At 42.8% G+C, this 288358-nt stretch overlaps 2 protein-coding genes and 4 long non-coding RNA genes across 13 annotated transcripts; 4 read left to right on the top strand and 2 right to left on the bottom strand.

The window, feature by feature from the left end:
• Positions 1–19680: 19680 nt before the first annotated feature.
• LOC138930147 (uncharacterized) lies at positions 19681–49954 on the bottom strand. Its single transcript, XR_011446102.1, has 4 exons — positions 49870–49954; positions 25402–25589; positions 25108–25296; positions 19681–20167 (listed from the first exon to the last, which is right to left on the bottom strand). It is a non-coding gene; the product is annotated as an uncharacterized lncRNA (long non-coding RNA).
• A 4-nt stretch (positions 49955–49958) lies between these two features.
• GEMIN8 (gem nuclear organelle associated protein 8) lies at positions 49959–67118 on the top strand. Its single transcript, XM_070289776.1, has 4 exons — positions 49959–50143; positions 56948–56993; positions 57741–58173; positions 66595–67118. Exons 2-4 carry the CDS (start codon positions 56982–56984, stop codon positions 66852–66854), a joined length of 705 nt encoding a protein of 234 aa, XP_070145877.1. The 5' UTR covers positions 49959–50143; positions 56948–56981; the 3' UTR covers positions 66855–67118.
• Positions 67119–70051: 2933 nt separating this feature from the next.
• LOC138930145 (uncharacterized) lies at positions 70052–73198 on the top strand. Its single transcript, XR_011446101.1, has 3 exons — positions 70052–70133; positions 72134–72226; positions 73101–73198. It is a non-coding gene; the product is annotated as an uncharacterized lncRNA (long non-coding RNA).
• A 48028-nt stretch (positions 73199–121226) lies between these two features.
• GPM6B (glycoprotein M6B) lies at positions 121227–279413 on the top strand. Of its 6 annotated transcripts, none has more exons than XM_070289793.1 (8): positions 233886–234161; positions 242772–242891; positions 268101–268287; positions 269910–270066; positions 271126–271297; positions 273880–273953; positions 274812–274877; positions 275874–279413. In XM_070289793.1, exons 1-8 carry the CDS (start codon positions 234101–234103, stop codon positions 275952–275954), a joined length of 918 nt encoding a protein of 305 aa, XP_070145894.1. In that variant the 5' UTR covers positions 233886–234100; the 3' UTR covers positions 275955–279413. The 6 variants fall into 6 exon arrangements, with proteins under 6 accessions (XP_070145897.1, XP_070145898.1, XP_070145896.1 ...); XM_070289792.1 differs by having other exon boundaries at positions 234101–234161; positions 277445–279413; XM_070289796.1 differs by lacking the exons at positions 233886–234161; positions 242772–242891 and adding an exon at positions 121227–121469.
• LOC138930157 (uncharacterized) lies at positions 158038–160431 on the top strand. Of its 2 annotated transcripts, none has more exons than XR_011446107.1 (3): positions 158038–158119; positions 159969–160017; positions 160293–160431. It is a non-coding gene; the product is annotated as an uncharacterized lncRNA (long non-coding RNA). The 2 variants fall into 2 exon arrangements; XR_011446106.1 differs by lacking the exon at positions 158038–158119 and adding an exon at positions 158351–158512.
• On the bottom strand, positions 268999–276488 carry LOC138930156 (uncharacterized). 2 transcript variants are annotated; one of them, XR_011446104.1, is made up of 4 exons: positions 276298–276488; positions 276120–276208; positions 273856–274021; positions 268999–272681 (listed from the first exon to the last, which is right to left on the bottom strand). It is a non-coding gene; the product is annotated as an uncharacterized lncRNA (long non-coding RNA). The 2 variants fall into 2 exon arrangements; XR_011446105.1 differs by lacking the exon at positions 276120–276208 and having other exon boundaries at positions 276298–276409.
• Positions 279414–288358: the final 8945 nt, after the last annotated feature.

Genomic DNA, 288358 nt, shown 5'->3' with positions numbered 1-288358 from the left:
TCATCTCTCTCAAAAACCATGAACAATTTTATCAAGTGCTTTCTGGGCCAATATATATAATGTAGATCAGCCTTCCAGGCCACTGAACAGTATTTTGACTATTTGGCCACCAAGCAGTGCTCCCTGATTTTAAAATCACGCTGCTTAGCCAAATGTTTCCACGTCTGTAGAAAAATTAATATCTCCCCTTCAGGAGAGGAGTTATAATTCACAGTTCAGCCCTGACAACAGCATGAGCTAATTAACCAACCTTGGAAACAAAATAGAGCTGTTTTTATTTTATTTTAAACCTGTTTAATAAAATGATATGCATAGCTACTCAGGCAGTAGCCACTGCCAGGAAATTATGAACATAAATTAGCAGCATAGTTTGTCTAACTCAGAGGTAAGCAAGTTCTCTGATTGATTTGTTTTTTTAAAACAGAAACCAAAGTCATCAAGGCAAAAATTACATGCGAAAACTCTGAGACATTCATACAGAGGCAGAAAAGTAAAGTTTGGGGAAATTAAGGGAACAGACCGTGAGGTTGGGTTCAAGTCATAGGTCCCAAATTTGACGTAAATGAAGAGTAAATTCCACATCAGAAAACACTCAAATCTCCTCAGAGGCACCAATTCTATCTACCTGTGTGTGTGAGCAAGGCAAGCACTCCCAGCAGGAATGCCTTCATCACTTTGGGGCCCAGTACAAAGTGAAAATACAGAGCCTCTGATTCATAACCTAAGACTTTCAAAAAGGTTGCAACAGAGTACGAAACCAAACACAAGGCCCTTCTAAACACAAGACCCTGTGTGACCACATGGGTTTTACTGTCTCTAGGTTTCAATTTTTTTCATCAGTGAAATGGGAAAAAACAAAATGCCATTTGTCTTGCCTCCTTCATGGGCTATTTGGGATGATGGATTGAGATATCTGTTAAAAAAAAAATGCTTTGCAAATTTGAAAGAGGCCACAGAGAGTCTGGAAACACAAGCAGAGGGTTTCCTGGATACCTCCTGCCCTCTTCCAGGGATTTAATAAAGGATAGCCAAATACCTCACCTATATGGAGCGCTTTATAAATCACATAATTGAGATGGAGCCCATTCTTTAAAAATTTCCACTGAATTCAAAGAAACCGGTTGACTAAATGCAGTGTGGTTTCTTGGATTGAATCCTGGAACAGAAAAGGAAGACTAGTGGGGGAATTGGTGGAAACCCATAAAAGCTCTAGGGTTTAGTTACTAGTAACATGCTGCTGTTAATTTCTCAGTTTTGACAAATCTAGGATGCTAACATTGGGGGAAGCCAGGTGAGGGCTGTGCAGGAACCCTCTGTGCTAGCTTTGCAACTCTTTTGTAAATCTAAAATTATTCCAAACTAAGAAGTCTATGTAAAAAATGAAACTAGTCTAGTTTGACTGACTGGGAGGAAGTGATTCTTACTTGAAGGCAAAAATAACAAATTAGCTTCTGTATTAAAATGTGGAAGCCTATCCTAAGTTCCCTAGACAATCATTTTAAGTTATATATACCTAAATAGATACATACATATGTACATACATGGAAAAGGGACAGGGGAGGAAAAAGACTGGAGAAATAAGAGTAACTTGAACGTTTTGTGGCATGTACACAGTAGTCTACATATTTCTAGTTTATTCAGAGGTTCTACTTTCATACCAGAATCTTCTTCCTTGAGTAGGCATTACTCCATGTTCTTTTCGTACTAACATTTTTTCTTTCTGGTTACAAGATTAATTCATGCTTGTTCTAGAAAACACATAAAAATGCAACCCTCCCCTCCTAAAAAAAGTATCTATAATCCTATCACTGAGAAGTAAACATGATCAGCACTTTGCCTCATTTTTACCACTCTCTTGGTGTGTATGTGAACATAAGCTATATTTAGAATGATGGAAGCCATTGTATTTAAGCCAGCATTTCCAAGATTTTGTTCCATGGAACATTGGGATCTATGAACAAAACATTAGGGAACACAGCAGACCACCTTCTCCCTCTAAGAGACCCACTCTGCAAAGTAGCATAGAGAAAGCTGTGAGGAGTCCTGCATAACTTTGTAAACTCAGATTTCTCAATGTATGTATTCTATTATTAGCCCACAGAATTCTCCTTGGGAAGCTCTGGTATAAATAGTTTGGTTTCAGGTATTTTTCACTTAACAAGATGTTAGGAGTATTTTCTCATGTTACTAAAAATTAATTGCAAATATTTAAGTTTTTAAATTTATTTTTATTGAAGTATAGTTGATGGACAACATTGTGTTAATTTCTGCTATACAGCAAAGTGATTCAGTTATGCACGTACATGTACATTCTTTTTTATATTCTTTCCCACTATGGTTTATTCCAGGATATTGAATATAGTTCCCTGTTATAGTATTAACAGTATTCCCTGTTATAGCTATTATATAGTAGGACCTTACTGTTTAGCCTTTCTATTAATAAATGTAATAGCTTGCTTCTACCAATCCCAAACCCCAAGTCCATCCCTCCCCAACCTCTTCCCCCTTGGCAACCACAAGTCTTTTCTCTATGTCTGTGAGTCTTTTTCTGTTTCATGCATGCCAAGTCACTTCAGTCATGTCCAACTCTGTGCAACGCCATGGACTGTAGCCCACCACGCTCCTCTGTCCATGGGATTCCAGGCAAGAATACTGGAGTGGGTTGCCATGCCCTCTTCCAGGGGATCTTCCCAACCCAGGGATCAAACCCAGGTCTCTTATGTCCCCTGCATTGGCAGGTGGGTTCTTTACCACTAGCGCCACCTGGGAAGCCGTAAGTTCATTTGTGTCATATTTTAGATTTCATATATAAGTGATATCATATGGTATTTGTCTTTTCTTTCTGGCTTACTTCACTTAGTACAATAATCTCTAGTTGCATCCAGTAATTATCATTTTAATGGCTACAAATATTACATCATATGAGCATATTATTATTTATTATACCAGCAGTCATCAAAAAATTACCAAAAAAAAGAGCCAAATAGAAAATAGTTGAGACTTTGCAGGCCTTGCTGGCATCTGTCCACTGATTCAAGTCTGCCACTAAAGCATGAAACCATCATAGACCCCACACAAACAGGTGGGCTGTGTTCCAACAAAACTTTCATATAATTTTCATGTTGTGAATATTACTCTTCTTTGAATTTTTGTCAACCATTTAAAAATGGCAGACTTGTGGTTGCCAAAGGGAAGGGGGTGAAAAAGGGATGGATTAGGAGTTTGGGATTAGCAGATACAAGATACTATATATAAAATAGATGACAAGGTTCTACTGTATTGCACAGAGAATTATATTCAATATCCTGTAATAAACCATAATGGAAAATATGAAAAAGAATATATATGTGCATAACTGAATCACTTTGCTGTACACTGGAAACTAACACAACGTTGTTAATCAACTATACTTCAATTAAAAAGAATACATTAAAAAGTCAAAAAATATTCTTAGCTCACAGACTGCACAAAAACAGGTGATAGGCCATATTTCGCCCATAGCCCATAGTATGCCCACCCATGATTTTTCCCTAAAAAAAAAATACTATACTAGGTATTTGGAGAAATAAATTGTTGTCTGAACTTTTGATCAATTCCTTTGGATAGAATCCTAATAAATTCATAAACCTAAACAACTAAGCTGGGGAATATGAATATAAGGTTCCAAAAGCATTTTGCTAAGTTGTTCCATAGAAAAGAAGTACAGTGCTCAACAGCAGTGTTTTTGTCTCATCATAACCATGCTAGTTTTTACTATTATCATGTTTTACCTTCTGGCAATTTGATAAATAAAAATTAGTATCATGTCTTCTGATACATTTCTCTGATCACTAGTGAGGCTACACAATTTTTCGTGTTCACTGACCCTGTGTGTTTCCTCACTTGTGATATATCTGCTGTGCACCCTTATCTCATTTGTTACTTTGTATTCTTTGTCTGTTGAGGTTGTTTGTTAAAGTCATAGGAATTCTTTATATTAACTTCATATTCCTGGAAAATATTTTCCTAATTTGTTGAGTTTTTTATTTGATTTTGATTTTTTGTTGTAGAGATAATTTTACATTTTATAGATGAATTATAAATTGACTATAGATTGATATAGATTTATAACTGCTCATTTATCCACTTTGGTTTCTTTCTTTGCTTTTATGAATCAAAGTCATTTTCTACTTAGAGATCACTTGGAAATGAAATTTTCTTCTGAATTTTATTATGCTTTCATGTCTTATCATATCTTCATATCATATCATTCATAACTCTTCATGTAACCTGATACTTATTTTTAGTGTGTAGTATAAGGTGAGGTCCTAGACTGTTTTCTTTCCAAATTTTTTTTTCTGATTTGACTTTTCTACTATCATACCCACCCCTCTGTCACTTATTTGTGAATATTCTTTTATCTTATATAAATACTGTGACCTAAATAAGTTTAAAAATAAGATGTAATATGAGGTTAAATATGGGAGGTGGGAGTGCGTTTCTAAGCCATCCCTTTTATCTGGCTATTCTTTCTTACACCAGCTCAACACTACCATGATTTTAGCAGACATTTGAGCATCTGTTACTATTAAAACGTATGATAAAAATACCACTCCAAATTCTTTATTCTCAGAAGAAATTAAAGGGCATCTTGGGAGTATTTATATGAGGCAATATAATTATATGACTGAATAATCTCAGCAGAAACCACACTCAGATACTTAACATCAAGTTTCAAAAAGATCCAAATGCAAACCAAAAAAAAAAAAATTATATGAAAGTAAGAGTGACAGAAGCACGCTGTCCTGGAACAAATTGTCTTTCCATTTCCTTTGGGCCTGTAGATAAGCTCAGCCAATTCTTAATTCTTCTGGTTAAATCTGCTACCAAAATGCAGCTAGAACTCATGGATCATCAATCTCTTATTAGCCATAATTTTAGCCTTGTGTCCAACCCAATGCATTAGCAGAATCTTAACAGAAAGTGTACTTTGTGTAAACAGCATCTCTCACTTCTGTCTCTAGCCATCTTCCTTGGGTAAATTGTTGCCGGGGGCCAGCGTGAGGAATTCCGCCCATGGCAAAGGTCATGAGGAAGGAGGCTTGGCATACGCAAAGGCGTGATCAAGCCTCAGGAAACCCCCTGTTCCTGAGCATCTAACCCCAAAACCAGAGTCTGTTTTATGCTCTCACCTACACCTCTGACTTTACAGGGGGCTCTCCCCCATAACCGTTTCTCTCGGAGAAGGAGTAAACGTGCAGCTCCAAGGCAATAAAAATTCTTGGGCGTGACAAGAGTGTTTCAGCTTACGGACTCCTCTGAAGGTTATCTAGCCCACCTGTATAGGTTTGTCCGGCCACATGTGATTGCTTGCAGCCTCCCAACCTGAGAGGCACGAGATGTTTTAGACTTACTAAAGGCAAATTATTTTGGGGAGTTAAAATTATTTGTATAGTTGGTTAGGAATTATATTGGTGAAGGGTCTCTTCATTTGTTGTGTCAATAATTGCTACTAATTCCCTGCTCTGGGTGGGACAAAGATGTCTCAGGTCAAACCTCTCTGCTGACAGACTAGCTTGTGTGACAGGATTATCCTTACTGCCACATGATTGTTTACTACCTCTCAACCATAAACAGCACAGAGAGTTTTGGAGTGTTTTGAGAGTCTTAATTAGCGTAGGACCTTTTCTTCTTGTTGAGTCAATGATTGCCGCCAGGCCTCTATATCCTTAGGTACCTGGGAATATATTAATCAATGTATTTGGAATATAGCAAAGGAAATATGGTAGTTTTTGATGTTAGCAATACTAGACTTTTTGAGTTAATGGATTTTCTCTTTTGTAATAGATCACTGTACTTTATTATATATCACTGTGTCCTTGCTGTGTAAGAATGTAACTTTATCATATCTTAAGACTAAATAGATCTTAAGGGGAGCATTGGTGAAAGGATTTTCATTTGTTGGGCTGATGTTTGCTGCTAAATCTCCATGTTCCCTACACTTATAATGAATATAACTAACATATAGGAGAAATAAGTATTAACCTTTAAGCATATAGGAGAAATAAGTATTGACCTTTGAGACTAATCATGTTAACCTTGGGTTAAATAAATTCCTTTCTTGATTGTAACTCACTACACCCTCACCCTATAGGAATGTAACTTTATTTGGAGGGTGGTGCCTGGTTTAAGAAAAAAACACCCTTGGAAGAAATAAGTTTTTTTGGTTATCAGAAAGAAAGGATCATAAAATGTAAGCAGGTCTCACTCATGGCCAGAAGATGATGTAATATCCCTAAGACCTTTTTTTTATATACATTTATGTGAACACCTGATTTTGACAAAGGTCAGGACTGCTGACCCCCACGTGACTCTGTATTCATCCCTATGTGTAACAAAAGGTATATAAGCAAACCCAAAAATAAAGAAATCGGATCAGTTTCCAGAAAGACTGATTCCCCCATGTCGCTTCTTTCTTGCTCCCGTTTTTCTGGCTGAATTCCCATCTGGAGCATGGATGCTATTCCACGTAATCCAAGTTATTCAGCCTCTTTTTCTCCACTAATCTTCCTACTGCACTATCCATTTCCAATCTCTCTATATCTGTGATTAAATATGTATTTTTCCAAAGATGCCGACTCCATCCCCACCTTCGAATCACCCTGGATCCACCGGGGCTGGACCCCGGCAAATTGTAAACACTGAGATCCTCAGTGTGTCACGGGGGGAAGAAACACAGCAGCTACAGCTCAGATAACTTACCTAGAGTTAGACATCCTGATGTGCAAAGTCAAGTGTGCCTTAGGAAGCATCACTACAAACAAAGCTAGTAGAGGTGATGGGATTCCAGTTGAGCTCTTTCAAATCCTAAGAGATAATGCTGTGAAAGTGCTGCACTCAATATGCCAGCAAATTTGGAAAACTCAGCAGTGGCCACAGGACTGGAAAAGGTCAGTTTTCATTCCAATCCCAAAGAAAGGCAATGTCAAAGAATGTTCAAACTACTGAACAGTTGCACTCATCTCACACGCTAGAAAACTAATGCTCAAATTTCTCCAAGCTAGGCTTCAGTAACAGTACATGAACCGAGAAATTCCAGATGTTTAAGCTGGATTTAGAAAAGGCAAAGGAACCAGAGATCAAATTGCCAACATCTGTTGGATCATCTAAAAAGCAAGGGAATTCCAGAAAAACATCTGCTTCATTGATTATGCCAAAGCCTTTGACTGTGTGGATAACAACAAACTGTGGAAAATTCTGAAAAAGATGGGAATACCAGAACTCCTTACCTGCTTCCTGAGAAATCTGTATGCAGGTCAAGAAGCAACAGTTAGAACCAGACATGGAGCAACAGACTGGTTCCAAATTGGGATAGGAGTACATCAGGGCTGTATATTGTCACCCTGCTTATTTAACTTATATGCAGAGTACATCATGTGAAATGCCAGGCTGGAAGCACAAGCTGGAATCAAGATTGCCGGGAGAAATATCATAACCTCAGATGTGCAGATGACACCACCCTTATGGCAGAAAGTGAAGAAGAACTAAAGAACCTCTTGATGAAGGAGAAAGAGGAGAGTGAACAAGCTGGCTTAAAACTCAACATTCAAAAAATGAAGATCATGGCATCCGGTCCCATCATTTCACGGCAAATAGATGGGGAAACAATGGAAACAGTGACAGACTTTATTTTCTTGGACTCCAAAATCACTGCAGATGGTGACTGCAGCCAGGAAATTAAAAGACATTTGCTCCTTGGAAGAAAAGCTATGACCAACCTAGACAGCATATTAAAAAGCAGAAACATTACTTTGCCGACAACGGTCCATCTAGTCAAAGCTATGGTTTTCCCAGTAGTCATGTATGGATGTGAAAGTTGGACCATAAAGAAGGCTGAGGCCGAAAAATTGATGCTTTTGAACTGTGGTGTTGGAAAAGACTCTTCAGAGTCCCTTGCACTGCAAGGAGATCAAATCAGTCAATCCTGAGGGAAATAATCCTGATTATTTATTGGAAGGACTGATGCTGAAGCTGAAGCTCCAATACTTTGGCCACCTGATGCAAAGAGCCAACTCATTGGGAAAGACCCTGATGCTGGGAAAGATTGAAGGTGGGAGGAGAAGGGGTCAACAGAGGATGAGATGGTTGGATGGCATCACTGACTCGATGGACGTGAGTTTGAGTGAACTCTGGCAGATGGTGAGGGACAGGGAAGCCTGGAGTGCTGCAGTCCATGGGGTCACAAAGACTCAGACACGACTGAGCAACTGAACCGAACTGACTGAAAGTTCAGCTTAGATGTATACAACCAAGGCCCACAGGCCAAATCTAGCCCACAGCTTCTTTGTGCACATACAAAGTTTTAAGAACCAAGCCCTGCTAGTTCCTTCTCTTACTGTCTATGCAATGGCAGAGTTGAACAGTGGCAACAAAGACTGTGTGGGCTACAAAGCTGAAAATATTCACTCTCTGTCCCTTAAGAGAAAAAGTCTGCTGATGGTGCTGTGGAACATCTACTTCAGTAGACAATTGCCTTACTGATTGTTGAGATAGACTCTTATTTCTCTTTTACTTTCACCCCAGTAATTCCCATCTGCTTTTAATTAGAATCAAATCCAGACCTCATCCATTCACATAGAAGACCAGAGGCTAATGCAGTTGCAACTTTTCATTTCCCTCCACTAGGCTGCAGTCAGCAGTAAAATTTAGTCTGATTGTCAAGGTCTGAGACGTGTTCAACCTAGGAGTAAGAAAAAAAAGTCAAGGTATGGAAATGGAGAAAAGGGCAAGGTGCCTCTTTCATTGTGCTATTTCTGATGTATAAGAGAAGCCTAGTCGAAGGTGAAAATAGCAGTGTGAAAATATCCAAGTTTCAGGATGTCTAAAATAGATGCATTATTTTTAAGTGCATTGCTTCTGTCAGTCTGAAACCTCTTCAGGTAAGAGCCGAGACATTTACAGGCCTTTGCCATCTGCAAGGTAATTGCTGGCTCTATCTAGCCCAAGAGGTTCATCCTGAGCCATAAATTGAGTGACACTTTGTACCAATAATTTTGTGTTTCCATAGCAGTGAATGAGAAGAGCAATCCGAGTGGACGGTAATAATGTTCTGGGCTTACACCCTGTCTCAGACTTCCAAGTCCGAAGCGTGTATCTTGTTATTCAAATCATTTCCTACAAGCTCAGCCACAACCTTTGGTGAACAAAATTATAGGAACACTTCATTTATTCTATTTTACCAGAAAATGAGGTGTTCCATATAGATAAAGTTTCCAAAGAAATAAATGTGGAGTTCAGAATTCTTTTAGTTATAATCACTTTGAAAATATTTTTTTTTCCAAAATGTACTACTTTACTTTGTACTAAATACAAAGCACTAGATTTTTTGTGTGACCAAGGGCCATCACTGGGAGTATTTATGGCTCTGTCAAGAACCATCCTTGCCCTTGGAGGAATTTATAGTTCAGGTGTCAGTCAATATTTTAGGCTTTGTGGGCCACATACAGTCTTTGCTGCATGTTCCCTTACTTGGAGAAATATAGTTCTAGCTGGGGACATTATACTTTTTGGAGGATCTGAGTTGACTCCTCAAAGGATGAGTGATACACTTTTTTTTCAAAGGTAATTATGTATCCAGAATATATAAAGAACTCTTACAACACAACAACAGAAAGACTAACAACCCTAACTGAAAAGAGGACAAAGGTCTTAAACAGATGTTTCTCTAAATAAGATATACAAGCAGCCAACAAGCACCTGAAAAGATGCTCAACATCATTAGTCATCAGGAAAATATAAATTGTTTTGTTAGTGAGGTGACTTTTATACTACACCTAGGGATGAGGGCTGGTTGCCAGGAGAAACAGCCATGTGACTAGAGGGCTAAAACTTTCAAGTTCACCCCCTGACTTCCAGGGATGGGAGAGGGGCCGAGGATTGAGTTGAATCACCAATAGCCAGTGATTTAATCAACCCTAGCAGCAGCATCTAGATAATAAAGCCCCCAAGAAAACTCAAAAGGTCAGGGTGCAGAGAGCTTGTGGGTTGTTGGTGAGCAGGTGGAGGTGCTGGGTGAGTGGGATGCTCAGAGAGATTGTGGAAGCTTTACGCCCTTTCCCCTCCCCTTGCCCTCTGCCTCTCATCCATCCGGCTGTTCTTGAGTTACAACCTTTTGTAATCAACCAGTAACCTAGTGAGTGCAATGTTTCTCTGAGTTCTCAGAGCAGTTCTAGTACATTAATGGAACCCAAGAAGGGGTCACTGGAACCTCTGACATGTAGCCAGTCAGTCAGAAGCTGAGGTGACAGCTGGGTCTCAGGACTGGTATCTGAGAAAGAAGTGAGGGGGCATTCCTGTGGGACTGAGCCTTAACTTGTGAGATCCAATGCTGTCTTTAGGACTGAGAATATCAGAATTAAGTTGAATTGTAGGACACCCAACAGGTGTCTGAGAATTGCTTAGTGGTATTGGAAACCATCCCCCCCACCCCCAACACACACACACACATTAGAACTGGGTGTCAATTCATTTCCCTGTTTTTTCTAGAAAGATTTTGCTTTTCTTGTTTCCTAGTCCACCTGGAATTGATGTTTGTTTATGGGGAAAATTAGGGCTCTAACTTTAGAAATGAGGAGGACAGCAGATAAGATTATCTCAGAATTTTGCGTCTTGTTTGGTTAGTTGGTTAGTTTGGGTTTTGAAACTCAGTTTTCTTTTCAGGGGACTGAATTTTTCCTTTTTTAAAAAAATTATTTTTTATTTTTTTAATTGAAAGATGATTGCTTTACAATATTGGATTGATTTCTGCCATACTTTCACATGAATTACCCATAGATGTACATATGTCCCCCCTCTTGAGAGTTTTTTGTTTTTATTCTATTTTTTCAATTATCTTTGCACATATGTTGCTGTGGAGAATAGTTTTAACTGCAGATTCGCAACAGAACTGATTCGAGAGTAATGGTCAGAGCCTAACATTATGGCCCCTTTCCTTTCCATGGACATCTCTATGTTACCAGACTTGGTCCAGTGGGGACTTGAACAAGAGTGTACAGCTATAGACGTGAATAAAACGAAGCTCAAGTCAGAGAATAGGAAGGAAAAATGCCTGAGTGGTGACACCATGATGACATGGGCATTTATCAACATATCAACACTTACCAAAAATCCAGATCTATGCCCACCTGACTGAGTCTCATAGAACTGGGATCTGGGACCAAGTTGTCATGGCCACCATAAAAATTGTTTTTGCATTATGGTGCATGGGGTCACACAGAGTCAGACAGGACTGAAGCGACTTAGCAGCAGCAGCAGCAGAATGTAGTGCAGATAAAATGTTGGATAACAAGTTCATCCTTGTCCATTGTGAGTCTTAATTCACAAGTTTCAACAAGGAGCAACGGAATGAGGGTGATGGCTGCTCAGAGACCTCAGGAAGCACCCAAGTTCTTAGAGCTTTCAACTCCCTTGGACTACTGGCTGGAATCCCCATGTAGACTAGGAAGGTAAGGAAGGAGACAGTGAAACTGCCTGCGGTCCTTGCACACATCTGGCCCGGCAGGCTGACAGAGCCTTTGTGTCTCTCCTTTATCTCTTCAGCTTGTGCCTCTTCCTGTGAGATTTAGCTCCAGCCCACTTCATGCCCATCTTTTTTTTATTTTTTAATTTAATTTATTGAAATGTAGTTGATTTACAATGTTGTGTTGATTTCAGCAAGGTGATAGTTATATATATGTGGGATTCCCTGATAGCTCATTTGGTAAAGAATCTGCCCGCAATGCAGGAGACCCCGGTTTGATTCCTGGGTCGGGAAGATCCACTGGAGAAGGGATAGGCTACCCACTCCAGTATTCTTGGGCTTCCCTTGTGGCTCGGCTGGTAAAGAATCCTCCTGCAATGTGGGAGACCCTGGTTCAATCTCTGGCTTAGGAAGATCCCCTGGAGAAGGGAAAGGCTACCCACTCCAGTATTCTGGCCTGGAGAATTCCACGGACTGTATAGTCCATAGGGTCGCAAAGAGTCGGACACAACTGTGTGACTTTCACTTTCAATTTCATAATCACTCAGTGTGTCCAACTCTTTGCAACCCCATGGACTATAGGCCGCCAGGCTCCTCTGTCCATGGGATTCTCCAGGCAAGAATACCGGAATGGGTTGCCATTTCCTTTTCTATGGGATCTTCCCAACCTAGGTATCCAACCCCGGTCTCCCGCATCGCAGGCAGATTCTTTACCATCTGAGCCACCAGGGAAGCCCATATATACACATTCTTTTTTACATATTATTTTCCATTATGGCTTATCACAGGATATTAAATATAGTTCCCTGTGCTCTGTAGTAGGAGCTTGTTGTTTTATCTATTTCCTATCTAATAGTTTGCATCTGCTAACCCCAAACTCCCAATTCTTCCCTTCTCCACCTCCCTCAAATCGGTTCTCTATGTCTGTGAGTCCATTTCTGTCTCATAGATATGTTCATTCGTGTCATATTTTAGATTCCACATACAAGTGACATCACATGGTATTTGTTTTTCTCTTTCTGATTTATTTCACTTAGGATGATAAACTCTAGGCCCATCCATGTTGCTGCCAATAGCATAATATTGTTCTTTTTTATGGCTGAGCAGTATTCCATTGTGTGTGTGTATGTGTTTACCACATCTTTTTTATCTGTTGATGGACATTTAGGTTGTTTCCATGTCTTGACTATTGTGAACAATGCTGCTATGAACATACGGGTGCATGTATCTTTTTGAATTACAGTTATGTCGAGGTATAGGCTTCCCTGATAGCTCAGTTGGTAAAGAATCCACCTGCAATGCAGGAGACCCTGGTTGGGTCTGGAAAAGACCCTAGACTTTCACTTTCACTTATGTCCAGGTATATGCTCAGGAGTAGCATTGCTGGATCATATGGTAATTCTGTTTTGACTTTTCTGAGAAAACTCCATACTGTTTTCCATAGTGGCTGTACCAACCTACCTATTCACCAACAGTGTAGGAGGGTTCCCTTTTCACCATACCCTCTCTAGCATTTGTTATTTGTAGAATTTTTAATGATGGCCATTCTGACCTATGTGAGGTGGTATACTTCATTGTAGTTTTGATTTGCATTTCTCTAATAATTAGTGACATTGACCATCTTTTTATGTGCCTGTCGACCATCTGTTTGTCTTCTTTGGAGAAATGTCATTTAGGCCTTCCACCAATTTTTCAGTTGGGTTGCTTATTATACCCATCTTTATCCCACTGTCTTACTTTCTCTTCATTGAAGCACTTTTTGAAAATGTTGCATTTTTTAAAAAACAGATTTCCATGTTGTTATGGGTTGGATTGTGTCCCCTCAAAAGAAACATAGAAGTCTTAACCCCAGGTACCTGTAGATAGTACTGGAATGCAGTAGGCCCTAAATCCAACATGACTGGTATCCTTGTAGGAAGAGGGAAATTTGGACACAGACACAGAGAAACAACAGAGCTATGTGAAGACAGAGGCAGAGACTGGGGTTAAGCCGCCCAAAACCAGGAATATCTGAGGCTAAGAAGCTTGAAAGAGTGAAGAAGGATTCTTCCCTAGAGCCTTCCTGAGGGCCGTGGCCCTGCCTACGTGGTGATTTAGGACTTTCAGCCTCTGGAACTGTGAGGGATTGAATCGCTGCCCTATTAAGCCACCAGGTTTGTGCTATTTTGTTCCAGCAGCCACAGGAATCGCGTCCACATGTTTAGTCTATCTTCTACCCAGACCCTGGCCACATCCCCCACAAGCATGAAAACAAGGGCGAAGACAGGTCCTGTATGTCCGGCACTTAGAATAGCACCTAATGCATAGTTGGCTCTCATTAAATATTTCTTGGAAACAGTGACTATAACATGCTTTGCCAGCGCCCTCTTCCTCTACCTCTCTTCCCATCCCTTGACTCTTGGCAAGTCTGACTCAAGACCCTACCGAGAAGCTTTCCCCAGTGACCTCTAACTGCTTCCATGTAGCTTCAAGCTGTGCTGTCCAGTTCGGTGGTGCACTGGGTTTACTGAGCACTTGAAATACGCCTTAAGCTCTGGAGGAACTGAATTTTTTATTTTTTATCACTCTAATTAATTTAAATTTAAATATGAAAAGAAATGCTTGATTTAGTTACTGGAAAATGTTTAAGTATGCTTGGAACATCTGGGGTATGTGAATCCACTTTTTTCAACTGTCATTTTCATGAAAACCAAATGCTAAGTGGGGATGTCAGATAAAAATTTAGCATCCAAATTGAGATGTGCTTTGAGTGTAAAAGACACTGGATTTTGAAGATTTCAGATGAAAAAAGAATATGCGTTCTCATTGATAGTTTTATATTGATTGCATTTGGAAATGATAATACCTTGAATATATTGGGTTAAATGAAATAGATTAGTAGAATTAGCTCACCTGTTTATGTTTTAATGTGACTACTAGGATATTTAACATTGTAGAAGTGGCTCACACTGTAATTCTGTTGGAGAGAGCTGGCTTAAGTTAACAGTTCTGCAATCAGACGGAGCCTGGTTTGAGCCTCCACTTACTAGGTCTGTGAACTGGAGCAACTGACACACTTTTCTGAGAGTGGCTTTTGTCATCTATGGCTTGCATGGTCTTGTTACACTTAAAAGAGGTGAATAAGGTAATTTGTACAATGAATGGCATAGAAGGACTCGATGAATGGCAATTCATTTTGAATTGTATTATAGTTATCGCTTTTCCTGATGTGAGCATTACAATGTTTCCACCTGTTATGACCTGCAACAGGAACCTCCCTGTTAAAAATGATCTTAACTTGACCCTGGCTGGCTAGCTAATTTGCAGGACTCAGTACCAAATGAAAATGTGGGGGAAAAAAGAATAATGTGCTCTTAAAGTCATTAACATATAGGAAGTTTTCTTTCCTTCACCAGTTCTTTCTCAGCCTGTGGCCATGGTATTTGCTATTCCAAGCCTGGTTCCCCCTGGGGCATTCTGCCAGCATCTGTAGGGTACTCGTGATTGAATACAGACCCTCCCAGACAAGGGGGACCCTGGCCTTGTAAATTGGTGTGATCACACACATTTGTGCACCACCCCTTGGTTGCCACGTTCCTGCTCCAGCCTTCCACTGGCCAATGTGACAGGCTAGGCCAGGAGGCAGGCAGTCAGTCCATCTCCCCTTCCCAGGGGACTGTTACCACAACCACAGTGGCCACGCATGCCCCCAAAGGTGAAAGGCTCCAAGCAGGACACACTCAGAACCCGGATCGTGGCATGTTGTGGGGAGTGCCCTTCCTCCCGCACTCCCCTCCTTCCCTGGGTGATGACAGCCACCCACTCCAACCCAAGATGGAGATGTTGTTTGCCGCGACTGGCTCCAAGGCTTCCTCCATCCTCCAGAGCTCGCAGGGATCAAGCCAATGCCGGGACTTTCTCATCCTGCACCCTCCCTTCCAACCTCTCCTGGGAGCACTTCCGTAGGAAATCACTTGCTCTCAGATTCTCATGTCAGGGTCTGCTTCTGGGGAACATGAGTTCCGACAGACCTTCCTTTTACTGATTTTAGATAATAATATCATTTTTGAGGCCTGCCATGTACCAAGCATGGTGCTGGACATTTTATCCTGTATCTGTCTTGGCGTGGAACAGAGCAAGCAATGATGATTTGCTTGGAAAGAAAAGCACAAATGTGAAAGAGCAGTCATCATTTTGCAGAACAGAGCACTTAGATTAAGGGAGTAATGTGATACATCTTCAATTAGCAAGGCTTCCGAGACAGAATTGCCCCGTCATCAGTGTGCTGTTTTCAGTGTTATTCAGGCAGGCAGATGGAGCTCCTTAGGATTTAAAGAAGCTGAAGACTTTATTTGCTACCTTTAAGCCAAAGTATTCTTAAGATAAACATACAGACTCACTTAGACATGACCATACGTGACACCAAGGAGCAGAATCGTTTATTTTACTCTAATGGCGTAAATGAGAGAAACTCCACTGGAAAAAAAAAAAAAACACTATGTGTGAAGGCAGAGTGCAGTCTTTCTTTCTCTTAAAAGCCACATTTTATTCAGATGAATAGTACCAGTTATCCTAGAGAGAACAGAGAGAAAAAAAATCCTCTCTTTTAAGTAGGCAATTGGATCATCAAAGAATTTCTTTGATCCCCAAGAGTCTACTTAAATTAGAGAATTATGTCTAATGCTCTTCACTCCTGTCATCATCCAGAAAGTAATTTTTCTGCTTTAAAATGAAAGCACAATTTTTCCCTTTTCAATTCGAAAAGTGAGCAACTGTACCCACAGGAAGGTGAAAATGCTGAACAAAACGTTTTTTTTTTAAATTGGGCATAGGTATAGTTTATGCAAATCCTGACAACTTACAAAAGTTCCATCCATCCATGGGAATTTCCAGGCAAGAGTACTGGACTGAGATGCCATTGCCTTCTCCTATGTTCATTTAATAAGTCTATATTTTAGGAAACTTGGAACATATAATCCTAAGCAAACAGTAGGATACAAGGTCAAGACAATTGAAAAGCCTATTTAATCCATAGCTACGTAGAATATAATGTCATCATAATTTTTAACCAGTTTCCATGTATTTCTATGGATGATTCATCCCGAATGTTTGTTTTTTTTTTTTAGAGTTAAAACTCTTATCTTCTTTTTTAATTTTGATGAAGTTTTTTATTTTTTATTTTTTATTTTAGTTTTTTATTTTTTTAATTTTAAAATCTTTAATTCTTACATGCGTTCCCAAACATGAACCCCCCTCCCACCTCCCTCCCCATAACATCTCTCTGGGTCATCCCCATGCACCAGCCCCAAGCATGCTGTATCCTGCGTCAGACATAGTGAATGTTTGTTTGATACGCCCAAAATCTGACTTCTTTGCAATAGCATCCTGAAAAAGAAGGGCTATAAGGGGTGCAGAAGATAGTCCAGGCAAAAAAATGTTCACTGTTTATATTGGCATAGGTATTACGTAGATATTTTTAACTTCATTTTTTGGATACATACTAAATTTTCAAGGTACAAAGTTCAAAGTCACAAAGGAATACACAGCAAAAAGTCACCATGTCCTCACCTACCCATTTCTTCCCCCATGTTATTAGTTTCTTGTGTATCATCCAAAGGTTTTCTCTGCACACACAAGCAAATGGGAATCCATTCTTTCCTTCTCTTTTTAAATCCATATCATACAGTGGAATGTCCCTTGCTTTTTTGCACTTAATAATAATAATGATCTTTTTAAGCAAAGGCTATTAATAAAGCCTTCAAGGGTTTCCCTGGTGGCTCAGTGGTAAAGAGTCCACTGGCCAATGCGGGAGACACAGGTTCGATCCCTGATCTGGGAAGATAGTGCATGTCACAGAGCAACTAAGCGCCTGCACCACAACTACCGAGCCTGTGCTCTGGAGCCCAAGAGCCACAACTACTGAGCCCCCGTGCTGCAGCTGTTGAGCCCTCATGCCCTAGAACCCGTGCTCCACCAGAGAAACCACCACAATGAGAAGCCTGCACACCGCAGCTAGAGAGTAGCCCCCACCTGCCACAATTAGAGAAAAATCCTGCACAGCCACGAAGATCCAGCACAAGCGAAATAAATAAATAAGTCTTTGAACCTCCAATTTAATTCAGTACCATAACAGGAGATTCCCAAAGTGACAAGCCCTGGACAACCAATATCTGAATCACCAAAAGCAGATGTCTCAGCCCAGCTTAGACATAGAGACTCAGAAATGTGTGTGTGTGACCTGAAGTTATGAGCAAAAGAGCACTGGAGTCAAACAGATCTGGGTTAGGAGTCAAATAGATCTGGGTTAGATTCAAATCCAGTCTCTCTGAGTGTGCCTGCCTCAGGCAGGAGGGATAATGGTGTCTACCTCTGTGTCCCTGGAAGGGGTAGAGAGAAGATGCGTGTTCACAGTAGGACACTATCAGGATCTGATGTATCAGCCCATAGCATCCGGGGCTTCCCAAGTAGCACTAGTGGTAAGGAACCTGCCTGCCAATGAGAGAGACATAAGAGATGTAGATTTGATCCCTGAATCCGGAAGATCCCCTGGAGGAGGAAATGACAATCCACTCCAGTGTTCTTGCCTGCAGAACCCCATGAACAGAGGAGCCTGAAGGCTGCAGTCCATAAGGTTGCAAAGAGTTGGGCATGACTGAAGCGAGTTAGCACATGTAGGCACCCACACCAGCATCTTATAGCCGTCTCCCTGGAAGTTCTAGCAACTGCTCCCACCAGTCTCACTTCTGGCCAAGCAGGGAGCTTCTTTGCTGTCCCTCCCTTTCTTGCCAACTTGTCACATTCCCTTGCTGCTGCTCAGTCACCCACCCAGTCGTTTTCGACTCTGCAACCCTATGGACTGTAGCCCGCCAGAGAATCCCTCTGTCCGTGGGATTCTCCACGCAAGAATACTGAGTGAGTTGCCATTTCTTACACACTCCCTTACCTTACCATTAACCGAAGAGATAGTTCGTGAGTAAGAGGTTCATGGGTAGAATTCTTCCAGCACATTCATTCAGGGGGGTAACAGGCACAAACAAACAAATAAAGTATATATTACCATACAAACTGAAAAGTAAACAGAGAAGATTTAAAGAAAGAGAACATTTGCAGGTGGTAGCTCAGAAAATCTCTGAGGAGTTGACATTTCAAGGTCACCAAAAAATTACCAGTTGATATCGGACTAATGTTCGCGCTGAAAACAATTTTCAGTGTTGAACGTGGAACGGAAAACAACCATTTGAAGGCACCGCAGGGTATCTAAGACAAGCAGGGCTGGAAGCTTTGCGAAAAGAGGAGCCCTGGAAGTGAGTTCCACATTCACCTCAGCTTTTCCCTGAGAGCACTTCACACTCATGGCCCCAGTGGACAGCAGCTATGTTACTGAGCTGAGGAGATGGAGGTCACAGTCTGAAGCTGCTAGAGTGACTGGAACTTGACAGGGGGAAAGTTTCAGAGAGACTTTGAGCCCCAAACTCTGCACAAAATTTCCCCTCAAGAGATTGGCTATCTCTAAGCTGTCTATGCACAAGGTGAAACTCTAGGAAACCCATCAGGAACTGAGGGAATTCCCTAGAGGCCCAGTGGTTAGGACTGAGTGTTTTCACTCCTGGGGCCCAGATTCAGTCCCCAGTTGGGGACTAAGATCCCACAAGCCACGAGGTATAGCCAAAAAAAATAAAAAGGAAAATAGCAATTGACAGGCTAACGAGGCAGGCAGAGGTGGCGGCAGCCACACAGGACTAGAAAGACAGAAGTAAGTGACAGCTGCAACTCCACCAAGGTAGAGGGGCCTTTAGAAATACCTCACCCTGGTAAACACTCCTAGGCTATGAGTGAGCACATGCAAATATGCTCTAGGATTAAGGGAAAAACTGAAATAGACCATCCCTCACAAAACCTAAAAACTGAGACTTCATAAGACCTGAGTGAGCCACTAGCATTTTATTTGCCTACCAACAGAAAAGTTCACCCTCTTTGGAAAAGGAGAATAACATTCAGAGCCTCTGTAGTTTGTTGCCCACAATATCCAGCATCCACCAAAATAATTACAGACCATGCTAAAAGTAAAAAAGCAGGAGGTATGACCAAAGTCCAAGAGAAATAAAATAAGCAATTTAAACAGAATGGCAGGTGATTTATCATATTAAAATCTTAAAATAATTAAGATTAATAGAATCTTAAAATAACTCATATGAAAAAGATGATTCAGCTGATGGGTTTAATATTAGTTTAGATACAATTGGACAGAGGATGACAAATGAGTTGTAGTTGTTTAGTGACTCAGTCGTGTCCGACTCTTTGCCACCCCATGGACTGCAGCACACCAGGCTTTCCTGTCCATCACCAACTCCCAGAGCTTGCTTAAACTCATGTCCATTGAGTCGGTGATGCCATCCAACCATTTCATCCTCTCTTGTCCCCTTCTCCTCCTGCCTTCTATTTTTCCCAGCATCAGTGTCTTTTCCAATGAGTTGGCTCTTTGCATCGGGTGGCCAAAGTATTAGAGTTTCAGCTTCAGCCTCAGTCCTTCCAATGAATATTCAGGGTTGATTTCCTCTAGGATGGACTGGTTTAATCTCCTTGCTGTCCAAGGGACTCTCAAAAGTCTTCTCCAACACCACAGTTCAAAAGCATCAATTCTTCAGTGCTCAGCCTTCTTTATGATCCAAGCCTCACATCCTTAGATGACTACTGGAAAAACCATAGGTTTGAATATACAGACAAATGAGCATATAAATTGATGTACAGAATATTAAAAAATAGAAAATACAGAAAGGAGCTTAATAGCCATGTAGAACATAGAAAATAGGCCTACTGCAGGTGTAACTATATTCCTAGAAAGAAAAGAAATAAAGAGAATGGAATACAACCAATGTTCTAAGCAAAGTGGTAACAGCTAAGAATTTTTCCAGTACTGATTAAACCAATGAAAGATGCCAACCCACAGAGTCAAGAAGCTCAGTGAACTCCAAACTGAATAAATACCAAAAACACACATAGGCGTATTTTAGTTTAACTGTTGAAATGGAGGCTTCATGGTGTATTTTCAATCTCTGGTTGGGACAAACATCTCCCTCAAGGGAAAAGAGGAGAGCTCATACAATGTTTGCGTATCCGATGAGAATATTTCCTTAGAACAAGAAGGTTACTTTTATATGTGAGAGAGAAGTAGGGCAGGGGGAGGATGACTGAAGAAGTGAAGTACTCCAAAAAGGTAGAAGAGGATGGGATCCAGAGCTCAAGTGGAAGGGGTGGAGGGAAGAAAACCATTGCAACCCAGCGGTAGGGCCTATGCATTTGTGTGTGTGTGTGTGTGTGTGTGTGTGTGTGTGTGTGTGTGTGTGGAATGGGCTTGCAAAAAATGGAGTCATTCTGTACATCTTGTTTTGTATCCTACTTTTTTAACTTTATGCAGGACTTTTTAACTTTATCAAGGACTGTGTGAAGTGTTAGTTGCTCAGTCATGTCTGACTTTTTGTGACCCTGTGGACTACAGCCCGCCAGGCTCCTCTGTCCACGGGATTCTCTAGGCAAAAATACTGGAGTGGGTTGCCACTCCCTTCTCCAGAGGATCTTCTTGACCCAGGAATCAAACCTAGATCTCCTGCATTGTAGGTGGACTTTTTACCATCTGACCCATCAGAGAAGCCCACATAAATGTTATCAGGGCCTCTAGTCCTTAAGCACTTCAATGCCTATAACCCAGCTTCCCGCATCATCTCCTGTATCTCCTTTCCCAGAAGGCTTTCTGTGTCATTGTAGTTGCTCTGACCACCCACTGGCAGACTAGAAGTGCCAGGGAATTAATCCCTCCTGGGAGCAGCTCTCAACAAATGACTGAAGGGAGGTGGTAAGTAAAAATACCTCAGGTCCCTTGCCCCTGAGCTGAGGTAACTCTGAGATCTGGTTTTACATTGGCTCCCCAAATCTCATCACTTTCCCATTCTTTACTACAGTTTCCTTCAACTCCCCACCCCCCGCCGCCCCGCCAAATAAACTACTTGCATCTGAATTCTTGTCTCAAGAGTCTTCTAAGGGAATCCAATCTAAGACATCTTTAGTGAATACCCATAAATTGGAAAACTGCCAGATTGTAATTGGCACTATATGTGTTTGCTATCATTATTACTATAATTATTGTTACTACTATCTCCATTTTTAATGGTTGGTAACCTCACCATTAATAGTTGTCCTAAAATGCCTCCTACCTTGTTTTCCTAAGGAATCGTTTCATTCACCAAGAAACTGAACTTGCCCCATCATTTCCATTTCCTAGGCTACAGCAGGCCTTTACCCTAGCAAAATGCTTAGAAATTGAATCGCCTGTATCTGAATTACATTTTTTTGTTGTTGTAATCATTCTCCAAAGCCTTCACACTCTTCTCTCTCATTCACATATAAGGCATGCATTATTAATTAAATGACAACGTTATTATAGCCAGTAATTGAATTACCCCATAGCTCCTGCCTGCAGTAATTAACATCTATCAAAATAAAAGAGGAGGAGTTGTGTTGCCCTTATTACAAATGGTTTGGCTTCATGGGGCTTTGACCAAATCAGATAGAATCAAACTAACAGGTGATTGAATTAAGTGAAAGCCATCATCCTTGCATTGCCCTTATTTGTTTCCAGACATGAACGAATATCAAGAGTCAGCTTTAGAGTCCACTAATTTTTCCCTAAGAAACTTCTTCTTTGTAAGTGCAAACCCAGGAACAGGACTATGCTTTTAAACTGACAAATGGTGTTCTCATCAGACTATATTTAGGAGCTGTTCTACACCCAAGAAACTACTTAGAGATAAGTTAAGAATAACCAATTAAATCGAAAAATGATTCTGCAGCCACAGTACCGATTATGGGCATAACCAAGGAGCAGTTTGTATGCAAGAATACTTGTAATATCAGAATGGTGTCAGAGCCGGTCAATAGCTATCAATTTTGATTAGCGTAAAGCAAAACAGTAACACGAGGAAGTGCTGAGCAGGCCAAAATCTGAATCAAACGGAAGTTCTCTCATGAATAGGCAAACAGATGGTCTTCCAAACAAAGATGCGATTGTATATAGAAAAATCAGTTTAAAAAAAAATACAGACCACCCCCAAAATAAAAGAACTTTTCACCAAACCACATCCCTATCAGTATTCAGAGCCCCATGAACCACAAAAATGTAATGAACTCTGTATTTGTAACAATATGCATGACAGCTGTAGACTTCAGCAGAAACAGACTACTTTCCTTCTCTACCTGAATTCACAATGATGAAACCTGCCTTAACTGGAACCTTCCTCTCTTTAGACACTGTTTCCTCACTCCAGTGCACAATCACGCATGCCGCTGTAGCCATCGCTCACCGGTGAGCTAATGGCAGCTTAGCCGAACTTGTTCTAGCCTAGACTGCCTGGGATAGTTTAGGCTGTTGTGCTAGAAGAATGAGGACTAGTCCTATTTCCTCTCAAAAGTGTCCTGATTTGGAAGATAAATTAGGGGTCCTGTGGTGTCCACATCAAAGGATTCCAACATATATTTTCATTCTCTTCTGATATGACATAATAAAGAGTTCCAAACCTCAGTTAGCATTCCTGAACATTTCCGAATTTCCCTTCGGATGCTCACTATCTCAGATGCTAGAGCATGGTAGGCTTATGGAATAGATTCAGGGGAGAAGAAATGAATCAGGGAATGAAAGAATATCTCCTGGTCCTCATACAAATTTGAGATAATTTTACAAGTTTCTTGATGAGGTATTCCTTCCCTTAATATGTAAATGATGGTCTACTAGATTGAAGGCAGGGATAAGTAGTATGCCTTTATTCTGAACTCTCAGGTGGCTCAGTGGTAAAGAAACCGCCTGCTGATGCAGGAGAAGTAAGAGATGCAGTTTCGATCCCTGGATCAGGAATATCCCCTGGAGGAGGGCATGGCAACCCACTCCAGTATTCTTGCCTGGAGAATCTCATGGACAGATGAGCCTGACGGGCTCCAGTCCATGTAGTCACAAAGAGTCAGACACGACTGAAGCGACTTAGTATGCAAAAGCATTATTATGAAGCCAAGGAGCTTCCATGCTTAAAATTTCTTCAATAATAAAAGGGAGTTGTCGTTAAAGAAAAGTGAGTTTCACATGTACAAACAGCTCTTTAATTTCATCATAAATAATTTGAAAATCAAACTTAGTGACAACCTAGAGGGGTGGATAGGGTGGGCCGTGGGAGGGAGATTCAAGAGGGGGATGACATATGTGTCCTTATGGCTGATTCACGTTGTTATATGGCAGAAACCAACACAAACTTGTAAAGAAATTATCCTCCAATTAAAATAAAAATAAAGCTGCATAAATATCAAATAAGATCAGGTGGATGTAAGAACATTCTAGAAGTCAATAACCTCACTTTTTCCTCAGTGTAACAGTATTCTATCTGGCATTTATCTGTCTCAACAGGATCTTCTAAGCAATCATCCATCAAGATGATAAAGTATGGAAAGAGGCTGGCTACAAGAAGTAGTGGGCTCTTTGTACCTTGAGGCATACCAGAAGAAAATAAATAACCACCTCTCCTGAGTGCTATGGACATTCATCTTCTGAACCAGCTGATTTTTCAAGTTACTTTCCAGCCATACAAACTCTATGATTTGTTGGAACTTTGAAATCTTCTGTAGGCAATAGGCTAATACAAATGATATAGCATTAAGTACATTCAAGGAAAATGCGACCTTGCATAGACAAAAATTGGCAAATGTCCAAATTAGAAAAATTAAGCTCATGAGCTTAAACAATAAAATAATTTATCTCTAAAAAATAAATTATAGTTACTCACTGGAGAAAACTTGGAAGACACAGATACAACAAATAAGAAAAATCACTCACTTCCAACATGGTTAACATTTTGGTTTATGTCTTATGTACAACTGGATGACTAATGTATACACCCATGTGACTTCCACCAGAATCCAGAACTAGAATATTTGCACTTCCCCCCAGAAGCCTCCTTGTGGCTCCTTCTAATCAGTCCCACCCTCCATAGGCAAACACTGACCTGACTGCAATAACTGTAGAATAGTTTTGCCTGCAAACTGCATAGAAATGGAATCCCACAACAAAATGCTCTTGAGATCCATTCACACTGCTGCACAGATAAGCAGTTAACTTTTTAAAAATTGCTCAGCCATTTCCCACCATATATATACATAGTGGCATTCCGTTGTATACCCCATTTTGTTTTGTCTATTTCATATTGATAGCCAAGGGTAGGTAGAGTGTAGACTTGGTTGCAGAGGAGAGAACTGGAAAGTTCTCAAACCAGCCACAGAGATGAAAGCTATAGTCCTCACTCACTTTCCTCATAAAGGTTTTGGCAGGAAAAGAGATCAACCAGACTTGCAAAGAAGCCATTCCCAGAACTGATTATAAAATTCAAGCACATCCGAGTGGCACAAAGGATGATGCTCTGAGGCACCAGCAAGATTCCCTGTAAGGACTGAAGCACTCATTTCACCAACGGCCAGAAGTCCTAGTGGCTGATGACCCTCTTCTGAAGAATGCTGACCTACCAAGGTTCTAGTCCCTCCCTGGAAGAAGCCAGCAGCCAGTGAGTGGTCAGAATGAGGTACAAAAGCCAGGCCTCCTTTACCTCAAGGCAGGGTAGTTCTAAAGGGCTCTCTCTCCATTGCAAGATTCCCTGACTGGTCGATTGAAGCAAACTTTTCCCTCTGCTTATTCACTCTTCTTTCAGCACTCACGGGTCTTGCTCCTTTGAGCTCTCTCCCATCAAGCTTCTGCAAGCACATGTCACAGTCTCAGAACCGCTTCCTTGTGGAATCTGAATCACAACGAGCAAGTTTTCAAGTGAGGTAAAGTCTTCCAATTTTGTTCTTCTTTTTCAAGATTGTTTTTATAATTCTAGGTCTGTTGCATTAACATGTACCTTTTAGAATGGGGTTATCTATTTCTACCAAAAAGCCTTCTGGCATTTGGATTGGGATGGTGTGGAGTCTGTGGATCAGTTTGGGGCTGAGGCTAATCTTTTTCCCATATGGATATCCAGCTGTTCCAGGAATTTTTTGAAAAGATTATCCTTGCCTTCATTGAATTACCTTGACATGATCATGTCATCTGCAAATAAAAACAATACAGTGTTAGATGTAAACTATTATATAGAGAATGGATAAACAACAAGGACCTACTGTATAGCACAGCAAACTATATCCAATACCCTGTGATAAACTATAGTGGAAAAAATATGAAAAAGAATGTATGTGTGTATACATGTGTGTGTGTGTGTGTGTGTGTGTCTGTGTCTGTGTATAAGAGAGTCACTTTGCTGTATGGCAGAAGTTAACACATATTATAGATCAACTATACTTCAGTAAAATAATTTTTTAAAAAATACAATGTGGAATAGAAGTTGTGAGAACAGATATACTTGCCTTCTTTCCAGTTTTTGGAAGAAGCATTTGCTCTTTCATCAGTGAATATGTTAGCTGTAGGTTCCCCTACCATGACCACCAAGTTGAAATACCATTTTTATTGAATACCTAATTCCCCTATATTCATGGGCCTGTTTCCAATGATCTGTCTTTTCCCACAATAGCATCACCATGTTTTCATCACTATAGTTTTATTGATCATTTTTATATCAGGTAGATCAAGTTTTTCTTTTTTTATTATTTTCTTGGTTATTCTCCACCCGTTTATTCTTCTAGATAACTTTTGAAGTGAAGTGAAGTGAAGTGAAGTCACTCAGTCGTGCCTGACTCTTTGTGATCCCATAGACTGTAGCCTACCAGGCTCCTCAGTCCATGGGATTTTCCAGGCAAGAATACTGGAATGGGTTGCCATTTCCTTCTCCAGGGGATCTTTCCGACCCAGGGATCGAACCCGGGTCTCCCGCGTTGTAGGCAGACGCTTTACCGTCTGAGCTTAGAATACTATTTATTTGTGCAATTTTTGTTGTTCCTGTTTTTTATTTCTTGCTGTGTTAGTCAAATGTTTTATTATTCCATTTTAATTCCTCTTTGACTTTTTATCTATAATTTTATTATTTTTATAGTTATTCTAAGCATTATTATATGCATCCTGAACTTATTAAAAACTATGTAGATTTAACATTATACCACTACACATAAAATAAAAGACTTTGTAACACTTGAATTCTATTAACCCCCCATTATTGTTTTCATATATATTATTAATGCCACAGAAAAATATCACTTTTGCTTTAAAAAGTAAGTTGTATTTTAAAGAAATTAAAATTAAAAACAAAAAGAGCCTTTGCATTTATGCAAATATTGATCGTTTCCAGTTTTCTTTATTATTTTGTATTTGAGGTAGCCTTTAATGACAGTGACACTCAAAACTCAGCCTCTGTGCACTGGCCCCAAATCAAATCTTGAAGACAGAGTTTTGGGAGAAGTAGGGAAGAATAGCTTTATTGCTTTACCAGGAAAAGGGGGACACAGTGGACTCCTGCCCTGGAAAACTGTATGTCCCAACCCAGGAGGATTTGATGAAGAGCTTTTATAGTAATTGTTCAGGAATGCGATTGGTAAGATTAGGGTATGTGCAGGGCCTTCCTTAATCTGGTCTTCCATAATCTGGTGGGCTCTCGATAAGATTCTTTGGTTCCTTTTATCTGGCCTCACGTGGTCTCTGAAATGAAGAATGCTACATCTTGCATTTGCTGGGAGTTTTCAGTCTGCGAGGGTTTCTCAGGTGGCCCTAGTGGTAAGGAACCTGCCTGCCAAGGCAGAATGCAGAAAATGTAAGAGACGCAGTTTCGATCCTTGTGTCGGGAAGATCCCCTGGAGAAGGACATGGCAACCCACTCCAGTATTGTTGCCTGGAGAATCCCATGGACAGAGGAGCCTGGTGGGCTACAGTCCATGGGGTCGCAGAGTCGGACACGACTGAGTGACTGAGCACATAGCACTTTAGCTTTACAGAAGAGCTCAAAGATACCCTCCTGTGTATACCAGGACTCTGCCCCAAGGCTTCTTGGCTGCTCCTCCCTTGTCTCTGCATCCCTTCCCTTCCCTGATTGACAACTGTTTGAATCTGCCCTTTGAAACTTGGAGAAGGTCTTGGAGGCTGGAGTCTGTTCCTTACTAATAACGAACGGGGCACCCACACCAGTGTTCTTGCCTGGAGAATCCCAGGGACAGTGGAGCCTGGTGGGCTGCCGACTATGGGGTCGCACAGAGTCGGACACGACTGAAGCGACTTAGCAGCAGCAGCAGCAGCAGCAGCTCACAGAAAGGCTTCCGTGCCCAGGAGCCTCACAGGTCTTGTTCAGTTTCACATTACCCTTGGGCCTAAAGAAATTCCTTTTTAATTTCCTGCACTGCCTGCCTGGAGCATATTCCTTCATCATTTGTTCTTCTCAAAATATATTTTTAATTTTTCCCTTTTATTTTTAAAAAACACTTTCTCTGGATATAGATTTGTGTTGTTTTTTTTTTAACTGAATATAGAATTCTAGTTGAATTTTTTTTTCTTTAGGCTCTTTAAAAATGTCATCCCATGATCTCTAGGTAGCTCTTGTATCTGATGAGAAATCAGACATAATTCATATCATTGCTTTCTGATGTGTCTCCCTCCCCCAGGCTGCTTTTAGGATTTTCTCTTTACCTTTGGTTCTCCTCGTTTTGACTGTAATGTGCCTAGATGTAGTTTTCTGTGTAGTTTCCCTTCTTAATGTCCACTGAGCCTCTTAGATCTATAAAGCAATGGTTTTCACCATTGGGAACTTTTCAGCCATTATTTCTTCAGACATTTTTTTTCCTGCTCCTTTCTCTCCAAACCTTCTCAGACACCAATTACACATATGTAAGATCACTTGATATTGGCCCACCCGTCATTGAAGGTGGCTCATTTTTTTTCAATCTTCTTTTCACCTTATTCTTCAATTTGGATACTTTCTATTGATTTCTCTTTAAAATACATTTATCCTTTATTCTGCCAATTCCAAGCTGCTGTTAAGCCCATCAGTGAATTTTTCACTTCTATTACTGTATTCTACAGTTTTAGAATTTCATTTGGTTCTTTAGGTTTTATTTCTCTGCTTTAGTTTCCCAGCTGCTCAATCATTATAATAATTTTTTATTGAAGTTCTTGGATGTGATTATAATAGCTCCTTCAAAGTTCCTGTCTGCAAATTTTCATCTGTTTCATCCACTGCTGCTTTTTCTGACCATAGGTCACACGTTTCTGCTTTTTTTCATATCTTATAATGTTTGTCATGTATTGGACATTGTAGATGACATGTGTTAGAGAATCTAGATTCTGTTATATCTGATGAAATAGTGTTGATTTTTGTCTTACCAGGTAGTTAAATTACTGACTGATAACCTAGAACTTCTGGAGGCTTGGTTTTACACTTTCATAGGAGTAGATCTGTTTTGATTAGTCCTTAGTCTTAGGATTAATTTCTTAGTCCTGTGACAGTTTTAACACCCTGGGAGCCACCTTTCTGGAGTTTCAGCAGAAATCCAATGTACTTGCCAAACCTATATACCTTGGCAGGACTCACACTCTAGACTGTCTCCCTGGTTATGAGCCGGAACTTAAATCTCTGACCACATTTTTGAGCTTTCCAGTTTTTGCCTTCCACCAGTATCCTTGGGTGCTCCCTCCTGATTCAGGAATCAGCCTAGGATGTCAGAGGAGATTGTACACACATTTGTATGAATATGAGAGATGCGGTTATAGGATTTAAGGAGAAATTACATGCAACCACCTCTGTGACTCCCTCCTTTCTAGAATTTTGCCACTCAAATTCCAGCCAGTCTTACATCTCCTAATTTGGTCTCCTGACAGCTCTAGCCAATATGAGGTCAGCTTTCTGTTTGAGTTTTAGCATAGACTAGAGATTGCCTTTCGAGGAAAATCTGTATAAACTTGGATCTTACCCAGTGCAGTTCCCTTGTTTCAAGAGTCAAACCCAATTTCTGTAGCCTTTTTGTCACTTTCTAGTATCCTCAAATAATTGCTTTGTTAATATTTTGTCAAATGTTTGCAGTTTATACATGTAGGAGGGTTAATCCAACCCAAGCTACTCTGTCATCAGTAAAACTGGAATGCCTCTAAATATACTGTTCGATAACTTGCTTTATTCACTTAACGATTTAGCTTGAACATTTTCATTTACAGTTAGAATTTTCTTCTACAATGTAGCTTTTCAGATTTAAGCATTTTTTTTTTCCAAACGAACCTCACTGCATTTGTGTCTGAACCATGGGAGATGCTAAAATATATAACTTTAGTTTCCTCATAAGATTATGATGCCAGTCTGGTTTGAGGCGTCATGGAGATGGTAAGAAAATATTAGTAATCTTTTGTGGAAATCCAGAATTTCACAAGCTATTCTGCTGAGAGTTCAAATAACTTGTTGGTGATTTCTCTCTTCTGACTGATGAACCAATCTTAGGGATATTAAAAAACTGTGACTTGGGCTCTAAATGGAAACCTCCTCCAAAAAAAGTAAATGTTCCTTGCACCTCTCAGATATTTTCCATTTCTCATCATGTGCTCTCTTTCCCCACCAGTATTTTCCTCATGGGAGCTCTAGGAAAAGGCGTAAGGAAGAAAAAAATTGACACTAATGGCAACCCTTTACCACACATCAGAGCCCACTGTTACTTTATATTTCAGACATGCTCCATGATTTACAAACACAGTAAAACAGAAGAGCTTGACAGGATGCACTGTCTGTGGGGAACTCTTCATACCTAATACTGACTTATGAAATCCTATCATTCAGAGACAAAGTGGGGTGCTTCTCTTAATACAGTTTTAGCAGCTCTCAGCACTTAGAGCAGATAAAAGTTTCAAGCATTAGTTATCAGCTCTGACAAGATTTATTTTCAGGTTCTATTTTTTAAATTCCAAAGTTTTTTAGGCAATTCCATCTCCTGAAAAAGAAAATATCTCTGTATAGTTTACGCCTGTGTTTATTATTCACCACAGAGAGTAAACTGCTGAAATGAACACTGCTTTTCCTGGATTATTATTCTGCTTTTGGGCTTTTAGAAGTGGAGCTGTAGTGGTCTTTACTCAGGCCACCAGAGCCCTTGCCTTCAAAATCTAAGCATACCGGAAAATACAAGATTCCCCAGGCCTCAAATCATTAAATACTGAGCATCAGAATCTATAAGCATCCTGCCGTGGTACTCTGTCTCTTGGATAGAAATACTGGTTAAAAATTCAGGTAATAAATGTGATGAATTATGCCATCCTACTCACACTAAGCTGTTCCTAAAAGAAGTATATATTTTGAGGGACAAAAGGCATGTTTGTCTTTATTTTGATCAACACACTTTCAGTTAGCCACATATGAGCACATGAACGCTAAGTTGTGTCCGACTCTTTGCGACTCCCTGGACTATAGCCTGCCAGGTTCCTTTGTCCGTGGGATTCTCCAGGCAAGAATACTGGAGTGGGTTGCCATGCCCTCCTCCAGGGAATCTTCCCGACCCAGGGATCGAACTCACATCTCTTATATCTCCTGCATTGGCCAGTGGGTTCTTTACCAGTAGCGCCACCTGGGGAGCTGAGGAATGGCTTGGACCAAACACATGACCACTTAGAGGTAAGACAGCTGAATTGAAGGTAAGGAGGTCATTTGGTTTGGTTTTGTTTATGGATGAATAAAACACTTTAATTTGAATCTTCAACTTTAAGTTACCCCTTTGTCCATGAGGAAAATCAGACATCTCTCTGCTGACCACTAAAGTGGCCTATACTCTGAATTTTCCACCTGCATTTCTTTTCCAGACCCTCCTCTGAGGCCTATGTTTTCATAGCCAAATCTTCCATCAGGGTATTTTCCCAAGTAAGGAGAGTTCTATCCCCAGGAGGAGTTCTGGCATCAGCTGACAAGAAATAGAGACAAGGGAACCAAGGCTTGAAGAAGTTTAGAAATTTGCCCCAAGTTAAGCAGGTAGTAAGTGACAGAATCAAGATTCATTCTCTAGGGGCTTCCTTGGTGGCTCAGTGGTAAAGGATCTGCCTGCCAATGCAGGAGACACAGGTTCGGTCTCTGGTCTTGGAAGATCCCGCATGCCACAGAGCCACTGAGCCCGTTGGCCACAACTACAACCGAGCCTGAGCTCTAGAGCCTGGGAGCCACAGCTGCTGAAGCCCGGGCGTCCTAGAGCCTGTGCTCTGCAACCAGAGCAGCCCACTCACTGCTGCTAGAGAATAGCCCCCAATCACCCCAACTGGAGACAAGCCTGTGCAGCAACCAAGACCCAGCACAGCCAAAAATAAAGGAGCAAATAAACTAAAATTTTAAAAAATGATTCATTCTCTAGAGTTGCACTGTTCCGTACAGAAGCCACTAGTCTCATGTTGCTACTTCAATTTAAATGGCACTTAATTAAAATTAAATAGAATTAAAATGTCAGTTCCTCACTCTCACTAGTCACATTTCAAGTACTCAAGAGCTCATGTGGCTGGTGGCTTTTGTACTGGACAGTCCAGATACAGAACAGTTCCATCGTCCCAGGAAGTTCTCTGGGACAGTGCTTCCTCAGATGCTATATATACTTCCCAGACTGCCATCTCTTGCACAGATGCCACCATTGGAGGTGGTCTCGGATCCATCTTTTGATGTTGGACTGCCATCTGCTGTGCCATTTAGAAATGAGAAGCAGCACAGTGCAGAGTTACAAGTATGGAGTCTTTGGGAAAAAAAAAATCAGCCTCGTTTCTCTGTCAAGTGTGTGCAAGGCGCCTCTCACTCTGCACAGGTGCCCACCTTTAGGTAAGGAAATTGCCAGACCACACTCTCCAGTGTTTCTGCTGGCCCTGGAAGACTGTTGAGACTGCCTGTCCTCCTTAAACAAGTTTTTCTTCATAATTAAGGCACTGGCCACTTTATGAACCTTACAGGTCTTTTGGACTTCCCAGGTGGCGCTAGTGGTAAAGAACCCGCCTGCCAATGCAGGAGACGTAAGGGACGTCAGTTCAGTCCCTGGGTCAGGAAGACCCTGCAGGAAGCCATATCAACTTACTCCGGTATTCTTGCCTGGAGAATCCCATGCACAGGGGAGCCTGGTGGGCTCCAGTCCAGGGAATTGCAAAGAGTCAGGTACGACTGAAGCAACTTAGCATGCACGCAGGTCCTTTAAGAGCAGATGCGTTTCCTGCTCCTACTACCCCCTTAAAAGATCAGGCACAGCAGTCTGAGAGGAGGAGCTATTAATGGTGTCACATTGATTAAAACATGCCTACTCCCTCCCTCTGTGACAGTCCACACTGGATTCTTTCTGCTTTCTCTCAACTCTTTTGAATTCTCTGATTGTTACCCAAACTGCCACCATTTCTCTCTTTGTGTGTGTGTCTTAATCAAGAGGGTGACATAATCAGATATGCCTTTTTAATTTTTTTTCACTTTTTAAAATGGAAATACACTCAATTTACAGTATCATGTTAGTTACAGGTGTCCAGCATAGTGATTCCATATTTTTATAGATATACCCCATCATACATGATGACAAAACAATGGCTAGGATTCCCTGTGCTATACAATATATCCATGTTACTTATCTATTTTGTATGTAGTAGTTGATATCTCTTAACCTTCAACCCCTAACTTGTCCCTCCCTATCTTTTCATTTGAAGCTTTGAGAGCAGGAGGGATGATTCATTGGAATTGAGTACCTTTAAACCAGTGGTTTTCAACTCCCCAGGGCCATCACCTGGGAGCTTGGAAAAACCCCAATGCGCAGGCCTTCTAAAAAGGGAAATTGGAATACAGCTGGCATCTAGAGAATCCTCAGAGAATCCCTATGCCAGTGAACACTATTCCATTCAGAATACAACTTTTCTGCCTCAAGGTCAGTCTTTCTCTCTAGCACCCAACCTGTTTTGTGATTAAGTCCATTGTCCCAGCATCTTGCCTTACACACAGGAGGTACTCAGTGAATGTTTGAATGTGAGTGACTAATATATAGAAGGATTCCTGTATTCATAATCTGACATGCAAAGATATTTTTAAAGGTCTACTTTTGACAGTCAAAAAAAGTCCCTTTTCTAACAATCAAATTAGTTCAATGTCATATCTTTGCATTAAAAAAGTGGTAAAGCAGAACTTAGGGAAATTATTTAAGTTAGCAGAAGATGGACCCTGCAAGCTGCCTAATTAATGCTTTGGGAATTAATGTCATTTCAATTTTAAATAAATTATCTGAAGTAAGTGCAAGAGCCCACTGAAACCACCTTCCACATATTTGGATGGATTTTGCTCTCAAATGCATATAAATTAACCAGAAGAGGAATGAAAATAAAAACAAATGTTACTTTTTTTTCAAGGGGATTTCCTTGAAGAACCCCTAGCAGTTTCAGAGTTCGGGCGGGAGGGGGGGGGGGGGCGGTCCCTGGTATTTATCAGAACTGCCTGTCCATGATTTTTCTCAGGCTTAACCATGGAAGTTTCAGGAGCTCAGAACTGCTAATGATTCAAAGATGCTCATCCAGGGACCTTGTAGAAAGAGGCCATGGTTATTGCCAAGGAGAGGGATCTTTCCTTCCTTCCTTTTGCTTATATTTCCTGTTTCTCATACAATAAAAATCTATTATTAGTTAATAATAAATTTACATCTACCAGCTTAATAGTGAATGTTGAGGGTTCTGTTTTTATTCAAGTGTAAATTAGGACTTTTCATTTCTATTGGAAGATGGCTTAGGTGGTCAAACCAATGCTCACTACTTGGTTGGAATCCATCTCTTTATCGGGAGCTTTCTGCAAGTTTAAACCTTTGATGATAAATATTAATCTATGATAGAACATTTTGTCCATCACACAAAATTTTCCAGTGGTGTATTCCTTTATTCATTCTTTGTAGATAAAGAAAGACTTCAAAATGGATCTTGAAAGTAGCTTAAGAAAATAATCCAAACATTGAAATTTGGTATGCCAGAAAATCTGTCTGTAATGGTAAAAAATTGGAAACAAATGTTCCCAGATAGAAGATGGTCTAGCAAATTATACTGTAGCAATTAAAAGAATATTTTGAAGCCATTTTAAATATTGATTATGAAAAATAACAATCTGGAAAATGCAAATCAAATAACATTTTTAACAAACAGTATATCATCAACACCACACTGATATGCCACTTCATACCCACTGCTGCTGCTGCTAAGTCACTTCAGTCGTGTCCGACTCTGTGCGACCCCATAGACGCCAGCCGACCAGGCTTCCCCGTCTCTGGGACTCTCCAGGCAAGAACACTGGAGTGAGTTGCCATTTCCTTCTCCAATGCATGAAAGTGAAAAGGGAAAGTGAAGTCGCTCAGTCATGTCCGACTCTAGCAACCCCATGGACTGCAGCCTACCAGGCTCCTCCGTCCATGGGATTTTCCAGGCAAAAGTACTGGAGTGGGGTGCCATTGCCTTCTCCTCATACCCACTAGAATGACTAAAATCAAAAAGACATGTAATAACAAGTATTAAAGAGATGAGAATACCAGACCATCTGACCTGTCTCCTGAGAAATCTGTATGCCGGTCAAGAAGCAACAGTTAGAACTGGACATGGAACAACAGACAGCTTCCAAATTGGGAAAGGAGTACGTCAAGGCTGTATATTGTCACCCTGCTTATTTAACTTATATGCAGAGTACATTATGCAAAATGCTGGACTGGATGAAGAACAAGCTGGAATCAAGATTGCCGGGAGAAATATCAATAACCTCAGATATGCTGATGACAGCACACTTACGGCAGAAAGCGAAGAAGAACTAAAGAGCCTCTTGATGAAAGTGAAAGAGGAGAGTGAAAAGTTGGCTTAAAACTCAAGATTCAGAAACTAAGATCATGGCATCTGGTCCCATCACTTCATGGCAACAATGGGGAAACAATTGAAACAGTGAGAGTCTTTATTTTGGGGGGCTCCAAAATCACTGCAGATGGTGACTGCAGCCATGAAATTAAAAGATGCTTGCTTTTTGGTAGAAAAGTTATGACCAACCTAGACAGCATATTAAAAAGCAGAGACATTACTTTGCCAACAAAGGTCCATCTAGTCAAAATTATGGTTATTCCAGTAGTCATGTATGGATGTGAGAGTTGGACTATAAAGAAAGCTGATTGCCGAAGAATTGATGCTTTTGAACTGTGGTGTTGGAGGAGACTCTTGAGAGTCCCTTGGACAGCAAGGAGATCCAACCAGTCTATCCTAAAGGAAATCAGTCCTGAATATTCATTGGAAGGACTGATGCTGAAGCTGAAGCTCCAATACTTTGGCCACCTGATGCAAAGAACTGACTCATTGGAAAAGACTTTGATGCTGGGAAAGATTGAAGGAGGGAGAAGAAGGTGATGACAGAGGATGAGATGGTTGGATGGCATCACCGACTCAATGGACATGAGTTTGAGTAAGCTCTGGGAGTTGGACGGGGAAGCCTGGTGTACTGCAGTCCATGGAGTCTCAAAGAGTCAGATATGACTGAGCGACTGAACTGAACTGAACTGAACAAGTGTTGATGAGAATATGGAGAAATTTGAACACTCCTATATTGCTGATTACACAGCCACTTTGGAAAGCATTCTGGCACTTCCTCAAAAAGTGCCAGTCTAGGTTCAATACAGGATACAGGATGCTTGGGGCTGGTGCACTGGGATGACCCAGAGAGATGATATGGAGAGGGAGGTGGGAGGTAGGGTTCAGGATTGGGAACTCATGCACACCCGTGGTGGATTCATGTCAATGTATGGCAAAACCAATACAGTATCGTAAAGTAAAAATTTTAAAAAATAATAAATTTTTTAAAAAAAAGAAAAAAGAAAAAAAGTGCCATGTGACCCAGAATTGAAAACAAGTGTTCAAATACTTGTACACAAACATTCAGAACAGCCCCATTCACAAGAGCCAAAAGGTGGGGAAAAAACAAATCTCCATCATCTGATGAATGAATAAACAAAATGTGGTCTTTCCATACAATGTTAGCTCTAATAGATATAGTGCTAAATGTTATACAGCCATAAAAAGGATTGAAGTCCTAATACATGCTACAACCTTGAAAACTTTATGCTAAGTGAAAGAAGCCAGACACAAAAGCCCACATATTGAATTAATCCATTTATATGAAATGCCCAGAATAGGCAGATCTAGAGAGACAAAATCTCTAGAGCAGGGAGGATTGAAGGGAAATAGGGAGTGACAGCTAATGGGTATAGGATGTCTTTTGGCGGTGATGAAAATGTTCTCAAATTGATTGTGGCAACAGTTACACAACTCTGTAAATATACTAAAAAACATTGAACTGTATACTTTGAATGGGTGAACTGGATGCTATGTGAGTTATATCTCAATAAGAAAGCTGTTATTAAAAACACACCTAGCTATATTGCACACTATGACTAAAGAAAAGTACATGCGTAGAGAAAAAAAATTCAAATTTTAAAATGCTTTGTAATGTGATTATATAATTATAATGACAGAAGTTTTTAATGAACCCAATTAATGGAGAGCAATTAGCACAGGAATTTCCAAGTTAATTTTGTGAGCATTCCATATGGTCTTCAGTAAAGATTCATTTTATCATTTTCAAGCCAGACTTAGAACATCTGGAGATGAGGACTGGAGAAGTAGGATACAACATTCCCTAAAAGTCAAATGTAGAAGACAGATTAGGAAGGTGATTGGCAAGCACACGGTAGGTCTGCATTCATACTAGCCAAGCAGAGATTTCTCGTGTTACATCTGAGCCCCTTTTCTCTTCTCCCTGGCAGTTTCATTCTCTCTTGTAACTTTGACTTCTTCTGAAGTCATAATCCCAAGGCTGTTTCCAGCATGAAGCTCTTTCCTGACTTTCAGACTCCTGTAGCTATCTGCCTCTTGTAAATAATAAAGCTTATTAATAAACCACGTTCATTGCTATTAACCCTCTTCTTTTAGAATCAGCACTACTAAGAATATCTTTGACATTTTTTTGACCAAAGGCAAACTTGTTTTTATTTGAACACTCCCCCTCAACACAAGGGCCATGCTAGTGGTAAGATGTGAGGGGAGTGTGAAAGGTGGGGGAAGGAATTTAAAGCAGTCTTCCATTTGGAATCCAAAACAGATACATTTCGAAGACAACTCTGCCCGCTTCTCGCTCCTGCCACCAAGTCACGAAATAGTAACATTGAGGTTGTCCAAAAACAAATGCTGGAGAGGGTGTGGAGAGAAGAGAACCCTCCTATACTGTTGGTGGGAATGTAAACTGGTACAGCCACGATGGAAATAGTATGGAGGTTCCTTAGAAAATGAAAAATAGAGTTACCATATGACCGTGCAATCCTACTCCTGCGCATATATCCGGAGAACAGCATGGTCTGAAAGGATGCATGCACCCCATTGTTCATTGCGGCACTGTTTACAATGGCCAAGACATGGAAATAAGCAATGTAAATGTTCATGGACAGATGAATGGATAAAAATGTGGTACACATATACAATGCAATATTACTCAGTCTTTAAAAAGAATGAAATAATCCCATTTGTCTCAACATGGATGGACCTAGAGAGTGTCATACTGAGTGAAGTAAGTCAGACAGAGAAGGAGAAATATCGTATGACATCCGTTATAGGCAAAATTTAGAAGACATGATTCAAATGAACTTATTTACCAAAAAAAAAAAAATCAACTCACAGACTTAGAGAACAAACTTATGGTTACCAGGGGGTTAGGATGGGGGAAGAGATAGTTAGGGAGTTGGGGATGGACATGTACACACTGCTGTATTTTAAATGGATAACCAACAAGGACCTGCTATATAGCACAGGGAACTCCGCTCAATGTTATGTGGCTGTCTGGATGGGAGGGGGATTTGGGGAAGAATGGATACATGTATATGTATGATTGAGTCCCTTTGCTGTCTGCCTGAAACTCACAACACTGTTAATCGGCTGTACTCCAATGTAAAGTAAAAAATTTGAAAAAAAAAATTGAGATTGTCAAGGATAGGATCAAATAAATCATCTCACAGATACTGACAAGAAGCCACAAATGCCTCAAAATGGAAGGAGACATATTTTGGAGATAATTTGCTCCCTGCTCTGTGTTCCTGTTCCACATGCATTAGCCCATTTAAACCTCCCATCAACTGCAAAGCAGGTGCTAATAACATTCATATATTCAGATGGATCCAGGCTGGCATAGTAAATTGCTCAAGATTACACAGCTGGGAAGTGAGAGAATGAGAATTCAGGTACAAACTCCACTGCCTCACTCTGTAGATCAGAGTCCCTTCTCCTCAGCACTAGTGACATTTGGTGCCAGATAATACTGTGCCGCGAAGGATGTCCTATGTGTTGTAGGGTGTTTAGTTAACAACATTGCTGGCCTCTACCCACTAGATGTCAAAACTCCAATGTTGTCAAATGTCTCCTGGGGGTAAAATTACCTCCAGTTGAGAACCACTGCTATAGCTGGGGAGAAAACAAAGAAACCTAGCTTAAAGATTAAATAAAGTGCCAATCTGTGATAACTAGTAAACAGCCCAACCTGTATTCAAATTTAGGATGACCTAATGGCATATGCTGTTATGCTACATTGATCAGTATGGCAGAAAAACCAAGAGCAGAGAAAAAGACAGGAAGAACAAAAGGAAATAAGAGCATTCTTTGGGAACGATTTGCTTTTATTTAAAGCAAAACAAACAGAGTGGTCCCTAAAGACTACTAAAGAAACAGACTGTTAAGAATTGTTCAAGAAGGAGCCCCTAACCTACTTAAGCTTAACTAAGAGTAAGCAGTGTTTCCTAAACTCTGCTTTGTATTAAAATCACCTTGAGAGCTTTAAAAATACTGATACCTGAGTCCCAGCCCCTAGAGATTGTTATTTAAACATTCTGGAGTGTGGCCAGATGCCAGGAGCCAGTACGGGAGATCCCACCTATGGTAAAGGTCATGAGGAAGAGGCCTGATGGGCAAAGGCGGATCAGGACTCAAGGGACTCCCTGACCCCACCCATGGCAAGGTCATGCAGAAGAGGCCTGACGGGCAAGGCAGATCAGGACTCAAGGGGTCCCCTGGATCTACTTGAGCATCTACCCCCCAAACCAAAATCTGTCTGTTATACTACACTCTTCTGACATTAACAGGGGCTATCCCTGACCACTTTTCTCTGGAAAATTAACTTAGAGCCCCAGTTAATAGTCTCCTGCATATGAAAGGAGTGTCTCAGCTCAAACCTCTCTGCTGGCAGTCTAGCTTGTGTGACAGGTTTATCCACACTCCTGCTACTGCACACATGATTGTTTACAACCTCTCAACCATAAACAGCACAGAGAGTTTGGAGTATTTTGAAAGTCTTAGTTAGCATAGGGTTTTTCTAAAGATAAAAATCATGTTGGTGAAGGGTTTCATTGCTGAGTTAATGATTGCCGCCAGGCCTCCATACCCTTAGGCACCTGGGAGTATGTTAATCAATGTAATTGGAATGTAGAAAAAGAAATATTGTAGTTTTGATGTTAGCAATACTAGACTTTTGAGTTAATGAATTTTTCTTTGTTATAAATCACTGTATTCCTCTTTCTTTGTTATAAATCGTTGTATCCTTGCTATGTAAGAATAACCTTATCACTATCTTAAGACTAAGCAGATCTTAAGGGAAAACAAGTTTTCTGACTGACTAACCTTTATCAATAGAAAGAAAGACGGGGCCATAAAATGTTAATCAGTCTTCAGATCAGAAGATATTGTAAACAAACGTAAGACCCTTGTAAGAACAAAGGTATGCAAAGAACACTCTGTCTTTAGATAAGGGTCAGAGCAGCAGACCCTGCATGACTCTGCTTCTTACATTTATCTCTATGTACAACTTAAAGTATAAAAGCTTCCCTGAAAAATAAAGAGACGGACCAGGACCATTTCCACGAAAGCCTGGTTCCTCCATGTCGTTCTTTCTTTCAGTTCTTTCTCTCTCTCTCTCTCTCTCTCTCTTACTCTCCTTTTCAAGCTGATCCGTTAGAACACAGAGGCTCTCTGCATTCACTTTTTTGCCTGGGCTTCTAAGACCCGACCAGGAAGGCGCTCTGCATCTTCACTCCTCCGGGAGACCAAGAGGGCACCTGCAGCCTACGTGAACAGAGAAAGTCCCTTGTCTGAGGCTTTATTGGTTTTCTGTGTAAACCAAGGAATATCAGCCTCTTTCTCTCCTCTATTCTCTTAACTGCAAATTCTTTCCTTATCTCTCTCTATATCTATATATCTCTCTCGCCTTGCCATCCACACTTTGGATACCCTGGATCCAACTGGGGCTGGACCTCGGTAGCCAGGGTTGGTGGTTTTTAAAAGCTCTCCACACTGCTAGTGTGAATCCAAAGCTAAGAACCACTGCTATAATAAATGATTCAGCTAGTACTTTATTCCTATGGGTCTTACCAATTATGCATGTTAAATTGATTGCATTTGTTTAGCTTAAAAGAAAACCAAATGGTTACCTAATAAATTGAGTACATACATTATTCTCAACAATTATCAAGCTACTGATTGATCATCAAATTTGTAAATGTTCATAGCATCCTATAACCAGAAAGGAAAGTATTCTCTAGTTCCTAACCTTTTCTTGTCTCCTGTCACATTTCCAGTAGAAAATGAGCCAAAAAGATGGAAAGGATATCAATTATTTCATAATTTTTCACAACATTATAAACATGTGATGGAAGAATTTTTTAATTATTGGGTAAAATGTAGTTTGGAATTATTTAAGGGCCCTAAATAGTTTCTTTTGGATTATTCCAATATGTTTGGTGAAAATATTTTTTAAAAATTTAACCTTGTCCCTACCATCACGAACAATCCAGAATTCAATAGATGTTTCAGTTTCCAAAATGTGATTTATTCCGATAACAAAAGGACATTGTCATTTTCATTAATATGAAATGAATTAAAGCTATTAATATTCATAATAGCTTTCAAACTATGGAAAAAAGAACCATGTACTCAACTAACTTTCTATCAGACAGTATTTTCTAATCTAGACACAACACTGCTATTCACTGCAAATATATGGCCTTTCATTCCCTGGACAGTCTAGACCTGCCCAGAGTAAGCAATAAAGCAGGATAGACCTTCCCATCATTTCTCCAGTACTAAGGATCATTTCTAACCGTGGTGAACAAAAATTTATCTTTCAACCACTATTCTGAAGAATAGGGGGTGGGTTTGCTGTGTGTGTGTGTGTGTGTGTGTGTGTGTGTGTGTGTGTGTGTGGCTATTGACAATTTTTGTGTGTTTGTTTTTTAAATAAAGAGAAAGTTTGGAAGTGTAATCAGTTTTCCCAGATCCTGAAAGTCCATAAATACCTTCAAGAGTCGGGTGGAATTCAGTAAATGATAGAAACTCTCTTCAGAAGGGTGTCTATATGCCCAATATGGCCACCATTGAGTTGAAGTCTTACTTTAGACACCAGAACTAAAAAAAAAAAAAAAAAAATAGCACTGGCCCTGGGTAGCAGAAATAACCAAATTTATGTAACACATATATTCGCTGAGAATTAAGTGTTATTTAATTTAGTTGATTACATTTAATTCCATTTTAATTGAACAAATGGTCCACTCTACTCCTACAGTTCTTTATTTTACAAAAAAAAAAATCAGAGGGAGGAAGTATAAATGCGTAGTTCTTTTGAGTCTCCATAGCATCTAGCAAACTGCTTTGTATATTAAAATATGCCTTATATGTTCAAAATCTATGCTATGTAGTAGTTGGCTGAGGGGAAAGATCCTTGAACCACATCATTTACTATTCTCTGATTTGTTTCATGCAGCGTCTGCTTTGGATGCGTTCTTCGTGCAGTGTCCTGTTGTTCCTTTGTAAACTGGAGGTAAACTTGTACCAGGATGAAGCCTATGAATGGCAAGGATGATGTGGCACAGGGAAAGAATGGAGCAGATGCAAGCATGGGCTTTTCATGACTATTGATTGAATGACTCTGCTTTCAGTTTCCATTGATCTGCTGGCACTGACTAGATTTACTACTACTGTGTTTGTTTCTTTTTTAAAAAAAAAATTTTAGTGAAGTATAGTCAATATACAATGTTGTGTTAGTTTCTGCTCTACAACAGGGTGACTTGCTTATACACATATCTACCATGTTCTTTTTTCCATAGTTTGAAAGCCATATTAATGAAAATGACAATAAATCACATTTTGGAAATGGAAACATTTTTTAATATTCTTTCCCATTATGGTTTATCCCAGGAGATTGGATATAGTTCCCTGTGCTCTGCAGCAGGACTGTGCTTTGTTTCTGAGAGTCTATATTTTATTTGCCCTGGAGCAGTATCTCCCTTGTGCGTAGGTCATTTCCCTGAGATCTCCGTGTATCCAGGAAACAGCCGAGAGCTGAGAAGCAAGTCAAAATACTTTTGAGCAACTAAAATAGACGTGACTGTGTCTCCACTGTCCAAACATACAAAGCCAAAAGCTCTTTGGAGCTCTCTGTACATAATTCTAGCAAACCTGATTGTATGATTTTCTAACAGGGCATACTAGAAGCAGCAAATTTGGTGGGAGATTAGGACAGAAAGGCTGCCAAAGACTGAGATGCTGGCAACCACAAAAATGACACCTGACAGGCAGCAAGAGAGAAAAAGACTGCAGAGCAAAAAAGAAAACCCGTCAAAATACATCAAGTAAATCAAAACTCAGCAGAGAGTTGATCATTCCATGTAGAGGCAAATAACCTGATACTTCAACTACACACGAAAACATCATTGTATTCTAGCATGGGAAAGAAACTGACATTTATTACAGTAAGCATGAGATAGAAAGAAACAAATATCTTCAGGAAATTGTAGGAGACAGCAGGAGAGTATACAATATCTTTTAGAAAGATTTCTAGCCAAAACGCTTTTGTTATTGTTTTTGTGTTAAGAGAAATAAGAATCAGTAAACAGAAAAAAAATCGGATCCATAAGTCATTTACATATGCCACCTCTTCCCTAGCATACTGGATTCATTAGGCATTATTGTATTTCGAACAAAGCATGAAAATCTCTTTTAAAGTGTCAGGTTCTGCAAATATCACTATGACAGCAATAATGTGATTTAGGAAGGAAAGAAACACACGCATAGACAGATACAGAAAGAAAGAGACTGCTAACTCTCTGCCATGGCAGAGGTTAGTACCATGCCTTTCCACAGCCACTATGCTGTCTATTTCAACTATGACACATAACTCATTCTGCTTTTAAATAAAGTCATCATTATCATCCATCAGATCATGCACTTATGTACTATTCATAATGTTCATTCTGATGCCTGCCTAATATTCCATGTTCCTAAATTGCTTCCATTTCACCAATTATCCATAAACAATACTGTAGTAAACATCTACACAAATATAGCTATTATGTCCTTTTATAGTTCTGAATTACTATCAAAAGAGAAAATTCCTCAAACTGGCATTAGAAATAGCTCTAAAATGAGAAACTTTCCTGGTGGTCCATTGACTGAGACTCTGAGGGGGCCCTGGTTGGATCCCTGGTCAGGGAGCTAGACCCCCACATGTCACAACTAAAGATTCTGCATGCCCGTTGAAGATCAAAGATCTCGAGGGCCACAGCTAAGACCTGGGGCAGCCAAATAGAGAAATCAAAAGAAAGGAAAAAAGAAACATTATCTGAAGAGTGACCTACTTTACAAGGTGGCGGTAAAAAAGAAAAGTCGTAGCACTATCAAAGCCCTCTTCCCAGATTAGCAGCGATCTGAACCTCTCACCTGGAGCCTGCTTCCTCCCACCGCCCTAAATTGCCCCAGAACCGAGACTCATTCAGTCAACCGCTTCACAGATAGAAAACTGCAGGTTCTGGCTGCCATCTGGTGGACATTTCATGACAGTGCTGCTAAATTCAGATCCACACTAAGGAGCTATGGCTGTTACACATTAAGCACAGCCATGAAGAGGACCCGGTGGGCATCACTGTTCCTCTATTAACAGATGAAGACAGGCTCAAAGAAGTAGTGACTAGATCAAGGTCACACAAGTAAGGGACAAAGTCAGATCTTCCATCCCCTAGAATAAGTCTTTGTCCATTTCATGAGCTGTTGTGTGTGAATACAATTATCCATGCCAAGCAAAATCTGAAAGCAGTGGGGGAAACATTATGAACCTGATTTTCTCTTAATCCATAAGAGGGATACTGCACAGTATCTGTAGGTAGGTGTGCTTTACTTCTGTGTCATGACCTGTAAGATATCTCGTGAGAACAGAAAACATGCCATGTGTGAAATGAAGCTCTCAGAAACCCTGCCACATTGTTGGGTACCAGTGATTTTAGCCGGGTGAAGTTAACAATATTATTTAGAGATTGCTGTTGTTCAGTCGCTAAGTCTTATTAGGCTATTTGCAACCCCATGGACAGCAGCATGCAAGGCTTCCTGTCCATTCCCAGAGTTTGTTCTGTTAAGTCAGTAATGTCATTCAACCATCTCTTCCTCTGTTGCCCCCCTCTCCTTCTTCCCCAGCATCAGGGTCTTTTGCAGTCCGTTGACTCTTCACATCAGGTGGCCAAAGTATTGGAGCCTCAGCATCAGTCCTTCCATTGAATGTTCAGGGCTGATTTCCTTTAGGATTGACTGGTTTGATCTCCTTGCAGTCCAAGGGACTCTCAAGAGTCTCCAGCACCACAGTTTGAAAGCATCATTTAGAGATGAACTTTTACCCAATCCTGAGGTTGTTGAAGATAAAATAACTTTAAAAAACAATGTGAAGGAAGAGAATTGGAAACTCACTTGGCAAAAAATATATTATGGAACTTTTGGTGTACAGTCCACACTCAGTTAAATGTGATGACATATGTCACTGTAGTGTTAGGGCCGTAAGAATAAGGCATTTCCCTTTACTTTACATTTCTCCATCAATAACTATGTACCATGTGCCATCTGGTGGATGAAGATGGGTACTGTTTTGTGGATTTAATCCATAGACATAACAGTGCTTTATAATTATAGCTATTTAAACAAAATTTTTTATTACTTGGAAACCTGGATAACCTTTCATAAATTAGTTGGTTCTATCCCACACCAATCCCTTAATCATCTTTTTAAATTACTGATAAAGAATTTCATCTACTAAAGATTCAAAACCATTAAAGATAAGCTCAAAAAAAACCTAAAGGAAGTCCCCCCCCCCAAAAAAAATAAGCTCAGAAAGTTTATATGGTCAGTTGACCAGGACCCTCGTTATTTCTCAAAAAAGTACTGATCGCTTAATATAATAATATAAACAGGGATTAATCTTTTGCCTGTTTTCCACATCTCAAGAAATTTCATAAGAATCCCTTCATTATCCTATTTAAGTTTGCAGATATGCAAATAATCACAATTATTGTCCCATTTCATTTCTTTTTTAAAATTTTACTGAAGTATAGTTGATTTACACTGTTGTGTTAAATGTCTGCTGTACAGCAAAGTGAATCAGTTTTACATATATATATATTCTTTTCCATTATCTTTTATCACAAGATATTGGGTATAGTTCCTTGTCGTATACAGTAAGACTTATTGTTTATCCATTCTATATATTAATATAATAGTTTGCACCTCTTAATCCCAAATGCCCAATCCATCCCTCCCCAAACCTGTCCCATTTCATTTACCCTTGTACGTGACCAGTATTCATTCCCGTTTAGTATGATGGGCTGTAATGACACAGAACCAAATGAGGCCAGGCCCCAGCTCTCAGGCGTTGTACCATTGAATGAAAGATGCTGAGAAGTAAATGTACAACTGTAGAATCCCATGTGTCACAAATACCGCACGGCCCAGATCTTCCTTTGATAAAGGACTTGTCCCAGTAGCCGAGAGCCACCTCATCCAGTGCCATGGACCTTGCCAGGGGCTCAAGTCTACTGACTGCTCCGTGTGGGCAAACATAGGCCCGGCCATCTTGACCCTACTTCCGACCATTCAGAAGGGCCCTTCTTGATCCTGAGATGTCTGCAGGGTCCATGAAAACTGTTACTAGGCCACATGCAAGCCCAGCTCTTTTCTCTACCCCAGTGGTTCTTAACTGGAGGTGGTTTTGCACCCCCTCCCTGGGATATTCGGCAGTGTCTGCAGCTATTTTTGGTCATCACAGCTAAGGGGAAGAGGGGTGGGGCTTTGAGGTACGGACTCGAGAAGGTTTCCAGGCAAGGGAGCTGGCTCCCAACCAGCTTCTGCACAACACTCACGCAACAGAGGGTGCCTGAGGGATCCAAAGAGGCCCACAAGATTAGCTTCGACTTCCCATACCTGGCGGGATGCTCTATACTTGCGCATCCCTGAGGGGGACTCTGGAGCTGGGTGTCACAGTTCAGGATTATTCTGAACTACTTCCACCCCTCCCAGGATTCACTGACAGGAGACTGCTGTGACATATGGCTTTAAGGACCGTGGAAGTCAGTGGCGCTCTTTCAAGGGATGGTTCTCAACTAGGGGCAAATTTGACCCTCCCCGGCAAGGGCGTGGGAAATTTGGCAACCTCTGGTTGTGACAAATGGTGCTACTGGCATGCAGTGAATAGAGGCCAAGAATGCTGCTAAAAATCCTGCAATGCCCAGGAACCTCGGAGGTCAATCACGCCAAGGGTCAGAAACCCTGCTTTGATGAGGCCCTCCTCTTGAAGGACCCGTTAAAGCTTTGCTAAAATCCAGTTAAGGCTTATTTATAATTTGAGTTTTAGGCCTGAGGCTAATGAAAGAAAATATCAGGCAAGAGGGTGAGGAATGGTCGGATTTTTTCCCACCAGATGGCGCCAAAAGACAGGTTAAAAATATCAGGCACAAGGGTGAGGAATGATAGGATTTTTTTCCACTAGATGGCACCAAAAGACAAGTAAAAACATCAGGCGCGCGCGTGAGGCATGTTAGGATTTCTTTCCACCAGATGGTGCCAAAAGACAAGTTTTTAAAAATCCAACCTTCAGAAGCCAGTTTCTCTGCAAGGTTAGATGTCTGGAGTAACAATGACCATCTTTCCAAAAGGGATTGTTACTTTTTAAGTGCTTAGTTGTCCTCACCATGGATATTTTCATGCATGTGAATGACAATGAATAATAATGAAAACTCTGCCTGGAAGATGATAAATACAGGGCCACCTCCTCAGTCAGTTATGGAATTTCCACTCCCTGTAGCAACCAGTGTGTGGGAGAATCAAGCTATCTTCTCACCTTGATCTCACTTTTAGCTGGCTACCTGACCAGCAGACAGTACCAAAACTGCTTTACCCCTAGGATGGCTGAGTGATGGCCTTCTGGCCATTAGTGGAATTGGAGCAGAAGTGTAGGAAAAAGAGTTGTAGTTAAAGCAGTGATTCTTGGTGGGGTGGAAGGAGGTATGTACTGACATCTAATAGGCAGAAACCAGTAATGCTGTGAAACAAAGTACAACACACAAGCGAACTCTCGGAATACAGAATTATCCAGCCTCCAATGTGAATTATGTTGAGGTGGGAAACCGTACCTTACCAGTGGTCCCCAACATTTTTAGTACCAGGGACTGGTTTTGTGGAAGACATTTTTGCCATGCACCTGGGCAGAGTGGGGATGGTTTGGGGATGATTCAAGCACGTAACATTTATGGTGCACTTTATTTCTATTATTATTGCATCAGCTCCACCTCAGATCATCAGTCATTAGATCAAGGAGGTTGGGACCCCTGCCTCAGATGGAAGTGGCTTCACCTTTCTCCCTTCCCACTGGCTAGAAGAAAGGTGCAATGGTGTAGCATCTTGGACCATGTGTGCCAAGGTAGTAAGCCAGGGAGTCTGAATCTACAAGGCAGGTGGAATTTGAGTCCCTAGCCTGGTGCGTCTCCCTTACAATTCTGCACACCTTACATCCAGACAGAGAGAATATATATGAGTGTGTATATACACATACTGACAGTACTATTGTATATAAGTCATAGAACTCCAGTAACTACAGGACCTGAAACATACCCACTCCAGGTCTGCTTTGTTGTGCTTTTCCGATGTGGGCCCCCTGAGCTCTTTCTCCCTGGTACCTTCCCTTCTCTCTTTCCTTCCTCCCCTGATGTGGTTTCTTCCCTCCAGTAGAGATTCCACCAGGACCCAATTGATTTATCAGACTCAATCCATACCTGGCTTTTCCCAGAAGACACCACATCCCTATTCTCTCCCCACCCTTCTATCCTTAGATATCTTAATTCCTCCCACATCCAACTTCTGGAGAACAAATCTTGTCTAAAATAACCACCCTCAATATAAACACACTTTCTGGCCCTTACCCAGCTATGTTTTCTGCACAGAACTTACCACTGTGTACAATGATGTTATTTATTGTCTGTGCTCTACTCAACAGAGTGTTCAAAATTTGAGGTAAAAAAATGTCTTGTTTACCATCATATATCCAGTAAATGGATTAACACTGTCCCATAGACATATGTAATATGCAATATGCATGCAATATGTCTTGCACGCCCCATATAGAATGCTGAATGTTCTAGTAGCCACATTAATAAAGTAAAAAGATAAAGGGGAAATTAAATTGTCTTATTTAACCTAAACGGTCCTTCCCTAACATGTTGTCACTATTTCAAAGTGAGATATCTTCCATTCTTTTTCTCAAACGAATTCTGCAATAGCTACTGTGTAATTTACCCTTAAAGCCCACCTCAATACAGACTACATCTCAAGCTGTCAACAGCCATACAGGGCAAATGGCTGTGGTGGACTGCAGATATGGAATAATACCCGATCATAGTGGGCATCCATACAGATTTACTTTTCTTCCACAGTATTTGATTCTTCTAGAGTATAATAACAACATGGTAATAACGTTCACACCATTGATAAAGCCTAATTGAACTAGCTCTCTACTCTTATTAGGTATTTGTTTCCAATCTCTGGTTTTTGAAATAATTCTGCAATGAGCATCCGGTTTATGTGTGTTTTTCTTTAGGATAAATTCTCAGAAGTGAACATTCTAGTATAAATATATGACCCCTCTCTGCTCTTGCTGCATTTTGCCAAACTACCCTGGGAAGGTATGTCACCTAAATTTCCAGTGATTTATGCTTATTATTGATCCTTTGAGACCCTAACAGCAGAGATATTGCTAATTATTGTGATGATAAAAAATGCTAATTAATAGGCACTAATGTTTGTCTGCTATCATATACCAGGCACTGTGCACTGGTATTAGTCACTTTTTCGGGGCTTAGGGAGGCTAGAATCGGACTCAAACGCATCTCTGTATGACTATTTCAAAGTCGGGGTGTTTCCTCTGGGCTGCAACCACGCTCCGTTTAAAAAAAAAAAGGAAAAGGCTAACTAAATACAAGGGAACGAAGGTGAGAACGTTGAGAGAAAAGCAGAGTTAAATGCCAAGAAACTGTTGTGGATACCGCACCCGCGCAGAAACGAGCACACCCCGCCCACTGCCGGATCCTACCCGAGTGCCGGGATCCGGTCACTATAGCGGCCGTCCCCCCGCTGGCGGAGCCCCACTCCGCACCACTCCCCTTGCGTGGTGCGGAACGTGGCGCTCATGTGACGTCACCGCGGGGAGGGCGGGAGTTCCGGCGCGTCGCAGCCACGTGATCCGCGCCGGAAACCTTCTTCTAGTCACCCCCGCAAGCGCCTCCCGCTAGTTTCAGCCAGTTTCCAATCGGAAATAGGTCCCAGCTCGCCCACCGCCCAGGATTCGCAAGCTACGAGCCTTCGAGGTGACGCGTCCCCTCGGGACGGTTGGGTTTCATTTGGGGAGTGAAGGAAGAGCCTGGAGTTCCCTGAGCCTGACTTCCTCAGAGGCCAGGAGAGCTTAGAGCTTGTCAGTCACATTGTCGTATTTATCACCGTCCCGCGGGAATAGGTGGGCCAGAGGCCCATGAGACCCCCTAAATCATTGGTGGTGAATTGTGAGAGGGGAAGGGTTCCAGAGCCTCTCAGCTCTGCCGTGCATCAGAATCACTGGCTTGCTTTAAAATGCCCTAGCCTCCATCCCAGACCAGATAAGTTCAAATCTCTCGAAGTGGGGCCCAGGTATCGATTATTTTTATGAAAGCGCCGCCGTGCGATTCCGGTGTTCCAGGTAACACTTTAAGCTAGGTCTGAACGGTGAACTCGCTTTGCCCACTCAGCGCAGTATCGGAACAGAAAATAGCCCAGGTCAGCCTCATTCTTAGAAGGATGTCTATGATATTGGCCCGTCTACCCCAAAATTGGGATTTTCTCTTTTCCCTCGCATGTTGACCTCTATGGGAGATCTGAGGTTTTGATGGAAGTTATCTGGAGAATATTTGTCACCTACAATCTTCCCTGCTCCTTACCTGTGGAGGTGGAAAAGGTCTTTTCCCTCTTTTCTTCCTCAGTAATTAAGTGAAGTCAGACCAGTGGCCAACGAAGTACCTTTTAGCTCTGAAATCTTGAGAGTTCCTTAGTATAGACCAGATGATTCTGAACAATTTTTTTTTCAGGAATGATTTTTAAAGTTGTTTCACAAGCTAGGTTCTGTATTCAGCTGTTTTTCACGTTAAGTCAGAACATTACTTGAAAGTCTAGACTGAAGATTAATAGTAACACAAATCACATTTCTGGCATTACTTTGAGAGTTCCCATGAATTGTGGAGTGGGTGTAACCTTTACAAGTACAGTTTATATTAATATAGTTTATAGGAGTAACAGTCCCTTTGGGGTGGCATTGTGAACAAAAATCATATATTTTCAAAGACCGTTAGCTAGTAACTCTGGGTTGGCAGAACTGAAGGCAAGTTCACAGGCGTACAGATCTCTGATTATTAGTTGCTGTGCTAGGCAAGTATATAAACTAAAGCTCCAGAGAGAGTTTTCATTCTAAAAGTGTTTTATAGATGGCAAAGGAGTATTTTGTTTTTTAGGGTGCAACATTTAAGGATAGGGTGAGATAAGAAGGATAGGAAGAAAAATTGAACAAACAAGCATAGAGTAGAGGTTGGAGAATTCACAAAATAGATGCTGAACTCTTGGAACTTCATTCCAAGTAACTATTTCCAAGTGACTGGTTCCAAATAACTAGTCATGGTTAGAGCCTTTTTGGTTAATTTCCCATTACCTGTTGTGTTCATGAGTCAGGAGTTAATTTTGCTTGGGGGTGTCCTCCTATTTCACACAGGGAATTTGGTGAGTTAGTGACATGGGGATTGGTGAATTTGGGAATAAATACATTCACAAATCCCTCACCCTTGCTGACAAATGAAACAGTGCCATTCAGTGGGTGCAATAGGATTTGTATGAAACAGAAGAATTGTTAACTATCCTTTCAGCCTTCCTGCTTCCTCACCTGTGCCTTCTTTGTGATATTGCTGCTTTTTGCAACAACCAGAAGAGTAAACTGGGGTTTGGAATGGAGGGAATGAAAAGGAAATCAAACTCAGGTTTGGGGCTCCTTTACCCATCAGTTTGAACTGTTAGAGGCAAAGAGGGGCAGGCCTTCTGAACCCCAGCTCGAGGGCTTGTAGGAGGCCTCTTCCTGGCAGAAATGGAGCTTGGCCTGCTGAGGGTGGGAAAAGGCCTTTCAGACTTGAGCCATCTCTGATGTCCAAATCACTGAGCAGGGACCATGCCAAGCTGCAGGAGGGAGCCTCTGAGGGCAGCAAGCCAGATGAATTTGCCAGCCTCAGATTGTAGCTAGGGGTGACAACGAGAAGCTCTGCTCCCAAAAAACCTCCTTTTTTCATTTATATTAGTTGAGGAAGTTGCTACCAGCAAGTGTGTTATTGGGAGACATCTCTGATAGGGTTATTACCCATATCCAGAGATTCCGTAGAACTGCATGTGACTCTGTCTGTAATTCAGATTTCTCTACCATGCAGTCATTCATTTTGAGCAGTCTCAGCAGACCTGGTGTTTTCAACCTTGAAACAATGTATACTGAAGGCCTAATTAGATCCCCCAAATTCTATGGTTGCCTCAAGAACCAAATTAGTGAGAGCCTTATAGGAAACTTGCATAACTAATTTAATGCCCAAAACTGAATGTGTTTCTTTGCAAAACTCACAAAGTAGAGGAGTCTTCATGTATTCAATTTTCAGAATTCTAGTGGGAAAGCAGGATAGAGAGGGAAATCCAGTTACAGAATATCCATTATCGTTTCAAAGGGAATTTGTGTTTCATCTATCTGGTTGCTATGATGTGTCCTGGACCCTGTATTTATAAGAATCTAAATAGGCAGTTAAAAGATTGTATACAGTGTGACTACCTCTCAACAAAGCTGCATTGCTTATAGTTGGAAATTTGCAACCACTTGGTGGAAATTTTCAAGGACTCAATGGAAATAGTCACGTTTTATTCATTGAAAATCACAAAGCTCTTGTCTGTTGTTGTTCGTGTATAGTTAGGCATTTTTAAATGTATCTCTCAGAATAAGCCGAGTCATTGAAGAATGAGTGCATTTTTTAAGAAGGGCTATATGGGAAAATGTATCATTCAAGACTCAGAGGCACTGTCTTTCGCCTGTGGGCCTCTGCAGTGTTTCGTGAATGACCTCAGTGCTGTTTTTTTCCTTCCTCCTCTGTTGGCTGAGGACAGACAATGAATTGGGTCTCTGTGCTCGCCTGGGCTCAGCTGGGCAGTGACTATTGTGCCATTGTCCTCCCTGGGGAGGGCTGCCCAGTTGGTAGGGCTGTGGGTCCCAGCCTCCCCTGACATCAACCCTCTCCTATCAGCTCCACTTCCCACTAGGAGAAGAGTTACCGCGCAGTCCACGAAGCCAGGCGCCATAAAAGAGTACAAGACGCTCCTGGGAAGGTGGGGAAGGAAAGATCGAATTAAAGACCACTGAAAGGGCATCTCCCATCTGCTGTTCCCATAAGCTTTCTTTTCTTTGCGATGGTAGTAATGTGTGAAAGTACTGCGGTAGTGTCAAGAATTCTTTTAATGTTGGCTTTTCAGAAGCCCCCGCAGTTTTATTAGGTCCTTAAGCTATCTGTGTGGAAAGAATACCAGTTTTAAAAAGTTAACAGGGCCCATTCCTCAAGGAGGTTCTCACCTTCCTTTGGGTGCTGACAAATGCAGTCAGCTGGGAAGAATATGGGTTCCTTCTTCCAGGGAATAGACACTCAAAACTCTCTCCTGTTTCCTGTCCCTTGTTGGGTTCCTGCTAGGCCCAGGCAGCTTGTAGGATCTCCAGCAGAAATCAGCATATGCTTTCTGAGCCCTGTTGACTGATCCTTTTTTCCAGGAGTTAGAATTTTGTTTTGTTTTGTGCTTAATTAAGTCTTTAAGGTCTATGTAGCTCTTTAAGAAATAGTCCGATTTGCTTATTTAGTCACAGACAGGATTCTTTTGTCCCCAGTATTAGGAACTGGTCACCGTGATTGCTATTGGTCATAATCAGTTTTCTTGTTTGCACTGGTCTTATTCTGAGCCTGATAACTTCTGAGCTGTGTGAGAATCTCAGTTCTTCCACTGATTTCTAAGTGCAAAGCAAGAAACAGGTAGGATGCTCAGCATACTGAGGGCAGGGTCTCTACAGCATCATAATGGATTAACATTAGGGAGAAGTGGGCAAGTGATGGCCCATGACTAAGAATGCTGTTTACATTTTTACTGGGTGGTCTTTTCAATTTAAAAAAAAAGAGGAAGGCTATGTAGCAGGATATGTGGCCCACAGGCCCAGAGTATTTGGCCCTTTAGAGAAAAAAATTTGCTGGTATAAAATACCAAGAGTAATACTGGAAATAGCCAGCTAACAATAATTATAAAGGTCTCTGCAAGCTACTCTTTCTTTAGAAATGTTTTTCTATACTTTATCATATTTGAGTTGAGAGAGATAATTGATTAATTTGTCATTCATTCTCAGGAACTATATTTTCAACCTAAAGAAAACTTTTTTATTTATTATTTTTATTGAAGTATAGTTGATTTACAGTGTTGTGTTGCTTTCAGCTATTCAGCAAAGTGATTCAGTCATACATTCTTTTTCAGATTCATTTCCTTTATAGGTTATTACAAAATATTGAGTAGAGTTCCCTGTGCTATACAGTAAGTCCATGTTGGTTATCTGTTTTATATATAGTAATGTGTATATGTTAATCCCAAACTTGTAATTTATCCCTCCCCTCATTTCCCCTTTGATAACCATAAGCTTGTGTGGGTCTCTTTCTGTTTTGTATATAAGTTAATTTGTATATTTTTTTTTAGATTCCACATATAATTGATACTCTTTTTAATTGAGTATCTATAGGATTTTAAGAACCTTAAAGATACTTAAAATGTAAAAGCATATGACACATAGGTTTTGGGATATGAGGAGGGAAAAAAGTAGAGCCAAGGACAGAATGAGCAGCATATTGAACATAGAGCCTGAGTACTCTAAACATGCTGGAAGATGGCAGCAGATTTGACTGTAAGTGTCCCAGTGGCCAGACAATGAGGAAAGCATAATTAGTAAAATCGACAAAGTTGCCTGTATTCCATGATGGATGTAAATTCATCTTTCCTTCATGGCCTGGGTCTTAAAAGAGGCCAACCTCTCAGCAGATGAATTAATAATGCTTTATAGATAGTCGGCACCCAGGGCTGAATCTGAGTGACTTTCTTGCCAAAGTGCTCAGAGTGCCTTTCATGATTTCTGAGGCAGTGGAACATGGCAGTCCTTCTGTCAAATTATTTGTTGAATCAAATGCATACGAAAGTAACCACTCCTCAAAGTAGCACTCCCATCCCTTTTTACTCACAGCCATTGACATTTGAACTGCCTGGCAAACGTGATGAATTACACTCGAACCTCGTAAACAGTTGTCTACTGTGTCACGAATTTGCCTGACTTCTCGCTCTGCAGAGGGGAGCCTCTCATAAGCCATTTTGTGTATTTGCAGAATATTTGTACTACTGTTTCTAAAGCCAGACTGGACTTTCCCAATTATAAATCAAAACAGGGTTGCCGGGATCTGCAGTAGTGTTCAATCACAGTAATGTTTATTACGTATTGGAAGCTGTCAGATCTCCCAGTTTGAGATCGTTAATATTTACATTGATCTGGTTCTAAGTACAGAGAAAGTGATGGCACCCCACTCCGGTACTCTTGCCTGGCAAATCCCATGGATGGAGGAGCCTGGTAGGCTGCAGTATGTATTTTCTAAGGTGTAGAAGTCAGGATTCAAAACTCTTTATTAATTTCCCCAAGATGCATAGATGTCTCCTAGGCTTTTCTAATTTAATTCCTATGCTAATTGTTATTCTCTGAAACAAATTTGATTAAGAATCACATGAAGTTCACTTTAATGTCATTATGTGCTTCAGGCACTCAGAAAACTGTTCAGATTTCAGTGGTGGAGATAGAAAACCTGACAGGAGGGAATCAGCCACTTCAAGGCTGCACCGTACCCTTTAGCACTCAAGTATTAATATACACTGATTCCTACTATAATTGCTCTTGTGTTCGTTTTACCTCTGTAGGTGGTTAGCTCCTTAATTGTATTGACTGTTTTTATATATATTTCTTCAGTAGCCTATAAAGCACATAGCAGTTAGCCACACTTTCAGATACTTGCTTATGTTTCAAGCCATTTAGTTTCAAACTAATGTGAACATTAGTTTACACTTGTATTTTCACTGCATTTGTTCACTTTCCCCCAGTTTACATTTACTATGTGTGTGTGAATTTAGAACAGGTAACAAGAAGTGTGGGCTGTGTTTAAGATAAATTTACAGAAGACCATGTCAGTCCTCTTGGAAATACTCTATTTGAAAGCTTATTATATTTAAAAAGAATGTGAATCATTCTCTTTAGGCTAAATCTTTTTTTTGTTTTTTTTTGGATCTGACTTGAGGTTATTTTTATTTATTTATTTATTTTTATTATTTATCTATGTTTTTTTAATTAAATTTTTATTTTTACTTTATTTTACTTTACAATACTGTATTGGTTTTGCCATAAATTGACATGAATCCACCACGGGTGTACATGCGTTCCCAAACATGAATCCCCCCCCCCACCTCCCTCCCCATAACATCTCTCTGGCTAAATCTTAAAAGATGTGGTCGATTTAACTTATCAGTTTTCCACATTAACCATAGTAAAACATCTGATGGAGGTTACAGAATAAGTCGATATTTCTTAAGGCTTGGAGATTTTCAAATTCTACCCTATACTTAAGTGAAGTAGGAGAAATAGGACTCCTTCAGTATCTGATTTCCAGAGTTTCAAAACCCAAGTACCTGTTTGCTCAGCGTCATGTTGTGTTAGGGGTTTCGTCTCATAGATGCTTAAATTCTCGTGCATTTTAGGCTATTGCTTTTGTTTTAATTTTTTTCTTAGGTACATTCTGGTATATGCTGGCACTTTGAGCATCTCTGAACCCTTGAACAGGAGGGGTAAAATTTAAGTCTGTTTTAAATAAGTTGTAAAAGGTACAGCTGCAAATTAAACTTTACCTTGAGGTGTTTCCTGCCATATCAGCAAATCGCAAGAGATAGGTATTGGGGAAATGGCCACAAACCTCACACCACTGGACTGACCCGATGTCTGCCCTGGACTTGTTCTTTTCTAGTTTCGGGGCTCAGTTTGGACTTTCACAGTCAGAGATGGAGGCAAAGGTAAGATTTTTCTTTTTAACTCATGAGAGGAAAAAAAAAAGGTACATTTTCACTTTAAAAGTCTTAGTGTCCCATTGCATGATGAGTAGAGCAAAGGGATACATCAGAAAGCTATAAGTAAAGCACCATGGGGTGTGCAGCTAGGCAGCTTCTGTCCCAGGCACCGAGGGCCCGCAGGTGTTTAGGGGCCAGAGAGGGAGGGACCAGAAAACATCATCTTCAGTAATCCCCGCGCTTCTCGGCAGGCATTTCTAACTTGGAATCGGTCACTTCATTGCAGCAGGTTGAAAGGTCCAGGATGATAGGCAGTGGCTCCTCATTGCTCCCTGCGTGTCATCTAAAAATGATTATTATTAGCCTCTGTCCCTAGTTTTATCAGGGAGAAGGAAATGGCAACCCACTCCAGTGCTCTTGCCTGGAGAATCCCAGGGACAGAGGAGCCGGGTGGGCTGCCATCTGTGGGGTCGCACAGAGTCAGACACGACTGAAGTGACTTAGCAGCAGCAGCTAGTTTATCATGGGCTGCCATCTCATTGTTCAGTGCCTACCTCATGTGCGAGTACTTCAAAACAAGTGTGCACTCATGGGCGTGGACCTGTCTTATATCCTCTTTGGCCCCCAGGCATCCTAATGAGGAGGAGGTATTTAGTAGATGCACAGTAAAAAGGTTAGTCGATTGACTGTTTGAAGGTTTCTTTTGAGGCTGAACCCGTGTGGTGTCTAGCCTGCAGTCTCTGTGTTTTGTAGCCGGAATCCGCACAAGCTCCCGAGTCTTGGTCCTCTCATCCAGTTTATGCAAGGTACTGGCAGCATTACCATCAAGCCATGGCATGGATGCGCAGCCACCAGAGTGCCTATCGGAAGGCGGTGGAATCAGTCCTCACTTCCCCGTGGTACTACCCAGCCACTGACCTCACCCAGAGCGCTGCCGCCAAGAGTGGCACAAGTCCTCAGTTCTGCTCCAAGTCTCCCTCGGCCTCCGGGGATGCCTGCCGCAGGCGTTCACGCCCTGGCAAGCCGGGACCACGACGACGCAGCACAGAAAAGCCAGCCAAGTTCGCAGAGGACAACGAGAGCGAGTCCGACGACTGTGGCATAGTGTGCGACCTGAGCAACATGGTGATCACGGATGAGCTGCGCCAGTACTTCGCGGAGACCGAGCGGCACCGGGAGGAGCTCCGTAAGTACAGCCCACCCCATCTCGGGCCTGTCTTCCTGCCCTCATGTACAAACTTCTAACCCCTTGCTTGGGTCCAGGTAATAATCAAACCCGGTCCTAAGCCTGGAACAAGCTCTTGTGATGTGGTACCTCACTTACATTAGTTTTCCACAGTTGTTTCAGTACAGGACTTTTTTTTTTTTTTTTTTAGTTCTTATGTAGTGGTGGTGGTTGTTTAGTGGCTGGCTCAGTCGTGTCCGACTCTACAACCCTATGGACTGTAGCCCGCCAGGCTCCTCTGTCCATGGGATTCTGCAGGCAAGAACACTGGAGTGGGTTGCCATGCCCTTCTCCAGGGGATCTTCCCCACCCAGGGATCAAACCTGCATCTTGGGTATCTTCTGGGTCAGCAGGGAGATTCTTTACCACTGAGCCAATGGAGAAGCCCTTTTTAAATTCCAGAACAAAACTTATCCTAACAGTACCTCTATCGCTGAATTTTAGGCAGTACACTGGATGGAGCATTTGCATGCGTGTGTGTATGTGTGCGTTCCCTAACCTACACAACGGTCCTTCAGGGCTTTAAGCCCATTTCACACATGAGGAAACTGGACTTTTCTCACATGTGAAACCTCAGGAGGTTTCTGGACTTGTTCTATGAGACCAACTAGTAACTTGCTATTAGGATTCAAACCAAGGTCTGTCCAGTCTCTGTGCTTATTCATCTGGCACAAGCTTAGGAAGTAGATTTTGTCCCTGAGACCATTCGGTTCCTAAAGTACTGTTGCCAGTTCACTGGTACACAACTGAGAGACTGCCCTGGTGCAGTCTCTTTAAGCCATCAAGTCTTAAATCTCAAGCTCCCTTCAAAATGGAGACCAGTGAGAACCTAAACAGGGCAGCAAAATGCCTGGTACTTACCCTCTCTTGTTTGATCCTTCACTGTGGCTGTCTGTCCCTAGGGTTAGAGAATTGTGATAATGGTCTTATATCTTCAGTCAGAAAGTAGGAACTTTCTTAATTCCTTAGTAACTTGCCACAAAAAACTAAAGTTGTTCTTTGTACTTTCCTTACTATTAAGAGTCACCAGCCCATTTACATTGTAAGTGTCTCTAACAGACATGCAAATACTTTTCTCCCTATTACAACCAGTGTGTGTGCTTTGTCACTCACATGTGTCAGACTCTCTGCGACCCCATGGACTGTAGCCTCCCAGGCACCTCTGTCCGTGGGGATTCTCCAGGCAAGAATACTGGAGTGGGTTGCCATGCCTAGGGATCGAACCCAGGTCTCCTGCATTGTATGCTGATAACTTTACCGTCTGAACCACCAGGGAAGCTCATTACAACCAGTAGGCAGTCTCAATATTGTTTTTATTGCATTCTAATCATATATATTTTACTTAGAATTTTCTAGTAAACAGAGGCATAGAAACCTGGGGATGTGTGATTTTCGTTTACATCTTGATTGATCTGTATGTTCCTAATGATGGGTGAGCATTTCTTGATGCCCCCTGAGTGCAAGGAACTGAGCAGTGTGTGTAAAGCCTCGTGGCCTTTAGTATCTGCCTGTGGTTCTCACTAAACTACCCATTCAGTTGTTTTACTTCCCTTCTTTTGATTAAACTGTTGGCTTCTTTTTTGCATATCAGAAAGTACATCCAAACAAATCTTTTTAAAACTACTTTCTATTACACACAGAATACATGTCTTTCCATGATCTTCAGAAATAAATTTTACCTTTTTTCAAAATACATTGGAAATAACCATGGGTCTAATTTAAAAGCATATAAACGGATGAGGGAGGGTCGTCACTGGAGCATGTCTTCTTGTGTTTGGAATGCTGTTACAGGCTTTTGGAAAAGAAAATATGAGGAAGCCAGTGCTCATTTCTCTTGTCCTTACCCAAGGCAGAAGATGTTTTTCCTGCCAGAAAGAGCGCTACTTTTGTGACAGAAGTTGTAATTAAGGATGGGAGCAAACCCCAGCCATCTAAAAGGCCATTTTGAGTGACCTGCTAATTTTAAATAAACCTGAAATATCATCTATACCCAAGTGAGGAGTTAGAAGTTTCTGAGTGAGCGTAGGAGACAAGGGCATCTGCCCTGGAAGCATTGTCAGGTCCCCGGGAGACATGAGAGTTGTCTGGCGAGGGTGAGAATAGGCTTTGGTGTCAGAATCGAATCTTCTCACGAAAGACATGATCTTCTGAGAAGCAGCTGCCAGGGCCTGATGCTGCCCTTCCAGAAATAACAGGCATGGCTTCACCAGCGCCAGGTATTTCCACCAGCTCTTTCAGTGGTGTACAGGATCAATATGTGTTCCTCGGAGCAGTCATGAATGATAGCACTCAGATGTAAGTAATTGGAATGCCCACAGTGCTTTCCAATCCATTACCTCTGCTAGAAATGCTCACGGAGGTTCAGTTACACACACAGCTGGGAGATGCTTGAATAAAGAAACGAGGGATCTGCGTCATGTGAATACTTGGTTGAAGTTGTTTTGCTCTTCGAGCTACTAGACGCTATTTATTCAATCAGGGCAAACCCAGCCCTGCACATGAATCATTTAGAGAACATAGATTGTATCAAATATCACTAGCAAGGGAAAACGTAGATAAACTTGAAAGATTTAGCTTTTTCCGGATTACTCACCTCTACAAGAACTTGTACATTTTACAGTTTAGTGTCATCTGAGTCTTATTTAATGTTTTCTTGGGATAAAATCCTTTACCATGGACAGCGTGTTCTTGTTTGTGATTACTGTTCTTCTAGAGAATCTCTAATTTCACATATTTCCATGATAAAATTTCTTTTAAAATTAACTAGGATAAATAAAGAACTCCTCTTGTGCAGGGGTAACAGGCATGCTTTTGATGGTTCTATATCACGTTTCCTTAATGGGTATTTCTGTTATTTAAAACTTCACTGGTAATATTAAGGGAAATTAGATGGTTGTGAAGTTTTAAAAGGTGGACTGTGTTGTCAGGTATTTCTTAGGAAAAATAACTGTTAGGTTAATAAAGGCATCATTTTTAGTCATAAATAACAATGAACTGAGACTGTGAGGTCCTCATCCTAATACTTAGAGAAGGAGGCCCCCCAAAACAAACACCACTATTGTCTCACCGAGAACCAGTCCGATATTTTGGGGGTAGATGTCAGGCACAAACAGGGACATTGTCTCAAAGAGCATAAACTGGTGTGGGAAGAGAAGACAAAAATCAAGCTTAAAAGGGTACTAGAAGAGCTGTTTGGGGTGCGGGTCATGGGTAGCTTTGCAAGTGAGGGGAAGAGCCAGTGGGCTCAGCTGTCAGAAGAGTTCCACCAGGTGATTGTGGAGAAATGGAGTGTGCGCTTGGCTTTGAGGTACTGGATCCATGTGCAATGAGAGAAAGGGGTCAGTGCACACCTGTGCGGCACTCAAAGCGCTGTTCTTACCGAAGGGCCCAGATGTGGTTCGTGTACGTGTGATGGGCACGTCTGCTCCACTCTTTGGTACCCACACCCACTCCCCACCGCCTTCCCCGAGCAGGAAGGTGTAGACTCTAGGCTTCCTAGTGAGCCTTCAGTCAGTCTGCTGGAACCCCAGCCCACCCTCTCTGGAAAACCTGGAGGATATAGCGAAGTGTACAGCCTGGTGTCTAGTGAGCCATCCTGGTTTCGTCAAGTGTAGGAGCATGCTGGTGGAGCACAGTTCCACCGTGTGTGTGTCTCGTCTAGTCTAGATGTTGAGATGGGCATCAGCCAGTCTGTGAGAGGACACGTGTGAATGGCCGTAGAAAAATGGAAGGGAGGGCTGGAAATGCACTTTCATTCTAAAAGGAAGCTGCCCGGCTAGCTCAGTTGGTAGAGCATGAGGCTCTTACTCTACAAGTAAACATGGCGATTGCCCATGGACCTGGGGGCGACATTTGTCATGGAGTCAGGGGTGCGGGCTAAGGAGGGGAGAAGACCCATCACAAACGGCTCCAGCTCTTGGCAAGCACCTGTGTTCTGGGTGTGTTGCTGACGAGCCAGAAACAGGGCGTTAGTGATATAAATCAAGTCTGTGCTTTCGCTCAGTTGTGCTGAGGTCATTAATCCTGGCAACACAGCAGAGAATATAACCAGACATGCTAATCCTAGAAAAATGGGGGGAAATCACATTCTTTAACACTCATTTGTCTTAATGCTTTGTCCTCCAAAATGTTCTGCCTTTGGGCTAATTATCTGTGGAATACTGAATGTTTTCCTGCTATGTCAGGGTCTCTGAAGTCCAAGTCACTTCCCATGATAGTTTTTTTTTTTCCTTTATAGACTTGCAGTCTACATTGGTAGCATCATGTGAATGTGTAGATTGGGGTGAAAATATCAAGGTTGTATAGCCTGAACCCAGATGGAGTCCAGTAGAGTTTCTCCCTGATAGTCTAATGCTGTGTTTCCTGCTTTAGCTCTATGTGCATGTTAACCCTGGAGTTAGTTTCCTAGTGCTGTTGTAACAAATTACACAAACTGTGTGATTTAAAACTGCAGAAGTTTCTTCTCTCACAGTTCTGGAGGCCAGAAGGACAAAGTCAAGGTGTCGCCAGCGCCACACCTCCAGAGGTGCTACGGCCTGCCTCCTCCAGCTCCTGGCAGCTCCTGGCTTTCAGTGGCTTGTGGCAACAAGGGTGCCGTCTCTGCTGCCATTTTCCCATGGTTTCCCCCGTGTCTGTATGTGCCCTGTTATGTCTCACAGAAGGATACTGTCACTGGATTTGGGATCCACCCTAATCCAGAATCATCTCAATCTGTAGTTACATCCCCAAAGTCCCTGAGCTTCTGAGGTTTTGGGTAGCTGGAAATTTGTGGGCGGTTTACCCTGCTACAACCCTGTGTTAAAGGTGGAATCAACAAAGATGCTCCAATTTGTTTTAAAGCAAGTTGCCTTGGGCAAATATCCTGCACGAAAAAGGTGCTTAGTAACACTGAGTCCCACAGCTGTTTTCGGGAGAAATGACTGGCGTCTGTGTGACAAGGGCAGCTATGTCTGAAGTTCAGCTCCTCTGCTTGCCAGCCCTCTGGTTGGCTGAGCCCTCACCTTGTTTTGACAGAAAGAAAAATGGCCAGTGATTGACAATCCTTTCCTGCACTGGGACAGAGAAAGCAATAAATAGAACCCAAATAAGTCGATGCCCTCAAATGAGTGTTGAATCCTGAGGTTGGCTTGGATCCCTGGGTCAGTGTGCGCTAAAGTACTTTCATGAGCCACCTGTAGCCTCCAGTCCAGCCAATCTGAACGTGCTTGGTTTTAAGCTGACCAGGTTTCACGTCTGTATTAATAGTCTAATGTTACAACTTGGGTGTGTGTATATAAGTAAAAGTAAAGCAACTCAAATGTAAGGGAACAAAATCAGACTACAACTCAGTAATGCCTCTCCCCAGGGAAATTCAGAGGCCCTCCGAGAGAGGCGCTGCCCAGTGCCTTTTGAGAGGTGAGCATCTGTTTCTCTATCACTGGGTTGTCATCTTTCTCCAACAGCATCTGGAAGGGACAGTTGTTTACAAAGAATAATGTATGGCCTTTGCCCGAGCTTCCTGTTGACAACCACTTCTGACCACCTGCTTTGGGTCAGGCATTGCAGCCTCCCCCAGGGCTGGGGAGGTGGGGTGAGTAAAGGCCATAGTGCCCTCGCCAGGGTGGACTCCCACAGGTAGGCTGCTGGTGCCGGGGGCCCTGCTTCCTGTCTCTCTGATCTATGTTGGAGGGCAACTACCTGCTGTGCAGGCTTCCTAGGTGACACTGGTGGTAAAGAATCCGCCTCCCAGTGCTGGAGACATAAGAGACGTGGGTTTGATCCCTGGGTCGGGAAGATCGCCCAGAGAAGGAAATGGCAACCCACTCCAGTATTCTTGCCTGGAGAATCCCATGGACAGAGGAGCCTGGTGGGTTACAGTCCCTAGGATCACAAAGAATCAGACACGAGTGCAGCAGCTTAGCATGCACAATGTCCATGAGATTGTTTTTGTCAGAAGGGCAGCAGAAAGAAGCATCATGATAATAGGCATGGTAAGTTACAAGGAAAACAAATAAAGATGCAAAAGTAAAAAGGTTAAATTCACATATTCTGATGGCAGAGAGCAACACTAAAGACAGCGAAGGTCCCAGTTTTCTTTTAAATTTGTAAACTCAGAGACTGATTTCAACAGGAAGTTCAACAACATCTATTGTGTCACTAAACCTGTTGGTGAGAATGATGGTAGTCTTAGGACAGGCTTGAGAGTGAAAGGCCCATGGTCTGGGAACTGCTGCCATCCATGTGCACAAGCTCTGAGGGACCGTGTGAAACTGTTTTCTCAGGGCCTGAGGACTATTAACATGTCCTAGGCTGTCACAGGCAGCAAGCGGGCTCTGCTATCCCTGGCTTGGGTGGAGATGCCAAGCCTTCAGAAGAGAAGTCCCTGGCCGCGGTGGGGGGTGGAGGGGGTTAGAATTGAAACACCCGTATACCCGTATGAGAATTGAACATCTTAAGTCCTGAAGTTTCAGATTTGCCAGAAAGATGAGAAATGAGAAACAAATGCTTGTCGACCTCCCGTTCATTTGCACATCAGGCCAATATTTTGGTTTAGTTCTGCCTTTTACACTAGGTCATTTCTATCTTTTGTGTGGATAAGGTAACAGTTATATTGTATTTCTTTTGCTTGACAGTCATTTGGATTATCCACATACTACCTCCTTATATAAAAAGAAGCTGCAGGTATGCTAAGACAGAAATGGCCACATGCATTTTTAATGTTTCCAAGCTTATAAAACTCTCCAGCTCCATGATGTGATTTATAAATGAATGAGATTTGTGAGTGTCTGTACCTAGCCACATCAATAGCATAGGCACATAAATACCTCGCCATTCACTTGATGTGCTCACTCTTGTGTTCCCTTCCATACTGAGCTTTCATTCTACTTTCATTTTTTTTAACAAAGGAAAAAATGATTTATATCATTGTTTTATTCCCTACAACCATCTTCAGTCCTTCAGTTCAGTTCAGTCGCTCAGTCGTGTCTGACTCTTTGCGACCCCATGAATTGCAGCACGCCAGGCCTCCCTGTCCATCACCAACTCCCGGAGTTCACTCAGACTCACATCCATCGAGTCCGTGATGCCATCCAGCCATCTCATCCTCTATTGTCCCCTTCTCCTCCTGCCCCCAATCCCTCCCAGCATCAGTCTTTTCCAATGAGTCAACTCTTTGCATGTGGTGGCCACAGTACTGGAGTTTCAGCTTTAGCATCAGTCCTTCCAAAGAACACCCAGGACTGATCTCCTTCAGAATGGACTGGTTGGATCTCCTTGCAGTCCAAGGGACTCTCAAGAGTCTTCTCCAACACCACAGTTCAAAAGCATCAATTCTTGGGCGCTCAGCCTTCTTCACAGTCCAACTCTCACATCCATACATGACCACTGGAAAAACCATAGCCTTGACTAGACTAAGTAGCATTTCTCTTGGTAGCAGCAGTGGCGACAAAGGTGTGCATTCTCTGTTGTTGACAGTCACTTAAAACAAAAATCTGTAAGTTGACTAAAATTTGACCTTAGGTTTTGTTGACATTTTTATATTGTTTCTAGTTTACATAAGAATAAAAGTTATACTACTAGGACTTGTTACGGTAAAAACAGAGAGGGGAGGATAACCTGAGTAAATATGTGTTGCTTTACAAGAATCCATTTAGATGAGATGAGAGCATATAACCCACCATCATGCAGTTGAGCCTAAGCTGGCCTGAGTGAAGGGAAAGCCCCATCCATCCAGAAGGATGGCAGCCGGTGGGCTGCTGCAGGCAGCACAGAGGCCTTCCTGCCATCTGCAGAAGCATGCTTTCTCAGCCCTTTCCTACCTTTGGCCAGCCTTGAAACCCGTTCACCTTTCCTCACGTGGTGTGATTTGTGTTGAGGAGGTGTGTGGGGATCGTTTCTCATCCTCGAGTTCTCTAGCTGCTAGCACTCACCCTTTTCCAGATGACCTCAAACCCATACCTCTTCCACAGAGGTGATTGTTTTCCCCCCACCAGCTCATTTGTGGTGGGAATTACTACTACTTGCAGCCCTGGACTTGGCAGGAAGTGTTTCCTTTCCCAGCTGGCCAGGTCCAGTGTTTGAACCCATGGGAGTACCACTGGCTACGCCTCACGGGGCAGCTTGTGGGCAGCCGTGTGGACCCAGAGAGACCCGAGGGGCTGCATTTTTCTCCTCTTGTTTTTCAGGCCCATTGCTAAACGTGGATAGTTTGGGGTGCTGAGTGAGTGAGAGATGCACTTCCTAAAGGAGATAGTGATCACTGCACATGGGTTACGCCTTAGAGTCTGAGAAGCTCCCAGCCAGCGGGTTAGGGCCAGGTGCCCTGACAGTTAGAAGGGGAAGGCAGAGGGAAGCGAGGGCCAGCTGAGACGACCCAGCTCATGGAGCATGTTGCTTGCTTCCCAGGGCGGCAGCATCAGCTGGACGCAGCGCGCCTGAAAGACTATGTGAATGCTGACCACGGCCTGTACTGCGACAAGCGTGGCCGTTCCGCGCTGCCCCCAACCGAGCGGCCTGGAGAGCGGCGCCAGGCTGAGATGCAGCGCCTGTACGGGGCCAGCGCCGCCAAGATCCAGGCTATGGAGACGGCCATGCAGCTCAGCTTTGACAAGCATTGCGACCGCAAACAGCCCAAGTACTGGCCCGTCATCCCGCTCAAGTTCTGAGCCCTGCCTGCCTCTGCCTCTGGTTGCCTTTCATGGTTGCCCTCTCCCATGGCTTTTGTCAGGGAAAGGGGGCTCAATGCCGACAACTGAGCACATTCACCCAAGTCCCCTGGGGGCAGTGATAAGGCCAGCCACCTGGAAGTGGGCAGAACATGTCCTGTTGCGAGAGAGGTTTTCTTTTGACATAAAATGATAATTTCATATCCATCCTGTTGGTTTTGAATATTAATAAGAGTGACCAGTTCATTAAAGTTCTTACTTGCAGATCCTGCCTAGTCGTTACGTTTCTCTTTTCTTCTTTCTTTAACCCAGCTGAGCTAGGCGAAGGCTTTCAGGGGCTCAGATGTCTCTCCCACCCCAAGTCCTTTAGCTGCGCTGCAAAGGACGCAAACCTACTGGCCCAGCAGTACAGAGCTCAGCAGAGTGCATGTGCTGTCAAGGACCGGAGTTCCTAGTTCAAGCTTTCAGGCCGCATGGTCTGTGTCCCAACTCAGTTCTGCCCTTGCAGGAGGAAGAAAGCCAGAGATGGTGAGTAAAGGCCTGGGCATGGCCACATGCCAGTAAAACTTTATTAATGAAAACAGGCCAGGTTTGGCTTGTGGGTGGTAGCTTGCCAGCTCCTCCTCTAAAGGAATGAAAATCCGTGTCTGATGTCCTTCTGGTTACCTGCTTGTCTCGACAGAGCTTGAAAGTCATCCAGAATTGAGAGCCGGGGACAGTGATTCCCAAACTTGCTCACCTCTGCAGTCTCCTCGGTGGTAGCAAAGATGTCATTGAACTCTTACTACATATAGTGAATACTGTTTTGATAAGAGAATATATTTCAGGGAACAAAAACCTAAAAATGATGTCTCAGTCCACTTATAAAAGCCAGCTGCCTTTTAAATAAGTTATTTTGGTGCATTGCCAGGGTGAACTGCGCTGACCTGCGAAGATTAGCACATCCATCAAAGGCTGGTGAAAAGATAGAGTATTGACATGTTTCTCCCTTGAAACACTTAGCTGCGCATTTCAGCCCCTGCCCTGAGACAAATACATTACTTTTCCTCAGCCCCAGGTGCTTATTTTTCCAAGCTCACGTTTTATTATTGGAGTTACAGTTTGTGCTTGGGTATTGTAGACAAAAATCAGAATTAACTTCCCCTGTGGTGACACATGACCAAAATTTCAAATCTTTAGCAGTTCTTTTTTCTTTGAAACCTATATGCCTAAATAGAAAATAAATGTGACTGAGGCAGGAATACAAACTGAAGCCTCTAATGACAGCAGTTTTCTTGGCAATTTGAGAGTGAAGTGTTTATCCTCCCAAAAGACGCTCCTGCCTTCCCCTAGAGAAACCCCCAGGGCTTGGCGTTCCTCGCTCCTGATGTAGGACTTCGTGATACCCCTGGCATGGGGTCCTTGAGGACCACCTGGGGTCAGTGCCTGGAAAATACACAGCGCTGGCCACGTGGTATATACACAATCAATGCTGATGCTCATCTATTCCCTATCTTTAAAAATTGCCAAAGAATGCCAAGTCCTGGCTGTGGAGCTTGTTCCAGATAAGGGGACCTATCTCCCTGTCGGCAGTTGGAACAGATGGACTGGCTCCTGACACCTCAGCCTCACCTGTCCTTCTACCCCGATGTCCTTTGTGCGATCACCCGTTCATTCATTCACACAGCAGATTTATCCCAATCAGCTGGACCATGGTCTCTTCCCTTGGGGACATGGTGGTGGGCAGCGAGGGCAGGGGGCAGTGCTGCAAGAGCTCAGGGGAGGGAGGTAAGGGCCGGGCTTCTTAATTAACCTAAGCACTGTCAACACTTGGAACTGGATCATTCTTTCTTCTAAAAGAATCCATACCATGGACACCTATTTATGAACTAAAACTGATAAACTCTTGGGAAATATTCACACACACACCAGCTTCAGAATAAGAGTTTGGTTCTGGGCAGCGAGAGGATTGGAGTCCCCAACCAGGGGGGTTTCTCTGTCTCTCTGATGTTTCATTTCTTTATAACAGAAAAGTTATGGTAGAACCCAGCTTTTCCCATCCAGAGGGGTTTCTCTGTCTCTCTGATGTTTCATTTCTTTTTAACAAAAGTTATGGTAGAACCCAGCTTTGATGGAAGCCCCCAAAATTCTGCAAACTTCTGACAAAGTCATTTCTCTTTCAGTTCATTTCTAGGATTAACTATTACATGAAGTTTTTATAAAACTCATATAGGGCTTTAAGTAATTGGTGGCTCAGATGGTTAAGCATCTGTCTACAATGTGGGAGACCCAGGTTCGATCCCTGGGTTGGGAAGATCCCCTGGAGAAGTAAATGGCAATCCACTCCAGTACTATTGCCTGGAAAATCCCATGGACAGAGGAACCTGGTAGGCTACAGTCCATGGGGTCGCAAAGAGTCGGACACGACTGAGCAACGTTACTTTATATAGGGCTTACCAGGGGCCACGTACTCTTCTAATTGCTCTACAAATAACGAATTTCTTGAGCAAGCAACCTATGACAAACCTGTGAAGTAGCTATTATAGGCACACAACCTGTTTTCTAAAACTCTTCAATCAGATGTGTTTCAGAATTCAGACATTGTGGTACTTTTGAAAAGTCAAACAGCATATTATGGAACTGGTCTCATTGGGCTGGGGCAGCAGCCTGTCATCAAAGTCAGTTGTTGCAGTAAAATGGAAGAATATTCTAAGCGGAATAACACCATAAATATTCCCAGTTCCATTCACGTCAGGTTTTGTCCTCATATCCTTATAGTCAAGTCAGGTTTGGCTGCCAAACAAATTATTTATTTGAAAACGACAAAACATGACTTCCAGTTTCCAGAGCTTTGGAGATTTCAGTAAAGTGGTGAAATGTTATTTCCATTTTGCACATGAGGAAACCGAAGCACAGAAAAATTAACCAGCTTAAGTTCATTCTCAGTTGGGGAAGAGAGGGTCAAACCTAAGTATTCTTGACTCCTGAGCTCCCTACTTTTAGGTGTTTTCACCCTGCTGAACTCAGCCTCGACGGCCGTATTCACAACCTGTGCAAAGCACAGTGTATCCAGAGCATGGTGAAGAATCAGGAGCTGATTACAATGTTCAGCAAGATTTCAGTATGTTCCATGCTGGAGCACGGGGTTAGACTCTAGTCCTGCTGGAGAATGTGTGACTCTGGATAACGCACTTGTTCTTTATCTGAATTTTAGAATTGAGCGTGTAGCCTCGAGAAGAGGAGACACAGTTGAGCTATTAAGGAAACAGATGTTCTGCGGCTTGGCGATTTGGGGCCAAGGTGAGGAAAATTCTAGGATGGTTCAGGTTTCTGCCTTGGATGGTGGTTCTCATCACTGAGCTAAAGAAAACACTGAGAAACAGGTTTAGGAAGAAAGATGATTAACTCCACTTGGGGCCACAGTGAGTTTGAAGAGCTCACAGGACATCCAGGGACATGGTGGCGGTCACCAGATATTGAGCTTCAAACTCAGTGGAGAGAGTCGGCATCAAAAATATGAACTTCTGGGACTTCCCTGGTGGGTCCAGTGGTTAAGCATCTGCCTTGCAATGCAGGGGACATGGGTTCAATCCCCGGTCCAGGAAGTAAGATCCCACATGCCACAGAGCAACTAAGCCCGTGTACCATAACTACTGAGCCCACACACCTAGTACCCATGCTCCGCAACAAGAGATGCCATGGCAATGAGAGGTCCTCACACCACAATGAAGAGTAGCCCCCACTCTCCACAACTAAAGAGAGCCCGTGTGCAGCAACAGAAGAAGCTGTGCACTGCAACAAGTGTAACCCCCAAATATAAATATGAAAATTAATTTGAACAAAACATTAATATTCAAAAAAATACAGACTTCTGAGTCCTCAGCCTTAGGAATATGGAAAGGGAGACCACATATAGACTCAGGAATGGACCACTGACAGTGGGGCCCTGAAGACAATGACTAACCCACAGATACAGAAGAGTCTGAAGGGAACTGAGAGAAATGGCAAAGACAAAAAGGGAGAAAATCAGGTGCTAGAGGTGTCTCTAAAGAGGAAATTACAACTGGAAGAGCTGGACAATACGGCTTCTATTGTGATGCTTTAGGAAGTTGACTTCCCCACCAATGAAGTATTTTTTAAAATATATGTGTATATGTATAATTAAGATAAATATAGATAGATAAATTGAGTTATGTATCAAACATATTGGAAATATTTTGCAAATATGGAAACAATCTCATAAAGACTCTACATCTAATTTCCAATTTATAGGAAGTTCAAAGACTAGACTAACGTAAGACTCTGGGAAGACAATGAACCAAATCCAGAACTGGGAAATTTAATAAGACAGAAAACCCAGTTATTTCAGCAAATGGACTTTTATAAAGTGTGTGTTGGAGAAGGGGTCATGGTGCACAAGGACCTGTCAATAAAATATTTTTAAGGTTCTGATCTGTTGAAGACACAACTCCACAGCTGAACTCATAAGATGCGTGTGGTTTCCTTTAAAGAATGTGTGCCAGTGGCAGAGCATGTGAGAGAGAACACAGTGGGCAAAATGCTGACCATTGTTGAAGTAGGGTGATGGACACATGGAAATTCATAATGCTCTTTTCTGTAGCTTTCTGTTTGAAAATTCCATAATAAATTTTTAGAAAATGAAATCGAATTTGAAGGAAAGAGATTAACAGTATTGTCACAGAAAGTTCTGGTAAATTAAGAATAGACCCAGAGGGATGGTATGGGGAGGGAGGAGGGAGGGGGTTTCAGGATGGGGAACACGTGTATACCTGTGGCAGATTCATGTTGATGTATGGCAAAACCAATACAACACTGTAAAGTAATTAACCTCCAGTTAAAATAAATAAATTTATATTAAAAAAAAAGAATAGACAAGTAGAGTTTGGCTTAATAATCTAGAAACCACTGTAACCTAAAGGGCCTTAAAGCAATTTCAATGGAAAGGTGGGGATGAATACCAGTTTATATCAAGAGCTAAGATCTTGGGGTTGGGGGAAGACTGCAGCATGTCTAAGGGACATGGGAGCCAGTCTGAAAGATCTCCCAGTGGCCAAATGGAACAACTTAAGCAGCAAAATCTATAACAGAGAATTGGATTATAACCCAAAGTATAAAAGAGATATACATGACTTCATACTGATAAGTGATTGCATAATAAAGAAGGAGAAGAGACAAATCTTCCAGAAGAATTCTAAATAATGGCTGTAGATTCTGCCCCTTCTAGAGGTCTGACCTTACTCTTCCTTCCCTCCCCTTCCTGACTTTCTCCCTCCCCAAAGAACAGGGAAGAGAAAAGGGGAAATAACAACTTTCAGTGGAAAAGCTTCACCGACACCACATTATGCACATGCGCAAGGTCAGCATCGCCAGTGGTAAGTTCTTCGGGTACCATGTTACCATGTGCTACTACCTGATGTCTCAGAACCAGCAACCCCAGTCTCACCATGAGAAAACATCAGAGAAACTGAAATTGGGGGACATTCTAGAAAATACCCAACTAGTCCTCTTCAAAACCCTCAAGGTCATGAAAAGCAAAGAAAGATGAAAACTGTCAGAAGAGACCAAACAATTGCATCATGGGATTCTGGTTGGCTCTTGGAGCAGAAAAAGGGCATTATGTGGGGAAGATGGTGAAATCCACATCAAGTATGCACCAGTGTTCATTTGACAAATGGCCCGTGGTTAACCCTAACTATGGAAGAAACTGGGTGAAAGTTTACAGGAACCATATGATCTTTACAACTTTTCTATAAATCTAAAATAATTCTGAAATAAAAAGGGGTTTAAAATAAAAATAGGAATTAAGTACAGGTTTTTCTATAGAAAGAATTTACAAAGCCTCCTTCCTTCCTTCAGAGTGCTGTAGAATCTGGCACTAGGACACCAGAATGACAAGGCCGAGGGCAGAGTTGAAGGACCCGACCTTTTTTTTATTAGGTGCCTGATGTGTGTAGTGCTGGGCAGTTTATACACATTACCTGCCTGTTTCTCCTAACAACCTGAAAAAGCAGCATCCCCAATTATCTAAAGAGCAAATTGATTCAAACTAAGAAGAAGAAACATGCCTAATGGCTGGGAGGTTGAATGGAAATGGTGAGGGGTGACTGCAAGTGGGAGCAGGGTTTCCTTTTGAGCTGAGGGAACTGTTTTGGAACTTGGAAGAGATGGTGATGAAGCAACACTGCAAATGTACTAAATGCCACTGCATTGTTCACTTGAAAATGGTTACTTTTATGTGAATTTCAGCTCTGTGAAAAAAGGTGCAATACTTAACTAAAAAGGTTGAGAAGCTGTGGTCTGGAGATGGCGAAAACACCTGGAGAGCGATGTGCAGAAATCATGTGGTATGTAGTAGCTCTCAATTTTCATTTATTGCCAAAGAACAGTCCCACAGATAAGAATTAGTATATGACTGAATACTACTAGTCCATAGAACAAACACGGTGTGAGAAACACCTTTTCATTGAATGAGGCCTCATTTGAACAAGGAGAACAATGTTGGGGTCTTATTTGGCTACGAGTGCCATAGAAGCCACCCATGTGGCTTCAGGAAATAGAAGAGGACCCAAGACCTGTTTGAAGAGAAGCTGTTTGGGGGCTCAGTCTATTCCTGGAATGGGTATATCAGACAGTATGTAAATGGCATGGCACACACTTCAGGTAGAGTAACCTACAGTGGCAAGAAGCAGAAATTTTGGCTGTGTATGGGACACAGAATGGAGATCAATCCATCAGAGTCCTAAGGTTCTCAGACCTGGTGGTATACAGGGATCGCTTGGATCCATTCCAGCCAGTTGAATGAGCATCACCAGCAGTGAGGCCCAGGCACTGCTGTTGGATTGAAAGCTCTCTCGGTGGTCCTGATGTGCAGCCAGGGTTGAGCCCTCTAGCCTAGATCAGCTGTTCCCAAATATGATGTCAGAACCTACTGATATTCACTTTGCGGCGCGGTCTTATCCACTCTGTATCCAAGCTTAGCATGTGTAGGAATCACCTGGTGAGTTTGTTACAACCGATCTCTGGGTCCTGCCATCCGATTGTGATTTAGCAGTCTAGGGTGGGGCCCATGAACTTGCATTGGTACTAAGTTCCCAAGTGACGCTGGTGCTGAGTGGCAGTGATGTAAGCACGTTGATACACAATAAAGGCAAAGTCTGCAAACAGTTTGCTTTCTTCAAGGATATATAACAAAAGTAGATTCAAGTGGAAGGGGGACAGTGTGGTGGCTTAAGGGCAGCCACACCAGGGATCACAAGTATCCCACAGCTTTTCATCCTTCATAGCGTGTCCATCATGATGGTGAGGTCATGAAACCCTGGGCGAGAGTCAGGGGTTCATGAAAGTGAGTAATGAATGACCCAGGGAAGAAGGGTCTTCCATGCTAGACTACGGACTCTGTAAACAACTGCAAGTTCTTTACAAAGGCCTGAACTGAACAAAGCCATTTCTCAAGAAGATGTTTGCAGTATCTGTTTGAAGGCAATTACAGTAATGGGAATGAATGGGGCTTGCCTAGAGAAGTGGCAGTGGTACTGGAGACAGAAGATGGATGCGAGAGACGGGCATAAATGGCAACTCCATCCTTCCAAGTGCTCAGGTGACTTTCTCTTTGGCTTCTCCAACCAATCCAGTAGCAATTCTGTTGGCACTGCCTACTTGTCACATTGTCCCTGGGTTCTGGGTCCCGCCACCACCATCTCTCACCTGGGTTCACTCGGTGGCTTCCTAATCACCCTTCCCCTCCTACAATCTGTGCTTAACACACTTCCTACAGAGATGCCTCTAAAACGTAAGCTGGATCACAGCACTTCCCTGCTCCCATCTCATTTACAATAACAAAGCAAGTCTTCCCAGTGTACTCAAAGGCATGGCAAGATCTGGTCCCCGCTCATCTTTCTGAGGGCTTCCCTGGTAGCTCAGTTGGTAAAGAATCCACCTGCAATGTAGGAGACCCCAGTTTGATTCCAGGGTCAGGAAGATCTGCTGGAGAACAGATAAGCTACCCACTCCAATATTCTTGAGCTTCCCTTGTGGCTCAGCTGGTAAAGAAGCCGCCTGCAATGCATGAGACCTGGGTTCGATCCCTGGGTTGGGAAGATCCCCGGAGAAGGGAAAGGCTACCCACTGCAGTATTCTGGCCTCGAGAATTCCATGGACTGTATAGACCATGGGGTTGCAAAGAGTCAGACACAACTGAGTGACTTTCACTTCACTTCATCTTTCTGACTTGGGTTTGGTTTCCTTGCCCACCTTCTCACCTCCTAACCCTTTCTAGGACCTTGCAACTCAAACTGAGGTCTCTGGACCAGCAGCGTCAGCATCATGTGGGAACTTATTAGAAATGCAGAGTCTCAGGTCCTGTCCAGACCTACTGAATCAAAATCTGCATTATAACAAGAGCCCAGGGGTGTTCTACACATCACCATGGGAGGCAGGATCCAATACAGCCTGACACACTGCTGTCCACAGGATTCTGCTTTTGTCAGTCCTCTACCCAGATGGCTTACCCTGTAAGGATCAGTAAGTATCACAAGAGTCCTTCCCTCCCATTCATATGACACCCTCTCAATGTCCTATTTAAAGTTGCAACCAACTCCACCAGGAGGCACTTCGTAAGCCCTCCATGCTTTTTTTCCCTGCCCCCAAGCACTTACCACCACCTGAAAATTGTGGCCTCCAGGGAGTGGAATCAGGTGTGGCATGACAGGGGCTAGATCTCTGACTTTCCTGAGTCTGTCTTACAGAGTTCTTTGACTTTAAAACTCTGTGCATATATACCTTTTGTTTGTGTGTTGAGGTTAAAAATTGCCAGAGTCTGATTCCACATGTAAGGAGGCTGGGAGTCAGGGCTCCATCTCAGGAACAAGTAAAACCTGAGCAGACTGAAAAATCAACAACTTTTCTTGGGTCTTTAAGAGGGGAGGACACAGAGCAACTTCTGCCCGCAGGAATGGAGACAAGAGTGAATACATGACTCACAGCTACCATGGCAGAGGCTCGGAATAGAAACCTCATAGGAACAAGTGTTGGGTAGGAAAACACGAACTGTAACTGACAAATTGCCGGAAGCTCAGTGTGGAAAAGACTGAGGGTTAAGAACTCCAGTGGGTCCAATGATTAGAGGGCCCCCACACTACACGGTGGTATTTCTCTCCAGGAATTTGACCAGACTCCCGTGGTAAATACCGGAGAAAGATCCCCTTGGGTTTCCAGCAGGGGGGTAAAAAAAAGGAATCTTTTGGGGGGGAAGATAATTGCCTTACAGTGTTGTGTTAGTTTCTGCTGTACAACGAAGTGAATCAGCTGTATGTATACATACATCCCTTCCGTCTTGAACCTCCCACCCGCTCCATCCCATCCCTCTAGGTCACCACAGCCCACTGAGCTGAGCTCCCTGTGCTATTCAGCAGCTAGAAGGAACCATTTTGAAATAAGCCAGGGTCCTTTTTTTTCTTTACGAGGCCTGCCCTGGGGAAAATTAGTTAACCAGAACCTAACATATGGGGATATTTTTATCGGGGCCTAACTGATCTGGGAATGGGAAATATCCAACTCCAGCCATCCTGTCCACCTAAGGGAGGGAAAAAAACTGAGAAGCATTTGTGAAGTTCACCATCCATTGACCTAGGGTCATGAAAAGGTCGAGACATAATTACCAGAGAATTCTTCCCCTCCCCCGACTCCTAACCACAGGACTGAAGGTCCACTTACGGCATTTCCTTTACCAGGTACATCATGTCCAACGATCAGGGAAAAATTACAAGGCACATCAAAAGGCAAAAAGCACAGTTTGAAGAGACAAAGCAACCATCACAACCAGACATAACAGGAACATTGGAATTACCAGCCCAGGAATTTAAAACAACTCTGATTCATATGCTAAGAGCTCTAATGGATAAAATAGAAAACATTTAAGAACAGCTGAGCAATGGAAGCAGACAGATGGTAATGCTAAAAAGAAATGCTAGAGATCAAAAAACACTGGAACAGAAATGAAGAATGCTTTGACGGGCTTATTAGTAGACTGGACACAGCTGAGGAAAAACAACTCTGAGCAGGAGGAGAGATCAATAGAGTCCTCAAACACCAAAAAGCAAAGAGAAGACTGAAAAGAAAGAAGAACATAATATGCAAGGTCTGTGGGACAACCGAAAAAGGTGTACATGCATGCTCAATCATGTCTGACTCTTCGTGATCCATGGACTGTAGCCCACCAGGCTTCTCTATCCATAGGTGTAACATACATGAAATTGGGAGAACTAAAACTTGGCATATCATCTTCAAATCACAGAAAATCAAAGATAAAATCCTGAAAGAAGCTAGAAGATGAAAACAGCTTTTCTATAGAGAAACAAAGAATTACATCCAAATTCTCCAAATTCTCTGCAGACACCATGCAAACAAGAAGAGAGTGAAGTGAAATATTTAAAGGTTTGAGAGAAACAAACTTACAGTTCCGTACCCAGAGAAATACATTCTCAGGCAAACAAAAATTGAGTGAAAAACCCTCATTGCCGAGAGACCTGCCTTGCAAGAAATGTTAGAAGTTTTTTGGAGAGGAGGAAATACAGGTCAGAAACTCAGATCTACATGAAGAAGGGAAGAACATCAAAGAAGGAAAGAATGATGGTAAGACAAAAACTTTTTTTATTTTTCCATTTGATAGTTGGGTTATTCTGATGCAATTTCATTGGTTAAGGAACTATGGTTATACTAATTGGTTCATTTTCATCCTGAAGAAAACTAAGAGCCTCTATGTAACAGCCTCTGTCTTGTGTGATTTTGTCAAATTCAAACATGACTGTTTGGCTGGTTAAAAAAAAAATAATATATATATATCTTGATAAGATTTTTTTTCTGGAGCATTTTTTCAGCCTTCAAGTCGTTTGGAAACATTTGCCTATTTGCATATTCTTCTGGGGACAGCCTTTCAGAACATTTATCCCACCTGTACTGAAAATCGCTTTTCTCCTTCAGAGTTGGACATGACTGAGCGACTGAGCTGAACTATGTGTGTGCATTTGTATATGCTTACATATGCTCATTTATCAGTGAAATGAGTAAGAACAATGATACAAGGGATGAAAGAGAAGAATTAGGATTATTTTGTTATTATAAGGTCCTTACACTACCTGTAAAGTGGTATAGTGTTATTTTAAAGTGGATTTGGAGTAGTTGTAAAATATTGTAAACTCTAGAGAAACCACTAAAAAAAGTAAAACACGAAAAGCAGTATAGCTGATATGACATAGCAAACAAATTAGAATTGTAGAAAATGCTTCATTAAAATCACAAAAGTAAGAAAAAGAGAGTAGAAGGTAAAAATAGGAACAAAAACTTCAAGCAAAAGAGAGAAGCACAAATTACTCGTTTCAGTAATGGAAGAAGGCGCAACACTCTGCCCACAAATATGATAATCTAGATAAAATGGACCAATTCCTTGAAAGACACAATCTTCCAAAACTCTTATAAGAAAAAAATAGGTGATCTGCATTGGCCTATGTCTCTTTGAAAATTGAATCAATAGTTAATAACCTTCCAAAACAGAAAGCACTACGCCCAGATGGGTTCACTGGTAAACTCTATCAAATATTTAAGGGAGAAATTACACCAAGTCTTTCAATCTCTTTCAGAGGATAGAAGCACAGGGAATACTGGCTTCCCTCATAGCTGAGTTGGTAAAGAATCCACCTGCAATGCAGGAGACCCTGATTCAGTTCCTGGGTTGGGAAGATCCGCTGGAGAAGGGATAGGCTATCCACTCCAGTGTTCTTGGGCTTCCCTTGTGGCTCTGCTGGTAAAGAATCCACCCGCAATGCAGGAGACCTGCAGGAGACCTAGGTTCGATCGCTGGGTTGGGAAGATCCCCTGGAGAAGGGCAAAGCTACCCACTGCAGTATTCTGGCCTGGAGAATTCCATGGACTGTACAGACTAAAGAGCCGGACACGACTGAGTGACTTTCACTTTCATCCTGTGATTAGGTCAGCATTATCCTAAGGCCCAAACCAAACAAAGACCCTACAAGAAAAGACAGATACAGACCAATGTCTCTCATGAACATAGATGCCAAAATCCTCAACAGAGAAGATATACAGATGGTGAATAAGCATATGAAAAGATGCTCCACGTCATATGTCATCAGAGAAATATGCACATCAGAGAAATGCAAATTAGAACAGTAATGAGATACCACTCCACATCTGTTAGAGAATGGCCACTGACAAGACCACCTGCTAATGAGGATGCAGAGCAGCAGGCACCCTCATTCATTGCTACTGGGGATGCAAAATCATCCAGCCACTCTGAAAACCAGTTTGGTAGTTTCTAACAAAATTCAATATACTCTTACCATACAGTTCAGCAATACACTGATATTTACCCAAAGGAGTTGAAAACTTATGTCCACACACAAAAAAACTGCATGTAGTTGTTTGTAGCAGCTTTACTAATAATTGCCCCAAATTGGAAGCAACCAAGATGTCCTTCAGTAGGTGAATGGGTAAATAAACTTGGTACACCCAGGAAGTGGAATATCATTCAGCGCTAAAAAGGAAATCAACTGTCAAGCCATGAAAAGACGAGGAGGAAATTCAAATGCATATTACTAAGTGAAAGAAGGCAATCTGAAAAGGCACGTGCTGTGTAATTCCAACGATATGACATTTTGGAAAAGGCAAAACTATGGAGACAGTAGAAAGATCAGTGTTTGCTGCTGGAAGTGGTGGGGACGAGGGCTTGATAGAGCACAGAGGGGTTTTAGTGCAGTGAAAATACTCTGTGATATTTCAGTGACGGGTAGCTGTTATTATACATTTGTCCAAACTCACAGAATGCACAACACCAAGAGTGAACCCTGAAGTAAACTGTGGACTTCAGATGATGGTATATGTCAATACAGATTTATCCTTTGTAACAAGGTGCCATACTACTGTGCACTGTTGATAATAGGGGAGGCTGTGCATGTGTGCTGGCCGGGGCTATGTGGGAAATCTCTGTACCTTCCTCTCACTTTTATTGCAGACCTAAAATTGCTCTAAAAAAGCTAAGTGCAAGGAAAGTGAAAGTCGCTGAGTCATGTCCAACTCTTTGCGACCCCATGGACTATACAGTTCATGGAATTCTCCAGGCCAGAATATGGGAGTGAGTAGCCTTTCCCTTCTCCAGAGGATCTTCCCAACCCAGGGATCAAACCCTGGTCTCTCACATTGCAGGTGGATTCTTTACCAGCTCAGCCACAAAGGAAGCCCCTAAAAAAGCTAAGTCTTTTGTAAAACTGCCAGAGAATGCACACCAAACTAAGGAGCCTTGGTTCCAGCAGAACCTGCAAAAGGGACAATTCCACCACTGTGATACTGCTCCAGCTATCATGAGCTCAGGCAGTGAGTGCCCTGGCAACAAGGAAGGAGAAACAGCCTGGAAGCTCAGTGAATATCAGTCTTCACGCTTACCAAGCTGAGATAAAGAGCTTTGCCGGCTGTGAGATGTCCATACCCATCGAACTGCACACGTGGAAGAAAGGAGTGGCCACAGTCGTTTGAACGTCTGAAGGAACGTGTGCCTCCTCAGAGCTGTGTCCAGATATTTCCAACCTTCCTTCCAGCCAGCAGCAAGATGGCAAGGTCCCCAAGCCACGTGACTTGCTTTGGCCAATGAAATGCCAGCAGAAGCTTTTCAGCACCTGTGCACAGTGGTTCCTTTTTCCTGGGCGCCAGCGATGCCAATGCGTGGATGATGTGAGGCCTTGGACGGTGAGCCCCATCAGTCTGCGGGAGTGGGGATGTGGTGGTCAGCTTCCTGCTGTCCACTTGGTAGTGCAGTCCCACAAGGGACATGCAGTGTGAGCAATAAATAAACCTTTACTCTTTAAAGCCATGCCACCTTTGAGTCATTTGCACAGCCCAAGCCCAACCTAACTTCTCCTGACTGGTGTGGGAAGGGACCACTGAAGAGGAGGAGATGAAGCTTTCAAAAAGTTCAACAGAATAAGGCCCAGTAAACAGAGCAGCGCCATCTCCTCTACCCAGAAATCGTAAGTCAAATTTACAGGATGCACACTCTTGGTGAAGAGCTGCAAGTAGCCCACCAATATGCCTTGTTTGGCCATGATAGCATTAGTTTAAGGGTTTCAACCTGGAAGATGGGGTGTGAGTATGATTTATTTCCTTCTTAACCATAGTCTCCTGCTCCCTACTTACTCATGAACAGCAAACTCGATTGACCTGGGTACATGCCTACCTAGCCCCTGAAGCCCCTGGTGGTCTAGGCATCAAACCCGTTGAGAGAGGGTAGAGTAGGCATGACCAGGTTCACCTTGTTGTTGTTCAGTTGTTAAGTAGTGTCCGACTCTTTGCGACCCCATGAACTGCAGCACACCAGGCTTCCCTGTCCTTCACTGTTGCCCAGATGTTGCTCAAACGCATGTCCATTGTGTTGATGATGCTATCCAACCATCTCATCTGTCACTGCCTCCTCCTCCTGCCTTCAATCTTTCCCCGCATCAGGGTCTTTTCCAATGAGTCAGCTCTTCACATCAGGTGGCCAAAGTATTGGAGCTTCAGCATCAATCCTTCCAGTGAATATTCAGGATTGATTTCCCCGAGGATTGACTGGTTTGATCTTGCTATCCAAGGGACTCTAAAGAAAGGGTGTTCTCCAGCACCACGGTTCAAAAGCAACAATTCTTTGGTACTCAGCCAGCTCTCATATCCATACATGACTACTGGAAAAACCGTAGCTTTGACTACATGGACGTTTGTCAGAAAAGAGATGTCTCTGCTTTTTAATATGCTGTCTAGGTTTGTCATAGCTTTTCTTCCAAGGAGCAAGCATCTTTTAATTTTGTGGCTGCGGTCACCATCTGCAGTGATTTTGGAGCCCCCCAAAATAAAGTCTGTTACTTTCCACTTTTCCCCATCTATTTGCCATGCAGTGGCAAGTTCACCTAATAGATATGAAAACAGAGACTCTGAGAGGTCCGGAGGCTTCAGCGATGACACCACAGAGCTTGAGCCTGGAGCCTGGCGCCTCTGTGCAGGGCAGGCTGTGGATGCCTGAGCTGGAGACAGCTGGCTGCTGCTGTCTGCAGTCATCCCAGGAGGTTAATCCATTGATTGCATCCTCTATTGTCTCATCAGCCCACACACTGCCTGAGTTTATCACCAGGCAAATTCCCACTTGTTTTTAACAGGAAAATCATGCCATCCTGAAATGCCTTGAACCAAACTCTGCAGTCTCAACAAACAGCTTGCCTTCTAAATCCATAAGCTAAACACAAATCTCTTTGCATGGTTTCAGCCAAGCCATTACAGCTCTTTTTCTCTGTAAGGCTGAACTTGTGCATGATGAAGAGAGCCAAGCGGAGGAAACTAAGGAAATGACTACAGTGAAATATCTCCAAGACGTATTGTGCTATTAAGTGCAAAAAGCAAAGTGCAGAAGAGTATGTGTAGAATGGTCCCATTTGTATAAATAAGACAAAATATTTACATACATTCTATGTATTTCTATTTATAGATGCAAAAAAAGTCCTTAATGATATGTATGAAATATTAGAGTTGTATCAGGAAAGCAGATAGGGGTCAGGAGTGGGAGGGGCAGGCAGTGTTCGTGCCCCAAAGTACTCAGGCCTCGCCAACTCCAACCACTGGTCTCTGTGATTTGGCCGGAAGGCTCCCTCTGGCTACAGAGCCCTCTGAGTCCACACTCTGGACAGCTGGAAGTGCTCAGGGATGAACACCCCTCAGTCAGTGACTGGTGGGAACTGGTGGAGAAATACATCAACTGCTTTACGTCTTGGGGCTTTGCAGGTGCCACAGTGGTAAAGAACCCAGCTGCCAACGCAGGAGCTGCAGGTTTGATCCCCTGCAGAAGGGAATGGCTACCCACTCCAGTATTCTTGCCTGGAACTTTCCTTGCACAGATGAGCCTGGTGGACTATAGTCCATGGAGTCACAAAGAGTTGGACACGACTGAGTGACTAAACACCCACGCACTTTACCTCTTGAGCGGGGTGATTGTGAGAAAATTGGTGTGTGTTCCACACTGGCTTTCCTGGTGTCTCAGATGGTAAAGAATCCACCTGCAATGCAGGAGACCTGGGTTCAGTTTTTGAGTCAGGAAGATCCCCTGGAGAAGGGCATGGCAACCCACTCCAGTATTCTTGCCTGGAGAATCCCCTGGACAGAGCAGCCTGGTGGGCTACACATGGGGTTGCAAAGAGTCAGAGACCACTGGGCAACTAACACTTTCACACTTTCACTGCGCTGACTCCCAGAGCAGGGACATGCTCTTTGCTGGCTGCCTTCTTTTCCTCTGTAACTTCCTACTTCCCTACTCTTCCAAATCAATGCCGAACCCTGTTTCAGTGCTGGTTTCTGAAGGAATGATGCTATCTAATAGAACTCTCTTGAATGGTGCATGTCCATTCAAGTGTTGGCCGTGCCCAGTAAGCCATGTATGGCATCTAATTTTAAATTACTTAAACTTGAAAATGCAGCTCCTCGGTGACATGAGCCCTAGCTCAGGTGCTCCACGGCCACACGGACAGCACAGAATGGAACCCTTCCAGCATCACACGAGGTTCTCTTGAACAGTATTGGTTGGCAGTTGTTGTTGGAGGAAATGAGTGTAGATTTGTAACATGCATGGAAAAGCAAACAGATGTTTTCAAAGGGGGGGAAGATATGATTTCACCTCTGTGAGGCCGTTGATGTGTGGGGTCTTTTAGTGAGACCAGATTCTGACCCAAGCATTCTCCTGTCTACTGCCTAAACCTAAACCCTTTCCATTCTCAGCTAAGCGAAAGACTGCTGCCAGCCCATATGGCATCTTTGTGCTAATAAGACCAAAGCACCCCTCCTTCCTGGTGGGTGCAGGCCCATGCCAGGCATGCCAGACCTCAGCAGTGCCACTAAACAGGACAGTGAACAGGGCACTCTGGAGGGTCTTCATGACTCTTCTTTCTGCATTTCAAGCCTTCCCTTGGCAATAAGAACAGGTAGAATGGCAGGGCTTGCATATACAAATGGGCAGGAAGGCTGAAGGATAAAATAAATACCAAGAACAGCAACTTTTAAAAAGCAACACTAATAATACTACAAGTAAAAAATATGATCTTGGGACGTCCTTGGTGGTCCAGTGGTTAAGACTTTGTGCTTCCACTGCCAAGAGCCTGGGTTCAATCCCTGGTTGAGGAACTAAGATCCCACAAGCTGCATGGCATGGCCAAATAAGTAAATAAAAAGTTAAAAATATGATCTTCTTGTGCTACTATTAATTTGCAAATATTCTACTAAAGGAATTAATGGCTGTACTCACTGCTTTCATATATGCCTGGGTCATGTCCTGATTATGTAATCTTGCCCATTTAGTGACACATGTGGCTCTCTCTAGTCTGTGTAACTACTTAAGAGGATGAAGAAACTGATGACCACATACAGTATCTGACTGTTATATAATCCAGCTGTATGCAATGTCCAGAATAGGCAAGTCCATGGAGACAAAAAGTAGGCTGGTGTTTGCCAGGGATGGAGGAGATTGTGGGGAAAGGGAATGTTAGGAGTTTGGGTTTTTTTGGAGGGGTGATGAAAAAGTTCAAAAATTGTGGGCACTGGTTACACAACTCTGAATATACTAAAATCCATTAAATGGTATATTTTAGATGACTGAATCCTATAGTATGTGAATTATATCTCTATAAAGCTATTATAAAAATGCTAATAAATATAAAGAAGGTCTTATTTACAGTGAGAGGGAAACTTTACACTAAATCTCTATAACTCCAGTCTTTGAACATCTCAACGTTTTTTCTAAGTTTCTACCAAATATATTCAACAGCTTCCTGATCCTCTGTGTTAAGAGCATGTTCTTAGTAAGTAAGCTTTACCTCTCAAGCTGCTCTTAACTCTAATGGTTAAGAGTCTAACTGTTAAGAGTCTAACTGCTGGCACAAATTCAAGGGGTTCTCTAACCCAGTTCTGCCATCTTGCTGTTGGGCATCATAGCACTGGAGACAGTCCTTCCCATTTTGACCAGTTTCTTTCCATGCCCTTCCTGTGAAACAGACATGATTTATTAATCCTGTAGTGACTCAAATAATACTCTGGTTGTCTTAGCTTAAGCTGCACACGTCATCTTCCTGACCTAAATGTTCTCTTTCAGGAAAACCAGAAACTTCGGGAGACCTAAAAATGTCATCTCACTCAACTGGTAAATGCACAGGTTAGTATTCCCATGTATTGATGGATTTGACAGCTCCCTTTGCTGCCCTCAGAAGAAAGGTCCTTTATCCTTTTGGCCTGTATTGCTTGAGTGCTTACTGACTGCTGGGTACTGCAGATACAAAGCCAGCTTCTGCCCCTAAGGAGCTGCAGGCCATCCTGGGGACATACATGAGTGTGACGAGAATATATTCTCCCCTGTCACCCTCTCTACCCAGAAATTCATTAGCTCAGGAAAGGGATGAAGACCAGAAATAGAAAAAATGAGCCACCTTTGGACTTTTGAGTTCCAAAAGCCTCACACTCAGAAGGGCTAAATGGAACTCACGTGTGCAACTACCACTGATCTTGGAGAATGTGAAAGAAATTAAAGCAATGCTTTGTCACCCTCTCAGCCACTCCACCCCACTAGATAATTCCTGGGATGGAGGCACTTGTCAGAGGAGCAATTATATGTGCAGAGATCTGTTCTGGGTTTTACACTCCCTCCCCCTGAAGAGCTTGGAGCCAGAAAAGGACGGATAGAAGCTGTGGCAGATGCCATCTTTTAATATTGTCCAGATATTAGGTGGCAAGGTGCTGAGGTCCAAAGAATGAATCAGGATGGTTCTAAACCAGTCAAGGTAATCCTTCTCTTTGCCAGTCAGTGGTTTCAGGGGTGCCCTGTGACCCGGCTGTGCCCAATGAATTATTCAGCAACAGAGTCTAGAGAGGTTTTGCCTCCTCAAGAGAAAGCAGAGGACTACTCCTTCCTGCTTTGGATGCAGGCATGGGAGAATGTGATAGTGCCGCAGCAAATGTCTGATGATGAGAAGAGGGAAGCCAAGAAATCTAGCCTGTCTACTTCCAGCCTTCTCTTCACATGAGATGATTCAATCCATAATTTAGCCCCTTGACATGCAGCCAAAAGCTTTCTAATCAATACCGATGCCATGCAGGGATCTTGGAGGAGGTGTGTGTCTTGCCTCCAGGGTAGGACCCTGTGGCAGGAACAAGACCCCAGAGAAAATACAGCCCCCTGGTCTCTGTCTCCGGGGTCTCAGGCAGCCAGGTATAGACCTGGGGAACAGGCTGTTCCCATATATCTGAGGGGGCAGAAGTGGACAGAAGCGTCTCAGGGAGTTCCGTAGAAGTTCCCATGGACAATCCTTCTTTTTTAAAAAAACTGTTAAAAAATCACTACATTGAACAAATGTGTGTACATTTCAACAGAGCCTAGTGAATACTTTGTTGTGGGTTGGCACTGGTTCTAAGAACGAGCATTTGGGAGCAACACATGAAGGACACATTTCATTTATCAATTCCTGGCCCATTATGGCAGAGACTGCCAGATGTGCCCCAATATCCAATGTCCTTTCTTCCAAAGTAATAGAAACCCTAATTTTTAGCTGTAGGCATGGAAGGACTACATTTCCCATCATCCCTTGTAGTTGGGTGTGGCCATGTGACTCTGTCCTAGCTAATAAAGTCCCATGGTTGCTGACATGTATCTTCTTTAAAAGATAGCTGGCACATGCCATTGTGCAGTTTTCTTCTTCATCCCTTCACTCTCCTGCTGCCCAGAATTCTGATGTGATGGTTGGTGTGCTGAACTTCATCTTAGACCATGCGTGCTAAGTTGCTTCAGTCATGTCCAACTCTTTGCAGCTCTATGGACCATAGCCCACCAGGCTCCTCTGTCCATGGGATTCTCCAGGCAAGAATACTGGAGTGAGTTGCCATGCCCTCCTCCAGGGGACCTTCCCGACCCAGGGGTTGAACTCGCATCTCTTATGTCTCCTGCATTGGCAGGCGGGTTCTTTACCACTATTGCCACCTGGGAAGCCCCAAGTGGAAGGTTACACCCTGGGGTTTGGGGAGCAGTGAGATGAAAAGAGTCTGGCTCCTTGAGGACTTTGAGAAACGTAACAGCCACACCAGCTCTGGATCATCCTGTCCTGACTTTACGTAAGAAAAGTTCATTTCTATCTCTTTGAGCTCTTATGATTTAGAGTCTTTGCTATCTACAGTGAGAGAGACCTAATCCTTTCTGATACACGTACCCCACAACCATACAATGAGAAGCCCCATGTCTGGACAATCAGAATCAGGGCTGTTCAAGATGGAGAGCAGCTATGGTAACTTCCTCCCCTCATCTGCTCACATCCTCTGCCCACCTTAAGCACGGTTCTAATAACTTACTTTGTCTGACTTTTCTATTTCCTTACACATAGTTACTTTTCTTTCTATTTTCTGTTACGACCATTTCGTGAGATGCCTCAAGCTGTTTTCTTTTTTTCTAAGTACAGTAGAAATAGAAGTAGTTACCAAATAGAAACAGCACAAGTAGCAGAGAATCTCATTATAACCATGCAAGAAGTGGAAAGCAAAGGCGTATAAAAATCAGGTTTCTAAAAAGAAACCAGAAAAGGCATTACTGTTCTCTCGTCTGTGCTTCCTTCTGCTTTCCCTGGGGTAAATGGCACTCCCTGTGCAAGTCTCTTTTGATGGTGAACACGCACATCTGTTATTTCTGTTTTTGAATATGAGATGTCTCTTTGGGTCACAAAAGGCCATTGTTTCCCAAGTGATGAAAAGAAGAATATTAATCCACCATGACTGTTTTCCAGCATATAGACCTTTCTGTCATCTTTCCAGCCAACAGTTTTGTGTACTAATTAGAAAAACAGATTTCTGATACACCATTCTATATTCTGTGCTTAATCTTGTTTCATATAAGGAAAAACAAACAGCTGCGCAAACTTAGCCACAAAGACACCCAAGACACCCATTCCACAAATTGGGGCATTGTTTGAGTCTTTCACAGTGATTTGTTAGGTTGTGTTAAGAACCTAAGGAAGTAAGTCAGTTCACAGAAATAATAATCAGCTGTGGTATTTAAGTGCCTGATCAATTACAACCCTCTTTCCACCCAAGTTCAGAACCAGTTGAGACATAAATTTAAGAGTCCAACCGACATAGATGGAAATATCAACTGATGAGAAGATTGAAGCCTTAAATTCAGGGGTAAACGGACTTCCCAGTACATTCCCACTCACTTGAACTCTGGGCTCCTCTCTTTCTGGGGCAGCACCCACCCCATGATCTCCTCTCATAGTAGAAAACAGACCTACTCTCTAGACCTTCTATGGGCAAGCCAATCTGAAAGAGAAATAACTCAGGAAACCCTGAGCCAATCATGTTCCTCTTTTTCTTCCAAATGCACCGCATGGATGTGCCACTCCTCCTCCGGGGAGAGGTGATGAGTGAGGCGGGGGCATGGAGAGAAGCTGGACCTGCCCACATGTCCTTGTACACCCTGCAGCAGGCCCTGCTCCTGCTCCGCCTCTAGCCATCAGGATTTACCACCGCTCAAGGCTGACTTCCCACTGCCCGTATTGCTATCTTTTTGCCCAAGGGATTTCTCCAAAGCCAGGGAAGCAGCAGCCCATGGTGAATGACTGATAGAAGCTGATTACCCTTGCTCCCTTGCCCATCACATAGATAACTGAGGTACTCGTTCTGTGCCGCTTCACAGAACTTTCTGGTGGGATTAAACCCCAATCATCCACAATGATAGCTGGCTGACTCAATAACATACTCTGTTTTTTAAATTGAACTATAGGTGATTAACAATATTGTGTTCATTTCAGGTGGACAGCAAAGTGATTCCTACATACTTGTGTGTGTGTGTGTGTGTGTGTGTGTGTGTGTGTGTAGAGAGAGAGAGAGAGATGGAGAACAGGGAACTATTTCCCTGTGCTTTACAATAAATTCTTGTTTATCTGTATTAGATACAGTGGTATCTCTTAATCCCACACTCCTAATTTATCCCTCCCCACCCTTTCCCCTTTGGTAACCATAAATTAGTTTTCTATGAGTCTGTTTCTGTTCTATAAATAATTTCATTTGTATTATTTTTTAGATTCCACATATAAATGGTATCATATGTTTGTCTTTATTGGTCTGAATTACCTCTCTTAGTCTAATAATATCTGGGTACATCCATGTTGCTGAAAATGTCAGTATTTCATTTTTTATTATGGCTGAGTAATATTCCATTATGTATGTATATAAGCATTGATATATGCTTCTTTATCCATTAATCTGTTGATGGACACTTGTGTTGCATCCATGTCTTGGCTATTGTAAATAGTGCTGCTATGAACATTGGGGTGTATGTATCTTTTCAAATTGGAGTTTTTGTCTTTTCTGGATATATGCCCAGGAGTGGGATTGCTGGATCCTATGGTAGCAGTATTTTTAGTTTTTTAAGGAACCTCCATAATGTTTACCATATTGGCTATACCAGCTTATATTCCTACCAACAGTGTGCAAGGGTTCCTGTTTATCTACACCCTCTCCAACATTTATTATCTGTAGATTTTTTGATGATGACCATTCTGACTGGTGTGAGGTGATACCTCTTTATAGTTGTGATTTGCATTTTTCTAATAATTAGTGATGTGAGGCATCTTTACATGTGTCTATTGACCGACCATCTATATGTCTTCTTTGAAGAAATGTCTATTAGGTCTTCTACCCATTTTTCAAAGAATTTTTTTTATATTGAGTTGTATGGGATGTGTGTACATTTTGAAAATTAAGCCCTTGTTGGTTGCATAATTTGCAAATATTTTCTCCCAATCCATAGGTTGTCTTTTCATTTTCTTTATGGTTTTCTTTGCTGTGTAAAAACTTATAAGTTTGATTATATCCCATTTGTTTATTTTTGCTTTTTGCCTTAGGAGTCTGATCTAAGAAAACATTACTACAATTTATCTCAGAGAATGTTTTGCCTATGTTCGTTTCTAGGAGTTTTATGGGGTCATGTCTTATATTTAAGTGTGCAAGCCAGTTTGAGTTTAGTTTTGTATATGGTGAGAGGGTGTCTTCTAGCTTCATTGATTTACCTATGGCTGTCCAGCTTTCCCCGTACCACTTGCTGAAGAGATTCTCTTCCCAATTATATAGTCTTGCCTCCTTTGTTAAAGTTTAACATAATAGAGAACCTAGAAATAAACCCACACGACTCCTGTATTCTGTTCCACGCAGCACATGCACACTGTAAGAAATGAAGACCAGAAAGGGGCTAGAAAATGAGCAAGTTTTCCCACTACCCAGAAGTAACATTATGGATCTTTCCAGAAAGATTTTTATACATATATAATAATATGTAAGGATATCCATTCTATCACAGATGGATACGCTATACAATCATATCACTACACATGTGTTTGCTTTTATTATATCTCATATCACATAATCACATATAAGGTCCTAAGCCATTTCTTAAAAGGCTAGTTGTTGTTCAGTTACTCAGTCGTGTCCAACTCTGTGACCCCATGGACTACAGCATGCCAGGCTTCCCTGTCCTTCACCGTCTCCCAGCGCTTGCTTAAACTCAGGTCCATTGGGTCGGTGATGCCATCCAACCATCTCTAAATGGCTATGGACTATTCCATTGTATGGCTGAAGAATATTTAATTAGTGTTTTCTTATTATTGGGCAATCAGATTTTTGTTTTTTAATGCCAACAGTGCTACAATGAATATCCTTGAATAGTCATCTTTTTTTTTCTTGTCTCTATAGTACAAATTCCTATATGTGAAAGTGCTGAGTCCAAGAGTATGTTCAGCTTTAATTTTTGCAGAAATTGCCAGAATGCTCTACAAAGACAAGTTCACTTGAAATTACCCTCCCCAACAGTGGGTGAGAGCGCTGGTTTCTCTTCCTTGCCAGCAGCAACTATTAACAAATTGTTGGATCTTTGCCCATCTGATATTGTAAAAATATATTTTCTTGACATTTGAATTTGCATTTTTAAAGTTATAAAGGAAAGTAATCATTTTGTCAGTATTTATTGGCCATTGGGATTTCTTGCTCTGAGAACTGCTGATTCATGTCCTGTCTCATTTTTCTGTTAGCTTCTTTATCTTTTCTCATTGATTTATAAGAGCTTTTTGTAACTTAGGAAATTACTCATAAGTCATATAATGTGCAAATTTTTCACTAGCGTGTATTGTCTTTTTACTCTGTTTATGGCAATTTTTCCTGCAGGGACTTTGTTATTTTTAGTGAAATATATTGATCCTTATTAATATATTTCATTATTAATTATACTATCTATTACATATAATATATTATATTACCTATCTTCTTAATTTTGTGTTCTGGGTGGAAAGGCTGTCCCCATGATTAAAAATTAATTCCCCCAAACTTTAGTGTTGGATTTTTTGTGATTTATTTTTTACATGTATATCTTTGGTCCATATGAGATATAACAGACATACAGATTTCATCTTATTTTCTCCAAGTGACCAGAAGGTACTTCAAAACCATTTTTTTGAGTAGTCTATCTCTTTTTTCTTGTTTTGATTGCATATGTGACTTTAATTATATTTTAAATTTTCATATGAATTTAGGTGTATTTCTGAACTCTGTTCTATTTTGCTCAATCTATTTTTCATCCAGAAACCAGACTGTTTTAATTATTGTTGCTTTATAATATGTAAATATTATATAATATAATATAATCTTTGGTAAAGCTCATAACCTTTTACTCATTAATCATCCCCCCCACCAGAGTTCTAGCCGCTCTCACATGTTTATTTAAACTAATGAATGTTGAATGAGTCTTTACTATGTGTCAGGTTGTGGGCTAAGCACTAGGGATGCAGTAGTGAGTAGAACAGGGAAAATCTCTGCCCACATGGTACTTCCATTCTAGCTGTGTGAGACCAATTCTATTAGTCATTACAAACAGGGTCAAAGGCTGGTGAATGAGATGGAGAAAGGCAAAACAACCAAGTAAGATAGGAAGTGGGGAGAGTGTAAAACCAGGTGGTCCGAGATAAGTAGGAGTAACATATACAAAGGCCCTGAAGTTGGAGGCCAGTATGCCTGGAACAAAATGAATGAGAGAATGAGAGGAGATGAGGCCAGAGGAGTAACAGGGAATGCTCAAGGAGGGCCTTGAGGGCAAATGAAAAGATTTGGGCTGTTTCTCTGAGCTAGGTGGGAGGCCATCGGGGCAGATAGAGCAAAGTGGCATCATGAACTGCCTTCAAGTTCCAAAAATTGATTCTCTAGGTATTTTGGTTGGGCTCATTTTGAAATATTACATTAATTCATGACAATGTCTTTATAACCTGCATCCTCATATCCAAAAATAATACATGCGTCAATATTATATATGCATAGAGTGACAAATTGATGTGCTTCTGGGAATGTATTCTACAGATATAATTGCATACACAAAAGTGGCTATGTACAAGCATTGTTTCCAATGGCAAAAGACTGGAAACAGTGTGCACATTCATCTGTCTACCAGTATGGGACTGGCTAAGCACATTTTGATGCACATACACAATGGAATAATATGCTACTCAGAAAGGAATAGGAGAATTTTCCTGTACTGATTCAGAATGATCACCTAGATATATTGAGAATAATAGCAAGGTATGGAGTGATGTGCATAGTATGACACCATTTGGGTAAAGGGGGAAGTATATATTTTGTATGAACTTACTTTGCTAGTGTAAAATATCTTTACAAGAATACATAACAAACTGCTAGCAGTAGTTGTCACTAGGGAGGGCAGTAAATCATTTGGAGACAGGTATACAAATGAAATTTTTCTCTGTATCCCACTTTCTGTCTTTGGACTATTGAGCCACATGAATATACTATTCTATTCAAAAAAAACAACTGTAAATTTTACTGAAACAATATATCTTTGTGTTAGGGCCATTTTGGTAATGTATTTGACATTGACAAACAGTTAGTAGGGACTGAAATCATATACAGTGATCTGTATGATGAACATACATGTCCAGCTGTAAAATATACAAATAGACAAATGTTAGGTCAGATACACAGTGTAATCATTTCTCTTCCCCCATCCCCAAGTGTTTTGGAAGAAGAATAAAGCACAAAAGGTAATTTGCACATTATTGCAGTACAGGTGAGCTAGAGAGTCCAATCTCCTGACCTGCCAATTACAGATTAAGGCCTGTGTTGAATCAGTGGGCTGTGTAGTGTGTTAAAAGATGATGTGTCCTTTTATGTTTAAAAAAATGTATTTATTTATTTATTTGGCTGTGCTGGATCATAGTTGTGGCATGTGGAATCTTAGTTGCGCCATATGGGATCTAGCTCCCTGACCGGGGATTGAACCTGAGACCCCTGCATTGGGAGCACAGAGTCTTAGCCACCGGACCACCAGGGAAGTCCCTGATTTTTTTTTTAAAGACAAACTAATATCTAGTAAGAGCGATCAGGAGTGTGGGGTAGATATCTGAGATGAGAGTAGAGTGTACAGTTCTGAATTGGGTAGTTAGGAAGGCTCACTGAGAAGGTAACATTTAGGGCAAGATGTGAAGATGGGGAGGCAACTGGTGTCTGAGAGAAGAGCCTTCCAGGCAAAGAGAACAGCTAGTGCAAAGGCCCTGAGGCATGAGTTTTCCTGGCCTATTGAAAGTTCAGTGAGAGGGGGCCAGTGTGGCTGGAGTAGAGAGAGAGAGGGAGCGTGGGTGGTGCAGAGGAGGCGGCAGCTGCCACAGGGCTTGGTGAGCTCTGCTAAAGACGGTGCCTTCAGGAGATGGGAAACCACTGGAGGGTATAGAGTCAAGGAATGAAATTTGCTCTTCGATTTTAAGAGCATCCCTCTGCCTGCTGGGTGGAGAACAGGCTGTAGAGAATCAAGAGCAGAAGCAGGAAGGCCAGGGCCAGAATGATTCTGTTACTTCTCATTTCACTCCCAGAAGCATTCTTAGAGCTGATATTCAAACTAGCTATTGGTGAAGAACTAACATTCAGCACAGAAACAGAGTTTGTAAAAGCTCATTTCTTTTACAAAGTCTGTAAAAGCTCAATTCTTATATGTAATATAAGAATTACAAACACTCACTGCAGAATAGTTGAGAAAAACAGAAAAATCTATAAGGGAGAGAAAAATTTGCCAATGCTACCTCTTAGGTACAACTCCTATTGACATTTCGGGATGTTTCCCTCTCAACTTCGTGGTTTTATGTAGTTAGTTGATAATATGCACGTGCACTGGTATTCCACCTGATCTCTTAACCTAATATAAGAAGCATTTTAACCGCTAGAAGAATTATGTATTCTAATGAAAGAATAGTATTCTATTTTATGGCCATCTAAAATTGAACTCAACCAGTCCAGTAAATAATGCATCAATGAAGATTTTTATGCAGAGATTTTTATCTGCATTTTAGATTTGCTTTCCTTAAGACAGATTCAAGAGGCAGAACTAACAAGTCAAACAGAATGTGTTTTAGGTTTTTGATACTCATTTTCAAACTGTTCTTCAAAAGGGTTATGCCTATATAAATTCCCATAGGTTTACTAAAGCCATAAAAAAAACCTTTAAGAAGAAAATCCTTCATTAGCATCGACCTCTTAAAGAAAAATAAGTTTTAAAATGAGAAAGTGTCAGAATTTCACACATCATATGCATAGCAGAGAGGGTGAAAAATCAGATTCTGAGGATGAAAGAATCATTAGTTTTTAGACCAAAGCTGCAGTTAAATTATGATCCAGCTTGAGGAGTACATATGAAACCAAATGCGTGTGGGGTGTGCTTTATAGGCAGAGAAGTAGTCATCACTAAATATATGTGGTTGCTAAGAGACTAAACCGGGGACTAGGAATTAAATTTAACACATTCTCCTCAAATTGAGTTATTCCAGGACAAGCCTTCTCTTCTTTCTAAATGGTATGACATGGAGATATTTGTGACAAATTGGTATTCAGCCAGAAGGAAAGAAATATGTAGAGATGAGATAGGGAGTCGGAAGTACTTCCTTACTCCAGATCCACCACTTGACCCTTTCAAGTGGGAATACTATGGCCTATCTTGTCTACCTCACAAAGCTTTTATGCTAATAAATGGCAAAGTGACATACAACCATAGGGTGTTATTACCATGTTGAAGTCTCAGGCACTCTGCGTTGGAAACATATATAATGAGATGCTTTAATTCCTCTTGGTGGATTTATCTTATATTCCATTATAGCAAATTCGATGATCTCCTTTTGGGGGAAATTCATTCAAAATGGAAGTATAGTAGTTCAGGTCATCATTCTGAGCTCCCAATGAAACTGAAATTTCCTGAAGGGCAAGGATTGTGTCTCATTCACTCTTGTGAATAAGTGCCCCAAACCCTGTGTGAGGAGGAAACAGGATTATACATTCCTATCTGAGCTCGGTCTTAAAGGTATTAATAATACATGAGAGATGAGGGCAAGATGGAGCCCACGGAGCACTTTCTTTCCTGCCTCTGACTCTACCCCACCTCCATCTCACTGTTCGTTCTTCCCCCTCAGCTGCCAGACAAGCTATTGCTCAGCCCTCAAGTCTCAGGAAGGTCATCCTTTCTAGTACTTTCTCTGATGCCATCATTTAATCCCAATTGTTCATTAGCACCCAGGACACTTCGTTACGACACTGTCTCATTGGATGCCAATATGCCCTTCTCCTGCACTTCCTGGCCAGGCTTCTTGGGCTTTCCCTGCCAACTTATCTCCTGTGGATCTACTGAAGCACCCAGGACAGGCTCAACACAAGATCTTTGAATAGTGAAAAGGATGAGTTTTCAAGGGCCCATGTCACGAAAGGAAGCGAATAGAAATGAAGAGAGAAATAAAGCCATTGTGTACTTTGACTCCAGAAGCACAGTGATTAACTGATCTCTCTGCACAGATACATGACTATATACCATCTACTTAAATGCATTCATGCATACATAGGACCGGTATTCTCTTGGTAACACAAAAATGTTGAGAAGAGCAAGAAGTTGAGGTTGTTGAGCCTGTCACTGATCATGCCGAGGCTTTAGAGCAGGGAGTCTTCCCTGGTGGCTCAGACAGTAAAGAATCCACCTGCAATGCAGAAGACCTGGGTTCGATCCCTGGGTCAGGAAGATTCCATGGAGAAGGGCATGGTTACCCACTCCAGTATTCTTGCCTGGAGAATTCCATGGACAGAGGAGCCTGGAGGGCTACAGTCCAGGGTTGCAAAGAATCAGACATGACTGAGCAACTAACACACACACACATGCATGCGTGAGCGCATGCACACACACACAGAGAAGAGCAGGGGCCTTTTCCATCTGGTCTGCCGAAATCCTCTACCAGAAATCGAAGTCAGTGGTTTTCAGTTGTCTGGTGATTCTGTAGCAGTGGGAAATCTAATAAATACTGCTGTCTGTGAAAACCAGCCTCAGAGATTCAGATTTCATTCCTCTGTGGTGGGACTTGGGCATCTGTACATTTTAAAAAGCTCCCTGGGGGATTCTAATGTGCAGCCAGGCTGAGAACTGCTGCTCTGAAGTGTCTCGGGTTGAGATGACGGATCTGACTAATTAAACCTCAAGGCTGAGCACACTGGGCTTCCTGGACATTTGCACAGAGTCTCTTGCTCTCTCCCACGCTCTCACTCTCGTTCCCTTGCTCTCTCGCTCTTTCTTCTATGTATCCAATCAATTGCTTTGGAGTGACTCTGCTGCTTTGCAGCCCGTCTGGTAAGAACTCAGATCCCAATGGTTCACATCGAAGCATCCTGGAATCTTTAAACCCAGGCCATCGTGGGGTAAATCAGAGACTGTGAAAGAAGGACACAAGCCACTGGGTTCCCTTTCCTACTTCAGCTTGCGCTATACAAGTGTTCTCATTAATGGGAGGGGACAGAAGAAACCTAGAGAAGACATTCCCTTACTGGGATTTGCCAAGCCTTCATACAGTTTCACTCTCAGAATCAGGTATGGACCTGGTACAATACCATCTGACGCCCAGATGCTGCAGAGCCAGTAAGCATCCTCAGCTGCTCCGAACCAGGCAGTTCCTGCTTTTTTATTACAAGTCCCAGGAGCCTAAGGAGCCATGACTCTTGGACTGAGGTGTCTCAGTATTAGTGAGACAAAAGCACTCTCTACATAAGATCGTCCTTGCATGGGGTGAGTCAGTTGAGGTACTTCTTCAAAAGTCAACCTCTGTAAGTTCCCAGACAGCTGAGTTCCTATTTCTCAACCCTCACTGCCTCTCACAGAGGGATGGTCATCCAGCTGGTGCTCAGTGAGTACAGAAGACATGCCCTCCAGCTCCTCGATATTTCAACAAACCACTGAAATCCCATGATTGCCTGATTAGCAGCATCAGAAATGGTTACTCTAGAGACACACAAGCCCTGAGGTTTCTTCCACAGGCCTGCTTAGAGCTGTAAGATATGAAGCACCAGGGACAGGACTGAAATAATATGGATGCCTCCCTGGTGCCATGTTGTTCTACTGGGGCATCTTGGTGATCCAGGAGGTCACAGAAGACCTTGAGCTGCTGGCCCCCAGCATCCCCACACCGATCATCTCCCTGACAACCAGCAGGGACCACCTGACTCATGCATATTTGTTTGAAAGGTCTGAGCCCGACAATTTTCCCAGAGTTGCATTATCTTGGGAGCTGATTCAACTGGTACTCCACTCGACTTTGATTGCCACAATCAGGGCCTCAGCCATCATGAGGATGAAAAGAAGTAAAAAGCTGGTCACATCAAGATACTTTTCAGAAAATATCAAATAGAAAAATTCTGCCCTGCCTTTTATCTCCGTGTCTTGGGTCCATTTCCTTCCCCCACCCCGTATCGTTGTGACATCGCATAACCGAGATTTTTATGCTAAGGAAAAAAAGTTCTATGAGAATGCTCTTTCCACTCTCTGAAAATGGAAGAAGCTAATCAGAAGGCTTTTTGCTGGAAGGAAGCCCTATTTCTGTTTTCACTGGAAGATTCTCAAAGCAATTTCTCAAGGCCATGATGTTCCTTTCCCCAACTTGCCCTACCTAAAATCAAGGAACTCTCACATAGATACATTTTGTGTAATTCCATGAAGTAGACACATTTGATGGAATCTTTTCCCATAGCATCATTTCTTGCTAATTTTGAGTTGTGCCATTGCCCTGCCAGATAACACAGATAACATGACTGTTAATAACATTGGCCAGCCAGGACTCAGAGGTCCGTGGGCCAGGACTGAACCACAAGAGTGCCAGTGGAGGAGGCTCTTGACATCCACGCTCATTTCTGAATTTGATATCGTACTGGCATTATGGCTCCCAAATTCTGTTTTTGAGTTGATTTTGTTTTTCATCGTCTGCCAGAAATGAAGCCAGCATTTTTGCAGGTTAGGAGGCTGTAGAGTTTTAGGAAACTGCCCTGATGAGTTTTAGGAAAACTGTCAGAGCAGTGCATTGGTTTCCTTCTGTCTGATACTGAATTTAATTCCAACATTTTAGACTACTGAATCTGCCTAGATTAAATAGCGTGTGCGCATGCTAAGTCGCTTCAGTTGTGTCCGACTCTCTGCAACCCCATGGAGCTCACCAGGCTCCTCTGTCCATGTGATTCTCCTGGCAAGAATACTGGAGTGGGTTGCCATTTCCTTCTCCAGCGGATCTTCCCAACCCAGGGATCGAACCTACATCTCCTGCATTGGCAAACAGATTCTTTACCATTGAGCTACCAGGAATTTGCAGATATTGCTAATTGTGATAATAATATTTCTTCATTATGAACTAGGCACTCATATGCACAAAAATCCACCATCTACAGTTCTAAGTAGATACAAAATTTCCAGACCTCACTTGGCCAAATTTTACAAAATGAAAAAGAAAAGACAAAAGTAAAGATGAAAAAGAATCAAACAAATAATTCGGGTCTTTTTCCCATTTGCTAGTGTCTGAGTTCTGTGAGTGTCACTTTTCTTCTCATCATTAAGTGGGAAGGATAGAAGATTTAAAAAAAAAAAAGAAAAGAAAAGACACAAATGGAAAGCAGAGGCGCAGGAAGGGAAGAGGCAGAAAGGAAGAGCCAAGTAGTGAGGCGACAGAAGCAGCGCCCCCGGGCCTGCTGTTCCCCTTGTTCGCCAGCAGCCCTGCCAAATGTGGCAACGTGCAACCATATGAGATGCTGTAAGCTGACCCAGCAGCATTGCCCATCATCCGGGCCATAATGTAACTCCCTCGAACAAACACAAACGCCCTTCTTTGTATATAAGGAACAACAGCCTCAGGCCTTAGGAACCTTCTGGGAGATGGGGAGACAAGTGTTAACAGAGAAGCAATCGGAGGAAGCAAAGAGTTAAGTGCAGTTGTGTGGAAGGCCAGGATGCTGTGCGGGCGGGAGGGTTAGGGGGAGAGTTAGAGCCAGGCGATGTGTGTGGGCTGATGGGGGTCTGGAGAGAATGCCAGAGAGTGGTGGGACTTGATCAGCCTTGAGGGTTGGGCGGCAGGGATGTGTGCAGACAGGGAAGAAGGGCAAACGCCTTCTAGAGGCATCTTTCTCCTGACGCTGCTCTGTTATGTGGCAGGGGCCTCTGGGGGACAGCATCTGCACTTTTCTTCAGGTGCTCAGCTATCATTGAAAATCAACCTGCACACATGTATCATTAGTGAAAGAATCAGCACTTTTTTTCAGAAAGGATTATTTGTCCAACACATGGAATATTCCCTTTTCCTGTCAATGTGCAGCTGATTTCCTGCCACATTTTATTTATTTATTTTTCCGATGAAGACTGTATTCTGCAGTGGATTTCAGCAGCCTCCATTGATGGACTCATCCTCCCGTTTTGGGTGTTACATTGTTGTTTGCAAGGTGATCCTGCTAAAATGTGGACGGTTTATTACTTCTCTTTGCCACTCTTCCATCTCTGAGAGCTGTGGTTAAGTCAGAAGGCTAAGGGGGCACAAGAGAGAGAAAGTAAACTCCCATTTGTGATATTGGCTGCATTTCACTCACTATAAGACTCAAACCTCCAAACCAGACAGGCATACAAATGGTCTGGGACTCCATTTTAAAATGCTGCTTAATGTCTGGATTTAACACACACACGCACAGACACATGCTCACACACACAGATGCACACACAAGAAATTTATGGTTGAAAGAAAACCAAAAGCAGATGTCTAAATGCTATAGCTTCTTTTATGTGTAGACTAAAAAAGGTGTACTGGTGAAGACAACCCACAGAATAGGAGGAAATATTTGCAAATGATTTATCTGATAAGAGACTTGGATCCAGGCTATATAGAACTCTTATAACTCAATAATAGAAAGATAAATAGCCCAACTAAAAAAATGGGCCAAGGCTGTGAATAGACATTTCTTCAAAGGAGATAGACAAGCGGCTAATAAATAATGCAAGATGATTAGCACCATTAACCATGAGAGAAATGCAAATCAAAGCCACAGTCAGATACCAGTTCATACCTGCTAGGATGGCTACAATATAAAAGATAGATAATAACAAGTGCTGGTAAAGTTGGGGAGACAATGGGACTCTCATACTTCCAGTGGGAATGGAAAATTGTGCAGTTGCTGTGGAAAACAGTCTGGCAGTTCCTCAAAAATATAACCAAAGAGTTACCATACCACCCAGCTGTTCTACTCCAAGGTATCTACCCAAGAGAAATGCATACGTATGTCTACACAGACATAGCAGCATTGCTCGTAATAGCCAAAAACTGGAAACAGCCCAAATGCCCACCAACCACCTCATCCTCTGTCATTCCCTTCTCCTCTTGCCTTCAGCCTTTCCAAGCATCAGGGTCTTTTCCAGTGAGTCAGCTCTTCACATCAGGTGACCGAAGTATTGGAGCTTCAGCATCAGTCCTTCCAATGAACATTCAGGGTTGATATCCTTTAGGATGGACTGGTTGGATCTCCTTGCAGTCCAAGGGACTCTCAAGAGTCTTCTCCAACACCACAGTTCAAAGCATCAAATCTTCGGTGCTCAGCCTTCATTATGGTCCAACTTTCATATCCATGCTACTGGAAAAACCATAGCTTTGAATACATGGACCTTTGTTGGCAAAGTGAGGGCTTCCCTGATAGCTCAGTTGGTAAAGAATCTGCTGGAAATGCAGGAGACCCCAGTTCGATTCCTGGGTCAGGAAGATCCGCTAGAGAAGGGATGGGCTACCCACTCCAGTATTCTTGGGCTTCCCTGGTGGCTCAGCTGGTAAAGAATACGCCTGCAATGTGGGAGACCTGGGTTTGATTCCTGGGTTGGGAAGATCCCCTGGAGAAGGGAAAGGCTACCCACTCCAGTATTCTGGCCTGGAGAATTCCATGGACTGTATAGTCCATGGGGTCGCAAACAGACATGAATGAGGGACTTTCACTATGTACACTATGTACTGGCAAAACTTTTTCATCTGCTACCTAGATTTGTCATAGCTTTTCTTCCAAGGAGTGAGTGTCTTTTAATTTCATGGCTGCAGTCACCATCCACAGTGATTTTGGAGCCCAAGAAAATAAAATCTGTCACTGCTGCTACTTTTTCCTCTTCTATTTTCCATGAAGTGATGGGGTCATATGCCATGATCTTAGTTTTTTGAATGCTGAGTTTTAACCCAGCTATTTCACACTCCTCTCTCACCTTTGCCAAGAGGCTCTTTAGTTCCTCTTCACTTTCTGCCATTTGAGTGGTATCATCTGCATATCTGAGGTTGTTATTTCTCCTAGCAATCTTTATTCCACCTTGTGCTTCATCCAGTCCAGCATTTCTCACGATGTATCTTCATGTAAGTTAAATAAGCAGGGTGACAATATACAGCCTTGATGTACTCCATTCCCAATTTTGAACCAGTCCGTTCCATGTCTGATTCTAACTGTTGCTTCTTGACCCTCATACAGGTTTCTCAGGAGGCAGGTAAGGAGGTCTGGTATTCCCATCTCTTTAAGAATTTTCCACAGTTATGATCCACACGGTCAAAGGCTTTAGAGTAATCAATGAAGCAGAAGTAGACATTTTTCTGGAATTCCCTTGCATTCTCCATGATCAAATGAATGTTAACAATTTGACCTCTGGTTTTTGTGCCTCTTCAAAACCCACCTTGTACATCTGGAAGTTCTTGGTTCACATACTACTTGAAAGATTTTGAGCAAAACCTTGGTAACATGTGAAATGAGCACAAATGTACACTAGCTTGAACATTCCTTGGCATTGACCTTATTTGGGACTGGAATGAAAACTGACCTTTTTCAGTCCTGTGGCCACATATTGATGGGCCACAATATGTCCTGACATATTGAGTGTAGCACCTTAACACCTTCTAGGATTTGAAATAGCTCAGCTGGAATCCTGTCACCTCCACTAGCTTCATTTGTAGTAATGCTTCCTAAGGTGCACCTGACTTCACACTCCAGGATGTCCAACTCTAGGTGAGTGGTCACACCATTGTGGTTGTCAGCTATACTCCGATCGAAAGAACATGAAGGGACAAAAATCAAATGACTACTCAGCCACTGTGATTTTCTAGTATCCATCAAAACAGCTTAAAATGGTGCCCATTTATTTCCACGAACCAGTCCTGTTGGCATAAATTATCAATGGGGTGAGCACACCTTATAACGCAGTTTGTTGGCTAATAATAATAATGCTGTCAGCGGAGGAAGCTGTCTTAGAAGACAAGAGTCCCAGGTTGGGAGCGAGTGGTGCCTCACTCAGTAAGAGAATCTCCTTGAGACAGAATCATTTTCGTGGGTTGAAGCCAGGCTGAGTTATTCAAGAACAGAGGTGAGACATCATCACTCGATCACATAGTCTAGATGAAAAAGATTAGATTTCTGTGCTCCCCAAACAAGTTCACATTTTACACACACACATACATTCTCTCTCTCTCTCTCAAACAATGTACCACTGATTCCTTAAAATGTGCTTTTTTGAGTGTTTATTACCCAGGATCCAATAATTCCTCTTTTGAAAATCCATTCAGATGTTTATCACAGTATTCCTTAGATTGGTGAAAAATTGCCCCAAATTGGGGGATGTGAAATAAATCATTCTACTCTCATAAAGCCATTGAAATGATGATGGTAAAATTGTGGTTTTCAGACTATGTTCAGTGAAAAAACCGTTTCCAAGGATGAAGAGTGTGATGTGGAGATTCAGTGTCGGTGTGTGGAAATGTACACAAATAAAAATAGCAGTGACATTAAGGCATTGGGAGAGCAGGTGGTTTTTTCCTTTCTTTCCCCCCATTTTTCTGTAATGACCTTTTATTACTTTTAGGAGAAAACGATTCAGAAAATTTTAATCTTGTATCTTTAAATATAAGATTTATATTATATTTAATATAAATCTTTAAATTTGTAAGAATTAAATGCACTTTCTCCTTATAGAAAAGAATTATGACTGAACTTTTGCCTATATCTTCTGGTTGCATGCAAATCACGTGCGATCTTGTTTAAATATGGGATCTTAGCTAACAGGTCTGGGGTGGGCCTGAGACTCTGCATTTCTAACAAGGTCCCACATGATGCTGATGCTGCTGGTCCATGCACAACACTTTGAGTGGCAAAGGGTCTAAGAGTTTCTTGAGAGAAACTGGCTAAAAATCAAAACCTAAATCAGACAAAAACACTGATTGAAGACTATTAGGTTCAAGAAGTGGTTCCTATAAATTGGTACCATGGACAGCCAGGGAGCCAGACTTCCCCCTAGGGTTTTCTTTCCCCCCAAAGATGCTTTTATTCAAGGACATAAGCTTGAGAATGTCAGTTTTCCATATCATTGCATATTTCACCACATTTAAATTAAAAGAAAATTCTGGTGAGATTTGTTTTTTTCAGTTGCTCAGTCTTGTCTGACTCTTTGTGATCCCATGGACTGCAGCACACCAGGTTTCCCTGTCCGTCACCAACTCCCAGAGCTGAGACTGCATTCCTAATCTGGTGAGATTACTTAGAGTGAATAAAAAGGTCATTGTTTTGTCCCTGTCAAGTGACTTGAGTTGAGTTCACATATCCCAGGAACCAATACGTGATTCCTTCCCTTTCTACAAATTGCCACTTAGCTGTTGGTTTCCACAGAATGAAGCAATCGAGAGTCAGGAGCCCTTTTCTGTGAAATGTGCAATGCTTTCTCCCTCTCTCCCAAGGGCTCTCATCAGGCAACAGCTCACCTGAGCTTTCTCTAGTCTGTCTCCACAACTAAAACGTGGAGAAGCTTTTCTTCTCAGCTTCCCTCAGGCTGCTCACGGCCTTTGCATGTTGCCTGTGGAACTGCCACACTGTTCACATGGGATTTGTACTAGTTTCCTACCACGCCCATAGCAAAGTACCATAAATGCAGTGGCTTAAAAGTACACTGGTTTATTCTCTTACAGTGTGGAGGCCGGAAGTCTGAAGTCAAGGCACTGTGTTCCTTCTGAAGGCATCAGGGGAACATTGTCCCTCCCTGGTCTAGGAGCATCACTTGCACCTCTGTTTCTGTCCTTGCATCTCCTTTGTCTAACTCCAACCCTCCTGTCAACATAGTCACAGGCTCTGGGGATGAGGTTGTGGACATCTTTCGGGGGGGACATTATTCAGTTTATTACAGTGGTCTATGCACAGCCCATAGGAGAAGGCAATGGCACTCCACTCCAGTACTCTTGCCTGGACAATCCCATGGATGGAGGAGCCTGGTAGGCTGCAGTCCATGGGGGTCCCAAAGAGTTGGACATGACTGAGTGACTTCACTTTCACTTTCATGCATTGGAGAATGAAATGGCAACCCACTCCAGTGTTCTTGCCTGGAGAATCCCAGGGATGGAGGAGCCTGGTGGGCTGCCGTCTATGGGGTTGCACAGCGTCGGACACGACTGAAGCGACTTAGCAGCAGCAGCATGCACAGCCCATAGCTACTTGCCCCTGGTTGAGTTTTTCTCTTTCTATTAAGTAGCTTTATCGTTACCCACAGTTGGCCTTAGTCAAAGTTATCAATAAGAGAGTGGTGTTCTGTTGGTTCCTGTAAGCATACTATGTCAGTTTTCTATGGCTACATAGCTAATGATCACAAGCATAGTGGCCTAAACCAATGCAAATGTATTATCTCATAGTTTCTATAGGTCAGGAGTCCAGGATCCTCTGCCCAGGATCTCACTGGCTGAAATCAAATCATTGGCAGGCCTACGTTTCTTTTTAGAGGTTCTGGGGAAGAACATGCTTTCAAGCTCATTCATTGAGGTTGTTGGTGGAATTGAGTTCTTTGTGGTTGTAGGACGGAGGTCCCCATTCCTCGCTGACTGTCAGCCAGGAGCCTTTTTCTGAGTGTGTAAGGCAGCTCACATTCATTTTCACCCAGTCCCCGCCATCTTCCAGCCAGCAACAGCAAGGTGAGTCCTTCTCAGGCCTCCACCCTCTCTGCCTTCCTCTTCTCTCTCAAGCTGAAGAAAGCCCTGCAGTTTTAAAAAATTGTGTTTTATATTGGAGTACAGTTGATGAACAACATTGTGTTAGTTCCATGTGTACAGCATCTTGATTCAGTTATATGTGTACATGTATCTATTCTTTCTTGGATTCTTTTCCCACATAGGTTATTGCAGAATGTTGAGTAGAGTTCCCTGTGTCTATACAGTAGGTCCTTGTTGTTTATCTGTTGATATTTTATATACAATAGGGTCTACATGTGGAGAAGGCACTGGCACCCCACTCCAGTACTCTTGCCTGGAGAATCCCATGGACCGAGGAGCCTGGTGGGCTGCAGTCCATGGGGTCACACAGAGTTGGACACGACTGAGGGACTTCACTTTCACTTTTCAGTTTCATGCATTGGAGAAGGAAATGGCAACCCACTCCAGTGTTCTTGTCTGGAGAATCCCAGGGATGGAGGAGCCTGGTGGGCTGCCGTCTATGGGGTCGCACAGAGTCGGACACGACTGAAGCGACTTAGCATGCGCACATCCTGGTGGGCTCAGTGTAATCACAAGGGTTCTTATAAAAGGGAGGCAAGAAGGTGGAGAGATTCACTGTCCTGAATCAGGTAACCCGAATGACCATCAAATTGGTTGCTGGGACCACCAGGGCTTTGCCCACTGGCTCTGCAGATGAGATGCTCACAGAGTATGGACACACACCATCACCTGGACCCATCCCCCAGAAAAGCAGAAAGAGCTGGGAAGAGTGCACCCATGACAACTGCCACTGCCGGCTAGGCTGAGAGGGCTGCCCAGCTCTGTCTACAGTGTCGGCCCGGTTGGCATAGAGGGAACTGGGCAGGAGACGGGAAAACCTGCCAAGCAAAGGGTGTCATCAGCCTGAGACCAGTGGGAATTGGAGGGGGAAGTGGAAACAAGCAAAAAAAAAAAAATTGAGGAGGTGGAGGAATAAGAAAAGGAAAATCAGAAAAGGACAGATTGAGAACAGTCAGTGATAATGAGTAAGATGTGGGAGCAGCAAGGCTGACAACTGCCGCGTGGTCCGAGCCAGGGACATGGTGGGCGTGGGGAGCCAGGGGCTTCTGTCAAAGCTCCTGGGCTGCGCCAGGGCACTCGGCCCCCACCTCTGATGCCCCTTTCTCCATGCAAGGACATGCTTCCTCCCTTCCCCCACCATGAGCAGTCGGAAGCTGCTGGATGCCTTGACCTGGAAGGGAGACAAAGCTCTCCAGAAGAAAATTGAAATGAATGCTGGCTTTAGAACTTCACTCTAGAAATAAATCTCTGCTGCTTGGGATAAATAGCTTAAAGAAATGAGACAACCAAGAGAGACACCACCGGATAGTCATTCGGGTTACCTGACTCAGGACAGTGAGTCTCTCCCACCTTCTGGCCTCCCTTTTAGAAGAACCCTTGTGATTACACAAAAGGGGAGCAAGGTCGATATACATGTCAGTACATACACATGTACCCAGCCCCACGGCATCTCCATGGACACGGAGCAGATGTGGGAGGGTGCCATGCAGCAGGATGGTGTTCTTGGGCCACACAAACACACCCACATACACACACTAAAATGCACTAATAAAGCCTTCAGAAGACCCCAGGCATGAGGAGTGATGAGGTAGGAGTCACCAGCACCTGGGTCCACCCAGGGCCATTCCAGCTGCTGTGGAAATGTAGACACTGTCTGTGGAGCCACTTAGCCAGAGCAAGCCTGTGCACTGCACTCCGAATGTGTTAACTTACTGCCTTTTCACAACCCATCTTCTGGGAGAGGCATCATTCTGCAGAAGAGGAAAGCCACGCAAGGCCAGTCAAGTCACGCCTCTGCAGGCTCCGCAGCTTTTCTGAACTGGATTTGAATCCAAGTCTATTTGACTTCAAACCCACACTGTTAGCTGAGTCCCTGGCTCTCACCTCTCAGCTGTGCGGACTATGCTGGGGCAGACAAAGTGCCACTCAGCAGTGCCCTTCGCCACTTGCCCTTCTTACTAGGCTGTGACACTTAACTTCTCCAAGGAGTGAGCCAGGTTTCCCTGGGCCAGTGGAGAGGTGAGACAACACAGCAGGCACCAGGAAGAGGTGGAGAGAGGCATCTCCAAGGACTGGCCCAGAGGACAGACCCAGGGGAGGCGAGGGGACCCTGTGCACAACTGCTACGAAGAGGAAAAGGAGCCTGGCTTTTTAAGACAGCCAATCTGCTCTCACCACCCACACAAGAATCCTTAAGAGAGTGGAAACCAAACGCAGAGAGAGGATTAATGGTACCTCAACAGCCGCACGCCTACATATTTTTTCCTGGCCCTTTGCTGTGGCACAAAGACATACACACTGAAAGGTCGATTAGTAAATTGGCTCCTAAATGGCATTTTGCTTGATAAGTTTAAATCACAAAACCACTGTTTTCAAATGCCAGCGTGGCAGGCAAACACAGGGAACTGCGAGGGGTAATGGGTGTGCTATTCAGTGGTGAAAAATAATGCAGTGTTTTATAATTGCTTCAGAATCAGTCGTTTGACTGTACAAAGAAAAAAATTAACTGAGATAAAATTCCCTTTCGGGGAGGTAATTATGATTATTCTAAAGCCATCATTATTCATTTTATATATTGGAAAATTGCTCCCCAAATATGACCTGTTCGGAGATAAGGAGAGATTTCAATGTAATTCTCTTAAAGGATTTTAATGCTTTATCTCCAATTCAGTGGCATTTTAAGAAATCAAAAGAAATGTAACAGTTTTTAGAATTCGAATTAAGGTTTTTTATTGTCTTGTTTTAAAAAAAGGACATTATGTAGGTGGACTAATTCACTAATATTTTAGCCTAGTGTGTGCTGTGCTTTTATTTGTGACTCGCAAAGCTAAAAGAGTATTTTTCAACTCATGAGTAGACAAAGAAGGGACAAAGCCTGGAGAGAAGTCTGGTTTGGGGCAGATCTGACTCAGAGTACCTACCTCCTAATTTGCTTCTGCCTTTAACAAGGAGAAAAAATTGAAAAGAAAGAATGAAATGTAAAGCAGATACCGTTATGGAAGGGGAAACTGAAGGTAAACTGAATGTGGAAAAGAGACAAATGCCAAGCAGCTGTTACTGAAATCCTCTTCCCAACCCTCCAAAGAGTGGATCATCTTCAGTTTGCAGATTGGAAAACCGAGGGTCAGCTCATAAAGGCCCAAGGTGAGGTTTGGTCTCCCGTCTGTCTGCTCTTTACATTCATTCATTCATTCATTCAGCAAACATCAGTGAAGGGCTTAGGACACAGAGGAGAAGAGGGGAAGAGTCCAGCTAGTCTTTAGAGCATCTCCTATTCCTGTATCATGAGTCTTGATTTCAAGCCTATCAGTTTGCATCCCGGGTCTCTTCCGGGCTTTGTAGACATGATCAGAGACCCTTTGGTGAAGATGCACCAGGAAACTGGATTGAAGCAGGGGTCTCCATCTTGAATAAAAGAAGTGAGAGAGAGATTGATTTGACCAATCATGACAAAAACAAGAAAAATATAAGCCTGGATAAAGCCAGGCTTTATCTTAAATCATGTGTTTTCAAATACTCTCTGATAGAGAGATGATATGGGGTGGGAGGGGGGTTCAGGATTGGGAACCCATGTATACCCGTGGCGGATTCATGTCAATGTATGGCAAAACCAATACAGTATTGTAAAGTAAAATAAAGTAAAAATAAAAATTAAAAAAAATTAAGAAACTAAAAAACCAAAAAACAAATACTCTCTGATAAACCTCCTCAGGTTCCCACAAGGGAGCATGGGCCAGTAGTATTCCTATCTGTCTCTCAAGCATGAGGAAGCAGGTTCAAAGGAGTGAGGTTATTTGTCCCAAAGAAAACAGCAGGTTGCTTAGTCACTGTGTCACATTTCTACCTGGATGTTGATAGTGGTGGGTAGGACAGGAAATTGACAAAGAGTCATGGTGAGTTCCAGTCAACAAATTCTAGTTCTCATCATCCATGAGTCTTAGAACCATGGCTGAGGTGCCTAAGCAGTCCCAGTCTCAATGACCTCTCCTGCAAATTATTGATAGTGTTGACCCTATCTGCCTCTGTGTCATGAATCCATTGGGGAGATACTTGTTGACATGGATGGAGTATCTACAAATGTAGAGTTGCGCTTAGTATGGTAATCTCTAAGTCCATCCGTGTCACTGCAAATGGCATTGTTTTGTTCTTTTTATGGCTGAGTAATATTCCGTTGTATATAGGTATAACATCTTTCTCCATTCCTTTGTCCATAGGTTGATGTACATTTATGTTGCATCCATGTCTTGGTTATTGTAAATAATGCTGCAGTGAACGTTAAGCTGCATGTGTCTTTTCAAATTAGCATTTTCTCTGGATATAGGCCCAGGAGTGGGATTGCTGGATCATATGGCAGCTCTATTTTTAGCTTGTTAAGGGACCTCCATACTGTTCTTCATAGTGGCTATACCAATTTGTTTCCTACCTACAGTGTAGGAGGCTTTCCTTTTCTCCATATCCTCTCCAGCATTTGTTGCTTATAGACTTTTTGATAATGACTATTCTGACTGGTCAGAGAAGGCAGTGGCACGCCACTCCATTGTTCTTGCCTGGAGAATCCCAGGGACGGGGGAGCCTGGTGGGCTGCCATCTATGGGGTCGCACAGAGTCAGACACGACTGAAGCGACTTAGCAGCAGCATTCTGACTGGTGTGAGCATCTCCTATTGAGATGAAGCCCTGAGGAGACCCAGGATGCAAACTGACAGGCTTGAAATCAAGACTCATGATAAAGGAATAGGAGATGCTCTACATTATTGTAGTTTTGATTTGCATTTCTCTAATAATGAATTGCATTTCTCAATAAAGTGGTGTTGACTATCTTTTCATGTGCCTTTTGGCCATCTGCATGTCTTCTTTGGAGAAACATCTAGATCTTCTCCCCATTTTTGGGTCGGGTTGTTTGTTTTTTTGATATTGAACTGCATGAGCTGTTTGTGTGTTTTGAAGATTAATCTCTTGCTGGTCGCATCATTTGCAAATATTTTCTCTGATTTCTACAATTAGGATCCCTGATCATTTTTAAAAGGAAGAAATGGTCATAAGGAACCAGCATGTATTAAGGCACAACAGCCACCCCCCTGCCCGCCCACCCTTTCCCCTGCCACTTCCATCTTCATTGTTTTCCTGGATGAAGCTTCTAGATGGGAGAACAAGGTCATGTTCCACACCATCTCTGGATTTCAGGAAGAACTGAAGCAGAGGGTTAGCCATTCCCAGGAGAGAAGAGGAGAGCCCTGAAACCGTGCTGTATGGGCTTGGGAAAGGAGCAGATATTGTTGCCCTGTAGTTGCTCCTTGACCTTAATTTCAGTGAGGCACAAGAGTTGGTTCCTTCCCCACGAGGCAGCTTCTGGGCCAGGAAATATGCAGGGGTTGCATAATTGCTACATCTGCTTCTCTTTCTGGGATTTAAACGGGCCTTGATTGCAGTTTGGAACTCACCCTATTAACAGGTGTCTGCCCCAGCTGAACAGCTGAATCAACTTCGAACTTTGTGTGTGCAAAACAGACGGCCTTTTTCCACAACAAAACTTATTTCCTTGTGGACAGCAACATTGAGCAATGTGTGCTGGGTGTCAACACAACTGAGGATCACCCTACTGGCTGAAAACAATCACACCCAGAAAATGGTGATCAATGAGTCAAGGTCAACTTGAAGGAAGAAAGAATGTCAGAATCAATATTTTTATCCTCAGGATGGATTAAAATGGAGAAAGACTGTTGGGGTGGCGAATATGTTACACAGAAGAATCAAAACTCAGAACGATACATATAAGATGACCTAATATTTTTTATACAAACAAGAATTTTAAAGATCCCCAAGATCAAAATGATATGAGTTCCAATGGAGAAGATATTCATTTAATAAAGAGTTGAGCATCCGATACATTCTGTGCATGGAGGTTAAGAGGTAATCAAGATAAGCAAGGTTCCTGGCCACCTGGAGCATCCAGTCTACAGGGTGAAACTGACAATAAGAAATGAACATAGTCATGACAAGGCAACTCTAAAGTAGTAGCACAGGAGACCAAAAAGTCCCATCTAGTGAAGGAGAAAGAAGACCAGAAATGTCTGGCTTCAGGGATGCTGAGATAAGAACATGTTTCCAGAAGAATGGAGGCCTCCACTGCAAGAGTCCCATGTGGCCACATGGCAAGGATGATGGGCACACAAAGCTTATCAGAGCAGGCTTCAGACAGGGAAAAGTGATGAAGCACAGACAGGAGGGATGATTCTCCCAAGAGGTTTTGCTAAAAAGGGGAGCAAGGAAGTAATGCCGTGGTAGAACATGTGTGTGAACCAGTGCGAATGACCCAGGTCAAAGGGAGATACTGATGATGCAGGGGAAATGGAAGACTTGTTGTTGGACTAGAGTCCTGGGAAGGAGGAGATGGGACATGAATTTGAAAACTTGATGTTCAAAAGATGTTCAGAATGAGGCAGCCACAAGTTCAAATTCTCAAAGGGTTCCTCAAAAAGTTTTTAATTGATTAATCAGTACATTTAATTTACTCCCACTGTAGTCATAGCCCAGCAGAGGAGAAAAATATATTCACATCATCTGAAGTAAATGGCCACTGTGGTAGGTCCTAGGAAGGGGAGCTGGATAGATCATGAGACTGTCAGTTGGGGCATTTGACCAGATGGGGAGATTGGAGGGCTTCCTTGAGGAAGTGATACTCAGGGTTTGAGGCGAATGATGAGTGGGCTGTAGCCAAGCAAAGAGGCAGTGGGAACTGCCTGTGCAAAGGCTGTACATATAGTGGGGGAGACCCTGTGAATGCAGCGAGGCTGGAGCATGGGGAATGGGGTGCAGAGGCCACGGCAAGGAACTCTTTAAAAATAGATTCCTTAGGATACCACTTCACTCCTATAGGACAGTTATAATGTTTTAGAATTAAATTAAAAAATCTTTTTTAATGGAGAATAAATATTGGCAAGGAGGCAGAGAAATGGGAATCCTCAGATGCTGTTGGGAATGCCAAATGATAATGGCCACTGTGGAAGACATTGTCACGGTTCCTCAGAAGTTAAACATAGAATTCCTACATGACCCAGCAATTTCATCGGTATATATACCCAAAAGAATTTAAAGCAAGGACTAGAACAGGTTCCTGTACACTGATGTAGATAGCAAGATGATTCGCCATAGCCAAAAGGTGGAAGCAACTCCAGTGACGGATGGATGAATGGATAGACAAATTGCGGTCCATCCAGATGATGGATATTTTTGGATATTCCATTCCTGCAATGGACATCCTATCCCTCCCATGGAAGATTAATCAGCTATTTTAAAAAGGAATGAAATACTGGTACGTGCTATAGCCTCATGCTTAGTGAGAGAAGCCAAGATACAAAAACCACCTATTGTATGATTCCATTTATAATGAAATGCCCAGAATAGATGGATCCATAGAGACAGAAAGTAGGCGAATGGTTAGCTAGGGGGATGAGGAGTGACTGCATAATGAGTGCACTTTTCCTTTGGGCTAGAGAAGGTATTTTAGAACTAGAGAGTGATGATATTTACAACACGTTGTCAGTGTACTAAATGCCATTGCGTTCTCCACTTTAAAACGGTTAATTTGATGTCATGCGTATTTTACCTCAATAAAAACAAACAAGTAATACCTATTACTTAGAACATTTTCCACTCAAGAGAAGAGAGTTCCAAGCAGCTAGACATTTTCATCTTACTCAGTGCCCACTCCTCAAAGAGGAACTTTGCAAAATTTGAGAATGTCACCCATAAGACAAGCAGGATGCCGAGAGATTTTTTCATACTTTCATAATGAAGAATGGTCGAAGGAGCTGGACTCAGCTTGGAACGAAAGGCGCCTCCCTCAGGGACAGCTGATGGAGGTTGAGAGGCACACAGTAACTTAGAGTGAAAACACTGTCTAACAGTCACATTTGTTGAGAAGTAACAGTAGTGAGCTTCCTGTCCTGAGATGTATTAAAATGTACCTGAATGGTTGGGCGCCATGGACAGGACATAAGGGATTCCTGACCCTGGAGGTCTAGGTTGATTGCCTTATAAATTTCCCTTTAACTCAGAGATTCTATGACACATTTATAAGAATCAGTCAGGAGGAGAGAGGAAAATTCTAGCCCAAAGCAGTATTATGTTTTCCAAGAGGCTACCCCAAATGGTGTTGCCAGGCAAGTGGGAAGTGTGGGATGGTTAAGAGAAATTATTGTCAGCTAATGAAAGTGATGGGCTTGTTAAATAACTTGGAGCTGTGTACATGGTTGCATTTTCAATTTTGTCTGTGAAGGCAAGGATATGCTATCAGATTAGCTATATTCTTTGGTGTTCACTGATGCAGATGGTGACTGCAGCCATGAAATTAAAAGACGCTTACTCCTTGGAAGAAAAGTTATGACCCACCTAGATAGCATATTGAAAAGCAGAGACATTACTTTGCCAACAAAGGTCCATCTAGTCAAGGCTATGGTTTTTCCAGTGGTCATGTATGGATGTGAGAGTTGGACTGTGAAGAAGGCTGAGCACCAAAGAATTGATGATTTTGAACTGTGCTGCTGGAGAAGACTCTTGAGAGTCCCTTGGACTGCAAGGAGATCCAACCAGTCCATTCTGAAGGAGATCAGCCCTGGGATTTCTTTGGAGGGAATGATGCTGAAGCTGAAACTCCAGTACTTTGGCCACCTCATGCCAAGAGTTGACTCATTGGAAGAGACTCTGATGCTGGGAGGGATTGGGGGCAGGAGGAGAAGGGGATGACAGAGGATGAGATGGCTGGATGGCATCACTGACTTGATGGACGTGAGTCTGAGTGAACTCCTGGAGTTGGTGATGGACAGGGAGGCCTGGTGTGCTGCAATTCATGGGGTCGCAAAGAGTCGGACATGACTGAGCGACTGAACTGAACTGAACTGATGCCCTGCTGTGAACTCAGCAGGGCATTCATATATGAGGGGATTCATATATGAGGGGAACTCAGCTACAGTGCAAAGGCGGAGTGTCCCATGAAGGACTGAAGCATCAAGGGGTGGACATAACCCAGGTGGATTGAAACGCTCAGCACAAACCAAAGGAAAACCACTGGCCCTTCCCTGTGCTTCGTAAACAGATGGGAGGAAGTGACCTGTGTTTTAAAGGTAGGGTCGGCTTTCAGCCAGCTTTGAAATCCAGGGGCCCCTGGCAGGCTGCTATTTTATGTCTTACCTGCATTCTCCTCGCTTTTAGCTGCAGTTCCATAGGAGGCATATGGCAGGAATAGCCATTTCGCCTGATCTCTAAGTCACAGCCTAACTGGAGACTGATTCTGAAAGAACTCCCCACAATGAACCCTTGCTGGGGTCTTGTGCTTGTTCCTTGTAGCCCAGACCAGAAATCTGATAATCTGAGCGCATTTTCTATGGACGGTAACAGATTCGCCACATACTCAGTGTACGCCTATGACACATGATCTACTATGTCTTAAGACCCCATTTCTTCACCAAAGGAAACGTTGAGGAAAGGTCAGGAGGCCATAGAGAACCAGGAGAGGTGAGAGGGCATCTCAGGCCCTCAGGAAGAGGGTCTCAGGAGAGGACCAAGGGTACAGGGTGCAGAGAGCTGGGACCCCCTCCCTCTGTCACCTGCAGGAGACCAGAAGACCCACTCAAAGAGTCACAGAGGCTCTGTTTTCTCCTACCCCAAGGGTGATTAGCCCCTTAAACATCTGGCAGGCAAAAATCACATCTTTTCTTCCATCCCCAAGTTGAACCTGGGAAGATGGAGGAGGGGGAGGCAAAGTGGAACATCTTGATTGTGCTTTAATCTTTATCTCAGCCTCTCCAAGACCCAGCAGCTCTTCCTTGTGAGTCTTCCTTGAGGGCTGCAAAAGGTCCCCCAGCCCCACCTCTGTTGCCCCCAGGGTTGGCTCTGAGGGCCCCTGCCTTTAGGGTGCTATGCTTTTCATTCCCATCTGACTTGCCATCTGCCCTTCTTTCTTTCAGCCTGCCGACTCTCAGCACAGCTGATCACATGTAGGCACTGAGAAGACCATTTAGAGTCACATTCAAGGTTCTGAGTGATCTTTAGTCTTCGGGGGCATTTGTAGTCTTAAGGGATGTGCATTTAAGTTCATTTTTTTTCCTAATTAAATGATGAACTGTCCAACTATATAGGAAAATTATTTTTTGTTAATTTCCTGTTGCTTCTTGCTACATTGGGTTACATTCTATATTTTCTTACTACTCAAGGTCACCTGACCCCCATCCCTCACCAAATAGTAAATAAACGTCCAAATAAAACAGTGTGATAGGAGAATGGAAATCAATCATCTCCCTCTACCCTCTGGTACAGCTGCTGCTGCTGCTGCTGCTGCTGCTGTGAAGTCGCTTCAGTCGTGTCCAACTCTGTGTGACCCCATAGACTGAAGCCCACCAGGCTCCCCCATCCCTGGGATTCTCCAGGCAAGAACTCTGGAGTGGGTTGCCATTTCCTTCTCCAATGCATGAAAGTGAAAACTGAAAGTGAAGTTGCTCAGTCGTGTCCAACTCTTAGCGACCCCATGGACTGCAGCCCACCAGGCTCCTCCGTCCATGGGATTTTCCAGGCAAGAGTACTGGAGCGGGGTGCCATTGCCTTCTCCACCTCTGGTACAGATGCAGAGCCAAATGAGGGCTCCCTTACCTGCCTAAAAAAATAAAGGAAGACATTGGAACCAACACTTCATTCCTTTTGGCACCACAAAATCTTGGAATGCCTTCTTCCCAAAGCTGCCTTCTGGGACCCCTCAGCCTCTCCAGGGGAAAAGGTAGAGATAGCAAAGATAACATCAACAACAATTTCAAATAGCTACCATTTATTGAGCCTCCAGTGCTAAGTGTCTTACTAATATTCCCTCCTTTAATCCCTACAACAACTATATGAGGTAGGGACCATGATAATACCCATTTTATCAATATACATGGGGTATGTCTGGAAGTAAGTTCTCAGGAGCTCAGAAGGTGTAGAACTAAACACCCACTGGAAACAAGTGCTTTACTTGAATATATATCTATATATCTATCTATAAGTAATATATAACATTCATGTGGTAACAGTTAAATTGAATAGTAGGGCTTGATGAAAAACAGTATTGCATGGCCTTGCTCCAAGTTGTTGTTCAGTTGCTCAGTCATGTCCGGCTCTTTGCGACCCCATGGACTGCAGCACACCAGCCTGCTCTGTCCTTCACTGTTTCCCAGAGTTTGTTGAGTCGATGATGCCATCCAACCATCTCGTCCTCTGTCACCTTGCTTTCATCATCTCTCATCATCTTGCTCCAGAGATAATCTCTATTAACTCTTTCTTGCTTGAGTTGTTAGAGAGATGCTTCCAGAATCTAGACACAGGGAGGTGAGACAGTTTGGATATTGGTGTGGGCACTTGGGGCTGTCATCATGAGGGGGAGGGGGCACTATTGGCATTGAGTGGGTCCAAGATGGGCCTCGGACAATGTCCCCATTTCTTGATTGATTTGCTAATGTCCTCTGGACATTTATGTAGATTAAAAATCTGCTTCTAATTATCAGTAACCAAGAAATAAGTCCATCTGACATATAGACACAAGATATTTGGGGGTGGTTTTCAGAAACAGATGTTTTTCAGGACTGCAATTGCCATGTCAGTTGAGGGAAAAACGTGCTTCGTCTCATTTAAAACCTTACCAAGTTGTTCACCATTTTGGAACATCAGGGCACTGATGGCAGGACCACCCTTGGTATTTGAATGACCAACACACTACATCTCAGCAGGGTTAGCGTCTTAGCTGTCCTAGTCATGGTGATTCTGCAGCTCAGTTGCCCATAAGATGACTTCATTCCATCTTCCAGTGCCTGAATATTTACACATTGAGAAAATACAATTCATTTAAAATTACTTCTTTATATTGCAATTGAGGTGTTATATTAATATTTTGTTTAATTTGGATTTCATTCGTGGAGTGCCAAAGGGACAGTATACATGTTTGTTTACAAGCGACGTCAGATCTGATGGGCTTGGAAACAAATGGCTCTGATCTTGATAATATGCTTAATTCTCTCTTTCTTGATTTATCAACTTTTGACAATATCTGCTGATTCCTTGACATGAATGATGAGGCTCTACGTCATCCCCCCTCACAAAGCTCTATTTGTTTTTTTCATCAGAGTTTGACTGTATCTTCTGATTCCTGCTTGAGCAGCTGAGGACATCAGTAGTGCTGTCTTTTCATTCATATTCTCCCATGTCCCCCTGTGTATCAGCTATGTTTTCACTGGCAGAGTCAAACACTGTAAAAGTTTACTAATATTTTCATTTATGTTCTGCAAACAGAACTTAGTCTTTTTTCTTTTTTTGCTTTGTCATAAGGTGACTATAAAAATCGAAAACCAATTCTGATCTGGGCAGACAAAATGTGTCCTTATAGTTTATAATTAGTTGTACTCCAGGATGAGGCAATGAAGGTCAGTAAGATCTCAAATTGTATAAAATCCATTGGAAATAAGGTTTCATTAATGGTCTAAAATTAAATTATTAGGAGAGTATCTCTACTGTGGAATAAGGTACAACTATATACTCCTCCTTGCCACCCCCCATTATGAAAGTAATCTTGCTCTTTGTAGAAATCTAGGAAAACACAAAAGGGTATAAAAAAAACAAACTGAAAACTCTATTAACCCTTAGAGATAAACCCTGTCAATATTTTGGTATACATTAATATATTGATATATTAGTAAGTGTAGGGCCACTGCTAAAACTAATAAGCCCCTGAACACAGTGTTCAGCAGTTTCTTTCTGGCTTACATCAAAGTCAGTTCCAGGCTGTCAGTGTGTTGGGTAGGAGTGAGCCTCTGCTCCACAGAGTCATTCAGTCACCCAGGCTGGCAGGGGCAATTCCATCTTCAACATGTGGTTTCATAAGGCATACTGGGTGTCAATGTCACATTCCAGCTGAGAGGAGGGGAAAGCGCCAAGAAGCACATGATGTACTGGAGAATCTGTCCGGGATGCCTGGAAGTGGTGGACGTCACTTCTGACCTCATTGGCTAGAACTCAACATGTAGTCCCACCTAACTGCTAAGAAGTCTGGGAAATGTGGTTCAGCTGTGTGGCCAGGTAGCCGAGAGACGTTTGGTCTACCATAGTGTATTTTCTCTCAGCTTTTCCCAGTACATATATATGTGTATGACTAGAGTTATATTGTACATTTAGCTTTTTATTCTGCTTTAAAAATAACAACAACAAAAAATCTCTGAGCACTTTCCCATCAAATTCTTTGCAAACATGGCTGTGTGTTATCTAGTCATATAGAGCAGGGTTTCTCAACCTCAGCACTAATTTTTTGGAAATCTGTATTGGAGTACAGTTGATTTACAATGTTGTGTTAGTTTCAGGTGTATAGGACAGTGATTCAGTTATACATACATCCACTCTTTTTTAGATTCTTTTCCCATAGAGGTCATTACAGATTATTGAGTAGCATTCCCCGTGCTGTACAGTAGGTTCTTATTGGTTATCAATTTTATACACAGTATTGTGTATATATCACTGTTTTCTGACATTTGGGGCTGGATCTTTCTTTCATGTGGTGAGGCCTGTCCTGAGCACTGTAGGATGTTAGCAGCCTCCCTGGCCTCCATCGACTAGATGCCAGCAGCACCTTCTCTCCAGCTGTGACAACTAAAACTGCACGTGTTGCCAGATGTCTCTTGGGGGACAAAGTCATCCACAGCTGAGAACCACGGGGCTAGATCAACAGTAATTTATGCAACCACGTCCCTTTTATCAAACAGTTGTTGCTTCCTTTATTGTTTTTATTGTTTGACGTGCTATTACATCTTGCTCTGTGCTAAATATCTTTTTACATTAATTTCGACTGAAACAGTCATGAGTTACTTAGGAGAGAGAGTCCCAGAAGCAGATTATTAGGCCAGAGGCTATGAATAGTTTTAAGTCTCTCGATACATCCTGCCAAATATCTTTCCAGAAAGGATCTACCAGTTTACTCTTCCACTGGCAACACAGTCTTGCTTTATTTTTAAAGGTTTTAGTTATATGAGAAAAATAGTTTATTATTTTAAAAGAGCATTTCTTAGACTAATAGTCAAATGCGCATATTAGCTATCTTGTACACCCTGTCAGTAGTAGCCTTGCTAATTTCCCAACTGCTGTTTTGTTTTTCTTAAGGGTTTTAGGGACAATTGCTTGTTGAAATCAGTCCATGACATTTCCAGAGTGAGCAAAAGTTTCTATTAAAATGTGGCTTTCCTTTGACATTGTGTACACAATGGCTATAACTTGGTTTTTAATCACAGCATCCCATTGTGGCTGGCTCCAATATTTGGACAGCTGTTATTTCTTTTCTTTGGTTAAAAAAAAAATCCAAGACTTCTAGGGAATGACAGAAAGTGAACCAAAGGGTTTACTTTTCATCTCAGTGCATACAGCCTTAGAGTTCTTGCTTCCAGAGTGGCTGAATGAGGTCATATCTTGCCAAAATACTATTTCAGACTGTGTGCCCAAGTCCCATTTTGTTGTGTTCCTTGTCTCCTAGGAGCCTCCCAAGATGTAGGAATTAACCAGATCAAATGCTCTTCCCTAAATCAGGACTTAAACCAACTGCTTGTTGCCTTTATCCCTTTGCAGGGGATCCCAGTTATTGTCAACTGCAGTTGGATTCCTGCATGCACGTGCTTTCAGGACTGGTTGAAATGGATTACTTTTCTGTAACAGGACAAAAAGTTAAACCTATGAGCTCCCTGACATTTTATTACTGCATGAAGATTGGTTAGGCATGACTGTTCCCATGGGACTGTGTAAATGAGCCCCCGTGATTTGCCTAGCACAAATCTCTGTCCTTTTGGGCAAAATATTATTAGGCTTTCTAGAGCTTTGCCTTGATAAAATCTTTCCTAATCCAATAAATTCAATAGATGAAATGTTTGTTTCCTCTACTCTTTCTCAGTCCTAAAGCCTCTTTCTTCAGGCTTAAATGTCCCTTAAGTGGACTATCTACTGTTACTGTTTATGTAACCCTCTGTTCAAGTAACACGATGTATTTTCAAAACAATGAAAAAACACAACATAAACTATCAGGGGGAAAGGTTAGGCTCAGAAATGTCTCATAAAGCATTAGCCAGGGGAAAACTGCAGGGATCTCAGAGCTTTGCTAATACCTTTGGAGACAGGAGAATTCTTCTCTTAAGGAGACAGAAGGAATTTAAGATCTGGACACTGTTAAACCATTAATTCCCTTACAAGCTCAAGCAGGAGGCCTGAGTACCGGGAAAGGCTGTGTCTGGGGAGGGTGGGCAAAGCCTTCTGGAGCCTTCCAGGGTGGGCTTCCAGGGATCGGGCGGCTTATGGAAACCCCCAAATAGGTCACCACTCAGATGGGAGAGTGCCATCTGTGCCCTTCTAAGTCATTTGTCTTCCACAAGTAAGTCAGTGTGGCAACCTTGGCCGCACATTGGAACCAGCTAGGGAGATTTTGAGGCATGGAGGCCTCGGTCCCACCCGCTGAGGCCCAGAAGAAATTGAGCTTCAAAAGCTCGCCAGGTGATTCTAATGTGCAATCAGGGTGGAGACCCACGGAACGAACTAGCTCCCGCCGCCCCCACGTGAGCCAAAGGTTCCAGGACTCTGGGCTGGGGCGAGGCCGCCAAACACTGGGGCCTCGAGTAGCCTCTCGGGCCTCAGTTTCTTTATCTGCACAATGGGTGACGGCTAGGACTGCAGAGGCCCCTCCGGCTGGAAGAGTTCTCTTCTGGGACGCAGATCTGCGCCTCCGAGATTCTCTAAGCCCGCTTCCCTCGGTCCCCATTCCCCCCGCTGGCTTTTCCGGTTTCCTCGCCCCTCGGAGCTCGCCCTGGGGGTCCCAGAGGAAGCTGCGCGCTTCGCCGCCACCCCGGCGCGCGCGCTGCCCGGTTGGGGCCCCGGCTGCGGGCGCACAAAGCCCCCGGCGCTGACGTCAGGGGCCCCTCTCGGCGCGGCCGGCCCCCAGTGCAGGCGGAGCCGCGCCGCGCTCCCACCCCGGCCGGGAGTGATCACCAGCCGCCAGCCCCGCAGCCCAACGCCGCCCGCCCGCCCGCGCACGTGCCCGCCGGACCTGCAAACTTGTGCCGCCGGCTGTGTCCGTCCCCCGGGAGCCCGAGCGCCCGCAGCCCGCGCCTCCCGCCCGTCTCCAGCCATGGGTAAGCCGACGCGCTGGCCCCTCGCCCCGGCCACAGCCTCGCGCCCCCGCCCCCGCTCAGGTGGGGCCTCCTGGGGGCACCTCCCCGACCCGGGCCGGTTTTGGGGAGGCTGGAGGTGGGAGGGGCGCGGCGCAGGTGTCCCGAACGCCCAGGTGCGCGTCCCCGCCCCATCCCGGGGGCGTCCCCACTCCGGCTGCGGCCCCCGCCCCGGGCGTGCGACTCGCCGGAGGGGACGGGCGGGACCCCCCAGAGGGGAGCCGAGGGGGCGGACGGAGCGTCCCGGGCTGCGGGCTCCTGCTGTAATTTTCAGGGGGTGAGAGACAGTTGCTCCTGGTCCTTTCCCCGGGACGCTCTCCAGTCGCCCGAGCTCCCGGCTGCGAGTCTGATTCGGTCCCACCCTGCCGGAGTCTTGTTCGCCTTAAGCCCACCTGAAATCAACGCCCAGTTCCCCAAGCCTGGGGTCTTCCGTGAGCTCGTTTGGGAACCGTGAGCCTTGAAACCAGGAAGGTGGAAGGGAAGAGGGACAGGACGGGACGGAGGGCGAGGCTCTTTGTCCCCCATTTCCACTATCAGAAGGCGAACCTGGGGCGCAGGTGGAGCCGATGTGCCCCGCGGGGTCCGAGGCAGTTGGGGAATCGACTAGTCGGGGTGAAAAAAAGCCAAGCTCTGGAGATTACAAAATCTCGCACCTGGCCCGGGGTGGAGAGCAGGAGGCTGTTGTGTGTTGTGTCTGTCACCTCCTGACACCTCCGAAATCCTGCAACATGTTTTACACAGGGACGCTGTATCTCTCGGAAAACTCGTTAAAGAGTGCGGTGGAAATCAACCTCGTTCCGCTGCACCCTCGAAAAATGTGCCTGGGAAAGGGTTTCCCCTGCCTGCTCTGTTATCCTTCTCTCGTGGCTGACAGGCTCCAGCCGCAAAAGCCACAAAGACTGTCACAGGAGCCCCTCGGAATCCGCATTCCGATGAGGGAGTCAGTGAATTTAACCATTGCGGCCCCTGGGGAGAGCTTGGGCATTCCCTACCGGGCCCCAGCCCCGGCCCCCGGCCCCATCCGGCAGTCCCTGTGCTGTTGGTGGCATGGGTGGTAATTTTGTACCGAGCAAACGTTTGGTGAGGGTTTGTAAGGAGGGCACATGATTTTGCGTTTAAAAGGAAGCTCAAAGAATTTTAGAGTTAAATCTTTTTTTTTTTCCTTTTTTTGGTTTGTTTATAAATTTACTAGGTGATCAAAATCTGAAAGGAAATAAGGCCCGTGAATCCACCAGGACAATTTCTTGCCAAAAAGTTAGGGGTGAGCTAGGATAAGATCCTTCTACAAAAGGGCAGAATTGCATGAACTGTATCTCACGTTCCTACTTGTTGTTCAGTTGCTCAGTCGTGTCCAGCTCTTTGTGACCCCATGGATTGCAGCACACCAGGCGTCCCTATCCCAATTCACCATCTGCCAGAGTTGGCTCAAACTCATGTTCACTGAGTGGGTGATGCTATCCACCCATCTCATCTTCTGTCCTCCCCTTCTCCTCCTGCCCTCAATGTTTCCCAACATCAAAGGTTCCTGCTCATCATGTCCTGTGACTGTCAATATTTCAGTGATGCTTGGCTCAAAGACGTTGAAGTTGCACAAAGTGCCAGCTTGAGGAAGGCATTAACTAATTTTCCTGAAATAAAGTTTTTTCTTTCTTTTTTTTTTTTATGATCCTAGGCATTCGGATTTGTTCCCGTTAGAAATTGAGCATCGAATTACCACTTGGGGACCTTCTTGGGAATGGCTTTCACAATGCCCAGGGCCTAATTGGGGGCGGGCTTTATTTTTAGGTAGGTGTGGAAGTTCCCCGAGATTCTCATGAAGCAAATGCCCAAACCAGAGGCCTGTTCTCAAGGAAGTACTTTGTGTCTTGGACAATTGTTGCTTCTACACTTCAATTGCCAATTTATGTTAATTTGTGCATACCTCACTGGTTCTGGCAGTTTCCTTGGTTTTAGTTTTTAGCTTTTACATTAAAAAAGAAAAAAAAAAAAAAAGTTCCCCTCAGGCCAGAAAGGAAACATACTGATTTCCTTTGGTAAATTCTTAGTAAATACACCACAAGGCCGTGAACTGGTTTTATTTTTCCAGATGTATTTAATTACTGAACGTACCCCAATGAATGTTTTAATTGAAGTGATTTAATGCTGGTAAAACTCTGACCACTTGTCCATTGGCTGGAACTTTGATTCTTATATAAGTCATTTCCTTAATGTGGTATCAGTTCATTTACTGGTAAACTGGGTGAGGTTTGTGGAAATAAAAGTTCCTCTGGACTCAAATTTTAAGGTATTCAGAATCTTTACATTGACAAAATAATGAGCAATGTGCGTACAGCTTAATCTTTCAATGCATCTTAAAAGAAAGCATGCTTTTCAAAAATTGTTGAGCCAATTGACTTTTTTAATGGCTTTGTTGATAGAATTCACATACCATGTAATGCACACATTTAAGTGCACAAAATCAGTGAGTTTTAGTATATTCAAAGTTGTACAACCACCACCACTAGCTAACATTGTCATCACCCCAAAAAGAAACCCTGTACCCATTAAAAATACCTCCCCAGGCTCCTAGCAAACACTGATCTACTTTCTGTCTCTCTAGATTTGCCTATTCTGAACATTTCATGTAAATGCATTGAGCCCATTGATGTTTGACGTGTGTTTGACTGTTCAGTACCTTGGATTCTTTTGCACAATGGGAAGATGTCATGATGTACTGTTTGTATGTAGTACACCACCTAAATGAGGCAACTGGAATTATTTCACTGGCTGAAGAGTTCCACATTTGGCCATTGTGCATGTGTATACTCTCTTTCTTTTACTCTCATCTCATTCTCTCATTCAGTGTAACTCTGGTTTTCTCTGATAGCAACTCAGGTTGCCTAATAGAATTTCGAACCTGTTACTTTCTTTATAGACGCTAAGACACGGCAACTAAATGGATTCCCTGCAATAATCTCTTACAAGGCTTTTGTGGACTGTCCACCCAGAGTGAATATGGATCATGTATCCAGAGAGAGGGCTTCCCAGGTGGTGCTAGTGATACAGAATCTGCCTGCAATGCAGGAGACGTGGGTTCGATCCCTGTGTTGGGAAGATCCCTGGAGGGAGAAAATGGCAACTCACTCCAGTATTCTTGCCTGGAGGATCCCATGGACTGAGGAGACTGGTGGGTTACAGTCCATGGGGTTGCAAAGAGTCAGACACAACTGAAGTGACTTATCATGCACACATCTGAGAAGTGCCAGTTTTGTTTCATTAGTTGCTTGTAATTTTAAATGAAAATTATATGTGAAATGATCAGATATAGCAAAACAATGAAGTTGTTTAGATCTGTTTTTTGTGATAAGTTTTTATGAGGATTATGAATTTAAACACAGTCAATCATTTCACTAAACAGCATTAAAAACACGAGTTGAGAGCTGATCTTTAATGTGCACGCAGGTCATCTGGTGATCTTGTTCAAAATGCTGATTATGATTCTCTGGGTCTGGGTGGGGTCTGAGTTTCTGCATTTCTAGCAAGCTCTTGGTGGTACTGGAGCTGGTAGTCCCCAAGGCCAGCAAATAGAGAAAGCAGAGCAAGTCTGAGGCCGGGATGCCTGCCTCAGGAATTCCACGAACTTGCCATGTGAGCTTGGGTAAATCATTTTCATTTCTTAAGTTCAGTTTACTATACAGTGAAAGGATTTGATAAAATCATTTCTTCGGGCCCTTACAGATCTAAAAGGATATACTTTCTTGTTTTTCTGTTTTTAAAACTTCTTGTTTTATGTTGGAGTATAGCCAATTAGGGCTTCCCTGGTGGCTCAGAGGTTAAAGCATCTGCCTGCAATGCGGGAGACCTGGGTTTGATCCCTGGGTCAGGAAGATCCCCTGGAGAAGGAAATGGCAACACACTCCAGTATTCTTGCCTGGGAAATCCCATGGACAGGGGAGCCTGGTGGCCTACAGTCCACAGGGTCTCAAAGAGTCTGACACGCCTGAGTGACTTCACTTTCACTTTCATAGCCAATTAACAATATTGTGATCGTTTCAGGTGGACAGCAAAGGGGCTCAGGTATACACATACATGTATCCATTCTCCCCAAAACTGCCCTCTCAAAGGATGTAAGTTAGAAAAAAGAAATAAGAGGGTCACGTTAGGCTTGACAAACGTGACAGAACAGCTTCCTAATTGTTTAAACACCACGTGTTTTCTTGAAGCCGGCATCACAGGCATCATTGGTCGTTGCATTGAATGCTGGGATCTTGATGTGCCCACCAACAGGACACCCAGCCATCCCCGAAGACACTAGTAGGAAGCCATAGTGTTCACCCACTTGAGGGCTTCCAGCTTTAGCTTCTCCTGCCCTCTTGTCTTTAGAGCTGGCTGCCGGGGTCCAGCCCCAGTGGATCCAGGGAATTCGAAGGGTGGACGGCGTCGGCGTGGAAAGACTTGTTTATTTATTAATGAAAGATTAGATTAAGAAACTATAGTGTAGTAAGAAGATTAAGTGGAGGAAGAGGGCTGAATAGCTTGGTTTACGCGGAAGGCCAATAAAATTCCAGACAAGGAATTTGCACCATCTACGTTGGGCCACCGGCGCCCGCTTGAATATCTAAGGGTGCCTCGCCTTAAGCTCCCTTTCTCGCGGGTCTTAACAGCCGGGGTAAGTAAGTAGACGTGGAGAGCCTCCGCGCTCCAGGTGGAAATTCAGCCCGAAATTAAAGTAAAGAGCAGAGAGAGGGAAAGAGAGAGAAGAAGAAAGAGAGAGAGACACGGGGGGAGCCAGAGTGCCAAGAAACCAGGCTGGGAGACTAGTTAGAGAAGCTGGTCCAAGAAGCTGGCCCCATCCTTTATTGTTCAGAAGGCCTTTTATACTTTTTGATAAAACACAGAGATCAATGGGTAACACAAGATTATGTAGCGTTCGCAGCTCAAGCTCTTTCTATACATCATTTGGCATACAAAAGGTCTCAGGTGATTTACATTATCTTCTGGCCAAGAGGCTTGTTAACACTTTTGGGCTCTCTTCCTTAATGAATGTTAATCTTGTTTCCCCTGAAGTGTTTTTCTTTAATCTACATCTCCTTAAAGCATTAACATTAAAGTTACATCTCTATAGAACAAAGGTGCAGCGGGACACAACAAAGAAGGTACTTAACTCAAAGATCTAATGTTGCTAACACAAGGTCTACTACTTGTTTTTCTAACTATATCTACAACTAAAGGATGTGAAAATTTGGCAGCAAATATTGACCCAACAAATGAAACCTTTAATCAGTCCTATTCTAAAGATTTTGACTCCTCGGAAGCCCCTACATTCCTAGGATGTTTTAAGCTTCCTGTGCCTCCTGCAGTCAGGAGGCCTCAAACAATCACACGCGCAGCTGTACGAGTGCTGCAGGCAGGCTAGAAAGCCATCAGAGGAGTATTTGGATTGAAACACTCTTTCAAATGCAGAAGACTAAAGCCCTGAATTGACTTTTTCCAGAAAATGTCAGAAGAGTGGAAAAGCAGAGCACAAAAGCCGGCAGATTTTTGTTGGGGTACATGCTTAGGAATTTCCAGAGGGGTCCCTGAAGTCTGAGCACGCCTTGCGTATGTCAGCTTCCTTCCTCATGACCTTGTCACGGGCGGGATTCCTCACACTGGCTCCCAGCAGCTGGCCTTGTCAGAGAGCCTCTCTTGATTCTACATGCAGGGCCCAGGCCACCTTCAGAGGCCAGAGTCAGAAGGAAGCATGGATGCCAAGGACCCACACATGTAACATTTGCTTCTGGCAGTTTGCTCAGGAATTCAGATGCAGCTGGAGATGAAGAATGCTAACCTGAAGATCAGCTGGGCAGGAAATAGTCCCAGGATGGTTCGCTTCCCTCTGTCTGAGTCTAAAGACCTAGGAACAGCCCACCCTCCGGTCTGGGAGAGAGTGCCCTTCAAGTCTTGGGGAAATTTTGCATAAAACTCTAGTCCAATAGCACAGAGTGCTGTTTGTGACAAACAGGAAGTAATTAATTATTGAGTATCTTTTTGCTGTAGCAGAACCTCTAGCCCAAACCACTTGACCCTTCCAAGGGGTTCTTAGAGGACATCCTTATTGGCTGCATCCGGGGTCAAGTAGTTGATGGTTTATTGAAAATGCCAAAGGGGTGAATCACTGTCAGTAACCATCTTACACATTTTGTTTAACTTTAAACATGAATTCACCAGTATTTTGTTGTAAAGTCAAGGTCTTTGAGTGTGAACCCTGATTGAAATTCTTGAAGATGTCCATGTATATAAATCACAGCCAGAATTCAGTGGCTTTTGATTTCCAGTTTGATCCTTTTAAAGTAGAGTGAGAACCAATCTGTGTGCAGATTCCTTGTAAATCAACAATCCCACTCCTCTTAAACCTTTAAAATTTTCTAGCCCCTACTTACTCTGGCAACTGTTTTTCGAAGTGACTCATCTCTCAAGACTTTCCAAAGCCAATCAACTTGGTTTTCAAAGAAATAAAAACTATTTTTGGAACTCATTTTATTAGCTTGTGTAACACCTAATTAAATGTCATAATTCTAGTAACAAGTACAGCTGGCATAAACAGACTTGAGAATATAACAGACTTCTGAGGTACACAATTCAACTGGTGGGAGAAGCAGTATATACATAGATGTCTTGGAGAATAGCCTAGAAACCAAGTTCTGTGGGCAATGCCCAGTATTATTTACAAAAAGAATAGAGGATCCACTAGGTGAACATTGGTAAGAGGGCTCCTACTATATCTTTAAGCCAATATTATCCATTTAACATTTTAACATGATTTTTCTGGTTCCCATTAGCTGACTTGTTAGTGTTTATGTCTTTTCTGTTCAAGTGTCAAATTTTTCTAGAACAAAGATTGCTTTACTCATTGTTTTATCCCAATGTTCATTCAAATAATTGACATAGGTACTCCACAAGTATTTGTTAAAAGGATAAGGGTTTTATCATATAAAATCGATTTTATTAAGGCCTGTCTGCATTATCAGAGTATAGACTTCAAGGCGTATAAAATTATATTAATATATGACAAACTGATAAAGTAGAACAAATTAACTAGGGCAAATGACATTAATTATTATTCTTTAATAACATTAATACATTGAGCACAGATTTGCCCAGAATAACAGAATTTCAGAGCTTGAAGCTACTTTTGAAGTAAATTGATTGCTATAGGCATATACAGACACAAAAACAATTTGAAGAACAATGTTCTTTAAACATTAAAAGTAATGTTTCATTACTTTTTTTTTGCCTTTAGCCTTTTCTTTTGATGTTATAAAATATTTTCCTCTCTGGTGAAAAGTACTTCCTTCTTGTCAGATTTTTGAAGTGTACAAAATTTTTGGAGTGAAAGTTTGTTTCAGTGTAATTCATTATTGCCCTGAGGATTAAAAGGTAACAATGGTCTTGAGCTTCCACTCTCCACTTGTGTAACTGGGTTAATGAATACCTACTGCTGTGCCATGCAACAGGCATGTGCCCGTTTCTAAGTGTTTGAATTCCGGTTACATGGCCTTCACCGTGAAGGCTTTCAGGGAATATAAGACAGCTGCTCATGCAACAAGCGTTCACAGAGTCCTGTTCAGATGAGCCAGGTACTGTGCTAAATCTTGAAGCAAAAATAAACAAGACCCAGTGCTGTCCTCAGATCACCACAGTTATTTCAGAGATGCAGATAAATAGTTATAATAGAAGTACAAGATCCTGTTGAATAATTTCCTCTGTCTCAGGGAGAAAAAAGGGTGGAGTGATATTTCTTAAGGGCATTTCCTGGGGAGGAGGTTTTCCTTGATCTGAGTCTTGAAGGATGAGCAGGATGACAGGAATCAGTGACGGCGGGGGGCGGGGACATCTTGTACATAAAGTGTACATAAAGTAACCTGTTTTAAGTGATTACACATGGACACACATAGCTGAATCTTGCAAGAATATTTTTGATCTTGTCTATTGCCTCCTCTCTTTCTAAAGATAAAGCAGAGAAGGAAGGAAGTGTGAGCCTTTTGGGGGAAGGAAAGGGTCTCTTTGGTGTGACTCCAGAGGGGTTAGGCATCAAAATGAAACCCAGTTCTTATCTATTTATACATTTGATTATTTTGAAAGTGTCATTATTTCTTCCTTACATATTTGAAAGAATTCACCAGTGAAGCTATTTGGGTCTTGAGTTCTCCTTGTGAAAATGTTTTAAATTATGAATTATGTTTCTTTAACAGAGAGAGTACTATGCAGATTTCCTGTTTCTCTTTGTTTCAGGTTTGCTAAGCTGTGTTTTTCAAGGACTTTTTTGTCTTATCTAAGTTATTAACATTATTGACATAAAGTCATTCATACTGTTTTTGTATTATCTATCTAATCCTGTTGTCTATAAGATCTGTAGTGATGTTCCTGCATTCATTCCTAGTAATGTAGGTAATTTAAGTATATCTGTTTATTTTTCTTGATCAATCTTGGGCATTTATTTTAAAATTTATTTTAGTAGGTTGATGCTTACATCTGATAACTACATCTGATAGATAAGCTGATCACTTAATTAAAAAGGAGTACATTTTCTAGTGATCAGAAAATAGAATTTTAATGTCTAGAGGTAGAAGTTGCTTCCCTGATGGCTCAGACGGTAAAGAATCTGCCTGCAATGAGGAAGAATCAAACCTGGGTTGGAAAGATCCCTGGGAGGAGGGCATGGCAACCCGCTCCAGTATTCTTGCCTGGAGAATCCCATGGACAGAGGAGCCTGGTGGTCTACAGTCTATTGGATCGAGAAGAGTCAGACACAGCTCAGCAGCTAAGCACAGCACAGAAGTTGCTTACTTGGTTAGAATCTGCCAAAGGAAAAAGTATTAAACCAGATCTTTTGAATTTTACTCGTAATGGCTCTATAACTTGGGTATTTGAACTTGGTTTGCCAAGATCTGTTGTAAATGATCTTGCGTTAGAGTTATTGCTTAGTATCTGCTTGTGTATTCATTTTCTGTAGGACTGTTGAATTCTGCTTTCCTCTTCAGAGCAACTGGAGACAGACACTGAAACAAAAGAAGTCTTTCCTTCCCTTTCAAGTGTACTTTTAGGTCAGGGTTTCTCAGGCTCAGCACTTTTTGACATTTGGGGCTGGATGATTCTTTGTTGTGTGGAGACCATTCTGTGCACTGTGGGTTGTTTAGCAGCAACCCTGGCTTCTACATGCCAATAACATTACCCTACTTGTGACAACCAAAAATGTCTCCAGAAATTGCCAAGTAAGAACTATTGGGAGACAAAGTAATCCCATGTTGAGAACCACTGCTTTTGAGTAAGAGGGATTGAAAGCCTTTTGTGTTTCCCAATATTATAAAATCTGAATAATGGCATGATTGGAGACTTGGTTGAGCACACCTACAGGATCGCAAAATCTCTGGTTAAAACTGTTATCCTTCCAAAAGGGATACTTGACTTTTCTAGCTAAAGAAAGTTTTAAACCTTTTTTCAGTGTCATCAGAGAACCTGGAGATACAGTGGGGAGCGTTGCACACCATGTAATTCACTCTTCGTTTCGAGTAAAATGGTACCTAAACCATCTTAACAGTGAGAGCAAACCCCGAGTGTCTGGCTTTCCTTGGTAAATTGTTCTGATCTTCAGGATGCTTTATTTCTGAAAGAACTGAATCTATATGAAGTTCATTCTGCTTACCAAAGTTGTTTTCATCGTCCTTTGTTCTCTTTATTAAGTAGAGAGACCTCAAGGATCTAGTCCCATTTCTTAACATCCTTAATTACCTTGATGGCCTTTCCAAATTTAGAATTCATCCCCTTAGCTGTAATCAAATATACCCAGATTAAGCCTTAAAGGCAACCTCCTAAACACTCTGTTTCATCCTTAGGGTCTGTAGTAATGACTTCATTACATTTTCCCTGTGGGTTTGAGAAATGTAGAAGTTGTAAAAGAGGGACTGATTCTCCCTTCCTGCTCACAGAGATCCTTTTTGAACAGCCATTGGTCTCCCTGCCCACTCCTCATCCTTCACTTCCTCCCTCCGATGGAGAGCTTAAATTGGTGTTCTCCAAGAGATCTGAGCACACTTGCAAAATAGTTCCAGTATAAAAAGAGCAGGAGCCTTGGAAGTGAAAGTCAGAAGGAGCCTGTAAAATCTGCCATTTTGTGTGTGTATCAGGTCACCCTTTTAGGACTGCAGTGTTTCACGACTCACTGAAAAGATTGTTTAAATGGAGGATTTTCAAGTGGCAGCTTCAATTCAGGCATCTGTTCCTTCGCACAAGGAGCAAAGAATGGAGATGTAATTAACAAAGAAATTCACACCCTTAGGATAACCTTATTTGATGCAGCCCTCTATTTTGTATTTTCCTTTTAGTTTTCTCCTGTGGCATATTCTGACAATAACCATGATTAAGTAAAGCAGAATTCAGAACATTAAAGAGATGAATTTTTATTCCACAAGTTACTGTCATGTTGCAAAGCCACTGTCCTGGATTACCAAAAACTGTTTTGAACTCTATTATATAATGATAGTTTGTCACAGGTATTTTTAGATGTTTTGTGAGAGGTACAAATATTATACAATCACTTTAAAATTTGATATTGAAGTATAACATACACGTAGAAAGTGGGCAGATGTTAAGCCTACAGCTCGATAAATTTTTGCAAACTTAACCAGTATATAGATTAAGAAGCAGAAAATTACCAGCCGCTCAGAAATCCCCTGCAAGCTCCCTTTTAGGCAGCCCTGACCAAGGGTAATCATTCCTAATTTCTGCCAACATAGTTTGGCCAGTTTGTGCACTTTATATAAATGGAATCATAGAGGATGAACTCTTAGGTCTGGAAGCTTTTGATCAACATGAATAACATTATGTTAAAACTCAGTAATATTTTCTGTCTGGAAATAGACCTGCTTCTAAATCATTATGGTTAAAAGCATTTATTAAATGCCTTCATGTGTAGAGCTATGCTAAGGAGTGCATCAGCCACTGGTTCCTACCCTCTGTTTTAAGTAGGAAACATTGACATAGCAGGTGTATGAAGGACTTTGAAAATAATTGGTGGGAGGTGAGATGGGTAACTGAAAAACATGCATACAGTGGAAGGGATTATAAAGATAAGGTAACCCCACTATCCACCTTGGAAATGGAAAGATAGGTCAGGAGGATTTGAGAATAAAGAGGGAGTTGTTGATGCTGTGTATTCAGGATATAATCAGTAAGAATGTTTTCTGGCTTCAGGGTATAAGGATGTAACAGATGTTAAGACCTCCTCCCAATTAGTTGCCTGAAGAAGATAGAATTTTAGGAATTGTTTCAATTAACAGTAGTTAGAGAACTGATGGCCAAATGGGTGTTCCAAGCAATATGCAGGTTTAGAAAAAAGTTTGAAGGCCTGGGATGATTTCTGGTTATCTTCCTGAAAATTCTTAGATGTAAAACGGTTTTTGCTAAATTAACTTTTCTTCTTGCGGTGTTGGGGCTTAGACAGTAAGCTGCCTTCTTTCCTTCAATGAGGTATTTTGTCATCTGGCTGACTGAAGTGATGGTATAGTTGTTACCAAACCAAACTTGGATCCCTTTGCTTGTGTGCAGTAAAGCCAATCTATTGATACCAAGTTGTGGTGAAGGAAAAGTGCAGCATTTATTGCTGGCGACAAGAAAGGAATCTGGGTCACTGGTGCTCACAAGACCCAAAGTCCCCAATGGCTTTTAGTAAGGCATTTTCAGAGGCCAGGTGAGGGAGGGGCATCCCACGGTGTGTGATCAGCTTGTGCTCAGTTCTCAGATTAGTTCTCAGATTAGTGAGGTAACAGGGCGGTGTCACAGGAGTTAATATTATCAGTCCTTAGGCTCCAGGAGGAGCCTGTAAGACAGCTTAGGAAATATGCATCAGATACAGTGATCTAAGTACCTCAGAGAGGAGCTAAAGCAGAGAATATGGGGAAAGGGGTCTGTCCAGGTAATGCCCCATGGGGTCCTCCTGGGTCTCATAGTCTGCAGAATGAATGCTTTGTCATCACATGGAGCTGCCTTTCAACTGTATAGTGTCACCGCTGTCCCCCAAGTCATGGTATCAATTTATACTGTCACCAAGAGCATCGGAACATTCTCGTTTCTCCAAATCTTCTCCAGCATTTGGTGTTCTGTTTTAAATTTTTTTCAAGAATCTCATATGTATGAAGTATTTCATTGTTTTTTTTTATATTGAATTTCCCTAGAAAGGTTGAAACTTTGGGGTAGGTTATTGGCCATTTGGCTTTTCTCTTTCATTTATATACTTATTTTGTTCTATTGATTTGTAGCAATTCTTTATACATTCTGGATACTAACCCTTAATTAAATGTATTGTCAATATCATCATGCTTTTTGTGGCTTATCTTTTAACTTTGAGCACATTTTGTGTTGTGCTGAACATTTTTTATTATAATAAAGCCCTAATTATGAGTCTTTTCCTTTATTCTTCTATGATTTGTGCCTTTTAGCCTTGTTCTAAAATTGTTCCTATCTCCAAGGTCATGCAGATGTTCTTCACTATTCTCTTTTAAAATGTGCTTTTCAAGGACCTATTGAAAAGCACAGGGAACTATAATATACTCAGTATTTTATAATAACCTGTAAGGGTAGAGAATCTGAAAAAGAGTACACACACACACACACACACACACACACACACACATATATAACTGAATCACTGAAACTAACACAACTTTGTAAATCAACTACACTTCAATTTAAAAAACAATTGTGTTTCATAAAAAGTATGGTTTTCAGTTTTCAGTCTTTATTAGAATTTTAGTTTTTGGGGTATAGTATGAAGTAGAAATCTATATTTTACATTTCCTATACAGAAACCACTACATTCTTAATATTTCCTCCTTTCCCCACTGATTTTTATATAATCTCATGCATTACATTTCTCTGCTGTACCTGTGCACACATCTCTGGCCTCGGTTTGGTTTTCTTGGTCTATTTTGCCATCCGTCTGCTAAGACTGCACTGTCATAATTAGTATATATTTAAAGTAAGCCGGGATATCTCCTAGATGTGTTCTCCTCTTATTCTTCTTTCAAAGTATCTGAGATGTACACTTCACTGTTTGCTGTTTTTGCAATCAGCCGTTAATGTTCCACCAACTTCCCTGTTAGGATTTTGAGTGGGATTACAGTGAGTTAATAGAAGAATTTCCACCATAGTCACTGTGTTCACTGTATTGCACCTTCCATTTATATCCATGGTGTATGTTTTCACACAATCAGATCTTCTCTTTCATTCCCCAATAATGTTTTTGCACACCTTTAAAAAACTAGTGAAGGTCCCTCATAGAGTAAGAAAGTAAATCTATTGGAGTCAAAACTAATTCCATGGATGTCATGGTTTCCTTCCACAGACCTGCAACGAATTGCAGCTGAATGTACAAAAAGTTCAGATTAATACACAGGCTGTAGGGAAAGCTGATTTTGAGTTACCACCTACCAGCCTGGTCATAAGAAGTGAAGTGAGGTATTCTTACTTCAACCAACCCTAGATATATTCTAATAAGAAAATATAACCCTCAGTCTGTTAAAAATGTGGATTTCTTTGAAAAGAAAAATATGGCCATATTTGCTGCATCATTACATTCAGGATGCAAACTCTCTGTGGAAAGAGAAAAAGAAAGGAAGCCAGTCTTCAGTCGGAGTGCACAGCCATGCAACCAGGGTAATCCTAGAGTGGTAGAAACCCGCCTCTTGTGTGGGAGTGTTACTTCCATGTTTGGCTGTGTCACTCATAAAAATGACCTTTTCTTGGCTGATTCAACATTACCTGGTTTCCCAAAGCGGTTTAATAGAAAACTTTACCTGGGGTGTTTTTATATATTGCTCACCCCGCTGAGAGGAGGCCAACGTCTGACTGGACTGTGAGCTTGATTTATTCTGGAAAGCGATCTGTTCAGCTGTCAAATGACATTATGTGTGTGGCTGTTACCCATCACTTCACAGAAATATTCTTAGTCCTCCACGTGGCCTCGGACTTTTATTTATTTATTTGATGGCAACAGAAATCACACATGTAACATCTCCTAGAACACATCTTTGGAAATGCAGTTTTTAATAGAGCACGATTACCCCCTCACTGTTGATGGTGATGCTGCTGCTGGCTAGAATGGAACTGGACTGCTGGACAATTTCCTGCTGTCCCAGGACACCATCCCTAACCCCCCGACATATGGACTTCCATATATTCAGATTTGAATAACCCGGAAAGGCCCGTCATCAGAATCCGTTCTTAAAATTCACTTTTTTTTTTTTATTACATTTCTTTGTCTTGGAGTGGTCGCTCATTGTAGAAACTCATTTAAAATGGAAGTCTAATAGAAAACACACTTGTGCTTATGAAAAGGGAGAAGGGGTGAGGAAAGGATAAATTAGGAGTTTGGGATTAGCAGATACTTACTACATATAAAGTAAATAGTGAGCCCTACTGTATGGCACACAGAACTATATTTGGTATCCTGTAAGAAACCATAATGGAAAAGAATATTATAAAAAATAATGTGTATTTATGTATATAATTGAATCACCTTGCTGTACAGCAGAAATTAGCACAACATTGTAAGTCAACTATACTTCAAACAGTTATTTAAGAATTGAAGTCTAAGTTTAAATATGAAAGTTAAGTTCTTTTTACTTCTTACCATCATATTTTTGCCCTTGGAGATTTGAGCAAAAATGGTGGTATTTCTGCTTTGTGATTCAATTTCTGTTTTCCTCAGCCTAACACAACGATGAGTGAGATATCATTTAAAAGAAAAAGAAAACTGACCAAAATAGCTATGTCCCAGCATGGGTTATTGACTGAAAACTTCTGCTTGGTTGGAGGCTTAAGAGGTGGGACGAGCCACCTGGGCAGGCTCTTGGCCCATGTGCTCATTGGTGATGTTGGCAAAGTCATGCGCTGCTTCTTTCCAGGACTCATGGGAAACGGTGGCTTCACAATTCTATCAGAAGTGACCATGAGTTCTTTTTTGTTTGAAGTAGAGTTTGTTGAACCACTGATTTTCCATTCAAATTGACTTTTAGCCCCTAGGGGACGGTTGGCAATGTCTGGAGACATTTTTGGTTGTTAGCTGGGGTGAGGGGGAAGGTGCTACTGGTATCCAGTGGGTAGAGGGCAGGGCTGCTGCTAAATGTCCTATGAACCCAGAGCCCCCCTTCCCCAAACACAGTCTTATGGTTCTCACCTCAAGAGTGCCAAAGGCGGGAAACACTACTTAGACTAAACTTTGTGTGTGGGTGTTAATTTCTGCTATACAGCAAAGTGGTTCAGTTATGCAAAATATATAACCTTCTTGTTTTCTTTTCATTTATGGTTTATCACCCAATATTAAATATAGTTCCCTGTGCTATACAGTAGAACTGTTGTTTAGCCATCCTATATATATGTAATAGTCTGCATCTCCTCGTCCCAAACTCCCAGTCCTTCTCTCTCCCACCTGCCTCACCCTCTTGGCAACCACAGTCTGTTTTCTATGTTTGTGATTCTATTTTGTGGTTAAGTTCATTGTGCCTTGTTTTAGAGTCCACGTATCTTATGGTATTTGTCTTTCTCTTTCTGACTTGCTTCAATCAGTACGGTAACCTCTAATTGCATCCATCTTAGTGTAAATGGCATTATTTTGTTCTCTTTTATGGCTGAGTGAAAGTGAAGTTGCTCAGTTGTGTCCGACTCTTTGCAACCCCATAGACTAGTCTACCAGGCTACTCCATGGGATTTTCCAGGCAATAGTACTGGAGTGGATTGCCATTTCCTTCTCCAGGGGATCTTCCCAAACCAGGGCTTGAACCCCGGTCTCCCGCATTGCAGACAGATGCTATACCATCTGAGACACCAGGGAAGTATATGCCTTTGTGTATATACACCACTGGAGAAGGCACTGGGGGAAGCCTGATGGTCTGCCGTCTATGGGGTCGCACAGAGTCGGACACGACTGAAGTGACTTAGCAGCAGCAGCAGTAGCAGCATATACACCACATCTTCTTTATTCATTGCATCTGTTGGACATTGAGGTTGTTTCCATGTCTTGACTATTGTGAATAGTGCTGCTGTGAACATAGGGATGCATGCACCTTTTTGAATTGTAGTTTTGTCCAGATATATGCCCAGGAATGGGATTGCTGGATCATGTGGTAGTTCCATTTGTACTTTTTTTTTTTTTGAGGCGCCTCCATACTGTTCTCCGTAGTGGCTGTACCAGTTTATATTCCCACCGATAGTGCAGGAGCGTTCCCTTTTCTTCACATGCTCTCTGGCATTTATTATTTGTAGACTTTGTGATGATGGCCGTTCTGACTTGTGTGAGGTGATAACCTCATTGTAGTTTTGATTTGCTTTTCTCTAATAGCTAGTGATGTTGGGCATATTTGCATGTGCCTTTTGGCCATCTGTATATCTTCTTTGGAGAAATGTCTTTAGGTCTTCTGCGCATTTTTCGATTGGCTTCTCTGTTTTGTTGCTGTTGTTATTGAGTTGTAGACTTAACTTTTGAACTCATGAAAGGCAGTCTTTGCCAACCTTTAAAACACAGAACCCGTGGTAAGGTTTAGAATTTGGCCTGAAATAGAGCAAGGGATTCTAGACACCAGATAAAGGGATCCAGGCATAGAAGAAGCTGCTGAGTTAAGAAGGTGCCTTTTTGAAGGGGAGCCTTCAGGACAAGCCTCTCTCTGATGCTGGCAAACCTAGTCCTGGTTGCCACTAGTTACTGGTGCCGATCTGAACCTACTTGTTGAATCCAGTTGCAATCCATTGAACTTTTACCTTGCACAAGACCTTCTTTATGATAAGAAAAAAATCAAACTATGATAGTGTATATGATCTAAAACCAAATCATAATCAGCTTCAGAAAATTCTTTTTGCCTGAGAAATTTCATTTATTATTTCGGCCTCTAGGAAAAATCGCCAATAGTCCTATAACAAAAGAAGAGAGCACAGAATATTGTAGTGAAGCAATTATTTTTTTATTCACCATTTAGTTTCAAGCAATAGGTTTAACCTTTTTATTTTCTCCTAAGAGCTGGTAATGGATAGTACAGTAGGTGGGTTAAGTATCATATTTTCTCCATTTTTTTTCCAACCTTGGTGAAGATACTAAGTTGAGGAATGTAAAACAGACAATATTTGTCCATTTGGGGGCATACAGTATGGTATTTTCATATAGTTCAGTCTAATCCAGCATAGTTGCCCAGCTAGCTAAAAAGAAGGTAGTGGCCTAAATATTCCTTCCCAAGGGCCTTTCCCAACCTGAAATTGCCATGAGAAAAAAGAAATGCCTATTCATTTTTTTCTCTGAAGCTTTGCAGATGTAATTGAAACCTCATTCTGATGTGTCTTCAATGGACTCTGACTTTAAACCTGGGGTTTTCCTAAACCTGGGGTTTCCCTCATAGATATTTAAAAACCTAAGAATGCTGCCCTTCAGCAGATTTTCTGGCAAAGCAAAGAATTGTCCCCCAGTTTATCTACTGCTAAACGTGGATTTGGGTGTTGTATTCTCTTTAGGTATGTGATACACCTGTCTGGATAATTGTTAAGCAGGAACTGTAGGAAGCTCTTAAGTTTGGTCTTTTTTCTCTTTTTCCACTTGAATTTAGCGAATGCTTCTCGGTGGTTTAATTTTGGTGCAGAAAATTAATGATAGCTGATATTTGTAGAGATGTTTGTCCTCCATACTTTTAGTTGAAATTGATAGACGTGTGGCCATTTCCAGGTAAGTGTCAAGGTTTTACATCCATACAGCTGAGTTATTCCTGCTGCTAAGTCACTTCAGTCATGTCCGACTCTGTGCAACCCCATAGACGGCAGACCATCAGGCTTCCCCATCCCTGGGATTCTCCAGGCAAGAACACTGGAGTGGGTTGCCATTCCCTTCTCCAGTGCATGAAAGTGAAAAGTGAAAGTGAAGTCCTAAATGTATTTATATCTCTATGTTAGTGTGAATTTGCAATCTGTGCACCTTTGACATCTTAGTGAGAAAAATCCAACATAATTTCACAGGTTGTTGGAAAGTCTTATTCTCTTGTAATTTTACCCTGCTTAGCATTCCTGAACATTGTTGTTCAGTTGCTAAGTCATGTCTGACTCTGTGACCCCATGGACTGTAGCACGCCAGGCTTCCCTGTCCTTCACCATCTTCCAGAGCTTGCTCAAACTCATGTCCATTGAGTGATGCCATCTAACCATCTCATCCTCTGTCATCCCCTTACATGAAATAAATATAAAATTGCTCTTTGAGGATGAAATGAAGACTGGGGAAACCCCTATCTTAGTTTCCTAGCATTAAGAATTTATCCTACTATGAAACAGCAAGTCATCAGAATCCTGTTTATTTTAGCACTTACCCTGATGCTTGGAAGCAGGCGTTTTATCTTGAAAATGCTATCCAACAAAAACCGTAGAGCCACATATTGGCCCAGTCAAAAAACTCTCCACTTCTAGTTGTGATCCATTGGCAGCCATGGATCCCAGCCCATTTGCCTGACCCTTCTTTGCACTGTCCACAATACTGGTGTGCTGTTGTTATTTGAAATCTCTGTGATAAAAGGTCTGGCTTCTCTTGACCCTTCCCCAGCTGAGGAAAGTTTGGGGGGCTTCCCCAAAGAAGTAAACGAAGGGTGTTGAGAAGTTAAGAAAGGACGTGACCACGAAGGTAAGATGTGCCCCACTGTAACTCATGTGCCCAGGTAACTGGGAGATGTCTATGCTTCCATCCCCAGGAAGAAGTGTGTTTGTATGTTACAGAGAAGGGCTACCGTTTGGTCATTGTCACAGTCAGCTGCCACCCGGCCTGGGAAGAAAGGACAGGCTCTGAACATCCATGGTAGTTCTTTGCTGTGATGTGGCTTTTTGTTGATCTCATCAGAGGCATCCTTGGAGACTTGGCTTCTTTGATGAGCCAGCTTCCCAGTTTTCTCTGTGTACTTTCATCGCCCAAATGTGACTATAAATGAAAGAGCTATGGTGGTGAGTAAGAGGGCCCTTGACCTTGAGGAGGAGCCTGCATTCTGGTGGGAGAGATGTACCTGTGAGCAGAGAAATTATGATAAGATGAAAATAAAACAATAGTAGTGTGCTCAAAACAGCATTTTCTGCTGATGATGTGTGTATGTGCTCTGCGTGCCTGCCACATATATTACCAGCTAGGGGACAAATCTCTGTTCTTTTGCCAAGTACTGGCTGTTGTAATGACAATATGAACAAATGCCAGAGTTCATTATATCTGAATGTTGCGGCTTTTGCAGGTGGACATCCAGCCAAAACATACTCAGCTGGGGAGACTCAGACCTTCGCCAAAGGACATTGTGTGAATGTAGCAAATCCTCATCGATAGTTTAATGTAATTAGGGGTAAAATAGAGATGGTTGATCGGAAAACTGATCAAAACCACAGATTGCATCACCAGATAAACCATCAGTGATGTCAGTAACTATAATGGCATAATGAGACATCATCATTATATGATGTTTCTTTCTTTAGAAGCCCAGTGACACCATCTCAGGAAACCGAATGTTAATTAAGGTGGTGTTTGAATGCCTGGCGAATTCTAATCTCTTATAGAGTTTAGTCTTAAATGCGTCATTTAATTATTTCTATAATTTTATTACCTATGAAAACTTTATCTTGAGGTAAAGAAAACAGGGTCTGTGTTATCGTTGCCATGGTGACTCTGTACTTAAAATGGCAGGCTATGCTTACTTGGTTTAAAAATATCTACTGTGTGATTGCTGTAAAAATCTCCACAAGTAATTTGCTCGTGTCCACACTGCCTTTTCACTGGCATTTCAGTGAACGACTTGATCACAGAAGTTGCTGTGAGAAATGCCAGAGGTTATTACTCTCAAGCACTAAAAATATTTTTAATTTCCACCACTAAAAATTTTAAATATTGCAAAATAGCTTCTATATGTCCTTTCCATGTTTCCCTGAGTGAAACAACCTTAACTGATCGTGTTGAGGGACCAGAGGGACTCCGGGGTGAATTGTACTTGGGCAAGATACAGGGTGTCTACAGTCAGCCGCCATTGTTGAGGCCATGTGCCCACTTTCCGCTCATGGCTCTAAGACACTAGATTGGAATAATCCAGTTGATTGTTGTCTCCCCTCTGCTGTCAGAGAGGTCCCATGAGAGCCAATTGGGTGCCTGATTTTATTTATTTTTTGAAGATGGAAACCCCTTAAAACACACACACACAAATGAATAAACAAATACATGTTCTTTGTAAACTAGCTTAAACAGCACAGAAATCTGCATTGTATTGCAGGCAATAGCCTGGAGTGGGTGCCCTGGAACGTCGTGGCTCCTTTGTGGAGTGGGCTTTGTGACAGCTGTTGGCCACTCAAGAGTTTTTGTACTTGACTGTTTTGCAAACGTTTTGCTTCCAGAACATTTCAAGTCCTGGATAAGTGGGGAGTAACAGTGGATATAGATGCATCCATGCAGAAGTTGCATCCTGTATCCACATGGGGGATATAAACATGTCATTGTTCTTTTTATTGTTTTTTTTTTTCTTTTTGTAAATATCCACTCCCAAGCCTTGGAGGCAGTGTGGGAAAGAGTACTGCTTCACTCGTGAGCGTCTCTTTCATCCATTCCTGCCTGACCCAGAACTCTTTCTTTGGCAGAGTGTGTTTGTCTTTCTGTATTAGCATCTTTTTTTTTTCCCCTCTGATGGCGGCTCAGATCAGTGCCCTTGGTCACTGAGAAAATAAAATGATAGTTCAGAGCCTTGTGAGGCAAGTCTAGAGATGGCTGCCTTGGATGCCTTGCCCCTCTGTATCCACAGCCTCTTCCCACCCTGAGGTTGGGCCACAGCAGTCGAAAACCCTGCTGGGCCATTTCAAGCCCTTTAGGGGGCGTGTAAGTGGCAGATGCACTTAATTATTAGGTATATTACAAATGCAGGAGATTAAGCTCTGACAAGGTTTTGGACTCAGGACAGAAGGGCACTTCATTTTTATGAGTCTACTTAGTTTCCAAAGAAATCACAATATGTCTATCAGTCAAGAAATGGAGATATGCAGATACACAATACATATAGACCACTCCCTGGTGGCTCAGATAGTAAAGAATCCATCTGCAATGTGGGAGGCCTGGGTACGATCCCTGGGTTGGGGAGATCCCCTGGAGGAGGGCATGGCAACCCACTCCAGTATTCATGCCTGGAAAATCCCCATGGACAAAGGAACCTGGTGGGCTACAGTCCATGGGGTCACAAAAAGTCGGATACAACTGAGCAACTAAGGACACATGTATAATGAATATATATGTTAAATATAACATACGTGTATGTGACAGACATGCATGTGTATATATACCATGCATATCTATTAGATACATATATCAGTACATGTGTGGTACATGTACATATACGTGTAGGTACATGTGTGGTGTGTGTGCTCACTCGGTCATGTCTGACTCTTTGCAGCCCCTGGGCTGTATCCCACTGTGCTCCTCTATCCGTGGGGATTCTCAAGGAAAGAATACCGGAGTGGGTTGCCATGCCCTCCTCCAGGAGATCTTCCTGACCCGGGGATCGAACCTCTGTGCATACATATGTGATACAGATACAAAACCCGTACTGACTGTGTGTGGGCAGTGCTCTAAGTACTCTAGAGGTTCATCAACCAGTGTAATTCTCTCCGTTTTGCAGATGTGACCATTGAGGTCACAGAGCCAGTAAGTGGCAAGGCCAGTTTTGAACCCACGCAACTCTGGCTTCGTCTTTGCGTTCCTCACCTCCTCTTGATGGAGGTGGTACAGTCGGTATTTAATGGTATGGTTAACTTGGTTTGTCGAGTTTGTCCCTTATAACCACAGGGAGCTTTGAACTGGTGGTGGAGGTGGAGGGATGTGGGGCATGCTCTTTCTCCTACTTGTTTTCTTGTGCCAGCACAGGAAAGGGAGAGGGAAACCTGAGGCTCGTTTGTTTTAACTGTCTCAGCGGTGGCACGCTTCTGAAGGTGGGTTAGATTTTGGAGAAGTGGTCACAGTTGACTGGGCCAGATCGAGTGGGTAAGGGGAGTGGTCAACTTGAGGACTGCCACTTAGGGACCCAGTAAAATAATGTTAATTGTTTATCCCCTCTGGAGATCCTTCAGCACCATTAGGGGCCAGGTGACCTGGAAGAACCGTTCTTTTTATGTACACTTTTGTAGTTATTGTTACTTTTTAATTGTAGTATAGATGATGTACAGTATTAGATAAGTTGCTGCTAAGCTGCTAAGTCACTTCAGTCATGTCCAACTCTGTGCGACCCCATAGACAGCAGCCCCCCAGGCTCCCCCATCCCTGGGATTCTCCAGGCAAGAACACTGGAGTGGGTTGCCATTTCCTTCTCCAATGCGTGAAAGTGAAAAGTGAAAGGGAAGTCGCTCAGTCGTGTCCGACTCTTAGCGACCCCATGGACTGCAGCCCACCAGGCTCCTCCGCCCATGGGATTTTCCAGGCAAGAGTACTGGAGTGGGGTGCCATTGCCTTCTCCGATTAGATAAGTTACAGATGTATAATATACTAATTCACAGTTTTTGGTTATACTCCATTTGTAGTTACTATAAAATATTGGCTGTTGCATCCTTATAGCTTGTTTTAACCATAATAGGTTGTACCTCTTAATCCCCCTCCACTATATTGCCCGTCCCTGCTTCCCTCTCCCCACTGGTAACCACAAGTTTGTTCTCCGCATCTGTGAGTCTGTTTCCTTATTGTTATAGACACTAGTTTGTTCTGTTCTTTAGATTCTAAATATAAGTGATACACAGTATTTGTCCTTCTCTGACTTATTTAGCATGATACCCTCCAAGTCCATCCATGTTGTTGTAAATGGCAAAATTTGACCCTTTTTATGGCTGAGTAGTATTGCATTTTATATATGTATGTACATACATACACCACATCTTAATGCATTCATCTATTGATGGACACTTAGGTTGCTTCCTTGTCTTGGCAATTGTAAATGATGCTGTTTTTTTTTTTTTTAAAAAATATATATCAAAAAAGTGGAATTGCTGGGTCATATGGTAGTTCTGTTTTTATATTTTTGAGAAACTTTTCTCCACATCCTCACCAAATTTATTTGTGTTCTGACAGGTGTGAGGTGATACCTCATTGTGATTTTGATTTTGATTTGTATTTCCCTGATACTTAGTGATGTTGAACATCTTTGTCTTTTCATGTGCCTATTGGCCCTCTGCATGTCCTCTTTGGAAAAATGTCTATTCAGGTCTTCTGTCCATTTTCTAATCAGGTTTGTTTTCTTAATGTTAACTTGTATGAGCTGTTTATATGTTTTGGAATATTAACCCTATATTGGTCATATCAGTTGTAAATATTTTCTCCCATTCAGTAGGTTGCCCCTTTATTGGTCAATGATTTCCTTTGCTGTGCAAAAGCCTTTAAATTTCATTGGGTCCTATTTGTTTATTTTTGCTTTTATTTCCTTTGTTTCAGGAGACAGAACCAAAAAAATATTGTTAAGATTTATGCCAAAGAATATTCTGCCCATGTTTTACTCTGGGAGTTTTATGGTTTCTAGTCTGACATTTAGGTCTTTAATCTATTTTGAGTTTATTTTTGTCTATACTATTAGAGAATGTTCTCATTTCATTTTTATGTGTAGCTACTCACTTTTCCCAGCACCACTTACTGAAGAGATTGTCTTTGCTCTATTGTATATTCTTTCCTCCTTTGTCATAGATTAATTGACCATAAGTGCATGGGTTTATTTCTGGGCTCTCTAATAATTATTTCTTAAGAGAACAAAACACAGATAATTTCATTACTTTGTCATCATACTAATTAGCTTGGATATATGTTTACAGTAATAGACCCTCCCCCAAATGTTAATAATAACTTCGATTTGCCAAAATTTTCCACCCTTCTGATGTACAAATGCCAAAATATGGGAACTCTCCTCCAAAACAAAAGTCAGAGACCAAACTCTGTCTTATTCTGTCCTACTCATGACCTGGCTTCCATTTCATGATTCAAGACAGCTGCTGCAGCTCCTGCCATCACCTTCACATTCCTGCTAATAGGGAAAAGAAAAGGTTAGGCAGGCCCTTCTCTTAAAGGCCATTCTGTGAAAGTTGCACATGTTACTCCTCACATCCCAGTGGCCAGAACCTGATAGCATAATCACACCTGCCTGCAAGTGATTCTAGCCCAGTCTTTAGCTGGGCAGCTAGCTAAAAGTATTATTACTGTGGAAGAGGAGGGCAGAGATATTAGAAAAAAAGGAAGCAGTGTCATTTTAGAAAGAGAAATAAAATTGGTGAAAACATAAAAAGTAAACCTTCAGATTTTTAAAAATCTCACATGTTGAAATAATTTGATTTTTCTTTCAGAATAATGAAATGCTTGCAACCCATAATCCATATTAACATTACAAACGCAAAACTTGAAAGATCCATGTAGCTGATGTGTTACTAAATCTATGATGGAGAAAGGGAAGTTTTTGAAGTAGCTGATAGTGTTAACTTATTTTGAATATAAATTCCCTTGTTTTGCAAAAGGTTCCCAAGTGAAGACTGTAAATAAGATGGAACAAGAAGATGGCGGAAGTGTTTATTAACATTTGAACAATAGATTCAGGGACTGGCTCACCTCTTCTTTCCAGTCACGTTTTTTGGCTGGTGTAAATTGAGGAATTTACCTACTTTTCACATGATTTTCAATCATGTACAATTTCAAATGTAATTGAAAGTTACATTCAATACTGAGGCAGAACCCTATATTTACATCAAGTGTAGTGGTCTGACAAAAAGGGAAACATCTCGGATGTGATGAAATTGTCTTTCAGTACTGCAAGCTTTTTATTCTAAATATTTAGTACTTTTCACCTGAATAAAAAGAAAGTAAGAGATATACAGCTGTCCCTTATATCCATGGAACACTGTTCAACGACACCCCAGGGATACAAAAAAATCTGTAGACTCTCAAGGCCCTTGTATTTGCATACAACCTAGGCATATCCTCCTATATACTTTCAAATCATCTCCAGATTACTTATAATAACTAATACAGTGGAAATGCTGTGTAAATAATGGCTTGCGGGCAGCTAATTCAAGTTTTGCTTTTTGAAACTTTCTAGAATCATTATTTTCTGAGTATTTTAAATCTGAGTGTGGTTGAATCCTCAGATGTGGAAGTGAAGGATGTGGAGAGCCGACTCTACTGAATTTTCCTCACTCTGATATTATAAAATGGATGCAGTGATTTTTCTTTTCCCCCATCCCATATGGAGTTTTCTTCAGGCCAAGGTGTGGAAACAAATAGATTAAACTGGAAATTTAAGGTTTTCCTCTTCAGGTAACCATATGTGGAATCATTTTGAAATAGCCAAAACTGGGTCAAGTATATGATTATCTTAGTGGCATTTACAACCCAAAGTGACCATTTGTTAACAGTGACCCATCTTTCCACTGGTGAAAGCAGGAATTCTGGCTAAATTCCCTCAGCTAAATACCCCAGCTATTTCTTTCACTGGGTTATATGTTTTTTCTTTTGCCTTCAAACTGTGCCCCCACCCCCCCAAGTTTAGATGGTCATTCTCCTTTTTTACCAAATTGGAAATAATACCGACCTTCTTCCAAATGCGTCCATCGAAAGATTGCAACAAAAGCATCTTGGTCCCTAGTCTTTTACTTAATTGTTCTCTGCACAAACTTCACGTAAACATTCAAGTAGGTTTCTGCAATTGGATTTTAAGTGCTAATAAAGCATTCTGTGTACAAACCGCTTTCCACAGTGACAACCATTATATCTTTTATTGGTTCAGCACTGCTTTGCTCTCTGAACTAGAGGGATTTTTCAGCAGCAGAGCATATAGTAATAGAGAAACTGCAGAAAAAATAGTCCTCTTTGCTTTAATGGAAAGTAGTGCTTTCCACGGAGAAGGCGATGGCACCCGACTCCAGTACTCTTGTCTGGAAAATCCCATGGACGGAGGAGCCTGGTAGGCTGCAGTCCATGGGGTCTCTGAGAGTTAGACATGACTGAGCGACTTCACTTTCACTTTTCACTTTCATGCATTGGAAAAGGAAATGGCAACCCACTCCAGTGTTCTTGCCTGGAGAATCCCAGGGACGGGGGAGCCTGGGGGGCTGCTCTCTATGAGGTCACACAGAGTCGGACACAACTGAAGCGACTTAGCAGCAACAGCAGCAGCAGTACTTTCCAGAATTCAACTTCAAAAGTAAGCCAGCATTTTAGGTTTTTATTCTAGGATTTACTCTCAGTTAAGCCTGTGATTATTTGGTAAGATTGTTCACCTTTGTCTTGGCCTCGGTTTTCTAAGCTATGGAAAGAAAATGGTGAGAGCATAGAGGAAATAACACCTTATGTGGTTGGTGTCTGGGGAAAGACTTGGGGTAACAGTGTCTTCAATCAAGGCCACAATGTCTTCAAGGCCACAGTTTGTGCCATTATTTCAGGCAGGCCAGGCGATTGGCTCCCAGTCAGTGGAATTCATATTTGCCTTATCTTGAAACTTTTTCCAGCCCTTTGTAAACAAACAACATCCTCAACATGCAAAGAAATGTACAACGGCATTTCTTCAGGAAATATTTTCCTTGACTCTACTCCATTTCATGAATCACATGTTCCAATTTATAGCTGAGCCTGCTATGGTGGTTTTGCCAGGCAAATATCCAGTGAGATCATGGAGATCACACTTGTTTAAACCCCTTGGTGGTCTTTTATTTCAATAGAGCTTGCAGTACACTGGTGAACTGTTAAATGAACGTGGAAACAGAGCCTGGAAGTGCATTTGGTTTGAGAAGTAATTGGAAAAGGTGACAGTGATAAGCCCTTCATGGTCTGTCTAGCTGTGTGTCCAGTATGATAGTCACTAGCTATTTCAGTTTGAATTAGCTGAAATTAAATCCACATCAGCCACATTTTAAATGTTCTGCAGTCACATGTGGCTAAAGGTGACCATATTGGATGACACAGATCTAGTAAATTTCCATCATTGTAGAAGATTCTCAGGCACTGCTACTCTTTAGATGGACACCTAGGAAAGAACTTTGTATGGTATAGAAAGGAGGAGGCTTGGAATGGAAGTCCAGAGTTGATTCTGTTCTAATGTGAGCCCTTAAAAGCTATATGACCTTATCTCTGAAACATTGTAGGCCTCAGTGGACAGGTCAGTATTGCAACCACTACCTTTGTGTGCTTTGGTATGTTATGATGCTAACATGAACAGATAGATAATCAGATGTAATAGTGCCATTTCATGGTTTAGAGAGTGGCCTATGGAGTCAAACTGCTGGATTGAAATACCAGTGACCTATAGGTAGGCTTCTCTGGGCCTTGGTTTTCTAATCTGAAAAATGGGGACAGTGAAGCACCTCCTTTGCATGATTGAGTAATGGTTTCATAGACATATATGAGACATATATCTGGCCCATGTTTAAGCTATCATTACTATTACAATGATTACTTATTTCATCTGTTGCAGAGTATAAGGTGCTATCTAAAGGTCCTGTTGCAAATAATATTTTCAGTTTGCTGGTGTCTTCTGATTTTTAAACCTCTTTGCACCCTGTCCTGTATCGAGTATAAGTGTGCCACATTGTAGCTTCTTAATGCTTCTGTTGTCCTGTATAACTTAAGCCCCTTTGGGGAATAAATTACTTACAACTTAGAGGGACAGGTTCAAAGTTTATTCTTTGATATTTCAGCTCTATGATTGGTTCTTTGCAAAAGAAATTAATGAACTTGATGTCAACACTGAGAAATGCTAGAGCAGATAAACAGCTCCATAGATCGGGGAGTGAAGCAAATCACAAGGGCCAGTATTCTCTTGGGAAAGGTGTTGCCATGGCCCACAGGGAGCCATATCCTTTGTCAGTAGGTGGTAATCCCCAGTCTCCTTGCGGATAAATGGGAGATGAATGCTACCCCAGCAGTTCTCACCCCAGACATGCTCCAGTCACCCAAGGGCTTTCAAAATGCTGACACCTGGCTGTGCACCGCCCCCCCTCCACCCCCCGCCAGAGATTCTGCTGTGATTGTCTGGGGTGCTGCTTGAGCGTAGAGACTTTTTAAAATCCTCTGGTGATTTTAATGTGCCACCAGGGTTGTGAGGCACCAAGCCCGCCTCTCCCTGGTGAGATGGAGGAGCCGCTGTCCAGTGCTTGAGACTTTGCCCTCCACTGAAGCAGATGCAGGTGTGACCCCCTAGTCAGGGAGCCAAGACCCTACAGGCCTTATGGCCAGAAAACCAAAACATCAACCAAAAGCAGTGCTGTAACAAATTCTGATACTGTCCTAAGAGAACATGTTTGTTTAAAGTTATGGCTTCAATACAACATCGTAAATCGACTATACTTGAATAAAATCAGTTTGAGAAAAAAAAAAAAAAGAACAAGTTATTGCTAAGGTAATACTGCCCTGTTAAGTGGGCATGGGATATTTATTTATTTTTCAACATCTATTTGTGTGCCAACTCTGTTCGGTCAACAGAAGTTGCCCCAATTCACGAAGATCCAAAATGTTTTTGCTGTAAATATTTCTAGGGTGGAGATTTCTAAGATAGTTATTTCCATATGTGTGGGGAACCAAATTCAGTCAATTTAAACTTTGCATTTATTTTGAAATCATTTTGGATACAGTTGTAAGAATAGTGCACAGTTCGTGTCTATCCTTCCCTAGGCTTCCCCCAACGTTAAGTATGACTCAAAACCAGGCAATGATCCTTGGTGCAGTACAGTTACATAAATTACAGCTTTTATTTGGGTTTCATCTGTTTCTCCTCTAATGTCATTTTTCTGTTCTGGGATGCAATGGAGGATCCCACACAGCATTTAGTTGTCACATCTCCTTCGTGTCTTCCAATCTGTGACAATTCAGTCTTTCCTCCTCTGTTCTGCTCTGATGAAGAGTACTGATCAGGTATTTTGTTGCGTGTCCCTCAACTGAGACCTGTCTGATCTCTCATGATGAGATTGAGGTTATGAGTTTGGGGCAAGAATGCCACCGGACATCTGACATTGTGCCCGTGGCAGGGTATCGCTTCAGGGGATACACAATGTCAGTAGGTGTCATTCCTAGTGATATTAACCCTGATCACCTGGTTAAGGGGGCATCTGTGGATATTGGTCTATTTTTGTAAGTAGCTTTGATAACGGATGCCACTCCTGTGCCATGCTTCCGTGTAAGAATAAGATGAGAGGAATTATGGCCAAGCATTAAATGGTTTCAAACTGCTCTGCTTTGAACGTCTTATGTATAAGTCTTATCGTGTTCTCCTATTAATCTCATTTGTACTCGAAATGGTGCCTTCTCACCATTTGCAGAGTTCTGCCCTGAGAGTTGATTGATAAAGCAGATAATCAAGCTGTTATAAGTGTGTGTAAAGTAAAAATGAACAGGCTATAAATCGAGACTTGGGAGAGTCCTCTGGCAATCAAGTACGTGAGCTTTAATAGGCGTTGTCTGAAGAAGTTTTGTTTTTTTTTTTTTTCCTGCTCTGAACAATCAAGTGCAATATTTGGCAGTCCATTCGGAAGTTAGACAAGCCCCAGTCTCCACTCCCATCAAGCCTCCCCTGGCTCATTGTGAAGAGGAAGTGAAAAGATGTAAAGGGTGTGCTGGGCACCGCGTCTGGACACGATAAATGGCCAGTGAACATCAGCTGCTTTCTGTGATTTTATCCCACGCAGGGCTCATGTGGCCTCTTAAGAGCTGACAGAGCACGAAAGGATAAACAGTTAGCTTTATGTCCTAATTAATCTGCAATTGGGTTGTAGAATGAATAGGAGACACAGAAGGAGAAAGAGCATACAACCTCTTTTGTGCATTTATCCCCTCAAATTTAAATGCAGTTGGATCGTTCTCAAGTTAGTGATATTGCTTTTTATGACCATTTTCCCAGAATCTTTCTGGGGATGGCTATAAAACACAAAAGATCACTTTTGTCCATAATTACCACATCACTTCCTAGTAAAGGAATGATATCCTGAGATTAACTTATTAAAATTGTTGTCTGGAATCAGTTTGGGGAGTAGTCTGACTGTTGACAAGATTTGATGAACTTGGGTGGTGCATTTTTTTCTCAGTAGTTACTCTGTTCTTTGAAGTACTAGCTCTTTCTAGTGTATTTGATCCTAAAATTGGAAGGTCTTAACTGTGGTGCTGGAGAAGACTCTTGAGAGTCTCCTGGACTGCAAGGAGATCCAACCAGTCCATCCTAAAGGAGGTTAGTCCTGGGTGTTCGTTGGAAGGACTGATGGTGAAGCTGAAACTCCAATACTTTGGCCACCTGATGCTAAGAGCTGACTCATTTGAAAAGACCCTGATGCTGGGAAAGATTGAGGGCAGGAGGAGAAGGGGACGACAGAGAATGAGATGGTTGGATGGCATCACCAACTCAATGGACATGAGTTTGGGTAAACTCTGGGAGTTGGTGATGGACAGGGAGGCCTGGCATGCTGCAGCCCATGGGGTCGCAGAGTCAGACACAACTGAGCAACTCAACTGAACTTAGGCCGGGCATTTCTTTAAAAATGCTAGATTTGTTCTATTTCTAGGAAGGTAACATCTAGTTAGGTGTAGTGTGGAAAAGATCAGAATTCTGTGTACAGCCACTGAGTTTAAATTTCATCTATGTCTGTGTAAATTTCATCTATGTTATTTCATCTTCTGTCTGCTTTGTAAATAGGTTCACCTGTACCATTTCTCTAGATTTCACATATATGCTTTAATATACAGTATTTGTTTTCTCTTTCTGACTTAACTTCACTCTGTATAACAGTCTCTAGGCCCATCTACATCTCTGCAAATAGCACAATTTTGTCCCCTTTTGTGGCTGAGTTATCTTCCATTGTATATATGTGCTATGTCTTTTTCATCCATTCCTCAAATGTATGGATACCAAGGGGGAAAAGTGGCGTGGTGGTGGGATGAATTAAGAGATTGGGATTGATGTATGTTACACTACTATGTATAAAATAGCTAGCTAATGAGAACCTACTATGTAGCACAGGGAACTCTACTCAGTGCTCTTGTAATCTAAATGGGAAGGAAGTCCAAAAAAGAGGGAATATATGTATACATATGTTTGAGTCCCTTTGCTCTACAGCAGAAAATAACATAACACTGTTAAACAAACATATTCCAGTAATTTTTTTAAAAAAATTTCATTTAGTCATAAATTGTTAATTTAAACTAAAAATCTCTTCATTGCTTAGCTCTATGAGAAATGGTTTGTTTAAGAAGTGACATCAAATTTTTACCAAAAAATTTTAATTGGAGGATAATTGCTTTACGATATTATGCTGGTTTCTGCTGTACAACAACAGGAATCAGCCACAGGTATGCACATGCCCCCTCCCTCTTGAACCCCCCTCCCATCTCCTACCCCATCTCACCCCTCTAGGTTGTCACAGAACGCCTGATTTGAGCTCCCTGTGTCATACAGCAAATTCCCAGTGGCTGGCTGTCTTACACATGGTGATGTAGGTTTCAATGTACTTATCCCACTTTCTCCTTCCCCCACTGTGTCCACAAATCTGTTCTCTATGTGTCTGTGTCTCCATTGCAGCCCTGCCAATAGGTTCATCAGTACCATTTTTCTAGCTTCCATATATGTGTGTGAATATATGATACTTGTTTTTCTTTTTCTGACTTCACTCTGTACAATAGGTTCTAGGTTCGTCTACCTCATTAGGACTGACTCAAGTGCGTTGTTTTTTTATAACTGAGTAATACTCCATTGTATATATGTACCACAACTTCCTTATCCATTCATCTGCTGATGGGCATCTAGGTTGCTTCCATGTCCTAGCTATTGTAAACAGTGCTGTGATGAACATTGGGGTACACATGCCTCTTTCACTTATGGTTTCCTCAGGGTGTATGGCCAGTAGTGGAATTATCGGGTCATATGGTAGTTCTGTTCCTAGATTTTTAAGGAATCTCCACACTGTCCTCTGTAGTGGCTGTATCAATTTATATTCCCACCAACAGTGTAAGAGGGTTCCCTTTTCTCCACACCCTCTCCAGCATTAATTGTTTGTAGACTTTTTGATGATGGCCATTCTGACTGGCATGAGATGATACCTCATTGTAGCTTTGATTTGCATTTCTCTAATAATGAGCAATGTTGAGCATCTTTTCATGTGTGTGTTGGCGATCTGTATGTCTTCTTTGGGGAAATGTAGTAGAAATGGTTTATTTTTAACACATTATCAAATCTTCCAAACATGGTGGCCAATAGAATCAAATGAATCTCTTGCCCCCCACCCCTCCCCCATAATAGGAACATGGTGTCCTAGAAACAGCCAGACCTATACTAGGTCCCATTTTAGTCCCGAGCCTCCAAAATGGGTCTTTAGAATTAAATTTGGCTATTAGCCCAGATTTACTCAAATTTTTAACAAGCGCTGCTTTGTATTTCAGCATCCCCCCCCAGCCCCCTACTTTGTCACTGGTTAGGGGAGGGGAAGTGGGAGGGGAGCCCATGAACAAGAAACAAAAGCAGCTGCTGGAGAGAAACCCCAGTGAAAGGGGGTGAAGAAAAACAGTTCTGCCACAGCAGCTGCTCCAATTATCAAAAGAGGAAGCCCTTGCTTTATATTTGAGCACTCTCAAGTTTAGAAGGTATTACCGCTCTTCTTTATTTGAGAAGCAATGAAATGAAGTCTGTACAGGAAGCCAGTCGATTGGTGCAGAAATGAAATTGGCACGAGACCAGTGACTCTTGAATCAACATGGCCCTTGGTTTTAAAATTCTGAGCCATTACTTAATATTCGACCTTGAGATGAATTTGGACGTTTGTGTTGTTCTGTCGTATTCCCACTGTTAGACGAATGGAGGACATGGCTGTCATTGGCCCAGTCTTCTATCTGAGATCACATAGAGGTTTTGAAGCTTACAACAGGAGAGGAACAAGTCCACATGGTATATAGCAGAGAGAACTGGGAAGACAGGTGGCAAGGTAGCACCTTGATCCATTTCATAGGGGTGCTCTTATCGCAAAACACGTATATGGCCGGTGTGCAAAATTGTTATGACCCAGAGCCATGTGAAAGAGGCAGAGTGGCTAGCTGGCCTAGAAAACTCTTTCTTGGAAACACTCATTTCCATGTTTTCCAGATGGCTTATGCATATGCAATACATTTATCATTGCGTTTCTCAGTCCCATGAGCGAGTTCTTGCATTTTGCAAGGGGGCCCACTTCACAAGGTGATTTTATCGTCATATTACTTAAGAAGTAAGGAGCTGAAGTTCCACATCAGCTCCTTGGTCTAAGAAACGGTAAAGGACGAATACAAACTCTGAATAGAGCCACGACTGCGTGCAGGACAAGGGGGTCTATGAAGAACATGGCACATCCTTGGAGGATCATCACAGAGTCTCAAAGGCAGAAGCAGGCCCGGTCGGCAGGAAGCCTGCTCTGGCCTTGCTCTTTCTCAGGCCCAGAGACAGACTTCCTGTGCAGTGAGCTCTGGCTCCCTTGAGGTTCAGAGAGCTCAGGAGGCTCGGAGGATGGGCACAGCATCAGGCGCTCCCTGCTGTGAGCATCTGCTTGGGACCCGCTGCCTCCTCTGTCACTCCCAGCATCAGACCTGAGCCCTGGCTGGCCCCAGACTCACTGAGTCTAACGCTGGGCTCAGCCGACTCCTTCTGTAAAGAGCCAGGTAGTCAGGCTCAGTCACAATGACTCACCTGTGCCGCTACAGTGGGGGTGGCCTTGTGCCAGTAAAACTGTATTAACACGAACAGGCAGCAGGTTGGCTTCAGCCTTCGTGCCATAACTTCTTGAGCTCTGGTCTAGAGCAAGGGCTTCTTAAGGGCTCTGTGGGCTAGAACTCAGGGGGCACTGGGGTAGGAAAAAAATACGCCCCTGTATTCACTAACCTCCGACAGAAACTGAGCGCCTGCTCTCGTATGAGTGGGGGCAGTGCTTTAGCAGGCCTGTGACTTTGCCATGAATAGACATCATGGGTAGACCTGCCCACTGTATTTTATTGCACTTTGTTTAATTGCACTTCCCAGGTATTGTGGTTGTGACAAAATGAAGGCTTGTGAGAGCCCTATGTCAAGCAAGTCTATTGGTGCCATTTTTTTCAACAGAAGTTTTTTTTTTTTTTTTTTAAATAAATAAGGTATGTACTTTTGGGGGAGGGCGTAACACTATTATTGCACAGTTAATAGGCTGGTATGATGTAAAACTTTTATATGCACTGGAAAACCAGAAACTTTGTGTAATGCTTTCTGGCAGTGTCTGGAACAAAATCTGCAGTATCTCCAAGGTTGGCCTTTATCCATTTCTCATTGCAGTTGTTTCAAGAATCTCCAAATATCATTATACTCGTCATGACTTTGATATTGTGTACTGTATCCTCAGCAGCATTAATAAAGAACATACATATTAATACATGTATATAGAGTTGCATATTAGAACATACATATTAATACATGTATATAGAGTTGCATATTATATGATTACATATAAAGCTTTGACCCTGACATCCGCATCTGGTTGTGGTCATTTCTAGGACCCACTGTCCAGCCCTGGAGAATCCTGGGATGGTTCCACAGTCTCTCGGTGGAGTTGACTATCAATGTAGCCCTTCATAGCCAACAGAGTACTCTTACTTGAGCCCTCTTCCATCTTGATGGAACCTGAACTTTAGTACCTTCTCTTTGGAACTGGGTCACACAGGCCTCCTTCAGTTCACCAGTTGGTACCACAGATCAAGCTCTTTGAGGGTACCAGTGTTGTTGGGATTGTCCAGGCCATTGGGATAAGAAGAGACAGGCTTCTCTGTGATTGGACTGGCCTTTGGTTGTGAGTGTGAGTCATTAGTCCTGACTGGGGTGGGAGAGAGAGGCCTGACCTCCTTAGTGATTTTCTGCTGGCCTTTGGGCCGCTCCTTTGGTGGGGGCTGTTGTGGCTGAGTAGAAGGTGTTAGCAGAGGCCCGGGTGTTAGCACTGTGACTTCCACTGTCTATCTCATGATCTCGGCCAAGCTGCTTAACCTCTGTGTGCTTGCGTGACCTTGTTGAAAAAGGAGTAATACCCTCCCCAAGGAGTAGATGAGATGGTGTAGAGAAATCACTTGACAGGCAAGCGATTGTCCATGATCAAGTGAGATAATCAACACAAATGCCCAATAAATTCAATCCACCCTTATGGAATCACCTTTAATAACAAATTAAGAGAGAGGGAACATTCCTGTGTTGGGCCTGTAGTATTTCCTGCTTGTTTTTGAGGGCACCTCTTGCCAGATAGGAATAAAGACCTTAGCAAACAGGATCCTACTTGTATTTCTACTGCCGCAGAGATGTTAAAGGAGGTTCTGCATCACTGATGGTGGACCAAATATGGGAACCATACCCATTACACAGTCTCCTAACTTTCTCTATCCACTAGTAGCCCAAAGATTGTATAGGAATCTAAATTCAGACCAACAAATGATGAGTCTTGATACTAGAAGTTTACATTTCTAGGGTAACCTTGCATTGTCACCTTTCCTCCTATGTGGTGGTAAGCAATTCTTTTTTAAGAATAAAACAAAACTGGAGATAATTAAATTAATGTGTAATGAGAAAGAAAATCAGCAGGCCAACTTCAGCCTTCAAAGCATCTCTTTCTTTGTTGGGAAAGTTCCCTGGGATCTAAGTTTCAGGACCAGGTTGAGCAGAGAGGAGTTGTTGTTTAGTCACTAATTCATGTCTGACCCTGTGACCCCCATGGACTATAGCATGCTAGGCTCCTGTGTCCTCCACTGTTTCCTGGAGTTTGCTGAAATTCATGTACATTCAGTCAATGATGCCATCCAACCAACTCATCCTCTGTCGCCCCCTTCTCCTCTTGCCCTGACTCTTTCCCAGTATCAGGGTCTTTTCCAATGAGTCTGCTCTTCACATCAGATGGGCAAAGTATTGGGGCTTCAGCTTCAGCATCAGTCCTTCCAATGAATATTCAGGTTTGATTTCCTTTAGTATTTGATTTGATCTCCTTGGAATTCAAGGGACTCTCAAGAAACTTTTCTAGCACCACAATTTGAAAGCATCCATTCTTCGGTCCTTAGCCTTCTATGGCCCAGCTCTCACATCTGTACATGACTCTTGGAAAAGCCATAGCTTTGACTGTATGGACCTTTGACTCAGTGGTAGAGTTGTTCTTCTGCCGATGCAGGAGAGGCAGAAGACTTGGGCTCGATCCTTGAGTCAGAAAGATCCCATGGAGGAGGAAACCCAATCCAGTATTCTTGTCTGGAGAATCCCATGGACACAGAAGCCTGATGGGCTAAAGTCCATGGGGTCACAAAGAGTCAGATGTAACTGAGCATGCACGCATTAAGAGCAGAGAGTAACAGGAAGGAAAATTCACCGAGTTCACAGCTCCATTCTTGCAGTCTATGTCCATCTTCAGGTTCACGTGCGTGTTCTCTGTCGAAGGAGATTTGCACGTGGACTCCCTAAAACAAACAAGAGAACTCTTGGGATTTGGCAGCATGACCTTGTCTGGCTGGCTGGGCTTTGGGAACAAGAGCTCTTCGTTCCTGGCAGGTCTTGAGGAAGAATGAAACCACATCACATGACTCTGAAGTTCCTTCCAACACTCTGACAGGAGGAATGGATTGAGCAAGAGTAAGTTTTGTAGACTCAGGAGATTGAACCTTCTTTTTTAGACGAGGAAGTGGGACATTCCAGACTGTGAGACAAGAGACCAGGGAGACGAAAGCTAATAAAACCCTGAAGGAGGAAATGAACTTCTCTCTGCGTTGGTAGAGGTGACTGCTTTCCCCCACGTCTTCCTTTGTCTGTAAACTGCCTTAGTCGTTCACATGTTTATTTTCTATTTTATCTGCATTTTTATAGCCACTTCAATGACCGTTTTATGCCAAGGCAGTAAAATAAAAGAATGTTTTTGATACGGTGCTCCTTACTTCGTAGAGGGACAAAGTTAAGCTTTCTTCATGATTATCAGTCAGTCCGTGTCCAGATTTACATTCAGCTGATATTTTTCAAGCACTGGCCCAGGTAATTTCAACATGTATTATCTCATCTCATCCTCAGAGCAACCTGAGTTGAGAGATTTGGTATCGGGGCTCAGAGCGGTGAAGGGACGTTGCAAGGCAGACAGGGGTTTGCATGTAGACCCCTCTCTGTGAGTCTAGAATCCTCTCCACAGCTGCCTCCTGTGTTCATCACGTTGTATTACTTTTGTGAATTCTTGAACTCTGCAGCAACTCAGGAATGGCATGAAATACTGTTCTTGAAAGCATTGTTGTATGGCAACATGGGCTAGACATATCTCAAGACTTAAGACTACAGCTGATGGATCTGATTCTGAATTAAAACATCCATCAGAAAAAGGAGTCTTTCTTTTTTGCAGAACACCCAAGATGAAAAAATGAAGCCATCTGGCTTAATACAGTCAATTCTGTCCTAGCTCCATTTTGAAATCATACATGTGTTCCAGTGGAATTGATACAGTAGGGAACTGCATGAGCTTAATGGGAACTCACATTTCCTTACATGCCATTTTCTCCTCATGAAACATTTGGTGAAAGCAGAGCACTACACCCAACTGAGCTGAGCAAAGTCAGAACACACAGAACACACCAGCTCTCACACCTCCTGCATCTCTGAGCTGACCCACATTAGGAGGTGCATCCCCTCAACCTGGGCTGCAATGCCCCCCACCCCCAGTTTGAGGTCACCCTCTTCACAGTAACTCATAAGCTGTAGTACCTGTCAGCCACCCCAAAGCACCCTTCAGATCTTCCTTCAAGGGGAAGGAAAATGTTGATGGTTATATTTATGTATTTCTTAATCATTTCACTTATATAGAATGTTACCGTTTTTATTAGGTTTCTTTTTTATGATGTGTGGCACTGATGAAGTTTTTGAGTATCATGTCCTGAACCTCATTTTTCCCCATAAGACATGTGCTTTTTTATTGTGCATTTTTGTAAAGAAGGATATTTTTAGGACCACCTGTGTGGCATTATAGCCCTAAACCTTACATCTAACTTCACCCTGTTGAATACAGTATTTGGGGAATGAAAATGCTCTATAATAGGATGTACTAAAGTCCTGTTTATGATTTATTCAGAATCCAAACAAGGAATAGATTTATTTGCCAAAAAACCCTCAAAATTAATGTCATTTTAAAAGTCCTTACATAAAATAAGCCAGGATTTACTGTATAGCATGTGGAATTATATTCAGTAACTTGTAATAGCCTATGATGGAAAATAATAATTATATATATATATATATATATATATATATATGATACTAGATGATAGATTCTGGCCTAGGGTATTAAAGAGTAGGGCTCCTAACTGAGTTACTTTGCTGTATATCTGCAACTTAATACAGCATTGTAGATCAGTTATATTTTTTAAAAAGTTGCAAAATCATATGGCTAGAGAGGCTATTTAAGAGGAAAAGAGAAAGTTAACCTTGCCTTTCAACTTCCTTATGCCAGGTCATGTTGAATGCCTTCAGTAGTCCCTGCATCTCATCCTCTTGACAAGGTACATGATGGTGAGGAATTGAGGCTTTGAGGGAGAGGGGGACTTCTGTAGTAGGGAGGTGACCAGGCTGGGACTCAGAGCTCCAGACGGTTTTCTCTCCCTGTCCATGGGCTTTCCCATTCCTGCTTGTGTGTTTCTGTCTGCTGACACAAACACAGGACTCGTGAGCTTTACCCAAGGGTACATCGGGGTCTTAGAAGACCTTATCTTTCAAGAGACCATTTAAAAAAAAAAATCATTGTTTCTCAATGTCTTATTTTGTTATTGCTTTTTAGACATTTTCCTGCCAAAGAAGACATTTTTCCCTCAAAAGAAGACATTCCCCCCCACCAGAGGACATTTTAGATATTTTTTTCCAAATTGCTTCCCTATGAAATCTTAATACCTCAAATAAACCATCTGTATGTTTATGGACTGGGTGTCTTTTTGTGCTTTTTATGTAAGAAGAGTAAGGTTTCCTTTTGCCCCTCAAGAACCCGTTTTCGTCATATTGGGGGTAATGCTGCCCCTGTTGAAAATGCAGATCCTGGATTGTCAATTATCTTAAACTCATGTGCCTTTAAAACTACTGTCAGACTACCTGAGAATGGTGTCCTTGAGTTGGTGGGGGTTGACAACTTGTTGGGGCTGCGTTGAATGAGCCTGGCAGGAAGTACACTGGGTTGACTAACAGAGCGTGGTCCCTGCGAGAAAGTGGGGCGTAAGAGCAAGTGCCCAATTCCCAGCACTCTGTTTGTCTCTGTATAGAGAACAGTTTTGAAAAAGTATGTATGGGGCCAAAAACAAAAGGGAAGAAATCAGCTATTGAATAATAAATGATTCTGGCTCATCAGTCTATACTTAGAACCTTTAGTTAACGAGTCATCTTCTTTGAACATACTAAATGATAGATTCCAACCTAAGATATGAAAGGGTAGGGCTTTCTCAGACTTTACTGTGCATCGCATCACCCATGGGTCTTGCTAAAGTGCAGGTAGGGGATGGGGCCTGAGAGTCTGCGTTGCCAACAGGTTTCCAGATGTTCCAGATGCTGCTGGTCCAAGGGTGCCACTTTGAGCTGCAAATTCCTAAGAGAACATAAAAGCAGTTATAAGAGCGTCCTCAAATATCCTCAGAATTTTAGAAAGTCTGAAGCAATGCTTCTCTGGGGGGTGATTTGCTCTCAAGGGGCCCATTGTCAGTGTCTGCAGAAGTTTTTCGGTGGCACTACTGGCATCTAGTGGGTAGAGACCAGGGATGCTGCTAAACATCCTACAGAGCACAGGACAGTGTCCACTGCAAAGAATGGTCCAGCCCCACATGTCCTTAGTGCCGAAATTAGAAATCCTTGCCTAAAGGAAATCACACATTTGCCCCCTGTAAGGCAGCAGAGACTAAGACAAGTAGCTCCTTCTCTTCCTTGACAGCAGTGAGTCTAACCCATTGTGGTAGCACCAACTAGTTTATAGTGGCCACGTTCTGCAATTGACAATAATATATACTGCTAATCAATTTCAATGGGAAAGTTAATTCATGGTAACATAAAGAAGAGCAGTTAAGTAGACTGCAAGGAAAAGACTTCTGTAATCCTGAGATCTGCGGCAGTTGTGCATGTATGTGTCGCAAGGGCCCCTGCTGGAGGGAGGAGGAGTATGCCTGCCCCTTGTGGAGTGTGAACGTGGTGGGCTGATCAGGCCGTGCACGCCTGGCCCTCGGGATTTTTTGGCGTGGTATGCGAGTGAGCCCATCTGGACATTTTTGGAACAAACTTAGGACATTCCTTTGGATTCTTAAATATGACTTGCAGCTGGGTAGGAAAGTGGTGCAATGTTCTGACCCACAGATTGAAGATACTTTTTAATAATAAAAATAATTCACTGTGGACGACTTTTCCCTCAAGAGAATCATAAATACAGATTGATGTGTTAAGTCTAGGTATGCTGATTTGCAAACCAGCCTTGTTGCATGGGATGTACATGTGGGAGCATTGGGATTTTTCAGTGTATTAATATCATCCGTTTGTATTTGAATCATTGAAAACAGCAGCAGCAGGAGATAAAAGTAGCTCCTCAGAGGATGGGTTGTTTGAAAATTCTTTTCTGTCAAGTGTAATTTTCCATTTACATTAAAAGAATCTTAATATTAGGCAGTTTGCTCCTGAGAGATATTTGTAAATTTATACTGACTACAGTCTTTGTTGGAAGACAACATGATAGTCACCTCATGTCAACTGAGACATGTTGATCCACTCAACAGAAGGAGAGAAGATTTGTTGGGTTATTTAAGATGACTTTAACCCTTGTTGACCCTGAAGGAGAGAAGATTCTAAAATACACAATTCTAACAAATCCTAAGACCAGTAGACCCTTACAGACTGAGCTCAGCTTTTGGTAAAAAATCGTTGAGCCTGTGTGTTACATACACTTAAGACAAAATCCAGACTTTTCCTACAAATAAAAACATGTCTGCTCAACAGTTGACTCCATCATCTGGAATAAATGTTCCTTATTTTTTGTTCCCACTGGTAAAATCAGATTAATTAGCTGAATCATCACAGTTTCTCTGGGTTAATTTTTAAAATGCTACACAAGCATTATCTTTTACCTTTCTCCATGTAATTCCTTTGTTAGAGCGAACTATGTGAAATTGCCAACATGGGATCATTCCCTACCTACAAAACTGGTGATTTCATATGGTTCAATCTACTATTTAGTCATGTATTGTAACTGTGGTATTTAAAAAGCTTTGAGAAGCGTGAGGGGTAATGCCGAGGTCTGCTTTGTATTTTCCGATTAGCCAGTTCTGTTTGTTCTTTTCCTCTCTGTACAGGGTATGGTTTCACACCAGTAACATCTTTCATACAGGGGGTGGCTCCTGAAACCTCACAGTATGTGAGTCACGGTGATTGGTTCTGTCCTTTTCCAGCCATACAGAGGTCTCATTTTTCTTAATTTTTAAAATGATAAACTACCTACTTTCTATTTTTAATTCTTGTTCACATGCACCATATTTAAGATTTTAAAAAGAAAAAAACACTCATTGCATCCCAACATTTCTATCCTATAAACCGGACACTAGTATCTCAAGATATTGACAGATGTTCCTTAGGGGAAAATGGAGATTTTGAGGTCCTAGAAATGTCTGGAACACTGAGGTTTTTACAAAAGATTGCTTTGTTGCTAATCTTCTGAACTCTGTGACTAATTTCCGTGATGGAGATATATATAAATTATTTTTCAGATATTTAACTGTGGAACACTTCATAACACCCCAGGGTACTAGCAGTCTTCAGTGTACAGTCTGGGAGATCCTTTCCAGATCCTGGGAGTGGGCTATGATTTTTCCCTCCAGATGATAGCTGTTCTTTTTTTCCCCCAGCTTTTGGTCCATTCCAAAATACACATGAGCTTGACCTAAGAATTTTGCCAAAGGAATATTATTCCCCTCCAGGGAAATGAAAGCAGCATGTTTCAACACAAGTTGAGAAATCTTAAAGTGGAAAAAAAAGGACCAGATTATTATTATGTTTGGTGGAAATTACACTTTCAGGTAAGTCACAGCCTTACTGTGGGGCAGGATCATAACAAGGAGCTTATTGACCCTCCCATCCTGGGCTGTTGTGATTATGTGGGTATATTTAGAAGCTTTAATGAAAGCAGAGCATCAGCTAAGATGCCCCAATAGACACTCTGAAATGAAGATCTCTCCCATTATGAGAAAAACCCCCCAAAGAAAATATTTGCATGGCAAATAAAGAAGAGTGCTTTTCTCACCAAAATGATGTAACATTTCAGGGAAAACAGTAACCACAACTCACTTATTGTCATGTGTATCTCCTAGAAGCTGAGCGGTTGTCAGAGAGGAAAAGAGACAGGGAGTGTGTGGGAGCCTGCCCTGAGTCTCCTTTGATCAAAAGCGCCACGTTTCAGCAAACTGATATGCTGTTTCCTTCAAAGGGATTGAAAGCAGCAGACCCTTTTGTTGCAGATGCAACCTATAAAATGGAAAGTGGTCCTGTAGCCAGTTTGCATCCAGGAAAGAACACAACATGGCATTCCTAACCAACTCCTTGATCTGCTGTATAATTTCCTCTCATGTTGTTGTGTGAATTTTTGTTCAACATGAATAATCACTGGGGGAAATGAATGTATGAAGCTATGATTTAGTTTGTAACAAAGAGTTACCAAAAGAAGAAATACCCCCAGCATATGATTCTACCATATGAGTATGCTACCTAGGAATATTCCTCTAACCATAAGACAAATGAAATGCACTCTGAGATCTGTGGATGAAAGGGACCGCCTTACACAAACTCACACAGAGGGATCAAATTTGGGTGGTAATTGCGTGATAAACTTTTGCCATCTAGTTTGTCCGATTAGCCAGATTTCATAGCGTTTTGTCTAGTTTTACTATAGCAACACAGTGAGTGTTCCCTGAGCTGTCCTGGAGACGGAACCCTTTCCCCAGTGACACCCGCAGACCAAATCTGGCCTGCCACTGGTTTTTCAGTGGCCCACAGGTTAAGAAGGATTTTTGTATTTTGAAATGGTGTAAAGAAAAAGAATAATATTTTACGATAGGTGCAAATTACATGAACTCTAAATTTGTGTCCATAAATAAAGGCTTATTGTAGCACGGCCATGCCCCTTCCTTCTTATATTATCCATGGCTGTTTTTGTACTACAGTGGCAAAGCTGAGTCATGGCAACTGACTGCATGTGGCCCACAAAGCCTAAAATATTTACTGTCTGGCTCTTTACCAAAAAGAGTTCACTGACCCCTGATCAAAATGTTCCAGAATATGCTCATTGAAAGTTTCATTAGAGGACCCTCCAAGTGAAGTCACAAGAGTTAAAGTTGCTTGTGGCAGTCTGGTCGACCCCTGAGAATAAATGGGCTAAATGCCAACTGAGAGCAGAACTACAGGGAGGGCATGATCATCGTGTCCAGCCTTGAGTTGTTCAAAGCCTCTGTCCTACAAGCAAAATCTTGCAGTTACCCCATGCATCAGCTGCACTTAACCTCCCCTGCAAAAATCTTGCCCAGGCCTGCTAATGAAAAGAGAGACTCAAAATGGTGCCTCAGCTTTGGAAGCATCATAGGCAAGGCCTCGCTGCCTAACTCCCATCCCCAGTGTCTGCCAGGAGTTTAGCAATGGGAGATCATGGGGCCCTTCGTGGTACAGTGGTAAAGAATCCGCCTGCCAATGCAGGAGATGTGGGTTTGATCCCTGGATCGGGAAGATCCCTTAGAGGGGGGCATAGCAACCCACTCCAGTATTCTTGCCTGGGGATTCCTGTGGACAGAGGAGCCTGGCAGGCTACAGTCCATGGGGTCAGACGTAGCCTAGCACACGTGCACACACACACCAGCAGAAGACCACACCAGAGTTTAACTTTTGGTCACTAAAGGGAGAAATGATGTCTACAGTGTTCCCTCACCCTTAGTCTGAGCCCACAAGGCCTTTTGGTTTCCTCTTATAGGGCTTACAGTGTTCAACCTTTAACTAGTGATTTGGGAAACTATTTCATTCCCCTGGCCACCCTGGGAATTTTGTTAAAGGTCTCAAGAATGGATTTGATCACTGATACAAAGGATAGAAGATATATCTTTTACAAGTCTTTGTTGGCTTATATCTTTATTTCTGGCCACATTTCCTAATGTTGTTGTCAGTTGCTAAGTCTTTCTGGCCACATTTCCTAACGGTGTTGTCAGTTGCTAAATCGTGTCTGACTTTTTGCGATCCCTTGAACTGCAGCACTCCAAGCTTCCCTGTTCTTCACTATCTCCTGGAGTTTGCTCAAACTCGTGTCCATTGAGTCATTGATGCCATCCAACCATCTAATCCTCTGTCATCCTCTTCTCCTCCTGCCCTCAATCTTTCCCAACATGAGGGTCTTTTCCAGTGAGTCAGATCTTCACATTAAGTGGCCAAAGTATTGGAGCTTCAGCTTCAGCATCAGTCCTTCCAACAAGTATTCAGGGTTGATTTCCTTTAGGATTGACTGGTTTGATCATCTTGCTCTCCAAGGGACTCTCAAGAGTCTTCTCCAGCACCATAGCTTGAAAGCATCAATTCTTCAGTGCTCAACCTTCTTATTCCCATATATACTTTTTACCACCATCCTTCCAATTAATTCATGTCCCTTCAAACTTGCCACAGTCTTTCATAGTGTTCTGCCTTTGCATATTCTGTTCCTACTCCCTTCCTCACCTTGTCTGCCTAACTAGCCCCTACTGTTGCTTTAGTGTTCCTCTCAAAGGCCCTTTCTTCTCTGTGTAGACAGTTTCATTTTTCTCTCTTTTGTGGTATCATCCTGCATAGGTTCTGTCTCTCTTACCCATCAGATCACATGGTATTACATTGATTTGTTTACATGTCTGTTTCCTTCATGATCTTGTAAGCATTTTGAGGGCAATGATTGTGACTTGTTAACTTTGACAACAAACCTTATACATGACAAGGTGCTTCATAAACCCTGGTCTAATGGACACATGGTCACATGCACCTTCCCTGATTATTTCATTCTGTACTTAGGATGGAAGACTAAACGTATTTTCTGTTTGTCAAAGACCATTCCTCGGAACTCCCTTCTCCATAATTAGAAAAATTAGTGCATCTTTTTGAGCTCAGAGAAGTTCTATCCTTAAGCCTATCTGTGACTTTCTGCTTTAGCAGCGAGACGAAATGATGTCACCCTTTAGTATTCTTTATTTGTTTTTTTTATTTTTATTGAAATAATAGTTGATTTACAGTGTTGTGTTAGTTTCAGGTATACAGCAAAGTGATTCAGTTATACATATACATATATATTCTTTTTCATATTCTTCTCCATTATAGGTTATTATAGTTCCCTGAATATAGTTCCCTCTGCTATACAGCAGGATCTTGTTATCTTCTTTATATACAGTAGTGGGTATGTGCTAATCCTATATCCCCTTACCCCTTTGGTGACCATCAGTTTGTTTTCTATGTCTGTATTTCTGTTTTGTAAATAAGTTCATTTGTATCATATTTTAGATTCCACATAAGAGTGATGTCATATGATACTTGTTTTTGACTTACTTCACTGAGTATGATCATCTCTAGATCCTTCCACATTGCTACAGATGGCATTATTCTTTTTTATGGCTGAGTAGTATTCCATTGTATACATATATACATATGGTAGAGAAGATATGATATACACACATAAATACTGTATTTTCTTTATCCATTCATCTGTTGATGGAGACTTAGATTATTTCTATATCCTGGCTATTGAGAATAATGCTGCTGTGAACGTTGAGGTGTGTGTATCTTTTTGAATTAGTTTTCTCCAGCTGCTTAACTTTTTGTTAATAATCAGTTACCACTCAGTACAGACAAGTGCTATAAGGGAAATGGAACTGGAATTCCACACCAGAACATTTTACAAATGAGAGGAAACTCAGAAATGCATTTAAGGTTAAAACTAAATTGTCATGACACAAATCAGAGAATAACACAATGATATTTCTCTTTCATTGCCTCAAATTATCTTTACCCAGTGGAACACCCTTGAGTAGAATATGCGAGCACAGAGCTGTATTTATCACAGAGGGACATATAACGTGCTTCACCGGGCACAGGAAGAAAATACTGACCCCTCTGCATTTATTTAAAAACAACGAAATTAATGTTGTATTTACTGTCTATCTATCTAGTGCTTTAACCTAAACTTACATGTATTGGGAATATATGAGCTTTTACTTTTAAGTAATAGAGGTATAGCAATGAAAAAATTGTGGAGTTCAAAATGTTGGCTTTTATATATGTATATTGTTCAAAGATAAAAGAATGGTATTTATGGTACAATCTGCTGCTGCTGCTGCTAAGTCGCTTCAGTATGTCTGACTCTGTGCGACCCCATAGCAGCCCACCAGAGTCCCTGTCCCTGGGATTCTTCAGGCCAGAATGCTGGAGTGGGTTGCCATTTCCTTTTCCAATGCATGGAAGTGAAAAGTGAAAGTGAAGTTGCTCAGTCGTGTCCGACTCTGCGACCCCATGGGCTGCAGCCCACTAGGCTCCTCCGTCCATGGGATTTTCCAGGCAAGAGTACCGGAGTAGGTTGCCGTTGCCTTCTCTATGATACAATCTAGTTGTTGAAAAAAAAAATGGGGGCTTACCTAAGGTGGTAGTGGGAAGAAGTGAAAAGTAGTCAGCTCTCAGATATTTTGATGGTAGAACAGATAAGACTTGTTAAAATGTATAGAGCTAAACAGAAAAACTGGATATAGAAGTTTATCTGTATGTTAACAGAAGTTATCTCTGGGTGATAAGATTAAACATGATGCTTCCTTTATTCTTGTTAACTTTTTTGGAGTAATTAAGCTAGCCTAACTTAATTCTAAAGACAATACATTTTTTATGTATAAAAAATTTTTTTTGAAAATGGGGGAGACTGTTGACTAAAGGGTCCATGTGATTACTTCCTAACCCTTTTGCACTGCATATGAGACCATTTATTTTGAATTGAAGCCTTGAAACCTTGTCTGAAATAAGTAAGTATTCCTGGACTTCTCAAGCTGCTAGTTTAGGGACAACTTGAGCAGGCCTCCTGGTGCCTAATCATCCACAGAAATGGATGGCATGACTTGTATTACCATGTTCTTCTTTGGTACTTGCCAGAACTCATTTATGGGAGATACAGACATGACTCGTCAGGGTAACTGACAAATAATGACTGAAGATCCAAAGGCAGAATGATGATGGCCAAGCTGTGCCCACAAGGCAGTTTTGTGGGCAAGGAGATTCTCGAAACACTTTTACTATGTCCATATCCAGCTAACCAGACCACTGCTGCCGTCTTGAGCCCTTGCTGCTACTTCAGAAAATGGTTTCCAGAAAAAGAAATCCTCTCGTCCCCAAGGACTCAGCAGGATAGACAGTTCAAATGTTCATTTGCTTGGCCCCCAAATGAAATGTTTCTTAGGTACACAATTCACTGCCCAGATCGAGAGCACAGCCCAGAAAGAAAAATGCCCCCGTGCATGGTAGGCAGAATTTTCTGCCCATGGACATTGACAAGGCTGCATTGTGGAAACAGAAGCCGCTCGGATTGTTCATTGTTCTTCAGCTCCTACTTTGGCAGCCAGAAGCGAATTCATTAGGCAGTGATTGGCATACTTCTCCTCTGTTTATTCCATGCCCTGAGTACAGTAAATACGTTCTGTGCCCCCCGCAGCCTCTTGCTTGGCCTCTTACTGTTCCAATCACCCCCCTCCTTCCCGCTCTGCGCCTGTAGCCCTCCTGCTTCTCAAAGCCTAGAGTCAAGCCAACTTGGGACTGCTCGCCCTAAATCGCAAGAAATGGTTCGGTCGGTCCATCTCCCCCAACTCAGAGAGAGGCACACTTTGTTCTCACATCTGGGCTGGTCAGCCAGCCAGCCCATGTTGATCAAGCACCCACGGAATGCATAGCGGCATGTCCAGCCCCCTCTGGGGGACTGCAGGCTCAGACAGAGGCAAACATGCCACACTTCTCCCTTGGCGTCTCCACCCCCAAAGTGTGGCCTCTTGGGCTTGGAGGAGGGAACCTGAGAAGCAGCTCTTTTCAAAATGACCATTTGCAAGATTGGGTAGTGGGTTTTTGTTTTTTTTTTTTTTAATCTGAATTGCTCTGTGCAGCTGGGGGAAAAAGATGAGCGTGACTGCTCACAAGACAAGGTGCTATGTTTCATGAAGTCCATAGCAGCATTTCTCAAACGCCAGGGGATCTAGTGATAATGTAGATTTGGATTCAGCAGGGCTGCCAGGAGCCTGAGACTCTGCATCTCTCACGACTCCTGGGTGGTGCTAAGGGTGGTGATCCACGCACCACCACGCTTACCTTGGATGCATGCATGTTGGTGTCATCTGGAGATCTTTTAAAACTAGTTATGTCAATAAAATAAATTTTAAAAATAGCTTTTGGACACGGGGGAGGGACAGGAGGAAGGAGAGGGTTAGATGTACGGAGAGAGTAACATGGAAACATGTACATTACTATATGTGAAATAGATGGCCAGTGGGAATTTGCTGTGTGACTCGTGGAGCTCAAACCAGGGCTCTGTGACCCAACCTAGATGGTTGGGATGGAGTGGGAGGTGGGAGTGAGGTTCAAGAGGGAGGGGACATATGTGCACCTATGGCTGATTCATGTTGATGTTTGGCAAAAACCAACACAGTATTGTAAAACAATTATCCTTCAATTAAAAATAAATAAAAAACCAACAAGGTCCTACTGTATAGCACAGGGAGCTATGTAAACTGTAATGGAAAAGAATATGAAAAAGAATTTTATATATGTGTGTGTGTGTATATATATATATATAACTGAACCAGTTTGCTGTGCAGCAGAAATTAACACAACATTGTACTGGATTGGCCGAAAAAGTTCTTTCGGGTTTTTTTTTTTTTTTTTAACACCTTAGGGAAAAACTCAAACAAGCTTTTTGACCAACCCAATAAATCAACTATACTTCAACAAAAGTAAAAAATTACTTGTACCCAAGCCCCATCCCCAGATATTCTGGCATAACTGATCTGAGCTTGGGCACTGGGAGTTAAAAAAAAGACTCTCCCAAGAGGCTTTTCATATGTGCACTGGTGGGGCTGTCACAGCCTTGCACATGGAGGAAGTGGGTTTGTCCTCTTAGAAGGCAGGATATGTCTTCTTTTTGGGTCCCAAGTGAGACTGAGCCCAGTTCTTCAGCCCTTGAAAAGGTGGCACTTGAAGACAGCATCCTTCTGATTTACTGGTTCTCCACCAGGCCCTGGCGCTCCAGGAGACACATCTGTTGATGTCTGGACATGTGCTTATTCACTGCAACTGGGGAGAGTGCTACCAGCATGGGGCAGGTAGAGGCCAGAGACATTGCTACACTTTTTGCAGTGTGCAGGATAGCACCCACACAAGAGTGATCCAGCCCAAATAGCGATGGTGCCCTGGAGGAGGAAACTGCTCTAACTTACTTAACTCCCATCTTCAACAGGCCGCAGGTTCAGCCCTTCTCTCTCCAGTGACCACTGGGAGCCATTAGCTCAGACCAGATAGCTAGGAGCTTTTCTTTGGGGTCTCATTTGGTTTTACATCATGAGACTGTGGCAGATGTTCTGAATTGGAAAGTCAGTTTTCCTCCTCTAGAAAATCAGGCTGCAGAAGTACAAGCTTCCAAAAGCCCTTGCAGTAAAAAAAAAAAAAAAAAAAAATCCTACAGTTGTTTGAATGGTTACAGAGATTCTGTTTCTGGTGATGAACAAGTTCTGAGAATGGATGCTGGTGATGGTTACTTAATCCTGTGGATGTATTTAAAGCCACTGAATTACAAAGTTCGTGTTACACGTATATAACCACACTGTTTAAAATTCCATGATCAGTGATTGGACAATAAACAAATTCTATGTTTGCCCAGTTCTAATGTGAAGCCAGCACTCTGCTCCACTTCTTATTACCCTCAGTACTTTTTTCCTAGTGCTTATGGTGGCTTAAAATTGCAAGAATTGGCATGGTTATTCGAGTAATGCCTTTGCCCACTAAGGTCAGCTTGATGAGTGTAAAGACCACATCTGTCTTGCTCTGCTAGGTATCCCAAATGCCCAGCAGGGTTTTTTGGGGATTTTGTAGGCATGCCGCAAATATTGGGAATGATTGAGGGCAGGAGGTGAAGGGGGCAACTGAGGATGAGATGGTTGGATGGCACTGACTCAATGGACATGAGTTTGAGCAAAGTCCGGGAGATAGTGAATGACCAGGAAACCTGGCGTGCTGCAGTCTGTGGGGTTACGAAGAGTTGGATAGGACTGAGTGACTGAACAACAACCACCACAGATATTCTTTAGATGGATGGATTTACTATGGTTTATATGTTCGCCTCCCTGGAAATGGGAATTGGCCATTATCCATACGTTCAGACTTAGTATCTTCTGTCTTCTAGCCTCGGCTACTGTACAGGTTGTAAGATGGAGATTTGGTGCCTGAGCACTGTTTTTCTGATGGTCTTCTCTAGAAATTGTTTTAGAATAGAATCCCTGGTTCAACTCAATGTCGAGTCTCGCCCCAGGGGCTTAGGTTCCACTGGTGTGCCCCAGCATGCACTGAGCTTGAAAACCACCATCTAAGTCTTTGCTTCTCAAAATGTGGTCCTGAGACCAGTGGCAAGACCAGCCCCTTGGGCGTCTGTTGGAGTTCCAGGTCCTCAGGCCCCAGCCCAAACCTGTAGAATAAAAAGCTGCATGTTTTCAGATGGGGCTGTAAGTTCCTTTTTGCTTGCTTATGTCCCATTGTTCTAGTTGGCCTAGAGGGCTGTTGATTCCAGGGTGAAGGAAAGTGGTGTGTAGTTTTGGAGGCCAATGAGGAGAGGTCTAAAATGCAGAAACATTTTACCGAGAAAGAGGTGTCATTAACCACCAGCACCAGTTGTGGTTTTATTTGTCAATAATTGGCTCGGGAAACAAAAGGCCAGAGCCTACTTCATTTCTTGTCTTGGTTTTTAAAACCCACCCCCCCACACCAAAACAAAAAACAAACAAACAAAAAGAAACGGACCAAGGGTGAAGGGGGCCATAGAGGAACCAAATGGGTAGACGTTTCAAATCATCTTGCCCTGCTCTGAAAAAAAAAAAAAGGCAGAAAGTGGCATCTTTCTCTTCCAGAGAAAAGAATGCATTTCCTGTTTGCCCTCAGTGAGGGCTGGAACATAATGCTTCAGTGTGTGCAGGGCTGCTGAACAAAGAATATAGAACAGAGAGTTGGCTCCGCTAGAAACCATGTGACAAGCACAACTGCTGATTGCGTGTACCAGGGCAAGAGACAGAAATGTGTGTGTGTTTCTAGCTTCTGAGGCTTGAAAGACAGTTGAGGAGAATGAATTTTACCTTCAAGAGTTTTCTATGTGCTTTGGAAGATCTGTTAATGATTGAAAACTTTTTTTTTTTTTTTAATCAGGGTGAGGCTTGTAACCAAATGGCTTTGTGCAGCAAAGCAGAGTTCCCAGTAACCCACGGCCACATGGGAAAATGTTGCAATACAGGGACATTCTCTGTTAGTGATTGGCTTGTTTCCTATAGGATGTGAGATGCTACTAGAAATCATGGGAAAAGAGCCCTTGGTTGCTGAAAGAAGCCTTAGAAAAGATCAAATTCAGCGCATCTCAGTCTGTTTTTCTGTCCCCAACCCACCTGTAGAATCTAAACCTATGCCATTAGGAGCATTGGCTCTGTAATGCATAAATGATAAGGGGGGAGATGTTGTTTGTTTGGGAACCAAAAAACCCTGAGTTCTCATATGCCCAGGTACCAGTGGTTGTCAAACTTTGCTGTACACTGGGATCACCTGGGGAGCTTTATAAGGTGCTGCTCTCTGGTCAGGGATTCAGATGTGATTGTTCAGGGGTGAGTGGGAGGGGACCATGCAAATCTCCCCAGTGAATCTGATGTTTAGTCCAGGTGGCAATCGCTGCCTCAGCCCATTGTCCTTCTCTCCCCATGTTGCAAATCTCTGTTTCTCTACCCTGGGCTTCGAGAAGAAGAGCAGGAAGACTGGGTGATTGTGTTGATGGCAGCTTTGTGATGGAAACTAATGAGAGGACCTCTGAGCCCTCTGACTGCCCTGCCAGGGATTCTGGTGGATTCAGACTGGGATGTGGAAGTTCACACCATTCACTCCAATACCCTTACCTGTGTCTCCCCCCAGGATGGCCCCAGTGTGCTCCCAAAGGAGAAACTCAAAATGATGAACTTGATTAACTCTTTCCACTTCAGTCATCATCCTCTGAGCTTGACGTCTCTGTTTATTCCCAGCAGTAGAGACATAGAGCAGGTGTCAGTGGTCACAGTTGCATGGACAGGACTGCAGTTCATGCAGTTGGAAGACAAAGGCCACCATTAGAGGGGGTATGTGTGGCTCAGTACCTGAGTTCATGCATCAACCATGGAGGATAAGGTCTGTTTTGCTATCACCTCTGATTGGGCTTCCCTGATGGCTCAGATAGTAAAGAAGCTTCCTGCAGTGCGGGAGACTCAGGTTCAATCCCTGGGTCGGGAAGATGCCCTGGAGAAAGGAATGGCTTCCACTCTAGTATTCTTGCCTGGAGAATCCCATGGACAGAGGAGCTTAGCAGGCTACAGTCTGGGGCATCGCAGAATCAGACATGGCTGAGTGACTAACACTTCTTACTGATTCAACTGTGGTTTGAGATAGAGAGCCATGGGACCTCAAAAGCAGCATTCTCCCTCATCAGGTGTTCCTGTTCCATCATGTCTGAGAGCTGGAAACGTGACGTCAGCAGAAGGGTGGCTGTTCAGGGTGCAGTGGCCCCTCTCAATGTGGGCTAAGATCTGAGTCCAAAGCCCCGGATTCTATGCCAGGCCCTGTAATGTCAGCAGTGCTGGGAAATTATAAATACTGTCTGTGCGGAGGCACTTTTCACGTGCTCAAGTGAAGCAGTGTTCTGATCCATACAGAACTATAAACGTGAAGATGAAGGAATGCTATATGTAGAGGGGAATGTTTGAAGACTTCACTGGAGGAAAATGTGCTGGCACCTACAAAGATAGCTCTTGGGTTCCTAAAGGCATTGGGTTAAATTAATCATTGATTAAACATGAAACTTCAGGATGAGATTTTGCTTCCTAGTTCATTAGCTTAAAATCTGAATAAATTTGCATCAGTGCACAAGTAGAATACTAATTTGGTGAAATCCTTTTGCAGTGCATAACCAGAAAAGCAGTGGGTTTTATGCTTATGAGTTGTAGACTCGGCAGAAAGGGGGTAGATAGCAAGGTCAAAGTTGCATTTCTGTTGCTGATTGAACAAATGAACAGTGTATCGCCAAAGCATAGAGCCTAAGTTTTTGTGCTCTTTGGATATTTGTTCTTTTTTAAAAAGTGAAACTATGCACAATGAAGAGATGCCAGCTTTTCACTTGAGGCCTGATGATGACAGGTGGAAGCCATGGGGGTGCAAAACAAAACACTTCTCAAAATTCAGACATAAACTATGTCATGACGTTCCCGTAGAAGGCAGACCTGGTCCTTCTCCTCTGCTCACCCGCTGCTGTTAGATGACTCCCTCCCCGCACTTGCACCACTCCGTCCATCGCGCTGGTCTGCTCCAGTGCTGACCCTGGCACTGGGGCTCGTTGACACAGATGTAGGCTGATAAGCACTTCATGGGGAGGGGAGCTGATGATGCCCTCATTCATGCATCCCTGGACCTGCCTCTGAAAATCTTGCTGAGGAGGGGTCAAAAGTAGCAAAGGACAAGATCTTTGGGCATGGGGGGTCTGCTTCTAGAGTCCTTGCCTGTGAACTTCCCAACCAAAGCTTAATGGTGCCCCCACTATTGGCAATACTGTAGAGGATATTTTTGCAGGTGACCTCTATTTGCTGGGGTGCTACTTACTTGGGACACATAAGTCCCAAATAAACTTGGGGTACTTAGCTGCCCCTTAGTGGACATCCACTTGAACAGCTAAGAATTCCTCTTAGGGGGCAAGCAAGATGGCAGTTTAGTGCTTGTGTTAGCTAACATGTTAGTTCTGGATGAAATAAAGGCACAGAGACATTTTGTTTTCCATATGATGCCTATATGCTTCATAATAAACCTGTCCTCCATGTATCTGTACTTAATAGTTATGCACAGTTTATAGAATTTACCAGAAGAGGGGTGCAGAATGGTTTTGTAAAAAATGCCCTTGGAACTTCCCTGGTGGCCCAGTGGTTAAGACTTTGCATTCCAACGTAAGGGCTGCATGTTCAGTCCCTCGTCAGGGAGCTAAAATCCCACATGCCTCGCGGCCAACAAATCAGAACTTAAAACAAGCAATTTTGTAATGAATTCAATAAGACTTCCAAAAATTTTTTAAGGGAAAAAAAAAATGCCCTGGCCTCTAGTTTCCTCAGTTGGATATTGAAATAAACTGACCCAGTCAGTTCACTAGTTAGAAAGAACCACAAGGGACGTTCCCACTGTACTGTTCATTGTTGGAAATTGGGTTTGAAAAAATACCTAAGGCAGCTACCGCTCACCTATCCAGACATTAAAGATGGCAGCAAAACTGGCCAAGGAGCAGCAATCAGTGAAGAGCAGATATTCTCATCACGTTCTTAGATGATTGTTTTTGTGATAGAATTTGATATTTGTAGGAGTCCGATGAGAGGACAGGACTAACTTCTCTCATTTGGCCTTAAGGACAAAATTCAGTGGACATCCATTCTTTTGGTGTGTATGTTTATTTACGTATCCAGTTCGTTATTTTCCTTAGAGTGTACGAGATTTGTTTCATGGATTCGTATGGATTAAAATGGTTTTTTTATTTAAAATACTAAAAAATGTCCTGGCCTGGGAATGCAGACTTTAGGAACAAGGCTTCTGTATTAACAGATGACTGGATTTCTCCTGAAGCAAAATACATGTAGATACACAGCAAATGTTTTTCTAGCTCTGGCCTTCCCTTCCCTTGGGTTCCTGTTCCCCCACATATAAATTTGCAGACAGGACAAATCCCCTGGTGAGGCCTCTGCTGGGCCCATCCACTACATGGATCCTCCTCTGCTGTTTTAAATCTTTGTGCAGACCAGAGGTTGTACATTTCTGTCACATTTCTTTGCCTGCCTTTGTCTCTTTGATTTGGATCCTTGCTCAGGAACTCAGGTTCAGTTAGTTAATGTCGCTGGGAAAACTCAGCCCACTTAATGACATGCTGCATAATTTTGTAGCTCTCGAGGGAAAATTGTGGCAAGAAAATGGAGAATGCTTGTTATTTCTTCTTACACCATATTTCCAGAATCTTCTAACGCGAGTAGATAGAGAAAGGGTGAGATTTACCGAATCCTTAGGGAGTTTTGCATTGCTGCTTGGTAGGTCCTTAAAAACATTTCCTTCTGTTTCAAAACAAGGCAGAATTGCTTTATGGCCATTAAATTTACTACTTTTGAAATAGGAAAATAAAGTGTAGAACGTCAGATTAGTAGTTTTGTGCATTCGGCTAAATTGCGGGAGCCCTGATGAATCCATGTGACATTTAAAATCTAGAGGAATCTGATCCTTGTTTCTAGAAAAAGCCTGATTAAAAAAATATGCATTTCCAACATGGAAAACTATTCTAAAAAAAGACATATATAATCATACAGACAAATGAAAATAGATATAGTATCTTTCACTCCAAAATTTTACCCATGAGTCAGTAAAACGCAGTAATATAGAATCATCTGTTTATATATAAAAAAAGAAAATGTGTGTTTCCAACATGGAAAACTATTCTAGATATTTTTGTGTATTTCCAACATGGAAAACTATTCTAGATATTTTGTCCAGTAGGAACTATTCTAGAATATTCTAGACCAGCACTGTCCAAGAGAATTATAATATGAACCACATGTTATTTTTCACAGGCTATTACAAATTATTTGAAAGGATAAGCAGGTATAATTAATAGCAATTTTATTTAATCTGATATATCTGAAATATCATTTCAGGGTGTAACCAATATAAAAAGTTGAGATATTTTACATTATTTTTCAGAGTAGGTCTTTTTGAAGTCCAGTCTAAATTTTCAAACCTTCTTAATGGTGACATGCGGCCAGAGGTAATGTATTGGACAACACAGCTGTCCATCTGCATTCCTAAATCCAGATAGTGAGAGGCTGAGAACTAACCAGGAGTCTGGCCCTGATTTAGAAGGATGACTTAAATGCTGAGAAAAGGTGCTCTTGGAGAAAAAAAAAAAATGTGATAGAAAACTTAAACAGTTGACCTTAGGAAGTAAACCACTTTGCAAGAACTAAACAATCCTGGTTTTCATCTGAAGACCATGGTGGGAGACGACCAATCTCTTAAAATGTTTCTGTATGAATTGGAAGGACATCGTCTTTCAGTTTGCACTTGTGGAAAAAAACAAGATCCCGGGGACCTGGAAGGCAGATGGATCGTACTTGAGGGTTTAGGGTATGATCACTATAGCTGCAGTGCCCGAGTTCACATCCCACTTGCTGGCTTTGTGATCTTGGGCAAATTCCTCTCCAGGCCTAGGTTTCTTTACCTGAAGGCTCAGGCTAGTAAAAAGTAACCAGCTTCTAGGTTTTTGAGAATTAAATAAGCTAACCAAGCCAAAGGACTTATTATAACTAAGCAGTGAGCTATTGTATCATAGCATTAGCTCATTTTCAAAAATTTTTTTTATTGATATATAGTTGATTTACAACGTTGTGTTGGTTTCTGCTATAATCACAGCCAAGTGATTCAGCTATACAGATATGTATTCTTTTTCATATTCTTTTCCATTATGGTTTATCAAAGAATGTGGAAAATTGTTCTCTGTGCTGTACAGTAGGACCTGTTACTTATCCATTCTGTATAAATAGTTTACATCTGCTAATCCCAAACTCCCAATTGATCTCTCCCCCATCCACCCCACCCCCCTTGGTAACCATAAGTCTGTTTTCCATGTCTGTGAATCTGTTTCTGTTTCATAGATAGGTTCATTTCTGTCATATTTTAGATTCCACATATAAGCAATATCATATGGCATTTATCTTTCTCTTTGTGATTTACTTCCCTTAGTATGATATCTATGTTGCTGCCAATGGCATTCTTTCATTCTTTTTATGGCTGAGTAGTATTCCATTTGGAGGAGGGCATGGCAACCCACTCCAGCATTCTTGCCTGGAGAATCCCACGGACAGAAGAGCCTGGCAGGCTCATGAAGAGTTGGGCATGACTGAAGTGACTTAGCATGTGTGAATGCAGCATTCCATTGTGTGTGTGCCAAATCGTCTTTATCCTTTCATCTGGCAATGGACATTTAGGTTGGTCCCATGTCTTATTAGTTATTGTGTGTAGTGCTGTCATAGCATTAGCTCTTAAATGATCATCCTTCTCATTGAAAAGTTGTTCCATTGCCCCACGTCTCACTTTGGACTAGCTTACCTGTTCATTCATTAACTTCTGGCTGAGTGTTCTCTGCATTCCAGTTAGAGGTTGTGTTGCTAGAAGCGTTAGTGGTGAATGAGGCGAAGGGGAAGCCTGCTCTCGCATGGTGCAGTTCCACAAAGGAAGATGAGAGGTAAGCAAGGAAATGAGCAAGGAACAACAGAGAAATGAACAAGAGCACCTTGGAGGTTGGGCCCAGCTTTCCGTCTCTGACTGTGCTCAAGCATAGCCCACTCCCCTGCCGCCATCTCCTCTGCCAGCCCTGGGTTTTGAAAAGTGTCATTTTCTGTCTGTAAAGCTGGGTGTTGCGGCCTTTATCCTAATGTGGTCTGCCCTTCAGATTTAGACGTGACCAGGTGTGCACTGGCAAATGCCTCTAGGAGGATCAATGGGTGTGTCAGCAGAGGTCTTTTGTGTGCTTTGCAAAGGAGGGAAAAGAAACCCTCACAGAAGCTGCAAATTGCCACTAGCCACTGAAACAGCTGAACTCTGTTCTTGGTCAACAGAAGGCTGGCTCTGAGTTACCCCAAAGTAGGATGATGGATTTATACTAGTGGTTTTCAAAGTGTGGTTCCTGGACCAACAGCCTCATCATTACAGGAAGCTTGGTGGAAACAAAAAATGCTAGGCCCCCATCCTAGCAGATCTGTTGTGTCAGACACTCTGGAAGGGCCCAGCAATGTTTTTTTATTTGTTTGTTCTTATCTTAAGGGATTTTATTTTATTGTTTTCAGTTTATTTATTTATTTTTACTTTATAATATTGTATTGGTTTTGCCATACATTGACATGAATCCGCCATGGGTGTACACGTGTTCCCCATCCTGAACCCCCCTCCCACCTCCCTCCCCATACCATGCCTCTGGGTCATCCCAGTGCACCAGCCCCGAGCACCCTGTATCATGCATCGAACCTGGACTGGTAATTCGTTTCACGTGTGATAGTTTACATGTTTCAATGCCGTTCTCCCAAATCATCCCACCCTCGCCCTCTCCCACAGAGTCCAAAAGACTTCTATACATCTGTGTCTCTTTTGCTGTCTCGCATATAGGGTTATCGTTACCATCTTTCTAAATTCCATATATAGTATACTGTATTGGTGTTTTTCTTTCTGGCTTGCTTCACTCTGTATAATAGGCTCCAGTTTCATCCACCTCATTAGAACTCATTCAAATATATTCTTTTAATAGCTGAGTAATACTCCATTGTGTATATGTACCACTGCTTTCTTATCCATTCGTCTGCTGATGGACATCTGGGTTGCTTCCATGTCCTGGCTATCATAAACAGTGCTGCGATGAACATTGGGGTACACATGTCTCTTTCAATCAATGTTTTAACAAGCCCTCCAGGTGTCACAGTGGTAAGGAATCCGCCTGCCAGTACAGGAGACCTGGGTTCGATCCCTGGGTCGGGAAGATCCCCTGGAGAAGGAAATGGCAACCCACTCCAGTATTCTTGCCCGGGAAATCCCATGGACAGAGGAGCCTGGCGGGCTGCAGTCCATGGGGTCACGAAAGAGTCAGAAACGACTGAGCGACTAAAGAACAACACACTAGGTGACTCACCCATCACAGTCGAGGGAACCGCTGGTTTTTGCTGATAGAAATGGTTGCCTGGAGTGAATAGTGCCGAGTGACTAAGGAGAGGGCTCCACTCCTTTCAGGGTAATCTTTTAAAGTCCATCTGGAGCATTGGGGAGCTTTTGGAATCAAAGGTTTGAATCCAGCTCTTTGTGTTTGAGGCTATTCATGTTTTATTCAGGTTCTTCCTATCGGATGCTACTGTATGGGGTAATATTTACAAGGTTTCTGGGTTGGCTGCTTATCAGAATTTTCAGAGTTGTAGAACTGATGTAATTACGTCCTCTGTGAGCTGAATTGAACAGTGTAAATTGGTAGAAGCCTCTGGCTGTCCTGATAAAAAGTTCCTACTGGGAACAACCAGCAGCATTGTATTTGAATTTAAAAACCAGATTCTCAATTGCCTGCAGGTGGGCGGTCTACACTGCAGCTCCCCCCACCCCTTGAGTTTTTAATACTTGGGTGGCTCATGCCACCAGCCAACTTGTTTGTACATGAATCCTCTACTTGGTTACAAATGATCTGCTTGTCCCGGTCCACTTGGGCATCTGTTACAGAATACCATAGACTTGGTGGCTTACAGATGACAGAAATTTATTTCTCACAGTTCTGGAAAGTCCATGATCAAGGTTTGGTTTGTACAGGGCTGTCTTCTTGCTGTGTCGTTGCATGGTGGAAGGGGGAGGGACCTCTCTGGAGCCTCTTTTATGAGGGCACTAATCTCATTCACATTCAAAAAACGAAGACCATGGCATCCGGTCCCATCACTTCATGGCAAATCGGTGGGGAAACAATGGAAACAGTGACAGGTTTTGTTTTCTTGGGCTCCAAAATCACTGTGGAGGGTGACTGCAGCCAGGAAATTGAGAGATGCTTGCTCCTTGGAAGAAAAGCTATGACAAACCTAGACAGTGTATTAAAAAGCAAAGACATTATTTTGCCTACAAATGTCAAAGTTATTGTTTTCCCAGTAGCTATGCAGGGCCGTGTTACTTTCTGGACGCTCTCGGGGCAGGGGGCGGCGGGGGGAGCCCATTTCTTTGCCCTTTCCATTTTCTAGAAGTCGCACCCCCTCCCCGCACCCAGCCCCATTCCTTGTCTTGTGACCATCTTCCATTTTCAAAGCCAGCAGTGGCTTTACTGGGATCTGGGAGTGACCTCTCCTGCCGCCCTGTTCCACATTTAAGGACCCTGTGATTACATGGAGCCCACCGGGATCATTTAAGCTACTCTCCCTACTTTCAGGTCAGCTGCTTGGCAACCTTAATTCTGTGACCCTAATCCCGCTTTACCTTGGAAAGGATTAGGATGGGGGCATCTTGGGTGGTGGTGGTGGTGGAGAACCATGATTCCTACACAGCAGGCCATGGAACTGCTTTACAACCTCAGTTTCTTTATATAATGAGGATAGTTAAAAAAAAAAAAATTCCTCATGGATCTCCTTGAGGATTAAATGGGACATATGTGAAAATATCTGGTACAGAGCTGCTCTAGGAAATGCTCGTGGCCTTTTGTGAGAATCTGAAATTCCCAGCATGTTTATTTTTGGCCTCCCCAAATCTCTACATTGGTTTTTTTTTTTTTTACAAATTACTTAAAGGCTTCCTTCTGGTCCCCCTGTTTGTTGTTGTTGCTAAGTCACATCGGACTCTTTTTGACCCCATGGACTGTAGCACCCCAGGCTTCCCTGTCCTTCACTATCTCCTGGAGTTTCCCCAAATTCATCCCTCTGTTTTTTGCCTCTGCTCAGTTTTTGACACCCCTAAGGGGCTGCTCCCCCACTGCTGTTAGGGAGACTGAGAGATAAAGTATTTGTAAGTGGAAGGTAGGGGGAGGGAACAACCCTTCCTGCCCAAATAATCTGTGCCTGTTTTCCCCTACTTCAAACCCTGACTAAAAAAAAGTCCACAAAAGTGTGCGTGCTTCATTTGATTGGTTTTAAATCAGCTTTAGTAAGGTATAATTCTGATTTTTTTCCCCTTTCTCTGCTTTTTAGATTTGCTTCTGTCTCATATCCATCCAGGCCCTTGTCAAATCCTGGTCCAGTCATACCAGCTTGTGAATGACGTTTGGGAGGGGGCAGTTAGCAAAATTTCAGTGTGCACGGGTCTTGCATGATATTAAGCAGCTGTTGTTAACTTGTATAGGGATGATAATAGTATTATTGCGGTTATGTTGGAAAATGTGCTTTGGGGGGATGTACATACTGAAATATTCAGCCGTGAAATGTCTTTAAAAAAAAGATAAACCCAATATGCTGAAATGATTTTTGAAATGTTATCTACAATCAAGTGACTCAAAGGACCCAAATGGCCAGAAATCTAGTTTCTGAAACAGTGATCTTTTTATTAGTACCACACTGGAGAAATCCGTTGGATGCTCAGAGCTTTACCAGTAACCCCCGACCCCCACACATTCACAAACTCTTGTCTGTTGTTATAACTTGGGCTTCATCAGGAGCCTGAAGTGCTCTGCCTCAGTATCCCTGTCACGTTTACATGTTCTGATTGCTCTTTGGTGGGACGTCAGTTACATCTTTTAAAAATTTTAAAAAAAAATTTTTTTGGCCACGTGGTGCAGGATCTTAGTTCCCCGAGCAGGTTCTCTTTGAACCTGTGGCCCCAAAGTGGGAGTCTGTAGTACTAACCACTGGACCACCAGGAAAGTCCCCTCATTTACAATTTTAAGAATGTCTGTCTTGTTACCTTTGTTATGTTCCATATCACAATCCACCCTTCAGCTTCTAAAGGACACATCCTCTTCTAGATCGACAGAGAGCCGATACAATCATGTACAGGCCTAGCCAGGATGCAGTCGCCAGTGGATCTTCAGCTATGTCACTGGGCCACGTGGTGGGAGGATATGGACAGGGAAGCGTCCTCTGCTGCCTCATGACTCAGGCCTTGCAGTGACCCTGAGACATTGTGTGACCCAGAAAACAGTCTTGCCTTTGGACTCATGGGAGCCCCAGACTCGCTGCCCCCAGCTTGGGAGTTGAGGTGGTGATCGCAAATTACCCCAGTGGCTTGCCCATTATTTCAGCAGCTGGATGGGGGTGGCACAGCCTCACGGTATGCGCATGGCCTCATCTCAGATGTCGCTGGACAACAGGCCCGCTCAAGTCGGCCCTGCGGCGCTCTGTAACAGAGGCTGGGCTCCGCTGGGAAGCAGCCATTCTCTTGTCCACTGTCCCTAGTGTGGATGTGCTGTGCTGGGCCTTGCACAGGCTTGCAGAAGGTTCCTTATGCCTCCATAGCCAGCAGCAGGTCATCTTCACAAGTGGGAGATTGTTTCAGAGCACCCTTGACCGGCTGGCTGCGTCCATCCCACCATCTGCCCTGCAGGCCACTGGTATCCCACTCCCTCATGTTTCTGGTAAACAGCTTCAAGTTCCCTGTGACATGATCTACTTAGGGTTTTGAGTACCACTCCTGGGTGACCAGTTATGCTGCAAATGCAGGACCTATGGGCATTCATCAGAGAACATCTCAGGTAGAAATTTTGAACAAGTGCGACTTAAAATTTTGAAGACAAAGATGTAGACACCTTATATATTCCCCTTGATGAATAACCCAATCAATAACAATTTATCAGTGACCTGCTGCTGCTAAGTCGCTTTAGTCATGTCCGATTCTGTGCGACCCCATAGACGGCAGCCCACCAGGCTCCCCCGTCCCTGGGATTCTCCAGGCAAGAACACTGGGGTGGGTTGCCATTTCCTTCTCCAATGCATGAAAGTGAAAAGGGAAATTGAAGTCTCTCAGTTGTGTCCGACTCCTAGCGACCCCATGGACTGCAGCCTTCCAGGCTCCTCCATCCATAGGATTCTCCAGGCAAGAGTACTGGAGTGGGGTGCCATTGCCTTCTCCTTATCAGTGACTTGAAGACTTGTTAATATGTTTATTAGTCATCTGGAAGTAGGGTAGGGCCTAACCAGTAGGTTCAAACTATGTAGAGCTTTGAGAATGTTGCTTTTGGGTTTCCTTTTGATGTTGGATAAAAAAAGAATTGCCTTAGGTGCTGTACCAAGTTCATCCCATCCTGGTGACAAATGAATTACCGTTAGTTCTCTTATTTCTACACAACATGTTACCCTGTCACACTCACCGTGGCTTTCTGTAGTTGTTCATCTGAAATCTTTCCTTCTTTTTATCCCTTTCATTGAATTTATTTTTATTTTATGGTCATGTATATATATATATATATATATATATATATATATATGTAAAACATTTGTCCATCTAGCAATCTTAAAGTATACGATTCAGTGGCAAGTAATAGATTCCTAACGTTGTGCAAACATCACCACTATCTAGTTCTAGAACATTTTCATGACCCCCCTGCCAAAATCCCTCTCCCTGCTCTCCATTTTCCTCTCCCCTCAGCTCCTGGCAACCACTAATCTGATTACTGTCTCTCTGAATTTGCCTGTTTTGGGCATTTCATATAAATGGACTCACACAACATGTGGCCTTTTGTATCTGGCTTCTTTCATTTAGCATGTTTTCAGTGTTCATGTGCTTTGTCGCATGTATGAGGACTTTGTTCCTTTTTATGGGTGAATGCTGTTCTGTTGTACATTTTGTTTATTAATTGCTGGATGGGCATTTGGGTTATTTCCACCTTTTGGCAATTGTGAAGAGTGCTGCTGTGAACATGTGTGTACAAGTCTTTGTTTGAACACCTGTTTTTAATTTGGAGGGCTGTAGACCTAGGAGTGGAGTTCCTGGGTCATACAGTAATTTGATGTTTAACATATCAAGGAACTGCCCATGGTCTTCTGTGCATGCCAGTCCTCCTCCACCATATATGTCCATTCTTTTTCAAATCCATGTTGGAACTCGCCTCCACTGTGATTTCTTTGCCTGGTGGTTCCCTGCAGCTTCTGTTGACTCATGTGTGCCCCTCCTTCAGCTCTGCCTCGAGAAACTTTACTTTTGCCCCTTGGTATCTTCATTTGTACCTGCACTCTTTCTTTTGGCTTCAAGGATGTGTGTCCCTCTCCTGGCACCCAACTGCAGTCTCACAAGAACAGAGACAGACCCTTGTTCTCTGCGCTCAAAGGCACTTGGTACTATTTTTGCCTTTCTATTGTTGGGCTATTCTAGTAACAACTGGAGATGACAAAAATAGATTTGATTCTGTTGTTCATGAAGCTCAGATTTTCACTGAAATGGGGGTATCACAGATTCTACCATGTTTGAAACACTAAACTGTCAGAGGATTAAAAAGTAGGTCAAGGAGGGAAAGGGAATTGTTATGCATGCAGGGTAAAAAATTTAAGTTCCAGAATGACGATAATGGCATTCATGCTGCCTTCATGACTTTGATCTCATTTGATCTTCCTGATGGGCTTCCCTGGGGAGTCAGCTGGTAAAGAATCTGCCTGCAACGTGGGAGACCTGGGTTCGATCCCTGGAACAGCTGCCCACTCTAGTATTCTGGCCTGGGGAGTTCAAAGAGCTGGACATGACTGAGTGACTTTCACTTTCAATCTTCCTGACAACCATATGAGGTGGATCCTATTATTATCCACACTTGAAAACAGGGAAACTGAGGCACAGAGAGATTTAGCCCTGGCTGAAGGCCTTGCCGCTCTTGCATGGCAAGGTCAAAATATCAGACTGTAGAGCCTGTGTCTTTGACTCGTCTTCTATTCACCTTCTCAGATCCTTGAAGAGGGCATGCCCAGTTCAGTTCAGTCGCTCAGTCGTGTCCGACTCTTTGCGACCCCATGAATCGCAGCATGCCAGGCCTCCCTGTCCATCACCAACTCCTGGAGTCCACTCAGAGTCATGTGCATTGAGTCGGTGATGCCATCCAGCCATCTCATCCTCTGTCGGCCCCTTCTCCTGCCCCCAACGCGCCTCATAAGTTAGCTTCCTAGGGCTGCTGTAACGAAGCACCACGAGTGGGATGGCTCAGTCGGCAGAACTTTACCCTCTCACAGTTCCACGGGCTGGAAGTCTGAAACCCCAGCAGGGCTGGCTCCCACTGAAGGCTCTGAGGGAGAGCGTTTCATGCCTGTCTCCTGCCTTCTGATGCTGCCCACAATCCTTGGCATTGCCTGGCTTGTGGCAGCATCATTCCAGTCTCTGCCTCTACCTTCACCTTTTCCCCGTGTCTCTCCTGTGTCCAGTTTTCCCACTATTTAGAAGAATAGCAGTCTTCAGCTTAGGGCTCACCCTAATCAACTGTGGCCTCATCTTGACTTGATTTCATTTGCAAAGACCCTGTTTCTGAGTGAGGTCAGATGCACAGGTATTGGACATTAGGGCCTGAGCATATATTTTTGTTGGGACACAATTCAACCTACAACAATGTATAAAGTTAATTTTTCCCTCTGCCACACCTTATCTTTTCCAAGGCTGGACTGCCGTCATCACTCCCTGTACTAGCCTTGCAGGAATTACCCACGAACCTCTAGCATTCCAAGCTGCTCCCCAGTTCTATACTTGGTGCTCAATGACTAGCTGTTGAATTTAATGACTAAGGGATAGGCCACTGATTGTATTAATTTTTCCTAAAGTACATTTTCTTTCTTTCTGTAATTTTTTCCCTCAAGTCCCAGAAAAGTGTTGGCTTTTGTTTATGAGATTTTCTGATTTATTCTTAGATGGAAGCTTCAATCTTTATTTGCATCTGTTTACAAACTGTTGAAACAAAGCTTTTGACTGCCTCATAATGTCTTTCTTAATCCCATTCTTTTTGGATAAAAATGGTATTAATATATCCATTGTAAATCACTGGCAGCTCAATTTGAAATGTGTCTTTTTGCACAATAAGTACTATTAAATATTCTCCGGTGGTGGTGCTCAGAGTAAGAAAAGATGACACAGTGTTTTCTCTTATTTAAAGAAGCCCAGTGTTTTTTTTTTTTTTTAATGCTGTATTTCATTTTTAAAAGACAAAATGCAGCTGAATAAAATGGGAGCTTGCTATTTAGATGATGGAAAGTGTGGAAGACAGGATACTTTGACACATTCTAAGAGGAAATGCATTTTTAAATATAAATGTTTGGTTTTTAATCACTCATTAGGGAAAAATTGAGACACTTGAGTGGTCTAGATCCCTTAAGCATGCTTTCATGGCACTTACATGGAATGAAGCAGCTGAATGATGACCTAATTGTGCTCAATCTCATTGGAGCTTACAGCGTGTCAGACTGCGTTCTCATTGCATAATGTGGATTGCCTGACCCATTTAATCCCAGGACTACACTGTATGAGGTCGGTAGCCCTCTTAAAACAAATTGAGATGAGATTCACATAACATTAACCATTTTAAATTGAACCATTCGGTGACGTTAATGCATTTAATATAGTGTTGAACAACCACCAACTCTATCTAGTTCCCAAATATTTTCATCGCCCCAAAGGGAAACCCCATTATCCACTTTTTAAGACCCAGGAAACAGAGGCATGGAGTAGATAAACCTGTGTCCTAAGGCGGTGGTGGTGGTTGTTTAGTCACTAAGGCATGTCTGACTTTTTGTGACCTCATGAACTGTAGCCCACCAGGCTCCTCTGTCCATGGGATTCTCCAGGCAAGAATACTGGAGTGGGTTGCCATTTTCTTCTTCAGGGGATCTTCTCAGACCAAGGATTGAACCCACGTTTCCTGCACTGGCAGGCGGATTCTTTACCCCTGAGCCACCAGGGAAGCCCATGCTAAGGTTACCCAACTGGTAAGTGATGGAGCCCATGTTTGAACCTGAGCACTGGGACTCAGGCCACTTGCTACCACTGTGGGCAGCTCTCTGCTGGTGTCTGAGCGCCACCTCGCTCGTGGTGGGGGAGTGGTCAAAGCACTTAGCTTCTTTAACTTTGTGGTCTTCAGGGGAGATGCCTGCTGGTTGCTGAGCCCTCACGACTACTCAGCGTTCCCTACACTATGACCCTGAGGATTCGGGCCAGAGCTTTTTCTTCTGCCAATCTCTGGAATGCTGGTTGCACAGAGCAGAGCATGCTGTATCTGTTTCTTGCTGCCCCACCTCCACGTTTCTAAACATCAGTGTTCCTTGGTGCATCTCCTTCACCAGTACTGGGACTCCAGGGTGTGAAGCAAAAGAGATGCCCAGGGTGCAATCAATAAGGTGGTGTTCACTCTGGGGGTCGTGTGCGCCCTGGGGCAGGGCTCTGTTGCCTCCCGTCATTTAGGCCTTGCCTTGCACCTCCTCCAAGATCATGTTCAATTGTTACTGCCTCTCCTTCTTGCCTCCCCTTTGAACTTCTTCCCTCTACTGGCTTCTGGGCTCCTCCTGGTCCTGTTTCTGATCGTTGATTTCAACCCTGTCCAATGGGCTCTTGTTCCTCCCGCCCCCTTCCTGCTGGTGGTCTCTGCCTGTCTCTTTTCCTGGCTCTGCAGACCCAGCTGGCTCATCCATCCACTCAGACTTCCACCAGCATGTGGTGATGCTCCCGCCTGCAGTTCTTCTCTCCCACCGTCAGCCTCAGTGGCCATAAATCCTGCTTGACCTGCGAAGTCCCAGTGTGCGCCTGCACTCTTGGAATCGGCGTTGGCAGTGCCTCCGTTCCTCTGTGCTCACACGGCCCTCGGTTTTGACCTCATTAGGATGGCCGTCGTCGCTTTGTGACGTGTCTATGCCCTCTTTTTCCTTCTAGACTGAGAGCTCCTCCAAGGTAGCCCCACCATCCTGTTTTATCTCTGCCTTTCCATCCAGGCCATTGCCATGGTCTCCTCTCTCAGACTCATGGGCTCTGAATCTCGAGAGGCTGAGCCCCAGGAATGTGTGTGTGTTGAAGGCCTCGCAGGCCATCTTGCTTTGCAGGCAGGAGTGTTCATTGCTGCTTTGGAGCCCCACATTCTCCCTGGCACATGCAGATAGTGAAGGAATATTTTTCTGAGCCTGCGGAAATAAATTTGAAATTTAAAATGTCAGTGGAGAATCTTGGCTGACCCACCCTGGCCAAGGGATCAAGGTTAACATCTCGAGCAGTACATGGCAACACCACTCGCCCCCGATACGATGCATTGCAAAGGATATGGTTTCTCTGGTTGCCTTTCCAGTAATGCTAAACCTCAGCCAAAGCCTGAGGGAATACCAGACAAATCAAACTGAGGGACTGTCTACCAAACACGTGACCAGTACTCTTCGAAAGAGTCAAGGGCATGAGGAGCTGTCCCAGGTGGAAGGTGACCAAGGAGACGTGACAACTAAATGCAGTGGGAGAGCCTGGGTTGGATCCTGGAACAGAAAAAGAACATTGGTGGGAAGATTAGCAGAATCCCCCAAAGTTCTGTACTTTCGTTCATCCCGTTGTATCGAGCTTCATTTTCTTAGTTTTGATAAGTGTTCTGTAGTTACGTAAGCCACTAACATAAGGATGAAGGATACGTGGAACCTCCCTGCAGCAATTTTTGCCTAAAGTTATCCCAATCTCCTGCCAAAAAGAGTGGTTAAGAGGAAATTATGAATAAAGGAATGGGAAATAATTGCAATGTCACTGAACAGGACGTTCTGGAAGGAGAGTAAAGGAGCCCAAAGGGAGACAATCACTTCAACATAGAAACCCAACGGGATAATCACAGATGACACAGTGATGGCCCCTCATTTTCATCATTTCTTTCCCTATAGGTCATTTTCCATTCATGTTTTATTCTGGACGTTTATTTTTTCAATTGTTTTAGAATTTTTCTTTATATTTGGCTATGCTGGGTCCTTGCTGCTTGGGCTTTTCTCTAGTTGAGGTGAGCGGGGGCTACTCTAGCTACGGTGCATGGGCTTATCGCTGTGGTGGCTTCTCTTGTTGCAGAGCATGGGCTCTAGAGCAAGTTCAGTTCAGTCACTCAGTCATGTCCGACTCTTTGTGACCCCATGGACTGCAGCACACCAGGCTTCCCTGTCCATCAACTCCTGGAGCTGACTCATACTCATGTCCATCGCATCAGTGCTGCCATCCAACCATTTCATCCTCTGTCATCTGAGCGAGTGGGCTTAAGTAGTTGGGGCTCAGGGGCTCAGTAGTTACAGTTCCTGGGCTCTCGAGGGAAAGCTCAATAGTTGTGGGCTTAGTTGTTCCATGGCATGTGGGATCTCCCCAGACCAGAGATCAAACACCTGCCTCCTGCATTGTCAAGTGGATTCTTTACCAGGGAAGCCTCTGGACATGTATGTTAAATGGTATTGTATGCGATCTTTTGGGTGTGACTTCTTTCACTTAGTATAATGTTTTTGAGATTCACCCATGTTGTAGTGAAGTGAAGTCGCTCAGTCATGTCCGACTCTTTGCGACCCCGTGGACTGTAGCCCACCAGGCTCCTCCGTCCATGGGATTCTCCAGGCAAGAATTCTGGAGTGGGTTGCCATTTCCTTCTCCAGGGGAATCTTCCTGACCCAGGGATGGAACCCAGGTCTCCCATATTGCAGGCAGACGCTTTAACCTCTGAGCCACCAGGGAAGCCCTGTATCAATACTTCATTCCTTTTTATGGCCCAGTAATAATACTCTGTTGTGTGGATATATATCACATTTCGTGTACCCCTTCATAAGTTGATGGACTGCTAATATATTCTGGAGATTGCCCTGGTGACTTTTGGTCAAATCTCAGAGAATTATAGAATTTCTCCAGATCCTCCTACATTCTGTGCATTTTGTTGCTCTAAGAGGTAACTCTTGGAATAGAGAGTCTGTAGCATCTCCAGAGTGTCCCATGCAGGATTGTTTGCTTATCTTAACCACTTGAGAATGTCTTTTGAATTAAGGCAAGCAGTGAACCCAGTATCCCAAAAAGAAAAAAAAAAGTGTGTGTTACATTATGTCCAAATCAATAGCCACTACTTCAAGGAGCTTCTCAGTGAAACATTTTATTGAATAAGTGTGAGAAAAGAAAGATGTTAGTTGTCCAAGAATGCTGTTGCCAAACTTTGTAGAAACAGAATCTTTTCTGTGAAAACAGCATACATTTTTTTCCTGTGCCATGGAATTTCCCCTCATTTGACCCAAGGGGTGAAGGAAAACTCTTATGCAACCATCTCATTTTAAAAGTTATTCTTTTATATGTAGGCTGGTTAATACCAACAATAGACAATTTTATCTAAGAAGAGATGACTAAGATCCTGTATTTCACTTTTAGCGGGAACTGATTTGCATATTTAATTCATGTTCCATTAGCCACAGTTAGGGTGAAAAAGGGAATGCAAGAAAAATCCAAGACTGGTCTTGCATCTGATTTCAATTTAGTTGTGAAAATTACCTTCCAAACTCAGAAACTGAGTAAACTGTCAACTTACTCTTTGCAGAGGTGTTGACTTTGACACTTTTACTTTTGAAACCCAACAGTTGTCAAGAGTTGCTCTCTAAAAGTTATTTTTAATACAAAGCATTTCCTCCCATCATTTAAATAACTTTTTTAGGGGTTCCTGTACACATACACACACACACACACTCTCTCTCTCTCTCTCTATTTCAGTGTCTAGGAAGAACTTTTCACTGTCTGGAAAACTTTGTGCCCAACTTGAATCTTCCTCAGTAATCTGATTTCATACCTAGATTTGAAATGGAGACATTTCACAGAATCTAAGAGTTCAAAATGAGGTTCTATGCTTATTACTTGAGAGCATAATTTCTGTTCTTCCCTCCAGCCCTTCCCACCAACCCTTCCACCCACCCACTTACTGGGCTACTTATAGTTACCCTAGAAGTACAGTATTCAGAACTGGACCCCAAGCAACAGATGTTGGTTCACTGTCACATTTTTGGTCATTTAGCATAAGCCCTAATTGACCTTTCTGGGTGAACATGGCATTGAGCTCAAGTTGATGTTTATGTCTCCAAAGCCCTTCAGTCCCTTTTGATGTGTTGTCGATGAATGAGCCTGACCCCCGGCAACCCCTTCTCACCCACATCTTGAAATCATGGAATTGGTTCCTAAGACGTCAGTTTAGGAGATGACATCTGTCCCCACAGCATAGCGTTTTCAGATTCTCGTTTTGTCAAGTTCCTTTTGGCTTCTGGTGATTTTTGTCATTGTGACAAAAGGGTGTGGGCTGGCCTCACTGCCTAGTTTCCTGTCACCTACTGACCTAACCCAGTGGGTGTCAGTAGGTTTGCTGAGCCTTGGAGGAGCAGGCTTTGGTAGCAAACGGGTCAGCCCTACACCATGCCAACCAGTGGAGGCTGCCGGGCAGCTGGTACTTCATCCCCATGGCTGGGCACAGCCTGAGGTCTGTTGAAACATCAACATCACTAAAGATCGCTTCTTCCAAATCGATCTTTCTTGTGAACACTGGCAGTCTGAAAGGCCTTTACCAAGTGCCTTGCCATATCCAGTGACTTTGTGCCTGGAAAATTCCCTCATACTAATAATCTCATTAACTGAAAAAAAACAGGAAGACAGACTAATCTTCTTACATCTGATAATCCCTGCATCCTCTCTTAAGTGTGCATAGGACATTCTTTAATAATCTATTCTAGACTCTTGACTAGGATGTATATCAAATCCAGCAATCCATGCTTTTAAAGCCATATGTTGCCTTTATCTCTTTGGAAAGTGACCACTACATTTCCTTGACTATTGGTATGACAGAGGTGTGTCCTAAGTTACTTCAGATGTGTCTGACTCTTGCGACCCTATAGACTGTAGCCCGCCAGGCTCCTCTGTCCATGGGGTTCTCCAGGCAAGAGTGGGTTGCCATGCCCTTCTCCAGGGGATCTTCCCAACCCAGGGATCGGACCCACATCTATTATGTATCTTGCATTGGCAGGCAGTTCTTTACTACTAGTGCCACCTGGGAAGCCCTATGACAGAGGAGGGTTTAGCTGTTTTTTTTTTTTTTCCCCCAGGTCTCTTAAGAACCTGGTGTGTGATTTGTCTTCACTATGATGCTTAAATTCCTTTAGAAAATCTTCTAATCGATTTGGGTCCTCGGTTCTCTCTCCCTAGGAGTATTTCCTACTCTTTTCCTCGGTGAAGGTCATTGTTCTTGGCCAAGAAATCAGAAGCAAAATGAAGTTGAGGAGATAATTAGGTTTTTCTTGTACCTGTTGGAATTGAAACATCAGCCCACGAGTTTAGCACATGACCTCTTTGCTCTTTTGATCGTGGTGTCAGGACCCACTTCATCGTTTACATGGTGCCCTCACACATATTTGATTTTTATAATCCTTGGTAACCTGGAGTCTTTACTAGCTGCCTTTGAGGAATTCTGAGGAATTTCTTGGATTCACTTGTGAGGAAATGGAACTGAACTTACGTGTGGTGACATGTAGCATTGAGTGAGTTTTCCTTTTTCTGCTCTTCATAGCAAAGTAGGCACCTCCTGGCTTGTACCCCACATGGCCTTTGCTGTATTTCATCACCCATACTGCAGCGCTCTGAGGCTCACCTTTCTAGACTTTCTCCTCCAAAGGCCTTGTTCATCCTTTCATCCAGACCCTTCTCTGTCTTTCATAGACATGGCCTGGGGAGGGAGATTCCCATAAACCATTTCAGCTCCTTTGTTCCTGTTTCACATCTTTTGGGGCTGGTTGATGAGTATATTACCAGAATATCATTTCTGTGATTGTCCCAATCCTCTAAAACCGTCTTCCTTTAAAGGCTCTGGAATCACATTGGCATTTTCTGAACCTTTGGAAAACCAAAAGGCTGGAACCTTGCCCTTCCCTGGGCCCCCTAGGCCCCCCCCCCCATTGTGAGAAAATGTAGCCCCTTCCTCCCAAAATTCCCTTCACTTCACCCACTTAGCTCCCAAGAGGGTTGGCATCAGTCTAGTAGAGCAGCCCCCTGGTTGACTTTCTCTAGGAGGAAATTAGCAGCGTTGCTAAGGAAGGTGATCCAGAATTTATCAGCTCCTCTGCTTTTTCGCTGAATAAGATGCTGTGCAGATCTGGTTCAGTGATGTGTTTACATTACCTGGCACGTCCTTGGAGAGCTGGCAGAAGGTCAAGGGTCAACATCGATTTCTTTCAGATTTGTCAAGCCTCTTGCTGACTTGCTGTGTTCCTTGTACTCTGAGAGTCGGGCAACAGATGACCTTTTAAATATAATTGTATTGATACTGTGTTGGGAACTTTTTCTCTTGCCTCCACTAACCTCTCCCCACTTTCCAGAAATAAATGGGCCACATGCTGCTGTCACTTGTTATCAAATCTGCATATAATGAAAGGCAGTCCAGGAAGAAATGCTTGGGGGGAAAATACTGATTTGGTTACCACATATGATCCTAAAGATAAAACTGCAACGTTGAGTCTTTCTTTCTGGTTTCTCTCACCACTTCAGAACAAACTTATGAAACGGGACAAGGATGGACCAAAGGGAAATTATTTCTGTGTTGTTCTGCCAAAGACTCTTCTCATTCCTTTTCAAAACACCACACATCCTGGCATTTTGAAAACCACTGTAATTATCACAAGGCAGCTCTTTCTCTGGGAAAAAACTGAGCAAGTTTCCCACTAGGAGATGACGATTAAAATAATCCGTCGGTGCTGGGACCAAACGTAACTAGCAAAGTCCGTTCAAAAGCTGCATTCATTGGGGAAAGAGAAAGAACAACCTTCTTCATAATGAGCCCTGGGAAGCGGCCAACGTGGAAAGAGGTCACACAATTGACAGCTTGGCGTCTGAGTAACTACTACAAGCCTATTTTTGCTTGCAGTGTTACAGCTTCTGTGGTTTTCTCTGGGGCCGATGCCTGGTGTCTTCAAGCAAGGTTTCCACCGAGTCTGTCTTTTTTTTTTGAAACCACCATGCACTGTGGGATTGTAATCTGCCACTTTCGTAGGAGGTGAAAGAAGTTACCGTGACATGAGCAAGTAGAGTGGGGTGCACTAAACTTTTATTTCAGATGGATGTAGCATGGGGCCAGGACATTTGTTCTTATCCAGAAATGAGATGTTGTAAGATGGTGTAAACTTTTCTCAGTCCTTTGCTGTTCACTTTTTGAAGATTGCCCCTGGAGGATGGTGTGGTGAAACTCTTTATGTGATAGGTTAAAAATGTGCCCAGTCTTCTTGTCATCCCAGCAGAGCTGACAAGGATACTGTTTGTAAAGGTTCTGCTTGCTGCATATCCAACATGCAACACATCGGTGGGCTTGAGGGTGTGGGAGAGGGGGATGGCTTCAAGGCTAAATGGCTTTCTGTGGTCATACCAGTTTTGAAACTTTACATTCATGATTGAAGTCAGAAGTAAGAAAGCTCTTTGGGATAACATTCTTGATATTTGGCTCATTGGTTATTTTCCAAAAGCTCTACAATGTGCTCTTATTTATTACTGTTGCTTCATATTTTTTGTGTTGTACCTGCCTGCTGTTGGCTCAGTGGTAAAGAATCCGCCTGCAAATGCAGGAGACCCAGATTGGATCCCTGAAGCTCCCCTGGAGAAGGGAATAGAATACGCCAGTATTCTTGCCTGGAAAATCCCATAGACAGAGGAGCCTGGCGGGCTACAGTCCAGGGGTTGCAGAGAGTCAGATACAACTTAGCGACTAAACCACCTCCTGCTGTGCTGCAGTTAGTATTTAATGTTAGGAAAATGGTGTTGGGGACTGAAAGCAGAAACCAGGGGAGGGTTTTTAAGGAGTTCCAGAGGCCAGGATTGCTGCGGCCTCTGCTGTCTTCATCAGAAGAAACAGTCACTGACTCCAGAGGGTCCTGTGAGACCTTCTGTAATCTCTCCCATGATGGCATGCGACCTCAGTGGAGGAGGGACAAATGCCAGGGTTTCCCCCATTGTCTCCCTTTTCCTTCAACCTGGATCTTGACTACCCTGTCCCTAGGAAGGGGGAACCGCAGCTGAAGGCAAACAGAAGTTTCCTTTGGGCACTTCCAAGGACCAAGACCTACTTCACACACACACACACACACACACACACATACACATACACATACACATACACATACACATACCCCTTCCCCTTCCCCTTCCCCTAGATTTGACCCTACTGAGCTGTACTAAGCAAGACAAAGCAATCTCTTGGTTCTCACCATTTCTGGGTTGTAGACCACGTAAGAATCGGTTGAAAACTTAAAATTCCCTCTCCCTTGAAAGTTTCTCTTGGAGAAGGGAATGACAACCCACTCCAGTATTCTTGCCTGGAGAATCCCCATGGACAGAGGAGCCTGGCGGGCTATAGTCCATGGGGTTGCAAAGAGTCAGATGTGACTGAGCGACTAAGCACAGCACAAGTTTTTTACAAATGAATGTAGTGTTTGTCTGTGGTTTCGCAGGAATTCATGGCTTCCATGAAGCCCGTGCTGAAGGATTTACTTTTCCTGTATACCCTTAATTGTTTTGAGTTGTGTTACCATCTGCATGTATTACTTTTGTTAATTGAGTCTGTTGAGGTCACTTTTGCAGTTAACTAATTAATTAATTAGACGACCAGGAGCCTAAAACTGGTTTTTCGTATGTAAGTACAGCATTGAGTCCTGAGAATCGATTTGAAAGCCCAGTGTTCATTATTGACTTTTTTAATACCAAAACATATCAATGTGACTGCCCCCCAAAAAGTGATGAGAACCAAAATAGTAAAAAAAAAAAAAAATCAACAGTTGAATTTTTATCTGAATTATTGTTGATCAAAGAGTATGAAAAAAAGGCTCCTTATTTGAAAGCAGAAATAAATATGTTCAAGGTTTGGCTGTGTTAATCGCCTCATATTCACACGGGAAAAATCTTATAGTTGCCAAAATGGTTCTTTGACAGCATCAAAAGGATGAGAGTGGATAATTACCACATCAGGAGCAAAAATACTGGGAAAGCTCCCTGCAGGGTTTTCACCAGAGCTTATCTTATGTGACTATCTTTTTTTATTTAAAAAGCTTCTTCTGGAATGGTAGCAAGTGCTTTGCCTTAGTTGGACTCCACACAGGAGCCATCTTTTATAGTAGATCTTTCACTATACCAGAGTGTTATAAGATTCTTGTATATTTCAAATGGCAGTCATATTTTACTCTTCCCACCAAAGTTTTATGTGACATTTTTGTACTCTGTTCTTAAAATCCATAAAACTAAAATAACTTAGGGGAGGGAAAAGAAAGAGGTAGGTGAGGGAAGAAAAAATTCTAGTGAGGATTCTCTAGTCTTCTAATTCCTTCCTATGTAGAAGTTTCCCTGCTCACTAACAGAGCTTTACTTTCAACTCACTGTGAATTATTTGTCTTAAACACATGTTGGCATGGAAGAAAGTTTCAGTTATTGCTGTGATGTGATGTCAGTTGCTCAAGTGATAAAACATGGATTTCTTTTTTACATCTGGGACTGAAATGGAGGATGGGGAAGAAAAGAGGGGTGAGCCAAGAACAAGGACAATGCAACTGACAGGCATACATTGGCGAGGTGCATTGTTCATTTATTTCAGTAGCTGCATAGCTTTAGTTTCAAACACTGTTACTCTGCGTGGCAGAGCCATGTGTGGCAGAGTGTAGTTATGATAGCTAACAGTTATTGAATGGTTACTATTCTAAGCATTTTACATGCGTTATTGCTCTGTGAAAACTGTATGGGATAGCAGTGTTCAAATTCTGACCCCTCCACTTCTAGCTGTGTGTGCGCATGTGCAACTTTGCAATTTTTTTTTAGATGAACCCTTAAGTACCCATCTCTTGGGGTTGATATTACCGTTAAATGAGGCGGTAGCCATAATACATCTATAATTATGCCTGATACATACAAAACTCAAAAGAAGTAAATAAGTTAGCAATGAAAAGAAAGTATTTATACAGAGACTTACCAGTGACTGTTCATAGTGGCATTATTCACAGCAGCCCCAAACTGGAAGCAGCTCAGATGCCCTTCAAGTGGTAATTGGATTAAGAAAAACACACACACACACTGTGTGTATCCCTGCCATGGAACAGTACTCAGCAACAAAAAGGACACACCTGTGGATGTGGACGTGCGCATGCTCAGTCACTCAGTCGTGTCCAGCTCTTCGTGACTTTGTGGACTGTAGCCCACCAGGCTCCTCTGTCCATGGGATTCTCCAGGCAAGAATACTGGAGTGGGTTGCCGTTTCCTGCTCTAGGGGATCTTCCCGACCCAGGGATCCAATCTGAGTCTCCTGGATTGGCAGGTGGGATCTTTACCACTGAGCCACTTGAGAAGCCTTATGGATATTAACACGGCAATAGGGAAGAGTCTCAAGCATTATGTCCAGTGAAAAAAGACAAATGCAAACATACTGTATAATTTCGTTGATGTGACATTCTGGAAAAGCCAAACTATAGCAATAAAAAGTATATCTGTGACTCTGCTCAATGTTATATGTCAGCATGGATGGGAGGGGGTTTGGGGGAGAATGGATACATGTTTATGTGTGGCTGAGTCCCTTTGCTGTTCACCTGGAACTATCACAATATTGTTAATTGGCTATACCCCGATACAAAATGTTTTTGGTGTTTTTTAAAAAGTATATCTGTGGTTGCCAGTGGTCAGAGAAGATCAGCTGCAGAAAGGTTCCAGGAAACTGCAAAGCAGCAACTGTTCTGTGTCTTGTTTGTGGTCATTATGTGGCAGCCCACAGTTACTAAATTTCAGCAGACTGCACATGGAAAAAAATAGGTGAAGTTAATATATGGAGGTTATACCTCAGAGCTAAAAAGCATACGTGTGCAAATTGTAAGACTGTATGATATTAGAGGGCTTCCCAGGTGGCTCAGTGGGTAAAGAATCCACTTGCAATGTAGGAGATGCGAATTTGATCCCTGGATTGGGAACATCCCCTGGAGAAGGGAATGACAACCCACTCCAGTGTTCTTGCCTGGAGAATTCCATGGAGAGAGGAGCCTGGTGGGCTACAGTCCATGGGGCTGCTGACTGAACACTCACATACATGATACTAGATTGTCTTATATTTTAGAACCAGGGTGAATGGGTTTTTAATACAGATCCAGTTTGAAGGACTATTTAGATTATTTCCATGGAGAAATAAAGCAGGTGCCTTTGGGTGCTTACCATACACCTGTCTGCCATAAAAGAGACCCAGGATGCCACCAAAGGGACTGATGCTAGTCTTTATTTTATAGAAATGGTAGGGAAGTTCCAGAAAGTTCATGTCCATGAAACCATCAAGAAATCCCATGAGCAAGAAGAATTCAAGGTGTGCAGTGCAGATAAGAAATGGGTTGGATCAGCAGGAAGGGAGACAGTTTAGTGGAGATAGCAGTAGCCACAGAAGCCCCCTGCCAGAGAGAAGACTTGAAAGGGTTGGATAGACTATGCTGGAAATAATTTGGAGAGAGGTATGGCTATATACTTGAAACTGACCAGACTGACTCTGAGGTCTGTCAGCTTCACAGCTATGATGCAGAGTGGGGAGCGGCAGTGAGGGTTCCTGATTGCCCAGTGGCCTGGCTGCCTAGAGTGGCATGCACTGTTCCTGCTCTGAGTAGGAGTGCCCCCCCCGCCCGCCAATTCCAAGTTCAGCAACATCACATGGGTAGCTTACAGCTGGCCATGTATTTACACCAGGGACAAGGACAAATGCTATACAGACCGGGTCTCCCCACCCCCAGTGATACCCCAGTGTCTGTGTGTATAGTATACCACTGATGGTGGAGATCCCACCAGTCCATCCTAAAGGAGTTCAGTCCTGAATATTCGCTGAAAGGACTGATGCTGAAGCTGAAACTCCAATACTTTGGCCACCTGATGCAAAGAACTAACTCATTGGAAAAGACCCTGATGCTGGGAAAGATTGAAGGCGGGAGGAGAAAGGGCCGACAGAGGATGAGATAGATGGTTGGATGGCATCACCAACTCGATGGACATGAGTTTGAGCAAGCTCTGGGAGTTGGTGATGGACAGGGAGGCCTGGCGCGCTGCAGTCCATGGGGTCGCAAAGAATTGGACACAACTGAGCTACTGAACTGAACTGATGGTGGTAATCTTAAATAATCATGAACTCGAGAGAGGGGAGCAAACAGAAGAATTGAGAGGTAGATAGGAGGGTGTTAAAAGAACAACAACAACAAAACGAATTCCTCTTGAGGGGGATGAAAAGTCACAAATACTTAAACTGAAAGAGGAAAAGGTGGGTAATTTTCATGTTTCCCAGAGAGCTGAAGCAGTGGCAGGCATTTTCACAGCACAGATGTCATCACCTGTTACACAAAATGGGGTGCTTTCAGACTTTCAAGAAAGGGGCTCCCTCTTGATCAACAGCTGTTTTGAGTTAATGCACAGCACTGGAGCTGTCAACGTGTGCAGCGCTAGTTGGGTCCTCCAGGCTCCAGGCCTGTGGAAGGCAGGCAGTGGTGGATGAGCGAAGTCATGAACTCATCCCTCTCACAGTATTGTTCTCCAATAACTGTGTGCTTCCAACAGAAAACCTCTCTTCCTTGTTTGTCTCCCCATTCATGTGAGCTCTGGGAAGAGCCGGGAATTTTGAGTCTTTGTGTATCCTAGAGCCTATCTCTATGCTAATTAAACTAGTGAATTTAGGCAATTTCCATTTTAGATACCATGCTGTTAGCAAAAGATCACTTAGGCTCTGGTCAATAACAGTCCAGCCTTTCTTAAAATATTAAAAAGAGATAGCTTTGGGTTGTTTAAAACATGGTTCCCATCCTCGTCTCTGGCTGGAGGACACTAGTTGGCCCACGCCTCGGTTTTTTTTGTACTATACCAAAGTTGAAGCAGTTTACTCTCAAGGATTCTCCCAAGTCTGAGGTGCTGTGATTCTATGAGGGAGGAAAGTTCAGACTTTGTGGGCTTAAAACTGTGGGTCCTTGATGGCTTTTGTTGGAGATACAAAGTTATACACTGTGAGGAAGTTTTCTCTTTTTGTTTGACTTCTTTGCATCAGATTCTTTTACCCATATAAATGATCATTGATGATCATTGATAAGTGATGCTGGCTAACAATCATTGCCTCATTCTGTCCCATTTCTCTTTCCCCTTATCTGCGATGTGCTGAATAATGCCTACCCCCTCCCAGTTCCCCATATCCAGGTAATAATCTCTGGAACCTGTGAATGTATTACCTTATATGACAAAAGAGATGGCAGATGTAATTGAGAATCTTGAGATGGAGGGGTTATTCAGGTGGCCCAATGGAATCACAGTGCTCCTTGTGATTCCATCTCTTGTCTGTGGCGAGACTCAACAGGAGATGTGAGGATGGCAGTCAAGATGAGGGACAGGACTGGAAGATATTTTGTTACTTGCATTGAAGATGAAAAGGCCACCACCCAAAAGAGTACAAATGGGCCCTGGAAGCTGAAGAAAACCAGGAAATTCTCTCCCTAGAGCCTTTAGAAGGAAGCAGCCCTTCCAACAGTTTGACTTAACCTGATAAAACTGATTTTGAACTTCTGGCCTCTAGAACTATAAGAGAAGAAATTTATATTGTTTTAAGCCCTACAGTCTGTTCCTTGTGTGTTATAGCAGGTTAAAAACCAGTAAATCATCTCTTCTCACGATTAACTTTTTTTTTTGCTATGTCAAAAACCATTCAATTTTATTAATTAACATATTTTACATTCACAAATAGTCTGAATAAAGTCTTTCACACTGCACTGTGTGATTCTAAATCAAAATATAGATTTTTGTACTCTTACAAGAGTTCAGAGGCCTTCTTGTTCTGATACACTGATCTGAGAATTGTGATTTCTATGATTTACACAATAGAGGCTAATTATTTAGTAAACATGGATGTACATTAATTTTATGACCTTTTAGGAAAGGGTTACCTAGATTTTTCTTGAATAACTATGAAGATGTCTTTATTTGAACCATGTCAACTAATATTGTAACTTCTATTGCTTTTATGAAGATACATCTTGGTGTTAATGGACTGCCTTCTTTTTATGCTTAAAAAGCAATTGGAAATTAAAAAAGAAAAAGCAATTGGGAATTGAAAAGCAATTCCCCACTGGTCCAGTGGTTAGGACTCATGCTTCCACTGCCAGGGGCACAGGTTTGAGCTCCGGTTGGAAAACTAAGATCCCGCATGCTGCAGAGCCAAAAAAATAAATTAAAAAAAAAGTGAAAAAATTAATTTTGAAAAGTAAAAAAAAAAAATAGTTGAAACAACCATTTAAAATTTAGAGTGATCCTCAGCCTAACTTTGACACAAAGAATTATTCTTTGAACACTTGAGCAAGTAAATCATGTCTGTTCAAGATTTACTTTTAGGTAGAACACCCTTTGCTCTCCACACTTCAGTATCCATCGGGTCATCTTGGTATCTGGTGAAAATGTGGTTGTGCTGAAGAGGTAGGCTCTGGAGGGTGGATTCATGATCCAGGCTTTGGTCTCCTCCATCAGTTTGGTCCATGTTCCTAAAATATTGTATCCTGTTGGGGCACTTTTGTGGAGGCATGTGGAGAATTAGAAAATGTTCCAAGGCGAGCCACAAAGACTTGGAGAAGAGCCAGTGTGGGCAGAATCAAAGAGCTGTAATTATTCAACACAAGGAGAAGGAGTCTGAAGCATGGTTTGATGATGATACATAAGAACCTCTAGAGTTAATCAGTGGGAAACAGTGATTAACTGCTCCTTGTCCTCATGGAGCCAACTCTCAGATAAAAGAGCAAAAAGAATTTGGGTTGAGGAACGAGGGACAGGCAGGGAAGGCTGTGGTTTTATTTGATGTGCAGACTTTTGCAGCTGTCTGGAGCCCTGGGGCCCCAACTAGCTCCATCTCCTCATTTGCAGGTGATGAAACAGAAGCTGAGAGTGACTTTTGTAAGGTCACAGGCAAATGACAGAGCCTTGAGTCAAACCCGCAGCTTGATCCTATTCACTGCACTACCTCAGTGGAGCATGCGCAGTGGGTTTAAAGAGGGCTGGTAGCTTATCTCTTGGAAGTAATTTCAAGTTGAAGCAGTCTTAGGCAGCCTTTGAGGTTGATGAAAGTATTCCATGTCTTCCCCTTGGGTTGTGTATGTGTGTAAAATCCATCAAGTTATATACTTAGGATTTGTGTATCTGATGTATGCCTATTATTGATCAATTCTTTAAAAAAATTATCAGCTTTTGGAAAATGAACATGCTGAACTCTTCATAATAGCCCCAAACTAGAAACACTTCAAATGTCCTTCAACAGTAGACAGGATGAGTAAACTGTGGCATATTCATGCAGTGGATTTCGATACAGCAGTGAGAGTAAGTTAACTATATACCACAGTGCACAGCAACGTAGATGTATCTCACAAGCAAGCTATTAAATGAAAGCAGCCAATTAGGAGAGAACATTTCATGTGATTCCATTTATCTGAGAATCAAAGCTGAGCAAACGTATCAGTGGTGTTAAAAGTTGGGGTAGTGGCTAGCTTTGAGGGGCACAGGAAGGAGGGGATCTTGGGTGCTTATAGAGATATTTTTAAAAATCTGGCATTGGGTTACATGGTTATATTCATTTTGTGAAAATGGAGTGAGATGTATGTGCATTTGTGCATTTTATTTGTGTAGATTACATTTCAATTAAAGATTGACTTTAGAAGGTTTAGCAGGCAACCTCTTACAAGCCTTTCTACTGTTAAGCTCTAAAGAATTTAGTTTGGGGATTTCTTTTAAAGGTGCACAGGTAGCCTGAGTTAGCAAATGTGTGCTTTCATAGAATCATTAGAAAATACCCACTACAGAGAGAAAGTTCCTGTTAAGGAATCTGTCTATTTCTATCTCAGCAGTAGTAAACCAAAAGAAATTCATTCCATAGAGTGCATGCTCCCTGAGCTAGTACAGTCTTTCTTTCATGAAAATCTATGAAGCCAGCACCAGCCCTCAGTTCCTTTTTAGCTCTTTGTAGTTCTATAGAATGAAAGAATGGGGTCATTTTTTCAAAGAAGCAGCTTGACATAAATAGTAAGTTTGTTAGGAGATGATTTTGTCATGCCGGGCACATTTTCAGGCAGCAGCGCCTGGAGTGCTCCATTGGGGTTCAAATCATGGGAAGTGGTTCAAGGCAAGCAGCCAACCAATCAGAACTGATCCTTCTGAGCCAGACTTCGCCAGTAGCCACATCCACTTCTGGCCACTAGCCGGAGAGTTTCCAGCTAGCTGGTTAGCTTACCTGAGAGCATCTTATGAGTCCACAGAATGCCAAAAGAGGATAAGGACAGGCATCATGGGGATCCCCACAGCTCTGTCTTCTCAGCCTCTTTTAATGAGCCTGCCTCCTTGATTTCATTCCTGCCTGTCCAGGCCCTGATCATCTCTGACCTGAATTGCTGTACCTGCTTCCTGACTATTTCTTCCACATCTGTTTTTTTAAACAATTGCATTGCATAATTTACACACCATCGAGTTCACCAGTTTTAAAGACATTTAAGTACTCTTAGTACAGTAAATTTGCTGAGTGGTACATCCACCACCACAACCCAGTTTTAGAACATTTCCATCACCCCATAAAATCCATTCATCCCTTTTCCCATCTCCAGTCCCAGGTTCCCTGGGGAACCACTAGTCAACTTTCTGGTTCCCTTTTCTGAACATTTTATATAAATGGACTTAATAATATGAATTCTTTTATGTCTGGCTTTTTCACTTAACATAATGTTTTTGAGGTTTATACGCACTGAAGAATGTATCATTACTTTGTTTTTATTGCCAAATAGTATTCATCCCTGTATGGGCCACATTTTGTATATTTACCAGTCAATGGACACGTGGATTGTTTGTACTTTTTGGCGATTATAACTAATGCTGCTTTTTCATGTATGAGTTTTTCTTGGGTATATACCTAGGAGTGAAATTGTCGTGTGGATAACCCTGTCTAACTTGTCGAGAGATTTTTGTGCTGTTTCCCAGAGTGGCTGAACTATTTATATTCTTGCCAGCAGGCCGTGTATGAGGGTTCCGGTTTCTCCTTATCCTCACTAACACTTGTTATTATCATTTTGAGTATGGCTATTCTAGTTTATTAAAGTGAAGTGATATTTCATCCTTGCATTTAGTTTTGTCAGGTGAGAAACATTTGTGATGTAGGGCAGTTGTTGGTGTAAACGGGAAAAAAGTGTTTGAAACTCTAAGTTCATCTTTTGGTAGGCCCCTGAATATCTTTGTAATGGTCATTGAATATTCATGTGGTTCCAGACTTAGAATATAGAAAGAAAATGTAGGTGTTTATTCTCTGCTTCACCATTGTCCATCTCTTGAAACAAATATTAAAGAAATAACAAAATTTTAAAAACAATTAATATTTAAATCACAGTATTCATACAATTGATTGAAAAAGAACCTTTCTATTAAGCAAGTATTAAAGCTGTAATTTGGAGGGCCTTTTTGGCTTTATTATTAAGTCCAATATTGGAATCACTCACTTGATGTGATATATAGGAGCCATTTTCTGATGCACCAGTATTAATCCACTTATAGCTGAGTGGCTAATGGATTAGCAAACACTTTCATTTTCTATAAAGGATATTGTGAGGGCCTGAGAGATGGTGAGAAACGCAGCTGAAGAGAATCATACTTCATGTATTCAAACTCTGCAAAAGTTTAGCATTGATGGTGGGATTAATGTTGTGTTAGAGTTTAGATAAGATATTTATGCCTTGCATTTAGAAATAATACAGTGAATCCATAAAAAAAGCATCCTTGTTTGTTTAAAGTAGACTTGGAGAGAGAAACTCATTAGTAAATGTTAAAATTTGACTTCTGAATACTTAATTATATTAAAAGTTTAGATTTTTTTAAATTGCCTTACTAAAAAAATAAAAAATAAAATAAAATTTCTTACTGCTCTTGTAACTGATTTTCTGCCAAATTTCTCTGTTCAACACTCAGAAGTTGGACAGCAAGTCGTGTGTAAGAATGTTTGCAGACACATAAGGCGGTATTTTCTCTCATCTCAAATCATAAGTCTCATTTTTATGTTATTACTGATTTAGGACTTTAAGTACCATGTTTATATATTTAACATATGGAAACATGACAAATGCTGGGGGGAAACACGTGGTACAAACAGACATATTGACACAACCCCGAGGGCATCTGCCTGTCTTTGTCCATTAGGAGTCACCTCACTGGTGTAGTTCTGAGCAAGTGCTCACTCTTACTGTACATGATTGCTGTGCGCATTGGTGACCCACCACATTACTGACATTTGCCTAAAAAAGTCAGTGATAGGAAGCATGGTTAAAGAAGAAAAAGTTGGCTTATTAAAAAAGATAGAGTGATAAGTCAGGAATTTGGGAGTAACAGGTATACACAAATATATAGATAAAATAGATAACAAGATCCTGCTGTATAGCCCAGGGAACTGTACTCGATATCTTATAATAACCTATAATTGAAAGGAAACTGAAAAAGTGTATGTGTGTGTGTGTGTGTGTGTGTATAACTGAGTCACTTTGCTGTACAACTGAAACTAACACAACACTGTAAGTCAATTATACTTCAATTTTAAAAATTAATTTTTTAAGAAAAGGGTAGTGAGGAAAGGGAAGAAGTCAGGATTTGCTCTGGTTGGTCAGAGTCAGTTTCTTTACCTTTTACTATATGGAATAAGAAAACAGAAATATGAGCCTCCATAGTGTAAGACGGACTTCGGGAGTCGTGGATATCAGAAGAGTGTTTTTTGGCTCAAAGTTCCTGAGAGTCATGTCTCGGAACACAGATCAGAATTAGATGAACAAAGTTAGAAATGCTGGGGTGATTGGGAGATGCCATAGAGAGATGCATGAAAATTCTGAATTCTGTGGAGGAAATGCAAGTGTGGAAAAGGAAAGGGGCTCAGATGGAAAAGCCAGAGGTTTAGATACTAGGAGGAGGTGGGCAACTGGTGATGGAAGGGAAAGATGAAAAGTGAGGAAGGGAGAAAGAGTGGCGGGTGGAGGGCAGGATTTTGGGTGTTCTTCTCTGGGGAGTAGGACTCTCCATCCATTCTCTCCAAGACAGAGAACCTACCACTTCAGACATGGTGCCCATCCGTGGCTGGGGAGGGATCTTCAGAAGGACACAACCTCCTGCATGGACAGGAGGACATTTCTAAGAAAACCCATGATGAGAGCTGTTGATGTGAAGCTTGCCTGGGTTCTGTGTGAATGTGTCCCCCTTACAGAACAGGGAACGAAAAATTCAACACATGCTACAGGAAGTTTCCTTGCAAGGGTGCTGATGGTCCTGAGGCTTTTTTTTAAAATCATCTAGTCTATAGACCTTTGTTAAATTTTATCAGTTTTCCCAAAAATGTCTCTCATATTTTTTTTTTTTTCTCTAGTTAGGTCCTTAGTCTTAAGAAGCTGAAGCATTAGGAGTGGTGGAATGCTAAAGATTTAAGCAAAACCCTAAAACTCAATTTAGAAACACAGAACAAGTGGTAAGCTGAAAGCTAACTAGCTTTTAGTTGAATATAAATACAAAAAACACATATTACAGGAGAGAGAATTTTTACTGGCAGTTTTCTCTCTCATGGAAAAAATCAAATCTATCTTCTCCGTGTGTGTAAGAATGTTTGCAGACACATAAGGGAAGCCTTTTGTTTTTGGAATAGGTTGTTGGAATAGGTGGGATTGAAGGCCATTTCATACAAATGCACAGAAATTCTGTGAGAGGGAAAATGGCAGTCTATCCTATAAATACTGAACAAGCTGGAAGCTTTTCAACCGCTTAAGTTTGCACCATAGAAAAGAAGGCATTCTGGCCAGTGTTAGAAGATACCTGAATAAGTAAGGAAAGATACAGCCCAGCTTCCTTGGTCTGACTTTATAATAAAGATAATGAGTTGTCTCTCCTGTTATCTGATTTCAGTTCAGATGATAGTCAATTGTAAAGAATGGTTAGAGAGCTGTAAGCCCTAGAGAGCTCAGATACCATGTTGGAGTCTGTTGGTAGGTTCTGAGGGTGGGGGAAATCACCTGGAGCTGTAGACAACTGGAAAATTCTGTGGACCACACCAGGAAATATTTTGTCTTACCTAGGTTTGAAACTTCTTCCAGATTCCAGCATTGACCTGGAGAATGACATTCTCCATTTCCTTGGACTCTGAGTCTCTTTGTGTTCAAGGTTTGGCAGTCATCATACAGTATCCAGCTGGAATAATAATGTTGATGCTGTTTGCTCAAATAATTCTGAATATACTAAGCTGATGAAATTGTTGGATGGAGTGTTTGACTTTCCTAGCATATATATGTAATCAGAGTACCTTTTAACTCTCAGAAGATTAAGGCACTAAAAGTTTTTGCCATCTAATGAACATCAATCAGTCAAAATGTGAGATGAGGTTTTTCCAGTCACTTTTCATATAACCAGCATTTGCATTTATTTACATTTTTAGCTTTTTGGAACCCCCAAATAGCCAAAACTCCACAGCTAAATCAAGGCAGTGTGCGACTGGCATAAGAATAGACATATAGATCAATAGAAGAGAATTGAGAGTCCAAAAGTAATTCTTGCGCTTGTGGTCAGTTTATTTTTGACAAGGGTATTGCTGTAGGCTGAATGTTTGTGCTGGCCTCTCCTTCTATTCTTATGTTGCAGCCTAATCCCCAAAGTGATACTGTTTGGAGGTGGGGCCTTTGGAAGGTGATTAGGTCATAAGGGTGGAGCCCTCAAGAATGGAATTAGTGCTCTTTTATAAAAAAGAAGCCCTGGAGAGCTCCCTCACCCTTTCCACCTTATGGGGACACAGGGAGGAGTTGGTCATTCATGAACCAGAAAATGGAACCTCACCAGACATGGAATCTGCTCACACCATGATGTTGGATTTCCTATCCTCTGAAACTGTGAGAAATAAATGCTTGTCGTTTAAGCCAACCAGTTTATAGTAGTTTGTTATGGCAGCCTGGATCGACTAAGGTACTAAAATAACTGTGGAAACATGGTACAAGCTCAACTGGATATCCACTTGTAAAAGAGTGAAGTTTGACCCCTACTTGGCATCATTCACCAACACTAACTCAACATGTATCATAGGCTAAATAGAAAAGCTAAAACAAACAGAAAAGCTAGAAAATGTGGGAGTAAATCTTAATGACTTTAATTTCTTAGGTGGAACACCAAAAGTATGAGTAATAAAAGAAAAAAATAAAAACCAAAATTTAAGACGTTTGTACTGTGAAGAATCAAAAAAGTGAAAAGACAACTGACAGAATGGAAGAAAATATTGGAAAATCATGTATCTAAGAGACTTGTGTCCAGAATATATATTATTTAAAGTGTTACAGCTTAATAATGAAAAGAGAACCTGAAACAAAAAGAGACATGGGATTTAAGAGTTATTTCTCCAAAAAAGATAAACAGATGATATGTACATGAGAAGATGTTCAGTATCATTAGTCATTGTGGAAATGCAGATTGAAACCACAGTGAGGTACCACTTCACACCCACTAGGATGGCTGCAATGAAAAAAAGACAGACAATAGCAAGTATTGGTGAGGACAGGGAAACAATGGAACCCTCATACCGTGTAGGTAGAGATGTAAGATGGTGCTGCTGCTTCGGAAAACAGTCTTGCAGCTCCTTAAATACTTAAACATAGAGTTACTATATGACCCAGCAATTCCACGCTTAGGTTTATACCCCAGAGCAATGAAAACTGATATCCACAGAAAAACTTGTACATGAATGTTTATAGCAGTGTAAGTATAATAGCCAAAAAGTAGAAACAACCCAAATAGTCATAAGTTGATGAATGGATAAATAAAATGTATATATAATATTGTTGAATATTACTCATCAATTAAAATAATGAAACACTGATACATACTACAACATGGATGACCCCTGAACATTATGCTAAGTAAAAGAAGCCAGTTACAGTTTTCCTGTATATATGCCCTATAATTTGAAAAGATGTTTACACCCCTAGCCAAGACATGGATGCAACCTAAATGTTCATTGACAGATGAGCAGATAAAGGAAATGTGGTGTGTACACACACACACACACAGGAATATTACTCAGCCATAAAAAAGAATGAAATAATGCCATTTGCAGCAACAGAGATAGACCTAGAGATTATCATACTAAGTGACGTGAGTCAGAAAAAGACAAATATCATATGATATTGCTTATATGTGAAATCTTAAAAAATGATAAAAATGGACTTACAAAACAGATGCAGGCTCACATACATGGAAAACAAACTTATGGTTGCCATGAGGAAAGGTGAGAGAAGAAATAAATTAAGCATTTAGGATTAACATAAACACTATTATATATCAAATAGATAACCAACAAGGACCTACTGTATAGCACAGGGAACTATACTCAATATTTTGTAATAAACTATAAGATAAAATAATCTGAAAAAGAATATATGTGTGTGTATATATATATGTGCATGTATTTGAATCACTTTGCTGTATACCTGAAACCAACAACATTGTAAATCTACTTTCTTCCAATAAAAAGAAAGGAAGCGAGTTACAAAGGACCATATACCCTAAGTCCAGAACAGGCAAATTTATAGATAGAAAAAGTAGATTGGAGATTGATTAGAGCCAGAGTTGGCAAGTGGGATAGGGTTGGGAGGAAAGGGGACTGACTGCCAGTGTGATCAGAGTTTATTTTAGGGGTGACCAACATTTTCAAAACTAGATCGTGGTGACAGTTGCAGCCATAGAATTGAGGCAAGTGGAAAGGGAGAGATAAACACAAATCTGTTGAATTGTGTACTTTTCAAATGGGTGAATTACATGGTATGGCAATAATATCTCAGATAAGCTGCCTTTTTTAAACATGGATTTTGGCCTAATCATACATTTTAACCAGTGAAAGAAATATGTTGAGTAAATGTTAGTAATCCATCATTTTATGTTCTGCTCATTGACTCATATTTTAATTAGAGAAATATACATCTCTAATTACTGCCATTGTGTGCCTCAGGCTGATGTGTTTGGCTGGATCTCTTTGACCATGGAAATAGTTGTTCTTTAATCAGGTCAATAAAACAATTATTGCTGGCAGACGGATGTGCCTCCTGTTCAACATTGAGGTCATTCTGAGCCCCTGGGCCATACAAACTGTAGGTGGAAAATTAAAACCACTTGGTGTTTCTAGAGATTGAGCCCTACCAATATGATATATTCGATATGTAAATTTATACTTAAAAATATACTTTGCCAAGTATTCCCTCTCTGGCAGTGAAGGGCTGTTAACTTACTAATTTTTTAAAAGGGGTTCCTTTGTGGTCCATTTTTATTTCTTTAAGACAGAAAAACTATACTGTTATTTTAAAAGCCACTGGACATAAGCATAGCTAGGATCCTAGTAATTATTCTTTGACAAAATCAGTGGGTTTTCATTGAATGTGACTACATTTTTCTCAACCTAGGCTCTGTGCTTTGGCGAGGCACCAGAAAAGTAACTTGTGTGATCTCTCTCCCATCAGCAGTCAAAGCCTTTTTGTAAAATAGCAGATGGACACTTTCAGTTCAAGATAATTGTCATAATGTAGTCAATTCAGACACTGAGATGTGGTAAGAACTGAACCATTAGGAGGGTTTCCCACAAACTGGAGCCTTTGGGTTACACCTTGAAGATGAGCAGAGTTAGAACAAGTGGATGAGGAGGGGGAAACAGGAGGAGGAAACTGGTCCAAGAAGCAGAGGCAAGAAGGTGCGTGTGGGAGCCGAGAGGAGCCTGGTGGGCGAGCGTGGACGACTTGGCTTGGGGGAGGGCGATCCACGTGGGTCCTTGAGACTCCTGTTCTAGTAGGCAGGGGTCCCACTGTAGACTGTGGGAACAGCTCAGTCAAAGTGTTCATTTTGAATGGAAGCCTTGATCTGGGACTTGAGATGGGAGATTGTAGAGATTGATAACCAGCTGGACAGCCATTGCTACTGTCCAAGTCTGAAGCCAGGAGAGATTGGATAAAGGGGTCAGGAAAGTTGAGTCACACACACACACACACAGACACAGAAATACATACATTTATTCTCTTTTCGTTTCTGTTCCCAGGTATGTTATTACAGAGTGTGAAGTAGAGCAACCTGTGCTAAACAGTAGGTCTTATATATATACTATATATATATATATATATATATATATATATATATATATATATATCTTAGTGTGTATATATTAATGTAGACCTCCTAATTTATCCCTCCTCCCCCGATACTCATCCCCTTTGATCACCTTAAGTTTCTTTTCTAAGGCTGTAAGTCTGTTTCTCTTTTGTAAATGAATCTATTTGTATCATTGTAGACACTAGCTCTTAATGGTATTATATGATATCCATCTCTCTCTATCTGACTTACCTCTCTGACTTTGATCATGTCCAAGCCTCTTCGTGTTGTGGCAAGTGGCATAATTTCATTCCTTTTGATGGCTTAGTTGTACTCCATTGTATAGGTACCACATCTTCTTTATCCATTCCACTGTTGATGGACATCTAGGTTGCTTCCATGTCTTGGCTCTTAAGAGTAGTGCTGCTATGGCGATCCAAAAGTCTACAAGCAATAAATGCTGGAGAAGGTGTGGAGAAAAGGGAGCCCTCTTACACTGTTGGTGGGAATGCAAACTAGTACAGCCACTATGGAGAACAGTGTGGAGATTCCTTAAAAAACTGCAAATAGAACTGCCTTATGACCCAGCAATCCCACTTCTGGGCATACACACCAAGGAAATCAGAATTGAAAGAGACACGTGTACCCCAATGTTCATCACAGCACTGTTTATAATAGCCAGGACATGGAAACAACCTAGATGTCCATCAGCAGATGAATGGATAAGAAAGCTGTGGTACATATACACAATGGAGTATTACTCGGCCATTAAAAAGAATACATTTGAATCAGTTCTAATGAGGTGGATGAAACTGGAGCCTATTATACAGAGTGAAGTAAGCCAGAAAGAAAAACACCAATACAGTATACTAACACATGTATATGGAATTTAGAAAGATGGTAATGATAACCCTCTATGCGAGATAGCAAAAGAGACACAGATGTATAACACGGACGTTTAGACTCTGTGGGAGAGGGCAAGGGTGGGATGATTCAGGAGAATGGCATTGAAACATGTATACTATCAGGTAAGAAATGAATCGCCAGTCTATGTTTGATACAGGATGCTTGGGGCTGGTGCACGGGGATGATCCAGAGAGATGATATGAGGTGGGAGGTGGGAGGGGGGTTCAGGATTGGGAACTCATGTATACCCGTGGCTGATTCATGTCACTGTATGGCAAAACCAATACAGTATTGTAAAGCAAAATAAAGTTAAAAAAAAAAAGTAGCGCTGCTATGAACATTGGGTGCATGTATCTTCTTGAATTATGGTTTTCTCTGGACATACACCCAGGAGGGGGATTGCAGGATCATGTGGTAGCTCTATTTTTAGTTTTTTAAAGACCTTCCATACTGGTCTCCATGGTGGCTGTTGTTTGAATGTTTGTCAGTGTTGTGAGTTTAAAAAATATATATACTATGTGCTTAGTATGCCCCAGGCACCGATTGAGGCCCTGGTGTTGGGGGGCCACTAGGAAATCTCAGACATAGCCCCAACCCCTGGGGTCCTTGGCTGGGTGGGGAGACCACGCTGATAGCATTAGCATGGCCCACAGTGGAAGAGGAAGTGCTAGGGCTTCAGAGATTCAGGCAGCTCATGTCGTTGGGAGTCACAGAGGATACCCCGGCCATGTTTGTGGGGTGGGTGGTGTGATGCTCAGCCATGTACTCCCCTCAGTGGGGAGGACTCCAGCTCTGGGGTGGTGTCCTTCAGGAGGAAGTCTTTCCCATAAACTCGTTTGCTCTGATGGAACAAATGTCTTTAAAAACATTTAAACCAAGGAGAACCTGCTTTCTTAAGCTCTCATTTTGAAGTCTACCTTGACACTTTCTCATTTGTGGATTGTGCTTTTGGGTTCTGTCCCTAAACACACATGCATGCTAAGTCACTTCAGTCTGACTCTCTGTGACCCTGTGGACTGTAGCCCGCCAGGCTCCTCTGTCCATGGGATTCTCCAGGCAAGAATACTGGAGCGGGTTGCCAAGCCCTCCTCCAGGGGATTTTCCCAACCCAGGGATCAAACCCAGGTCTCTTACATCTGCTGCATTAGCAGGCGGGTTCTTTACCACTAGCGCCACCTGGGAAGCCCGTATCTCTAAACACACATCCCCCAAACGCCAGTCATGCAGATTTTCTCCTATAGTTTCCTCTACAAGTATTATAATTTTACATTTTGTCCTGTGATCCATTTGGAGTTCATTTTGTGTTCAAGGCATGTGTTTACGTCCATGTTTGGCCTCTGGACATCCAGTTGTTCCCACACCATATGTTAAAAAGAGTAACATTTCTCTGTCAAGTTACCTTTGGTGAAAGTCAGTTGACTATATTTGTGTGGCTCTGGCTCTCTATTCTGTTCCATTGAGCTGTTTGCCCTTTTGTCAAAAGCACTCAGCCTTGATTGATGTTGCTTTATAGTACGTCTCGAAATTGGGTAATGCGAGTCCTCTGACTGTTCTTGGTTTTCAGAATGATTTTGGCTGTCCTTATTTCTTTGCATTTCCATAAGAGCTCAAGCATTTGCTCATTGACAGCTACCAAAAGGCTTGCCAGGATTTTGACTTGACTGCATTTGGTCCATAGCTCGGACTACAGAGAATTAAGCTGTTGTTTTGAACACTGAGTTTTAAATTGGGTTTGGGGACCTGGCACTAGGAAAGAGCCAAACTGAGAAACCCCTAGGTTAGTAAAGCATCAGTTAGCAGAGAACAAGGGGCTGGGGCCTGTGCTATAGATGAGACAGCAAGATGGAGGTGGGAGTTGAGGGTTTTGGGGGTCAGTTAGAGAAAACAGGCTGTCAGAATTAGTGACTGGGGGTATACTGAGGTCCCAGGGTTGTGGGGGGGGCATGGGGTTGGACCAGAAGTTGTGTTTAGGCATCTCTGAAAGGCAGGAGAGGACCGCAGCTCTGTGGGGCGTGGCGAGGAGGCAGAGCAGATGGCCCAATGTCGTGTTCTTTGGCAGGAGGGCTGCCCTCTAGAGCCAGCTTAGCCCGAGCTGGTGCCTGGCTCCATCCTGACCCTGTGGAGAGCTCGAATGCTCCGAGTTTCCCCTTGGGAGGCCTTGAAAACCACCCACTTGGCCATAGGGAAGGAAGTGGAGCTTGTGGGGAGGAAGGGCATCCTTTCAAGTTATCCCTGATGGTGCTGGGTTACTATTAAAGCACTCTGAGCCCTTGCAGAGAATTCATTCTGAGCCAGAGAAATCTTCATTTCTCCCTGTTGAGTTGAGACGCTGTCTTCTAGAGAATGACTTTTTAGTGGCTGCTTAGAGATTTACTCGATTGATGCTTTTATGACCTTTCAAACGTCCTAGTCTGGTTGGCCAGCCAGTGCCTGTTGCAGCTTTAAGAGTCCCTGTTAGCCCAGACAAAGGTGATGGGGACTGCGATGGACAGCATCAAGTCTAGGGGAGTTGGAGAATCTGTGATGCCTTTCCGTCTTTTTTCCTCCTTTTTGTTAATGGGGATTGGAAACATATAAATACACATGGCAAGGGTGTCCCTGCAGAGGATTCCGCCCCCCCTCCATAAGTATTTCCAGTAACCCAATCTCTTCACATTGTCAGTTTCTCTGTGAGGAAGGGAGATGCCATGCTCCATAGCCACATTGTAAGAAGAGTTTTGGGGATTGATAAACTATTCTTTTGTAATCAAGGAGTTGAATCGCAATTCAGTAAGAGGGTGAATGCAGATTACTCCATGGCCCAGTAGGTATTTTCTAACAAGTTTTGAGGCCCGTGGAGAGGAGGCTGGCTTTAAGAAGATGGAAAAACACGCTAGCCGCTTTGAGGGAGGGCCATGACTACATTCAGACACTGTTGCTAAGAGCAGCCTGGCTTTTCCCCTCCTCCTCCCTCCCCTGCTTTTAAAAAGCTGCAGCTTAAAAGCCTCTATTGTGTGGAGGGGAGAAATATGCTAATTTGAGGCACAGCTCCCCTCGGAGTCTTTTTTGAGCCTGTCATAGCTGAGATATGACTGATGATAAAGAGAAGAGAAGGCGGGAGGGCTCTTATTGTGCCCAGAGAAAGGGGTTGAACCAGTGGCCACTCCAGTCACCCGTGACGCCCCCTGGGTGAGTGGGTCCCGCTGGGCCCCCTTGCCCTTGATCCTCCCTACCCCATGCTGTACCCTGCAGGGAGGCTGTACGCTGAAAATTATGAAATGCAAGGGATTGGCGGGAGGGAGAACCTTCCACCTCCTAGACACACCATAGCCAAGAAAAAAAAAAAAAAAAGGAATGGTTATTTTGAAATGGCAGCAAAACTGTGATTATACCCAGGCTGTAATTGAAGAGTTGATCTAGATAACTTGGCGCTTTCCAAAGCTGATCCGATCACAGTTTACCACCATTTGGGTGAGGTCAATTTCTGTCGTGTCTTCCCGTAAACACTTGGCTTGCCTCTTGGATCAATCAAGGTGTACCTCCTCAATTCTGAGGCCTTGAACTTTGATCTGTACAATGAGATGACAGTTTTGGATATGCAATGTTTCCTTTCACAACAGGAAAAACACATCTTCCTTTCTGCTCTGACTGGCTGATTTTTATGCAGGGAAGTGCACTGATTTAATTCCTTGTGGACACATTTGAGCGCAGTTAGTTTTTTAAACGTGTGAAGTTTATAACTGAAGAATAATGCAGGCATTACCAAACAGCCATTAGGACTTGTGAAAGTGCTTCCAGATTGAAATTTCACATGACTCACTGGAGGCAGTTCATACACTTGTCACTTATACCTGTAGTATATCCTGTATATATATAGTTCTATGGTTTTTAGACCATGTTTTGAAGTCAGAGAACAAATCTTAATTGAATTGTAGGTTTGTGTTGAGTGACTGGTAGATATGGATGGTTGTATCCTTTATGTGGGAAACAAAAATATAGGATGCTTTTATTGCAATGGTTTCCAAATGTACCTTTTTTTTAAAAACATGTTAAGCGTTGGGACTTCCTGGCGGTCCAGTGGTTAAGACTGTGCTTCTACTGCAGGGGGCATGGGTTCGATCCCTGGTTGCAGAAGTAAGATCCCTCATGCTGTGCAGTGTGGGTTGGGGAAGTGGCAGGGGGTGGATTTCTTTTTTAAAAAATCAAGCATTACGTCTTTGTATCTCTTCCTTATAAATTCTGAAAACCTGAAACATGGGAAATCTTTGCGCTGTGAAAATGAGAAGTTACTCATAGGAGCTTCACTGGATAGAAACCAGGCTTGGAATTCCTTCCTTCATCCCTACAAAGAAGTAGCTCACGTACCTGGATGCACACACATATTAAATGAAGAAGATTGTAGGTTTGCTTCCTCCTGAAATTAAGGTTGGGAGTCCTCCCTTTGGTGGGTTCTGTCTGCTGGTATGGTGAGTGTACTTTACCATTAACATCACAGCCTATAAACAGCTTCCATTCATCTTTTTTTTCTGAGTCAAGTCATAGCTGGCTAAGGATCTCATAGTGAAAAAACAGACCAACCACCTATTTTAGTGATTTACTGCTCACTAGTTCAGTAAATTCAAACGTGCTCAGATCACAAAGCAATGGTTTACCGTGCTTCCTTTGTATGTTTTTTAAACCTCAATAGGTGGCATAAAATCAGTGTTTAAGAGCCACATTATTCTGAGTAACGTTTTGCATGTGCTTCTAACTCAGCTTGGGCACACCTGTGAGCCACGGCTGGGTTTGCCTCCTTAGGAGCTGAAGCTAGTATGTGTCTTACTGAGCGCTTTTCACCTCTAGCAATGATCATGAACTGAGACATTTCACCATAAACATGTAAAGGTTGAAGGAAAGCGGGAGCTCAGCAAACCACAAACGCCAGACTTTCTGCCTCTGATTTCAAACTTAGTAATGCGAGGAACCCTCGTGGAGTTCTCGATGGCTCCAGCAGACTGCAGATCACAATGCTGTGACTTGGGAAGTGTCATGTGGTCATGGCTTTGAAAAAGGCGTGTGTACATGGCTAGCGTCAATCTCCACTGACATCCATTTAACACTTAATACTGTAGCCAGGAGCCGGTCTCACCACTTGGCCGCATTCTCTTTCATCTTCCCAGTCCCTTTTAAGGTGGCTCTACAGGTGGGGATCTGAGACCCAGAGAAGTTGAGTAAACTTGCTCCTGATGTTGAGCTGGAGAAACTCTTAAACTCCTAGTTTTCACTGTGGGCTCTAGGACCGTGACACAACTAAAAGTATCACAGGGAGAAAACGCCTGCTCGTTACCCCTCAGGTTCCCAATCAGATGGGGGCTTCTTTCCTGAAGCCTGCCTTGCCCCCGACGCTCCCAGCCCACCAAAATCAGCCTTCCTGCTTGTGGTTCCCCCACATCCTCCCGTGAGCTCTGGGCCACGCGAGTTCAGGGCAGCCAGGAACCAGATCCCACCCGGTGATCAGTGAGCAGCATTCATAAATCAGTTGCCCTGGACCAGACTGTGGGCCTGCTCCCGGGAATGAATCAGAAGTGGAGCCTGTGCCCAGGCAGATAGCCTGTGATTCTAGCTACCCTGACAGTGCTCCCACATGACTGGATGGGGTGTGGTGGGGGAAACGGTCAATATTTGCTGAATCAGAAGTGACCATGTGTTCCTATGTTCCCAAGAGCCCCGTCACTCCTGGAATGATTGTGCCTGGCACAATCCCAGGCACATGATACATGTGTTAAGTGAACAAATGAGTCACTGAGTGAAAAGTTTTAGAACTGGTTTTCAGTGTTGTTAGTGCTAAATTGCAAGTATTTACAAAGGAAAGAATGGACCGTCGATGCCGTTTGTGTATTTCCCACTGTGAGCCTTAATGTATTTTTACTTGAAATAGTGAGATGTCTCAAGATGTCTGGATTTTTGATGAGTGAGGCAGAGGAGGGCAAAGAGAAGGGAATGGAAACGTTCTGGCTGCAAACTTCAAAAGTTACCACTTCATGTAAAACAGCCAGTGGGCATTTGCTTGCTGTATGACTCCGGGAACTCAAACTGGGGCTCTGTAACAACCTAGAGGAATCAGATGGGGTAGGAGGTGGGAGGGAGGTTCAAGAGGGAGGGGACATATGTACACCTATGGCTAATTCACGTTGAGGTATGGTAGAAATCAAACCGATACTGTAAAACAATTATCCTTCAATTAAAAAAATTAATTAAAAAGTTACCACTTCAGGCAAAGGCTTACTGCTTTTTATTCACAATGATACAAAAATAATCATTTTTCATGATAACAACTTAACCTCTGAAATTGTTCCTGTCTTTCAGTTCAATTCAGTCACTCAGTCGTATCCAACTCTTTGTGACCCCATGAACCGCAGCACACCAGGCCTCCATGCCCATCACCAACTCCCGGAGTTTATTCAAGCTCATGTTCATTCAGTCGGTGATGCCATCCAACCACCTCATCCTCTGTTGCCCCCTTCTCCTCCCACCTTCAATCTTTCCCAGCATCAGGGTCTTTTCAAATGAGTCAGCTCTTCGCAGCAGGTGGCCGAAGTATCAGAGTTTCAGCTTCAACATCAGTCCTTCCAGTGAACATTCAGGACTGATTTCCTTTAGGATGGACTGGTTGGATCTCCTTGCAGTCCAAGGGACTCTCAAGAGTCTTCTCCAACACCACAGTTCAAAAGCATCAATTCTTCAGCACTCAGCTTTCTTTATAGTCCAACTCTCAGATCCATACACGACTACTGGAAAAACCATAGCCTTGACTAGATGGACCTTTGTTGGCAAAATAATGACTCTGCTTTTTAATATGCTGTTATGCATAAAAGTTATGACCAACTTGGTCATAACTTTTCTTCCAAGGAGCAAGTGTCTTTTAATTTCATGGCTGCAGTCACCATCTGCAGTGATTTTGGAGCCCCCCAAAATAAAGTCTGACACTGTTTCCACTGTTTTTCCATCTATTTGCCATGAAGTGATAGGACAAGATGCCATGATCTTCATTTTCTGAATGTTGAGCTTTAAGCCAACTTTTTCACTCTCCTCTTTTGCTTTCATCAAGAGGCTTTTTAGTTCCTCTTCACTTTCTGCCATAAGGGTGGTGTCATCTGCATATCTGAGGTAATTTATATTTCTCCCGGCAATCTTGATTCCAGCTTGTGCTTCTTCCAGCCCAGCATTTCTCATGATGTCCTCTGCATATAAGTTAAATAAGCAGGGGGACAATATACAGCCTTGATGTACTCCTTTTCCTATTTGGAACCAGTCTGTTGTTCCATGTCCAGTTTTAACTGTTGCTTCCTGACCTGCATATAGGTTTCTCAAGAGGCAGGTCAGGTGGTCTGGTATTCCCATCTCTTTCAGAATTTTCCACAGTTTGTGGTGATCCACACAGTCAAAGGCTTTGGCATAGTCAATAAAGCAGAAATAGATATTTTTCTGGAACTCTCTTGCTGTTTCGATGATTCAGCAGATGTTGGCAATTTGATCTCTGGTTCCTCTGCCTTTTCTAAAACCAGCTTGAACATCTGTGCGAGTGGGTAATTACCCGGAATCCTAGGCTGGCCCTCTGGCAGTGGGTGGAAGGGGTGACCGTTATCTATCCATTACACTTGGGCTGGGGCTGCTTGACAAACACCATCCTGGAGTTTAATTGCTGTTGTGTGAAAGCATAAACTGCTTATTCATCATAACAGCTACTTATTGAGTGCTCCCAGCTCTTGTGCAAAGCCTACAGCATGCATTAGATACTTAACCCAATGGCATGGTTTATCAGTGGCTTTTCATTAAAAAGATGAATTGACATTAAGAAGCATTGATTTGCAAAGATCTGTGTTGTCTCCTCCCTTATTCTCTGTCTTGGCCCAATATGATTTACTCTTAAGAGATGTTTTGTAAAATACACAAACGTCTTTTTATAAAGGTATGATGTATATTTTAGGAATTACCTCTATCCAGTGTGCACATTGCAGATCTGGCATTTGCCTGGGCCTAACAGAATATTTACTTTGATAACTACACATCTCACAAAAACAAGAGCATGTTTGGCTAAGAGTCAAGAGACCTGAGTCTTTAGTCCAGTCTTTCCTAATTACACACTGGAAAAGTGAGTGATGGTTTTAAAATTTTCCTTCTGCGTAGAATTCTGTGTGCATTGAATGTTTATTTCAAGCAGGGCCAGAAAATCAGGCGAGGGTCGAACACATCTCTTCTCATTGTAGTTTCCTTGTTTGACTCCTGGGCCTCTTCTTAAGTGGCCTCGGTGGTAAAGTGACATTGTCGTGTCCACTGCCCCAGACCAAGGACAGAGCCCAGTGGTACAGAAGCCTTCCTCTGTGAATTGACATCCATCATTCAGTAACCACTTTGAAATCACATTAGCCCATTCTGATTCCGCTTGAGTGTATGATAAAGTGCCCTGAAATGTTGTTGATTAAAAGCGCAGGACGAGCACAGTGTTTTGAAGTGCACTGGCGTGTTGCCAGCCTTCCACCATTTTATCCCCCAAAACCCAGGAAGGGTTTTATCAAATGGCTTGTGAGGTCAGAGTAGATGATGACAGTCACCTGCCTTAGTTGTTCTCTCTTTAAAAGCAAACAAAGATTCCTTTTAGCAATACAGAACGCCATTGGTGTAAGAATAGTGAAGCCTCCATTTAGAATAAACACTAACTGCCTGACCCACCTGAAGAGGTGAATTCTGCCAGTTAGTGCTTGTCGTCTACTGGGCAAAATCTCAGCAGTAGCCACAGACTTTTCAGAAGTGCTGGGTGTCAGCTTGGAAGGAAACAGAGATAACAGGCTCTGGGAAACCAGTCCGTGACTCCAGTTGGCGCTGTCTTGGTGACCACGATGCTGACTGAGTGAATGAATAATATTGAAGATGTAAGGATAGAGTCTGACTAAAATTGATTCACAGAATGTTCATGGGAGACGGCAGGCTTTGTCCTCAGTGACTGGCATTTAAACATGTCAAATCCACAAATTTTAAATATTCAAATTACAAAAGAGCATAGGTTAGTTTGGTATCACTTGCGCCTCAGGAAACCTGGGCCGCCTTCTGGACATCACAGTTTCCTATATTCCTGAGTCATCTGTTGAAGAGTCTCAAGTTTTTCCAGTGATCAGAGAGAACTCTGTTCTGTCTGCTTTCAAAATTTAGGATAATTTTTGTCTCAATTTCCAACATTTCTCTGGTTTCACAGTGATTTTCTGTAGCTGCTATGCAATCACCACCTTTCAGGACCCATACAGAGAGGTTGTTCCTCACATTTTCCTTTTGCCTCTGAGATGCTCTGAATCGCTTAGATTTCCCAATAAGAAGTAATTGCATCAGAAGTAATTCATGACATCAAATAGTTTGATAGATTTCAGTGCGATGGCTAAGATGTAATCTGTGTTGGCCGCCTTGTCGATGCTCTAGGATATTTTATGTCTGACCTGACAGGGACGGATATTTCAAGTCATCCCAGTGGTTTCCAACTTGCAAAGGCAAAGTGAAAGTGTTTGTTGCTCAGTCACGTCTAACTCTTTGCGACCCCATGGACTGCAGCCTGCTAGGGTCCTCTGTCCATGGGATTCTCCAGGCAAGAATACAAGGGTGGGTTGCCATTTCTTCCTCCAGGGGATCTTCCCGCCCAGAGATTAAGCCACCTGCAAAAGCAAAAAGCCCATAGATTATTTTAGTGCAGTACAGGGCCTTAAATGACTTCATCCTACTTCTCCTCATTTCCATCCCAGAAAAGAAACAGAAGAGGCCAAAGTGAATAAAAGATTGCATTTGAATAAATATGGTATATTTTGAAGTATGTGGTTTGGGTTCTCTTTTAGTGTAGGTTCTTAACAGCAGTTGACTAAATGACATAGCTCACAGTTTTGTGCAATTTATATTTTATACCAGCCCTGGACCACCCATCTGCTGATCCACCAAGGGACTGATTTTTCTGTGGACTTTCATCTGAGGACACTTGAATTATGTATCAATGAATCCTGGGTGTTTCCCTGAACTAGCAGGAAATAGGCATTCTAACGGCCCAAAGGAGATGTCATGTACTCTGTCGGGCTAAGTATTGGTAATGTGCAAATGTTCTGTCAAGCTACATGTTAGATGATCATGCTCTCCTGTAAATCAGTGGTTTCTAGACTTTGGTGTGTTTATCAGAATCACTTGGTGTGAGACTGCCTGTCCGCACTATTCATTCTCCTTCGTCTGAGTCGGGGGTCTCAGGAAGGTCATGTTGGCAGTAGGAGCAGATGACAGCCACATGCTCCCCCAGTCCACCCAGTCCACACTGGGAGTTCATGGGCCAACAAATACTATAGTCATTCCATCTTAGCCTCTCAGTAGCCTACTTTTTAATTGTCAAAAGTAAGCAACTGTATACTTCATTTGTACCAAAAATTAAAATCCCTGACCCAGGAAGAGATCTTAATCAAACCTCAGTTAAAACTTTCCTTCTACCGGATTTCTGTGTGGAAAACCCCCAAACATTAGAATGTGGCCTTCAATGTTAGTATTTTCTATTGGAAAGCACCATGTTTTATTCATTTTGCTTCAAAAACATATTTCCAAGTGGCTAACAGGGTCTAAAATTTTCATTATGAAAAGTTTTTGTAATGGTTCTATTGGTTTCCATTGTCTTTGTGCTGTCAACTGTTTCACTCTCCTCTTTAAGTTGGCTTAAAGCTCAACATTCAAAAAACGAAGATCATGGCATCCAGTCCAATCGCTTCATGGCAAATAGATGGGGAAACAGTGGGAACAGTGGCTGACTTTATTTTTCTGGGCTCTAAAATTACTGCAGATGGTGATTGCAGCCATGAAATTAAAAGACACTTACTCCTTGGAAGGAAAGTTATGACCAACCTAGATAGCATATTCAAAAGCAGAGACATTACTTTGCCAACAAAGGTCCGTCTAGTCAAGGCTATGGTTTTTCCAGTAGTCATGTATGGATGTGAGAGTTCGACTATAAAGAAAGCTGAACACGTGTACACCTGTGGCGGGTGCATATTGATGTATGGCAAAACCAATGCAATATTGTAAAGTAATTAGACTCCAATTAAAATAAATTTAAATTTAAAAAAAAGAAAGCTGAGTGCTGAAGAATTGATGCTTTTGAACTGTGGTGTTGAAGAAGACTCTTGACAGTCCCTTGGACTGCAAGGAGATCCAACCAGTCCAACCAGTCCTAAAGGAGATCAGTCCTGGGTGTTCACTGGAAGGACTGATGTTGAAGCTGAAACTCCAATACTTTGGTCACCTGATGTGAAGGGCTGACTCACTGGAAAAGACCCTGATGTTGGGAAAGATTGAGGGCAGGAGGAGAAGGGGGTGACAGAGGATGAGATGGTTGGATGGCATCACTGACTCGATGGACATGGGTTTGGGTGAACTCTGGGAATTGCTGATGGACAGGGAGGCCTGGTGTGCTGCAATTCATGGGGTCGCAAAGAGTCAGACACGACTGAGTGGTTGAACTGAACTGTGCTGTCAGCACTAAGGTTAAGTTTAGTGGAACTGCTTAAAGAAGCTCCAAGTTAGTCAGGCCAAAGCTGAGAAAAACTGAATTGCACCACATACTTCCAAAGGAAGAGGTGTTGGCATCTTGTTCCAGAGAATGCCAGGAGCCCAGCAGAATCCATTGCAGGGTGTTGACACGTCACGCAGAGCAGGTGAAGCATGACCTGCACAGGAAGAGGACGACTTAGGTCCACGGGAACAGTGATGGAGGTGGGGGTGGGGGGCGTATGCAGAGCCTCTGACCTGATGTCTTTTATTTTTTGTAACCACGCTGCCACACCAGTCATTTCAAGCTCAGTGGACCTTCGAGCCAGGACGGGCTTTGCAAAGCATCTTGTCCAGTCTTCATATAGATGAGGGAGTGGAGGCTCAGGCGTGCATTGCCCAAGTTGCCATGACTGGCAAAGGATGGAGCCAGTGCGCACTCGGTGGTAGACAGAACATCCTCACCTTGTCCTGTCGCTGACTCTTGCTCGTGGGCCCACCGGCTTTCTGTGCATGAGGCACTGTGAGTGCTGTATGCAAATAGGGGGCAAGGAGCACATGGCTCCCCTGCTCACACGCATGCGCCATTGTCCCATCGGATTTCACTTGCAGAACAAAAGTTCACAGGTAAGTTATTAAGAATTTCAAGACATTAACACAAGTGTATGAAACCAATCTTGAGGCCCTTCTGATGGTGGGCTCTATGTGATTTTTGTTTTAAACAAGCATCAGGGGCAAATCTAATTTGGTCTTGAGTACCCAGGTATTGGGTCTTCCCTGGTGGCTCAGATGGTAAAGAATCCTGCAATGCAGGAGACCCAGCTTTGATCCTGGATTGGCAAGTTCCCCTGGAGAAGGGAATGGCAACCCACTCCAGTATTCTTGCCTGGGAAATCCGATGAACAGAGGAGTCTGGTGGGCTACAGTCCATGAGGTTGCAAAGAGTCGGACACAACTGAGTGACTAACACACATACACACACGCGCACACACACACACACACACACACACACAGGTATTAGCAACATCTTCTAGATTCTAGAAACCAATTTGGACACTGTACTAACAAGTGCCCTTGGAGGCACATCTCTTTTTAATCCCGTTGCCTCGTTCATCTCAGGCCCATTGATTTTATAGCTTATTCACAGAGGTCGCATACAAGCTGTGCCTCTGCAGGGAGGTCTGGGGTGGGTATGGGACGCAGAGTGCCCTTCAAAGTTCATTCAGGCAAGATGGGCACAGAAGGGAACCCTCATGGACAGGTTAAGGTCTGAAAGGATGCAGAATCACTATCTCTTCCTTATTCCTCTCTCTCCCTCCTTCTTGGACCTGTGTGATTGTGGTGTGAGCCTGAGAACCCAGAAGAAAGAAATCCTAGACTTTCGTGAGTACCCCATAGGACACTTTGTAAGAGTCTCTAAGGGCAGGACTTCATCACCCTCACTGTAGCCTGAGGAGGGCAGGTCTCTACTGGCCATTTTAACACATGACAAAGCTGAGGTCACATGGCATCACCAAGGTCGGTACCTGGTGGAGCTGGCCTTGAAGGGGTGGTGGGCATCCTGAGTGCATCTTGGGCGGTGACCCGGACTCTCCAAGGTGACACAGCTGGTCACCTAGTCACCATCGTGGCTGCCTGACCCTTGAGTTCCCAGCTTTGGCATCCAATGGTCTGAGTCAGTCAATGCTCAGCATGGCCTCTGACCAGCTCTGTGACCTGACTGAGTCGTGTTGGCTTCCTTTGGTCTGGGTCCCTCTGTCCAGGCAAGTGGGGTAATTATGCCCACCTCCCAATGCCATCAAGAAGGCCAGAATGAAAGAGCATGGGTTCAAGCAAGTTCCGGCAGCAATCCCTGAGTTCTGGCCACTCTCCACCCCTTCTGAGCTGGTGTCACATCTCCGGGAGAAGCGGGGTATGGTGGCCTTCTGGACACGGTGCTACCTTGGTTCCACACCTATCCAGATCTTTTGCTGTAGCTTTTAAAGGGAACTGGCCAAGTGTCCCTGGTAACTGGTGCTTCCAGTCTAATATGATGACTTGCTGATCATTGCAGAGGAGTGTATACAATGACTGGGCAAGAATAAGGTCTTCATGCTCCCAGAGTTCTCAAGTTTAAGGGTTCCCATCAGCTTTTTCCCTACCCTGACAGGCTCACCCCATAATTTGCCAAATTCTTCTGCTGAGAATTTTTGAAGCTTCGATGTCTTCAGATTTCATTTTGAATTTGAAAATGTCTGGCTTCCTTCCCATCCGGTGTGGGAGGTGGGTAAAGGGAGGTGATGTGTCTTTCCAGTGGAAATCGCTGCCCTTCGGAGTGGCTGCATTTATAACTGAGAGAGGGATGGTTTGAGGGAAGAATGGGAGGAAGAGGAAGTGGGTAGATTGAACCCAGGAGGCCTTTCTGCAGGAGGAGACTTTGAGCTGTGCCTTCCTAGAAAAGGAGAAGAGCTGGGGAGGCAGTGTGGGACGGATTTTGGTAGATAATGTAGAGAAAAATCCCCCTCAGAGCACCCCCAACCCACCCAGCTTTGAGGTTGAGCTACCACCTCCCCCTGGGTCAGAGGACATCCTTGCCCCAGGGGTCTCTAGCTAACAGAGAAGGGATGGCACCATTGATCCCACAAGTGTGATCTCAATAGTTGCAGGTCAGCAGTTAGCAGAAGGGCTTGGGAGACCTGCCCTTGTTCATATTGGCTGGTCCATGCTTAGTGGACGAGTTAATTGGGGGCCCTCCCAGGGAGAGCCCATTGATGGTACGCCACTCTTAATGAGGAGACTCAGTTCCCCCACGGAATGTGATAATTAATCAGGAAGCATATTGTCAGGGGATCAGCTGCCTTGTCTCTTCATGTATGCCTTGTGTACACAGGAAAAAGGAGAAAACTTGCCCTTTTTTCATTGAAACTGGTTGAAAAGCCCATCATCTCATCCTTGTGTATGGTTTGGCTTTCAGCATGGTTCCAGGGTGTTGGGGTCCATTTCTGTCCAGCATGATGAGAACCCCAGTGAGGGTATTGTTTATCTTCCTCATTCAACTTCTGGTTGCGGGTCTCCTGAAGTCTCAGCCCCATGCAGGATCCCAAGCCATCTGCACTCAGAGCACTCTGTTTCTCTGACTGAGACCAAACCCATCATACCTTCCCATCGTTATGGATGACATCCTAGAAGAAGGAGCCAATGATCCCTCCCTCCTAAGGCTGTGATGTGAACTACAAAAAGCAAGTAACAAATGGACCCTTCTCAGGGCCTTACAGGGGTGCCTTTGTGACCTCCCTGTCACTACTGGCACCTCTTCTAAGATGAAATGCCTTCAATCTTAGAGGAACTATTCCCTCCACTTCCTCTTTGCTCACTCCCACGTCAGAGGGAGCAGTGCTCCATCCTCCTCCGCCTCCTGTGACCTCCATCCGTCATTCCTCCACCTTCACTTGATTCTCCCTAAGTCTCTTCCAACCCCCTATCTTCTTTTCAGCCCTTGGGGACTCTCTTCCTCAGGGTGTTTCTCCCCCTTCATCTGCCTGCATCTTTCTCTCACCCTCCCCTCCTGTTTCTTCTGCCCCTGCTTCCTCTTCTTCATTCCACCGGATTGTTGTCTAAACTGGGTGGGGGGTGGGGAGAGCCAGTGGGGGGAGCTGAACCCTTAACCTCTGGGATCTGGTGCTGGGTCCTGGGAGTGTCGTACTTGAGGTGAATTGTAGGTCACCCTGGTGGTGTCAGAGAATTCCTTGGTGGTGTGGGGAAGTCCACCCTCATCTCTCCCCTTGACACACACAGATTGATGACCAGAATGGTTAGAGACAGAGTAAGCCTGGGAAGATCATTCTTAACGGAATAGATCATAGAAGAAAAATTAAAATGGTCTTGACAAGTGGAATACTGGACCCAGAGAAACAAACCTGGGCACAGAGCCCTATTACAAGATTACAATTTCAGCGGACCACGAGAGCCTTGCATCTTGAGTGATAGTTGTGCTCAGACTTGGGAACTGCCATCATCCCACCAAAACCCTTCTCATGGAAGTTTCTCTGGCTGTGTGGTGCTCAAGGGCCCACTCTGCTTGCCCCTTGGCATCTTCCTTGCTCCTCCTGTATTATTTAGCTCTGTCTGACACTGTTAGCTCGATGCCCTTCATGGGACCTTTTTCTCATCCCATCATCCCACTTTGGCCTTATTCCCTGGCTTTTCTGATTTTTTCCTTCTTGGTCTCTTTGACCTCCCTTTCAAGTGTTTCCTTAACCTTTATATTTAAAAGTCAGTGTTCCTTAAAATTCAAATCTCAGTGTCGCTGGACTCTCTAGTCTCTCCCCAGTCATTTGTTTGCTGTTCATTTAAAGTATGATCTTTGAAGACCTACAGTTGAGGACTGTTCTAGGAGCCAGTGATACAGCAGAGGACAAAGAGACCAAAATGTCTGTCTGCAAAGGGCTTATATTCTAAGGGAAGAGAGGCAGTGAATGGATGAGCGAATAGCTAGATCAGTGGTGGATTGTGGTTAAACTCACAGTGAACAACCAAGGTTAAGGGACTGAGCCTGTCAGGGCTCCTCTTTGAGGCAAGAGAATCAGGGAGGGTCCCCTGTGAAGGTACATTTGAGCACAGATGGACTTTGTGCATTCCCAAGGGTCCCTCTAGACCACAGCCTCCTAGATCCTCGTCTCGGAGCCCCCAGTCCATCAGAGCCAGGTTCCTGATTGCCTCCTGGACAGCTTCTGCGGGCCATCTGGGGACCCCTGAAACCACACAGACTCAGCTCTCATACCAAACCTCTGCCTCCTCCTTCGTTTCCCCATTTGGTTCACAGCATGGCCAGCTCCTCACTCCCCCAAGCTAGAGACTCCAGACTTCCCTTCCCACCTTCTTTTCTACTCCCCTGATCTAGTCAGGTGTCATCAGGGTCCTTGCCTTCCTCCTCGTGCCCTCATTGACACGCCCCTTCTCTCACCTGTACTCCATCAGGATACTCCAAATGAGTTTGGCAGCCTCTAGGTTTGCCCTGTGCCATGCTGTCTTTCCCATTACCAACAGGACGACCTTTGGAACTCATGGGTTGGATCTACTCAAGCCTTCCATCTCTACCCACTGCCTCCAGGATTAGCAGGTGTTCAACCTCCCTGCATCCCACTCTGCTGGTTCAGCTGCCTCATTTCCCTCCCCACTCCCACACCCTATGCTCTGGCCCCTCTGTCAAGAAAATCATCTCTCCAACACTTTGAAAATACCCTCTCTCCTTTTGTATGCTTTTCATCATTTCCTGGACTGATCTATCCCTGCGCCCCCCTCCCCACTCCCCGCCGGCTTCCCTGCTCTTAGTCTTTTGCTCACATGCCTTGCAAGCTGGGAATCCCTGGTGGCTCATAAGGTAAAGAATCTGCCTGCAATAAAGGAGACCCAGGTTCGATCCCTTAGTCGGGATGATACCCTGGAGGAGGGCATGGCAATCCATTCCAGTATTCTTGCCTGGAGAATCCCATGGACAGAGGAGCCTGGCGGGCTACAGTCCATGGGGTCGCAAAGAGTTGGACATGACTGAGCGACTAACACAACAACTCTGTAGGTTTTTAACCTTACTGCGGTAGCCAACTCTGTTCTGTGAAGCTTTTCCCCCACCTTGCCCTCCTCTCCTTTGTTGGGATACCATAGTGCTTGTATCAGATTGGATTCCCCTGTTTAGAAGGGTTCTCTGTATTCCATTAGCCTACATTGTGCCTGGTTGAACCATGAGAAACTCCTGTTCTTTTAGTCAATATCAGGAAGCTTATATGGTTCAATCCACTGTATCCAGTTTATGTCAATACTTATTATTCCTGTTTTGGCTTTGCTTTCAGAAATATTCATACCTTCCACCAGAATGCTTTAAAGCATGGGGCTCAGAATAATTTTCAGCTCTCGGAGATGTTTTGCATCCTACTCATTCTACATAGTCCATTTTTCTGGCCAAAAATGGATGTGAACTTCAGAAAAGTTCTCAGTGTATACTCCGCTTTCCTTCTGGCTATGAACAACTTTTCTGTCATGTTTCTTCTGATTCACATGGTTTGTCACAAACACCAGTGAGGATTTGAGGACGCTTAGAAAGTGATGCAATGGTAACTTCTAGAATTGTCACACTCATTGTCTCATGAAAAGAAAATGACAAAGTTGTGAATAAGGCAAAAGCAATGCATAGTCTATTCATAGTTTTTCAAGGTGAAAAAGAGATCAGACTATCAACTGGAGAATTTGTAAATATTTTGTCCAATGGTTATGATTTCCATGACTCTGATACAGAACTAGAGTGGCCCCTAAATTTAGAATGTGTTTTATATTCTGCCTGCCCACTTCCACCAACATTTTAAAATGCTCTTAAGTCATATCCCCCTCAAAAAATTATTCTACTCTGCCATTTCTATAATTGACTGATTTTGCTTTTGATTGAATGATTGCACTTTTTAAATAAAACCCGATAATGTAGCTAATCTCAATTGTGCCCCTTTGTGCTGAATTGAATTTTGTTTTGGTATTAATTCTCTCTTGAACTGCTGAGGGAGAACAAGCCTGTCATGAAAGAACATTTGGCATCTTCCCCTCTGAATACACCTAAGCCATCTTTTGAAAATGTTTGCAGACCATCCTATGTGGACACATCATCACGTTTGTCTTTGCGGGTTAGTTACGTCACATCCGTGTTTCTTTTGGCAAGTCTGAAATCTTAGGCTACCATGCTTCTCAATCCTTCCACCGTGAGACAATAAAGTTGTCTGGGGCCAGAATTCCAGGGGCTAGTTGATTGTGGGCATGGTCTCCTAAGACAAGGCTGAAAGTGGAAAATGAGATGTACAAAATGAAAAATGTTGAAACAAGCTAAACTGGTTTTTAAAATCTATTCTGGTTCAACCGGGCCAGAGGCATTGAATGTAGAAGTCTTCAGGGATTATCTCACGTGAATGCATTAAAAGCTCAGGTTGTTAGAGGATTTTGATTCAGGATCTTATACCTTTTTTTTTGTTTTCAAGTGTTGAGCAACAGACCTTCAAAACTTGGGAGAGGATTTTTTAGGAGATGGTGGCCTCCTACTTGTCTTTATGTCTGCTTCTGAGATGTGTTCACCCCCAAACAACTAGCAGACTGTTTGAATCAGGAAACCCTTCACGCTGTACTTATCAGTGGTCATGACTGTATTTGACTCAAGTTTCTAGAATTTTTTTCTAGTTGAGGTACAACTGACATACAATATCATGTTAATTTTAGGTATACAGCATAGTGATTCAATGTTTGCATACATGGCAAAATGCTCACCGTAATATGTCTAGTTGCTGTCTGTCACCTTACAAAGTTAATAGAATATTATTGACTGTATTTCCCATACTGTACGTCACATCCCCACGATTCACTCATTGTTATAACTGGAAATGTTTACATCTTAATCTCCTTCACCCATTTCTCCCTCCTCCCCAAACCCTCTCCCCTCTGGAAGCCACCAGTCTTGTCTGTATCTGTGAGTCTGGATTTTGCTTATTTGCTTTGGTTTGTTTGTTGGATTCCACACATAAGGGAAATCAGATGGTACAGTATCTGTCTTTCTCAGTCTGACTCACTTCACTTAGCGTCCATGGATGGACCTTGAGGGTGTTACACTGAATTTCTCTAAATCTTTTGAATAGGAGCAGTGAAGGTGAGCAGGTCAAACAAATGCTTAAAAATGGTGCAGAAATTAGTGATGTTTGGAACCATATAGCTTATAACTCTGATATATATGCTTAGATGGGTTGAGAACATGGTCCAATAGTATCTGAGGAGGCAAGGAGACTTGTGAGAGCAGTAGTCACAATCATTGTTTTTAAAATAGCCTTTCTGCTGAACAATTAGAACGTTCTTGAAAACAGCCTTTTGACTCCGAATGTGGGATTCTAAGGACTAAGGCTCCATACAGAAATAACCACATCCAAGAAGAAAAACCACTCTAGTTTGATTTTTCAACCAAGGAGTCAGCAAACTGTCAGCTAGATATACTTGTAGCGTATTATGCTCCCTTTAAAATAAAGATGGATACTTTTTTATGAACTAGGTTTCAGCTGAAGTTTCTCTTACTATCTCATATGTTAGCTATAGATCAGGAAAAGGCTTCTGGGGCTGAATTGCTATACTGCTCTTGTTAAATCGGTGTTTAGGCCCTCCTCCTTCTTCTGTCCTTTTTCTCCCCTCTTTGATATGTTCAGGTCAATCTAGCTAGCTTGCTAGAGGTTGTGTGAAAGACACATTTAAAAAAATTGAAGTGTAGTTGATTTACAGTGTTGTTAATAGTTTCAGGTGTATAGGACAGGGATTCAGAACATATATGCATATCTGTTCTTTTTCTGATTCCTTTCCATTGTAGATTCTTACAAGATATTGAGTATAGTTCCATGTGCTAGCAAGTAAGGCCTTGTTGTTTATCTGTTTCATATACGGTAGTGTGTATAATCTCAAACTCCTAATTTACCCCTTCCCTCCCCTTTTGCCTTTGTTAACAGTAAGTTTGCTTTTTTCTGTCTGTCCATGGGTCTCCTTTTGTACATGGTAACTGGTATCATTTTTGTTTGATTTTTACATTCCATATATAAGTGATGTCATATGGCATTCTGTCTTTTTTTGGAAAAACACATATTAAAGAATGAAAAAGAAAACGGAGACCCCGGGCAAGTCCTTTACCTGGATCCTAGGGTCTAGGATCAGGGGTAAAGGAAATAAACTGATGCTGTGTCCAGGGGTCCCAGGGGAAGGTGAGAGTTCCCTTGTGGGAAGAAACGAGGCTTTCTGCAGAAACACACAGGGGCCGGCAGAGCGCAGAGTCACGTGGTGGGAGGGGGCTCTCTTCTCTCTCACAGCCCCTGCTCTGATGTCACAAATCTATTCTTTCCTGGGAGAATTAATTAGCATTCGTCCGGTGCAGTTGGCGAGGAGGAAGAAGGGAGCCGGAGCGCGCGTGTAGGCAGGCGAGCCAGAGGCGCAGCGCGGTCTGTGGGGTGCGGGGGGGCCTCCCCCGGGAGCCGCATCGGGGACTTGGGCAGCGGCGGGCAGGGGTGGCGGTGTTATAACCGGGATCCTCCGTGACGTATGGCTGCCGGCCCCTTGGCAGCTGTCTTTCTGGACCAGTAGGCGGAGGGGGATCGACGCCGCCGGAGACTTTTGCATCTTGGAAGGGACTGTAATCTTCTGGAGTGAAGAACAGAAGCTCTCCATCACCCGGGTGTAAATAAGAGCCGGAGGGGAGAGCAAAAGAAAAGGAAGAGGAGGGGGAGACGTGGGTGTCGAGGGGGGGGGGTAGCGGGCAAAGCATTTTTGGTGGATGGTATGAAGCCAGCCATGGAAACTGCAGCGGAGGAGAATACTGAACAGAGCGGAGAAAGAAAAGGTACCCTGGGCTCTGAGAAGAGCCCGTGTAAAGCTTTTCACTGGGGGGGAGTGGCTAGAAAGGGGCAGCCGGATTTGTGTCTCTGAAACCATCCGGATGGCCTGCCCTGGCTCTTGGGGTGGTTTTCTCCTGGAGGCTGGTGTTAAATGAATAGAGAGCAGCCTCTTTTCAGTGCATCGCTCGTCCAAATCTTTCTCCCAAACGTGGTATTGCACGGAAGGAGGTCCACAATCTGCCACCTTGGGAAGCTGGGTTGGGGAAACTGTCTGTTTTAATTACTATAATGAGCCCTAACTGAGATCCTAGGCTCGGCAAGTTATATTCTGGGGACATAGAATGCATTGTCTGTTAGTAATGCGAAGGGGAAACTGGAGGGACACGCGTATTAAAATACGATTTGGTTCTGCTGATGCTGTACTGATTTTGGACATGCTCTAATTTTTGTATTTAATACGATTGCTATTTCTGTGTATCAGACCCTAACTCTGATGTGTAATAACCATTTACAGTTGGAGCTTGAGAGAGAAAGCATCAGCTCTGTGGGCTAGTACTGATGGAAGACGGGTGCTGGGGGCAGGGGAGGGGGAAGGTTGGTCTTCTGCTGTTTCTGACTTGGAGATCTCCAACAGGAAAATCCACACAGGTCCTGTTCTTCAAAGGGCATTTGAGAACACATCCCGATCTTGACTTTTGCAAGGAGAAGTCAGTGTTTTGCAGTAGGAAGACGGCAGAAAATAGAGGCTAACATTAATCTCTCTTTTCCTCGATAATGACTGGTTTAGGTTCACTGCCTACCAGAAGCAGCTCAGGCCTGTGAGGTGAAGAGCATCTCACTGCATTGTAATTTACCTCCTTCACCCGAAGTACTATCCTAAAGGCACCAGGACACGTTCCGTACCTGCAGTGGCTCTTATAGCAAAAGCTCCCCATGCTAGGGTTATTTCTCCTGACCCTGACATCCACTAATAGTTACTAAACAATAGTCAGTCTCCCGGATAGAGATACAGGTACGTTTTACGTAAGACTATGTAGGTTGATCCCTCTGAAATTCCTGATAGTCGACCATTTTGCATCCGCAAAAACAGCAATTTCGAGAATTTCACTGTGCCAGCATGCTTGGGTAGAACAGTCCTTGAAGAACACTCTCCCCTAAACTGAGCAATTTCACTTTTTAAATTAATTACTTTTCAAAGTATGATAAAATATGCAGAGAACAAAATGTGCCTTTTGAACCATTTTTAGATGGATAATTCAGTGGAATTAAGTACATAGCATTTGGATTTCTGCAGTTGATAGTTGAGCTTAACTGCTGCGGCAAACCTACCGCCCCCCCCAAACAACAGCAAAAGCCAGCCCTCATATCCCCCTGTCTTTTCTTGTATGTATACATTTGTTCATTTATATGAATGACCAAATAGCAGTAAGGGAAACTCACGGGAATATCTGTAAAGCTGAGGAACTGAGATAAAAGTTGAAAGATTGATTTCCATGACAATTAGAGACAAAGCTTGGGCAATGTAATCACGCAATAACAGCATTGTTGTGAAGAAGCCGATCACAGTTGTAGCAATTTTCCCCAAAATAGATGCGTAGAACATACTTTGTACTAATATGCAGCTGAAACCACTTTTGGTCTCCACAGAAGCAAGAACAGGGCATAAAACCAATGTAGAATCCTTACTACCTAACTCTGGTTCTCACCATTGTTTATCGTCTGGAGTGCTATTAATTCATATCCATTAAATATTTATAATTTAATACCAAAAATCTACAGCTGCTACTCCATCCCTGGCAGTCTGTGTATGAAAACTCGTTAGTGAGGGTTTCAGACACAAAATTAGAAGCAAAACTTAATTTCTGGAGGAACTTTAAAAATTACCAAAATGAAAAAAAAAATAAAATAAAAAATAAATAAAAATTACCAAAATGGATAAACACTAGCTGTTGAGTAGTCCAGATGTACCAAGTTACTGCAAGACAAGATCACACATATGGCTTATACTTGAGTAAGAACATGGGCCTGGGATTGGATTTTGAGCACAGCAACAGGGGTCGTGCTTGCCCTTAACCCACCAGGAGTGTTGATCTGGACGGCAGCCTACCTGCTGAGCTTGGTTTAAATGAGTAAGTTCATCTGCCAGCCAGGCAGGGTCAAAGCTTCCACAAGTGTGTCTCTGTAGTGTGCCCAGTTTGCTCTCCCATTGTAGTCCAAGGCACATACAGAGGCATAAAATGATAAACATGTTTGGACATGCTTGCCACTCCAGGATTCCTTCAGATTTAATTTTAAATTTATAAAATCAGTGTTCACTTGATTGAAATGAGCATTTACAAGTTTGACACAGAGAATGCGTTATATAATTCTTGAGCAGGTGGATCTAGGGGGTGGGGTGGTTTCCTTTAAGCCTGTCACCAAAGGATTTATTTTAGTAAATTGAATCCTCTACGTTTTGTCACTTCCCACAGAGTGTTTTATGCACATGTATTTTTCCCCCTCTATTCTTCCTTTCCCAGTTGTTTTCATTGTCGGTGGTACGGGCAATACTTCTCTCTGAATTTGGAGTATTATTGCCCAATGGCTAAAACCCAGTAGCTTGTGGATTAATGGCTTCAGATAATTATTAATAATGTTTACTAAGAATACAAGTTATTATAAACTGACCTCAGCTTTTCCAGACAGTCTCACTTCTCAGAGTTTTAGCAGGACAAAGAAAGCTGTTTCTTTAAACTCAATCAGAATGACTTTGTTCCTATTGTAAACAAAAATAATCCAAGTCCCTAAAAAAAAAAAAAAAAAGTGTATGTGTTTTGAAACAGTCTCCTAGCTTTTGTCATGGAACCCTACTGGATGCTTGAAATTCACAAGAAGTAATTTAGCCTTTATTCAGGAATTTTTACAGAAAGCAAGAGGTTTTCTCAGAAGGATGTAAACAAAAAAAGCCAAATTATTACTAATGACAGTTTTTAAATCGAAAGTATTAAATCAAAGTTTTGGGGATTCAGTAAGCAGATTCACTGAAATGGAATAAGTGGGAAAAATGGAGAAGACAGAATAAAAGCAACTAGATCATGAGACTCGATAATAGAGTGAGGTTTCTATTTATTTCTGTGGACTATTACTTGATGGATGTCAATTCATTTGTGAAAAACCAATGCATCTAGACTCACTGGGAGGGTGTAATCTAGGGGCAGAAAAACAATTGAATCACTTGCTCTATTGGATGGAAAAAAACCCCTAAGTATCTGTTAGGAAAATTATTTTTATTACATGTAGGAAATTGGAGTCTACTGAAGCAATTGTAGTCAGGCTAGTTAAGCTTCTCTGAATCATTGCTCAGCTACATTTCAGAACTCCAGGTGTCAAATTTCTAAGCACACAAAAAGAAAAATGTAGAAAATCAAGAATAATGTGTAATTTAAAATGAATTGCAGGCCGTAGTCAACATAAGATATGAATGTGAATGGTTGATATAATTAGAAAATGAGCACATCCATTTAAATCTTTTTAATCAAATAGGTATAATTTCTTAGGTTTTTATTTTTTAAAAAAAATTGAGTGAAAGATGTGTACTTTTGGCTAAAAAAAATTTTTATTTGTATTGTTTTTATTTAGGAAGGAAAACACTCCTCTAGAATATCTGCCCCATAGGCTAAAAACCCAGAGGGACACATTTAACACATTACACTCATCCTGGTGATCTAGGAATTATTTGATGTTGAGATTTTTATTGACGTTTTCTGACTTGATTACATACGTATGATACAGAGAAAGTTGTAGATGCAGTTTTTTCCTATAAGGATCTTCCAAGGAGGACATTTGCAGAGAGGTTATCTGGGGATGAGACTGTAGAGAAAAGCAGGGCCGGCCAGATGGTGCTGGACATATGTGGTAGGTATGATACAGCTTGCTTTTATTTATTTATTTTTTTAGAAAATTTAAATGTAGAGAAGATCTCAGCAAGCCAGTTGGTACCTCTCTTCCTTTGATACAATCATTTCCTTTCAAAGATTTGGCCTTGCTCATTCATTAGACAAAGAATTTGGACTCCTTTCTGGAGACAGAGATTTACCTTCCTTGGAAGTGAGTGGAAATCTTGAATTCTGATTGTAATGTTGAAAAACATCATCTCTCCCTGTTATTTGGGAGTACACGCCAATGTAAAGTAAACACTCTTCATAACATGACTTATTAACTTCGCTGTATCTGAGGACACATGACGTAACCAGTGTCCCCATGACGTAAGTTTCCCTTCACTGGGACTGGTGATAAATTGGCCTGTTCTGAGATACTCCCTTGCTTGTTTCTCCTTGAGACCCAGTGTCCATCCATGTGAGATGGTTGGCCAGGAATAAGGATGGCTGTGGAACGGAGGAAGAAGGTGGCTTTTAAGAGAGGGAAGCCAGACTCCCACCTTCACAAATGTACCTGGTTGTGCATTCTTTGGTTCATTTCTTTATTCATTTAATAATGTTCCCCTCTGAACATCACCCTTCTTCTGCCCTGTCAGCTCATGTCATAGGAGCAGAAGGTGCCAACTCATCGTAGGAACCATTCTGTAGGGTATAATCTTGCTTTTAACAATACTCTTGTTGATTGGTGGCAGATTAAATCTCAGATAACGATGTTCAAGAGGAGAATTCTGATCCTTGGCCAGCCCAGAGAAAGTATAATAGAGAAAATAAAATATTTTCCTATTTTGTAGACTCATTTGATGAATTGCATTAATTTTTTTTGTAATTCACGCCTGACTATCTTTGAGATCAGGGATCAGTGCACTTGATCTGTAATGGGCCCGAGAGTAAATATTTAGGCCCAGTGGGCCACACAGTGTTGTAACTACTCAATACTTCCAGGTAGTAAACAGCCATAGATAGTGGATCAGCACATAGGTGTGGCTGTGTTGTAGTAAAACTTCATTTGCAAAACCAGGTGGCCATCACTGGCTGACCCCTACTATATCCTATAGTGTTGTTATAGCGTCCTTTAATATTTTAAACTCTACTTGAGAATGGAGAGTGACAGACATAGCTTTCAGAGACCTGGCCCACTGAGTATGGTTTACTTATTTTTATTTAGGAAGCTCAATTTTTGTTATTTAGTTGCTTCCAGTGATAATTTCCTAGATGGCAGAAAGCACACCAGCCTGCAGCTTAGTTATTCAGCCTCATTTCTAAATCACAGCATCTGAGTCAATGGGGGGAAAGTGTCCACAGCATTATTTTTATTTTCTTTCATCAACCCCCCCCCATAGTTTGTGTCATGCCCATCTTTGGCGATGACCACTCAGTTCTGTGTGTCACCTCAGCCTCCACCATAAATAGTATGCAGTTGGCCAAGAAGTTCATTGGGTTTTTTTGGTTCCCTTTTATGGAAAAACGCAATCAAACTTCTTGACCAAGACCATTTCTGAAATGTCATAGTATTCTGTGCTTCCTCGAGAATATCCAGTGGTCTCCTGCCCACATCTCCCTCCTACTCTCTAAGGGGAGCATTTGCAGTCTTCCCGCTGAAGAGCAGAAGCCGAAATCTTCCTGCGTCTGAACGTTTTCCCCACCTCTTGGCAGTTGGCAGTCCAGAAAGGACGCCATTTTAAAACACTCCCCAAGCTGAGGCGTCCCCTCATGATCACGTGACTTCCTTTTAGGTTTTGGGCCCCTGTTCTTTTAAACAAAACATATCCTGTGTTCTTTGAAATTTTATAATTTGATACTTACTGTCTTTAAGTTTGGCTCAGAGATACAAAATAGAGGGTTTTCTTTCCCTCCATATGGAAAGATGAATTGTTGTCCAGAGGCCTTGTCACCCACTTACTGACCCCATCTCCACACCTACAGGAGGAGGAAGAATGCTGAACCGAGTGTCCTGGGTGTAGCCGCCAGGTTTTACTCAGAAAACATGTTAGTTTGGGGCTTTTTCACTGTCATTGCCAAGCAGCCTGTGCCTGACTGCCCACATGAGGGGATGAGGGCAGAGCAGGGATGGGCCGTTGACACACATGTCCTGAATTGCCTATCCTGCCTTAGGTGAGGTTAGTGTGGTTGGGGGTGGGGGTGGGGACCTGGAGACCTGTTGCTTGATCCACAAGGTCCCAGGGTATTCTCTTGCATTCAGCCAACTATTTATCTGGCAGACATAGATTGGGCACCTGCTGTGTGTTGGACTAGGAGAGAGAAATTTTTTGAAAGGAGGATGAAAACTTTTCAGATAGAAGTGATTGAGCTACTGGGAATCCTCATGCTTGAGGTTGACATAGAGGGCTTATAGCCACTTTAACCAGGAGTATGACTTGATCTCCTAGTTCTTTCCACCGGCCCCAGTGGGTTGCCCTGCTTTTGGAGAATATAGCACCACCTGTGGTGTGAGAGAAACTCCCCTGAAGAGTAAACCAAAACTCTAAATGCAGGAAAGGCTGAGTTCAGAACTTTTAAGAACCCTGAAATAGCATCAGGAGCTTGGGATCTGAAACACGTCTTGATGCACAGAAGCACAGCTTACCTCCATACAGACCTTAGCAAAAGAGTAGAAACAGTGACAGCACAGGCCACAGCTGGATAACCTGCCCTCTGGAGTCATATCACCCACATTTATGCACAGGCTCCTCCCCTCCAGCTGTGTGATCATGGGCAAATGACTTAACTCTCAGTTGCCCCTAGCTTCTTCATTTGTAAAGCTAGAGTAATAAGAGTACCTCCTTCATAGGATGGTTGTGACAAATACCTTGATCTCAAATGATTGAGGTCATGGTAACAATGAGACTGTTTTTATCTTACGTATTGGCATATCCCAAATGTTCTAAGCTGTGATTGCTTAGGAAGGTATCTGATTTAAACCTAACGCATGTGTAGAGGCCATCTAAAATTCACAGCCAAGGCAGATCATCTCCTCTGACCCTAAACAGGGTCCTAAAATAAATTGCTTGAGGAAATCAGATCCCCGTGATTCCAGGTGGGAAACTTTGAAGTGTGTCCAATATTCTATTGGAGATCAAAGAAGCCCAACTAAAGAAATTGTGGACTGACTGGGATAACAACCATGGACTGAGCAAGAATTCTTTTTGAAAGGACTGTCTTGAAACTTACGACAAACTTTGGAAAGACTAAAGTGATTGGCAGAATCAGAACATGTGACATTCCTTAAAAATGTATTGACTTAAATAGTTTTGCCTGTGTTACACATAGTTAAAAAAAAAAAAAAACCTTTAACACTTTGCATTAAAAAAAATTCCTGAGGGAACAGGTGTAACATGCTTTGTGGGCGCCCAGCACATTGTAGCATACATCTCCATTTAACAACAGAACCAGCAGCAATAAAAATACTTTCATTGTGCAGTTCTGATCTTGTCCTCACATCCTTTTCCCCCCTCTCAAATGTCTTTAAAAGCCTTTAACTCTTTTTAATGTCTCTAAAAAACATTACTTTATCATGAAACCAAAGAGATTTGCCCTAAAACACCACTTAGAAACTTAGGTCTCCACTTCCCAAGTGGAAATACCACAAGAGTTTTCAGAGACTGTGGAGAGCAGAGTCAGGTTTCATAATGGCTGAGGAGGTGTTCAGTGAATCTGCTCAGGGCATTCGCTCTTTTACCTTACCATGTGATGGTTTGCCTAGTCCTCATCCTCAGTGGTCTAAGATGCCTAATGGGGCATTGTAATGTGCTCTTCTGATGGAATAATTCCCCCACATCAATGTCAGCACCATTTGTTTAATCCTTAAATATTTGTGGCACCCCGGATGCTGTAACCCATCATTAGGTTTGATAGGATTCTCGGCTAGAAACCAGGCACAGTGACCTTATAGTCTCTTGGGATTTCAGGGTTGTAATTCAGCTAACAGTTACCAGCATCTGATTCTGTGTCAGGCAAGTTGGTAGATAGTTTTCTGTCTGGTTGCCTAAGAAGTACGAGATATAGTCAGATTACCAGTTGGGACCTACTTGAGTCCCCAGGAGGCCACTTGTCGCCTTGTGTGAGGAAGCCCTGCTTCAAGCCCAGTGCCCGCAGCCCTTTCTCTGTCAAGACACTGGGAGATCATTGGAACAAGACTGAATGTGGAAAATTCTAGACTCTGATGTCCTGAGCTTAGATGAGATGAGATGACAGAGAATACTGCTGATGTCATTGGGAGAACAGGAGTGTCACCTAAGATTCAGCAGACCATGGGGTTATTGGCTGGAACTAGCTAGCATTAGAGCAAGCCTGGGTTCACCTTCACTTATGTAGCAACAATGATGATTGTGCTCTGTGGGTCTGAAAGTGAACTGAACAGAAAGAAAAAATACAATGGTGAGAAGCCAGCTTTTCCTTATCAACAGTGTCTGCCTAACACGAGCATTCGAAGGGGTGAGGAGGATTGGGAGGAGATGGAGAAAATAGAGAAAGAGAATATTGGTGATTTTTTTGTCAAATTCAAAAATGGAGGAGAATATGCTAATGTTCTCAGCGTATCATGCTGAGTTGATAAGATGTACTGCAATGTTGCAGTTCAATAGCGTTTTTTGTGTATTCGTCGTTTCCTTTAATTATATGGTAAAAGAATACATTAAAATGCTGATGTAGAATCTTTGCTGGAGATAGAGACACTGACTCTTTGCCACCTGAAATTGGCAGTGAACAGCAGAGCTGAAATGGAAATTGGCAGGTACCACTGGATGTACCCAGGCTCAAAGAACCACCAGTACCGTCCCGTGCCAACCCTGGGGGACAGGGCTAACCCCTTGAGCAGTCCAGGTAAATACAGCCTCGGGGTGCATTCGCATAGCAACTCAACTGTTATCTTTAATATGATTTATGATAGCTCTTTTGGTTTGGTGCTGTTTTTTGTTTTGCTTGATGCATTCATTTGTTCACAGGGGCTGGGGTGGAAGTGGCCCTTTAAACATTGTTTTCATCATCTTTCTTTTTCTCTCTTCCTCTCCATTCCACCCCATCTTTCCCCTCTTTCTTCTCCCTCCTCCCTATTTTTTCCCCTCACCTCTTCTTCTCAAAGGGAGCAAGGTGCAATGAGATGTGCCTTGGGGTTAAGCACGAAATGTCTAATATTTGAACCACCAGTCGGGGAGGGGGGCAGTCACACGTGCCCATCATGGGACCAAGAACTGAGCTGGGACATTTAAGGAGCCTGGGCTCTGAGAGTGCTGTCAGTGGCCCCAAACATCTCTCTGGCCACATGGCTCTTCAGCCCTCTGATTTATTAACATCAGTCTATTACCTTTGAGAAGGAAAACTCAGAGCCCATGAAATGAGGATCATATACTTGGGTACTTGACCCCATCAGGTAGGTCCATGGGGTCCGATCTCTAGTCTCCTTGCTCAGAGGAACACCGGCCTCTCAAAACATCTAAGTGCTGGGTCTGAGTGAACTGTGCATCAGCCCGTCTGGGGACCTGGAAGGGGAGAAACCTGAGTGATATGCACACCCACCTTCCACATCCCTGAAGTCCACACAGAGCTAGATTCAGTGGTTTGTTACTTAAAATGGGAATACAAAGAGATGGTGGGTCAGAGAAACACACCAGGCTTCAAGTTATTGCTGGAATTCTGTGTGAACCCATAGCATCGTTCATCTGAAATATCTTCTTACTTCTGTAAGAATAAATCAGAAATGACAGCATAGAACCGAAAAGTCTAGAAAGAGCGATCTGGAGGTAGAGTGTAAGACCTATACTGAGTTACAAAGTCATAGCACCTGTCATTCACTTAATAATTAAAACTTTTTTCCTTTAAAACCTGAATTGTGGCTTCAGGTTAATTAGCATGAAATCTGTCTTTGGATTTAGTTCTATACCTTGAGTGACATATTCCTTCACTCCATCTCTGGCCACTAGGTGCCAGCTCTGTGTGCCTGTGTAGTGCCAGCTTGAAGAGGTGAGCAAGAAATGCCACCAGACATTTGTTCTCTTGGAGCCTTTGAAGGATGGAAGGTTCTAGAAGGTTGACTTAAAAAAACTGCCATTAGGCATGATGTATCCATACAGTGGAATACTGTGCGGCGATGAGAGGGAATGAGGGACGCATACTACACACTGCAACACAGATGGGTCTCAGAAACAGGATGCTGAGTCAAAGATGACACATGAGAGCAAATACTGCAGGGTTCCACTGACATGAAACGTCCAGAAATGGCAAATCCGGAGAGACAGAAAATAGCTGAGTGTTTGCCAGAGGCTGGGGGAGACAGCTTTGGGGAGTGACTGCTGAGGGTACAAGGATCCTTTATGGAGTGATGCAGGTGTTTTCAAATTAGATCGTGGTGATGGTTACACCATGGGCAGTACTTGTTAACATGACAAGAAGGTCTCCACGTTATCTGTAACGGTTGGGGCTAAATTCTTAATTTAGTTAAGAATTCAGAAGAGTTGGGGCTTTTGAAAAGTGATGTGGCGCACATACCATATGCCCTTGCCGTGTCCCCAGCAAGGTCCGGGTGCGCCCCTTAAGTCCAACACATGGATCTTTCTGGAGTGCTGGACTCAGGTCGATGACATCTGTGAACAGCGTCTGGGCCATTCAAGGTCAGTTCTGGATATCAAGGGAATTCAGAGCAGGATGGGTTTTGCTGCCAGAGGAACTCCACTCCCACCCCACCCCCAAAAAGAAACCAACCTTAGTTTTCAGAGGTTTGGGAATTCTGGAGTGCTATGATGAGAAGCTGTAGAACTCTAATAGTTAATCACATTGCGGGTGATGTTTCAGGTGAGAATTCCAGGATCAAGCGGGTTCTTGTCAGAGGGAAAGAAAGAAAATCCCCAGAGGGAGGGACTGACCCTAGCCACGGTGTCGCCTTCCCAGTGGCCCAGAGATTTTGCTGTCTCCTCAATCAGCGCAGTTGCCATTCTGTGCTTAGATCCCAAACCAGATGGTGTGAGGGAAAAAATAGACGATTCCATATGGCTCTTGTGTCTTTTATTTTCCCCCTTTGCAGAGTTCTCAGTTTCTTTCCAGTGGGGGACAGACAGTGGGAAGAGGTTTTGGTCCACGCCAACGGGGAGATTTTTGCCAAAGGAAAATGCAGGCAGTGTGGCAGAGACCTCCTCCCCCCGAACTGCTTACTCCCCGTGAGGGACGTCAAGGTGCTTCCAGTTTCCTTTGCCTCAGTCGTTTCCCATCTTCCTTTTTGGGTGAAACTTCTCTGTGGAGTTTCATTTTTAGCACTTGGATAGTGAATCCTTCACCATCTGTACTGCTTTCTTCTTTTTGAATTGTTTAACTTCTTTGACCAGGTGGCATCCACATCTTCTTTGGGCCTCCAGGAAATCAAGGGGCGGGTGGCCACAAGGGCCACCTCGGGTGACACTGCCTTGGGGACCTAGGCCTGAAGCGGTGGCACTTGGGAAATAAGGAGCCCTTTGGGCTTCAGTCGTGTTCGATGGAATATTGTGCTTACTGTGTAGGGCATGGTTCAGGCTACTGCAGGTTGTCACAAGGGCTTCAGTCAGTGTCATCAGAGAGAACTTAGATCCTCTCTTCCACATACGGTCCATGGGCCAGCAGGATCGGCATCCCCTGGAAGCTTGTTACAAGTGCAGAGTCTCAGGCCCCCCTGAGGCCTGCTGAATCCGAGTCTGCATTTTCAGAACTTTCCAGATAATTCCTGGGCATAATGCAGTTCTAGAAGCACTAATTGAGAGCAAGGTCCAAAAGCAAGAAGGGAGAAGACAGAAGAAGGAATTGAGGTGGATTTACTCTCAAAAGTTTGAGAAATTGCTGTGTTTTCCATTGTCCTTTCTGTCCCTCTTTATGGGGAGGTAGGTATAAGAATTGCCAGTTGTTAATGCACCAAGTCCTGGTTAGTTTGAAAGGCCGGTGACCTTGGATTCTCTTAGCCACTTGTCTGAAAATGTGCCTCCTCTTATTTCTTTGTTTAAAATCGTGGTGAATGAGAGTGGGGGATGGGGCAGTGAAAATGGGTCTGGCTTGTCTCCTTCTGGAGAAAGCGAAGAGAAAGCAGTTGATAGGAGTTGGGAGAAGTTCTCAAATGCCCCTCATCATCTTCTTGAATATAATCCAGTGACATGTAAGATGCTGCCACCTAATGCAGCTGTAAGCTAAAAGATCAAGAATGACTATTCAGACGCTGGTAAATCTGTGTAGTTCTGCATTCAGTCTACCAGGTAAGGAGTACAAAGACCATTCCGTTCAGCAGTCGCCAGTTCCCCTCCTGTTGTTCTTGTGGATGAGTCACTAAGGCATGTCCAAGTCTTTTGCGACCCTGTGAACTGTAGCCCTCCAGGCTTCTCTGTCCATGGGATTTCCCAGGCAAGAATACTAGAGTGGGTTGCCACATCCTTCTCCAGGGGATCTTCCAGACCCAGGGATCGAACCTGCGTCTCCTGCATTGGTAGGCTGGTTCTTTACTACTGAGCCAGCAGGGAAGCCCCTTCTGGCCAGCTCACAAATCCTGATGGCTCTGATGCTTGGACTCAGATGTTTTAGATAATTCCAGAAGTCCAAAGAGATCACCCTCTCACATACGGACTAGAACTAAAGGTGTGGGAGAGCATGAGGAATGTTCGTGTTTGGCCGAGTGTTGAGAGTGTTGAGCAGGAAGCCCCCGTGTTGGGATTTCCATGGCCAGGATTCCCGGGCAGCCGTGGAAATCCGAACACAGGGGCTTCCTGCTCAACACTCAGCCAAATACCAAGATTCCTGCTTGCACAGTACTGTGCATCAGGTCACATTGCTGAGCTCCTCCTATCTGCCCCTTGAGATCCCCAGCCTTTCTCCCTCTGGCCCCCTAGCTTGGGACTTCTCTGCCGTGGATCCATTCTATAGAGTAACACCTGAGATATGAGAGTCCCAGGAAATGCTATTGGATTTGGTGTTAAACTGTCTTGTCGCACTGTCCTAACCTATAGTGGTAAGGCAACTATGTTTGAGGCCTCTTCTGAAAACACTTCAACTGTATTTCAAGGTGGGGAACCTGTAATCTCTCTGCGTGCATCTTTGGTGTCTGTTGCTGGTCACGTGTGGACTACAGCCCGGGGTCTGACAGTGTCGTGTGAGTTTTCGGGCAGGGCAGCTGTTTCCCGGAGTCTGGCTGGAGAAGCACTCTCAGTTTACACAGCTATGGCCAGGGGAAGCACCCAGTGTGTGTGTCTGATGGCTGCCACTGATTGAGGGTGTTTCAGGTTACATGGAGGTGAACAATGGACATAGTACAAGCATGTTCTAGCCCAAGTTCATGCCATAATGTTTCTGAGTTTTTGAAGAGTCCTTTGCGTTTTGTTTTCTGCTGTGGATTATTTATTCCATTTTCAAATTACCTGAAGTTTTCACCCCAAAATGTGCCAGTATAGGGCAGGTAACTATTTTATAACTTATTTACCAAAGGCTATTATGTCAGTCATATACGTAGAGTTTTTCATTTACAAATGTTCAACTTTTTATCAGCTATACTGTTGATATATGCTTAGTACTCAATTATGTAGCAGTGGCTGCCACTGTGTCTGTGACATACAGAACTCGCTTTGCCTTTCGGTCTTGTGCTATTCCTCAGCTCAGAGCAGACAAAGAAAGCAGAGATGAAAAGCAGATCAGTCAGAACTGAGTGTCTATCTGGGGCTTTCTGTCAGGTACAGCATCTGGTTTTAGAGAAACTGACTTGGATTATTCAAAGCAGCAATTTGTAGTCGCTTAGAAACAGTGATATCTGATCTTCATTACCTTTATAGTACTCCTATGTTGTATGTTTTCAGTTTGAGTTAATTAAAATTAATTTCATCTTGAACTCTTTGGCCCACCACCCCCCTACCCCCGCCCCAGAGAGCTAACTGGAGACATTGGGAAGCAGCTCAAGTCTGCTTTTAGAGGTTAGTCTTCCTACCTCCCCAAGCTGTGTCCTTTCGGGGGTCTCTGTTCACTCACAAATATACCCATACCGGTGTGTTTCTAGATCTATCAAAAGCTTTTGTAAAATGGCTTGTGCACCGGGAAGCAGAAAGCTCTGGAGGTCTGAGTCATCTAGGTAGGATGAGACTTTCTCTGAAGAGCAGCTTGTGTTTTCTTTAGGAACTTCCAGAGTCAGTGCTTTCACCCCAAGGAGTAACTCTAGTGGCGAAATGTCAGGCCAGTAGAAGCAAAATAGGTCTTTTCTGTGGTCTTAAGACAACCCTGTTCATGGTCCTGTGCTCTTTCCCAGTGGTGATAGATGGAGATTATGGAGACCTATGAGAACGTGGCTTAGACCAGGCTGATGATCACAACTGTGTTTCACCACACAAAAATCGCAACTGAGTTTTTGTGAATAAAGTTTTATTAGAACCAGCTATGATCATTCATTTACAGATTGTCTGTGGCTGCTTTCCTACAAAAACTGCAAAATTGAGTGGTTTCAGCCATATGCTCTGCAAAGCCAAAGAAAGTTACTATCTGGCCCTTTTCATTAAAAAAAAAAAAAAAAGCCACCCCCTGACTTAGAGTGATTGTATTCTTAGCACTCGTTATAAATCCAGTCACTTATGGTAGGCAAGACCTAAACATTTTGCTAGTCACTCAGTTTCCTAAAATCTCCACCCAAGATCCCTCACCTTCTTCTCTCCAGGCTCCAGAATCCTTGTTCCCTGGGGTACTGGTTGTTCACAGGCTTTAGGCTAAAGCTCAGTCTTTCTTCAGAGGGTCCCTTGGCTCTTTTTGGAAGCTCAGCCCCTTTGGCCTCTTACAAGCCCTTTTCTGAGTGTTCCCACAATAAACCGAGTCCTGTTAAATAGATACCATGGGCTGTTTTCATCTATTACTCCATTTGTTGTACTTTAGCGAGTATTATTTTCTGTGTTAAGTAAAAGAATCACCAAGGATGCTGGTTAAATGTTCAGATTGCCAGATTCCCCCTTTGGGGTGGGTCCCAGGAATTTGATTTGTTTTAATAAGCTCCCCAGGCAATTCAGAGCCACACTGAAGTCTGACCACCACTACTGTATATGTGGAGGATCAAAATCTTAATGGAAAAAATAGTTCCTCATGATAACATCTCTGGTAAAGTATTGTTTCAGGTCAAAATACCTTTCTGAAGGGCAACATAAACCTGAAATTGAAAGGCAACTTGTATACATGTTTTCTATCAAGATGCCCAAAGTAAATCACCACACCTCTAGCAGAGAGTGAATTTGAAGCAAACTTCTCTTGATGTTTTAAGATTGTCATTGCATGTTTGTGTCATTGCATTTAAAAAAAAATGCTTTAAAGATTCTATTGTAGAGCTGCAGGCATATACCAGAGCTGAAGCTGTGTATTAGTTATCTACTGTTGCATGACAGATTAATCTTACACTCAATAGTCAGAAACAGTAACATATATCATCTCAGTTTCTGTAGGTCAGGAGTCTGGACTCTGCTTAGCTGTCTCTGGGTCTCTAACAAGGCTGTGACTGAAAGCTTTGGCCAGGGCTGCAGTCTCATCTGAAGGCTCAACCACAGAAGAATCCACTTCCTAGATCACTTTTTGTGGTTGTTGTTGGGATTCAGTTCCTCAAAGGCTGTGGAACTGAGGGCCTCAGCTACTCACTAGCTCTTGGCCTGAGACCTCCCTTGATTCTTTGCCATGTGGGCTTTCCCATATCTCCCTCATGATGTGGCGGCTGACTTCACCAGAGAGAGTGTGCCAGCAAGAGTGACAGAGAGTGCTAGGAAGATGGAAGTCAGTTTTTTGAAACCTAATCAGGGAAGCTAGTCAGTAGGTTTAGCCCATACTGTGGGGGAGGGTATGAATATCAGGAGGTGAGGACCATTGGGGGTGTCTTAGAAGGCTACCTGCTGCAAGCCATATAAACGTTTCAAAATGGAAATGTATCACGTGTCCCCTTAAAGCACTGGCTTCTCTTCTTAATGACAGAAGCCCCTACACTTCCCTGTCACCAACTAGCCCATAGGTTCTGTAGCTGTAGGATATCTCCCTCCCCCCGCACCAGCCCACCCAACCCAGGTTGATGTGGTTGTTAAGGCTCCTGACTTTTGCTGTCAATCCTTAGTTTCCAAAAGGGACTTATAACCTTTTACCATTACTAGCATCTTTTGTAAAAATTGAACTTAAGAAGCATAACTTGAAAAGGAAGAGAAAGGTCATTTTTAAAAACTTTTTTTGAGTTACAGTTGATATGCACAACCTACATACATGTAAAGTGACCTGTTGGATCAACTTTGACATACATATGTGCCCATGAAACGAGCAAGATGGTGACATGTCTGCCAATCCCCTGAGTCCCTTTGTAAGCCCTTTCTTTCCACACAACCTCTGTCTCTGGGTGAGTTGATATTTTCTGGAGTGGCCCCTAAGAAAATTCGTTCACATATATTCTCTTGTGTTTTCTCACCGAGCCATGCCTGTAAAATGCTGTGTGACTTTGACTGCTTCACAGCTCCAAGCTTTGTCTGAATTTTACCCTTCCTGCCTTCATTGAATACACCCTGCGCCCTTTGAATAAAACTCAAAAAGACCCATTCTGCTACCACCCACAGTGGAAGAGTTTAGTTCGCACCCACTGCAATTCAGCCTACACACTAGCACCAGATTAATCTCTTAAAAGCACACCTCAGATCATGTCACTCGCCTGTTCTCAAACCTTCCCTCTCTCCTTACTGCCTGCAAAATGAAGCACCCAAGGCTGCAGGCTGGCTCAGAGACCTCCCCACAGGAGGGCCTTGCCTGCCTCTCCAGCTTGTCTCCTGACACTGTCCCAATGCCCTTGACAAACTCCACCACACACGCCCTCAACTTTCCCTACTGGCACCTAACCACATCAGTCCTGTTCTTCACTCATGCCTGTCAATCTGTCCTAACCACAGGATCCTTCTATTCTTAAAGGCCTGTCTACACCACTGCCACCCACATGCCCCTTCCTAAGCTCCCCACACTAAGCCAAGGAGATGCCTCTACCTCCTTCCCCATGTCCCTGAGTCACCTCGCTCTTCATTCTACTTGAATATTTCTGCTGTGTTCGTGTCCCTCACCCCACTCCAAAGCGTCAAGACCAGGAGGGCAAACCAAATCCCTGCAGCTCCCAGCACAGTGCCTTGCATATAGCAGCAATTCAGTAGACAATCACTGAACTCAGTGCAATCCAGCAACACATAGACCCTGAAACCTAGATGATCAAGGAGGTTGAGTGGTGCTAAAGCTTAGTATTGCAGGGGCGCCTCAAATTTCCTGAACACCCTACAGATCTCCGTGCTCTTAAAACCTCTGTCATTTAGATTTAGAGCTAGCTTTCCAAAGAGTCTGACACAACTGAGCAAGCACACACGTATCCCCAACTTGCCTAGATTTCCCTGGTTCTTTGTTCCCCACTTAACTAGGCTTAGAGCACACGCATGGTCTTTAAGAAAACCAAAGCCAGTCCCCAAAGAGGGTGAAGGATGGGACTAACAAGATCTGTGTCTTAACTTTATTTGCTCTCACCATGTGAACATAGCTTTCCTTTTCTATGATTGCTTATCTCCTACTCCAAGCCATATTGCAAATGTGAGAGGCTCATCAATTGTGAGATATTGCACAACATGCCACAAAAATGAAAATTTTTGACTTCACAGGTTTTAGGACCAGGTTTTAGAAGGATATCCCAAAAAAACCAATTCTCTTTATATCATTAAAAATAGTTTCAGTGTTCTTGGCATTATACAGTTGGGCTTGTACATTAATGACTCTAAGAAGGTCTTAAGAGAACTGGGAAGCAACCTATCATTTAGGTGTTTTCTTAAGTCTTTAGCAGGAAGCTCCCATGTCCACGGGCTTCATGATACCTTCTTAATGGTATATGCCAGTGGTTTACAGACTTTGGGGTGTAAAGTCCCTTTTTTCCTCTTAAAAATAATTGAAGACCCCAAAAGCTTTTGCTCATGTGGGTTATATCTCTAGGTATTTTTGTATTAGAAATTATAACTAAGATATTACTTAAGTAATGTTTTCATCATAGAAGTTAAAAGTTGTATAATTTCTTTTATACTGTTTTTATTAGTATTTGACCTCAGAAATAGATTATATTCTATCTTTTAAAAAATAATGAACTTATTTATTTAAAATGTTACTAGTAAACCCATTACCTGGTAACAAAAATAATGTTTAAGAAAGATAACTCTTCCCAAACAAGGCAAAGCTTGAGTGAGAAGAGCAGCACTGGTTTACATTTTCTCAGATCTCTGTAATACCTGGCTTAATATTCAATAGCTGTTATCTTCACATCTGCCTCTGCCTTCACTCACATCTTGGAGCATCTAGTTTCTGCTGAAGTATATGAAGAAAGCTTGGTCTCTCACAGATAGGTGGTTGGGGAAGGGAGGAATGTTTTAATGGCCTTTTCATGTTTTTGTGGAACTCTTCCTTGATAATACACCAATATCCAGCAAGTGGTGATTTCTTATAGATTATTGATAATGTGGAATCTGAAACTGTATTAGTGAACTTTCTATACTCCGTTCCATTAAAATCTATTGCTCTCCCTTGCAGTCTGATCGGTCTGTATTGGAGAATGATTTTGTAACATCCTGCATTGGTCACTTGGAAAATACCGGTTCTCTCGCTGGTACAAATCTTCCAAGTATTGACACATTTTATTATACCATATCCCAAGAGTCACATTTCATTAACATCACCACTGATTTCATTAAGAAGTTTTCTAAGTACTGGGAAGCTGGGCCTTTCACAGGTGCAAGTTTTCCAAAATTGATTGGCAACAGATACTGTCGCTTATTATCTTTGAAGTTGACAAGCTCATTTACATCATTTTTAAGAAAATTTGTGCCAGATAGCCAAGTCTCTGTGTGTGTGTGTATCATGTTTCAGGTACAGTATTGTAATTCAGCATCTGTATACAACATCTGTGTACACTGCAGAGTGGTCACCACCACAAAATCTAGTTACTGTCCATCACCAGACTAACAGTTGACCCCCCTTCACCCATTTCACCCAACCCCCAACCCCCTTCCTCTCTGGTAACTACTAATCTGTTCTCTGTATCTATGAATTGTTTTTTGTTTTTTAGATTCTACATATGAGTGAAATTATATGCTATTTGTCTTTCTCCACCTGACTTACCCTATGTAGCATAATGCCCTCAAGGTCCATCCATGTTGTTGCAAATGGCAAGAATTTGTTCTTTTTTATAGCTGAGTAGTATTTCATTGTGTGTGTATGTGAGACGTACACATAAGATATATATCATATCATCTTTGTAAAAAATTTATTGAAGTATAGTTGGTTTATAATGTGTTAGTTTCTGGTGTACAGCAGAGTGATTCAGTTACACATATATTCTTTTTCAATTTTTTTCCCATATAGGTTATTACAGAATATTGAGTATAGTTCCCTATGCTGTGCAGTAGGTCATTATTAGTTATCCATTTTATATATAGTAGTGTGTATATGTTAACCCTAAGCTCCTATTTTATCCTTTCCCCACGTATTTCCCCTTTGGTAATCATAAGTTTGTTTTTGAAATCTGTGAGTCTTTTTCTGTATTGTAAATAAGTTCGTTTATATCATTTTTAAAAATTAGGTTCTGCTTATAAGTGATACATAATGTTTGTCCTTCTCTGACTTAACTCAGTATGATAATCTCTAGGTCCATCCACGTTGCTATAGATGGCATTATTTCATTCTTTGTAATGGCTGAGTAGTATTCCATTGTATATATATACCACTAAGTGGACATGAATTTGCCCAACTCTGCAAAATAGTGAAGGACAGGGAAGCCTGGTGTACTGCAGTCTATAGGGCTGCAAACAGTCGGACATGACTTAGCAACTGAACAATGACATCTTCTTTATCCATTCGTCTGTTGACGGACACTGAAGTTGCTTCCCTGTCTTGGTAAATAGTGCTGCAATGAACATTGGGTTGCATGTGTCTTTTCAAATTACAGTTGTCTCAGGATATATGCTCAGGCGTGGGATTGCTGGATCATATGGTAGTTCTTGAGCTTCCCAGGTGATGCTCGTAGTAAAAAACCTGCCTGCCAAGGCAGGAGACATAAGAGATGTGGGTTCAGGATTGAACCAGAGGAAATGGCAAGCCACTCCAGTATCCTTTCCTGGAGAATCCCACGGACAGAGGAGCCTGGCAAGCTACAGTTCATCGGGTCACAAAGAGTTGGACATGACTGATGTGACTTAGCATGCACGCATGTATGGTAGTTCTTATATCATCTTTATTCATTTATCCATCAGTGGGCATAGGTTGTTTCCATGTCTTGGCTATTATAAGTAATGTTGCAGTGAACCGAGGTGCATATATCTTTTCAAATTAATGTGGAGATTCCTCAGAAATTAAGAATAGAATTACCAATATAACCAAAGCTATTTTACTTCTGAGTGTTTATCCAGATAACAGGAAAACATCGTTGGTGGGACTGTAAATTGGTGCAGCCACTATGGAAAACAATGGCCCACAGGGGTTCCCTTTTCTCCACACCTTTGCCAACACTTGTTATTTGTTGTTTTTTGGATAGTATTCTGACAGGTATGAGGTGATATCTCATTGTGGTCTTAATTTGCATTTCCCTGATGTTTAGTGAGTGATGTTGAGCATTGTTTATCATATGCTTGTTGGCCATCTGTCTTCTTCCTAAGTCTTAATAACTATACTGTGTTAGTCATTCTTTAAAGAAAAAAACAGCCGTCCACCAGAAAACAAGATGCTAGTTTAGCTTGACACTCAGTCGCACTTGAACTTTGCATCGTGCTCTGGAATGCTACAGAAGTCCTGGATGTGTCCTCATTTCATTGCACAGAATCTTCAACGGGTGTGTAGATTTATCACAGTTGATAATTTTTTTCAACCACATCAAACTGAAACTCAATGTTTTCTCCCTGTGAGTGTGTGGTGGTAAGGAATGAACTGCTGATTCATTCACTTTGGTGCCACTGCCTGATTTGTGCTATAGCCATCGGCAGTTTTCCTGTGGAAACGTCAACAGTGGGAAAAAGTCAGTATCATGAAGACAGTTTGGGCCTCCTGCAGCTCCGGAGTCTTGGGGGTCTCTCAAGGCTGCACCAGCCCCCCTTGGAGAGCCCCTCTTTTCTGCCCTTGTGGTTCAGTGAGGAGGTTCAGTGAGGAGCAATGGCCCAGACCTGCCTAAAGAGACCCTGCATTGTAAGGAGTTTCCCCAGGAATTGATGTGCACATGAAAGGTGGAGAACCAGTGCTCTTGAAGGGTGAGCTGCAAACTTTTCCTGTAAAAGGCCAGATGGTAAATATCTGGCAACTACTCAGCTCTGCCTTTGCAGCTTGAAAATACCCACATACAGTACAGAAAGGATTGAGCTCGGCCGTGTTCCAGTAAAACTTTATTTCTGGACACAGAACTTTGAATTCCATATACTTGTGTCACGAAGCAGGATTATTCTTTGAGTTTGGGTTTTTTTCACAATCATTTCAAATGTAAAAAAGTGTGCTGAGTTCACAGGCCCTGTGGAGAGCCCAGTTGGGCCCATGGGCCACAGTTGGCTGATGTCTGCTCTAGAACACGTGTTCTCCAACTTAAGATCACCTGGGGAGCTTTTTTTTTTAAGCAAAAAAGCAAAACCTCTAATTCCTGAATCCCACCTCCAGAAATTGTGGTTTAATTTGGTCTCGGGGAAAGTCTGGACATCAGGGCTTTCCCATGTGCTCCAGGTAATTATCTTGGACAGCAAAATTTGTAAACTTCTGTCTGTAATATTTTTTAAACAAAGTAAGGTTATTTTAAGCTCTTTTTCTTTTTTTAATTGTAGAATTTGGTGGTCATGCTGGTGTCTCAGACCAGGATGGTACACGGTAGCCTGAGAGCAGGGTTTCTCATCCTTGACCCTTGGTGTCGCCTCATTCTTTGTTGTGTTTGGGCTGGGGACTGTCCTATGCACTGTGGAGTGTTGAACAGCATCACTGGCTTCTACCCACTACCTGCCAGTAGCACCTGCCCAGCTGTGATGACACAGTGTCTCCACACCTCCCCTGGGGGCAGAGTCGTCCCCAGGTGAAAACCAGGGATGTGAACATTGTGCAGCACGTGTGTGCATGCACTGTCTCAGGACTCTTCCCCCGTGGTGCTGCAGACACTGGGGTTGTGTAATTGTTGGAGGGAGGGGTGCTCTCCTGTGCCCTGTAAGATATTGAGCAGCATGCCTGGCTTCCACCCACTAGAGCCAGGAGTATCCCCTCCACCATTCCTGACAACCCCAGGTATCTCCGGATGTTGCCCCATGTCCCCAAGGGGGTACAGTCACTCCTGGTGGAGAACTAACTCAGGGAGACCTTGGTCCCCCACCATCCAATCTTAACGTCTCTTAACTAAGGATTCTCTCTGCTTCCATTTTCCTGCTGGCTGTTTGAAAGTTGCAAACCTTGGTTACTTCTTTTCTTTTTAATTTGATGGATTGTTAGGAGTTAGTAAAGTGGCAAGAAGGGTCGTGAGTTGAGGGTGTGTGTGTGTGTGAGACATTCATTCCCTGGGGAAGAATCTGAGCCCTTGTTGCTGCCAGCCCTCCTGGGAGCCAGCATGAGAACTGCAGCCAGGATCACAACTTGGGGCAAATGACTGGGCCGTTGTGAACTCCCAGCCATGGCAACGGGCATCCGCGAGCCTGAGGACAAAGCCAGTTTTCTTCTGTTGTTCTGCACAAAAGGTTCTAGAGATGCCAGAGACAAAATGGCCATTGAGAGGGTGAAGCATTGAAGCCTGTTTTTTTTCTCCCTACTGTGTGGTTTATATTTAAACCATCTTAGACTAACGCACACTGGAGTTTTTGTGCAAATCAAAACCGAAAATTCTCTTTAGCCGCAGAGACCAGCTAAATGAAGGCTGAAGATGTGACTAACCTAATGGAGGTTCAGGGGGCTGGGTGAGAGGCACTGAGAATTACTAGTAAAATGCACTAGAAAGCCTAGCAGTGATTTGTTTTTTCCATGAGTTGTTCACAGTCATCAAAAAAAATGCTTTCCTTGCCCTTTTCTGGTTCATATTCACCAGCGTTGTCGTTGCTGGTTTGAAGCTTGGGAAAACTCAGCATGTGGATTTATCGGAATATCCAAGAAAAGCATTGCTCTTGCTTAGCTGGCATCCACTTTGCACGGCGTGGTGCTGTGCTGATACTTGGCACCACCTCCCTCTTTTTAAAAAAAAAAACATCAGCCTGGCCTGTGACTTCTCCTGCTGGGGACAGCCCAAAACCCAGGTGCTTGTCTGAACGGGGGAGGTGGGATAGGTCTGTGTTCTCAGACCCTGTCAGTGGTATGACACTAAAGCATCTTTGTTGTGAAAAATCTGAGCTTAACAGTGCTTGCTTGGCTCAGAAGAAACACTCTAGTGGCACTCTTTTCAAGGCGGCTGAACAGCTTGGAACACTGTGTTTTCTTCTTTGTGGCCCCTGGAACTTGCCATTTGATTTGCAAGTGGCTGGAGTTAGGGCCAAGCCCAGCAGGCTTTGGAAAAAACACCAAACACAGTTGCACACAAAAGCAAGCACTTCACAGGGACTTGGGGCTCTGCACCTGGGACTGGACAGATAGGACTGGTGACTGGAAGTGGGCTTCTCAGACTTCCATGTTCACTCCTGGGGGCTTGTTCTCACACAGATTCCACCTACTCGACTGGTCCTGGGGTGGGGCCTGAGACTCTGCATTTCCCCCAAACTCCCTGCTGAAGCTCTTGCTGCTTGTCCAAGGACCATGCCTGGCAAAAGAAAGGGTCTAAAGCACTTGGAACTGCTCAGCACTCCCATGTCTTTCCTTGACCTCTGAAAGTTTTCACTGCAATCCAGAAGCTGACAGCATCCAGCATCAGCTCATCTGAGCTACAGACCCAATGTCTGATCACCCCCTGGAATCTCTCCCTTTGGATGGCATCAGGTGACCTCAAAGTCAGCACGTCTAAAACTGAACTCAACATCTTAAAAAAGATTTTTTTTTTAATTGAAGTATAAGGGACTTCCCAGGTGGTGCTAGTGGTAAAGAACCCATCTGCTAATGCAAGAGACATAAGAGATGCTGCTTCGATCCCTGGGTCGGGAAGATCCCCTGGATGAGGGCATGGCAACCCACTCCAGTATCCTTGCCTGGAGAATCCCATGGACAGAGAAGCCTGGTGGGCTATGGTCCATGGGGTTGCAAAAGAGTCAGATATGACTGAAGCAACTTAGCATGCAAGCACACACAATTAAGAAGGTTAGATAATCATATAAGTGAATCCATATTTCATGGATTTCCATATTTCATGCAGGAAAATCTGCACTCATTTAACTACAAATCTGACTCAATTATATACATACATTCTTTTTTAAGATTCTTTTATGATTTATCACAGGATATTGAATATAGTTCCCTGTGCTATACAGTAAGGCCGTGTTGTTTACCCATCCTATACATAAAAGTTTACATTTGCTAGTCCCTCACTCTATTAGTCTTTGCTCTGCTTCATTCCACATTCCAAGGCCAAATTTGCCTGTTACCCCAGGTGTTTCTTGACTTCCGACTTTTGCATTCAAGTCCCCTATAATGAAAAGGACATCTTTTTTGGGTGTTAGTTCTAAAAGATCTTGTAGGTCTTCATAGAACCATTCAACTTCAGCTTCTTCAGTGTTATTGGTTGGGGCATAGACTTGGATTACCGTGATATTGAATGGTTTGCCTTGGAAACAAACAGAGATCATTCTGTTGTTTTTGAGATTGCATCCAAGTACTGCATTTTGGACTCTTTTGTTGACCTTGAGGGCTATTCCATTTCTTCTGCGGGATTCCTGCCCGCAGTAGTAGATATAATGGTCATCTGAGTTAAATTCACCCATTCCAGTCCATTTTAGTTTGCTGATTCCTAGAATGTCTACATTCACCCTTGCCATCTCTTGTTTGACCACTTCCAATTTGCCTTGATTCATGGACCTGACATTCCAGGTTCCTATGCAATATTGGTCTTTACAGCATCGGATCTTGCTTCTATCACCAGTCACATCCACAACTGGGTATTGTTTTTGCTTTGGCTCCATCCCTTCATTCTTTCTGGAGTTATTTCTCCACTGATCTACAGCAGCATATTGGGCACCTACTGACCTGGGGAGTTCCCTTTTCAGTATCCTATCATTTTGCCTTTTCATACTGTTCATGAGGTTCTCAAGGCAAGAATACTGAAGTGGTTTGCCATTCCCTTCTCCACTGGACCATATTCTGTCAGACCTCTCCACCATGACCTGTCTGTCTTGGGTGGCCGCACACGGCATGGCTTAGTTTCATTGAGTTAGACAAGGCTGTGGTCCATGTGCTCAGATTGACTAGTTTTCTGTGATTATGGTTTCAGTGTGTCTGCCCTCTGATGCCCTCTTGCAACACCTACCATCTTACTTGGGTTTCTCTTACCTTGGATGTGGGGTATCTCTTCCCGGCTGCTCCAGCAAAGCGCAGCCACTGCTCCTTACCATGGACGAGGGGTTCTCCTCACGGCCGCCCCTCCTGACCTTGATCGTGGAGTAGCTCCTCTGGCCCTCTTGTGCCCACGCAGCTGCCGCTCCTTGGACGTGGGGTAGCTCCTTTCGGCCACCACCCCTGACCTTGGCGTGGAGTAGCTCCTCTCGGCCGCTGCCCCTGACCTTGGGTACATGGACATCACCAGATGGTCAACACCAAAATCAGATTGATTATATTCTTTGCAGCCAAAGATTGAGAAGCTCTATACAGTCAGCAAAAACAAGACTGGGAGCTGACTGTGGCTCAGATCATGAACTCCTTATTGTCAAATTCAGACTTAAATGAAGAAAGTAGGGAAAACCACTAGACCATTCAGGTATGACCTAAATCAAATCCCTTATGATTATACAGTGGAAGTGAAAAATAGATTTAAGGGACTAGATCTGATAGATAGAGTGCCTGATGAACTATGGAATGAGGTTCATGACATTGTACAGGAGATAGGGATCAAGATCATCCCCATGGAAAAGAAATGCAAAAAAGCAAAATGGCTGTCTGGGGAGGCCTTACAAATAGCTGTGAGAAGAAGAGAAGTGAAAAGCAAAGGAGAAAAGGAAAGATATAAGCATCTGAATGCAGAGTTCCAAAGAATAGCAAGGAGAGATAAGAAAGCCTTCCTCAGCGATCAATGCAAAGAAATAGAGGAAAAGAACAGAATGGGAAAGACTAGAGATCTCTTCAAGAAAATTAGAGATACCAAGGGAACATTTCATGCAAAGATGGTCCGATAAAGGACAGAAATGGTATGGACCTAACAGAAGCAGAAGATATTAAGAAGAGGTGGCAAGCATACACAGAAGAACTGTATAAAAAAGATATTCATGACCCAGATAATCACAATGGTGTGATCACTCATCTAGAGCCAGACATCCTGGAATGTGAAGTCAAGTGGGCCTTAGAAAGCATCACTATGAACAAAGCTAGTGGATGTGATGGAATTCCAGTTGAGCTATTTGAAATCCTGAAAGATGATGCTGTGAAAGTGCTGCCCTCAATATGCCAGCAAATTTGGAAAACTCAGCTGTGGCCACAGGACTAGAAAAGGTTAGTTTTCATTCCAATCCCAAAGAAAGGCAATGCCAAAGAATGCTAAAACTACCACACAGTTGCACTCATCTCACACACTAGTAAAGTAATGCTCAAAATTCTCCAAACTAGGCTTCAGCAATACATAAACTGTGAACTTCCAGATGTTCAAGCTGGTTTTAGAAAAGGCAGAGGAACCAGAGATCAAGTTGCCAACATCCACTGGATCTTGGAAAAAGCAAGAGAGTTCCAGAAAAACATCTATTTCTGCTTTATTGACTATGCCAAAGCCTTTGACTGTGTGGATCACAATAAACTGTGGAAAATTCTGAAAGAGATGGGAATACCAGACCACATAACCTGCCTCTTGAGAAAACTATATGCAGGTCAGGAGGCAACGGTTAGAACTGGACATGGAACAACAGACTGGTTCCTAATAGGAAAAGGAGTATGTCAAGGCTGTATACTGTCACCCTGCTTATTTAACTTACATGCAGAGTACATCATGAGAAATGCTGGGCAGGAAGAAGCACAAGCTGGAATCAAGATTGCCGGGAGAAATATCAATAACCTCAGATATGCAGATGACACCACCCTTATGGCAGAAAGTGAAGAGGAACTAAAAAGCCTCTTGATGAAAGTGAAAGAGGAGAGTGAAAAAGTTGGCTTAAAGCTCAACATTCAGAAAACTAAGATCATGGCATCTGGTCCCATCACTTCATGGGAAATAGATGGAGAAACAGTAGACAGTGTTAGACTTTTGAGGGGGGGGCTCCAAAATCACTGCAGATGGTGATTGCAGACATGAAATGAAAAGATGCTTACTCCTTGTAAGTAAAGTTATGACCAACCTAGATAGCATATTAAAAAGCAGAGACATTACTTTTCCAACAAAGGTCCATCTAGTCAAGGCTATGGTTTTTCCAGTGGTCATGTATGGATGTGAGAATTGGACTGTGAAGAAAGCTGAGCCCCAAAGAATTGATGCTTTTGAACTGTGGTGTTGGAGAAGACTCTTGAGAGTTCTTTGAACTGCAAGGAGGTCCAAAAAGAGGTCCAACCAGTCCATCCTAAAGGAGACCAGTCCTGGGTGTTCATTGGAAGGACTGATGCTAAAGCTGAAACTCCAGTACTTTGGCCACCTCATGTGAAGGGTTGACTCATTGGAAAAGACTCTGATGCTGGGAGGGATTGGGGGCAGGAGGAGAAGGGGACAACAGAGGATGAGATGGCTGGATGGCATCACTGACTCGATGGACGTGAGTTTGAGTGAACTCCGGGAGTTGGTGATGGACAAGGAGGCCTGGCATGCTGTGATTCATGGGGTCGCAAAGAGTCGGACATGACTGAGCAACTGAACTGAACTGAGTCCCCCTCACTTCCAGTCCTTCCTTCCCCCATGCCTCTTCCCCTTGGCAACCACAAGTCTGGCCTCTATGTTCATGAGTCTGTTTCTGTTTCATAGACAGGTTCATTTTGTGCCATATTTTAGGTTCCACATATAAGTAATATTGTATTTGTCTTTCTCTTTCAAACTCACTTCACTTAGTAGGCAGCCATGTTGCTCCAAAATGGCATTATTTCATCCTTTTTCATGCTGAGTAGTAGTCCATTGTATGTATGTACCTTATCTTCTTTGTCCATTCCTCTGTCGATGGACATTGAGGTTGTTTCCATGTCTTGGCTATTGTAAACAGTGCTGCTGTGAACATAGAGAAGCATGTTATGTTTTTAGATTAGAGTTTTGTCTAGGTATATGTCCAGGAGTGGGATTGCTGGATCATATGGTAACCTTTCTTTTAGTTTTTTGAAGAACTTCCACACTATTCTCCATAGTGGCTGCACTAATTTACTTTCCCACCAACAGTGTAGGAGGGTTAAACTCAGCATCTTTGTCCTCAAAGCCTAGCCCTCCTGCATCAACCCCAGGTCAAGAAACAGCACAGCACCACGGGGTTCCATGTGCAGAAATGGAAGAGTCACTCTTGGTTCTCAGCACCCATCCCCAACCCCTCCTTTGAGTTCACAGTGAGTTGTGCCCACTTGCCATCTCAAACCTCTCTCTGACGCATCCCTTTCTTCCACTTCTGCTGCTTTTGCCCTGGTCCAAGCACCTGTCCTCTTTTGCCTGCACCATTGCAGTGAGCTCCTATTCATCTGCAGTGCCACTTTGTTCCTGTCATATCCGCCAGAGGAATCTTCCGCAGCCCCGGTCTGTTCCCCAGGGTCAGAAAGGCTTGGTGGTGTCCTGTGATTCTGAGGCTAAAGTCCAGATCCCTTTGGGTGGCCTGGAAAGCCTCCAGTGCATCCGGCTCCCCTAGACCCCTCCTGCCTTCCTTGCCCCACCCTCCTCCCATACCCTCTCTGTTCTGGCATCATCTTCCATGCCCAGTAAAGCGTTTTTCCCTCACAGAGCTTTTGTTCACACAGTTCCTGTTTGCTGGAATACCCTCCCTAACCATCCCTCGGCTCAAACCCACCCTTCATGTCTAAGCTATGGAGGCTGTCCCCGGTCACCCTCCAAAAGCCTGAGTAAGTCCCTACTGTTTCCTAGCACTTCTGATCCCCACGCCATTTGGATAATGTCTGTTTTCCCCCAGGCTATAAACTGCATTAGCATATAGCTCGCCTATCTTAGCTGGCTGTCGAGTCTCCAGTGTCCAGCCCAGTCCGTGGGACCTCAGAGACACTTGGGTGAGCATTGAATGTGCTAATGGAATGAGATGGAATAAATGGACGGCTGTGCCCTCCCTCCCAGTGCTCTTGTCCACCCATATCCGTTACTACCCTGCTTAACTGACAGCTTCCATTCAATCAGGCCTTTAAGAAACCCCAGTACCCGAGATGATGATAACAGCAAGGTTATGGGGAAAAGCTTCTCTTGTTCCAATGAGAGCTGAGCTGCACCTTCAGGTGACCCCATACCAACTGCGTCTTTGAAACGTGTCACAGGGCGTTTCACGTGGCTTCTTTGGTTGTGTTGAGAACTTATTTTAATCATTGACTCATTCGCCATGGGTGGTCCTTCACAGTCTGCTGTCTTAATACCTTGAAGACCATTGTTGCATAGGTTTCGTTCAGTTTGGTTGTGGTTTCAGGCTGCAGGATAAACTGGCTCCCTGATACTCCATCTTGGCCAGAAGCCAGGAAATTGTTTCATGGTGTTCGGTGTTTATTGTCAACGGAGTTTGGCTGGTAATAAAAGAAAGCTGGTGGGACTGCCACAGTGAAGAGCTGGCGCGACTCGTTAGGACTGTGGTTCTCAGATTTGAGCCTCTGTGGGACTCGTCTGAAAGCCCAGATGCCAGGCTACCCCGCCGCACTGCTGATTTTCTGATTCAGTTGTCCTAGGGTGGGACCTGAGACTCTGCATCTTTCACATGTTCACAGGTGATATTGGTGCTCCTGGTCCTCAGACCACAGTCTGCATGTCAGTGCCTCCAGATAGGGGTCTGCAAACTTTTCCTGGAAATAGTAACTGTTGCAGGCTTTGTAAGCCACGCACTCTCTGTCACAGCTACCCAGCTCTGCCTTGGTAGAGCAGAAATAGCCGCCAGCAATTTGTCAATGAAGGGATGTAAGCTGTGTTCCAATAAAACTTTATTGACAAACCACAGGCTCTAGTTTGCAGATTCCTGGTTTAGCAGAACCTGGAGTGTTGGCTCTGTTGGGGGTAGTACAGTGGGTGATTCCTACTCCCTCTCAGAGCAAAGGGGAAGCTAGTAATTCTCCCACATGCCAGGCATTTGATCTCATGGGACAGTTGCTGTGCTCAGGACAACGTGGTAGGTAGGCAAGGTGACATCTGCCTTTCTAGGCTGTATTTCTATCTGACACTGAAATAAAACCATGCCACAGTGGGCATATAAAGTAGGAAGAACCCCTCCTGTCTCCTCTCACGTAAGTACACCCAGGACTGGCTCCATAATTTGTAGGCCAAGTGCAAAATTGAAAATTCAGACACCCTTGCACGGAAAGTAGTAAGAATGTCAAGATGGCAGTGGCGGAGCATTATAGTAAACCCAGGACCCCATGGGGCTGTGCTGGTGTACTCCTGTGAGGCTAGCCTGAACGCACAGCGTCACCATGGCCTCCACCCCCTACCTCTGCCAACACGTACCCATAGGTCAGAAATGCTCTTAATGTGAGGACACTAACAGTATTGATATCATGTTTTAGAAACATATTTAGCTTTTCCTTGCCAGCTTTTGCAGCACTCTTGGTTTCTCTGGGATGTGTGCGGCATATGACCAAATTACCCCGTGTTCAAAGATATGTTACACAGTGTAGGGAGAGATGGCTTCTAGACTGACAGAAAATGTACAGTGGGGAGCAATCCATCCACAGCTGGTTGGATATCCACCAGAAATTCAGCTGTAGCCTTGTGGGTAACTGGCCAACCATGTTAGAATAAGCTCTGTATCCAGTTCTATTATTTCCTATAGTTTTTTCCCAGGATATATTTCACAGGCTTTGGCTCCTGGTGGCCAGCAGGGTCCATAAGAGTTTTAGGTGTGCACATGCAACAGCCCTGACCAATATGGAGACTTCTACAGGAGCCAGAGTTCTATGTTCATAAATAAAACCCACCCAAAACCTAAGAGCATTGGCTTCTGCTGAGAGAGTATGCTTCATTGAAGTGATCCTGAAAGTCTTGAGTCTCTGGTTTCCCCTGCTGTTCTAGAACTAGACCCCCAGCATGAGGGTACATAGTCCATGAGAGAGACAAATTGGAGGAAAATGTTAGCCTTGATCTGGTGATGAATTGGGGACTGAAGAGCATCATTCTTCTGATCCACCCTTGTCTTTTTTGAGCCATGGAACAGCTGTGGCATTTCCTTTGAAAGAAGCAGACAGCTCTAGCCCATTTGGAGGAAAGATTTTTTGAAGTTGCAACCATGGATTTGGAAGGTTGCATTCTCTTGTTAAAGGGTGAGTGCACTGCACTATAACACCTAACCCTAATCCCAGATGATGAGAAAGGATGTAGGCTTAGTAAGATAATGTACACCAGTAATACGCAGATTTCTTCAAATTTTATCAGACTATGTATCAATGTCCCCATGTCAGCTGTTCACGTATTTGGCATCCTAGGTTTTACTGTAGAAAGCCTTTCAGGATCCCTCTCCAATTTGAATTATATTTCCTCCTGTCCTACTGTATCTCTCTCCTCCACCTGACCATCCACTGGCCCTCTAGCAGCCTCTGTCTTGGTAGTCATCACGGTGTGCCATAGAAATTGTTACTCATCTAACTGATCTCCTTGAAGGCAAGGAAGACGTCTTATTTTATGTTTGTATTCCCAGTGCCAACAACAGTGCTTATCACCCTCTATATCTTCAAAAAGGACTGAATGAATGAAATCCAAAGTAAAACTCAGAACCTAGCTCAGGTCACAAGAAAGTGAGTATGTGGCACGTCAAAATTGATCTTCCACAACAGCAGTGTTCTCCAGTGAGAGAATCTCCGGTATCTCTTCTGTCCAAGATGGTAGCCAAAAGCCCATGTGGCTCTTGAGCATGTGAAATGTGACTTTCTACAAAGGAAGAGCTGAAGTTTTAATTTTGAGTAATTTAAACAGCCACATGTGCTCAGTGGCCACCATCTTGGCCAGCAGTCTCAAGGCCACACATCTCTATCCAATAAAGACCAGAGATAACTTCATTAGCCATGGAAGCAGGCATTCATCTTGTCCCTAACTTCATCATGGAGCCTGAGAATGGGAGAAGTGGGGATGATACAACACAAGAAAAAAGAGGTCTGTTTTCTCTCTTGTATGATGCAACATATATCAAGGCCAGGAATTTTAGTTGCTGTTGGTTTGGGAGCCTGGAGAATTTGGGCTTTTAGTTGCATTCCTCTTACCTCACTTCAACCTGCTAGGAAGTCATAGGACAAAATGAGATTGACCTCCATCATCTGTGTTCACAAATCTCACATGTCCGAATCTCTTTAAGGTACCGACTTGCTAGTGGACTTGAATTGTATTGTGTACTGGGTCCCATTTTGGGCAGTTTCATCAGTCCATTTCAGGGAGGTTGGTCTTCTTGAAAATAGCTGGTCATCTTTTGAAATGAAAGGCAGAACACTTTGTTATGAGGGCCTGGCATTTTTACTTTCCAATGAACTGAAGAGAGAGATGGGGTTATCTCCTAGGGTAGGTTTAAGCAAACCCTAGTTTAGCATGAAATGATCATCAAAATGGAAAGACCTAGCTCCAGTGTTTCATGCTGGGTAGTCATTCCCTATCTACTGTAAAGGCCATTTGGGGGAAAGAAATTTGGCCACCTTAATGTGCTTGCCCTGAAGTCATGAACTGCTCTTGATTGCTGTTAAACATCATAATGCATTCAGAGTTCGATTTCCCTGACAAGCCATTTAGTTAAGGGTCTTGATAGTATAAACAGGGACGGGAGGTCAGGAGAGGAACCAACATTACCCTGAGGCCTGAACTGCTCCACTGAAACATAAAGTGTCTCTGAACTGAAAATGTCACCTGACTCAGTCCCTGGGGAGGTCCTTATGGATGTCTCAAGTCAAAGTTGATTTGAAAAATGAATGAGTTTAATTTCTCTCAAGAATGAAGAATGAACTGTGGCTCTCTCCTTCATTTCACTTCATGGATGCTCATTTTGTCCCCTCCCACCCCAGCCCTGTTCCTTTTCCCTCTTCAAGTACTTAAACGTCACCCACCAGTTCTGGATTCTTACTCTCAACATGTGCGTTGGGCGGGGGCAGGTGGAAGTTGAGGAGGTGGGTTCGGGGGATGAGTATGATTAAACTGCTTGTGCTGCCTGGCTCTGGGGGAACATTTTTATTTAAAAGCTAAGCTGATTTGTGGTATTGACATGAATGAAACCTGAGTGAGCCCATTTGAGTGGATCTGGGTGGCTTGGTACTTCTAGGGACCCATATGCCCACCCCCTTTCCAGACTGATTCTGTTGATATTTTTCTGATCACAGCAATAGTGTAATTACTGTATTTGACTCTTCTGGTTGCCCAGGAGGTCAGAGGCTGGGGAAAGCCCTTGGCTGCTGTGAAAATAGAGAAATAGCTACCTGAAACCCCATAAAGGTGAGGCTGGGGGGAACTTGATGGTCACTTGTCTTCATAGAACGGCAGCTTCACTGAAATTCTTCTGACATTGTTAGTGGGGTGATTGCTTCTCGTTGTCACTTGAGCAGGGGTCCCCTAACCTCAACCCTGGGTCAATCAGGAAGTGGTAGAGTTGTGCCTTACTCCGTAACAATTTGTCACTTAGCTGCTCTGCCACACACCCGAACAAATTAAGCTTCATTTCCCCTTGAAGCCCCCAGGTCCTCACCCACAGAAGGAGATGAGGACAGCTCCCCTTGGCCCCTGCGATGCTGAGCTGTTGCCCAAAGAGCATGTGGGGCAGAGGGAAGAGTTGACCTTCTCTGTTAATGCGTGGTCTTCATGAAGTCATAGGCATTTTACCCTTACCAGCCGTGTTTTCTCTCCCCTGGGTCCAGGCTGCTTTGAATGCTGTATCAAGTGTCTGGGCGGAGTCCCCTACGCCTCCCTGGTGGCCACCATCCTCTGCTTCTCGGGTGTCGCCCTGTTCTGCGGCTGTGGGCACGTGGCTCTGGCAGGCACCGTGGCAATCCTGGAGCAGCACTTCTCCACCAACACCAGTGACCATGCCCTGCTGAGTGAGGTGTAAGTTGCCTCCTTCCTTTTAGAAGTGCATTTAAAGTGCCACCACCCCAGGAGGGCTGCAGAAAGACTGCTGTGGGCGCCCCTGGGAGAAAATGGATGTCTTTCATTCACACTCCCCAGGGATAGACAGGAAAAGGGCCAGGAAAGAAGGGAAAAGAAAGGGCCAGGAGTGCAGTAGGTGTTGGGGACCTGGGATAGGACTGCGCCTGGGGAATGGGACAGTGCACCCATAAGACACAGTGCACGTGTGGCCAAGGGGGATGGTGCAACACTGCCCATCCTCTCACCGAGGGTTACCACGGTCCCCGAGTAACAGATGCCCTCCGGTGCTGTCAGAGAAAATGGCTTAGCCCCACCCGAAGTCTACAGGAGCAGGACCTGGACGTTCATTCTTCAAGCAGAGGAAAAATCCCTGGGGATCCTCCAGTTCAGAAAAGGGGAAGTCTTAGGGGTATGGCCTCAGCCCTGCTATCCTAGAATCCTCCTGAGTGTCCAACTCCCATGCATGGATTCTCATAAGCGTGCCTGCCCGGCAGCAGTGTATTGATGATTGTCTTCGTGTGTCTTCCCCTGCCCCTCACTGTTTGCTTTTTCCTTCCTTACTCCCAAAGTCTGACAGTCTTTAGGTGCCTTGTGATTGGGAGATACTTTTCTACCAGCCCTTTGAAAAAAGGCAGGAATGAATTTTTATGAAATAATAAGGGAAGCATGTTGGAAGAGTCCTTGGGAAATTTTATTTTTTATCTGTGAAATGATTCAAAGAAATCAGCAGTTGGGGAGGCTGTGAGGAGGATCAAGCAGGACAAGGGATTCAATGTGTACCAACTGGGTAAAAAAAAAAGACCAAGAAATATTTACCATGACTGAACCTCGGGAAAGCATGGTAGTTTAATTAGCTGGTGATGCTGATAAGTGGCTCTAAAAAAATCCAAAGGTCTGTGATTCACCCCAGACTAATTGAGTCATAATCTCTGGGGATATAGGACCCAGGTACCTGTAGTCTCTAACTCACCAGCTGGTTCCACTGGGCAGCCAAAGGTTGTCATCTGCATATTTGTTGGCTTTCATAGGACAAAATTAGATGTGAATTAACTTTTTGTATGTTAAACCTGCTTGATACATTATCACTTGTGTTATGACAGTGTCTTGGGCAAAAAGCGTTCACCCAAGTTACTCCATAGAGAGGCCATGAATGCTTACTTAGGGGTTTTAGCAGAAAACCGTTAAGCACAAAGCCTGGTTGGGAGACATTCTGATGTGGTGGAAGGAACAGGCCGTCCACTGGACCCAAGTTGAAATTCTGGCTGTATGTGTGTCCTGGATGAGTGGCTGTAACTCGTCAATCTCTGCATTTACTTACATGCAAAGGAGTATCATCTAGTAAGTACTAAAAGTCCATCGGGGCCCCGCCCAAAGGAAACATCTCCCTCATCTGGGAAGTTGCCCACCCCTTGGAAGAAGGGTCCAGGTTGCTGTGGTCTGGGCAGGGGTGCCTGTCTGCGGCACCCCCACCGAAGCCATCAGTGGGTCGGCTGTCACAGGATGTCACCTACCCTCACGGCCTCCCTCCAGAGGCCAAAATCAGGCCGTGAATGTAACCACTTGGGATCTTCTTTTCACAGAATTCAACTGATGCAGTATGTCATCTACGGAATTGCATCCTTTTTCTTCTTGTATGGGATCATTCTGCTGGCAGAAGGCTTCTACACCACGAGTGCAGTGAAAGAACTGCATGGGGAGTTTAAAACAACTGCCTGTGGCCGGTGCATCAGTGGGATGGTGAGTATGCATGAAATGATACAAAATTCAAGTTTTTTCTGTCTGGTATGGTTTTTGGCACCCACTTCCCTTGCTGACATGTGGTCTGTGATTGCATTCACTCAGCAAAGCTGAGGCGTATGTGTGACCCAGTGGAACCTGACCAGTTCCTTCTCTGGCCTTTCACAGGCAGTGTTTGCTGACCTAGTGGAGGACAGAGGCTTGGTAAGGGGCTTGGTAAGAGACAGGGTCAGAAAGTGCTCTATCACAAAAGGAGACTCAGGGGTGGAGGGAGAGGTGGGAAGGAGGCATTTTTGGAGTTGGAGTGGGGGGGGGGTCGTTGAAGTGGGGTTTATAATGGCCTATGCCAAGCAGCTGGATGTGTGGGTCTGGCATTTGAAAACTGGTTGGATGTGAAGAAAACAGCTGGAGAGTTGAGAGAGATGCACTCACATGGAGGCAGAAAGTCATGGAAGGAGGAAGATAAACACACAGGCTGCAGGGCTGAGGACACCAACTGAGCTCTCTGCTGTCCTGAGGTGAGGACTCTTAAAGATGTAAAACCAAGCAAGACTAGAGGGAAATGAGCATTTGAGCAGGTTTACTGTGCACTAAGCTTGTGTTCATGGCTATTGTAAATGTAGTAAAGGTGCATCTAATGCTTTTTAGTAATTTCACAGGATCATGAAACTACCCAGGTTCTTTTCCAGAAAGAGCTTCCTATAGTGGTGGCTGTTCTACAGCCCCTCTATTATGTAGAATACAGGCAATTTGGAACAGGGTTCTAATGCAGTGGCCTGTGAGAGCATCCACACACCTTGGTAAGTGTGGAACTGATATTTACAAGGCACGGCTGAAGGAGGCCCTGTCCCAGCTAGCTCAGTGACCTTGGACAAGGGACAGCCTGCCTTGGCTACTTACATCCTTACTAAATAGGGAACTGTAAAGTTCCAACACTTCCCTGTATCTGCTATGGTCCAGTGACTGCATCCAGCAAGTTCAGTATTAGGAGAAATATATTAATTCTTCCTCCCAGGGATTGCACTGGTTGGTGAAGATTCTTTCTCCTTCTTGTCCTAGTTCGTCTTCCTCACCTATGTGTTGGGAGTGGCCTGGCTGGGTGTGTTTGGTTTCTCGGCAGTGCCAGTGTTTATGTTCTACAACATATGGTCCACCTGTGAAGTCATCAAGTCCCCCCAAACCAACGGGACAGCAGGAGTGGAGCAGATCTGTGTGGACATCCGGCAATATGGTACTTCCTGTGCAGTCCGTGATTTGTATTCTATGTGCATATGCGGGTCTAAATTATTACAGGGTTGTAATAATAATAATTCTAATAATCATTAGGATGGAGAAGAGCAGAAGAAAGCAGAGAAGACTGAAGAAACGAGACTCTGGAGATCAGGGGATGAGACCCTAGAGACTTAGGAGAGGAACTAGGGAGACTTGGGAGATGAGACCCAAGACTGGAGACTTTGGAGATTTGGGACAGGAGACTCAGGAGAGGAGACTTAGGAGACTAAGGAGACGAGAGGAGACTTAGGCTACTCAGGACAGGACAGTTAGGAGACTCGGGAGACAACACAGTGGAGACTCAGGAGATGAGACTCTGGAGACAAGACCCTGGATAGCAGAGTCAGGAGACAAGACCTTGGAGTCTTAGGAGAAGAGACACTAGAGACTCAGGAGACGAGACCCTGGAGAGCAGATTCAGGAGAGACTTAGGAGACTAAAGAGAGGAGATGAGGGTTACGAGACTCAGGAGATAAGAGCCCGGGGTCTCAGGACAGGAGACTGTGAAGAGGAGACTCATGAGAGGAGATTTAGGCTACTCATGAGCGGAGAGACAGGAGACTCAGGAGAGGAGATCTATAGCCACAGGAGATGAGACCCTGGACAGGAGGGTCAGGAGAAAGACCCTGGAGACTCAGGAGACGAGACTCTGGAGACTCAGCGAATGAGACTCAGGAGACAAGACCCTGGACAGGATACACTATCGACTCAGGATAGCACACTCAGGAAAGGACACCTAGGATACTCAGCAGAGCAGACGAGGCTTCCGCTACTCAGGAGAGTCAGGAGACTGAGCAGACGAGACTCAGGAGATGAGACCCTGGTGTCTCAGGAGCTCAAGAAAGGAGACTCAGGAGAGAAGAGGGTTAGGCAACTCGGGAGAGGAGACTCAGGAGATGAGACTCTGGAGGTTAGACCCTGAAGACTCAGGAGACTCTGGAGATAAGACTCAGGAAAGGAGAGAAGACCTAGGCTAGTCTTGAGAGGAGACTGTAGACAAGATTCTGGACACTCAGGAGATGAGATTCTGGAGAATCAGGATGTAAGTGGAGACTTTGAAGATTCAGGAGAGGAGATGCGGCTCTAGATGACAACATAAAATCCAGGCATATTTTAAAGTCATCCAAAGGGACTCTAGCAAAGCTGAGTGCTGGATATCTATTCAAACATATTTTTCTGAGTGGGCACTTCACCTAAGTTTAGTTCATCTTGAGAGGCCACAGAAAGGGCCATGGCACCTCCTGTCCATCACTGCAAACCAGACATCCCTCCTGAATGAGAAAAGGCAGTTTCAGTAGTACTTCTGTCCAGGATGGTGGAAATCCTGTTCTTGGCAGGATCAACTAGGGGAAAAAAAGTTTTCCATTAGAATTGAAGAGGAAATAATTGTTCTTTCAGAGCTTTTCTAAAAGAGGTTTCTTCCTGTCTGGCTTATCCTCAGCATCTTACCTTGAACCGTAATACAAAACTTAACCTAAAATGCCCCTTGCACTGAGCTCTTCTCATAGAGCCAAAGGTTCAACTACACTGTTCTTTAGAATAGATGGAAAACAGAGATTCAAATTTATTTTTAAAATATTTATAAATGAATATCTAGGTGCATGTATCATTTCCCTACTCTTCAGCATTCACTATAAATGTCATCAGTAATCATTTTTAAAATCTTCTGTTCTTGAAATCAGTGGTTTCATCATTTCCTATTCTCCTGAAACAAAAACTTACTACTGGTCCATAACAAAGGTAGAAGGAATAGTTTTTAAGTATCTTCTTTTCTGACCTCCTGGGAGACAAGAGAACTTGATGTATGTCTCATATTTAAGGGTACATCGAGGCATTAATGACCGAAAAAGCAGCAGCCGCCATGTGGATGAGGTGGCCACAGAGGGGAATTGGATACAGCAAGGACACCACAGGCTGAGCTGGCCTCACTCTGTGAGGAAGTACAGTGGTTTTCCAAGCTTCCAATTGGACTTTCATTCCAGAAGTAGTTCTGAGATACTTGTAAAACACAACAAAAAGGAACAGAAAAGCAAAGACATACAAAATGGAAGTGCAGATTACAGAATATAAACAAATTCCTCTCAAATTGCCATGAACCTTTCTGAGCATAGCCTCTCCCTTTCAGAACGGAGTCAGGGCCAATCATGGTGAAAGAGCTTGAGAAGCAAGGCTGCAGACCATGAAGTTCAAGGCGAGATGTGTTTGGTTTCAGGAGGAGGAAATGCCTTATAAGGGGGGGTGGGGGTGGGGGTTGTCCTGCAGCTGTTGAACTCGAGTTCATGAATATCAGCTCAACTAACCAAAGCATAATTTGTCTAATTCTCTCATGGACTAGTTGCCTTTGCTCTTGCCCTGTTGTCCAAATAGGACTTTTTTTATTCCAGAAAGTTTCTTCTGCAGAGGGCAGATACATCAATTGTTGATGAAGAGCACAGCACGTGACTGTGTTGTAACTGCCTCTGAAAGTGGAGGGGCCCAGTGCAAGCAGGGGCACTGGCATTTGTGCTAATTACTAACCTTCTGCTGGGATTCACTTTCTAGGAATCATCCCTTGGAATGCTTTCCCAGGAAGAATATGTGGCTCGGCCCTGGAAAACATCTGCAACACCAACGAGGTAGGCCCCGGCCCCTCAGCTGATCCTAGACGACCACTGGGCACTTCAGGCTGAGGCAAAGGGTGCTCCTAGGGAGAAAGACCACGAGAGGGCGCTGAGCCACCATTTTCTACCTAGACAACGGCCCTGTGCCATGGCTGAATCCAGAGTGACGGTCCTGCGCCACCAGACAGCTTTCTCTTTTGGTGATATTTGGAGAGTGATCCCAATCCTGCCCAGTCTGAATATATCTCAGTTCTTCATCTTCAGATCGTTTTTCAAAGTAGAACATTTGTCATAGGACCAATGTAAATTTTCCCAGAGAGGACTGCCCTCAATTTGTATACAACTGAATTTTTATACATTGGCAACTTATTCTTTTGATTAGACTGAGTTGCTGCTATTGCTTATTCATCCTTACTTGGCAGTAAATCCTGACACACTGTGGTTGAAAAATCTCTCTGCCCTAGAAAGTCTTCAGGCATTGGCTTATAACTGTATATAAAAGCAGAGTCTCAAATGCACTGGTGGAAGCTCGCATTTAAGATGATCCTGACATGGTTTAGGAAGTAAGGAACAACCGCAATAATCAGGGCCCGCCTACCCGGCTGCTGGGTGTGTACATCCATGATCTGGGCTGCAGGTAGCAGGCATGCAGGAGCAAGATAATACCCTGTTCGTGGGGAGCAGCCCCAGCTACTCCCATGTAACTGGCCTGGGGTACAGCCTCTTGCCAAGTTCTGAAAGCTCCCCAGCTAAGCCCAGCATGTGCCCAGCCTTCAGAAATCAGCCCTACAGAGGAAGAGGGAGTGCGCCCAGAATAGAGGAGGCCATCACTCCCCCGCAGAATGCTCACCTCGGTGCCCGGTTCTCTCCTAGTTCTACATGTCCTATCACCTGTTCATCGTGGCCTGTGCCGGAGCTGGCGCCACCGTCATTGCCCTGGTGAGTGCTGGCCCCCTTCCTGCAGGCAGCATCCTAACAGACTTCCCTTCCAGCCAACACACCTGGGACTCTGCCTCGGTTCAGGTGCCCCTATGTAAACGTACCCTGTGTCTAGCTTGCAGGAAGGATGAGGTGCTGGTCTTGGCATTCATGGTAGGTGATGAGATTCAGATTCGGTGGGAAGAATCCTTTTGCCTCCGTTTAAAGGCATCTTGTGGGGTATGCATTGCTGATTCATGAACAGTGTACCCACGGCCAGCAGCAGTGTGTCTCAGGCCTGACTGGAGCTTGCTGAACACATGTATTTTCTCCGTCAGGTCCCCTGCAGTCTCCCTGCGCTTAGGAACACTAGATGGCCCTTTAGCACTCTCATGAGGGACCACAGAAAGAGTGAGGTCACAAAAATGCAAAAACCAGGGTACATGATGAAAAAGATGCTTGTTTACAGCTTGCCATAGCTGCCAAGGCTGCCACAGTTGCCTTGGGCATGTCAGCTCTTCCGCATCCTGTGTGTCCGCATGGCTGTGAGTGCTGACCTGAGAGTTAAGGAAATTTTAGCACAAGGACAGATTCACAGATACGGAAGATGCCACCACACAGGCGTGTGTCTGTGTGTATCACGTGGACCAAAAACTTGGGAGGGCTTGGCTTGTGGTGTCCAGAGCTCTAAGGTGGGTAGAATGAGGGGGAACCTCAAGAGCTGAGAAATGAGGAAGTGAGTCCTTCAGAGTTTGTCCAACCTTTGATGTCATCCCTCCCCACGTGGAGGCAACCCTCTATTCCCTCAGGATGGGGACCTGTTCTCTGGGCTGATAACTTATTGTATACGTGAGACTCCAGAAACTTGAGTGTGCGAGATATAATGGGCTTACAAATGGCAAAAAAGAAACACCCTAGGCTCTGAGCTGGCTCCCATCTCCGGCCGAGTTTAGAAGTGTCGGGGCAGAGGCCCGCACTGCCTGTATCTTACTGTCCTGTTCTGTTCTCTTCCACCAGCTGATCTACATGATGGCTACCACATATAACTATGCGGTTTTGAAGTTTAAGAGTCGGGAAGATTGCTGCACTAAGTTCTAAGTTGCATAAGGCCAATAAGGAGCTTTAGAGAGCTATGTTCCGTAGCGTGAAGTATCACTGACCCCCAGACTAAAGCAGAGCCTAGGCTTCTGCAGTTTTGTTACAGTAATTTGTAAATCGCTTTAGTCAACTCATTTTGCATGGTAGATTACTCAAATGACTTACCGTACATGAACTCCAAAATGATGATGAGATCTGGCTATTTCCACATTGTGGAAAGGATTCAGTTATATACTGACATTGGTGAGCAGCCACTGAAAAACAATGTCTTTGTTTTTTAACAAAGTTCTTTGAACTTAAACTCTGAGCAGTATCTCTAAGTGAAGTATTAAAACTGGAATACCTGTGTTTTCCATTATTTTTGCTTGCTTGATAACCCATTTCAGTAATGAACACACGTGCTGAAGATGAATTGGAAGAGAACCGTTTTCATCTGGATTTGGTCTTCTCAGACTCTGTTTGGAAAATATTTTATAAATATTTTTTAAATCTGATTACCGTATTTTTAACGATTATAGGGCTCACTACCAAATAAATGCCCCTCAAATAAGCTGACAAAAATTTGAAGAAAAAGAGCTCACTTGTTATCTCTCAAAAAATATTTATATGTAGTTTTATTTTTACACAACACCATCAGTCCTTTCAGAGCCCACAGAATGGATAACCTCACAGTGTTGGATTGGGGTGAGTAGTAACTGATTCCTCATAGCCACTTCTCAAACTGCACGTAAGATTCTAATGGGGAAAGTAATTGTGCTTGGATCTGAAAGTCTCCAATATGTTGAGAAGGAAATATAAGGAACTTGATATATAGATTTTGCAGGAAAGATGAGGAAAATAAGCGGGAAAGAAGCATTTGCCACATCAAACTGTAAAGAATGATCATAACGATTTTGACGTTTTGTGAAATGAAATCACGGCAGTTATACACGAAAACTAGTTTCACTACTAAAAGTGTGTTAACACAGGGACTGCATGCTTTGCTGATAGTTCTTAATTTTGGTTTTGACATTCACTTAATTTTTCCATGTTAAATATGTAGTTTTATATTATTTACTCAAAATAAACACCGTTCACACTTTCAGGCCTTTGGGGAAATTGATTTTTGTCCACAGATAGGAAAGATCTTTGCACGACACTCATTCCAAAATAACCACACAGCGTGTTTCTGAACTTTTGCCTTTGTTTTTCAAGTGACTCTTAAAATGGTAAAAAACACCCTGTCGTATTTCATTTTTGCCTTTTCTTAACAGTAACTTGGGCCATTTTCTCTTGATTCATTATGTTTGTTTACTAACTTTTTTCACCCTTTTAATATGAAGCGTCCTAGCAGAGCTTGCACTCAGTCTCCGATGCCTCTGATAGCAGAATGAATATTAATCCGGAATAACCCTCTCCATTTTTACAGCACAGAGCGTCTAATCTGCCTTCACAGCTCGCTTTGCCTTCTCACATGCTCACTAGCCATCATGCTCACCCTTCTTTTCCAGATCCACTTCCTCATGATACTGTCTTCTAACTGGGCTTACTTAAAGGATGCAAGCAAAATGCAGGCTTACCAGGATATCAAAGCAAAGGAAGAACAGGAACTGCAAGATATCCAGTCTCGGTCAAAAGAACAACTCAATTCTTACACATAAATGTTTGCCAGAGGGTCTCAGCCAACGAATTTACAGCTCTGACAAATCATCAGACAGCTGCTCTGCAGTACAGATGTGTACCCCACCAAACAAACTCACGTAGAAGTCCAAACACTTCACTGTCTGTCTCAAGCTGCTGGGATGTATTTCTAGGAAAACCTTCCAGTAGGTAACTCTGTTTCTTTACAAGATATTGGAGGTTTCATGGGAGCCATTTTAAAAGGCAACACTTCAACAAAATGAATATTTATCCTTTTGAAATTTGTGGCATGTTCACAATCCCACCAAGACAGGCTCTGAGAACACGATACCCCTTGATAATGACCATGCCATCACAGCATCAGGCGGTATGCCCACACATTCCCTTCTACCATCTGTCCTCAAACACATCTAAATAGGAACTAAAATGGAATTGATGCGACATTGCATTCCTGACAGCTGACATGTATGAAATTGTGGCTCAAAGATAAAGTGATTCTTAGAGTTGACCCTTGTAAGAAAAATAGCTGACCTCCCCACCCCTCTTAAGTCCAGGACATACTAATTTCCTGGTCCAATCAGAAATTGTTTTTTTTTTCTTTCTCTCAAGAATGCTAAAATGAGCCCATTATAATAATTCTGCATTACCTACCATGGATGAAGCTAGATTCAGACTGACAAGCTATCCAAAATCAATTTTTGTAATAGGTTTCTTTTACATAAATGTCAGCTTTGCCTTAATGAGTATTTGTTTTCAATTTCTAAGAACTTAAAATAGGTAACCCCAAATCCTTCAAAGAATTTTGTTCCACAAATGTTTTTCTTAATAAAGAAGTGTTACCTTATTAAAATGACCACCACTCAAAACGATTTTTATGTGGTCTGAATAGCAAGTTTACAATTTCATACCAACTACCCAAAACCTAATTACCAACAGACCACACACCTCCTACTTTTATAGACTTGAATACTGAATTAATTTCAATTAGGTTTGGTATTTATTTCACGTTTTCTTATCTAAATCTTAAGTTTCCTGGAATAAAGTTCAATGTTCAGGAAAAGAAAAAAACCCAAATGCTTGAGTTTAAGCCATCTTCAAAAGAAACTTGCCTTTTAAATCATTGTGTTTCAGAACATTAAGTGACTATAGGTATTGGGTATTAGTGATGGTAAACTTTGTGTTGTTCTTTATGAAATGATACATATAACTGTTGGGTGCATCAGTGCTTTTAAAGGGGGCTGCATAATATAATAGGGTTAACTATGTATATTCATGTTAAGAATTAACTTGTGGTTTGGCTGTTTCCTGGATTTTAAACATATCCACGTGCAGAAATGTGTTAAAATGAAAGGAAGCATACCTTTATCAGATGCTATTAAAATTGAACACAAGTATAATATTTCATTTGGATTCTTTTTGTTGGTGTTGTTGTTAATGCCTAAAAATGCCTATTTGGATCTTGACTATTTTTTCTTTTTCTAAATCGGGAGACGATCTCTTCTGTGTAGAACAGTTGTTCCAGAATAGCTTGGTGTTTTGTTTTCCTGTTGCATGACAGACCTAAATATTTTTTCCAGCAGTGGAGGTGCTGTTTGAGTCCAGTGTTCTAGAAGAGGCAGTGTCTAAAGCCTAATTTTACTTTTCTAATTCTGGTAGCTCTTACCAGGAATTTTTGAAAGTTTTGTTTAAGTAGTCTAATATTTTTTATGTAAAGAGCATTAAATTTTGCTATGTATAAATTTTTGTAACCTAACAGTGAATCAATATTTTCTATCAGTGCCAAGGGCTTCCTGTAGTTCTATTCAAGTGTTACAATAAATATTTGTAGATAATAGTCAATACCTGTGTATGCTTATTTTAAAGATCTATTTAGGTGGAAATAGCTGTGGATGTATTACAAGAAATGAAATAAAAATTATAGCTTCATTCACTTGCCTTTTTACCATACATATATACTCTCTCTCTGTCCTCGGTATGGTGTTATTTTTAAACAGTATGCATAATCAAGATTCTACATTTGTACAGAAATCAAGTTTCCAAGTGCTACGTGTTTCATTTCTGACAGAAGCCTCTTTTAAAGCAAGAGCAATTTGAGAAAACACTGTAACCCACTGGGCAGTATGTTACATAAATTGCCACTAACACTTAGGTATGAAGCTAGTCAGAAAAATTATATACTAATTTATGGGATTAATACAAAGCTTTCTGTTTGGAGACAGTGGGAACAGTGAGGAACCTTCATAAAGGTCCACGTAACACTGGCTGTTTTACCAACCGAAGATACCATGGTCTATTCAACAACAGGGTCCTACTGTATAGAGCACAGGGAACTATAATCACTATTTTGTAATAAACTATAAACGGAAAGAAGAGTCTGAAAAAATGTATATAAAAAACACATATATGTGTTTATATATATATACACACATGCATAACTGAATCACTTTTGTATACATCACTAACACAACATTGTAAATCAACTATATTTCAATTAAAAAAAACTAAGCCGCAGAGCTAGATTTCTTACTTAGGACTTCATTTTATAATCTCTTTCAACTACTTACCTGTCAGCATGACTATACATGTGGACTGTCTATATGACCTTTCTGAGTACTATTGACATTTCTAAAGGAGGCACTGCCTCTGGATTATCACCCTTCCCTCATGCACAGCAGGAGAACATCAGCAGTCCAATTATTATGCTGTTGGTCACACATCTTAACACTTTCTGTTTATGGAGTTTTGTGTGCAGTTATTTCTTAAGTTAATCAGATCACAGGTACTATCTAAAATACTGACAGATATCCTGCCACAAAATGTAGGAACCTCTAGAGGTTTAAGAGTTTTCCCTTTTTCTAGTTACACATTGTGAAAATTAATTTCCAAGGAATGAAAATCAAGTCAAAATTATACGGGACTCACCTACTCATTTAATAACCAACAAGCAAAATACTGTACATTGAAACAATCCTTTTAGGGCTTTCTAACAGTTCCTAATCCAGGCAAACCTCAGAGACACTGCAGGTTTTGTTCCATACCACTGAGATACAGCAAATGGTACAACAAAGAGTAACATGAATTTTTGGACTTCCCAGTGCATATAGGTGTTCTACAGCACAGTCTATTAACATGTGCAGTAACATTATATCTTAAAAAACAAACAACATATACACCTTAATTAAAGGATACTTCACTGCAGAAAACACTATCCATCACCTGAGCTTTCAGTGAGCTGTCATCTTTTTGCTAGCAGTGGTTTGAAATACTGTTCAGTTCCATTCAGTTGCTCAGTTGTGTCCAACTCTTTGCGACCCCATGAATCGCAACACGCCAGGCCTCCCTGTCCATCACCATCTCCCGGAGTTCACTCAAACTCACCTCCATCGAGTTAGTGATGCCATCCAGCTGTCTCATCCTCTTTCATCCCCTTTTCCTCCTGCCCCCAATCCCTCCCAGCATCACAGTCTTTTCCAATGAGTCAACTCTTTGCATGAGGTGGCCAAAGTACGGGAGTTTCAGCTTGAGCATCATTCCTTCCAAAGAACACCCAGGGCTGATCTTTAGGATGGACTGGTTGGACCTCCTTGCAGTCCAAGGGAATCTCAAGAGTCTTCTCCAACGCCACAGTTCAAAAGCATCAATTATTTGGTGCTCAGCTTTCTTTATAGTCCAACTATCACATCCATACATGACCACTGGAAAAACCATAGCCTTGCCTAGACGGACCTTTGTTGGCAAAGTAACATCTCTGCTTTTCAATATGCTATCTAGGTTGGTCATAACTTTTCTCCCAAGGAGTAAGCGTCTTTTAAATACTGTTAGAATTACCAAAATGTGACACAGACACAAAGTGGGCAAATGCTGTTGGAAAAACAGCAACAACAGATTTGTTCGGGTTGCCACAGACCTTTAAATTATAAAAATCTTAGTTATCTGTGACATGCAATAAAGCAAAGCACAATAGGAGGAGGTCTGCCTCTTTCAAGATTTAAAGGAGGCAGCATGCTTTGTGAGTACTGTATTGTCCTAAATGGTGACAGCTTCTGCTAGCCAATGCAGGGTTACTTTGTTCTTGGCAGTGTGTGAAAAATTACAAATTTTACTTAAGGTAACTTTTTCAAAGTGAGTGTTAGGATGAGTAAAACAACAGAAAGTTTTGAGAAAAAAAATACAAAGAAAGGTCAGTCAGGTTTGGTAAAAAAAAACACTTTTTCTCAACTGCCCCTCCATCTTCCTGTTTGCTATCTATATAACTTACCCACCTGGGGAGGATTTGAACAGACTCCATTTGGGGGTTCTTGGGGAGGCAGGAGTAGGCAGCCTGCAGGGGAGCATGTCACATTTCGAAGACTGTATTCACTCGCATGGGGAATGATGTGACCACCTGCCGTGCTGCATAAAGAGATGACTTACTGCTCTTGAAACAGACCCTAACCTCATCTGGAGTAATAAGAATACAGTTTAGAATTTAAGTTGACTGACAGAGGAAAAAAACATAAAAAGAAATGAAGCTAACAAACCCCAACCTAGAAAACTGAAACAACACAATAAATGATTTAGACAAGGGCTTTGAAGATAGAGAAGGGCAGGGGAAAAGTAATAGTTCAGTTCAGTTCAGTTCAGTCGCTCAGTCGTGTCCGAATCTTTGCGACCCCATGAATCGCAGCACTCCAGGCCTCCCTGTTCATCACCATCTCCCAGAGTTCACTCAGACTCACATCCATGGAGTCCGTGATGCCATCCAGCCACCTCATCCTCGGTCATCCCCTTCTCCTCCTGCCCCCAATCCCTCCCAGCATCAGAGTCTTTTCCAATGAGTCAACTCTTTGCATGAGGTGGCCATAGTACTAGAGTTTCAGCTTTAGTATCATTCCTTCCAAAGAACACCCAGGGCTGATCTCCTTCAGAATGGACTAGTTGGATCTCCTTGCAGTCCAAGGGACCCTCAAGAGTCTTCTCCAACACCACAGTTCAAAAGCATCAATTCTTCGGCGCTCAGCCTTCTTCACAGTCCAACTCTCACATCCATACATGACCACTGGAAAAACCATAGCCTTGATTAGATGGACCTTAGTCGGCAAAGTAATGTCTCTGCTTTTGAATATACTATCTAGGTTGGTCATAACTTTTCTTCCAAGGAGTAAGTGTCTTTTAATTTCATGGCTGCAATCACCATCTGCAGTGATTTTGGAGCCCCCCAAAATAAAATCTGACACTGTTTCCACTGTTTCCCCATCTATTTTCCATGAAGTGATGGGATCGGATGCCATGATCTTCGTTTTCTGAATGTTGAGCTTTAAGCCAACTTTTTCGTTCTCCTCTTCCACTTTCATCAAGAGGCTCTTTAGCTCTTCTTCACTTTCTGCCATAAGGGTGGTGTCATCTGCATAGCTGAGGTTACTGATATTTCTCCCGGCAATCTTGATTCCAGCTTGTGTTTCTTCCAGTCCAGCATGTCTCATGATGTACTCTGCATATAAGTTAAATAAGCAGGGTGACAATATACAGCCTTGATGTACTCCTTTTCCTATTTGGAACCAGTCTGTTGTTCTATGTCCAGTTCTCACTGTTGCTTCCTGATCTGCATACAGCTTTCTCAAGAGGCAGGTTAGGTGGTCTGGTACTCCCATCTCTTTCAGAATTTTCCACAGTTTATTGTGATCCACACAGTCAAAGGCTTTGGCATAGTCAATAAAGCAGAAAGGGAAGTGTTAAATGTTATCTGAGGGTTTAGGACTAAGACCATGACATAGGAGGCTCCTGAACTCCCCCTCCTCCTCCCATGGACACACAGCACAGGACACTGCACACCGAGCAGGTTTTTTCTAAAAGAAAAAACTAGCTGGGCTACTCTTACACAATGAGCAGAAAACACCCATGTTGAAATGGACAGGAAAGGCTCAGACGTAAGACTTATCAGAAACCCTAACTCTGGCACACCACCACACAATCTGGTGGGCACTCCCACCTCCACAATTCACCTTGAAGAGCAAAGGGTTCGGACCCCACATCTAGCACTTCCCCTTTTTATGACTCACCTACAGAACAGACCATGCCCCAAACACCTTGTTTTAAGGTGTTTTGTGGTGTCCAAGAAACCCACATGGCTGTCACAGCCAGTTCTTACCCAGCTCGAGAGGACTCACCAACTCCCGAGTCTTTCCCTGAAAAGGGTCTATTTACATATATTAAAAGGCTGCCTAAAGTCAGGCTTCTAATTTAGCACACAGGGCACTGCCATCCTCCCCTGGGACCAAGAAAGCCACTGCATCCATGCTCTACCTGCTCTAATCACCCATGTCTCCAGGGAGGAGCTGGTACACTGATCTGTGTTCCAGCATCGGCACCTGCCACCCAGGGGACAGATCCGAAGATTATCTGGCTCTGACAGCCACCAGGACTGGCATTCACAAGGCCTACAGGATGTAGCAGCAGTTCTTACCAGGCACTGGAGTACGAGTACCCCTGTAGCTATGCACCCAGGCCAAGTGCAGAGGGAGCAGGCAAAAACCACTAGCTTCCAGGATCAGACCTAATGCTAATTTTCCCAGCTGCCATCTGAGAGGTCAGTTTCCCAATCAGCCTGCATCTACATGCTGACTGTGATCGTCCCCACTGCCACACTGACCAGTCCTGACAACACTCTCAACTACTAAGAAGCACCAAGAACAAAGAAGGTAGCTTGGACTACCATGAAGGTTTGAGAAGCAACAAAAAGCTTGGGCTGGACTGAATGACAAAGTTCATCTCCCACAGAGACCACTCTGTTGAGACTGGGAGAGGTGACTGTTTTATCCAGTGTACAGAAACCAACACAGACAAAGAAAATGAAGAAAAAAAATATACTATATTCCAAACGAATAAAACTCCAGAAATAGACTTTAATAAAATGGAAATAAGTGACTCACCTGAGAGTTCAAAGTAATAGTCATGCAGATGCTCACTGAGATTAGGATAACAATGCATGAACAAAGTGAGAATTTCAAATAGTATGTCTAAAAGCACCAAACAAATCACATAGTTGAAGAATAACTAGAAAATTCAACAGATGGGTTCAACAGCAGACTAAACAAATGGGCAAGCAAATTTGAAGACAGTCACTGGAATTTATCCAGTTAGAGGAGCAAATAGGAAAAAACTGAAAAAGAATTAAGATAATTTAAGGGACTTATAGGACACCATCAGGTAAACCAACTATATACATTATAGAGGTCAATGAAGGAGACAAGAAAGGGGCAGAAAATTTATTAAAACAAATAATGGCTGAAAACTTCCCTAATATGGGGAAAGAAATATTCAGATCCACAAAGTCCATAGTGTTCCCAAAAAAAAAAAAAAAAAAAGGAATCCAAAGAGATATAAACACTGAAACAATATTTCGTTTGTTTGTTTGGCTGACCAGGGACTGAACCTGCAGTGGAAGCATGAAGTCTTAACCTCTGGACTTCCTGAGAAGTCCCCAAGATACATTAATTTTGAATTGTCAAAAGCTACAGACAGGAAAGAATCTGAAAAACACCAAGAGATAAACAACTTGTTACATATAAGGGAATACCTGGAAGACTACCAGCAGAAACTGTGTAAGCCAGAGGATACTGAAATGATGTATTCAAACTGTTCAAAGAGAAAAACTTTCAAGCAAGGATACTATACCCAGTTAAGCTGTGCCTCACAACTAAAGTTGAGAGAGATTTCCCAACAAGCAAAAGCTAAAGGGAGTTCATCACCACCAGAGCAGTCTTACAAGAAATGTTAAAAAAAATTTCTTCAAGCTAAAATGAAGAGATGCTAATTAGTGACAGAAAACCTATCAAAGTACTAAACTCACTGGTAAATATAAAGTCAAAATACTCTAATGTTGTAATGGTGGTAGGTAAATCCCTTGAAACTCTAGCATAAAAATTAAAAGACAAAAGGATTGAAAATAACTATAATTTGTCAGTGGATACATGATGTAAAAAGATATAAATTGTGACATCAAATACAAAATGGGAAGAAGTAGTCTATAAATGTACAGCCTTTGTATATGTTCAAAATTAAGTTATCAGGTTAAACTGTTATAAATATGTTTTATGTAATCCCCAGGGTAACAGCAAAGTGAAAAGCTATAGAAGATACACAAAAGATAAATGTACGTATAACATAACAGAAAACCATCAAATCACAAAGAACACAAGAAAAAAACAAATGAATACAAAACAACAAAAAAAATTTAACAAAATGTCAAAAGCTAACATACCTATCAAAAATTACTTTAAAGGGACTCTGAAAAACAGAATGAACTGAATCACTTTTCTGTACACTTGAAACTAACATAACATTGTACAGTAACTTTACTTCAATTAAAAAAAATAGACAAATGGATTAAAAAACAAAAACAAAAACAAAAAAAGACCCATAAATAATGCTGCTCACAAGAGACTCACTGTAGCTTTAAGGACAAACCGGATTGAAAATGAAGGGAGAAGACAGCTGGCAACTCATAAGCAGGATGCATCTGGATGGCCAGGCAGATACTTGTTGCTGGTCCCGATCTTCCTGGTGCACATTTCTCCACGTGGGGCTTACTGAGAAGCCGGCAAGATTATTTCTGAATGTCCCTGGATGGGGTATGACAGCTGGGTAGGGGACAGATTCCTCCCTCCCCAACACACCTCCTGACCCATGCTTGGCTGATTCCGGGGACTGGAGTTCACTTCCGAGTTTCACCGTAGGTCAGCCTCAGCCAGCCCAAGGATGTTGAGCAATTGTCACCATCACCCTTGGTCAGTATCACACTTTGTGCATGCATGAAGAAAGTTTCCCTTTACCCCCCCCCTCACTGCCACCACAACAAAAGAACATCCATAAATGACACAAATAAAAACATAGTAATATTGAAAAAAATTTTTTAAAAAGCGAAGAGGGGAAAATTCTATACAAATAGAAGCCAAAAGAAAGAAGAGGTGCTATACTTTTATCATACAAAGTAAACTTTAAGCCAGAGACTGTAACAATACACAAAGGAGGTCATAATGTAATGATATAGAGGTCAGTTCAGCAAAACACGTAACACTTGTAAATATTTATGCAACCAATATAAAAGCACCTATATTACAAAGTACAGTAATGAAAACAGTACGGTACTGGCATAAAAACACACACATAGATCAACAGAACAGAATATGGAACCCAGAAATAAACCTATGTATATATGGTCAACTGATTTCCAACAAAGGAGCCAAGACTATGTAAGAGGGAAAGAACAGTCTCATCAATAAGTGGTGTTGGGAAAATTGTATAGGCACATGCAAAAGAATGAAACCTGACCCCTATCTTACACCACACACAAAAATCAACTCAAAATGGATTAAAGACTTGAAGACATAAGACCTGAAACCACAAATTCCTAGAAGAAAACATACAGGGTAAACACTGGTTTTGATGAGGACTCTGATTTCATACCAAAAAGAAAAACAAACAAATGAGAAATCAAACTTTTGCACAGCAAAGAAAATAATCAACAAAATGAAATGGTAATCTATATAATGGAATATTTACAAACCATGTTTCTGATAAGGGGATAATATTCAAAATATATAAATAACTCAGTCCAACAACTCCAACTCTCACATCCATACATGACTACTGGAAAAACCATAGCCTTGACTAGATGGACCTTTGTTGGCAAAGTAATATCTCTGCTTTTTAATATGCTATCTAGGTTGGTCATAGCTTTTCTTCCAAGGAGCAAGTGTCTTTTAATTTCATGGCTGCAGTCACCATTTGCAGTGATTATGGAGCCCCCCAAAATAAAGTCTGTCACTGTTTCCATTATCTCCCCATCTACTTGTCATGAAGTGATGGAACTGGATGCCATGATCTTAGTCTTCTGAATGTTGAGTTTTCAGCCAGCTTTTCACTCTCCTCTTTCACTTTCATTAAGAGTCTCTTTAGTTCCTCTTTGCTCTCTAAGCCATAAGAGTGGTATCATCTGCACATCAGAGGTTACTGATATTTCTCCTTACAATCTTGATTCCATCCACCCTGGCATTTCACATCATGTACTCTGCATATAAGTTAAATAAGCTCGGTGACAATATACAGCCTTGACGTACTCCATTCCCTGATTCTGAAGCAGTCTGTTGTCCCATGTCTGGTTCTAACTGTTGCTTCTTGACCTGCAAACAGAGTCCTCAGGAGGCAGGTAAGGTATTCTGGTATTCTCATCTCTTTAAGAATTTTCCACAGTTTGTTGTGATCCACACAGTCAAAGGCTGAAGTAGAAGCAGATGAAGCAGAAGTATTTCTGGAATTCTCTTGCTTTTTCTATGATCCAATGGATGCTGGGGCAATTTGATCTCTGGTTCTTCTGCCTTTTCTAAATCCAGCTTGCACATCTGGAAGTTATCAGTTCACGTACTGTTGAAGCCTAGCTTGGAGGATTTTGAGCTAGCATGTGAAATGAGTGCAATTGTGCAGTAGTTTGATCATTAGAAGTCTAAGGAATAATAAACACCCCCAAATCTCCTTCCTGTTTTAGTATGGAACTTAATGGCCAAACAAGCATCACCAGCAAAGACAACTAGCCCAATCTGAATATGTAAAGGGGAAGGAATACTCTAGGGTTTCACTGGAAAGACAGAGTAGACAGACCCTGCCTGTGTTATGCTCTGGGTGACCACTGGTTAGCACTGAAACTCTAGAATAGAAAAATATGTGTTTGTATTTTCAGGGACAAACCATAAGGAGAATGCCAGGGAAGATGGCCTCCTGTTTGACAGGTGGGAACCCAACACTTAAGA

Source organism: Ovis canadensis, chromosome X (genome assembly GCF_042477335.2).
Source record: "Ovis canadensis isolate MfBH-ARS-UI-01 breed Bighorn chromosome X, ARS-UI_OviCan_v2, whole genome shotgun sequence".
NCBI classification, from domain to species: domain Eukaryota; kingdom Metazoa; phylum Chordata; class Mammalia; order Artiodactyla; family Bovidae; genus Ovis; species Ovis canadensis.
Note: the sequence above shows the minus strand (reverse complement) of the source record. Positions and strands in the feature narration are given on the sequence as shown.

What these genes read in the sequence shown, in the direction of transcription:
- GEMIN8 (XM_070289776.1), top strand. An exon ending in GCGGCACCGGGAGGAGCTCC is followed by an intron (nt 58,174 to 66,594) that starts GTAAGTACAGCC and finishes CTTGCTTCCCAG; the next exon opens with GGCGGCAGCATCAGCTGGAC.
- GPM6B (XM_070289792.1), top strand. Translation starts at nt 234,101, where the DNA reads ATGAAGCCAGCCATGGAAACTGCAGCGGAGGAGAATACTGAACAGAGC. An exon ending in TAACCCCTTGAGCAGTCCAG is followed by an intron (nt 242,892 to 268,100) that starts GTAAATACAGCC and finishes CCCTGGGTCCAG; the next exon opens with GCTGCTTTGAATGCTGTATC. An exon ending in ACATCTGCAACACCAACGAG is followed by an intron (nt 273,954 to 274,811) that starts GTAGGCCCCGGC and finishes GTTCTCTCCTAG; the next exon opens with TTCTACATGTCCTATCACCT.